This window comes from Anabrus simplex, chromosome 2 (genome assembly GCF_040414725.1).
Source record: "Anabrus simplex isolate iqAnaSimp1 chromosome 2, ASM4041472v1, whole genome shotgun sequence".
Lineage (NCBI taxonomy): Eukaryota > Metazoa > Arthropoda > Insecta > Orthoptera > Tettigoniidae > Anabrus > Anabrus simplex.
Window position 1 is genome coordinate 870,390,738 of NC_090266.1, and position 243,793 is coordinate 870,634,530.

At 39.2% G+C, this 243,793-nt stretch overlaps 1 protein-coding gene across 4 annotated transcripts; it reads right to left on the reverse strand.

Moving 5' to 3' along the window:
• Positions 1-39,113: 39,113 nt before the first annotated feature.
• Positions 39,114-230,228, reverse strand: LOC136864528 (BTB/POZ domain-containing protein 7). Of its 4 annotated transcripts, none has more exons than XM_067141627.2 (9): positions 230,044-230,228; positions 229,399-229,635; positions 228,380-229,298; positions 164,838-165,152; positions 144,017-144,092; positions 120,362-120,829; positions 120,074-120,252; positions 64,124-64,354; positions 39,114-39,778 (listed from the first exon to the last, which is right to left on the reverse strand). In XM_067141627.2, the coding sequence occupies exons 2-9, from the start codon at positions 229,614-229,616 to the stop codon at positions 39,452-39,454; spliced, it is 2,733 nt and encodes a 910-aa protein (XP_066997728.1). In that variant the 5' UTR covers positions 229,617-229,635; positions 230,044-230,228; the 3' UTR covers positions 39,114-39,451. The 4 variants fall into 4 exon arrangements, with proteins under 4 accessions (XP_066997728.1, XP_066997726.1, XP_066997727.1 ...); XM_067141625.2 differs by having other exon boundaries at positions 229,932-230,228; XM_067141626.2 differs by having other exon boundaries at positions 229,399-230,228.
• Positions 230,229-243,793: the final 13,565 nt, after the last annotated feature.

Consider the following 243,793-nt stretch of genomic DNA (forward strand, 5'->3'; position numbering starts at 1 on the left):
TTTCCTATTATTAGTTGGTTCCTCTGGCAAAAGTCCATTAACATATCCTCTTCTTGATTCTTGTTGGCATATCCGTATGACCCGAATCTCTTCCTCTCCCAGTCTCTCTTTTCCTACTTGTACATCCAGATCTCCCATTATAATTACTTCCTTGTGTTTTGTGTTTCTCTACTTCTTCAAGCAATTGTTTTGTATTCTCTTCTTTATTTCCAGTTTATGGACCATTATCGTATTCACAAAGACGCACACACGAGATACTCTCAATTGTGTACACTATTTTATTTACAAATTATGTACACATTATACGCACCCATTAATGATCCACCATCTTTAAATAGACTGCCACATTAGCCACAACCAACTACTGAATAGTTGGTACCAACGAAACTTAACCACTTTAATCACAAAACCACAACATTAGTTCACATACGTAACTCGAAAAACGTCTCTCACAAACAACTCAACTCAACTCAACTCTGCCCTTTTATATCCTTGCCTGGCCAGGCTTCCAGGAAAGTATGGCACAACATGCTTTATCGTATCTTCTCGAATCTCTAATAGCATATGTAATATGTAAGAAATCTCGGAAGTCGTGATACAGTAGTGATCATCGGCGGGACGAACGACGTAGCTCACAACGAGGTTAAGAATGTTATTTCTGAACTTAAATGTACACTAGGTAAGCTGACTCACACTAACATCTTTCTAGTGAACGTGCCCCACAGGCATGATTTGATTAGAGACTCGTGTGTGAACATTGAAATGGACAAAGTTAATACAGATATGGTTAAAATTTGTAAACATTTTCGTAATACACAGGTAATTGATAGCAGCAGTTTCGAGAGACACTGTTACACAAAACATGGCTTTCATCTAAACAGTTCAGGTAAACGAAAGATAGCAATTATTGTTCTAGATTTTATTAATCGTAAGATATGTACTGTAAAAGAGGCAACTCCCTTGAGTTATAATACTGGCCAGGAAAGCTAGTAGAAAGAGCCAGCTGTATTTCAAGCTGGCTCAGCCAACTAGAAAATGAAACTCAGGAAAGTAAGGAATTTCAAGTTACCCAATTGCAACAGTCAAGTTTCAGGGAGGAAGGGAGTCTGAGATTGCTCTTGGTAAACTGTCAGAGTGTAGTAAATAAACAAATAAAATTCGGTACATTGATGGAATCTTATGAGACTGATGTGGTGATAGGAGTGGAATCGTGGTTGAGAGAAGGGGTGGGTAATAGAGAAGTATTTCCAGAAGGGTACACAGCCTATCGTAGAGACCGAGGAGATAAAAAGGGAGCGGGGGTGCTTATTCTGGTGAAGGAAACTTATTGTTCACATGAATGGTTTACCGATGAAAGGGATGAAATATTAGGGATAAAATTAATTTGTGATTATATGAAGGAGGTGGGAATTATAGGAACATACAGGCCTGGAAGAGAGGAAGGAGACATGGAAATATTTGAGAAAATAATAGATTATACTCATAAAAACAATAATAATGATGTGGTAATAATTGGGGGAGATCTAAACTTGCCTGAGGTTGAATGGAACGGAGCTGCAAGTGAAGCCCATGAACAGAAACTGACAAATAAGTTAATTTGGGAGGGAGGATTTACACAAGTAGTAAAAGAACCGACTCGTCTCAATAACTTACTAGATGTATTCTTTATTAAACCATGGGAAATTGTTGATAAAACTGAGGTAATTGAAGGAATAGGTGACCATAAGACTGCAATAATGGATGTAGGACTGGTACCAAAAAGGCTTAATAAGAGGGTCACACAAGACAAGAAACTGTACAGAAAAACTAAAGTTGATGAATTTTGGACTTACCTTAAATCACAATTCGGTTGTTGGATAAGTGAAGGGAGTAATGTGGATACACTTTAGGCTAAATTCAAAGGAATCGTTTGGGAAGAAGAGAAGAGATTTGTGCCTGTTAAGGAGGGTAAAATGAACTCAGACCCTGTTTATTATACAAGGGAAATAAGAAAATTAAAAAGAAAATATAGAATAGTAAACAGGAAAATCAAATTAGGTAGGGAGAGTAGAGAAAGTAGAAAACAGCTAATGAGGGAACTGAATAGAGTGAAAAAGGAAGCAAAAGAGAATTATACGAATGACATTCTTCAAGAGCGTAATGGCCACAAAGGGAAATGGAAAAGGCTGTATTCATATATCAGGAATCAAAAAGGAAAAGGAATCCAAATTCCTACAATGGAGGGAGAAGGGGGTGAACACTATTTAACAGATACTGAGAACGAAAACCTCTTTAGTAGGGAATTCAGAGATTCAGTAGATAATTGTCAGGAGTTGGAAACCGAAACAGAAGATAGAGAGGGAGAGACACAGAGGGAAACAAGAAGCTTCTCATTCAGAAATGAAGATATTTTCAGAGAAATCCAACTGATTCAGCAAGGAAAAGCAGCAGGAAGTGATAAAATTACTGGGGAGGTGATAAAGACAATGGGGTGGTACATAGTGCCTTATTTAAAATTTCTCTTTGACTATGTTATAAATAATAGTGTAATACCAAAGGAATGGAAGGAATGTATAATAATACCAATTTATAAAGGAAAGGGTGATAAAAGGATACCAGAGAACTACAGACCAATCAGCCTGACCAGTATAGTTTTTAAAATACTGGAGAGTTTAATATCAAAGTACATCAGAGGGATATGTGATGATAAAAATTGGTTCATGAGGAGCCAGTATGGATTTAGAAAGAAATTTTCTTGTGAGGCACAACAGGTGGGATTTCAGCAGGACACATCAGATCAATTGGATTCAGGACGCCAGTTAGGTTGCATAGCCATAGATCTTTCCAAAGCCTTTGATAGATTGGAACATGGAATATTATTAAAGAAATTGGAGGGAATAGGATTGGACGTAAGGGTTACACGTTGGGTAAAAACATTTCTAAATTCAAGGGTTCAGAAAGTCAAAGTAGGAATTAACGTATCGCAGGAAGAGAAGGTTTGGAAGGGAATTGCACAGGGTAGTATAATCGGTCCGTTACTTTTCTTAATATACGTAAATGATTTCGGGAACAATATAACATCAAAAATAAGATTGTATGTAGATGATTATTGTTTATAGGGATATAAATAACATTGAGGATTGTTCAGAATTACAAAGGGACCTTGAGAGTATCCAACAATGGGTTGAAGAGAATAACATGAAGGTTAATGGAGGCAAATCAACTGTTAAACATTTACAAACAGGAGTTTTGAAACTGAATTTGAATATACTTTGGATGAGGTAGTTATCCCAAAAGATGGCAAGTGCAAATACTTAGGTGTGAGATTTGAAAGTAATTTGCACTGGAAGGGTCATGTGGATGACATTGTTGGGAAAGAATACAGATCATTACATGTCATAATGAGGCTACTTAAAGGATGCAACAAAGAATTAAAAGAGAAAGGCTACTTAAGTATGATTCGTCCATTATTGGAATATGCAAACAGTGTTTGGGATCCTCACCAAGAATACCTATTAAAACAAATAGATAGTGTGCAGAGGAAAACAGCAAGATTTGTGACAGGCGATTTCAGGAGAAAGAGTAGTGTATCAGAAATGTTAAAGGAACTAGGGTGGGAACCTTTAAGTAAGAGAAGGGAGAAAACTAGACTTACAGGATTATATAGAGCCTATACAGGAGAAGAAGCATGGGGAGATATCCGTGAGAGGCTTCAGTTGGAAAATAATTACATCGACAGGACTGACCACAAATATAAAATTAGAAGGAATTTTAGCCGAAGCGATTGGGGTAAATTTTTATTCATTGGGAAGGGTGTGAAGGAGTGGAACAGTTTACCAGGGGTAGTGTTTGATCCTTTTCCAAAATCTGTACAGATATTCAAAAGAGAATAAACAGCAACAGAGAAAATAAATGAAATGTTAGAGGGCATTCGACCAGTGCAGGTTATGTAAATAAAAAATGTGTGTGAATAAATTAATTCCATCCCCTGGTCTAAGGAGTTTGGACAGCCAAAGTAGGCGACTGCCTGTAGGGGTGAAGTACAGTGGGGACTTCGAGGGCCCTGAGACCGCTACGGTAGCTGTGAAGGCCCTTCAGGAACTCTGAAAAGTGGTGGTAAAAGGGGCTCTGGTTAAGACGCAGCAGGTCGTTACGCTACTTAGGTTCCAGAATGGGTAAAGAAAAGAAAAAGTAAATAAATGCAATGTAAATTTTAATCTTATACCGGTTGTACAGTATCATTTGAAGTAATTCCACATACTGTATATCAGTTGACTATATTTGTAAGTAGTGCAGGAGATATTATACGTAGAATTTTGTAAACAATGTAAATTTATTAAGGATGAGCTGTGTGTTTAATAGAAAAAATTGTTAGCGTAAATGATATAATATTGTATAATAGGAAAATTTTATTCTCTTGTTAATGTAATATTTATTGCTTGACAATAATGTATTTTAGTGTACCATTTGCCACCGAGGTAGACACCTCATTTGGAAATAAAGAGAATTTGATTTGATTTGATTTGATAGTAGAACATTCTATAAATCTCGCGTGACAAAGGTGCGTTGTTCTAGAATTTTACCCTGTGTTGCACAATATACATTGGGTTTATACATTATATTTTTCATTCAGCAGAAGTTCAGCTTCTGATGACGGAAAAGTATTTCATAGAATGGACGGTTTTGTCGCATGAACAGATTACTACAACACTAGAGATATATACAATATTTACAATTTGCCAGCACACAAATTAAATGAAGTCTCGCTGAGGGGGAGATGTTCCATAGCAACTGACTTGCATAGTCGAAGTGTTCATTCAAGAGCTGAAGACTTGAGAATGTAAAGTTTGGAAAGATGTCAGCGATTCCAGACATAGAAACCTCACGAGTAGTTTCAGTCCAACTGTTCAGTAAGCTACTTATACAGAGCAACCTCTGCGCTTCTGAAGTAAGGTGTAGCTAGCCGCTGGACGACTGACTGCATTCTCTCCCGGCCCTTTCGCTTATATAGGGTCTCGAACAGTGACGTGGAGTGTCAGCTGGCCGTCTGGTGACCTCTGTCGGTGAGAACTGAATATAAGCCGCGCTGCGCGCGGGATTCGAATACCTGCAACTCAACAGTAAGTAGATATCATGGCCCATCTGCTTATCGACCTCGACAGGACCAACCCATTTAGGTGCGAGACCTGCGTGAAACCCGCCAATCTTATTACTGACTGGATGGTTACGTCGCAGTACTTGTTGGCCTGGTAGAAAGATCCGGGTCTCTTCGACATTTTGAGCCTTGGCCTGGGTGAGGGATCTCTTCTCAGCAAAAGCTTGCTTTTCCTTGATGACCTGCTGTTGCTTATGCTGCCATTCTGCTAGGGAAACAGTTTTACCATCTTGACCAGAAGTGGGTGGTGGACGAATCTCCCAATCCCCAGTGACGCATAGCTGTCGAACAAGGAACAGCTCTACTGGGGAACACGGTTGATCGATGCATTGTCGCAGGGCAAAGAGTGACTGCGGTATCTGACGGTCCCAAAATCGATGCCCCTTGTCTATTAGGTGTACCCGTAGCATGCTTTTTAGCTCCTGGTACGTCGTTCTATTGGATTGGCCCTTGGGTTGTAGATAGGGGTGGTCCAGTGTTCCACAACCCATTCAATCATCGTTTGCTGCCAGTTTCTTGACGTGAACTGACTCCCGTTGTCTTATAGAATGCACCGTGGATAACCATAGTGGCTGAACACCTCATCCTGTAGAAGACTGGTGATGCGTCCCATCATGGCTTCTTGTACTGGAAAGGCTTCAATCCATCTTGTGAAGAGGTCGGTGATTATTAGGAGCCCTATTTTACTCCTAGGTGTTCTAGGGTAAGGACCCATCAAGTCCAGGGCTATGACGTCTCAAGGGCGTTGCGGCCGTCTTCCTCGTTGACTGGAATCTGCCTTCCTGTTGCTCGCCGTGGTGCAGGTGCAGATGTAGTACACTTCTACGTAGTCTAGGATATCTTTTTGCATGTTGACCCAGAAGAATCTTCGTCGGATAGACTGGTGTCTCTTCACCTCCTGGATGTCTGGCTTCAGTGCTGTCGTGGAACTTCTTAAGGATGTCCGTCGTGTGCTGTCTAGGGATCACCACAATTGCAGCTTCTCAGAGAGGTGAGATCTATACGTTAAGAGTCCTCTGTCAACCCGGAAGTTCTTGTAGCACATCTTGAATTCCCTCGGAATGAGTCGACTATCGGTGTTCTGTCTCCTAATTCACTGTGCCATGGTCCTACTGGGCTTCTCTTGTTCTTGCCATTGCGTAATTACTCCCAGATCATGTTCCTTCTTGATGATCATAAGAAGAGATTCATTGGGTTCGCTCTGGTGTTTTTGTGGAAACTCCTTCTCTACAGTGGTGCTCCTACCGTCAGGCTCCATCGCCCGGTGCCTCCAAATGCGTTAACTGGATATCGGCCAGGTCTACGTCGACTTCCAAATCCTAACGAGTACGGAGGTTTCCGTCGTGCCAGGTGACCCAAAAAGACTGCATGAGCTGCATAGTCTAGGATCACCTTGTATTGTACCAAAAAGTCATGACCTAATATTATGTCAGGTATTACAGTAGGACATGTAGCAGGTAGAGACACTCTTTGGAGGCAGCTCTACCCAGGGAGTTCCGCCCCTGCCTATGTGAGTCCCAGAGCACACTGACCCGGTGTGTAGCATCTGGTAAGTGTCCCAGCTCAAGGTTAAGAGTGAAGACCTCAACGACATCAACGGGGGAGAGGGTGACCTTCGGTACGGCGGGCATCTTGGAAGAGGCAGCCATTTACTTGGGGATTAATACGAGTACAACACACAAAGGGCACGACATCTCCACATGTTAATGGCGGTACTCCGACACTGTTTGTTCCCCATGTTAGGGGCGGCTTAATCACAACTCACCAACACGTCTGGCAAGCGGGGTGTTTTATTGCCGAACACCTTCCATCAACTCCTATGACTTCGAAGTTTCAAACGAAACCACCCCAGGTGATTAGAGTGAAAGACTCAGAATTTCACACTGACAATACATCAGTCTGCCTCAAGGATTCTGGGGGAGGTAAGAATTCGACATTAGAACTATGAGACTAGCTGAAGACCTGGAAAGACTAGAACAAGAGCTCCATGGCATAAAATGCGATACTCTGGGTATTTGTGACACTCGTCTTCAAGGAGAAAAAGCTGACCCCCTTCCATCAGGCCATGTCATCTTACGTAATAACGGGGATGCTTCTACACATGAGGTTACTATTCTTAAAAATATCAAAGAATTCATACACAAGATGATTTTGTCTCTCGCAGAGTGATATATATAGTCCTCAAATTGAATAGTAAATTATCCATACAAGTATACACGTCTATGCTCCAACCAGCACTTCTGACGAAGCGGAAGTGGCTGTATGAAGATATCACCAAAGCGAAAAATTCAGAAAAGGCACAACTCTGTATCATCATTGGAGTCTTCAATGCAAAAGTGGGTCAAAAGGAAGTCGGAGACCCAGATGACATTGGTACATATGGACTAGGCAGTCGAAACGAAAGACGTGAAAGATTGCTAGAATATCTCACAGCCGAAATTCTCGATTGCATTAAAACTTTTTTTGCTATTTGTTTTACGTTGCACCAACACAGATAGGTCTTATGACGACGATGGGATAGGAAAAGCCTAGGAGTTGGAAGGAAGCGGCCGTGGCCTTAATTAGGGTACAGCCCCAGCATTTGCCTGGTGTGAAATTGGGAAACCACGGAAAACCATCTTCAGGGCTGCCGACAGTGGGATTTGAACCCACTATCTCCCGGATGCAAGCTCACAGCCGCGTACCTCTAACCGCACGGCCAACTCGCCCGGTAGAATGAGGTTCAATTTCAGTCTAATGGTGCCTAAAATGGCTGAATATGCCCATAAGTACTGTAGATAAGTAGTGGATTAATTCTGATAGGCATAATAGAACTTGATATATTTTGTTCCTCTGGGATAATTTTCATCGACAACAGTTGGCAAGATTGAAGAAGAAATGAATGATAAAGTGCACATTTTGTTCAGCTGAGATTTCCCGCCCTGTGACTACTGCGGAGTGTTCATAGCTTTTGTGTTTCTGTTCTTTTTTACTGCAATTTAATCATTGTTTTTGTGTAATATAATTCAAATAACAAGTATTTTGAAGTATTTAAAGTGTGTTCTAACCTTGATGAGACAGTGGTGTTCCATTATTGAGAGACTGAAATATTTTGAGGTTATGGGGAAATAGTGTGAACGTTCCCCAAGAAAAATTGGCATAGTAATATTCTTACTTGCTGAAAAGACTTACGCACAACAAGCAATAGCCCAGAAATTAGGTACGGTATTTCACAAATTTCAGTGAACAGAATATTTAAATATCAATAAATAATAATAATCAAAATGGTGGACAAATATACGCCAAGGACCGTGCAGGCAAGTGTGGACGGAGCAAGATTTTTAGCCCCAGAAGCACGGGAAAACTTAAGAATCATGTGATTGGTAATCGTAAACTTACAAGTACTGACCTGAGCAATATAATGGAGCAGTGTTGGGTTAATATATCATCCAGATCTGTGGAAGGGAGTTGTTCAAGAATGGCTTGAAAGCAAAGAGACCACGAAAGAAGGCTCAGATTACATTTTCCATGGCTTCTCGGCGACTTCAATGAGCCAAGACGCATTAAAACTTGTCAGCGGATGAATGGAAGAAAGTATGTAGTATTTCAAAGGTTTTAATCATTTTGTGATACCGCAAATCGACCTATGGTATGGGGGAGAAAACTGCATCTTTATGCAGGATGGTGCCCCATGCCACAGAGCAAAAACAAAGTCATGCATTTTTGACCAGAAGGGCATTGAGTTACTGGGTTTGCCCGGAAATAGCCCAGACATTAACCCCATTGAAAATCTATGGGCTAGTATCAAGAAAACATTGAGAAAGACGAAAATAACAACATGGGATGAGCTCATTGCTAAGGTCTGGTTTGAGGACGATGACGTCAAAAATACGTGCCAAAAACTAATTAATGGGTTGCCAAGGCGAATCTAGTCCCTCATTCAGTCTAAAGGGTGGCATACAAAGAACGAAAACAGCAATCTTCCTAATATGTCAATGTAAAAAAATTTAATGTCAATAAATTATAAAAATCCAATTTTATTCTAATAATTTGGCCACGTCTGTATATACACTGATGAGTAGAGAATGGAATATTTCACGGTCGGAAATTTTATGTATGTAATTACTATTGATATACAACATCCAACATTGTTTTAAGAATTCTTTGAACTCTCAAAATATAGCTAATTTCAAACAAACTAATAAATTTGCTATGTTTTGTGAAACATAACTGATTTTTGAAGCAAGTAGAAAAAAGTATGGGAGAAATTTCCACTTCGAAACAACTTAATTAATTTTTTTATAGTATTGTGTTCGTGCTCAACAATAGATGGTTTGAAGATTGTAGGTCGATATTATCTCATTTATAATCACTGGTTGAAGGAAGACCAGATGGTGTGATATGTTTACATCATAACCGGCTTTTGTTTGCCGCCTGCTACACGGAGTGAAGTGTATGCATGGATAAAGTCATTCCGTTTTGTGTGCAGTTAAAATGCTACAAAAGGCCTAATCATTAAATATCTGCAAGACCAAGTACAAAAAGTGTGGGTTTCATTACACAGGAAAGAGTATCGTAATGTACAAGTTTCTTAACTGTCAAGTGTTCTGGGAAAGAAAAGATTCCATCCGAAAACACTCAACATCTGCAAAGCATGTTACGGTGGTCAGTTTTCGTAAGGAAGTGGAAACATGTTGCAATCAGGCATCAATTACCTACCATGTGTTTTAACAGTATGTAAAACAAAAGGAAAACCGGTGAATATCTTAGGAAACGTGTAGCACTGCATAAAATAAATTTCATTATAAAGTCCGTATTGTCGTTCGTATAACGTACTTAATCAAAAGGTATATTCAAATGTTCCACATTTACAATATTAAAAGATTTTTTATTTATTTAATTAACAATTTAAAATGTCGATGCATGTTTCGTCTATCTTGTAGACATCATCAGCCAAATAATAATTCTTCTTATTCTTACAATTATTGTAAGAATAAGAAGAATGGGCAAGGGCAAATACCAGAGCCGTCTACAGTTACAGCTGGAAGGCACACTTGGCAAAACTGTACCTATCTGTCAAGCGGAGGCCGAGAGAGAAGAGGTCGTGTCCAACTCTGAATGACTTCACATAAATTCACTACATTTAGACCGATACGGTGATTATAATAAATGCACAATCTTCGTTAAATGATACTAATATACCCACACATAAGTGAATGCATTCGCTGAAGTTAGAAATACATATTTTACATGACTAAAAAAACATTAAGAACACTATCCACAAGCTCAATTATTGTGGAGCGTTGACAGCTTCCTTCACTTAAAGTTTTCATCCTTACTTCTGATATAACTCGTGCTCTTCATCTGCTTTCTATAATTATTTAAGACGACATTGGAAAAATGTAGACAATAAACAATCTATCAGTCCATTATTGTCACGCCCAAAATGAGGGCCTTCAAACCATGATTATTCATTTTCATCTCTTCCTAAAATTGCTCTGGATAGAAAGAAGAGAAATTCTTTTTGATTTTCACAATCCAGGTACCTAGTCTTCATATACCAACAAGGTACAGTAAATATTCCTGTCACTGTTATGCAGACACACATAGCACAATCTGATGGCACCACTAACCCACCTCTCTGAGTTATTCAAAATAGGGGTCATCTCTTTCATTACTCTGCAGAAGACCTAAACATTTGTCAAAGCTTATCCTTCTGGATATTTTTCTTACTGCATACCCAGAAATGTATATAACCCCTGATATCTCAAAATGCCCACCAAAGACTTCACATGATAACAGTGAGTCTAAATTGTTTATTACTTCCATATTGGGCCTAACAATATTTGTCTAGTTGGAATCAGACACATCTAATTGGCTACAACCAAACTTCAGTTTTTCATACCACCATCACCTAATTTTCATCTCACTTTCTAGGACTTAAAGTGTTGTAACATTATAGTTACAACCATTAAGCTATCGGTACTTCTTTCTAAGTTATCACTTTGAAACTTCCCTAACAGTAAATAATTTGCTTTCACAGTTCCAAACGAAACATTTTGAGTAACTCTTTTTCCTTTTAGTGCAAAGTTCGATTTATTCCCTTAAAATATGATGTAAGGCAAAGAGTCTGTGCTTTCACTAATTACCTCACAAAACTCTATGAGCTTGTCGAACGTATTTAAAACATTTCTTTGTACACATTCAACACTAACACTACTAAGAGTGGCTCCTGTATAATTTAATAAATATTCATTTTGTTGAGACCACTTGGGTATTTTACCATTAGCCAAATATGTCATTTCTGTTACCGACATCTGATAACTATTAAAATACACAGTGGCAAACAAATCTTGGTGAATTTTAAGTTAATGGCTTATATTTGGCAAAACATGCATCTTTCTGTTTCCTCTACTCTCCATTTTCAGTCTCCTGGATATGACAAATATTTAGAAAATTTGGGAAAATAATTGGACATGCATTATGAAGAATCTTATTAGGTTTAGTTGATAGTATAGTTACGTTTCCATTACTATCACACATTTTATTCCCTTTTAAAAAACTTTCGTGTGTGAAATGTTTTATACACACGACTGAATCATTCCCAGGTTCCTAATTATGCCGTTTAAAGTGAGAAATCCATTTTTGTTTTAATTCCCCGTCTGAAGGAAACGTAATAGAGGTAACAATACCAGTAGTTGGTAATGGACCTGCTCCATTTTAGCGTTATCAGGCTTTGTTAATTATTGAGTGCATCCGATGGATGTCAGGAACTATAGAATGTCTTCGTGTTAATGAGGTAGTGAGTGTAATTTCCATCAGAAGTTATATTTATGAATGAATCCATGATGAATCATTGTGTGGGGTCATAATAGATATCGGATAATTCGAGATAACCTCAGTCTCGATGAATAGCGAATGGCATGAATTACTGTCAATATTAGGGATACTTGGCTGGCTGGACAATGCTTTGATCAGGTAGCCCGAATCGGAAGTAGTGAGAGTAACACTTGACATGGACTGGATATTATACAGTCAGTTTTTCGAACCTAATAGTAGGATTAGACCAGGCTATTTTACTTAATTGATATTTAAGGGATGACTTAATTTCATTTTCAAAATGTACGTGTCCGTGTGTTTGACGGTACTGTTGCGATATGAATCATAGGGGGAGATATTTAATTATTGATTTAAGAACCGAGTTTCTTGTATATTTTGGGTAATGTAAATGATAGGAGCTGCAAGGGTTAACAGACTTTTATTGAAGCGAAGCCGTGAATTTCATGAGTGCTGACCTAGCGATCTTCCAGTATGACCTTTAATGAATAAGAAAGTTAAGATGTCGATGTCAATGGAGGAATTCATGTTAAGGATAGACGAGCAATTAAGGGGACTCAAACAGAAGTTAGTTGGCGTGAAGGGCGTATGACAGAACACTTAACCAATAGTAAGCAGCGCATGACGGAGCAATTGTCTAATAGTGAGGAACGCATGACGGAACAATTATCTAGTAAACTGACCGAACAATTGTCTAATAGTGATGAATGTACGACGGAACACTTAACCAATAGTGAGCAGCGTATGTCCGAACAATTAACTGAATTTTAGGAGCACACTAGCTCACAGTTAGAGAAATTAGTGGTAGAGAATCAGGCCACACAAAGAACACATATAGAGCTAGATCAGAAAATAGCGAATGTAAGAATTTGCTGTATCGCAAGCGCAGATGAACTCAAGAAAGATTTGACTGAGGTACAGAAAGGAACCCAGGACCAAGTCTCTGAACTCAAAGAAGCAGTGGTTCTTCTGGAAAGGAAGGTTGGAGAAAGTGAATTGAACACAGACAAGAAGCTGGGAACTGTCAACAATGACTTGCTTGGAGTAGTGTTAGAAATAGATAATAGAGAAGAAATGGAATTGTTAGAGAAGTACATGGAGCTGAAGCTAGGAAATCTCTCGCACGACATGGCAGACAAGATAGAGCACGTAATGGAGAAAAACAAGGCTAAAGTTGCAGGTATAAATATCAGTATCCAGCACACAGGGAAAGAAATGAGGGAAGAAATAGTTGGCCTGGAAAATCGCAGAGAACAGACACAGAAGGTGATGGAGACAAGAATGACGGGATTATAAAATAAAGTAAAGAGAATCCGAGATAAGTTAGCACAAATAGATATACATGGTTTCAGTGAGACGAAGAAAAGGACTAGTGAGCAGCAGCGCCAGCTGGGAAGAACGTCAGAACATTAGGTGCTTAACGAAAGCGAGGGGAGTGAGCCAGCAATAGTGGGGGAGCTCTTTAATTCCAGACGTCAGGAAGATAGTACTTCGACGCCCGAAGGGATCAATGTAATAGCGGTGTACAATTTCATGCGATCGGCGGAGGATAATCCAATAAATTTGAAGCTAACAGATAGATTACCCCCAGGTCGTTCTTACGTAAATTAGATGACTATATGGGCGAATGCCGCATTCCGAAGGAGAAGGGCTTACGAACGGCAGATAAATTTCTAGGCGGAGTGGTATCACAATGGATGTCTGCATTCCGATACACTTTCGAGGCGTATGAAGAGTTCAAACATGCGTTTTTGAAAAAAAAAAACTGGGGCCAATCGGTTCAACAGAGCTTGAGAATGGAACTTTATTCACGCCGATGTGCGTCGACTTTGCCAACTAGGCTACCTGAGTACTTCATGAGTCAGTTAATTCACTTAAGGGAGCTAGATCATCCACATCCTGAGGATGAGGTAATTGCAACCATCACAAAGCAAATATCCATACACGTGCAAAGGACGCTTATCGCAGCCAACATCAAAACTGCCGTGAAAGTAGAGGAAACATTACGGCAATGGGACCAAACAACCGCACAGAGTGAACCCCGGGTCCGCAATGTCGAAATGATTCACACTATCAAGGCTAGGACAGGAGAGAAGTCATCTACAAGAAAAAGAGAAAGGAATAGCCGGAATTCAGGCACTCAAACGTCATCCCGGAGCGAAGAAGAAAACCGAGATCGATACCATAGGGAATCGAAGTGGAAACTTCGCCACTGCAACGACAGACGGGAGTATGGAAACTCCAGAGGAAGAAGCGATGGGAGACCATCATATTTCGATCGTAGGCAGAATGGGATGCCTTATCGCAAAATATATGAGGCGTACAGTGGACAATAATAATAATGTTATTTGTTTTACGTCCCACTAACTACTTTTTAAGGTCTTCGGAGACGCCGAGGTGCCGGAATTTAGTCCCGCAGTTCTTTTACGTGCCAGTAAATCTACCGACACGAGGCTGTCGTATTTGAGCACCTTCAAATACCATCGGACTGAGCCAGGATCGAACCTGCCAAGTTGGGGTTAGAAGGCCAGCGCCTTAACCGTCTGAGCCACTCAGCCCGGCCGTACAGTGGACAAAGAAGGCCGTATTCTCGCTGGAGCAATGAAGGAGAACGCAGCTCAAGGCAGGCAGGGACCCGCTTCCACACACAAGAGGATGAGAGAAGCAGAGAGTCCTTTCAGTATTTACAAGAGCTGGAGCAAAAACGCCGAAGCCAGGAGGACTGGAAAGATGCGATCCCGTCACAGGAGGAAGCGAAGTGCCAAGGAGGTGAAAGTAGAGAATATCAAGAGTATGTAAACCGTAATGGGCCGCGTAACTTGAATCCTAACGCACCAGAATATCCCGTAGATAGAGAGGGTACAATAAACTATAAATGTTAAAGAAGGAGGTAGAACGAGGAAGAAGGATGGACCGTTGTAACAGTGGATAGCTGGGTCATAAGACCCAATAAAGATTAATCTCCTAACAGTTAAACCAGTACGTAATATATGTACGAGTGAATAGTTTGAAAGTGCGCGCACTTTCAGATACTGGAGCGACAATTAGCGTTGTATCCCAGGCACTAGTTTCGGAATTACAAACCAAGGTTCGAATCCCTTCGGTACCTATTCAAATTGGTCAGAGGGATCATTCCAGATAGAACAACCACATGTAAAGAGCAAGTTATTTTGGACATTGAAATAGGAATCTCTGTTACCTCACACACGTGTGGCACTTCCTAGTATGGAATACAATCTAATTCTTGGGGCAGATTTTCTCCGAGATCACCAAGCGATTATTGATATGGGAACCAACACAGTAAAATTTATAAATGATGGTATCCAGGAGGAATTGAAATTAAATATAAACACTGATTACAATCCTGAAGACCGTATTTGGTTAATTGCTACGGAAGGAGGAGAAACAAAATGGGATGTGACTTCGTGGGATTAGTTGGAGAACCATTGAGAATTTTTTTCAAGAATTCGAAATTATGCTATCCACATTAGAAGAGGTAAAGCAAAGAAAAAATTCGGAGTCCTTATGCCGGCAAAGGTAGCTGAGGCCAAGATTGGACATCAAGATAAAGAAAGGCTTAGGAATTTATTGCAACGTCATGAAACAGTCTTTGGGTCAAAGCCAGGAAAGATGAACATACTTGTGGATGGCCTGAGTCGTAACCCTAACACAGATGAGGTGTCAATTAATTTAGCAGTGTTGAATGAGGATGCCAGGAAATGCTTCAGAAGCTTAGGAATCTCCAAGAACAGATGAATTATCCCGATACACGTGTCATTGTAGACTATTTCAAGAAATAGCTTCAGCCTGGCACACCATAGTTTCTAGAAGCGGAAAGGCTGAAAACTACCTCTATTTCAATAACATTCTCCATAAATTTATAGATGAGGATCATACCAAATTTTGGATTTTGGTATATCCTAGTTTTAAGTGGATCTTATATGGATTGCTGTTCACACTACGGGACACGCCGGCATAGACAATGTAGTAGACGATGTACTACAAGAAACGTTCGTATGGCCTAAATTAAGAACTATGGTGCAGAGGGTTCTCCGTGCATGTGACGTTTGCCAGCGCATAAAACCAACCCCGTACCTACTTAATCTCCACGACTCCTGATACCCACAGAACCCCGTAAACTATTCGCTATCGACTTCTACAGCCCCTTCCTGTTGCAAGTAGAGTTCTTAGGTTCATACTTGTGTGCATGGATGCCTTCAACAAATTTGTAACACTGTGCCCAGTTCAGAAAGTTAACCTCGGGCAGTGATTAATCAACTAAAGAATAAAATCATTCCAGGTATGGAGATGCCTGAAAGTCTCTTAAGTGACAATTCACTTCAGCTATTTTCAAGCGAGAGCTTGAACGCTTGGAGATAAAGCACGTGTTTTCAAGCATAAGACACCCAGAATCGAACCCAAGCCAAAGAGTAATGAGGGAGATAGCGAAGTACTGTCGAGTTTATTGCCCTAGGGAGCACTACAAATGGCTGAATGTAGTGCCAATTATTATGGAGTGTATTAATTCAACCCGGCATGAGTCGACAGAGCAAATCCCCTCAGTGATACACCATAATCAGTATCCTAGGCGGCCATGGCACATCATCCCACGCCCTAGTGATCCAAGTTTATCACCTGAGATATGTGTTAGGAATGTGGCTGAACACCTTAAAGCACAGGCAGAACGGCGATTAAGAAGGACGCGCAGGAGGCGATTTCATCGGCCTTTAAGAGTAAATGAACTAGTTGTTCTCAAGCGGCCTGCCGTATCAAACTCCAGAAAGGTTTCACCACAAATTCGCTGAGCTTTACATTGGACCCTACCGTATCATTCAGAGCTACACAACAATTCGTATGAAGTACAGGGCCTGGATGGCACGATTGAGAAGACGTTTAACGCGACGAACTTGAAAGTATATTATCCACCACGTCAATTCCAAGTAGATGAGGACCCTGATCTCATGCATAGTCCGCGCACCATTTAGCGATATTTCTTTGTACGGGGTGAGGAGTAAGGAGAGAGCTTTCACGGTTCCGGAAGTACTGACAACTGAATGAAAATGAAATCTGAATTGAACCGACAATATGGTTGATCGATATGTATTTTCTGAAACTTTATTATCTTAAGCCAACAACTGTGTCATACACACATTGTATAATATTATATAACATTTCTCGATGCGAATCTTGTGCCTAGCCTGAATTCTACAGTTTTGCTTAGCTGTGTAAACAACAACAGTACTAATGCGTAAAGTGTACGCAACATGTCGCACAGTGATGCATAAGCGATTCATAGTTTATGTTTCAAAGGTTTCCAGTACGAATCTCGAAGATAACGGAGGTCGACCGATTCAGCATTAGGCTGTCCGTGCATCGCTAAAAGGTGCGCGTACTATATACTTTCTGTTTAAGTGCTTACCCATAATGAATTTGAGTCGAGCCTGTCCAAACCATCTTCAGTACTAATGAAACTTCTCCGGCGGACGCACAATGAAGACAGATTTTTGCCACTTCATGGCTGTATAAATTGTATAAGTTATGTTTCCTCACGGGTTTATCATCAAACCTTATTTTTATAATAAATTATTTGATACGAGATCCTTCTTTAACTCACACTAGTGTAGTAATATTCCTGTCCCGTTTAATTTTATTTATAAATCACAAGAACAGTCCACAGATCTCTCAGACTGTGCAGCCCGGTGCAGAAGAGGACAGGATTTAATGGTAAGGATGGGCCACTATATTAGCGACCCATGAAGGTCGATACTACAGTATTTCCGATACGTTCTCAGCATTTACTTGATGGGTATTGGATTCTGTAAGGCACAGTATATCCTTTTAGAAGCCTGGGCCAGGCAATATATATAAAGAGGCAGTCTTGTGAGTGAGAGTGGAGTTGTTTTGATGAGATTGTGCGGATGTCGTATTAGCCATGTCGAAGTCAAGTATGTGAAATGGTCTTGCTAGGTTGGTAGTTGACATGGATTTGCTGCAGTCTCTTCTTATTCTTTTGTAGTAGTGTTTTGTTTCATGACAGTTAATTAGTGCGTGTGTAAAGGATGTAAACAGAATTTGTGTAATAGCATCTTTCTACAGCACGGCTTTATTCGGAAGGAGTTGCTTCTGCTACACATACACCAACTGGGAATACAAGAAGCCATCTCCTGAAACTATTTGGGAATAGATTCACACTGTTTGGACTCCATAGTCGGGTCAAAACTATGTTTAAAAGGTTCAAAAAGACGGGACCTCTAATTCTCCCGATTGCAGTGCATGGCTGACGGGATGACAGTGAAGATAACGTCACTTGGAATAATGAAATGCCGGTAGCAGTGAAGTTGGCGGCACAAGGCGATAATACAAATTAAAGCATTGATCAGGTTTACTGTGTGGTAGGCCTACTGCTCAACTGGCAGACAAATGACTGGCCATTATGTTATTTTGTATCAATATTGCATATGATAATAAGATACCCTGATCCCTTTTTTCCTATGGGTTCGAGTATGAAGCGAGAAGAAACTTAAGAGCGAGTTTTTACGACTCTTATGGCCTTCCTGACGTCAACTTCATCAGAGGAATTACTGAGATGAAACGAATGCCGTGATATGAGTAACTAAAACCGACTATATTTACTTTATATATAGGCCTAAAAGTCGTGTTCGCCATTTATTGTCTTTTTTTACTTTTATAAATAATGTATTCCAACGAAAATAGCCAGTGTAACTCAAATACATTACACGTTTGTTAAAGAATAGTGTAGAATGTTCATATGTACAGTTTATAGCTCTTTATAGCCTAGAAGTCATGTGTTCACTGCACAAAATTCGAAGTTATTGCATATTGGACCCTCCTTTACTTTTTTTTAGAGGTAAAAGTGGGGGAAAATGGGGTCTAATTCGCGAGTAAGTACGGTACAAAGTTGAAACTAGGAAAGGTTACAAAACTAAAAGAGAGAGAGAGAGAGAGAGAGAGAGAGAGAGAGAGAGAGGAAGATTATTTTCCTGAGATTGAAGGAAACAGAGGTTCAGGAAGACTTTAGGAAAAACTAGAAAAATTTATACCAAAGGCAGATATTGATATTAGACATGCTGAACAGGAATGGGATAATTTAAGAGTGCATTTGTAATGTGTACAGAGAAAACATGTGGCAGAACATCAGAAAAGGTAAGAGAGAAAAAGACAACAGGGTGGAATGATAGAGTGAAAGATAAAGTAAAATAAGAAAACTTGGAAGGAATGGAAAAAACAAAAGACTGAAGAGAGAAGACCGAAATACATAGAAGCGAAAAAAAGTTTGCAAAAAAGTAGTAGGTGAAGAAAAGTTGGGAAACTTTCACCCAGGAAGTAAAGGAAGATTTGAATTGTGGGGATAAAGGTAATTAAAAAAACTGTAGGAGGCGTAGGGATGTGGCGACCCCATCGCCCAGTGAGAAACCACTGCAGTTAGTTATCCGAATGTAGGCAGGAAAATCATAACGTTAACGGGGTATGGAGGAAATGCCTAGGTACTCCCAGTCCTGAACAACTAGGATGAAATAAGGCAGAAAGCCTTCTTCTCAATTACATAAAATCATCTTCCTAAATAACATTTAGAAATGTAACTCGAGGATTTGTCCTCATCTCAAGGTAACACCTTAGACAGTCAACTATGAAAAGTTGAATTCCACTGACTGCAATCATATATTGCAGAAAATACAGCATTCAGATGCGGTAGGCTGTCATTTGAAAGATGATGGATCGGTGCTTCTAAAAACTCAACAGCCAGCATCTACACAGAAACTTCAAAGAAACAAATCTCCCCAACACACAATGTTAACTCTTTGTGCCAAATTGGAAAATTAAAGATTTTCACCAAAATCATGGACAAATATAAAATTCTAATCATGGTCCTTCAAGAAATAAGGAATAGTGATCAAGACCCAATAGAATCACAAGGGTACTGACTGTACAAAGGAATCCCTGGAAAATGAGTGATGAAAAACTGTCCACAGTTTGGTAATGGATTTCTCATACCGGTATATCTCTAAATCATAGATTCAGTCATGGAATTTAAATCTAAATCCCCCAGACTTACAATACTAACTCTGAAATCTGCAAATAAAATCTACACAATTATCAATGTATATGCCTCCACTAATCAGAAAAATAACACCCTGAAGGATAAAGAAAAAGCACAAAAATTCTGGGATCTCCTGGACCAAACTTTAATCAACATACCTCCATCACACGTTAAAATTCATTTGGCGATTTCAACGCACTACTGGGACATGGAAGGTACCGAGATATCATTGGAAAATGGCCAGCACATAAGAGGATGAATAAAAACTGGCAATGATTGGTTGAATTATGCAGAAACCACAACCTTATCTCAAAATCAACATGCTTTAAAAGGAAACCTCACAAATTGAGAACTTGGAAACATCCTGATTTCTGAAAAGGTGAATGGCAAATGGACCACGTTTGCAAGGATAAATTTCACCATCGTGAAATCTACAATGTCAAAGTCCTAAGGGGGGAAGACTCAGGGTCAGATCACTATGTTGTTAAGATCAAAATAAAATTAACTCCAAGGGTTCAGAAGACCTCCGAATAAATGTAGAAAAAAAAATCTACCCTACCACCTTAATACACTGACTGACAGAGCAAATGCAACACCAAGAAGGAGTGGTTCGAAAGGGATGAAAGTTGGGGAAAAAACAGAGACGGCACGGACGAATAATTGATGTTTATTTCAAACCGATATGCAGGTTACACAATGCGCACGGCATTGACTCAGTAGGATGTAGGACCACCGCGAGCGGCGATGCACGCAGAAACACGTCGAGGTACAGAGTCAATAAGAGTGCGGATGGTGTCCTGAGGGATGGTTCTCCATTCTCTGTCAACCATTTGCCACAGTTGGTCGTCCGTACGAGGCTGGGGCAGAGTTTGCAAACGGCGTCCAATGAGATCCCACACGTGTTCAATTGGTGAGAGATCCAGAGAGTACGCTGGCCACGGAAGCATCTGTACACCTCGTAGAGCCTGTTGGGAGATGCGAGCAGTGTGTGGGCGGGCATTATCCTGCTGAAACAGAGCATTGGGCAGCCCCTGAAGGTACGGGAGTGCCACCGGCCTCAGCACATGCTGCACGTAGCGGCGGGCATTTAACGTGCCTTGAATACGCACTAGAGGTGACGTGGAATCATACGCAATAGCGCCCCAAACCATGATGCCGCGTTGTCTAGCGTTAGGGCGCTCCACAGTTACTGCCGGATTTGACCTTTCTCCACGCCGACGCCACACTCGTCTGCGGTGACTATCACTGACAGAACAGAAGCGTGACTCATCGGAGAATACGACGTTCCGCCATTCCCTCATCCAAGTCGCTCTAGCCCGGCACCATGCCAGGCGTGCACGTCTATGCTGTGGAGTCAATGGTAGTCTTCTGAGCGGACGCCGGGAGTGCAGGCCTCCTTCAACCAATCGACGGGAAATTGTTCTGGTCGATATTGGAACAGCCAGGGTGTCTTGCACATGCTGAAGAATGGCGGTTGACGTGGCGTGCGGGGCTGCCACCGCTTGGCGGCGGATGCGCCGATCCTCGCGTGCTGACGTCACTCGGGCTGCGCCTGGACCCCTCGTGTTCTGAAATTTGTAGACAATAACGGTGGAAAATGCGGGTTTTTTCCCCAATTTCACAGACACGCACATTTCAATTAAACTGGAGCTATATAAACCATAATTATTGTTTGAAGTTTTACTTATCAGTACTGATGCAGATAATGCTTCGAATGACAGTGAAAGAAATGACTAAACAGGAGAAACTGTTACTGATGGTTGTGAAAACAGAAGGACTGCAAATATTCAGGGCAAAATATATATAATTTTTTGTTACTTGTCAAAAGTCTCACTAACACATCAAAGGTTTTCGGCCATGGACGGAAGGAAAAGGGTGAGGACTGGGAAGGTAGCGGCTGTGGCCTTAATTAAGGTATAGCCCCAGCATTTGCCTGGTGTTAAAATAGAAAACCATGGAAAATATATTCAGGGCTGTCAGTAGTGGAATTTGAACCCACTACCATCTGAATGATAAGACAAAGAATTTATTTGACAATTACTGGGCTATGGGTGATCCTGATCAGCAACACAGTTATCTGAATGGTTTATGTCAGGCCTGTCCAACCCGTGGCCTGCAACCCATAGTTTTGTGGCCCGTGTATACTTTTAATGCAGCAACTGATTCCTGTTAGAAATTTTGCGCAATAACGCAGGTGTTGCATACTAGTGACTCTGGAGAAATCTTTGTCCAAGGTTACGATCACAAGCAATGCATCCATTTGGTCGTGTTTAGAGTCAAGATCGAGGGGATATTTTTATATTCGCCATTTACCAGCCTGTTGTCTCATTTGTCCGCATGCGCAAGGATATGTACTCATTACTATCTGCTCGTACTTATTGTTAGACAGTGTCAGATAGACAGAGCAAACATGAGCTATATCAGCAAGAAAAGGAAAACACAAGATGAAAACAGAAGAAAACTGGTAGGCCTAATTAGGAAAGCTGGGATAAGTTGCCCAATGTTCCATTGCGTAACTCACCAGTCATCTATGCAGACCATTACATTAACTGCTTCTTACAGCATGGGCGCCCGCAGGATATTTTCCAGGGGGGGCACATTAACACATTTCTAGATCAACTTTCCTGTTATAAAGAAGATAAATTATTTCGTTTCATTACCTACCTAGATGACGATGATGCGCAAGCAGCCCCACCCCCACCCATTTTCGTTGCAGCGCTTTGCTGCTCTGAAACCGTTAGCTACTTTATGGCCGGAATGAATGGATATTTAGCCTTTAGTTCAGAGATTTTGACCACAAAATTTTGTGTTACCTCTTCTGTGATTCATTATCAAAAGGTTGAGTTCTTAAAATGGTTACAAATGATATAATGATCAGTTCGTATTTCCAAAAATTAGAAATCAAGCAATTCTTAAAATGGTAATGTTAACTATGGTTAGTCCACACCAAAGTTAATAAACAACGTTGACGAAACAAAGTTAGTAAACAATGTTAACAAAAACCTTTCTCAATATGTCAATAAACTTTTGTTAACAAACTTCTTTAACATTGTGTCCACACCCAAAACTGTTTGTGAGGTTACAATAGATAGGGTCAGGAAGAAGAAAATACCTACAGCTGCCGCTTTCATTATTTTAACTAGTGCAATTAGAGAAAAGCGCAGACGCACAGTGTGGCAAAGAAAAATATTGTTAAAGCGTTTAGAATTAAGTTTGGAGAGGACACTTATGTCAGAACTTTTAATTACTGGGCGAGTTGGCCGTGCGGTTAGGAGCGCGCAGCTGTGAGCTCGCATCCGGGAGGTAGTGGGTTCGAACCCCACTGCCAGCAGCCCTTAAGATGGTTTTCCGTGGTTTCCCATTTTCACACCAGGCAAATGCTGGGGCTGTGCCTTAAGGCCACGACCGCTTTCTCTCCATTCCTAAGCCTTTCCTGTCCATTCGTCGTAATAAGAACTATCTGTGTCGGTGCGACTTAAAGCAAATACCAAACCAAACCCCATGGCACTACAGCCCTTGAAGGGCCTTGGCCTACTAAGCGACCGCTGCTCAGCCCGAAGGCCTGCAGATTGTGAGGTGTCGTGTGGTCAGCACGACGAATCCTCTCGGCCGTTATTCTTGGCTTTCTAGACCAGGGCCGCTATCTCACCGTCAGATAGCTCCTCAATTCTAATCATGTAGGCTGAGTGGACCTCGAACCAGCCCTCAGGTCCAGGTAAAAATCCCTGGCCTGGCCGGGAATCGAACCCAGGACCTCCGGGTAAGAGGCAGGCACGCTACCCCTATACCACGGGGCCGGCACTTAAAGCAAATAGCAAATTAAAAAAAGAACTTTTAATTCATGATGCAGCAGGCTTTCAAAATTTTCTGAGAATGTCCCCACATGACTTTCAGTTCCTGTTGACAGTAATCAGGCCTGAAATTGCAAGAAATGATACAAATTATCGGAATGCCATCTCTACAGTATTAATGTTAGGCTAGGTAGAACTTTTAAGATTCGTAAGAACTGGTGACTCCTACACTTCACTTGCGTATTTGTATGGTGAATCGATTCGATTTTGAGTATTTCGCGCTACGAATTTGCGTGTTCTAATTGCGTCTTTGCGCATGTGCGAACCGAAGTGTTAACGAAAACACGAAATGTTAAAGAAAAGTTTCATTCACAAAAGTTAAAGAAATTTCGTTTAGCAACATGCTCGAAAAGTTAATGAACACGTTATTTTGTTTATTAACACACGGAAATGTTCATGAACATTGTTCATTAACAATGTTTATTAACATAGTTAACGAAAACATCTTGGTGTGGACGCACCATCGGATTTTCTAAACAAATGGATATATTTTGAGATAATACCAAGTCACTATGTTAAATTCAACTGTAGAAATATCTCACTGGCTAATTATTCGAATAGCACACACAATGGGATAATTTGTCAGTTATTTAAAAATAATACTCCCAAATGTTTAAAAAAATCTAGTTTTGTACTCACCGTTACAGTGGATCATCACGTTTTTCCTCTTCTTCACAGCCAATCATGAATATCTTGCAGTGCTCTTGTTAGAATAATGAAACACTTGTACGGAATGACAAAATTTGTAATGTTCATTTTATTTCCTCACACACTTAGTTTCACGGCAGTGATAAAAAGCACTAGCTACGCAAATGTTCTGTCTACTTTAAATGAGAAGAAAAAAGTACGAATCAAAAATCTGTACTGATTTAGCAGCTTTAGGAATATGAAGGCTTAGTTTCGTGATACGATTTCCAGCATACAAATTCATTCAATCAAAACATATCTATCACATGACAAATATTATCCATCATTTTTATTAAAATGGATGTAAACCACGCTAAAATCTGATTAATAGTTTAAATTACTTTTTTTAAACCATGCTTAAATCTGATTAATAGTTTAAATTACTTTTTTTAAGTAATATATCCCTAAACAACAGAATCGGGTAAGAGAAGTTGCATTCTTCTAGGAGCTTCTCTGGAAAATCGTGTAAGAACGTTTTTAATGAACTTCTGTTTGTCCTCGGCTATTCTTTCACGGTGCAAAGACAGCATGCAAAGCCCACTAAGTCGATCGCTTGTCATTGTTGATCTAAGCCAAGATTTCACCCTACGAAGCATGCTGAAACTCCTCTCCGTTGTGCACGTTGTCGCGGGCAGGGATATACAAATTTCTAAAACAACACCTACGCTTGGGTAAAAATCCTTACTTTCTTTTAAAAGTTCCAGGAAATTCATATCTGGTTTACAGTCCTTGGTTTGCCACACGTCATACCACAACTCTGCGTCCACCATTAACCTGTCTATTTTGTAGATATTAGAAACAACTTTCATGGAATGCAAAAAATCTTCCTTTCTTAATGTCTTCATAACACAAGGATGGAGAGAATACTACAGCATCAGTATGGTTTTGTTTTGTTCTCCAAAACGCGACTCTAGAGACTGTATCAGTGAGTCCATGTAGGGAATGTAGATTGAAACTCTGTAATAGTCCTCGGCCATAGTTTCATTGTGGTTCGCCCTGTGACGCTGCTTGGCAGCGAGGCGAGGGATCGTTATTTCAAATCCACTATTAGAAGCTGTGTCCTCAGCATCTACCATTATTCTTTGAAAGTGGGTAATTGCGTCTGATCGTTGCTTTTTAAAAAGGTCCAGTAGCAACAAGATATGTTCTCTAACTTTGAAGAGCTCCAGTCCTTCCGCTTGAAGGGAGTTTGTTACGGGTTCTAAAATGCCACTGTATTTTGCCATTACGTGAATTGCAACAATAAAGGCCGAGTTCGATGCTGAACAGTGAAGATTATGTGCACGTTGTCGAGTCTTGGAAATGAAACTTCGGCAGTTAGAAATATTTTCGAGAGCCTTCATGATACTGGAAAAGTTTTCTGAAAAGAGCCTAATGCTTTTGTACTTTGAGGACCATCATGTTTCACAGAAAAGAGGCAAGTTACAGATCTGCTTTCTTCAAAGTGGACTTTTACGAAAAAAGTTAATTATTTCCTTGATGGTACCTGCCGCATTATTCACAACAGAGAGTTCATTGAGGTTGTTTATTACCAGGTTAAGTTTATGACTAGCACAGTGACAGAAAATAGCCTTTTGATACCTATCTTGTATTAATTTTGCAACTCCACCTTCACGTCCTGCCATAGTAGCACAACCGTCGTATCCTTGACCACATAGTTTGGTTAAATCCATACCAGAGCTTGTTAAAAAATTCAAAATTGAATTTGCGATCGACTTGGCATTCATTTCTTCCAAAGGCTGAAACCCAAGGAATTCTTCACATACTTTCAAATCATAACTAGATGTATTCTTGACGAACCGAATTCCAATAGACAGCTGCTCGGTTCCAGATATGTCAGCTGTCTCGTCAGCAATAACAGAGAAAGCATTGCATGAATTTGCTTCCGTAACCAGTATCTCTCGTAATTCCTGTTCACAAAATCTTATCATTTCATTTTGAATTAGATGAGAAGTGTACTTGGAATTTTTTGCAGAATTTGAGAGGTGTTCTTGTAGTTGAGCATCTCCCGCCTCAAGACGGAATTCCGCTGTCTGAAGTTTTCCCTCGAAGTGATATATCATGGGTGCCACAGAAAATGATAGTTGACAAAATTGGTTCCAGCTTCTTTCTATTTTGTTCAATCTGATGGTGGAGACTACTATTTATTTGATCAGCCACCGTGAGTTGCCTTCCTTCGTAGATGTCCACAAAGTTTTTCACCTTTTCTGATGATTCTCTATGCCAGTTTGATTTTATATGGTCTTTGGCGCTGGCATTGAAGTCCTTATATTTTGTGAAGGGTTTCGTAATGAATGAACCTTGAAGACCTCTTTTAACGCTCGGCTTAAACAGAACACACGTTCGGCATAAAGCACCCTTCAGTTCAGGAGAATAGCAGAGCCACGTAGAATAATCCTTCAACCACTGGTGTCTGAAAGCGCGGCTGGTTCCAGCTCGCAAATCACCTTTAAAATCGTAGGTTATTTGTGGGACCCATGGTTTTAACAATAATTCATACTTAAGAGTGTCACATATATTTTCCTGCATTAAGAACATGCCAATGTCTTTTCTGTCACTTTCATCTTTCAGAAATACTTCGTTAATAATCCCCCCTTCAAGTTCCGCTTTATCACAGCATTGTTCTATATCTTGTGAAGATTCCAGTTCGCGAACACTGCACTCTTTGTTCTGTTCAACACTGTCACTTGACACACTTATTTCCTCAGAACTTGCAGCCCCTTCACTTAAGTTACCAAGTTTAGATTCCAGTTCGCGAACACTGCACTCTTTGTTCTGCTCAACACTGTCACTTGACGCACTTATTTCCTCAGAACTTCCAGCCCCTTCACTTAAGTTACTAAGTTTAGCCTTTTTGAAAAACCGTCTTATATCAATTTCTAATGCATAAAAGTAGCTAAATCGTTTGATTGTATTCGCAATAACTTATAACCGTTAAATCAAATAGATAAAAATTACTAAATCACTTCTCACTCTAATAGCCGCTTTGATAACAACACAAACATCCCAGAATCACTGAACTATTATACAATGATTCGATTGTAGATGATTTAACACTACAAGTTAAGAACCTACTGAACGACAACAATGGCAGGCTGCCATTCTCTTATAGCAATCGTCACTTTGTTCACAAGAAATTAGCCACCGTATTATTGCATGCCTTAAAAATAACAATATACAGAATTTCGCAGCACGAACAAAGATTGCGGTAAGATGAAACGGCGTAAAATAAGGCGAGAGCACAATAAATAATCCGCTTTGTAAGCACGACTTTACTGGACTAATGTCTTACCAGTCAGCAAACACGACCTTGGTTTAGGGGGTTGAACTTCGCTAGAGGTGTGGTAATGTATAAAAATATCTCCAGAACGTGCTTTCCCTTATGGTCACTGCCGAGGACAAATTCCTAAGGTACCGTACGAGGGGTGGCAAAAGTAGTTAGTCGGCACTCATGATGATGATTAGTGTAATGGAAACATACGGTACATAAAACTAGGGTAGGCGTAACCACATTGGAAACTGAAGCAATATTTCCATTAGTAGCCTATTGTATGACATTATTAGAATATTTTTCTTAAATATAAAAACCAATATAACATCAGCAACATTAAATTGTTTACAGAAATTTCCGGTTATAACAGATGTTTAGATGACTGACTGTATAATCTGGTATGATATTAAACAATTGAACATCAACCTTATTAGAAATCCAGGGGGGGCAAGTGCCCCCCTTGCGGGCGCCCATGTCTTACAGTGTTTCATTGGAATTTGTAAAAGGGTAGGAAGAATTCAGTGATGGAGAAATAGTTAAAACATGTGCAATTGCTATGGCAAATGCATTTGGTGAAAGCAGTTTATCTACAAAATTTGCAACTGTTCCCCTCTCTCATCAAACAATCTTAAGACGAGTACAGAGTATGGGAGGACAAATTACGCGGAAATTAGAAGAGACGGTTGGAAAATGCAGCTACTTTTCACTATGCTTGGACAACAGTGTCAACCAGACTGACACCAGTCAACTTTTGATTTTCATACGTATGATCTTCAGTGATTTCTCAACACAAGAACAACTTCTTGATTTGCATTCTTTAACTGGAAGCACGAAGGGTGAAGACATATTTAAAAGCAGTACATGAAACAGTGAAATAATATGGTGGTTTTGAAAGGTGCTCTTGTATTGTAACTGATGGTGCACCGTGTATGAGAGGAGAGAAAGGACTGGTAGACCTAATTAGGAAAGCTGGGAGAAGTTGCCCAATGTTCCATTGCATAATTCATCAAGAGGCGTTGTGTGGGAAGTCAGTAAAACAAAGTGATGCAATGAATGTTGTGGTGACAGTTTCCAACAAGATACGTGGTGGCAATAAGGCACAACTGCACTGCAGATTTCGGGAATTTTTAGATGAGGTGCAAGCCCAATATAGAGACCTACAGGGTGCGGCAGAAATACTTGATGAATCTCAGACGTAAATAACTCAGCAGCACAACAAGCCATTCACAATTTTGTTGCACAGTTTAACTCTTTCCGGTCTAACTGCGAGCTATGCTCGCAGCGGCCGAAATTACGTTCAGGCCGCGCTGCGGCATAGCCCGTTGTAAGGTTTGACAATTCATTAAAAATCGAGAACGAGCTATGCACGCATTCTGGTGGTTACATCGTGTTTCTTCATGTATTAGTTACGAGAGTATTAAAGCAGATGGCAGTATTATATGTCTAAGTCAGAGAAGTTGATATTTTCGATCAGCATGCATCAGTAGATGTTGTCACTCAATGAGCTCTAAGACATGGCTTCTCGCGGCAAACATGTGCTTTACGAAAGTGATATTTTCGATATTTTATGGTATATTATAAGTTTACACGCAAATGAACATATTATTGACATATAAATTTGAAACAACATCTTACATTTCATTATAATTAGAGTTCGTTTTACGGCCTAGCGCATGTTCCCGCGTATTTCATATTTGCATGAATACGTAAGATTGTCTACATATTAGTGAAGTTGTCTGTTTAGAAGACTGTATTTTCTCTTTCTCAGAAGTCTTTTGCGGTAAATGGAACAATAATTTTACATTTGGGTAACTTTTGACAAAATTTATCAATTAAAATAAAATTTCATAAGAGCTCCCATTTTCATTATTGTAATTATTGCTATTACTATTGAAAAATTATTATTTTTATATCGTACCCATTATTTTCGTTGTTTTGTAGTTGCAATGCACATTTTATATTAGCAAAATAGGGTAAATATAACAGTATTTCAGTAAACTGTACTTGCTTAGTTATCTGTCAGACCTTTCCTCCATTCGCAAAACATGGTGTAATATATAAACAATTTTAAAATCTCAAGTGACAGTTGACATGATACAAACACAGTTTTCCAAAATTAGATACTCAAACAAGCACAAAGAAAAAAGAATCATTCAAATATCTCCTACAGGTACAGAGATATAATGTTTTAAAAATCCTTAAAAATGCCCAGTCCAGAACGTTTGTTAGGGATATTAAGGCCCAGGCTGGAATGGGTTAAAAGAGCAGGGTTTTCAAACAGGTGTTCTTGTCGTGGTGCGCACGATCTTGGCCTTGGGAAACACGTGCATCGTCTCGTCTGGTCTAGTCAGTCAGCCAGCCAGTCGCTAGCACGGCGGAGTGGTGAACACCGAGGTTTTGTGATTGAGACTTATTTAAAAAAATGCTGACTCTGTTACCACAACACAGCGTTTGTTTCGCAGACACTTTGGTTTAGGTTGACATGAGAAAGTTCTGAGCAGGAACACCATTCTGTTATGGGTGAACAGTTTGAGAAAAAGTTATTCGAGTGTGAAAACGAAGTCGCCTGGTAGACCTCGTAGCGTCCGAACACCAGAGACAGTCCGTGCAGTGATACCCGCAGTTACACAATCTCCTCAACGACAGTGCATAGGCATTCACGTGCTATGGGACTCTCAGATCGCACCGTAAGGAGGATTTTACACGCAGACATGAAGTTCCATCCGTACAAAATGGTGGGTGTTCAGAAACTCAGTGAATGTGATTGGGCCAACTGCAGAGCGTGTTGTGAGACTATCCTGGAAGCTGTAGCACCTGACACCAGTGTTCTGGCAAGCGATGAAGCGCGCTTTCAATTGTCAGGCTACGTTAATAAACAAAACGTGTATGTGATGCAAATGGCAAACACTACTCTTTCCAACTGTGCAATAAATCTTTAAATGGCTAGTTGCGTTGCCGAGTTATTTACGTTTGAAATTCATCAGGGATTTCTGCCGCACCCTGTATCACTCCACACAAATGTACGCTGGCTAAGTGCAGGTAAATGTCTTCAGAAATTCTTTGACTCAGATATGATATTCCAGGATTTTTTAAAAGACAGTATCAGAGATAGGGAAAATCTTGTTCAATGGGTTGAAGATCCAGACTTTCTAAGGCAGCTTGCTTTCATGACCGACCTGATACAGTACTTAAAAGACTTGAACAAGAAACTTCAGGGCAAAGATCAAAGTGTATCAGAGTTATTTGGTCATTACCTGCATTAACTGCTTCTTACAGCATATCACTGGAAATTGTAACAGGGAAGAAAGAATTTAGTGATGGAGAAATGGTTAAAAGATATGCAATTACTATGGCTAATGCATTTGGTGAAGGCAGTTTACCTACAAAATTTGCAACTGCTCCCCTGCCTCATCAAGCAATCTCAAGATGAGTACAGAGTATGGGAGGACAAATTATGCAGAAATTAGAAGAAACGGTTGGAAAATGCAGCTATTTTTCACTATGCTTGTACAACAGTGTCGACCAGACTGACACCAGTCAACTTTTGATTTTCATACATAAGATCTTCAGTGAACTTTTGATTTTCAAAAATAAGTTGAAACTTTTGAAGTCTGCTTTATCAAGAAATGATTTGACACATTTTCCATCTTGTCAAGAGCTGTCACTAGAAATTAAAGATGGGATTTTTTCTGAATTTTGTGAAAACATTGAAGTTATTATTCATGAATTCAATCAAGTGATGAGCCCAACTTAGCACACTGGGGCAAAACGCTGGCAACCAGGAATGAGTTAGCTGGAAAATTTATAATGTCCAATAACAAACCATTTATATTGGTACTATAAATTTACTGATTCGGGACAAATATTTCAGGTTCCCTATGGAAATCATCTATATCATATTGAGTACAGGTAAATGGAATCGGTGTGACAGTCTGCAAGAAGTTTTTCCAGAACACTTTTGCTATTTCCAATGGAAGATTTTGTAGGCTTTTAACAAAAAGCAAGGTACAAGGTACTCTTCACCTTGATGCGGTGAGCAAACATGAAACCAGAAAATGCATACCGGAAGGCCTTACCAATGATGTAAAGGCACACATCAAATGCTTTCCAGTTTCCGAGAGCCATTATGAAGGGAGGATAATTCAGACGAGAAATATTTAAATCCTGACCTTATTGTGGCCAAAATGTACTGATTAGTACAACAAAAAAAAAATGCACGTCAGAGAATAAGCAATTTGTGGGGGGGTACACATCTACCGATAAATTTTTTTAAATGACTTCAACCTCTCATTTTGACCACCACAAAAAAGACACGTGGAGTTTTTGAGACAAACTGCACTTTAAAATTCAAGCTGTTTCAAATGAGTAAGAGAAAACTGAACTTAAAACTGAAAAGGAGCTTCATCTTACGAAAACTAAAGCTGCAAGATCAGCAATGGCCACTACCACTGAACACAGCAAAGGAGCATATTTCAAAGTGTTAGTGTTTAGCTTTGATCTGCAAAAGGCACTAGCATTTCCTGAACTCACAACATCAATATCTTATTATAAAAGAAACATGTGTACAATTATAGCCACAATTTAATAGATGATCGTATCCATGTGTATTTCTTGGATGAAACATCTGGGTCAAGGGGTTCACAGGAAATTGGTTCCTGTTTACTGAAACATATTCATAAATCAGTTAATTCCCAGCAACATGTTGTTGCTTACAATGAAACATCTAGTGGGAAAAGAAAAGCATATAAACACTGCATTCACACTAATCCTGCTGTCGGGCCACTGCTATCTGCCAAATGATAGGGACCTTGGTTTTATTGAATAGAATTTAAAACAGAAAGTGTTTTGTTTTTTTAAATTTTTTGTCAGAAGACATTTATGAAGTAATAAGGAACACTGGAAGGAAAAATAAATTTATATGCACAGAAATGAAGCACTGTGACAACCTCTCGCTGAAGGAGTTGCAAAATGCAGTGGTAAGGAGGGAAAAGAACTAAAACAATGATGACTGTAACTGGCTCAAAATCAACTGGATGAGATGTGAGACATAAAATTCATACACAATGCTTTACAACAAAATACTGAATGAGGACATTGATGTTTATGTGCTACACCTTGCTCCCCAAGGTGGAAAAGCAAGACCTCAAGCATATGGGCAAAATTACAATTCCAGCACTGTATCCACATGCAAGAAAGGTGCAAGAAACAGGATATGCTTGCTTTGCTTTCTTTCATTCCTGCAGTCAATTATGGTTATTTCAATGATCTACAAACAGTAGAAAATGATGACGAAGAACAGTAATGATTAAGACTGATGTGAAAGACGCTTTGAAACATGTTTTACAGTGTATTTAAATGTCCGACTTGTTGGCTGAATGGTCAGCGTACTGGCCTTCGGTTCAGAGGGTCCCGGGTTCGATTCCCAGCCGGGTCGGAGATTTTAACCTTCATTGGTTAATTCCAGTGGCCCGGGGGCTGGGTGTTTGTGCCGTCTCCAAAGTCCCTGCAACTCACACACCACACATAACACTATCCTCCACCACAATAACACGCAGTTACCTATGCATGGCAGATGCCGCCCACCCTCAACGGAGGGTCTGCCTTACAAGGGCTGCACTCGGCTAGAAATAGCCACACTAAATTAATAAACATTCTACAATGTTCTTTAACAAAGCTATGAATGTATTTTCGTTGGAAGGCAGTATTTCTAAATGTAAAAATTCAATAAATGGTGAACACAACTTTTAGGCCTACATATAAAGTAAATGTAATCTGTTTTAGTTACTCATATTACGCCATTCGTTTCATCTCATTAATTCCTCTGATGACGTCGACGTCAGGAAGGGCATATATGGTCGTAAAAACTCGCTACAAAGATTTTTCTCACTTCATACTCGACCCCGTAGAGAAAAGGGATAAGCGTATCATATTAACATATTATGCAATATTGATACTAAATAACTCAATGGCTAGTCATTTGTCTCTGTCAGTTGAGCAGTAGGCCTACCACACAGTAAACCTGATCACTACTTTCATTTTAATTGTCTTGTGCCGCTACTACCCTGCTACCGGCATGCTGTCATTCTATCTTCACTGTCATCTCGTCAGCCATGCACTGCAATCGAGACAGAGAGCATTCGAGGTCCCGTCTTTTTGAACCTCTTAAAAGTAGTTTCATTCCCGACTATAGAATCCAGACTGTGTGAAGCTATTCCCAAATGGTTTCTGGAGTGTGTCTCTGATATTCCCAGCTGATGAATGTGTAGCAGAAGCCACTCCTTCTGAATATAGCCGGGTTATTGAAAGCGTGCCAAACCACCAGGCTGATAACTAGCATATGTTATGAGTTGTACTTCCAAATGTAATACAATATAGTGACTGGAAGTATTCTTTTGATAACTGCGGCTGTTGAAAGTCAGACCCCTATTTTTAAGTATATTTCATGCTTGTTCTCTACATTTATCACATCAAGATTTACCTAAACAGCTGTAAATGAGATGAGAGAGGCCGCATTGTTTAGGTCGGGTAGGATATCGCCCGGATAGTGCCAAAGTTCCAGAACAGAAAGAATAAAAATAAATAAGAGGAAAGTTTGCCACATTTATGGATATCTACCTGCGTGGCGGTAATGCGTTTTATTATCATAATGTTTAATTTTGTACATTCATTGTCTCCCATTTTTTATTAACGGATGCCCTAGTATGTTTTGTTTTAGTGGGTTTGAGCCCCACTGTCGGCAGCCCTGAAGATGGTTTTCCGTAGTTTCCCATTTTCATACCAGGGAAATGCCGGGGCTGTACCTTAATTAAGGCCACGGCCGCGTCCTTCCAATTCCTAGGCCTTTCCCATCCCATCATCGCCGTAAGACATATTTGTCGGTGCGACTAAAAAAAAAAAAAAAAGTTTTGTTTGGTGTCTCCAAAAATCGTTGAAAGTGCAGACATAAAAAAATCAATTGTTAGGTACGTTGGCGAGTAAAACAACTGTGATGGGATTGTTTTTATCACATTTTAAACCTACTTCTCGCCCCAAAAAACCCTATATTGGCCCAAGTTACGAGATATAAAACGATCACTTTGTTAATGATCTCGCCTGCCTATATTAATAGGCCTAGCAGCAAGCGTGCATATTTCTTAACTAAAGTAAACTCATTGCCTCATCCCAAGGTGGTGCAGCTCTTTTTTTTTAGACAGGCCCCCAGTGGAAGGGAGTTGCATATACCATTTTTACCGCAAATCAACCTTCCCGCCATTCGTAAATCTCTGGCAATATACAGTACTGGGAATTGAACTCAGACTCCCGAGTACGGCAGCTAATTGTGCTAACCATTACGCTGGCGGACATTCTAGGCCTACGCTACGGAGGTGGACAATTCTTAACTACGAAACACAAGATGTACCGCATGATTTTGACGCGTATTTTCATTGCGTGGGGCGTACGGATGAAATTATTTACAAATTTGTGTGAAGTCAGAGCTGCATAAGGCTTGTAGCTGCTTCGAACGGGAATCGTCGTTCTTCTCTGATGAATTACGTCGGGGGGGGGGGGGTCTTGTATGCAAGATTCATTTATTCATTTTTTTCGTCTCGAAAAGCCAAGGGGGGTCTAATACGCGAGGGGGTCTAATACACAAGTAAATACGGTATATTTGTAGTCTAAATAAGAATTCTGTGCTAAGAAACATGTTTTACAATGTAATTTATTTTTATTTGTATTTTAAATAAAAATGTTGTACAATGAAACATATTTTACAGTGTATTTAAATGATAGTTGTGTTCTAAACAAGAATTCTGTGCCAAGAAAGAAGTTTCATAATGTAATTTAATGATAGTTATGTTCCAGACACAAATTTTGTGCTATGAAACATGTTATGTTTTACAGTCTGATTGAATTATATTTGTGTGTTAAATAAGAATTCTGTGCTATGAAACATGTTTTACAGTGTATTTAAATGATATTTGACTTCTAAATAAGAATTCTGTCATTTTAACTGTAATACAAAAATTTTCATTTCAGAAAAATTATTGAATTGTTGAATTTGTTTTATTTTAAACACTGGTACATCTCTTTTGCCCCCCACTCCTCATCACAGAATATTCCACGGAAATTTAATTAAACAAACTCATATAAAGAAAGGTCAATCTCTTGTAACAAACTATGGACTTCATTATTTCAGGTATCTCACATAGAGAATTTTCACCACTCATTTATATTCAAGCCTCTGTATCTCAAAATGAATTAAATAGGAGTTGTACAACTATTAAAATAAGGCCTTGCCGGGCTGAGTGGCTCAGACGTTTGAGGCGCTGGCCTTCTGACCCCAACTTGGCAGGTTTGATCCTGGCTCAGTCTGGTGGTATTTGAAGGTCCTCAAATACGTCAGCCTTGTGTCGGTAGATTTACTGGCACGTAAAAGAACTCCTGCGGGACTAAATTCCGGCACCTCGGCGTCTCTGCAGACCGAAAAAGTAGTTAGTGGGGCGCAAAGCAAATAGCATTCTTATTATTAAATAAGGCCTTCGTATGAACTGATAAAACAATGTTTTTATTTCTACCATTTACATAGATTATTTACATATTCTACAAATTCATTCTCATATTTCTTGCACTGGCACAAAGGAATCAATCATCGTCCTTCGTAGTTTTTCCATAGCACGGTGAAGACACTTAAGACAATTTGGAATTAAACGATTAATGTACTAACTCTATCCCAAACCACTCATTTTCCTGACGATACAAAAACACAATGTTTGGGAAGTAACAAAATCCTTTAATATCTCATTAAGTCATTGGGCCCGAACCACGGAACCATTCCGGGCTTTGTCTAGGTGGACCAAATGCCGGACCATAGAACTGTTCCGCTGTTTCGTTTCACTACGTAATTCAACTTTTTTTCAAAAGGTGGCAGAGTGAGTGCATTTGTGATTTGTATAGGAACTCCTCCACTCCAATGTTGTATGCTCTTTGCTAATATATATCGATAATGTGCTTGGTAATATTAGTATGAAGTGGGGTATCTCTAGACTTTGAGATTCGCTTGTAAACAAGATTGCTGCCAGTAAACGACTGAAAGTTACCGATGTATAACCGCTTTTAGGAAGTAATGGTTTGAAAAGTCCGTGCAAAGTCCAAGAGATGGCACCACCGGCGCGTATCGAGGTCATGTTTAGTTAGTAGAATCTCTTGAATGAATGCACACCAGGTTTCAGCCACATTGGTCTATTTCTTTGTGTTTGGCATTCGTGTGAATCAAGGAAGTCGAGTGCTTTTCAAGAAATGGACGAAAAAGAATTTCTTGTGGTGATTAAACATTACTTTATGAAAGGCAAAATGCTTCAGGAGACTAAGAGAAGCTTGATAAACATTATGGTGACTCTGCACCTTCGATTAGAACAGTTTATAAGTGGTTTCAAAATTTTCGGACTGGCCATATGGGCACAAGTGATGCTGAACGTTCTGGACGGCCTGTGGAGGTTACGAATCCAGAAATCATTAATCAAATCCATGATATGGTGATGGATGACAGAAGAGTTAAGGTGCGTGAGATTGCTAGTGCTGTGGGCATCTCGACTGAACGGGTACATAATATTTTGCATAAACATTTGGATATGAGAAAGCTATCCGGCAAGATGGGTGCCGCGATTGCTCACGCTTGACCAAAAACGGAATCGTGTGAAGTGTTGCAAGGATGGTTTGCTGCTGTTCCAGAAGAATCCGGAGGACTATAAGCGTCGTTTTGTCACTGTGGATGAAACATGGATACATTACTATACTCCTGAGACCAAACAACAATCTAAACAATGGGTTACCAACGGGGAATCTGCACCAAAAAAGGCGAAGACCGTTCTTACAGCCGGAAAGGTTATGGCGACTGTCTTTTGGGATTCGCAAGGGATAATCCTCATCGACTATCTGAAAAAGGGTAAAACTATTAGAGGTGCATATTATTCATCGTTATTAGACCGTTTGAAAACCGAGCTGCAAGAAAAACACCCGCGATTGGCCCACAAGAAAGTCCTTTTCCATCACAACGCACCAGCATACACCTCAGCAGTTGTGGTCGCAAAATTAATGGAAATAGGATTCACATCCCCCCTATTCTCCAGACTTGGCTCTCTCGGACTACTATTCGTTCCCCAATTTGAAGAAATGGCTGGCGGGACAAAGATTTTATTCAAACGAGGAGGTGATTGCAAACACTAATGGATATTTTGCAGACTTGGACAAATCCTATTATTCGGAAGGGATCAACAAACTAGAACATCGTTAGACGAAGTGTATAAGACTAAAAGGAGACTATGTCAAAAAATAAAAAAGGTTTACCCCAAACACGTAAGTAGTTTTTATTTTTGCACGTGTTGCTCCTGATGAACAAATAGATGTGGAAATCGAAGAGGAGGTGCTACGGATATGACCGAGTTACAGCTCAGTAGGCGGACCGAGTATAGACTCATGATGCTAATAAAATAAAATGTATTCTTGTTTCGCTGTTCGTGGTGTGAAAGCCGTTTGTTTTCATGTACATTTGAATCTTTATTGCTCTTGTAAGTAAGTTTTCATCATGTGAAGCATTACTATATTTCCTTCAAAATAATCCCAGCCCCAATGCAGTTTCAATCCAACAAATATGCATGGCTGAATGGGTTAAATTGTTTACACGTATCAGCTTCTTATAAACTTTCCATATTACAAACTGATAACTGAATGTTCAACTTCTTCTAATTGGCACTATAACACACCAGGCATCTTAAAATGCAAACAAGACATCTCACTAGGGGTGACTGGTACACATGATTGGAAACTGACAAGTGATAGGTTCGGGGAAAGTTAAAAATTTTCAGTTCAACCACCTGGAATGGATAACGGAAATTCATATCAGTATTATAATAAATCCGTTTTCTGCCTCCCATGAGGTAAAAGTGTTAAGATACAATATAAAATATTAGCTGTTTTAGGGTAAATAGTAAATGGCAGAGTAAATGTCTTATGTTAATGTTTCTAGCAAGCAGGCAACTTATGAAATTAAACATTGGAAATAAAATTTGATCTGCGGTCCATAAAATACCGAATTCCTGCCATTTAAAATCAAACATTATGAAATAAGGAGCAGACATATGCTGAAAGAAAATGGAGTTGTATGTGAATGATGATGCACCTTTCCATGCATATGTGGATTCAAGATTCAAGAACTTTTAACATAATGAATAACATAAAACCATATTCAATATGTATCAGTAATACAATAAAATATATTGTGGCAATAGGTTCAAACACAATCAGTTTGTGCCCAATAAATCAATACAAAGAAAACTCTCATATATTTTCATAATCATATCTACAAAGAGAGCTTTTATGAAATACTTTCCATACATAGATGATCACTGGCAGAAAAAAGTTTGTGTCCTTTACATTTTCAGTAATCTGTACAATTAAGCATATTTTCACACACTCATAACTCTTAAGATACTTAAATAGTCTTTACCACAGAAGTTTTCCCACTCCCCCTCCTCGCAATATTACACAACATTTCTGACGTGGCAGTTCTGTTCTTGAAATACAGTTTCAACATACCATAACCAATCACAACATAACTCTGGATATCAACAGCAAAAACTATGGAACACCACCATGCACTATATGAATCGTGGTGGTCCCGTGTGATAGGTATTGGCTCCATGATGGCCAGGGGAAGGGCGGTGATGCGAATATGGGGGTGGAGGGCCAGGCCCTCCAAGATACCTATGGTAACCTCCATGAGGCAAAGGGTGGGGGATCAATGGATGAATAGGATGTTGAGCACTGATCGACATCGGATTATGAAGGTGGCTAGTACCATCACCAAGATCCAGCTCAAGCTCTTGTTGCTCCTGAAGCTGTAGTTGACCAAAAGAAGCAGTGGCCATAGCAACATCAGGCATGATGTCAGAAAGATGTCCATCACTGCAAGAACTGCTCTCCGGCTGCAAAAGTACAGAATATACATCATTATAATAAAAGAAATAAGCATTAACTTACAACAATAAATTAAATCATAAGGAAGTGAATTATTTTTACTTTGGAAACAGCTTGATGCATGGTTTCTTGTACCTGAATGTTTGTCTACCTGAACTAATGAAGTGGGATTTAAATGGATGATCAAACATGGTCAACTTGAGTTCAAAAGAGTTTTATAAAATTATGCATTGAAAACCATTAGCTCCTTCACTGTCTGCCTCAGTACATACTCAGGCTATCCATTACTTCTGCAGAGTGTCAGCCCGAATACGTAATCAGGCTTGTGCAGCTTTACCTTATCTGCCTTTACTGGCAACGAGTGGTGGCAACGGGACTTCACACTACCGTAAATTTCCCCAAATGTGTAGATTCTGTTCCTATACCCAATAAACTACCATTTACTGGCCAAACAGGTTAGAAATTAGATATTCCTGACAATTTTACGGAACTGGACTTCTTCGAATTAATTCCTTTGAATGACTTACAATTTTTCTATCAATGTTTGTATTTCTTGTTTATATGCTTGAGTTTTCAGAACACTGTGGAGAAAGCGAGGCAGTCTGACTAAGACAGTGAAAGAGTTCATTTCAGAAAGGACACTAATTTTTGTGATGAAACATACCATGTTGAGTTGTAGAGCTAAAACAATAAGTAAACAGGACATGTTCCTGTGACACAATACAGTAGAACCTTGATAATTCGAAATCGGTTAATTCAAAATCTCGTTTAATTCGAAGCAGCTCTCGTTCCCCGAAACGTGAGGTATGGTTTTGCATGTTATTTAAATCGTTTAATTCGAAATACGGATAATTCATAATTCGAAGAACAATGTCGGTCCCATTACCAAAATTCAGACTTTTAATTCGAAACTGCCTTTACATTTTGAAAAAAAAAAAAAAAAAAAAAAAAGTATTTTAGAGAGTAATTTAAATTCAAAATTTCTCCACGTCATGAAAGAACGTGTCTTCCGGAATGTGCAGGGGTAACTTGGCACACTTTCACCTACTTCGGCGTGTCTACAGTGTGCTTCATATCTGCTATTTTTGAGCAGAATCGTAATTATTTTTTATTCAGTGTTTTAAGGAACGCCACAATATCACGTAGCAGGTAGAATCCGCGAACACTGGCGATGCCGACAGTTGGCGAAAAAGCGTGGCTTATAGCTTTGTACGCACCAAAAATTATTGTCAATGCCGATGAAACTGCATTGTTTGTTTTAATTTTTAAAGTGCTGAGGCCAAACGGACTTATAGTTTTAAAGGAGAGAATTGTCAGCCGGGAAATGTACTGTGTTGCTATGCAGTGCAAACGGAAGTGAGAGACTTCCTTCCCCCGTCATAGGAAAGTTCGAAAAGCCACGATGTTTTAAGGGTGTCGGGCACTTTCCTTGCCAGTACAAGGCATCTAAAAATGCAAACAGTACAGTAATCCAAGAGATAAAGCATTTGCACAGGGGAGCCAGCATAATTTTTCCTCATCTTTGAATCGTGTTTTTCTGCATTTCATTGCATGAGGTTATGTTTGCCACTGTTTTATACAGGTGCATTATTTGAATAATGTAAATGCACCTTGTTGGATACATTTTGGAAATAGTTTTTTTCCATGGCATTTGAGAGCTTTAAACTGCGAATCAAGGTTAATTGCATGCAGTAACGGGTCTTAGAATATATTGTGACGCCGCTAGGGTTGGCATTTCCCAAGTACGTGTTGGTGGTTAATTCGAAATCACGTCATTCGAAGTCCGATTTTTGCGTCCCAACGACTTTGAATTAACATGGTGTTACTGTATACCTCCTCTAAGACCATCTTACTTAATACATCGCTTTCACGACTCATCAAAATCTCATGCCTTTAACTATAAATGAAAAGCACTTCGTCACTAAAACAAAACATACCTACCTAGCTATCTAAATACAGTAGAATCTCAATTAACCGATCATCAGATTATCCCACAGTCTTTCCATTTTAAAAATAATAAATAATCTCTGGTAAAATTATATGTGCCAATGAGAATACAACAAAATGCTTCATTTCTTATAAAAAGGTATATAAAGCATTTGACAAGAGAAACTGTGCAAGGCTACAGTTGCCATGTACAATGCATGGTATTCCCAGATGTCAACTTTGTGGGAGCCTTATTGCCTGCTGTTGAGGTCAGCCTACCGAACGTAATCCTTACAAGGTTGGAAGATGTGGTTAATGCAAGATGTGGGAATACACGTTTCTAAAGTTACATAAGAGTTGCAAGGAAGTGTTGCAATAGAAAAAGTATCAGTGAAGAAATTGGAATTATATTTCCAGTGTTTATATTACCCACAAACTGGTAGAGGTGTAATCATCAATTAAGTTTCCTCCCCCTTGAAGAGTTCAATTAAACTTTTTAGAAAGTAATATTTTATTCATTTTTCAAGTTCCAAAATAACTAACAAGGGACTCTACTGAATCAACGCTCCAGATATCGAGATGAAAGTTGGTGGACAAGAAGTACATTAAATTACTAAGTTGCATGCAATTCTTAGCAGCTAATGGTGAATAACTTCAGGGAGTGGAGGGGAAGAATGTCTTGAATTGGAAGAGACAAATATGTCAATATTTAACATAATCATGTTATCTATGCAGAGTTTAGTATGTAAACAATAATAAACTTGTAAAACATAAGAATGTAATCATTTTGAAAAGATTGTCATCAAAAAATAATAATAAAATAAATATCACATTTCGCAATATGATAATTTCATAATCTATAACTTTCATTTCTGTGCTGACGTTTGACTGATATTTATTTTGCATGAAAAAATTCTATCTTGATGTATTCATATCAAAATATGTGAACGTTTATTATATCTTTTACAAAATTACTTTCAGTCGAGGGTTATTCCACCATTCAACACTATATAATGTGTAACATTTATACCTTTAATAAATTAATGAAATTCCTAACATATAAATGATAGTTTGGCAAATTTAGAAAACAATCAAAACAGAATCTTTGTTTACACCATGGATTACAAATGAAATCTTTTTGTTATGGTCATCTTGTTTACAGTAACATTCCCTCCACACCAAATGCAAACGAAACAGGGTTGTCAAACCAATCAGGTGGATTGATGGAATAGCCTGACTTGTAGAAAGCATACTTCACCAGATTGACATATTTCAGAGACTTAAACAGATGGTAAATGTAGCTGTGTGATTTTATAATTGTCATTCTGTTGTGTAAAGTGCATTTCAATTTGTCACCATATAAAACAGGATCAGAAATTGTGCGGAAGTAATTTTTATAAGGACGAAAGGAAAATACATGCAAAGGTTGAATTTTGCTTGTAGTTTTTGGTGGAATTACTGCAATGTCTGTTGTACAATGCACAGGTACTTTTTTTAATAACAAAGAATCACTATTTCTGTAGCCACTCCATGGACCGTCAAGAAGTGAAGAGACAAAGTCTCTCATAGTGCACTGGCACTGCCGGTGGCTCTAAATAGCCTACGCAGTGGCCTCCTCGGTATGCACTAGCCATGCGTCTTGGTGGGTGTGCTAAGTACCAACTGATGAGCCCAACTTAGCACACGGGGGCGAAATGCTGGCAACCAGGAATGAGTTAGCTGGAAAATTTATAATGTCCAATAACGGACCATTTATATTGGTATTAACATGTTATACCTCGAGTCACTTTCCATGTAAGTGAAGACATTCATCAATAAGGGCTTGAGAACCATCCTAGCAGTGTGATGGCTGGACATTACATTATATCGAATCAAGAATTGTGGGAGTGAACCCAACAACGCATGGGTGAAGTCCAGATAATAGAAGGTAAACGGAACTGGATAGGTCACACCCTGTGCCGAGGCCCTGACAGTATACCAAAACAGGCTCAGAACTCAGGAGTGACATAAGCAAGCAAGCAAGCAACCAAGCAGTGAATGGTGATGATAGCCGCTTGTACCCTTATCTTTCATATTTAGTGTGAAATGTGTTTCCTTGAGGATGGAAGATCCTGCCTAAATACTTGAAACAGCTGATTCTAGAGAAGATTGCGGTGCCCAAAGATACACTGTTCCTTGCTGCAGTTTCCCCTTCTTTCCTGAACATCATATGAACCGTTTCTCTCCCATAGAGCTGTACTTCATTCTCATTAACGCATGGTACTAGCCCGTCATAGGCTGTCTGCAGGTCCCAGGTTGAAGCCGATGCCAATACCATATCGTAGGCATACACGTATACAGATCTGGATATTTTTTTCCTTTCCCAATTTTACCATACCTGTGGGTTGCTAAATTGAACAGCAGTTGACTCAGTGGGACATCCTACAGCACAGACTGTCTGCTTAATTAGTCTAGACTTGGTCAAGCTGTCAATCTATACAGGTGCTATTCATAAACATTCACTAGTTCGGCCTTAGTCAGGACTAAAGTTAATCCTGACTTAGGCGGGACTAACTATGGACCAAGAACACGTTATTCATAGACCTAGATTATCCGTGTACTAAGATAGTCAAGAGATCATCCTTGCACATTGCTGCCAAGCAGTGCAATTCACTTGTGAGCATGCGCAAAGCTCGCAAAGTGGAGTATAGCCGACTTGATGGATTGCTCTAGCTAGCACAAAGCACAGTGTAGATCTAGTTAACCATGTACCAAGATGTTAATATCAACTCGCGTTAATTTCCTATTCACACATGACTCTTAAGGCCTAATAACGGGCGGTGAAAAGAAGATAAGAGAGATCAACTGGAGCCGAGAAGAAAAATTATTCCTCTTTTCATGTGTGGAGAATTTTACCAGCGGTGGAAAATAAATCTACTAAGATAATTAGGCTACTATTATCTTCCGAGTTACTAATGATTTTACATTACCTTTAAGTTTATAAAATAAAACTTGAATACCATTAGATGATACCATGACTGGTTGGGGTTGGGTAAAAGTTTTCATTCCATACCCAGACATGATACAATGGGCCTCCTTATGACTGTGTGTCTATATAACAGATAACAAACTCATATTGCAAACATGACAGACAGGAAATTCAGATGATCTCATGGACCAAAATCATGTCAGTTGTTGTCCGACTCGTTGGGTGAACGGTCAGCGTACTGGCCTTCGGCTCAGAGGGTCCCGGGTTCGATTCCCGGCCGGGTCAGGGATTTTAACCTTAATTGGTTCATTCCAATGGCCCGGGGGCTGGGTGTATGTGCTGCCTTCATCATCATTTCATCCTCATCACGACGCGCAGGTCACCTACAGGCGTCAAATAGAAAGACCTGCACCTGGCGAGCCGAACCCGTCCTGGGATATCCCAGCACTAAAAGCCATACGACATTTCATGTCAGTTGTTAAAAGTAGCTGATCCAAAACAGGGTAATTATATTTTGAAGATGCAGACGAGTATTTAGGAACACATTTTTCCTTTATCTAAAATAAATGTACAAGTCAGGGATTTTTACCTAGTTCTGAGGGCTGGTTCGAGGTCCCAACAGCCTACATGTTTACAACTGAGGAGCTATCTGATGGTGAGATAGCGGCCCTGGTCTAGAAAGCCAAGAATAACGGCCAAGAGGATTCGTCGTTCCGACCACACGACACCTTGTAATCTGCAAGCCTTCAGGCTGAGCAGCGGTCGCGTGGTGGTCCATGGCCCTTCGGGGCTGTTCTGCCGTGGAGCTTGGTTTGGTATATTAATTTTATTACCTGAACATTTAAAGAAAACCATATTTTTCTGTTAATATAAATTTGTACGTCCTCCCCTCCAGGATAATTGACCTGAATGGCTCCAATGACCTGAAACAAATTTACAATGACGATTGTGACCGAGAGGGTGAAACGCGGTGCCGACACATAGCTTACCTTTGTCAAATAGCATCAAGGGGTCTGGTCTTCTGAAAGCTTTCCATCTCCATCTGACGGACGAATCACCAACACCAGCGTCATATGCCCCCACTCCATATGACACTGCAGAGAGGTTTGGAATTTAATCCAGGCTATTGGTACACAATTTGGTGATCAGAAACTTTCTGATAATGAAAATATTTTTGACCAACGGAACTCAAACCGGTTAACGATGGTGTCAGACTATAATATAGACTCTACACCTTAACGATCATGGCCACCACCAGGCTATTACTGGAGACAAGAGACCATTATAACTCAATTACCTGAGGGAACTGAGCAATATCATGAAACTTTTTCATTGCCAGTAATCTCTCTTCCTCTTTAGCAGGAAACTTTACGCACTGAGGTAAGAGTCCAGCTGACCGTGGACTGACTAATTCCATGAAAATCTGCGATATTGTCTTGGATTTCTCCTTGTGCATAATAACTCAGGGCAATAAGAATTGTGTTCTACATAGGAACAGGCAGACCTGTATTGGCTGCATGCTCATATAGGTTAGGACGCAATACTTCTATCAGATATCTTGTATTGGTCTTTGTAAAACGATATTATTCTTAAAACTGATATTGTGGTACTTCAGGAAGATAATCGGTCGTATCCCATACCTTTTCATACGTCTTCTCATCTCCCTTATTTCGCGAACTAACCACAACTTTACATACGACCTCCATGTTACTGAAGTTAATCCTTGGCTAAACTACCGAAGCCGGATCATCCTTGGGAAAAGCCACCTATGAATAAGAAAAATGTTCCTCTTCTCTTAGTCCATACTTGGTATGGATTACACATGACTATGAATAGCACCCTACATAGTTACTGGACAAAATGCTGCAAATTACTTGAGAGATGTAATATTCTTTTTCTATCCAAGTTTTCCTCTGGGTCTCTGAAGTGCTTGCTCGATGTTTTCTTGGAGGCATGTTATTGCTTGCAAAGTGGAACTTCCTCTCTGGAATACACAACGTTCTTCAGGGATTCATGCATCTAATAGTTCTGTAATCACTTGGTGATAAGTTCTGTGAACACCTTGAATGGGGTACATTCCAAACCTATACTTCTGTAGGAATTAGGGTCTCCAGTCTCATCATGTCCTGTGTAGAGGATTTTGAGAGGGGTTGGTAAACAATCTTTTAGATATTCATCATATATGAGATCTGGAACATAGGCTTTTCTGTATATCTGCAATTTAATGACTAGAGAATAACAAAATGTCTGCTGCTGTGATGGTTGCATATGATTTTCTGGGTTTGGTCTCTTGTTTTGTAACACTTTGGAGAAGTGATTTTCCCACACTCCCATAGGTGTACTTCTTGGAAATTTAGGCTGTTGACACTGTAGAATTCTGTATGGCGTTTCCTCTGCTATCTCAACCACTTTTGTTTGTTCCTGGCCTAACTTATAATGAATTTATACAGTCTTCTAACCTTTATAGGTCATTTCTGTTTGGATATTTTTCACCATGTGCAAAGCTCTGAATGTCTGCTGCTTGGCAGTAGAGCTCTTGTCACTGAACCATGGCTTTACTTTTCTGTTGTTCTTCCTTACTGGCTCTATTGATTTCAATGCAAGACCCTGTAAGCAAATCATTCACATCTTAATTACTGAGTGCAATGCTAATCTCATTTATCAGGAAATTGCTGTCTACTTCTGGCTGAAAATATATACGGGGTCTCTCACATAAATTAAGACCAGATACACAGTGTTTGTACTCTGAGCTACAGTAGATGCTTCAGCCGAACTTATGTCGCGCGCGGCTGCCCTGCTTTAAGTGCATATACAATCTTACCTTATAAAATATGCTGGAAGTGTCCTCCTTCCTGGGTTATACAGGGATTGTATCTGGTAACCACATTCTGGGTGACGTGAGCGAGTTCTGCCACTGTAATGTATCTGATTTCATTCGTAATGTTTTCTTTAGTTCCTCCAATGTGGGAGGATTTGTTTGATACAGTTTTTCTTTCAGTTTACCCCACAAGTAAAAATCACGCACTTAGATCTGGAGAACGAGGGGGAAATAGACCAGCACTGATCACTCTGTCTGCAAACACTACCGAGATTGTAAGAAGGGAATCTTCTGCTGTATGAGCAGGGGCTGAATTTTGTTGAAACCACCCATGCAATTTTTCTTCTTCCATTAACTGATGGAAGAACGGTGTCAAAATGTCATATTGGTACCTCTCTGCATTTACTGTCGTCTCGAAAAAATAGGGCCAATTTTTTGTCTTGCACTAACGGCACACCAAACACCAATCTTTCTATCATAATGAGGGACTACATAAACATCATTAGGATTTTCTGCACACCAATAGTGAGAGTTATGACTGTTCACATGACCATTAAGATGAAACTAGAACTTTTACATACAAAAATACTGTGTTGCAATGATAACTGTCTCACCCTGTTGACAGCTGAGATTCAGACTGGCGACTGATGCTTGCGCGGTCGAACATGTGCAGGTTGCTTGCAAGGTCAAGAACTATGCGCATACCTTCCATACTACAGGTTAGGTAATGGATATTGAAAATGACGCTTCCATGGTTTTAATTTACAGTAAAACCTTGATTATCCATTCTAATGCCCGGGAAGGGGTGAACGGTTAATAAAACAATCCAGATAATCCATACTACTAATTTTAATGGATTTTAAAGCACATAAAATACGAGGTGTGTTTCTTAAGTAAGGTCCGTTTGAAAATAAGTACACAATGAAGGGATATTTCAAAACAGTAAATTTATTTTCAGAAAGTACATATTTTTCAACATAGTTGCCAAGTTTGGTCAAACACTTATCATACCTCGTAACCAATTTTAAAATAACCTCTTCATAGAAACTTGCTGCCTGCTCTGATAACCAAGAGTTCACTGTCGTTTTCACGTCATCGTCGTCATTGTAATGGTTGCCACTGAGGTGATGTTTGAAGTGGAGGAACAGATGGTAATAGCTCGGCGCAAGATCAGGACTGTAGGGTGAGTGGTCTAAAACTTTCCAGCCAAAACTGTCCAATAAATCGCGGGTCTGACCTGCAATTCCCTTTGTCAGCATGCCGAGTCTTTTGTTTTGAATAGCTCTGCGTAGCTTTCTCAGGGTTTGGCAGTATGCTTCTGCATTGATAGTGGTTCCTCGTTGCATGAAGTCGACCAACAAAACACCATGCCTATCCCAAAACACCGACGCCATGATTTTGCGCTGGGACAGAGTCTGTTTGGCCTTCACCTTTACAGGCGAGTGTGTATGTCTCCATACCATGCTCTGTTGCTTCGATTCGGGTGTGATATGCGAAAACCGTTTCGTCTCCAGTTACGATCTGACTCAAGAAGCCGTCACCTTCTTCATCATAACGAGTCAAGAACTTCATCGCACACTCAAATCTTTGGTTTTTATGGCCCTCTGTTAGAAGTTTTGGGACCCAACGGGAGCACAGTTTCCTAAACTTTAGGTGTTCGGAAACAATGTTGTAAAGCACTGATCTCGACACGTCATGAAATTTGTTTGAGAGACCTATTATTGTGAAGCACCTGTTCTCACGAATCTTCGCTTCAACTGAAATCACCAAATCGTCTGTAATCAAAGAAGGGCGACCGGAGCGGTCCTCATCATGGACGTTCTCACGGCCATCTTTGAATTGTCATACCCACTTACGCACTTTGCTTTCACTCATAACAGTATCACCATACACTTCGCAAATCTGTCGATGAATTTCTCCAGCAGACAGGTTCCTTGCTGACAAAAACCGTATCACTGACCGAACCTCACACGCGCCGGGCGAGTTGATAGTCCATTTTGAAAGCACAGAACAGAACCGTAAAGGTTAGCTACAGAGCTGAAACTGAGCACAGTTGTTCCCGAGGCATGCCAGTACACGACGCACGCGCTCGTTGCGATATGCGCGCAAACTACTAGTGTCTAAAACAAAATGGACCTTACTTAAAAAACACGCTTCATACATACGGTATAACCTTAAAATGCAGTGCATTAAACCCTCTTTAAAACCAAAATGTAGTCAAAGCTACAACACATACTAAATATTCACATAAATTACCATCAGACCATAAATAACTAATTTACCTGGTGTCATTTAAGCTGCTTTAAAAAATGAACTTTTTTTTCACTCTCCTAAAACTTATTTTCTTTATGTCCAATCTGAGCTTTCTAATTACAAGAATGTCTGAAAAATCCACATTGTCCTCTTGCTCCAAGAATTCCATTAATGTTTCAGCCGACTCCAGTGCGGTCTGAAGCGGTACGCGATTGTCACGCACTCACAGCTGACTGCCGAGTTCCCGTTCCCGCTTTTATTTACTATTTCGTCACCAGATAAAATGTGATGCCCAGGCAATACATCGTCAGTATGAAGCCACTCCTCAATGTTATTTTCATCCACTTCTCCAAAATGAATGTTATTTTTTTAACAGTCTTCAGGATATCTTTGATCATCAATCCCTCATTTTCATGTTCATCATACATACATACATACATACATACATACATACATACATACATACATTATCATTATAGACTATTATGCCTTTCAGCGTTCAGTCTGCAAGCCTCTGTGAATTTACAAAACGTCGCCACAATCCTCCATTTGCAACTCAATTTAGTTCTATACCTCTTATCTTTAAATCGTTAGAAACCGAGTCTAACCATCGTCATCTTGGTCTCCCTCTACTTCTCTTACCGTCCACAACAGAGTCCATTATTTTCCTAGGTAACCTATCATAGTCCATTCGCCCCACATGACCCTAACACCGAAGCCGGTTTATGTGTACAGCTTCATCCATCAAGTTCATTCCTAAATGAGCCTTTATCGTCTCATTCCAAGTACCGTCTTGCCATTGTACCCACCTGTTTGTACCAGCAATCATTCTCGCTACTTTCGTGTCTGTTACTTCTAACTTATGAATAAGATATCCTGAGTCCACCCAGCTTTCGCTCCCATAAAGCAAAGTTGGTCTGAAAACTGAATGATGTAAAGATAGTTTTGTCTTGGAGTTGGGGCCGATGACCTAGATGTTAGGCCCCTCTAAACAACAACCATCATCATCAAGCATCTCGGAGTTGACTTCCTTCTTACAGAATACTGTTGATCGCAACTGCGAGCTCACTGCATTAGCTTTACGACACCTTGATTCAATTTCACTTACTATATTACCATCCTGGGAGAACACACAACCTAAATACTTGAATTTATCGACTTCTTCTAGTTTTATATCACCAATCTGACATCAAATTCTGTTGAATTTCTTACCTACTGACATCAATTTAGTCTTTGAAAGGCTAATTTTCATGCCATACTCATTGCATCTATTTCCAAGTTCCAAAATATTAGACTGCAGGCTTTCGGCACAACCTGCCATTACGACCAAGTCGTCAGCACAGGCCAGACTGCTTACTACATTTCCACCTAACTGAACCCCTCCCTGTCATTTTATACCTTTCAGCAGACTATGCATGTAAACTACAAACGGCAAAGGTGGAAGATTACAATCTTGTCTAAGCCCTGTAAGTACCCTGAACCAAGATCTCATTCTACCGCCAATCCTTACTGAAGCCCAATTGTCAACATAAATGCATTCGATTGATTTTAATAATCTACCCTTAATTCCACAGTCACCAAGTACGGCAAACATCTTTACCCTTGGTACCCTGTCATACGCTTTCTCTAGATCTACGAAACATGAACACAACTGCCTATTTCTCTCGTAGCATTTTTCAATTACCTGGCGCATACTGAAAATCTGATCCTGACAGCCCCTCTGTGGTCTGAAATCACACTGGTTTTCATCCAACTTCCTCTCAACGATTGATCGCACCCTCCCTTCCAAGATGCCAGTGAATACTTTGCCTGGTATACTAATCAATGAGATACCTCAATAGTTGTTGCACTCCTTCCTGTTCCCTTGCTTATAGATAGGTGCAATTAGTGCCTTTGTCCAATCTGAAGGTACCTTACCAACACTCCATGCTAATCTTACTACTCCACGAAGCCATTTCATCCCTGCCTTCCCACTATACTTCACCATTTCAGGTCTAATTTCGTCTATTCTTGCTACTTTATGAAAATGGAGTTTATTTACCATCCTTTCCACTTCCTCAAGTGTAATTTCACCAACATCATTTTCCCCCTCCCCATGAGCTTGACTGTTCGCGACACCACCAGGAAGATTTTCTTTAACGTTGAGAAGATGTTCAAAATATTCCCTCCAACACTCCACTGATTCCCTGGGATCTATTATGAGTTCACCTGAATTACTCAAAACACTGTTCCTTTCCTTCTTCCCTCCCTTCCTAAGATTCTTTATTACTGTCCAGAAAGGTTTCCCTGCTGCTTGACCTAGTCTTTCCAGGTTATTACCAAAATCTTCCCACGACTTCTTTTTGGATTCAACAACTATTTGTTTCGCTCTATTTCTTTCATCTACGTACAAATACCTGTCCGCCTCGGCCCTTGTTTGGAGCCATTTCTGATAAGCCTTCTTTTTTACGTCTATAAGCTGCTCTCACTTCATCATTCCACCAAGATGTTCGCCTTTCCCATCTTTACATACAGCTGTTCCTAGGCATCCCCTTGCTGTTTGTACTACAGCATCCCTGTATGCCACCCGTTCTCTTTCAATATCCTGAACCTGCTTACAGTCTACTGTTCGAAACTTCTCACAAATCATACCCATGTACTTCTAATTTCCTCGTCCTGGAGATTTTCTACCCTTATTCGTTTGCAGACAGATTTCACTAGAGATACTTAATTCACTACAGATCAGATAGTGGTCTGTATCATCGAAAAATCCTCAGAAAACTCGTACATTCCTAACAGATTTCCTGAATTCAAAGTCGGTTAAGATATAGTCTACTGTGGATCTGGTACCCCTAGCCTCCCATGTGTAGCGGTGTATAGCCTTATGTTTGAAGAATGTATTCGTAACAGCTAAACCCATACTAGCACAGAAGTCCAGCAAACGCTTCCCATTCCTATTAGCTTCCAGATCTTCCCCACATTTACCAATCACCCTTTTGTATCCTTCAGTTCTATTTCCAACTCTCGCATTGAAATCGCCCATTAGCACTATTCTATTCTTGCTATTGACCCTGACCACGATGTCACTCAATGCTTCATAAAACTTGTCAACTTCATCCTCATCTGCACCCTCACATGGTGAATACACTGAGACGATTCTCGTCCTAATTTCTCCAACTGACAAATCTACCCACATCATTCGCTCATTTACGTGCCTAACAGAAACTATGTTGCGTGCAATGGTATTCCTGATAAATGGCCCTACCCCATACTCTGCCCTTCCCTTTCTAACACCCGTCAAGTACACTTTATAATCTCCTATCTCTTCCTCGTTATCTCCCCTTACCACAATATCACTTACTCCTGGCAAATCTAGATGCATGCTCTTTGCTGACTCAGCCAGTTCTACTTTCTTTCTTCCATAAGCCCCGTTAATATTGGTAGCTCACCATCGAATTCCATTTCGTTCGCCAAGTTGTTTCCGAGGAGTCCCTCGCCTGTCAAATGGGAGTGGGACTCCGTTACTCCCATAGGTCCGAGGCTTGCTTAAAATGTTCTGAGCTCGGTAAATTCATTAAGCAGGATGCTACCCTACTTACACATAGTCCAAGTGAGGATCTCTCCTCTAATGGGTTATGGGCCACCGGTGGCTTGTACAGTCCTAGCCGCCTGAGCACAAGGAGGGCCATAACTCAGAATATGTCCGAGATGCCCACTCCCATTCCATAGCAACTGGTATCCCGACTCTCAGGACCACTTACTAGGCCACTCAGCCGTTGCCCATGGTTCACGAACTAGGACGTAACTACAGTGACCCCATGAAAATTGTCGGCAAGCTCTTCAACATCAACATATAATTTTCTCCATGATCGAGTGATGTTCTGAACGGTTACTAGATCCCATGATCTCTGGGCAAGATAAAGCGCTTCTTTAAGATTGAGTTTTTTCCAGAAATCAAGCATCGATGTTTCTTCGGAAAGTAAGAGGCCTAGCAATTCCCGCTTATAATGTGCTTTAAAAGGTTGCGATGATGCCTTGGTCCATCGGCTGAATTAATGAAGTTACATTAGGTGGCATATAGGAAACAAAAATGTTTCCATCCTCTGATTTCAACTCTGTAACAACAGGGCGAGAGATTGTATTATCAAGAAAAAGGACAGCCTTTAATGGCAAGCCTTTGGATGCCAAGAAATCTTGAACCCGCGGAACAAACTTACTATGGAACCAAGTCCTGAAAATATTGCAGGTCATCCTTGCAGATTTGTTATGACAATAATCTACTCGGAAATATTTCATCACTGTTCCTTTGAAAGATCGCAGATATTTTTGCTTTACCAACAACAGCTACTTTTAATTTATGGTCACCACTAGCGTTTACACAGCACAAGATAGTAACGCGCTCTTTATTAGATTTGTGACCAGGAGCTCATTTCTCTTCAGCAGCTGCTAGTGCTTTACTGTGTAAGCACTTCCAATGAAGTCCAGTTTCATCGGCATTGTACACTTGACCTGGAACAAAACTGTCTCTCTCAATTATGCGCTTAAACTCGCATCTAAAGTTTTCTGCTGCACTGCTGTCACCACTTAGTTTTTCTTCTCCGATGTTTAATTCTGAATGCCATGTCTGTCCTTAAATCTCTGTAGCCAACCATTGGATGCTGGTGAGGACCCTGAGAGCCCCATCTTTTTGTGAAAAATTTGTGCCTGCCTTGTTATCATAGGACTACTAATAGGTACACCTTCGCCTCTCTTTTGCTGAAACCACGTGAATAACGCAGCATCCAGTTCTTTTAAAGATGATGCTTTCATTGTTTTCCTTTAAGCGAGTCCATGCAAACTGTCAGAACTCACTGCAAACTGCAACACTTTGTCTTTATTCTTCACTAGGTCCCGCACAGTTGTCACACCCACACCAAACTCTGATACTAAATTTGAGACTAGTTCACCTTTCTTTAACCATTCGATTATATTAACTTTATTGTGTATGGTTAAAACTACATGTTTCCTTTTTACTGCAGATTTCAATCTCAACATTTCTCAGCTGTTAGAATGGAAAATAAATTATCAACTTTATCAGTCATTTTCACATTTCCTTACTTTGCACTACATACAGAACGTAGCCTACCTGTTACTAATAGCGGAGGTTGACTATGACGGACAGCTAGGCTGGTTTCCGATTCCTGTGCATTGTGAAATATTTACGATGAAGTAGCCTGTGGGGAAAATATTTAACCTTGACAGAGAACGATATGAAAGATCTACGTACGGTATTCGGAGAGGTTACACGCTACCAAATAAGTTGCAAGTATCATTCTGAAGTAGAAATGACCAGCATACTGTACTCTATGGTCCGTGGTCTGGAAGAGGGCACATTACAGTATATTATTTGTCAATAATGGAATGGATAATAAAGTTTGTGACTGTTGAAGTTGAATAGCATCCCTCTTCTTTGGTAACAGTTAAAAGTTAAATAATTTTACACAACATAAAACTACGTAGTAAAAAAATGTATGAAGTCATGCCTCCAATGCCGATTGCCGGTCTATGCGCATGTACGTACAGTAGTTACCGTACGTTATGATCGTGGACTCAGGAGTTGAAGAGTCAATGTACAGTTGCTCCAAAACAGAATATTGTATCAAGATACCTTGACGTCAAGAGCCGGGCTGAGTGGCTAAGACGGTTGAGGTGATGGCCTTGTGACCCCAACTTGGCAGGTTCGATCCTAGCTCAGCCCGGTGGTAGATTTACTGGCACGTAAAAGAACTCCGGCGAGACAAAATTTCGGCACCTCGCCGTCTCCAAAAACCGTCAAAGTGGTTTGTGGGACATAAAACCAATAACATTATTATGGTTATTACCGACATCAAGAGTACGCTCATTCAGTTTTGGAGCGACTGTACATTGCTTTAAAAAAAAAAAAAGGGGGTTTTCTTGGCTACGGATAATCCGCAGAATGGTTAATCGAGGGACGGATAATCGAGGTTTTACTGTATATAAAAGACCCTGTATATCCATTACTGTGCACAATGTTGTTCTGACCAACAGGATGTTTTCTGTTTGGTACACTTACACAGTTCTCACAGTTGCCCTGCGACATGTTCTTACATGCAATGATCAGTCATTCGATATTCCAAGTCAAGCATTGTATGTCAAGGCTTATAGGTTTGTAGTTATCTTTCTGATTCACAACTTATTATTCCACATGTTCATGCAGAACTCCCTCACTGTAAGCTCCAAAAAACATACCATCTTACCATCACACCTTTAGGCCAGAAGTGAGATAGATTTACATTTTCAAGCTCAGTGAACAGTACAGCTACTATATAAGCTTTTCTTTCTCCAGATGTTGGTAGATAGTCTAGTCTACTGCACCACCAATTCTGTTCCCCTGAATGTAAGCAATGAGACCTGCTTTCTCTGCCGACAGGTGAAGGCGGCCTACACATAGCCAGGCTCTGGTGTCCCTCTTGTGTCCCCTTAGCCCCAGTACAAAAGGTTAATTTTTGTTTTGATACTACTACTTCTGCCCAGGAGTTTTTTACTTCGATCCATGCCAGGTTACTGTTTCACTTTTAATTTTCGTTCAGCTGTTTAGTGGATGTGGAGATAAACCCGGGACCCGCAGCGGATGGTGCATTCTCAGTTTACCATCAGAATATCTGCTCTCTTAAAAATAAAATTACTGACTGTGAGCTCTACCTACAAGAACTATCTTCTTTCGACATTGTCGCCTTTTCTGAAAGTTGGTTAACTGACTTTGTTTCAGACACAGAAATCCCTCTCTCCAAAGAGTTTACCATTATCAGAATGGACCGTGGATCTCGGGGCGGGGGTTCTCCTGGTCGTTAAATCCAAATGGCATGCTAACCTATGTACAGACTGTGAAGCCGTCTAGGTAGAAGTGAAATTTCAGCATTCCAAATATCTATTTGCTTGTTTTTACAGGCCACCTGAATCAACCCTCAATTATTCTAAAAAATTTATCTCTTCTGTCATGAAAGCCATTAATCTGAATCCTAATGTAATTATAGCGGGCGACTTCAACCTCTCTATATCTTGGAATTCCCCTCAGCAAGGTGTCCCTTCTAACAGCCTCGACAAGTGGTATCTCGACCATTATATTACGGGCCTAGGACTCCAACAGTACATAGTCTTCCTGACTACCTGTTCTGCTGCGTTGAGCCTTCAGTTATTTCTAAATTGAACCACAAATCTGTAGAGGCAATATTCTCTGTTGCCCCTTGAAATGTCATCTACCCTATAGCGGTAACTGCCTACCCATGTGGCGAAAGGTTGATTGGCAGGCTGTCAATCATACCCTCTCTCTTCTACCCTAGCACTTGCTGCAAGTGGGTGAAGTCCAAGAAGCAGTGGACTTGTTCTATGACTGACCTCGTGCTGTGATCCGTGACCTTATTCCCACTCATAAAACATCTGTCAGATGCCCACCCTGGAAGAAAAGTGACACAAAAATTGCAGAAATTAATAAAACGAAAGCCTGGAACGACTGGAAAAGGTCGCCTTCTGAAGCCAGCTATAAAACTTTTTCAGACCTTCGCAAACACTATAAACAGCTTCTAAAACAGGATTACCTGGACTACATAAACTCTGCCTGCCTAGAAGTGAGAAGTAATAGCAAACGATTCTGGTCTCTGATAAACAGCAGGAAAAATACAAAGCGTGTAACTTGGGGTGATAATTTAGCCAGTGGTAGTAATAGACAGTAGTGTAAGTTGCTGCCTGGGAGACTGATTACCTCGGATCGAGTAGGGGTATTTCAGTCGCCTTGACAAAGAATACTGCAGTGTATTCGAAACGTCGGCAAACTGTACGTGATGTACAGACAACTACAACACGGTTCAACCTGGAAATTAAACTAAAGAATAGACCGGAAATTTTCAACGATTACTTTGCATCTAATTTTGTTGCACCTGTTCATACAGAAAACCTTTGACAAAGTAAACTGGAAACAACTCTTTAGGAACATGAAGAATATACGACTGGACTGGAGGGACAGAAGACTCATTTTACTCCTGTACAAAAATCAAAGCACAACAATAGAAATCAACGGTAATGTTAAGACAGCATCCATTAGAAGGGGAGTGAGACAAGGTTGTGCACTATCTCCATTTTTGTTCAACATGTTCATTGAGGAGGCCATATCAAAACTTAAGCAAAAAACCAAAGGAATCAAAAGTAATGGACAACAAATCCACTGTATAAGGTTTGCCGATGACATTGCATTAATTGCAGATTCAGAGAGAGAAATAAGTAAAATGCTACGAGTTTTAACATCAACACTACAAGAATCAAAATTGAAACTGAACACCTCGAAAACAGAAGTATTAGTTGTCAAGAAATCAACTGAGGAAATACCAATAAACATTAAGGCAGGCGATGAAAAAATGTACAACAAGTCGGTCAATTTTGCTACTTGGGAAGCATTGTAAATCAGGAGGAGGATTGCTCTAGCTAAACAAGTCTTCGGTAACAAGAAACAGCTTTTGACAAGCAGGAGCATTAACATTAAAATTAGGAAAGAATTTGCCAAAATGTTTGTGTGGAGTGTTTTGTTGTATGGTTGCGAAACATGGGTCTTAGCAAAACAGGATATAAAACGCCTGGAAGCAATGGAAATGTGGATATGGAGGAGGATGCTGAAAATTAGTTGGACAGAGAAAAAGTCAAACAACAGGGTCCTTAAGGAAATAAACAAAATAAGGGAACTGATCAACAATGTAGAAAAGAGGAAAACCAAATTCCTTGGCCACACACTTTGACATAACACATTCCTCACGACTATGCTGGAAGGAAAAGTTCTGGGTAAGAAGGGAAGAGGAAGGCCAAGGAAGAAGTATCTGGATTCCATGATGGACAGGCTGAATTTGAAAAAATATGTTGACCTGAAACGCTCAGCAGAGGAGAGACAAATGTGGTTGCAGCGACAAGGCCTTGCCTTTAGGATATCAATGAATGAATCTGTTCAGTTCCCAGATTTTCCGTGTATTGATTGTGTTCCTTCTCATAGTCTCAGTAATCTTTCCACCTCTGAGTCAGAAGCCTATTCTTTACTTTCCTCCCTGCCAGAAAATAAACCTACTGGTCCCGATGGCCTCAGTCCTGTCTTCTTTAAGAATACCGCAATGACTCTGGCCAATCCTATTGCTGTTATATATAACCGTTGCTTCTTAGCCGGCTACTTTCCTGACGACTGGAAAATCACTAACATCACTCCGGTTTTTAAAAGTGGAAAGAGGTCTGATGTCAGAAACTATCGCCCAATTTCTATATTACCAACCCTATCTCTCATCTGTGTAAAGACTATCCACCAGTGTCTTCTTTCTTTCACTCTACCTTATATATCGTCCCAGCAGCATGGTTTTCTTCCTGGTAGCTCCTGCCTAACTAATCTGGCTGTTCTTCTTCATCGTGCAACATCTGCTCTTAATGCCGGTTCTCAGCTGGACATGTGCTACATTGATATTGCAAAGGCTTTTGATACCGTAGACCACGCACCTCTTTCCTATAAACTCTCAGAACGTTTTAATATTCATGGTCGCTTCCTGACTCTCCTGCAGAGCTTCCTCAATACCACAGCTCAGCGTGTGGGTCTTGACGGGTTCAGTTCGACTCTTCTGGCGTCCCACAGGGCAGTGTCCTGGGTCCCCTTCTTTTTGTCCTATTTATTGACGATCTCATTAATACTATATCCTCCATTTCGTGTAAAATTCTACTATTTGCAGATGACTGTAAAGTATTTAAACAAATCGATTCTTTATCAGACGTAAACTCCTCACAGAGCGGGCTTAACTCACTCTCTGAATGGTGCTCCACATGGAGTCTTAAGCCTAATCCTACCAAGTGTTCCTCTATTTCGATCACGCTTCGTAAATCCCCTATTCTTACTAAATACTCCCTCCTTGGTAACCCATTCCCAACTCTAACAGAACAAAATGACTTAGGAGTGTTGTTTGACAGTAAATTGTTATTTGTCCCCCATATACAAAAGATAACCTCACGAGCAATGTCTCTTCTCGGTATGTTGTATAGATTTTCTGACATCACCGATATCCACGCCCTCAGAGCCTACTATGTATCTTGCATCCTACCGATTACTGAATTTGCGCCTCCCATTTGGTCTACCTCTTCACCCATTAATCTGAATCACATTGACCGCGTGCAGTCATTCTTCTGTGCTATTGTTAGAGCCAGAGTATCTGATTGTCGAAACCTGAGCAGTAATCAGATACTGGATAAGTTAAACCTTCGCCCGTTATCTAGTTGCAGGAAAGTAGCTGACCTTAGATTCCTATATAGCGCTGTTAATGGTTTATTTCGTTCTCCTGAACCTGCATCCTTCTTTTCCCTACTTGTTCCAACTCGCAAAACCAGGATTAATCCACCCCTTCATATTCCGTAATCCCACCTCTCTCTCATTCAACAAACTTTATTTATCCGTATACCAACCCTCTTTAACTCTTTATCTTCTGACAGGAACTTGGACGTTTTTTTCTTCGTATGCGGCCTTTAATAGATTCTTCCTTAACCTAGTTCATTTTCTTCATATTCCTTTTTTCTCTTCGCATTGCTGTCCCCTTTTTTGTACATAATGTAATTTTTTTTTTTTTACTGTACTATACCATTACTTATATGTTATATCTGTATTTATCTTAGTGTGCCTAACTATAATTTCTTCTCTTCGTTTTACGTTCAATCTTTAATTTTCCTCATTTCTCTTGGCTTCATGTTTTGTTGCTAATTGGTGTCTCTATAGTTATTTTGTTAGTTTTTAAGTTTTTCCTCTATTTTTATCATTAGATGTTTTTTCTTCATTGTTCTTCCACTTATTTTTTTATGTTGCTATGTGCTACTCCATTGTAAATATTCTTTTTTTCATTGTGGAACTCTGTATTTCAGCTTCTCGCTGTTTTGGTTAAATAAATAAATAAATAAATAAATAAATAAATAAATAAATAAATAAATAGAATTCTAAAAGTGACTGATCACATAGTTGTGACATGTTAAAAACAAAGTGTACACATTAAAAACCATTAATGCATACTGAGACACGTAAACACACTGTTCATTAAAGACTAAGTAAAAACTTAATTTGCTTGAAAACGAACTGTTGTCAAAGATCTTCACTTGAGAGACGACTATTATTTTGATAAAGATGGTTATACCATTTACAATTCAAGTGAGACTTGAAGAGATTTTCTATAAAGTTCTGTGGACCTTGTTTCAACAAAGTATTTCTATAGATGTCAATATGGAACTTATGAGTTCGACGTAGTGACTAAGAATCTTCATATGGTATTAAATCTAAAAAGAGAAAGAAGGAAACATAAGATGAGAATGCAGAATACAGTGATGATTGAATTGGGTACGTGAAGCAAAATTCAAGTTCTTTCTTCCAGCCCCTGATATTGACTTTATCAGGGGTGTGGTTATCTGAGTGAACACAAACTTGCACTTGCCAGGGGCTATCGCTATTGAAGGGAAGCAGTGATGAAGGGGAAGCAGGGGCAGTGGGAGGAGAGGAAGTAGCTTGCTAATCACCTGTTGTTCTGAATTTTCTGTTTGTAATTGGGAATTTATGTTTATTAATTTGTCAAATAATATATATTTTTTCCTTTCAGTTCAGCAATCGGGGAGATAAACCTTCTTAAAGAAACAGCAGAGAAAGTAGGACTTTTCATCAATGATTGTCCAGAATGGATGTTAACAGTTAACAGACCATGGAAAGATTGGAAGAGTCAAGAAGTTTAAGTACCTTGGTGAAGCAATCCAAGAGAATGGGCTAGAACAAGAAGCACCAATATCCACATCCGGAAATTAGAGCGAGGATTCCAACTGAACAAAAATATCTACAATAAGAAGCCGCTGAGTTTCAGAGTCAAATTAAGACATTACAGCACTGTTGTTAGACCCTGCGCATAAATCGAAAAGGACTAGTCAATCGATTGCTTAAAAGAGAACACAGGCTACTACGGAAGATCTTAGGCAACAGATTGTTTGACGGGCAGGTTCGACTGAAATCCAATGAAGAAGTATAAAACAAGATGGAACCGATAACAGCAGCAATTAGAAAGAGAAGATTGCTGTTTTATGGGCACATCTTCCATATGGATAATGACCGGCTCACAAAGAAAATCTGGAATTTTCTGAAACCAAAGGCATCTAAGTTGAGATGGTTCCAAGAGTGTGAGAAAGATCTGAGAGAGGTGAGCATTACGGGGGAAGAAATCAATGACAGGGTTAGTTTCAGAAGGATGGTAAAAAGCTATCAGGGTTTTATAGTGGAGACAGAACCCAGAGAGTCCCTTTACCAGAGGAGCAGATAGCGCTGATCGACAGGCTCCAGAAATACTGGCAGGATGTCAAAACGGGCAGACAAACTAGACACAGACACTGAAAATGAGATTGATTGTTAAAACGCAGACCATAGAGGTTCAATTCGAAAAGTTTTCCTTTATTATTTCATTTAGATTTTGGTTGGGGTCAATCCTTTGGTCAAGTTGCATATGGACATTTTTTAGGATATGCAGGAACGTTCCTTGTTGGCCACATGAACAATTTCCAGCTCATGTGTTCATTCATCACAGAGAATTTCTCATGTCTGCTGGCATTTACGTATTCTTTGTAACATATGGAGAAGTCTGCCCAATGTAGCTGGCCTTGCATTGGGCACATTTTAATTTTTAACTTGTATGTGCCAAATTGCATATTATATTTATTGTTATTGAAAATATGGATATTGTAAAATATTTTAGATGTATTATTATGTTTTGAAAGAAATTTTAAGGTTCTGTTTTTTGAAAATGTTTGTGATTTGATAAAGATTATTATTATTGTTGAAAGTGAAGGTGACATAATCCTTTTTCTCTTCTGGTTCATTTTTCAAAGTGGAGGATGGCTTGTTCTTCATTTTATTGACAAAATTTTTGTTGCAACATCGTTGAGTGCAAATGTGATTAATTTCTTTCCTGTAATCTTTGTTTGAGGATCGAATGTTGAGCACTCTGTAAAACTTGTTATAGGAGGCAGCCTTTTTGTGGGCACCTGACTGAAGAGAATTTTTACTAATGACATTGGTTGTTTGGGTAAGTTTTCTGCATATCTCATATTTGAGAGAATTATTGTTTCTTGTAATTTTGAGATCTAAGAAGCTGTTTGTTTTGTTAATTTCTGATTTGAGTGTGAACTTGAAGAGTCGAGCTGATCTAGAATGGTTTTGCAATTGGTTACCCATCGGTCTATAATGAAGATGTCATCTATACGTGTAGACCAGAGAGAAATGCCATTAATGTTTTAAAGTATTTTCATTTTCTCTGAATAGTCAATAACTCAACCAGTATTCCGGAAGTTAGAGATCCCATTGGTAGTCCTTTTTGTTGATAAATATCATTGTTGAAAAGTAGTAGTTATGTCTATGATAAACTAAAATGTTTAAAAATTCTTCTATTTCAAGCTTACTTAAAAATGTTGTCATGTTTGTTTAAATTATTTTTGATGAAGTTTATGGTTTCTGCTACTGGAATGTTGGCATACATATTAGTGATGTCATAGGAATGCATAGTGAGGTGCAGATATACTAAGAGTTTTTTGGTGATATTACAGAACTCATATTCTCATTTTTAAGCAAATTAAGATTTTTTACATAGTCTTTAATGAATTTAATGAACAGTGTATTTATATGCATCAATGGTGCTTAATGTGTACAATTTGTATTTAACATGTCACAACTATGCAGTCAATAATTAGAATTCTAGCCTAAATAGAGGCTGAAACATGTCCTAGTTTTAACATGGCTACTTAATGTGAATAGCCTCAATCATATTTTGAATATGTGGACCCTTATCATAAATTCTTTCAAAGAAATTTGGATAAATGTTATTATAGTCAAAGCCACATGCCCTCTAGTTTTGCCTGGATCCAAACCAGAGCGATGTGACTTCCCATTAAAAGCATCCTATGTGCACTGAACAGGATTTGAACTACAGCTGACATTGTGTTTAATTACTTCAATGCTATCTAAGTGCTAAAGTGCTGTCTGTTGCTGAAAGTTTTCCATGATTTCCTAAGTAATTTAGTGATAGTACTTTTCAGGTATTCAAGGTGGACCATTTGGCCTGTATGGAGGTATAAATACTGCCACCTAGGAAAGGTTATGATTTAAGTACGTATAGGTTATAGGTTCATGCCAATGGATTTATCAACTTGTAAGAGAATGATGGAAATGACCTGACACAAAAATGTAAAGCTTCAATAATTATGACACTGTGTTAAGGATGGGCAAAGTACAAGAATGTTAAGTAATGCATGAAAAAACAATATTAAAAATCTGAAGGAAAAGCACATTAGACACATATAGTATTAGACAAACAATATGAGCTAGAAGCTTACCTCTCCATGGCTATGGTAAGTATCACCCTCTGTAACAATGGCTGGCAATTCATGACGCTGAGAGTAAGTGCCAGGACCACGAGGAAATGTCATGTTCCGGCCAAAACCAGCTGGCAGACTTGAGGTGCAGGTAGACTGAGCATTTGGTGGAGGCTGAGCCGGCTCTTCATCCACACCCATTTCTGCATCTTCCTCCTCTTCTTCCTCTTGTGTGCAATAGCACGCAGCATTCTGAAAAGCATACGGTATAATTTCACACAATTTGAACCAGATGTGAACAGAACAACACTTTTTACTTGACTTGTATAAAAGCATTCATCACTGCAAAATTAATCAGCTTATGTCATATGTTTAAAGATCCTGCAACTGCTATTGGTCTGACACAAAGGAGAGTTAGAAAGGGGTTTCTTTAACACGACAATAAATCAACCGACTCACCTCTTACAGAACTCTTCATTGTCAATTAAATGCACTTGGTTTTGAGCAATTTGGGGCATAGGAGTTGAATGCAAAACCAACTACATTACATAACTTTTCAATGGCTAAAGTAAATCATGAACTTTATGTGAATCCATAACTATTTTAGTCACTGATATGAGATTCTATTAAGTTTTCTACTAAGTTCATCAACAGTTCAACAGTGTTCCTGCTGACTGAAAATCAATATCTAGAGCTAGGCAACATGAACAAATGGAACAACTTCACACTTTACATAAGTTTTGAGAAAATGTAAAATCAGGAATATGCAATGTGGCCTTCTCAAATCAAAGTTTCAGGAAGAATAGGCAAGCAATGAGTATTATGTTATGTTTAATCTAAGTTCATAAGTTACAACCTCATGTTTTATGTGGAATGTGACTGACTTGTACAAGTCTTTCCATTCTGAAAAGCTTATTCTCCTGAGGAAGAAATCACAACCGCCTTGGTAGGAAGCTAGTGAGTACGATATTGCTCAGCTATTGAACCCAAAGTGAAGGACAGTGCCTATAATAATTTTTTGTGGCTATTTCTAGCCGAGTGCATCCCTTGTAAGGATGACCCTCCGATGAGGGTGGGCGGCATCTGCCATGTGTAGGCAACTGCGTGTTATTGTGGTGGAGGATAGTGTTGTGTGTGGTGTGTGAGTTGCAGGGATGTTGGGGACAGCACAAACACCCAGTCTCTGAGCCACTGGAATTAACCAATGAAGGTTAAAATCCCCGATCCGGCCGGGAATCTAACCCGGGACCCTCTGAACCGAAGGCCATTACGCTGAACATTCAGCCAACGTGTCGGACAAGACAGTGCCTAATAGTGGTACTTGCAAACAGAGAGGAAATGAGGTGAAAAGAGCAGGAGATTTGTAACATAATCAAACTGAAAGGAGAGGTGCTAGAAGTAGTGGATAGCTTCAAGTACTCAGGAAGCATGATAATTAGAGGTATTGGCATTGAACATTTTTCAGGTTGTTTCTTAATTTAATTGGTCTAGATATGCAATAATACCAAGTTTTGATACCATGAAATATTGCAGAATGTATTATAAATGTGAAATGGACATTTCTATAAACAAACAGCAAAACATGCAACACAATTGCCATGAAGTCTGAATTTGTGGGAATTAACAGGGAACTCAAGGACTCCCTCAGTGAAAAACCTTGTTCTGACTGACAGTGGAATAGGTATGCTGAACAGGGTTCAAGGTGATCAATGACAGAAGGAAGTTGCAAAAATTTAAAAAACCTGGCACAAAAAGTATGCAAAAACTTGAAAAAAGTGTTGAAAGATGATCTGAATTTATTATAATTTGGCCCGCAGATCTGATGTGCTTCTACAAGGACAGGTAACATCCCTCTCTTGAAGAGAACCATGAGCCATTAGGCAATAGTAGCGTGATTTAACGGTTGTATGGATAAAATGGAAGAAACAGCTTTGCTCATCATCATTTGCACAAGTAATCTGCAGCAACATTTTTTTCTCTTTTTGATGTGATTATGTAGAGTACTGTGTTTAATTATAAATTTAAATGGGAAATCTAAAATGGTGACACTTCATTCCAGAGCTGAAGAATATACAGGAGGCGGCTTTTATGTTTCCGACAAATGTGTATTGAAGTTGTTACCCTTGAAATGTGTATTGATGTGTTAATATTGCAATGTGTGAATTAACTGGGAACTCAAGGATTCCTTCAGTGAAAAAACTACTTCTGGATGACAGTGTAACAGGTATGCTGAACAGGGTTCAAGGTGATCAATAACACAAGGAAGTTGCAAAAATTTTAAAAACCTGGCAAAAGAAGTATGCATAAACTCGAAAAGTTGTTGAAAGATGATGCAGGATGAGATATACTACAAGCACAGCCAAACTTTTTTACCTTTCTAATATATTAACTGCGAAAGTTAACAATGGTATTACTGAACACCTAAATCAATACCACTGATTAAAGGACATTACAAACAAGATTTTCTACAAGAAAATATTGCATTACAAATGCAAGCAAAAGTTGTTTCTGAAAATACTGGAAGTGATAACTGTGTGATGCAGCTGCTGAGGATTACAACTTGTCTGAAGTGAAACCTGTTAAAACTATATGGTTTTCTACAGCAAATGTGGACTAGAGAGAGATGGGACTGTGGATGAAGAGGTTCTTATGGAGAATCGAACTAGCCTCTGCTGTGATAATCTGGAAACGATGTGTGTAAAGACCATCTGGACAAAGGCGGAAACACACTAGTGTCACTTCATGTGGACTCCTGCTTATCTGAGTCGGCGTGGAGAGAAGATTGATGATGTCACTACATGTGGTGTGAAGCCAGGAAACGCACTATCCTCATGTTCACAGATCACAGTATACTTCGTCCGATGGCAGCCTACGATAGTACATCCAGTTCATCGGATTCTGATGATCTATTACTTGCCTGCGCTGTTACTGTTGCCGTAAGTACTGTCTGTCGCAAACGACAGTGGGTACATGAAACTAATTCGCGTAGGGAAGAAAAGGGTGAATACCACAATTTAAGGGAGCTAAATGCGCATGCAGAAAGATTCCAGATGTACTTCAGGCTGAACAAGGAAGAATTCAGCTATTTACATAATCTCATCAGGGATGAAATTGTTGGCCAAAGTACGCAATTTCTAGAAGCTATCTCCACCGAACAGAAATTAGCTGTATGCTTAAGGTAAGTGTATTACAAATATAATTATACATTATTATCATAATCATTATTATTATTATTATTATTGCTATATTTTAAATTATATTTTACTCTTAGATGCCATATACTATCACTTTCATTCTTAATCTGCTTACCCTCCAGGGTTGGCTTTTCCCTTGGACTCAGCGAGGGATCCCACCTCTACCGCCTCAAGGGCAGTGTCCTGGAGCGTGAGACATTGGGTCGGGGGATACAACTAGGGAGGATGACCAGTACCTCGTCTAGGCGGCCTCACCTGCTATGCCGAACAGGGGCCTTGGTGGGGGATGGGAAGATTGGAAGGGATAGACAAGAAAGAAGGAAGGAAGCGGCCGTGGCCTTAAGTTAGGTACCATCCCAGCATTTGCCTGGAGGAGAAGTGCGAAACCACGGAAAACCACTTCGAGGATGGCCGAGGTGCGAATCGAACCCATCTCTACTCAGCTGACCTCCCGAGGCTGAGTGGACCCCGTTCCAGCCCTCGTACCATTTTTCAAATTTCGTGGCAGAGCCGGGAATCGAACCCGGGCCTCCGGGGGTGGCAGCTAATCATACTAACCACTACACCACAGAGGCGGACATCACTTTACGTACAAATTAAATAATTCACAATAAAATATTCTGTAGTTTATATTAAGTAAATAAATATATTAACAAGTACAATAATATAAAACACGAGTACAGTCAAAAGTTACAATGATAACAAACACAGTAAACAACGTTGAGAGGGTGAGAATAAGAACCCATTAAAAATGAAGTACAACGTAGTTAAAAATAAGTAATACAATTTTTACAGTGATTCAAATGTTAAAGTAAAAAATGCAGGTTATATTAAATAATTCTGTGAGATAGGTGATAAATTCTTATGGAAACCAAAATATAATTCCTAAAATACAGGTATTACCTCATTTTTTGGTCTTTTTCTGCGATTTGCACTTTTGACCTTATCAAAGTTACAAGTCAGATATTAAGGCCAAGTTAATCACAGTGTAACACAAGAACAGATTGTCGGTCAGATGTTGATGAATTTTCTTGGCACTAAATCTGAGCTTGCAGAACCGCGTTACTAATCAGTAGTTTAATTTTTGTTTGTTCAACTGATGGCAAAGTTTTAGTAATACCGGCCAAGTGCAAAAAGTACTTATCAGTATCGTCCAGTGTTTGCCTTTCCTCACGTCTTGCTATCTTCTCCTTCTTCATGTCTTTGATTTCATTCATTATTTGTATCATTTTAGAGGCCATTACCTCATTTTTTGGTCGTTTTCTGCGATTTGCACTTTGGACCTTACCAAAGTTACAAGTCATATAATTACTTCCATGCAAGCACCTCGGTTCTCCAGTAGTTCCATTTCCATTTGACCCATTTCCAGCAGTCACATATTCAGCTGTTTCATCATCAGTTGTTATATCTTCAGTCAAATTGTCTATAGACACTGCATTTTCAGATATCACCACATTACTCTGAATGTCTCTCTTTTCCATAAACGGAAGAAGGAAAGCCATATGGAGTTCAAACTCCCAAGGTTTTATTTTCCTGGCCTCATCACCACTTCTCTTCGCGCGACGTCCGTTTAGTGCAGCGTTTTGAGCTGAAAAAAATAGAAGCCAAGAACTAACTTTACGCTAATGACAATGGTATGGGAAATATTCAGACTTATTTGGTATCTCATGCTTTTAGGTATTGCAAGCATTGGAATGAAGTCTTTTGGGAATAATAATAATAACAACAATAATAATAATAATAATAATAATAATAATAATAATAATAATAATAATAATAATAATAATAATAATAAAGCATTACTGTTTTATGTAGACTGTTTATTAACACATACATACTTATTTCCAGATATTTGGCAACTGGAAGTTCTTTCAGAAGTTTGGGCTTCAGCTACCGATTGGGTTTCAGCACTGTTCGCAAGATTGTAATCGAGGTCTGCAATGCCATCTGGAGCAAGCTGGGACCTATTGTAATGCCTGAACCCACACAGGAGATCTGGAGAAAATCAGCAGAAAAGTTCAAGGAGTTATGGAACTTTCCGAATTGCATTGCAGCCATAGATGGGAAGCATATAAATATCAGGTGTCCAATAAATTCTGGTTCTGCACTTGATATTTATAAAGGCAATCATTCTGTAGTTCTCTTGGCTCTTGTTGATGCTGAGTATAAATTCCTTGCAATCGATGTAGGTTCATATGGGCAAAACAGCGATGGCAGCATCTTTTCTAAATCAAACATTGGACAAAAGCTTGAGTCGAGCACAGCGAATGTTCCGACTTCCACTCCTTTATGTTCCAGTGGAGAACCTCAACCATTTGTGATAGTAGGCGATGAAGCTTTCCCACTTAAAACATGTCTACTTCATCCGTATAGTCACTACCACCTAGGAGGAGATGAAAACAAAAAAGTTTTCAATTACAGACTGTCAAGAGCTCGAAGGGTGGTAGAAAATTCTTTCAGAATTGTAAGTTCTCGCTGGAGATTATTTTTTAAAACCTTAAGAAATACAACCAAAAACTGTCGATAAAGTTGTACTTGCTGCATGTTGTCTTCATAACATGTTGTGCCTAAAAAGTCCCTTGCCGCATGAACCTGATCAACTGGGCCCGGAAACTTCCGCTCTGCCACAATTGCAACTGATTCGGAGGAATCCCACACAGCAGGCTTTTCGGATAAGGGAAAATTTCAAAAATTATTTCAACTAACTGGAAGGCTCTGTGCCATGGCAATTACTAATCGTTTGTCGTGGAAGAATGAATTGGGCGAAAAAGAAAAGGACTGTGCGGTAGTGAGTGGATAAAAAAAAAAAAATTCCACCGATCACTAAATCAACAGGATAATTTGTATTTGAAATGCATGTATTATTATTATTGCAGTAATAATCATTAAGTACGAGTGAGGACTGTTTTCAGCCACTGAATGGCTATTAAAATTAGTACATTTAATGCTCACCTGTGATCTTTAATTCCTTTCCTATTTCGTTCCATGCCTCGTGCCACATTTGCTGATTTCTATAGTTAATCGAACCAATATCATACAGATTCTCATGCAGCCGTACCAATTCAATTAAAATTTCTTCCATATTGCTAAAAGAAACTGCTTCTATTCGCACTTCACGTTGCCAGGAATGCGCAAGAGCAGAAAACTGTGCTCCTTGTGAAGAGCGCTGTCATCAGATTCTACGTCACAATGACATCAGCCAAGACATGATTGCAGTGTGATCATTCTACATTTCATACAGTGTGGAAAAGGCATAGCACATCTTTCTTGACAGGTTCGATTGCGTCACGATACGCGCGAACTCACGTGAAGTGACAATAATGTGTTTCCACCTAAAAGACCATCTGGACTACTTGTGGATGACCATACAAATGGTATTTGAGATGTATATACTGCACCTTCTCAAAATCAGTGTTATTCTTGCAATTAAGAAAGCCATGTAAATAAAGGCATTATTGCAATGTAAAGTCTTGATGGCATGGTAATTTCGGGCAAAGTGCTAAAAACATTGTGGCTTGATAACCTACCACAAGAAATCCCTAGTATGTTAGTTATCACAAATGGTGACATTGTTACACTTGCACATATCGGTGATAGTGTGGGGGATGAAGTCTCACAAGCATACTGATGAGGTTAGGTCAGCTGCTTGGAACTCAACTCAATCTTTTTCTTTACATGAAATTATATATAAAACCTGTCAGAGGCATTAGTGAGGCATATTAATTCTCAAGATTGCAAAATCGTAGTCGCAGCAGACCAAGATTTAAAAAAAAAGGAAAATTCTGTTACTACTATTTCAGGTTTGGTTCAAAATCAAAACCCGAAAAATGCATACCTCCACGCATATGGAATTAACAGGGAAATGTGATGCAGCAGCTACCAGTAATTTTTCTCAAGGCCGTTATAACCATAATCTCAATTAAGGACCAAAAATCAGGAGAAAGTTTTCTGGTATATAGTGAAGCACACGTTTCTGTCATACCAGTAATGAAAAGCAGGGGAGGAGGCATAGGAGTTCAAACATTTTGCAGCCAGCAGATCCCTAACATGCAAGGTCATCGGCTCAGGTGCAAAATTAATTAATATTGAATTAGGGCTCAAGAAAAAATTTGAATGGCCATTTATTATTGCCAAAACATCCAAAGGCATAATGGGAGCAGATTTTATTCACCAATCTGGTCTGCTGATTGATTTAAAGAACCGACTGCTTATTAGCAGTAACACAAAACTAACAGTTTCTGTTTGTCTCAACCACTGCATCGGAGGTGGTTTCGGTTAGAACATTCAAAACCACAGGTCAGTTTTCTGAACTGATAAAGAAACTCCCTGAACAAAAAAGGCCTGCAATTGCACCCAAGGTGTTCAGCATTTCATTACTACTGGCAGCCCACCAGTATTTTACCAATCTCGCAGGCTGGATCCACAAAAGCTCCACATAGCTAAACAGAAATTTCAATTTATGTTGGACTAATAACATTAGCCAGATGTCACATCACTGGAGCAAGTCCAACCTTTAACTATCTCGGCTGTGCACTTGATCACAGATGCCACAATGCTGTTGAAATTACATCCCGAATTGAACAGGCAAGGACTGCATTCAAGAGAATGAGTTAACTCTCTCTCATCTCTGCTTACTTCAGTGTTATGTATTCACAGTCTTACTTTATGGTGCTGAGACATGGACCCCTAACAGAGGCCACCACCAAAAAACTTTGGTCTTTTGAGATGTAGTGCTCTCGATGCCTGTTCAGAATGTCATGGGTTCATGGAATACGTAACACTGAAGTACTCCAACACCTGAACAAAGAGCTAAAGGTCATGCACATCATCAAAAAGAAGAAACTAGAGTACTTTGGCTATATCATTCGAAATGATAATAATTCAGCTTATCTTACAGTGTAAAACTGAAAGAGAAGTAGAGGAAGAAGGAGAATATCCTGAATATGGAATCTACGAGAATGGTATGGACTCAGTACCCCACTCTTTTCTGACTCACTGAGAACAAGAATCAGACCACCCTGATGATACCCGACATCTGATGAGGATATGGTACAAGAATAAGAATAACATTATCGAAGTCATAATTCACTAGTCCTTTGCATCCAGTAACTAAGAACGGACAGTGGCGTATGTGAAGTGACTATCATCACCTCAATACAATGCACTTGTATTTTGGTGACGAAATGTGAGAATTAAAAAAAAGTACATTTTCAGTTATGTTTATGTATGTTAAGTTATTAAGGGAAAATGTAACAAAACTTAACTACTAATACTGCTACTAAAAGAAACATGTTTTTATCATGAAATAACGACTGCTATGGGAGTGTTTTAAGCATCAACAAAAGGTAGGGCATCGATAATGAATTATGGTACTGTAAAAGAGAAATAAATTTTAAAATATGGCAAGCTAGTGGTGTAATGAGACCAGATAGAGAAGACTCATCTTATGTGGTTTAGGCATGTCAAATGAATGAAAGCAAAGGAAGAGATGGGAGGGCAAGATTAAGGAGAATATTGGAAGATGAAAAGCGGAGGTAGAAAAAATATACAAAGAAAAGCGAAGGAAGGAGAGAACAAAATGGAGGTCATGATCCACTGCCCGACCCAGGAGCTCCCAGGGCAAAGGTGACCAAAGAAGAAGTTGCACGAGTTTAAAAATGGGGTTGAAGCTCTAGGAAGAATGCAGGAAAAGTATCCTTCTGGGCAAGGACTTCACTGTAAGGAAAAATATACAAGTAGCGATGGGAAGGATTATGATCATCATGATGATAACAAGAACACTTACAGGTTTTAGAGTCCTTTAAATACTTGTTTCAAGAGACAATAGAATGCAGCAATTCATATTTTGCATCTTATGTGTATTAGGAGTATCCTTTCATTCCTGCATGCAGCCAGCCAGTCTCATGCTTAACCACACTCTTTGACAAAAACATTTAATAAACCTAGAAGGGGAGGAGAAAACTAAATATAACTTAACGTGTTGTTTTGGCGATTGCAAAATAGAGTCAAATTTACAAAGAACTTGACAGTACGAGCCCACTTATCAGTGTGATGTAGTACTCTCTCTGGCCTGGATGCATGCATTGATTTGGTTGGGAAGTGTCATAAAGCTGCTGTGCCCTCTCCTGCGCCAAGCTGGCCCACAACTGTTGTAACTCCTGGATACTGGCACTGGGATGGAGTTGATGTCCAAGCAGGTCTCACACATGTTCTATTGAGGACAGATCTGAGGATCTTGCTGGCCACGGAAGTACCTCAACATAACGCAGACAGTTCATAGACACATGGGTTGTGTGTGGACGGGCATTGTCCAGTTGAAAAATGGCACCACGATACTTTCACATGAGAGATAACACATGAGCACACAGAATGTCCATGATGTACCATTGTGCACTCATGAGTTCCCTCAATTACTACCAGCTGTGACCTGAAGTCATACCCAACGGCTCCTCACATCACGACGCCAGAAATAACACCGCTGTGCCTCTCCAAAACATTGGAAAAATGGGACCTCTTACCAGGTTGCCGCCATACTGAAAGACGATCATCCAGAGTAGTGAAGAAGCGTGATTCATTGCTGAACACAATGTGACACCATTCATCAGCAGTACATTCTTCCCGGTCATGGTACCACTTTGAACACAGCTGTATGCGTAGTGGTGTTAACGGCAGCCTACGCATGGGACAGTAATTGCCTCATCTGGCTCCTGATAGACTGCAACCAACGTTGCAGTATGCCACAGAATGTTGCAGGGAGTCCATTACTTGTTCTCGGATGGCAGACAAAGACGTGAAGGGGTTACGATGTGCCTGGTGCACAATATGACGATCCTCCCTTGTGGTTGTCAGACATGATTGATCAGAACCTTGACAACAAGTATGCCTGCCCTCACATTCTCATGCAGTCCAACATTGGGCCACTGTCACATCCAAATGCCCCACAAATCTGAATATTGCACGATTCGACCAGTCGGTCACATGGAGAGCTACAATGAGGCCCTTTTCAAGCTCTTGTCAGGTGCTGATAACGCTGTTGCATATGAGCACGTGGCATCTCCACGTCCTTGACAGTAATCATTCAAGATCTCATGATGTTCACGCTACTTTTATGCCCTACCAAGCCTGGTAAAATGAAATGGCATATGGCTTTTAGTGCCGGGAGTGTCCACCGCCGACAGCTGAAGAGGGTTGTCAATTGCAATAGGCAGGCATCTATCCAGAACATCACAGGAATTCCAAACTGCATCAGGATTCACTCCAAGTACTATGACAGTTCGGCGGGAGGTGAGAAAACTTGGATTTCATGGTCGAGCGGCTGCCCATGAGCCACACATCACGCAGGTCAATGCCAAACAACGCCTCGCTTGGTGTAAGGAACGTAAACATTGGACGAATGAACAGTGGAAAACGTTGTGTGGAGTGACGAATCACGGTACACAATGTTGCGATCCGATGGCAGGGTGTGGGTATGGCGAATGGCCGGTGAACATCATCTGCCAGCGTGTGTAGTACCAACAGTAAAACTTGGAGGCGGTGGTGTTATGGTATGGTCGTGCTTTTCAGGGAGGGGGCTTGCACCCCTTGTTGTTTTGCATGGCACTATAACAGCACAGGCCTATGTTGATGTTTTAAGCACCTTCTTGCTTCCCACTGTTGAAGAGCACTTCGGGGATGGCAATTGCATCTTTCAACACGATCGAGCACCTGTTCATAATGCACGGGCTGTGGCGGAAAGGTTACACAACAATAATATCCCTGTAATGGACTGGCCTGCACAGAGTCCCGACCTGAATCCTATAGAGCATCATTGGGATGTTTTGGAACACCGACTTCGTGCCAGGCCTCACCGACCGACATCGCTACCTCTCCTCATGCAGCACTCCGTGAAGAATGGGCTGCCATTCCCCAAGCAACCTTCCAGCACCTGATTGAACGTATGCCTGTGAGAGTGGAAGCTGTCATCAAGGCTAAGGGTGGGCCAATACCTGAATTCCAGCATTACCGATGGAGGGCGTCACGAACTTGTACATCATATTCAGCCAGGTCGCACATAGCATTGTTCTGGACTTATTACAGTGTGTTGCACAATGTTACATTGGATTATGTATCATATATACAGGTAATAATACAGTATATACTATCAATTATGTGTTTTTACATGAAATAAAGTTATATTAATATATACACAGCAGATGTTTCCTGACATAACCTCACAAATAATACGATCGTGATTATACTAAATAAGGTTCGTACACAACTACGTAAATAATAATACCAATACTAAATGGATGTAAACCCTTCATAACCATATCTCACAAGTCATAATAACAATAATCATAAAAATAATAATAATTATAATCAATATTTGCATTATATACCCATGGGTTAAAGAATACCGTTCCCAAGTTACACTCACGTCAATGCACTCTGGTGGCCGTTCTACCAGTCACAGAGAATTGCAACTCTAATCATGGTGTGTACACGTTACATTGACATCCGACCATTTCTTCTGGATACTTCAATTCTTTTGTCAGGCAATGTATGTAGTAAATGTCATATCACCAGCCAATCGTACGATGTAACAGCATCTCAGCCTTTTGATGAAAAGCCCAATGTTCGATTCCCTGCTTGTTTTAATCCTAGTCTAACAACTGGAATAGGGTTCACTTGGCTATGTGAAGTCAATCAGTATTAAACAGTCATTACAATGACCTTGTATAACACTCCAATACCTCCAGCTCATCTGACTGGGCACAGTCATCCTGGCAAGCCTAACGCTCTTAATGAGTTCTACAGGTCAGAGGTTTAGTGTAGCCTAGGATGAATTTGCAAGGGGGGAGGGGGGAGCGGGGTGTTTGCCCCCCCCCCCAACCAAAATTTTCTGTCACCCACCTTTATGAAAAGTTCAATCGCAGAATTGTGACAAACACTTTTTCTTTTTTAATTTGACTTGCGCCACATCGGCACAGATAGGTCTATTCACTAATGAAATCACTGTTAAATGTCAAAATCAGCCCTGTCAATATTTTAAAATTCTTAATTATTTATTTCATCATTAAACACCATACATTTTTTGAGAACATTTCACGTTTTTTCATTAGTGAATAGACTTAAGTCAATACGGACCAATACAAATTAAACTACAATGGTTAAGTTAATAAATATGGATAGGTCTTAAGGCAACGATGGGATAGAAAAGGGCTAGAAGTGGGAAAGAAATGGCCGTGGTCTTTCTATTTGTTCCTATTATTGCATATTTTACTGTATGCACGTCTATCCCTTAGTCCCATTTCCTGCCACACACAGTTGGGAATGAGGCGAGATGAAATTAAATGGCATGATTTTACGGGCAGATTTCATTCCTGACCCAACCTCAGTTGAGGAGTAAATGAAGATGAAATGGCATTTGGCTGGGACTGAAAGTGGAACACCATAGGAAACCATTCTCAAGACAGCTGATGGTGGGTTTCAAACCCACTCATCTCCCAAATGCAGAGCTCTGCTCAATAGCTGTAGCGCATCAACATGTGCAGCCACTGCACTCACTATTATCGTGTATTTTACTATCAAATAATAGGAGTACGTGAAACTGGCATACTTATAAAATAGCCATATATTTTTGCTAATCTGTGTTAAAGGAAGTGATGGTGGATGAAATTCAGTTTGTACAATGTACACTCAACCGCACAAAAATTGTTCGATGATGAGCCCAACCTAGCACACGGGGGCGAAACACTGGCAACCAGGAATGAGTTAGCTGGAAAATTTATAACGTCCAATAACGGACTATTTATATTGGTATTATAAATTTACTCATTCGGGACAAATATTTCATTCCCTATGGGAATAAACATGTATCATCTGATGGCCAAGCAGGCATCAATTTTTGGTAGTGGCACTGCCGGTGGCTCTAATTAGCTTATGCAGTGGCCTCCACGGTACGCACTAGCCATGCGTCTTGGTAGGTGTGCTAGGTACCAACTGATGAGCCCAACCTAGCACACGGGGGCAAAACTCTGGCAACCAGGTATGAGTTAGCTGGAAAATTTATAATGCCCAATAACGGACCATTTATATTGGTATCAAAAATTGTTCGCCGTAGATGACGACTTTCTTTCAAAATCCTCTTGTTTGAAATATGATGAACATATTGTGCAGTGGGTAGGATTTGAAGTATTATCTCTTCGGCCACTAGCTATCCACAGTTTATGAATATCCTCACATTCTGAGAATGTATAAGTTTAAATATTTCTTTGCTGGCCAATTTTTGTGTAGTTTAGTGTACATCTCTCACTCCAGACAGGCAGGTGTGACAAGTTGGAACAAAAATTGCATAAAAGAGAAAGTTGGCATTGCCACGTGTCAGCTTCTTAGCATAGATAAGAGGCAACAACAAAATGGCTGTGAAAAGAATTAACTTGTTTCCACAGTAGTTACAGTAAACCTCAGTAAGCAACCATTCTTTCTGTTAAGAAGTTGTTGATACCTACTGAAGTGAAAAAAATGGTGCAGACCTTGTATTTTTATTTAGAATACGTAGTCTTTAGTTATAAATTTAATTATATAGTGGTTGAGAAAATATTGTGAAAGCAAAAATTGATTTTCTTTTTTCAAACCACAAAACACAGTAGCAAAATGTATGCATAATGTGGTTTTTGGGAACTCCCAGCTAGAGGACATAGTGACAACCTATCCCTTGTATTGTTTTCTTTATATTTTTATTTGTGAATCTTCTGGAAGGCCCAACCAGAATATACTGGCCGCACCCCAAAAGTCTGGAACTTCTTCACCGGAATATGAAACAGGCTCGCCACGAACATACAGTGAGTGTAGGGGAGTTGGACAGCAGTAGTGCTGTCATCAAATTTGGTGTGGTGGGTGTCCCACCAGAGTCAGTGTCAAGGGTATCATTGTGTTGGAGTGTTGTTGAAAGTAGTACTGTGTATGTATACTTCTGTGGAGTACCATGTGTGTATGGTCGTGGAGTACTGAACTCTTGTGTACTGACGTGGAGTTGGTTTGTGGAACAGTAGAGGTGGGGCGGATAATTGTAGTTGTTGTGAGGAGTGTTGTAGTGCTGGTTAGCAATATTGAGTTGTTGTTGTTTAGTTGTCAGTGCTGAGTAGTTCACTGTGTGGAGCAGTCATGTTGACTGCGGCCTAATTGAGTTGACTGTGTTGAGCCAGGATTGAAGTGCTCATTTAATTAATCAGTCATCTATTCGAACGTATAAAGAAGATTTTATTTTATTAAGTATTAGTAACTGGCCGGGAACATCTCCATTCAGCAGCCCATGTTGCAATTTCTGCAGGAAGCTTGGAGCTCAGGTTTATTTGCTCGCCAGCTAAGTTTAGGAGGAGGAACTTCAACATGACGTACACAAAGCAGAACAAGGAAACAATAGAACTCCAACGGTCAGACCAATGGACAACATTTTGGAGGCCAAGCGGGAGGCTACAGGAGCTGGAAACATTACGTTTGAAGTAAGCATCATGAGCGCGATGTGCTGGACCAATGATATGATAGCGTCACTGTCAATATGGCTAGGCACTGGTCTATGCAAGTGATGGCCCTGAACGAGGATACAACGGTGTCTTAAAGGATGAATTGATAAAAGTGATGAGCGCGTGGGCTAGCTACCTTATTATTCGGCGAGATATATGCAGGCAACATCGTGAGAAGTAGTTTTCATTTACGTTAGTGATCGTGTGGGGACTTGTAATTTTGTTGGAAGACGCTCAGTCTGCATTTAATCTATTCAAGTTTTCAAATACTGGGAGAATGGCATTTAACTTTCGATTTCCATAGGTAGAGAACAGTTTCATTTAATCATGTAGAATGCATAGTAGCCTGCCTGTGTAAATAGTTTCCCAAGGGCATAAACTTTACAATTTCCAGTCTTGCATTTACATGGGAAATATCTGACCTAATTATGGTGAGATAAGAGTTGTTCCGCTAAGCTGAATGAGAACTGGTTGCACAGTCAGTGGAAATTACCCCGGCTGTAGTACTCTAGTAACCAGTAGGTTAATCTTGACCTAGTTTCTACATCGTGAATGAGGGGATGTTTTAGACAGCATCCAGAAGCAGAAGCAGCGACGGAAAATATGACATCACTTTCCTCCGCCAGGATGGAGACCAAAAGACTCATCCAAGTCTTTTCTGAAGGCAGCATCATCATCAATATGGCTGGCTACAACACGATGGGGGCGGCTGTTCCTAAGGCAGGTGACTAGGTAAGTCAACGAAATAGATGAGTACAGAATTTTCAATGTAATTATGCGAGTGTGAACGTGTTTCAATGTTGCAAAAGGGGATAGGTTAGTTTGGATATTTAATTTTAGTAAATTTAGCTTTTGTTTGGAAGGACTATGTCCTATTTAAAGTAAATGATAGAAAGCTTGTTAATGTAAATATAATTGTAATGTTAATGTGGACCGTTTGCATATGGTCACAGCTTGCTTTCTTTCCATTTTATGCGGATTTTTAGCTGAGTGGTTAGCGTCATTTCTTTTACGAGTCAGTTTCTTGTTTTAGCCACATTTATTTTGATTTGTTTTGCTTTGTTGTTTGAGACGCAGTGTACGTCACGGGGCTTAAATATAAATGTAAATAAGAATTCAAATTAAAGTCATGAAGGACTAGATTAAACTATTATTAATGGGAGCTCAAAGTGTACGGAAACATGCCGCCACGTTTTCCGGGATTTCTTGCATGATGTATGAACGAGTATGTGTGAGATGGTGGAGTTGGAATCCACAAATCTTGATAGGGTCATCTTCATGACTATTATTATTATTATTATTATTATTATTATTATTATTATTATTATTATTATTATTAATGCGAGTTTCTCAAGTTATAAGATTGAGATATTTCAGTAACTTTCCGATATTGAGACTTGATCAATTGCCTTATGTGGCAATTTCCTAGTTTCAGATTATATTATTACAGAGTTGGCTAATGTATTATTCATGTTTAACTTTATGAACATGAGTGCTTTGATTTGTGACCAACACGGTCTTGTTTCTTTTCATGCGAGTGAATGTTAGATGACATCATTTCATAAACTTATACAGTTTTGGCAACTATGGACAAGTGATATGGCTTCGTGTGATTTTGAGTAAGAGGATGCGTTTCTCATTTGAAAGGCCTGCATCTTCGTGTTTTTGTGACTTGCCTCGGGTAGACTGTTGAGCAGCGTGTGTAAAGAGTTGGACCCTGCGTTTTTTTGATAATTGCTGCATTATTTTGGGAGACTGAATCTCTGCTTTGAGTCATTCTGCCGTGTGTTGGCGATGGTGATATGTGTCTACTGAGGAGAGTTTTATTTGAGTGGCCTTTGTTCTTGTCCATGTTACTATGGTTGTTGCAGCAGATGAGATTTCTATATTGCGACGTTTTGTTCAGATTTTCTTTTATGATATAACTGCGCTGAGGAACATTTGTGCCATGTGATATGTGTGGAAAGTTAAAGCCTACTCTGTTATTTTTTATGAATTTGTGTCATGTAATTTATTTCAGGAATCCACGTTGATTTGTGCGTGTCATCATAAAGTCCACCAGTTGACTGATTTTGTGTCATATAATTTATTTCAGGAACCTATAGTACATTGAATAGGAAGTGTTGCTTGAAGTGTAAATTTATCTCCTTACATTTCCCATAGAGTCTTTGAGTGAGTGAGGATTGAATAAATGCCGCATGCTTTTCTTGGTGAGCCCTGGAAAATATAACATCATGTTTTTGTTTCTTCGAATGTGTGTATTTGCCTTTAATGTGATTTTATTGTGTGGGGTTCCGACCCACAGTGTTCTGTTGTGCTCATGAGGTCGCTCATGATTGAGGTGTATATGTATATTTGTGCGTAGGATGTTTTACCACTCAGTGTGTTATATATTGTACAGTTGGATTAGTTTCCATTTCCCCTTTGTGCATTAAATCACATCTTTTCTTAAGGTGAGGGACCCCAACTGCAATGTCAAGTGTGCAGGAAAGGGAAACATACTCATCTACAGTTCAACGTGTTAACAAATATAAAGCCAGCTGCGTGGTGTGAGCACGCAAGCCAAGGTGTAAAATTAATGAAACTTCACGATTTGATTTGATATTTTAAGTATGTGTGTCAGCATACATTGTTTATTTGTAATATATATTTTTGATTCTCAAGATGGACTTTATCAAGCTGAAAGAAAAATCCGAGTCGTGTAAAAATTTGGATTTGATATTTTTTGCTTTTTAAAAAATATTTTTCTTGTTTGTTTTAATAAACAGATTTTCCTCCATTACTGACGCCATGCTTTGCCTTGCTTTATTTATAGCTTTTAGTTGACCTCACCATGTCCATATTAGTTATATGTTCCCCATCATTCCAGGGTGCATGTATTTTTTAGGTCATTATTTTATCATAGTTCAAAATAAGCACCCCTGGGAGCAGCTGACTAGTCTGGGGCAAATTACCATGATGGTAGAAACGGGGACAGTGTTGATTGTGTGAGTTACAAGATTCATCTGAGATGAGCTAAGGAATAATCATTGTGCATCGTGATTGGTAATAGACTGTGTGTTCGAAACTGTCTGCACGCAGTAGTTGTGTGAAATGAGAGAGCGTGCAAAGTGAAGTGAATGTAAGCCTGCCAATCAGGTTTATCACCTGTCCCAATGTAATACCAGTGAACCAGACAACCTGCTGTGAGGCGATAGAGACTTTGTAAATAGCCACTCAATTAAGGAACTATTGTAATCTATTCTCAAATGTAATTGTGTGTGTGTGTGTGTGTGTGTGTGTGTGTGTGCGTGCGCGCGCGCCAAATAGGGTCATCCTACATTAAATCAGATCAATAAATCAGACTTTTAACAATAACAAGGAAATCAGAATATTATTTCCTTAATGACAAATTGATTTGGAACACTTGGAATCATTTAAGAAAAGGCTAGGAAAATAATAGATAGGGAATCTGCCACCTGGGCGACTGCCCTAAATGCAGTTCAGTAGTGATTGATTGATTCCTCTTCCTCCAGAAATGAATTTCTAGATACGTCACTGAGAGTAGCTTAGCTAAGGTTTCATGGTTCATTTATTATTGCTGCTAAGGCTAGTGGCATAACAGTGAAACTTATACTCAACATTGACTGTGAAAGTAAACTGAAGCCTAGATGTCACTGTCATTGTTCTTACTGATATAAAGAGAGGCAGATTGCTGTGTGTTGTTCATTGATAAGTACAAGCAGAATGGACAGCTCAGGGAAGCTCAGCGACTTTGAACACAAGACTTGTTATTGGTTTGCATACAATAAACTTCATCATAATTCTGTATTGACATTTACAAGAGTACAGAAATTTTAATGTACTGTACTTATCTACCTAGTCAATACAAATACATTCACCTACAATGTATTTAATAGCAAAAATCATTACACAGTTAATTAATAGGATGGGTTTCGGCCCACAGGCCATCCTTCGCTACATTATAACAAATCAACTGCATGTTACTTAAATAGAATGCTTCATCAGAAAATCATATTCTTATGTAATAAAAAAATGTTCATACAATGTACACTATTACAGACTATCCACTTCACTATTATTATTATTATTATTATTATTATTATTATTATTTATAAAAAAATATCCACTTCATTACCGTACCAATATTAGTAGTAGTCTTAGTATTTTACACACTTTGAACACTTAGATCTTAATATACAGTTTACTGTTGAAGAAGAAGTAGTAGTAGTCACCCCCCACCCCCACCCGAAACAGCAAATGACGACACATTCTCGCTGCCCTCCCTCCCTCCGAACCAAGGTAGCTTACAGACCACAGCATACCGCTACAACACAAGGTCGAGAACAGCAGATACAAACCCACACCCGTAGCACGGGAAGTAAAGAATACAAACTGGACAAGGGTAAGTTTATATTCCCACATCCGTCGATACTAAATAGCCTCCCTATGCAATACGTTTCTAGGCAACTACTACTAATTGACGCAATCTTTTTCTGCCGGTTACAGGTCGTAATACAGATGATCTAACTTAACAAGTTCTCAAACACTAAATAGTAGACTTCATTCAACAGCGGTCCACACTTTTCCACCTAATAAGAGACAAGTGAATGGGAAGAAAACCAGAAGACATAAACACTTCATAAACATTCCAACAGGAACATTTTACCAAAAATCTTCAAGTTTTTAACAGCAAGTGATTTTATTGGAAAAGCTCTCAGGACTTATAGTGAACCTAAGACATTTTAGTCCAATAAGTGTTTTTAATATTTAATGTCCAACTAACAACCGCCCTCAATGCACTCTCCCCCCCCCCCCCCACCTATACACTTTCTACTAACAACTGTTTTTAATGTTTTAATGTAAATTAAGAGATTGATTTTATGCTATTTTTACCTAAGCTACATGTAAACAGCTGATGATGATGATGATGATTGCTAAGCAATCGAAACATGTTCTGTGATTATTATTGTCTTTATAAATAGCCCAAGGCTAAATAAAAAAGAGAAAGTATCGATTAGGTGGAACCTTTTTTCATTTATTGATTGGGCAATGTACAGTATACTAAAATATTTTAAACTAAAAACTTCACAAGTGCCAAATCATAATATTACGCACTAATAACAATAGAATGGTTAATTTGGATCTGTAGTCCTCCGAATATTAAAAGGTCCGTAATATAATATGTGACCCGTATCACGGAAAGGAACCTAACATTGGATTTTTCATTTTTTACATTTTTGTGGTTCTAAAATTGGCATAAGATACTGATCATTTAAGAAAGGAGTTCAAGCTTCTAGATGCAATACTTCAGAATATGTTAATCATTGACTGGTGCTATTAAAGAAACTGTATTTTGAGAAAAACACAATTAGAGCTATCACTAATTTTCATACCAATTGTACAAAGTTTTCGTGACATCGAGTGGCAAAGACTTGAACGGCTGTGCAACTCAGTTTAGTAAGAAGACCAATAAGTAGCACAAGAAGTTAAAACATACAAATGCAATTTTTACACCACAGACTTTTGTTCAGCTCTGCCATGAAACGTCCACTGCCGACTTTGGGTCCCTTTCCGCGCAATGAATCACATATATAAATGTTCTAAAATGTTCATACTATTTGAAGTTTCATTTGTATCAACTAATAAATATTGTGAAACATATCGAATATAATCCAACTAGTAAAATCATCTAATGTGGAAAGTAGCTTGAAAACTATGTTCAAGGCTGTCACGTTATCCCACCCACATTGCAACCTTTGGAAGATCTTGCAGCATTAAGTATCACTTGCACCAAGCCAAAATATATTTACTTCATAAGAACTACCCCAATGGAAATACTTTCCTATTTGACAGACTCTAAGTTTAATAACATGACACTGCTCCCTGACATAATTCAAGGACTCAGTTCAGCTGGCAAGTGGTGAGCAGCATAATGAGGGCAATGGAGAATAACTATACACCTATATAATTTCATGCTTCTAGCACTGCATTCATTTTAAATTTCAACATTTTTTTCTGTTTTCTTGAAAACAGAATAGAAGGAGATAGGCTGAAATTAATTCGCAATCAACAAACAAAATAGCGAGTCGATACCTATGTTAGTTTTGCTGGTGCTTTACAATTTAGAGCAGAAAATGAAAGATTAAGAGCTGGTCGCATTGTCATTTTGTCTTCCATTGGCAATCCCTGAAACATGTTGCAAAATTATGAGGATGCAACGACAACTGAGAGAAAATTTGGTAAACCAGACCTATTCATTACTTTCACCTGCAACCCATCATGGCCTGAAATTACTATTAGCCTTCACCCTTGCGATATGCAAACAATAGATCAGATGTTCATGTTTTTCATGGAAAAGTAAAGGAACTATTTAAGTTTAATTAATCAGAAGAAAGGTTTTGGCGAGGTACAAACTTTCTTATACACAGATGAGATCCAGAAGTGAGGTTTATCTCTTATACACTCTTCAAGATAGTTGTACATTATAAGAAATCTCTGATATTGATAAGCAGAACTCAGATGTCTATGAAAAGTCATATTTTGTTCTTTGTCTCTATTTTCATGCCCAGTCGCTTAAGTGCGGCCAGTATCCAGTATTCGGGAGATAGTAGGTTCGAACCCCACTGTCGGCAGCCCTGAAAATGGTTTTCCGTGGTTTCCCATTTTCACACCAGGCCACGGCCGCTTCCTTCCCACTCCTAGGCCTTTCTTGTCCCATCGTCGCCATAAGACCTAACTGTGTCAGTGCGACGTAAAGCAACTAGCAAAAAAAAAAATTCATGCCATAAGGTCATATTTTTAGCATTTTTAGTAAATAAATTCATGTTCTCATCCTGAGGTGGTGCAGCTTTTTTTTTTTTTCCCCAGGCACCTCCACCCCCCCCCCCCCCCCCTCCATCAATTGAGGTGAGCTGCAAGTACCATTTCAATCACATGCCAGCCCTCCTGCCATTCTTATATCTTAGGCAGTACCGAGAATCGAACCTGGGTCCCGCGAGGAAGGCAGCTAATAGCGCTAACCGTTGCGCAACAGAGGCAGATGGCATTTTTTGTATAAACATCATATTTTGGCAGTATGGCAAGAGTTGTAACTGTACAATCATCTTCAACTAGTGTTCGCAGAAACTGCACCTGAAAATCGCATCTGCAATTAAAGCAAGTGGAATACAATGGAGCATGAGGCGAAGGTCATTTATAGTCCTTACTGCAGCAAGCTGGTAGCCCATGTAGAGACAGAAATAACGCTGAAGAACAATCGCAGCATTGGACTAATTACTTCCAGCAATTGCTCACTTTTCCTTGTCAACATTTTAGAACCCTGACCTCCTCTCACTTACAAAGCAGTTTATAGTGAAACACACTCAAGTACACATTCCATTATTCCTACAGAAAAGACTTCACTAGTGATAAGCTACGAAGCTTTGTTAAGGAATTCGGGGAAGAATATTTCTGTACGGACATTTTAGTTCTATTTTGAAAGTTGTGGCTGAAAAACGTTTTAATGTGCAGCAACATTGTAACATGGTAAAGAATAGTAGCAATGCCAGCCAACAGCATGTTGATATAAGAGACAGCGACTGCTATTCGAAAAGGCTGCGACACCCTCACCGAAGGAATGAAGTTCAGATTTTTTGAACGAACTTTGTGAGATGAAGTTGTCTGCAAACATTCCTCTGAACAAAGTGGACAATCCCCATTTCAAGAACATGCTGGAGAAATATGCAAACAAATCTGTTTCTACAGAATCAACATTGCACAAAATTTATATACCATGTTGCTATGAAGGTACTCTAGAATTGAATATAGCACAGTGTACCAGACAATCAGATTTTGGTATCAATTTATAAGATGACAACAATGCAGCCAGATATATACGAAATGTAGTTATTGGAACACTCCATGCTCATCACCCACGGGACATCAGAAGTTTTAGAGAGAGCAAATCGTTCAACAATTGCAATACTATTTGATAATGCAATGAAAATTTCATAGAATGAAATTAAGCAGCACAGCATTCTTTTCTTTGTTACTTATGCTGCTTCATATATGGTGAAAGCTGCTCAAGGCCTCAAGATGTTTTATCCAAGAACGATTAACCCAGCAACGGGTGCGTGGTGAGATTTTCTCTCACCCATGAAATGAATGAAGAAAATTGTCTTTGTAGTACGTATTTAGATTTAATTGGTCATTTATAGGTTTCTGTATATATTTTCATAAGAATTATTGTATTGTACAATATTTGAGTTACAAATGTAGGATATTCTACGAGCACGCATTGAGTTGGAACGGGAGCGGGCGCGTGGTGAGATTTTCTTTCACCCATGAAATGAATGAAGAAAATAGTCTTTATAGTATGTATTGCACCCGTCCACCTCCTGAGCCCCAGACTAGCATTTATCTCAGTAATATTTTTAACAATTCAAGTCTGCCTAGACAACTGTTTATATCATTCATCTCATGTCTAATGACATTTAAAGGGAGTCCTGAATTACCATAAACAATATTAAATTCACAAAGAAAAATGGAAACATCAAATATTTGAGCTTTTTAAATTTTGAATCATTGCCTAATTTGAAGAGATTAGCAATGGATTATAATAATATACTTCTCAAATCTAGCCCCATTCGGAACTAACCTTACTCTAGCATGATACGTTACATGTGAATACACACTCGACTGTGCCTGTGATGCGCTCCTCAGTTAATTAAAATCATCAAAACAAAATATTTTTAAAATTTAATTAGCAATGATATTGGCCTCTCTACAATGCAATCAAGCTTCTCATTGGGCACACAGTAAAGCCCCACAGCATTCTTTTCTTTGTTACTGATGCAGCTTCATATATGGTGAAAGCTGCTCAAGGCCTCAAGATGTTTTATCCAAGAACAATTAACCCAGCAACAGAGATTCATCTAAATTCCATAATCATCACCATCACATGGGTTACAAGTCGCAAATGTAGCGTTCGTGAGCCTTAATCACATTATTATTACTCCCTATTCATGAAATGTATTCAACGTGTGCTCCACTTATAATAAATCACATTGTGCTCTCAAAGACACAAGCAACAAGTCATTCACTAATATTTCACCAATTAATAAATTATTCAATTAATATCCTGCAGGACTGCCATATTCCAGGCACATCATGAACTGAGCACATTAAGGCCCGGTTGTATAAAACTTCTGATCTAAGTTTAAAGAGGAAAAATGGCTGCCAGTCAAGTTGAACTTCGATTTTCCGTTGTATAAATGCTAATCTAAGATCATCTCATCTTGATCTAAGTTCAGATTTGACTGCCGAATATTCATCGGTTAATCTCCTTGACTTAAATCATTATCATTCATATTAAACATTGAACTAGACCTGAAGACTTGAAAAGTGTTTCCTTGTATCGTATCTGCATAAGAATACCGTACCTTAACAATATCGAGGTGCGTTATAAATATATTGAATGCTAGTAGTTAAATAATATTGCTAAAGATCGCTCGATTTTTTCAGAAGTGAGGTTATGTGAATATCATAAACAACAGCCTACTGCTATACCAACATGTTGTTACTTAGTTTTCTATTATGTTTCAAGTTTACAAAAGAAAGCATATATATTTTCTTTAGCAGGGATGTCAGATTATTCTGACTTTTCGTCTGATGAAGAAGAGTTGATTTTACAATGAGCTCCTCGCGTCTTTCGGCACAGATGGAATCCGATTATTGAATTGTGTGAAATGTTCAAAATAAGATTTCGTTTATCGAAAGATGTTGTGGAACGACTGGAACTAAAGTTAAGGGACAGTAAGTTTTCAAATGGTTGTTGGAGATCTCTTTAACATTGACAAGTCAACGGCTTTCTCTTTCAACTTTGATGTCACCATATATGTTCTTTTATTTTCTATTATATGTTTGTACCTTGATAGTACAATATCCACCAGATCACCCTTTTCTTTTTTTGTGAAGTTCCTTCCATGTTTACTTCGCAAGATTACAATATTATCTTCTTCTCCTTCTTCGACAGTCACGGCAATTTCGTATTTCATTTGTTGCCAGTCACGGCCGTGTCAATCCCACTATTTAAGTATTATCCAAAGGGCCGAGCTGTTTCGTATTTCATTTGTTTTGCGGTGTTGCCATGTCCAATTTTTTGAACTCCGATTACATTTGAACTACACATGTGTAAACCGAGTTCAGTTTTACACAACGCGATGAAGTCGTAATCACAGTTCATTTTCAGAACTAAGTTCTTAATTGATCTCCAGTCAGATGTCTTTATACAACCGGGCCTAAATCTCACATATAAGGAAACTAAGATAAATTATAGCTCACGGCCATTTAATTCCATTCTTAACCCAATTTTTACTTAATTTCATTATTATTTTAAGTGATTATTAGATCTATCAATCCTCCTGAAATGTTCATTAATAACACCAGTAGAAACTCTGATGGAAAATCAAAATTGAATCCAAAATTATTATTATTATTATTATTATTATTATTATTATTATTATTATTATTATTATTATAAATCTCTAACCTTAAATGTGTAGTATTTTACTTTTTATCATCACACAATTGTTGAATACAATCCGCGCCGTTGCAATAAATGCATTAAATTACATTAAACAATGGAAAACATGGAAAATATTCATAATTACAAAAACACACACACCAACCCCCCCCCCCCCCCGCATTCACACAAGGTAACACGTCGGAGAGAGTGACCGACCGGGAAAATGCCGGAATGACTGACTCCAACCTGGAATCTCAGCTAAACATGAGTACCATTTTAACTGTTTATTTTCAGTCTCATCTTTGTACAACTAGAGGATCATTCTTCTCTAAATCGTAGCTCTATTAGTTCTTGTAGTAGATTGAGTTATTTCATTTTCCATTTCTTGAGATGTCATGGTAGTCAAGTTACGAGTGTGTGACTGAAATTTGAAATCTATTGGATTAACTGTGCAGTCTGTCTGAACACAGGGATGAACGGGGCATGTAAAATGGCGCCCAACGTGGAGCTGTTGTGAAATTAGATGACTCAATCCTAAAGAATGCAAGTGATCTTAAAATGACACTAAATTTGACCCTGTCTCACAAATTTTACATGTAACTCCAATCCAGATTATTTCCAATATCACATGCAAACAAATGTCGCCCCAATCCTCTATTTGCAACCAGTGCTTTGGCCTCATTTAGTTCTATACCTCTTATCTTTAAAACGTTTGAAACCGAGTCTAACCATTGTCATCTTGGTCTTCCTCTACTTCTCTTACCCTCCATAACAGAGTCCACTATTCTCATAGGTAACCTATCCTTCTCCATTCACCTCACATGATCCCACCAACGAAGCTGGTTTATGCATACAGCTTCATCCATCGAGTTCATTCCTAACATAGTCTTTATATCCTCATTCCAAATACCCTCCTGCCATTGTTCCCACATGTTTGTACCAGCAATCAATCTTGCTACTTTCATGTCTGTTATTTCTAACTTATGAATAAGATATCCTGAGTACACCCAGCTTTTGCTCTCGTAAAGCAAAGTTGGTCTGAAAACAGACTTATGTATAGATAGTTTCATCTGGGAGCTGACTTCCTTCTTACAGAATACTGCTGATTGCAACTGTGAGCTCACTGCATTAGCTTTACTGCACCTTGATTCAGTCTCACTTAATATATTACCATCCTGGGAGAACACACATCCTAAATACTTGAAATTATCTACCTGTTCCAGTTTTGTTTCCCCAATCTGACATTCAATTCTCTTGGATTTCTTATATACTGACATCAATTTAGTCTTTGAAAGTCTAATTTTCATACCATACTCATTGTACCTATTTTCAAGTTCCAAGATATTAGACTGCAGGCTATCGGCACAATCTGTCATTAAGACCAAGTCGTCAGCATAGGCCAGACTGCTTAATGCATTTCCACCTAACTGAATCCCTCGCTGGCATTTTACACCTTTCAGCAGATGATGCATGTATACTATGAACAACAAAGGTGAAAGATTACAGCCTTGTCTAACCCCTGTAAGTACCCTGAACCAAGAACTCATTCTACCATCAATTCTCACTGCAGCCCAATTACCAAAATAAATGCCCTTGATTGATTTTAATAATCTACCCTCAATCCCATAGTCCCCCAGTACGGCGAACATCTTTCCCCTCGGTACCCTAATTGCATATAAATAAATCTGAAAAGGTTCAAAAGAGATTCTCATGGTTTATTTTTTACAAGAAGCATAATGTCAGCATATAGAATGAGAATTTCATATAGTCATTTATTAGATGAATGTAGCTACATTTCATTAAACGCTCACCGAGAATACTGTTAATCATAACTGTGAATTCACTGCATTAGCTCTGCTGCACCTGGATTCAATCTCACTTACTATACTACCATCCTGGGAGAATAATACCTGGTATTATCTACCCATTTCAGCTTTGTACTCCTGAGCTAACATTCAATTCTCTTAGGTTTCTTACCCACTGACATCACTTTAGTATTGGAAACGCTAACTTTCATACCATAGGCATTGCACCTATTTTCAAGTTACATGATATTAGACTTTAAGCTTTCAGCACAATCTGTCATCAACATTAAGTCATCAGAATAGGCCAAACTGCTTACTACATTTCGAGCTAACTGAATCCCTCCTTGCCACTTTATACTTTTCAGCAGATGATCATCTAAACTATGAACAACGGTGAAAGCTTACAGCCTTGTCTAACCCCTGTAAGTATTGTGAACCAAGAACTCATTCTACCACTAATTCTCACTGCAGCCCACTTGTCAAGATAAATGCTTTGATTGCTTTTAATAATCTACCCTTAATCCCACAATCCCCCAGTACGGCAAACATCTTTTCGCTCGGTACTCAGTCAAATGTCTCCTCTAGATCTATGAAATGTAACTGTCTATTCCTCTCATAGCATTTTATAATTATCTGACACATACTGAAAATTTGATCCAGACAGCCCCTCTGTAGTCCGAAACCACACTGGTTTTCAAGTAGCTTACTCTTAATCACTGATCGCAACCTTCCTTACAAAATGCCAGTGAACACCTTGCCTGGTATACTGAGCAATGAATTACCTTGATAGTTGTTGCAATCATTCTTCTTTCCTTGTTTATAGATAGGGGCAATTATTGCTTTCATCCAGTCAGAATGTACCTTATTAACATTTTGTTGCTAATCTTATTACTCTATATTTCCATTTTATCCCTGCCTTCCCAATATATTTCACTATTTCATCTATTCCTGCTGCTTTATGACAGTGGAGTTTATTTAACATAATTTCACCAACATCATTGTCCTCCTCCCCATGAGCTTGACTGTTTGCAATGTCATCAGAATGATCACCTTTTATGTTGAAAAGGTTTTCAAAATATTCCTTCTACACGTAGAGTGATTCCCTGGGATGAGTTTCACTTGATTTACCCAAAACACCATTCATAGCATTTTCCCCTCCCTTTCTAAGATTCTTTATTACTGTCCAGTTAGGCTTCCATGCTGCATGACCTAGCCTTTCCAGGTTATTACAAAAATCTTCCCATGAAGACTTCTTGGACAATTATGTTTTGCTCTGTTTCTTTCATCTTCATATTATTCTAAGTCTACACAAGTCAAAGTTTGTAGCCATTTCTGATACGCCTTCCTTTTACGTTTACAAGTTGCCCCAATTCATCATTCCACCAAGATGTTACCTTTTTCCCCATCTTTACACACAGCCGTTCCCAGGCATTCCCTTGCTGTATCTACTAAAGCACCCCTCTATGCCACCCATTCTCTTTCTATATCCTGAACCTGTTTATTGTCTACTGTTTGGAAAGTTTCACTAATCATATCCATGTACTTGTGACTAATTTCCTCATCCTGGAGATTTTCTACCTTTATTCGTCTTCAGACAGATTTCAGTTTCTCTATCCTAGGCCTAGAGATACTTAGTCCACTACAGATCTGATAGTAGTCTGTATCATCAAATCTCTGGAATACGTACACATCCCTAACAGATTTCCTAAATTCAAAGTCAGTTATGATATAGTCTATTATGGATCTAGTGCCCCTACCCTCCCATGTGTAGTAGTGAATAGCCTTATGCTTAAAGAATGTATTCGTAATGGCTAATCCCATACTGGCATAGAAGTCTGGTAAACGCTTCCCATTCGTATTGGCTTCCATATCTTACTCACATTTACCCACCACTTTCTCAAATCATTCTGTTCTATTTGCAACTCTCGTCCTAACATTTTTCATTAGCACTATCCAGATCTTGCCGTTGACCCTGATTATGATGTCGGCCAGTGCTTCATAAAACTTGTCCACTTCATCCTCATCTGCACCCTCACAGGGTGAATAGACTGAGACAATTCTCATCCTAATTCCTCCAACAGCTAAATCTACCTGCATCATTCGCTCGATTAGATGCCTAACAGAAACTATGTTGCATGCAACAGTATTCCTGATGAAAAGCCCTACCTCACACTCTGCCCTACCCTTTTTAACACCTGTTAAGAACATTTTATAATCTCCAGTCTCTTCCTTGTTATCTCCCAGTACCTGAATAACATTAACTCCTAACACATCCAGACACATCCTCATTGCTGACTCAGCCAATTCTAAGTTCTTTCTTCCATAAGCCTCTAATATTAACAGCTCCCCATCAAATTACACTTCGTTTACAAGGTTGTTTCCAAGGAGTCACTTGTTTGTCAAATGGAAGTGGGACTCTGTTGTTCCCATTGGTCTGAGACTTGCTTAAAATGTTCTGAGCATGCTTGGGGCAAACTCTGTGAAGCAGGATGCTACCCCACTTACACACAGTCCCAGTGAGAATCTCTCCTCTAATGGGTTAGGGACCACCGGTGGACTGTATAGTCCTAGCCACCTGAAAACAAGGAGGGCCATGAGTCAGAACATATCCGAGATGCACACTCCTGCTCTTCAAAGCTCTGTGTAACATTATAACGGTTTCTTATCTTTTGAAATTTGCTATAGGGTACGTCAACCATACACAGCAACAGGTGTTGTTCAGATTAACAATACAAATATTACTGATCATACAGTGAAATAGGTTAAGACATGTTAAAACACTGAGGAGAGACAAAATGCACTATGTTGTTCTGGAGTTCAGTAAAAATGGAATAAATGAGATCATATTTTACAAAAATACAAATAATGTTGAAAAGGTAGCCCTTCCAGAACAAAGAACAACAGTGGTGCTAATATACATGCATCCAAGGTATAGGAGCGATGTGAACAATTTATTTTGAAGTGTATGCATTAATATTCTTAACGGCTGTCCGGCTCTGTGGCTAAATGGTCAGCATGCTGGCCTTTGGCCACAGGGGTCCCGGGTTCGATTTCCGACATGGTCAGGAATTTTAACCAGAATTGGTTAATTACGCTGGCATGGGGGCTAGGTGTATGTGTTATCTTTATCATCATTTCATCTTCATCATGACGTGCAGGTCGCCTACGGGAGTCAAATCAAAAGACGTGAATCTGGCGAGCCGAACATTTCCTCGGACACTCCCGGCACTACAAGCCATACGCCATTTCACTCCGGCGTAGCTAGTACGATGGCGTGATCCTCTGGATGCAAGCAGCGAGTGGCTCATGGAGCCCACTGTACGAAATACTTGTCTCGCTCTTCTCTCCCGTCCGCATACGGCTCGCGACGTGAGGAGAGAACAGGAAGAGGTTAAATGTATTTTAATTTTAATGAGGAACTCCACCTGCAGCCACTTCCTGAGAAAAGTATGTATTCATCTCCTCGCACAGCAGAGCTATGATACTCGTGTTAAAAAACAGCTGAAAGAAATTTAACATGCTTGCATTTTCCACTAAACTTCTCAGTCCGGAATTAGCGGAGTTGAAATTATGTTTCTTCGGATTCAGGTTATTATTTTTCCAATTTATTTTTCTTCTCGGTGGTTCAGGCACCTAGGCTTCATCCTCACTGTCTTCATCTTTAGTCGAATCGTCGAAGTAGGCCGATCTTTTAGACGACGAAGCGGTAACCGATGTAGAAGGTGTGATTGAAGTCCTTCCGTCACTAGAATTAGAAGATAAATCTCTATCATCGTCATCTTCTTCAAAGTGGCAATGTGAGGGCAAGAAGCTTCCTCCAGAATATATTTTTCCTCTGTCATCAGGCCTTTCACAATTTACAAGCAATTGAAAGCTACATCAAGAAGCACAAGTACATCAGCACTGGGGAGCAAGGGTGAGTACAAAGTCAGTGGCATAACGGACACACTGCTATCGTCTTCAAACTGGTTACTCCTGTCTTCTGGTGATCATAGCCACACACAAGTCAGCCATGAGAGACCTCCAAGGCAGAACTTCCCCAGCAGTCTATCATAGCGAAACGTAAAACAGCCGAAAGACACGCGACTTCTACAGCAGTCGACCTGCTATTAGGCACGGCTCCAGCATGACTGCTACAGGAGTCCACCGGGTGTGCGGCACAGCTCCCTCCCGACTACTACAGCAGTCGACTGGAGTGAAAGGGTTAATGGCTCCCAATATTCTTTTTAAATCCCTAAAGCAAATAATTGTTGTCCTTCTCTAAACATTGCCATGCAGTGTGGCTTTGATGTTCCTCGACTTGTGCCGTGCCAATGACAGCTTCAGTAGACTAGGGGGGAAATATTTGTCGACTTGAGCCGTACCAGCGAGAGCCCTGCGGTGTCCAATGAAAACCTGAGAATACTGGTTGACTGTTGCTTGTCAACCCTGTGTGGAGTGACACGGTGGGTTGTCATATTATTTGTAGTCCAATTATAGACTGGTAAGTCTATCATATTGTTGTTATATATTTCACAGGTTCGATGTAGGTGATTTGGGTACTAAGAAACCCACAACTCTCAACATGCACCTCAATTGCTCAAACAATAAATTAAATATGAAATGAGCAGCAAACTTGAAACAAATAAACACTGCCCTGCAGAAAGAAAACTGTCAACATTTTCTCCTCTTCCCATCCCACATATTTCTAGGCAGCCCTTTTGAGGTGCCTGTTAACCTATAGAGAAGCACACAATAATACCTCTGTGATAGTAGTAGTAGCAATAATAATAATAATAATAATAATAATAATAATAATAATAATAATAATAATAATAATAATAATAATAATGTTGTTGTTGTTTGAGTCATCAGTCCATAGACTGGTTTGATGCAGCTCTCCATGCCACCCTATCCTGTGCTAACCTTTTCATTTCTACATAACTATTGCATCCTACATCTGCTCTAATCTGTTTGTCATATTCATACCTTGGTCTACCCCTACCGTTCTTGCCACCTACACTTCCTTCAAAAACCAACTGAACAAGTCCTGGGTGTCTTAAGATGTGTCCTATCATTCTATCTCTCCTTCTCGTCAAATTTAGCCAAATCGATCTCCTCTCACCAATTCGATTCAGTATCTCTTCATTCGTGATTCGATCTATCCATCTCACCTTCAGCATTCTTCTATAACACCACATTTCAAAAGCTTCTATTCTCTTTCTTTCTGAGCTAGTTATCGTCCATGTTTCACTTCCATACAATGCCACGCTCCACACAAAAGTCTTCAAAAACATCTTTCTAATTCCGATATCAATGTTTGAAGTGAGCAAATTTCTTTTCTTAAGAAAGCTCTTCCTTGCTTGTGCTAGTCTGCATTTTATGTCCTCCTTACTTCTGCCATCGTTGGTTATTTTACTACCCAAGTAACAATATTCATCTACTTCCTTTAAGACTTCGTTTCCTAATCTAATATTTCCTATATCACCTGCCTTCGTTCGACTGCACTCCATTACTTTTGTTTTGGACTTATTTATTTTCATCTTGTACTCCTTACCTAAGACTTCATCCATACCATTCAGCAACTTCTCGAGATCTTCTGCAGTCTCAGATAAAATAACAATATCATCGGCAAATCTCAAGGTTTTGATTTCCTCTCCTTGGACTGTGATTCCCTTTCCAAATTTCTCTTTGATTTCCTTTACAGCCTGTTCTATGTAAACATTGAAAAGGAGAGGGGACAAACTGCAGCCTTGCCTCACTCCTTTCTGGATTGCTGCTTCTTTTTCAAAGCCCTCGATTCTTATCACTGCAGACTGATTTTTATACAGGTTGTAGATAATTCTTCGTTCTCGGTATCTGATCCCTATCATCTTCAGAATCATAAATAGCCTGGTCCAATCAACATTATCGAATGCCTTTTCTAGATCTACGAATGCCATGTACGTGGGCTTGTCCTTCTTGATTCGATCCTCTAAGATCAGACGTAAAGTCAGGATTGCTTCACGTGTTCCTACATTTCTTCTGAAGCCAAATTGATCTTCCCCCAACTCAGCTTCAACTTGTTTTTCCATTCTTCTGTAAATAATACGTGTTAAAATTTTGCAGGCATGAGATACTAAACTAATAGTGCGGTAGTTTTCACACCTGTCAGCACCGGCTTTCTTGGGAATAGGTATAACAACATTCTGCCGAAAATCGGATGGGACTTCTCCTGTCTCATACATCTTGCACACTAAATGAAATAACCTTACCATGCTGGTTTCTCCTAAGGCAGTCAGTAATTCAGAGGGAATATCATCAATTCCAGGTGCCTTGTTCCTATTTAGGTCACTCACAGCTCTGTCAAACTCTGACCTCAAAATTGGGTCTCCCATTTCATCAGCATCAACAGCCTCTTCATGTTCCAGAACGAAACTATCTACATCGTTACCTTGATACAACTGTTGGATATGCTCCTGCCATCTTTCTGCTTTGTCTTCTTTCCCTAGAAGTGGCTTTCCATCTGAGCTCTTAATATTCATGCACGTAGATTTCCTTTCTCCAAAGGTTTCCTTGATTTTCCTGTATGCAGCATCTACCTTTCCCAGGACCATACAGCCTTCGACATCCTTGCACTTCTCCTTCAGCCATTCTTCCTTAGCTACCTTGCACTTTCTATCCACTTGATTCTTTAATCGCCTGTATTCTTTTCTGCCCTCTTCATTTCTAGCATTCTTGTATTTTCGTCGTTCATCAATCAGGTCTAGTATCTCCTGAGTTATCCACTGATTCTTAGTTGATCTTTTCTTCCTTCCTAACATTTCTTCAGCAGCCCTACTGACTTCATTTTTCATGACTCTCCACTCTTCCTCTACTGTGTTTCTTTCGGCCTTTTCATTTAGTCCTTGTGCAACATGTTCCTTGAAACGATCCATCACACTCTTTTCTTTCAACTTGTCTAGATCCCATCTTTTTGCATTCTTTCCTTTCTTCAATTTCTTCAACTTCAGATGGCATTTCATGACCAACAAGTTGTGGTCAGAGTCCACGTCTGCTCCTGGGAAAGTTTTGCAATCCAACACCTGGTTTCTGAATCTCTGCCTAATCATAATGAAGTCTATTTGATACCTTCCAGTGTCTCCAGGTCTCGTCCACGTATACAGCCGTCGTTTGTGGTGTTTGAACCAAGTATTGGCGAGGACTAAATTATGGTCAGTGCAGAATTCGACCAGCCGACTTCCTCTTTCGTTCCTTTGTCCTAATCCAAATTCTCCTACTGTGCTACCTTCTCTTCCTTGGCCTACCACTGCGTTCCAGTCTCCCATCACAATTAGATTCTCGTCACCTTTGACATATTGTATTAAATCTTCTATCTCCTCATATATTCTTTCAATTTCTTCATCGTCCGCTGAACTAGTAGGCATATAGACCTGTACTATTGTGGTGGGCACTGGTTTGGTGTCTATCTTGGCGACAATAATTCTTTCACTATGCTGGTCGTAGTAGCTTATCCGCTGCCCTATTTTCTTATTCATTATTAAACCAACTCCTGCATTACCCCTGTTTGATTTCGTGTTGATAATTCGGTAGTCGCCTGACCAAAAATCCTGTTCTTCCTGCCAACGTACTTCACTTATACCAACTACATCTAACTTTAGCCTATCCATCTCCCTTTTCAGATTCTCTAACCTACCACAACGATTCAAACTCCTAACATTCCACGCTCCGACTCGCAGAATGTCAGTATCCATCTTCCTGATGATCGCCCCCTCTCGTGTAGTCCCCACCCGGAGATCCGAATGGGGGACTAGTTTACCTCCGGAATATTTTACCCGGGAGGAAGCCATCATCAGTACATCTTTCATACAGAGAGAGCTGCATGTCCTCGGGAGGTGGTTACGGCTGTAGTTTCCCGTTGCTTTCAGCCGTGTAGCAGTATCAACACAGCTAAGCCATGTTGAGTATTATTACAAGGCCGTATCAGTCAATCATCTAGACTGCCGCCCTTGCAACAACCGAAAGGCTGCTACCCCCCTTTCGATGAACCATTCGTTAGTCTGGTCTCTCAACAGATACCCATCCGATATGGTTGCACCTGCGGCTCGGCTATCTGCATCACTGGGACACGCAAGCCTCCCCACCGCGGCAAGGTCACATGGTTCGCAGAGGAGGATAATAATAATAATAATAATAATAATGAAGGGTGAAGAGCTTGAATATCTACAGATTCAAAAGACATAAGCTAAAGCGAATTACAAAACAGATACCCTAAAGCGAATTGCAAAACAGATACCACAAAGAGTACATCCATTTTTCATCAAAACTATTCTTCTTTTATCTACACTTCTGCAGCATCAACTCAATGAAAGGTAAGGTAAAGTAATATATGTTACCATGTGGAGACAATCCCTTTAGATTGAGAGATGACTGAAATGGAGTGCATTTTATATGCAGTCTTATCAATATGGTCTTAACTAGTACGTCGCAGCTCTCTATGCATTTCCTATACATATATATTCCATTCCGATTAGCTTTCCTACCCAATTCTTTCTAATACTATACACTGTACATTTAAAACAAAAGTTCAACATCTACTGAATCACATGATTTAAGGGCAAAATTTCCCATATGCCATTATCAACTTTCCTTGGAATTCTAAGAACATGAATGACAGAAATAAATATAACCTCATTCACTCTATGAATATGTTGAAGAGTTTGATTTCTCTGAGACCATTAAAACATATTTATGTAACGAATAAATAATTACAATGAACGCAATACTAGAATCATTATATGTATATATGAAAAAGGAAGGTACAAGATAACATATCACATTTGCTCTATTTTGGAAATAGTTGCATCTGACTTGTGGCAAAGAATATTGAAGCACTGATCCCAATACCAATGACAATTTAAAATATATCAGCATCCTCCACTGTACATTCTTTTACATAAATGTAAATTATAAAATGGAGGATATATTACTTTGAATGGTTATCCTCTTTCCCAGTCATTTTTATGACATTTTATTCAAATTATGTTTTTTTGTAATTAAATAAGTCCTTTCTTTGCAAAACTTTATCAGAAAACTAATTACACTGATTCTTCCAGCAGCCACAAAGTAACTGCAAAATTCTTTAATGCCTATAAAATCATTTTAAGAAGTCTTGGATAGCCCTGTACCAGATCAAAACTCCTATACAACGAATTTCAATTACAACCTCAAGTGATTACCAAGCACAAAATAAAATTCTGCAAGTAGATTTAAAATTCAATAAAATTCTGCAAGCAAATTGAAAATCCAAACAGTTCTATAGCATTTATTACTAGCACATTTCCAGAGACCCTGAACTTCAAAATCTGCTCACACATCTCCCTAGAAAACTGTGCTAGAAAGAAATCTGAAATTTCCATTCCTCTGGGGACCATGAATCTACTTACATCCCATGAAGGAAACCAAACATAAATATACACACAAGAAGCAGCATGAATATTTCAGCAAAAAATAACTAGAATGTACATACAGAGCAGCTGGCCTTTGTATTTTTTAATATTCAGCATATTAAGGGAGAGAAATTAAAACCAGGCACATTAGATATATCACAGAAAACTTCTGGGTTTTACAAATTTCTCTCCCCCTCTACCTCCTTTGTTGTTTATGTTTTATCTTTTTTTAATGGAAGCAGAAGATCTCAAAAATGATTACTTCTAATTTCCTACAGACTTCTTGGTAGGTGACCATATACTGCTTAGTTTATATCACCCATTTAAACAGATGTTAAGATGATAAACAGTCAGACTAGAAAGGTTTCCGATGTCATCACTATATTATGGTCTCTTAAGGAGTTTTATTAGATAGCCAAGGCATTTTTTAATGTATTATGCTATCCAACTAGTGTCTAACACATGTTCCAAGTTCTTATCACAGCAGTCTGAAACATCAAATTCCTTAACACATTTGAAACTAAATTTATGACCACTTGAAATAATCTAATTTTTTCAAAAACACAATTTTAATCACTTTAGTACTTTAAATTCATGAGATTATTATACTGATGTTTATATAATTAAATCAAACAAGACCTTCAATGCATACAAGGATAGGGGTTGATAATGGCATTTTGTCCCTTAAAACAACAATTGCAACTCACTATACTGGGATAAATCCAAGAAAAGAAAACTGGCAAGATAATGGTCAATCACATCATATCGAATCTCAATTCTTTTCTCTATACATTTGCAGGATATACAGAAGCCATAATGCACTTTTACCTGCAGGCAAGTTATGAAAAATGATAATTTAAAAAATTTAAAAAATCATTTTGAACTGAATCATAGTAGAGGACCCTTGAGCCTAGATGCACAAGGCTTATAAGCGAAAGTAATGAGGATGGCCTTTACCTGTCATAAGTGATCACTGGTTTTGATCTTGGTTAGAGAATTGGTGCTCACTTTATTTGAGCCTGATGTCCTTTACTTTCAGTAATACAGATTTTTTAATATTGTACCGATAAGTATGTTTCGGTGGTAATAATTAGCGGTAATTGTTTGCATGGCATTATGTTGGTTATGATTCGCTCTAGCTGAATCTGTTGTTCTTAGCCAAACTGCTTATAGGGTGCTGAACATTTTAGGAACTTTGCACTAATGTTGAGGTATGCCAACGGAAACCTCCAGAGGAATGAGACTTTTGAAGTTGGCCACAATGATGCTAATGCTGTCCATAATTTAGAACATGTAACAATCGGAAGCGCAGACAACAGCTATTTAGAGGTGTAACATTCAGTTATATGTGACAGAACACAATACGAACATGACATATTGTGGGTACAGTTACTTATTCACACACATAGGCATATTAAAATATTTGAAATTTCTCATTTATTTTTTGTGCTTTATTACTTTTATTTTCTGTTGTTACTTCTGTAGATGAACAGTATGATCTGGTGACAGTTTCCACAATTACATCTCCAGCTACAGGTGGTCCATCTAGCAGTACCGAAAGTGATTATCAGTTGACATTTCCTGATGATATAGATGAAACCATTGACTCAGTCCATACTGTTACTGATGGTAATTACGGTAGAGACAAATATGTTGGAGGCAATGAACATGATGTTAATACTTGTAGTGATGGTAATAATGGACATGACTGTGAAAAGAGAGTACAAAATAAAATTAATGGGAATGCGTATGGGCAAAATTTAAATTCATTCTAAGGAAGAGGAAGATAACAAGAAACGGAAAACCTGATAGAAGAACATGGATCAAAGAGGGAAATACTTCAAGATGACTGGAGGATGAAAATGATAAAGGTGCACGCAAAAATAAGGAGGGAAAATGGGTGTATGACACAGACCGTAAAGCAAGATGTCTGAAACTGTCACGTGAGGCAAACCACAATAAGTAGAAAGTTTTACATTGTAAAATTTTCACAGAAGAGGACAGAAAATCAATGTTTATTACATTTTGGAATTTACCTTCTAGAGGAGAATGGCAAACCTTCATATGTTATATGGCTGAATGTGAGCCAACCAAGAGAAAGAGGGGAGACAGTGAAGAAACTAGGTGAGATCCCATTTTTGTTACTTCCTTGATTTGAAGGGAATCAAGCAGAGAGTGTGTAAGAAACAATTTCTTAATACACCTGATATAGGAGAATGGAGTTACTGACTCTGTGAAAAACAAAATATCTGTAGAACAATGTGGCAGTGCAAGTTCTAAGGACATTAGCGAGACCAACTGCAAAGAAAATGAAGGTAAACAGAAGTTATTTGATTTCCGAATACATTACCCAAGCTTGAATCACACTATTGCCGAGCTACCCCTGCAAAGACGTACTTAAAACCCTACTAGCAAAGCTTGTCACGTCTACATAGGGAGTACACACAGAATCATGTTCCAGAAATGAAAACGTGCCAGCATTGTGGTCATTGTTCTTCGTAACATTCAGTTCACAAAACATTGGATTCTTTCAACCCAAGGTAGACCAATGCAATCTGTGCTGTGCACATAAAGCTGGCAATGTGCTGGAGTATGTGTATAAATTGCATATTGAAAGGAAAGACAGATAATCACAACACTGAAAATGTCGAACTATTTAATCCATATGAATTAATCTGTCATACTTGTTTCGAGAAACTCATCCATTCTCTTCATCAGCGACCAAAAATTTACCAAATATTCTGTGGACTTGATTCAATTACATACTAACAATATATTATCAAATAAGTTATAAATAAAAATACCAGAATTGTCAATCTTAAATAAAATCTTTGAAATTATATAAGAAAAACCATCTCTCCATAAAATTTTCTGAATACTCTATATAATGTGTCTAAAAAAACCATGTGTGCATCAAAAACTAAAAATTTCTATTACCGTACAGTTCCACCTGCACTCTCAAAATGGTTAACAACTTATGAGTCAGGTTGATATAACCCAGGGCCTCTCAAACGTCCAAAATCTCACGCGTGCAAAACGAGGCGCAGAGGTTCTGCGCACCGTGCATCAGTCCTACTTGGCTTATTTCTGACCAACGTTCTGTCTCGGGGCGACTTGGCTAAGTTCGCCTCGGACGAAGAGCCCTGCAGGGCGAGTGAGGAATGGGGAAACAGGCGGAGTGAGCAAGATAGCCATACGGAAAGAGAGAGACAGTGCTAATATTCAAACTCAAGGAGTGGGGGGTCTGCATTGTGATCAACCTAGCAAAGTCATTCTATGCACCATGCACCTCGCAATGCACCGGCACACGCACTCTGAGAGGCCCTGTCGCAACCATTACTGAATGCCAAAGCACATGAAGATGGGAGAGAAAAGAAGTGGGGAAGAGGTAGAAAAAACAGGGCGTGGACTAAAATGTTCCTTCACTGTCTTTCTTTTCTTTCCTTCACATGAACTTGCCCATTTCAGTAATAAATTCTCTTCATTCTGAGCTTGTTGAGTTCGTACAAACTTATGTTATTACCCAAAACAACTTTGAAAAAACTGTCACTCAGCATGTTGTTAACGAGACGTACTGTTGAGAAACATGGGATTACTTCAGGGAGCTGGTAAATTAAACCTTCTTTGCACAAAGTGTAATATGCAGCTCTAAGATCAATGAAAGCTACAGGAGTTTTTAGGTTGTGCTGGAATCCTGCCAAAAAAAAATGGGTTGTTAGAAAAAACACCTGATCTGTGCAACTTTGCCCAGGTTTGAATCCTGCTTGCTCTCAGGGGATGTGCTTCAACAGTTCTGAGGAAAAAGTCTCTCCACATGTTTGTAACATATGCTCAATAAGGCAATCAGTCTAAAGCTCTCTGTTCAGTCACTAAGTTTACCGAGTTTGAAGATGGCAATGATTTTTGTTTGTTTGAACAGTCGAGGCAATCTGCCAGTTTTTAGCCATTCCAGTGAAGAGCAACTCGGTAAGGTACTTAGTGCAAATGAGGAACATGCAACAATGTGCAGAATTAGTGACATTTTAGAAGGTAGTGGATCTGGCTTAAACGAAGACAACCGACAGCTAAGCAACTGTGAACTCACTGTTTAAATTCATGCTTGCGACGTCATGTGACATAAAAAGGAACTTCTCCCAGTACAAGAAAATAATGAGTGACCTTCAAAGGCGATTTCTTTTCAACAACCCGAGAATGCACAGTCGTGATGTGCAATGCTGACAAAGAAGAAGGTTAAAAGCTACATACAATAATGAACTCAAACTTCCTCCTAGGCAGTGTCTTCTAACTTATACCAGCAGATACTAAAAAGCACACTAATACTATACTATAGTTTTTGGTTCTTTTTTAGGAAAACTGAGTGAGAACTGCGCCTCAAGGTTTTGAATTTTCGAAGTTTTAATGTACTGTAGCTTGACAATTCACATGATTAAATTTGTCAGATATGTTATCGCCAATCACTTTCTGGTACTTAAGACAATCAATGTTGGTAATACTCTAATACTTGTTACTTACCATTAAATTGCATATTTTACATTTTTTAGGTCATAGGCCATATTTCCTTTCATATTACTTCTTCAGGGTATAAACTTCTGAACCCTAGTGTTTGTTAGTGTTGACATTCATTGTAGTGATTAATAATACTGTATGTGTATTTAAACTTTGGAAATGAACGTTGGAATGCATCTTGATTAATCTTGCACTTGTCTGCAATGAGGTAATGATTCAGAAAAACCTTTAGCATCATTGCCACAGAAGTTTTTCAACACAAGAAGGTCCTTATACTTGGCACTACTAATGTGCGAGAGTTCATCATACAGAGGATCTGGCAGTATGAATTCATGAGGATGAAGACACAGAGTTTTAGATGTTTCTTTCTTTGGAGCAATTGCTGCAGTCATGAGATATGCACCATTATAACCCAGTTGGTACTGCACAAGATGTGGACGTTCCTGTTCTATGACCAAACGTCTTATCAGTCTTGTTGGGAAAGGACATTTAGTTATGTACAATGGTGTCAGAAATTTAGTCTACGACAAAAATATGTTTTGGCTTTCCCAAGAAACAACCCAAAAATGTTGCGGCTTCATACGTGCTTTCAAAAAAATCAGTCATTCCACCCTGATGGGGTCCCATCTGATTCGGGCAAACCCATGTTCCCGTCACATTCCATGTAGGAGCGACCATACTCAGGGAAAGTAATTTTCACTGTACTAAGGTGTTTAGCATGATAGACCATAATGGAGGAACCAAAAAATGACAATGTTTTTATTTTGGCCACAGCATGAATCACAAAATATTTCCAGTTCTTCTACAGACTCATGTAAGTGGATATATATGAAATAACAAACAAATACAGAAAATGCTGCCCACTGTTGCATTACTATACACTAAAAAAAAGAAAATATCACTGCAACATGACGACATTCACTGTTATTCTATACCTGTGCAGTGACATTCATCGTTCATCCCCTGCACACTGATTTTTTCATGCACATTTTTTGGGACGACCATCAAGGATTTAGCTTTGTTCACAATACCAACATAAAATTTTGCTCCTTTATTCATAGATAGCATACTCACCTCTTTTTCCCAATTTTATGATATTCAATGTTTTTTCACCTCTACTCTTCACTTGTTTAACGTCTCACTAATGCAGACTAGGTCTTACGGCGGTGATGGGATAGGAAAGGACTAGAAATGAGAAGGAAGCGACCATGGTCTTCACTTGTAATGCTCTGCAGGACCAAAAAGATGCACTACACCACAACTGCTTTGTTTTAGATAAGCTTTGAGGTGAAGCTGCTGCAGAAATGAAAACAGATAATCTTATGGCGACAATGGGATAGGAAAGTGTTAAGGATGGGAAGGAAGCAGCTATGGCCTTAATTAAAGCACCAAAATGATTAGTTGAAGGATGAAACTAAAATAGTTTTAAACGTGACAGAGCAATACATCTAACAGTGTTATTACTGTAGTTAAGAAAATTTGTGCCCTTGTCCCGAGGTGGTGCAGAACTTTTCAAGTACACTGTCAATTAGAGATGGGGAGATTCTGAACGAGTGATTCATAATGAACGCATCATTGCACTGAACGACTGAATCATGATTCAGTGAATGAAATATATCGAATCGTTTGTGAATCGAAAGCTGAATATTGAGATGGCAGCCGCAAATCGTTCCTTGGTTCCTCATTCGTTCTGATTCATATCTCCAAAACGGGTATCCACCATTTTTTAATCAATGACAACTTGCGAAGAACGATTCTCTTAATTTTTATTTAACTTGAAGTAAAAGTCCGGTTTACAAGTCAAATACACCTAACCTTACAAGAAAAAATATTTGTTTTTAAATAACAAATTATCATGTTTCAAGTCGCACACTTCTCGGAACTGTAATATACACTCAACTTCCAGCTCGTTGCAAAATGTTAGGTTAGATTTACTTCAAGGTTCCCGTTCCCGTGAACTACTGTGAACTAACGTGTGGAACATGGCCACAAATATGTTCATATCTACTATAAATTTCAAATTTGATTGTCGTATAGTTTCGAATGGTAGCTACTTAAGTTTGGAAAGGATTAGTTGGACAGTTGTGTAGCATTTTTCGACTGTAACCTCTAATAAGTATATTATTACTCTCGTTAAAATACTAGCAATTACCTTGAACATTTCACTTCTTGTAACTTGTAAAGCAGTAGCAGTTATAAAGAACATAACGGAATTGTTCATCTGGGTCTATGGTTTCGCTTTCGGCTCTTCGCCATGTGGTAATGGAATGAACGAATCAAATGAACTAATGGTGAATCGTTTCAAATGAATATGTTCTTCTAAATGAATCAGATTCCCCATTTCTACTGTCAATGATGGCGAGCTGCTTGTACACTTTAAACAATATACCAGCCCTCTTACTAATCTTAAATTTCTGGCTTTTCGGAAATTGAACCCAGGCCCCTGAAGATGGCAGTTAACAGGGTTAAAGCGTCATTTGACGGGAACTTAGCCCAGGTTTGCTTGTTTGTTTGTTTTTTTCTCCTTTCTTCGGTAACCGTTTTGCATTGAGACATTGTGTGTATGGAGACATATTAATCTTTGTCATCAGGCTGTTCTGTCACTGACAGATATATGCATGAGGAAAGACAGGAATAGGAATGTATTTTATAATTTTATACCCTGACACCCTAAAACAGCCCAAAATTATGAAATTAAATGAGTATTCCCTTCGATTCATTCTGAGAATAGCTGAAACAGCTAATCTAATATTTCTTACCAGGCTCTTTCATCACTGACAGATATAGCCTATGTACAAGGAAACATAGGAATGTTAGAGATCAATGCTTGTCCATTTCTTAAGTATTCTTTTTTGTATCTTCGTTTTGCAACAAATACAATATTTTTAATTCAGTATTTTCCAGCAACAACAACTCGTCCATCATTCATTACATGACTGAGAAGACTTCTGCATGCACTGGTCGCTGCTTTGCGCTCCGCTCCACCATGAATACAAACTATTCTTCTTCTTCTTCTTCTCCTCCTCCTCCTCCTCCTCCTCCTCCTCCTCCTCCTCCTCCTCCTCCTCCTCCTCCTCCTCCTCCTCCTCCTCTTCCATTCCCTTTTCCAGATACTCTCTGGTAGGGTAGTGTACCAAAGCCCTCGATCTTTCCACCACTCCTCTTCTAGTACTTTACTGCTATTGACTCCTATATTTGCAGTAGAGTCCACAACAGAACTCCTCCATCTCATTCTAGGCCATACCCTAGGCCTCTTTACAGTCTCTGTATCCATGAATGTTCTCTTTGGTATTCTCTCTCCTGGCATTCTCATCATGTGTCCAAAACATTTTAGCTTTGCTATAGCAATCTCTTCTTGAAGTTTACACACTCCCACGCTTCTCCTTATTTCCTCATTTAGTATTCTATCTCACCTTGTCTTTCCCTGTATGCTCCTCAAGAACCTCATTTCAGCTGCCTGTATCTTACTTTGGTTGCGCTTAGTCAACGTCCAGGCTGGTGAAGCATAGGTCAGTATAGGTTTATAATAGGACGAGTATAAACCGTCTTGCACTTCAATGGCATATCTTTGTTCCATTCAATGTGTCTCACACACTGGTAGAAACTTGTGGACTGCTGTATTCCTAAATCAATTTCTCCATCCAAATTTCCATCTAGTGACATCATGCTACCCAAATATTTAAAAATTTTCACTGCTTCAAGAGGTTCATTTCCTATTTTTATCACTCCCCCGGATTTTCTGTTACCTCTCGTCATGATCAAAGCCTTTCTTTTCACAGTACTAATCTTCATTCCAAAATTTCTTATCATCTCATTCCATAAATCAACTTGTGTCTGTACTTCCTTTTCATTATCTCCCCAAACTACAATGTCATCAGCAAAGAACACGGACTTTACTTGCTCACCCATCATCATCTCCTTGACATTATGTAGAATTCTATCCATGATGATAATGAAGAGTAAGGGAGACTTCCCTATCTTAAGCCTGTCTCAACTCTGAACCATTCAGTTTGACCCACTTTGGTTCTAACACAGCTTTTGCAATTTTGATACAATGTTACTACCATCTGCATTGTTTCAATCCCAATCTGTTCCTCTGTTTAATGTTTTACATACCAAATTCCTTGAGACACTCTCATATGCCTTTTCAATATCTAGAAACGTTATTATGATGTCCTCATATTCCCCATACCTTTCCATCATTTGACACAATGTAAATATTGGGGCAAATGTGGACCTGCCTCTTCTGAGCCTATACTGGTGTTCTGCCAATTTTCCCTCTACTCTGTCTCTTATTCGTTTATCCAAGATTCTTTCAAGGATCTTAGCTGTATGAGGTACGAGTGTCACTCCTCTGTAATTTTCATATTGCTTCCTGTCTCCTTCCTTGAAAATTGGTATAATGACCCCTCTAGTCCACTCTTTCGGAACAGTCTTTTCTCTCCATATCACTCTTGAAGAGTCTATACAACCACTGTAGACCAAGTGCTCCTGGTGCTATTATCATTTATATGGTGACCTTGTCAATTCCAGCTGCCTTGCCTTGTTTCCTTTTAGTGGCCCACTCAATCTCTGCCATCGACACTTCATTTTCCTAATCTTCCATCTGCACTAAATCTGGTTCTTCGATTTTTCATTGTACCAAGGTATTTTGCACATTGTAAAGCAGTTCAAAGTGTTTTCCCCAGCTCTGCAATATATCCTGCATCTGTGTCATCACTTCCTCCTGTTCATTTTTAATGAAGTTGGCACCTAAACCTGGGATTTTCTTCTTTTTTACCCACTGGAATAAGATCCTTTTACTTCCAGTTGTATCTTCTTGCAGAGATTCAGTGAATTTTTGCCAGCATTTCTTTTTCTCTTCTTGAACCACTTTGGAGCACACCTTCTCGTAGTGCCTGTATTCTGTTTTGCATTCTGTTCTGTTTCTCAACCATTTTTTCCAAGCTTGTTTCTTCCACTTAACTATGCGTTTCTTGATCCTTCTTCCTTCCTGTTACTCTTCCACAGGTCTTTTCTGCAGACTCCATCATGACTGTTTTAAAGTACATCCATTGTTCTTTGACCCTTCCAATGTCGCCCTTATGTATACTCGTTTTAATGTGTGTTTGGAAATCTTCATTCATTTCCTTCTCCTGCAATTTCCACACCCTTAGCTTTCTCTGCCTAATCTCAGTCATCTTTTGTATCTTTCCCATCTTTAACATAGCTATCACAACTCTGTGACCTCCTTCAAAAGATTCATTCACTAGGGAGGGCTGTTAAATCTACTAACATTTTCCTGTTAACTTTTCTCGACCAAAATGTAATCAATCAGAGTTTTGATTTTGTTATCTCAGCTATATCTTGTTATCTTCTGACTGCTGTTCTTTCAAAACCATGTGTTACCAATGATCAGCTCATTTCTTCTACAAAAGTCTACCAAAATATCTCCAGCCTTGTTTCTCTTCCCATATCCAAATGGTCCTATAATCTCTTAATCTCCTTTTCTTTCCTGACCTACTTGGGCATTCATGTCTCCTATGATCACAACTTGTTTGTCCTGTACATGGCCTTCCAGATATTCACGGTATTCCTCTAGATCTGTATCTGCATTTCCTGTTTGTGGAGCATAGTCTTGAATAAATCCATAACACCCATTTCAGGTCTCAATCTGTTTATGGTTTATGCTCTCCACCAATTCTAGGTATTCCGTTAGGTCTTTTCTTTCATCAGCGTGCTGATAATAAAATGCTTTGCTCATTGCTCTGCTTGCTGCTTTGCCCCCCCACTCCACAATGTTTTCAGCCTAAGCAGACAAGCTGCTTGACTAAGCAGTACATTCTGACCTGTCAGTGGAGAGATGGCATGAAATAACATCAGTACATGAATAAGCTTTGAATGGAAAATAAGCTGGAAAATTTATAATATCCAATAACGGACTATTTATATTGGAATTATGAATTTACTCTTCAGGACAAATATTTCAGGTTCCCTATATTATCTGATGGCCTAGCAGGCATCACTTTTTGTAAATGAGACAAAGTCTCTCACAGTGCATTGGCACTGCCTGTGGTTCCAAGTAGCCTATGTAGTGGTCTCCACTATATGCACTAGCCATGCATCCTGGTAGGTGTGCTAGTTACCAACTGCTGAGCCCAAATTGGCACACTGGTGCAAAATGCTGGCAACCTGGAAAATTTATATTGTCCAACAATGGACCATTTATATTGGAATTGTACATTCCACTTAGTCGAGCTGTTTGTCTCCTTACTTCCAAGTCTTCCCGGGCCAAAATTTGTTACATTTTTGGAACCCTACTCTTTACTCAGAAATCACCCAGAACAAATTGTGCTGCTTTCCTCTGAACCTTTATGCCTTAGTATGCAGTAATCCTGGTGAGGGTCCCGTACAATACGAGAGACTGTATTCCCTCTCGCATTAATTGTTCCACTTCTGGGAGTTTGTAACGTTTGTTGTTAGCCGCAATACATTACTTTACTTGGCACCACACCACTTCTATGGGATTTAGCTCACAGTAATATAGAGGGATGTGTAACACCTCATGACCTTCAGCTGCTGCCAGATTATCAATGCAATAGTTGGCATCATAATTTGCCCAAACTTTATCAAGTGCTTCCACAAGTTCAAGTTTATTCACAAGAGGATTCCCAACGAATATTTTTGTCTGTCAATCAAACCTGAATAACACATTTTGTGGGCACAGGCTGAGTGATATTAGGCATTATCTATGACTATAACCAAATTCGTTGGTATGTTCGGTAATAGTTGCTTCGCAAAATATTCCATGTACCGCTCACCGCCCATTTTCTGTGGTGTGAAAATGGGAAACCACGGAAAACCAGGGCTGCCGACAGTGAGGTTCGAGCCCACTATCTCCAAAATGCGAACTGACAGCTATGCAATCCAAACCGCACAGCCACTTGCTCGGTCTGGGACAGAAGTGATTCATGTAACTCTTCTGATGTCCATATAGATCAAAGAGCTCATATTAGCTTATAATTTTATGTGACTGTAGATAGTGTGATGAAGCCAAAGACAGGGAGCAACTGAAGAGATAGGCATACACACAAAGGATAAACACAATGATTGACTAGTGGGGGCAGCAAGAGTAATAAGAAGGGGTAAGGCCAATAATGAAATGATCACAGTATAAGCATAAACTCCACAACTTTAAACACTGCTACCATTAGAGATTAATTCGCTCCTAATTAATCCCAGGTCTTCCTGTTCTGATTTTTTTTTTTTTTTTTTTTTTTTCCTTAGACACCAATGAGCTCATTTCTGCATGCCATCTTCATTAGAGCAAGTTGTTTTTGGAAGAACTTCATTTTTCATGTAGGAAGTGTAGGATAAACAGAAAGAAGAATAAAGGAAAAGAAAGAAAGAAAGAAAGAAAGAAAGAAAGAAAGAAAGAAAGAAAGAAAGAAAGAAAGAAAAGTTTAATGAATTAATAAATAAACAGCTTTAAAAAATGGTAAAAGATAAACTCATGACTTGCACAGGTGCAGAAAAATAATTCAGTGTGTTACAGTATTCAATACTGCAAGTCAGAAGCAGTGGTTTATCTATACTTTTAGTGACATTCTTTGCCAATTTCAATAGCACATACTAGTCACATTCTGAGTGTTCTTTTCTTCAAATGAATTCAATAGCTTCAAAGAAACCTGAACATAATTTCTAGATATTTAACATGAAAAGCTCGATGAATAAACCTAGATATTTAACACGAAAAGCTCAATGAATAAACAATTCACCACTTTAAGAGAAAATATTACAGAACAAATTATTATATGTAGACATGATAATAAGCTTTTGGGCTTTTGCCGTGTGAAAAAAAACAAGGTGGAATTCTTTACATTTCACAGAGAACTTCTCTAATAATGAAGATTTGAATGTAAACACTACAGGTCTAGGATTATACGGGAAGCTGTGGAAATACTAAAAATCCTAACAATTTCAACAGGTACACTGGCTATAAATCAATATGTGCTTGCCAGCCGTTAAGGATTTCCATAGGTAGTTCTCATCCCTGTTGTTTACTATTACTTCGTTTTGGTGTTTTTCAAATTTGTACTCTCATCACCAGATGGTTCACTCTAGGCTATGTGCTGTGTGTCATAACCTGTGTACAGCTGTTACTGTCTTCAACCTCACTGCAGTACGTCCTCCCCGCTCCTCCACAAACTCATTCATTTTTCTCATTTTTCTGCTACACACTTTTCTCTCTATCCACAACTCTATTCTATTCTTCTATATTTTTTTTCTACCACATTTGTCCCTGATTCATCTGATGACCTTCCTGTTTACTTTGCAATGCACAAAAGATTGAACAATGCACATCTTATTGGAGCCAAGATAAGTCGTCGTCAACTTCCACTAGGAAGACTACTGCGTGATGAGGCATCTGGTGACGAACGAGAGTACCACATACAATAGACCATTGGTACCTAAATTATAAGAGAAGTCTTCCTTGTGAACAGATGAGATTTTCTCTTTAAGAAGAGGAGCAAAGTTCTCTGCAAAACACAAAGAATTTCACCTTGTTTTCTGGACAAAGCAAAAGCCCAAAAGCTTACTATCATGTTTACAAATAACGAGCTATGAAAGCATCAATGTCAATATTAAAATGTTGTTATATGTTGAGTAAGCATGAATTTACTTTTTTTTAAAAACATATTTACATTTAAATTTCATGGCACATTTGTATCAGTCGAATAATTGATGGAAGTTGTAGCATGCCTAAAATGTGTTTCCCAATTTACTTCTTGGCATTGTGCTAAGCATTGACTGAAACCCTAGTTTAATGATGTTCTTACAGAAGTTTCTGGATTTAACCATTTTCAAATATTTCTAGTTAGACTATATTCCCCATCTCCCCAATAAGTTGGAGACAATTAGGGAAGGCAGAAATTTTACTGGAAACCAACTGCTTAAAATTGATTTTTTTTTTTTAACGCTATTTGTTCGGGGTGTCGACCTAGAGAAATCTTTTGCCCCTACTTGCACCATATGTCAGGAACCTGCAGGTATTTTTTAAATGGTGAAGTGTAAAGTGTTGATTGTGAGGAAAGGAACATTAAGGACGACGCAAACACCCAGTCCCCAGGCCAGGGATATTAATCATTTACAATTAAAAACCCCTGATTTGGACGGGAATCGAACCCGGGGCCGCTGGGTGAAAGCCAGACGCGTTGCCCCCTACACCGCGGGGCCAGAATAAAATTGAAGATACTTCTTAGTACAATGTATAGCATCAACTATGCATACAATTAGGGGAGTAATAAATATTATGCAGCCTATAAACATTTAAATTTGAAAGAATTATGACCCCAAAAAAATCAGAGATGAAGGAACAAATACACAGGTCTCAAAAAAAAAAAGAGAGAGAGATAAAAAGAGGAAAGAAAAGATGCATAATTTATTCTTATTTTAAACATAACATAACATTCTTTGGATAAAACAAGGCAGTTGTTGATGACATTGCATATATGTCTAAAAACATGCAGACAAAGCTATAAAAATAACAGAGTAGTGGATTATATGGTTTGAGATACAGGAACCAAATTAACATTTGCACTTGTCACAATTGATTGAGAAGTGTTTCTGAAAACCAGTCTATCTTTAAAGTCATTAATTAACATCACCAAATTTAAGAAGCCACAGGAGAATCTCTAACTCTTCACTTTCGGGCTGTGATGAAAAATGCCACACTGTTAACATGAAAACAAATTAAAATTTTTAAGTTCTCAACATTCTGAATTGGCCTGTAGGGGAAGATGGGAAATCTTGTCATCACTTTTTAAAATTTGAATATAATCATAGCACAAATATTCATTAACTGTGTTGGCCAACTCTATACAATTCAATCTATACTGTTATGTGAAGCCTTCACTGTCACGTCACACAAGCCAGAAGAGACAGATGAGAAAAGAAACTTTACACCAACATTTACGGTAAATGCTAAAGGATTAAAAACGACCATAGTCTCCAACAGTGCAGTTGAACTTTCAGCACAAGTTAATCTGAAATTCTAAAGCACTGAGTACGAAATAATCCTTAATATCACACACCACTCTACCAAATTACTGATATAAAAATTGTTAAAATATTGAGGGGGGGGGAAGTAGTGGTCGTGGGAGAGCCTTGCTGGACTTCCGTACTACCATATTATACATTTCAGCATGAACGCCTCTGTGTGAACCAAGTACCATCATAAAATTCTATCCACAGCTAGCACAGCAACTTCTAACTCGATACCTTGTAACAATTATCTACTGTGCTTGGACATAATCTCCTACATTTCATTTTGCTACTCTTACTTTCCACAGCTGAGCCCAATAGTGTTCTACGAAAACTATTCGCCAGAATTTGCTTAACATGACCACACCATCAAAGAGGATTCAACTGCATAGCTTTGTGAAGTGTTTTTAATTGTTCAGTAATTTACAACTTTTTCTTCGTTAAGAAAATTTGTCAGTATCCCCAAATGTTCAAACCAGCAAATTTTAAACCAATTACTTTCAGTTCGTAAAATATCTGGATCAATCCAGCCATCACACTAATCCAGAATCTACACACTATTCACTTCAATACACCAAAGTCAGCCTGATAACACAGGGATAGGATAAATTTATCTTGGAAATCAAAGCATTAACTTTCCTATTTATCTTGGTTTGACTGATCAATTCATAAAGGACTATCCATTCTAATTTCAAAATTCCCTGAAAATCTTTTTCGGTGCCTTCTCTGTCAAAGTCTCCTTATATTAAGACAAAAGGGTAACAGAAAGGAACAAGTGATGAATGAAGTCAAATAAAGAACAATATGTTCTTGGATAGGAACACACAAACACAATGGGTCAGTGTGGAAGAGGAGCAACTGAACAGGACAAACTTGAAAAAACAGACAAACCACCCAGGACAATCTCCACAACTTCATACACTGCAATCTCATAGATGGGTTCCCTCCCAGTAGATCTCCATTCTTCTACATGAAAATCCACAGCCTGTTTCCAGTCATTTGGCCGGGTCAAGAATGGCATGAATGAAGCCCCCTTCTAGCGGCGAGGATGGGGAATTGTGCTGGCTGCCGGAGCTTGTCACACTCCTCTGGGGCAATGATTAAACGTCTGATTAATGAAATGAAATGATAATGGAGAGTGTTGCTGCAATGAAAGATGACAGGGAAAACCGGAGTACCCAGAGAAAAACCTGTCCTGCCTCTGCTTTGTCCAGCACAAATCTCACATGGAGTGACCAGGATTTGAAACATAGAACCCAGCGGTGAGAGGCCGGCGAGCTGCTGCCTGAGCCACAGAGGCTTTCTTCTACATCATAATAATAATAATAATAATAATAATAATAATAATAATAATAATAATAATAATAATAATAATAATAATAATAATAATCATCATCATCATCATTATCCAAGAGCTCTATCGTCTGGGCTACTCAGCCGGTTCTTCTTCTTCTACATACGTTTCTTTAATCTCTCCTCAACAAGCTCGTTTCTGCTTTCTAGCTTCAACTTGATGTAAAAGTTTGCTAGAGCTGAGAGAAATAAGTGTACCATTAGTTGTTGGGATTTTTGGCAGAAAGGTAAACAGCTGGTGACAGAGTTGTACTACCCAAACAGAAAACACAGCTAATACATTATATGCCAACACACTCCTACAGGAAGCTTTCCACGCTGGGCATAATCACACAGATGCAAGCAGATAGACAGCCTCGCTTTCCCTGTGGGAGATGGTATGAGCACTCTAGCACATCTCCAGAACCCAGCAACTGACAGTACAAGACTGGGATTAGTGAGGAGAGAGCCCATCTATAGGCTGGTGAAAAAGCAACTTTACACTTAGTGAAATTGAACTTTATAAAAAATCACTTCACTTTCATTTCATTTCCTTTCTTGCTTCCTTCTATTCTTACCGACAGTATTACCAACATAGAAACATGTACAGTAATCAACATAGAAGTATAGGGTTAAACACAAATTAAAACAGAGAAGAAGTTAATTTTGAAAATTGTAAAGTTACTTTTGCATCACTCTGTATGTGAAGGCAGTACTGTATTAAGGCGACACTCTGGAGATAAAAAGATATTTTTACCTAATACATGGATTTTCACGAAACTTGGTGGGAATGTCACCTACATAAAAGTAGAGATATCACAAACATTTCTTTCATATACAATTAATAGTTTTTCCAAAATAATTTATTTGTTTTGAAATTTTTAATTCCAATTTTTTCATGAAATTTAATGAACATGTTAATGTAAATTTGTAATTAGGTAGATAATACTTCTTTTAAAATCACTATGTATCAATTTTTCTGTACATAATTTATATAAGGAGATATATCGTACTAAAATTTGTGTAATTTTTATGTTGTAAAATTTTGGACTTAAAAATCCCTACTACTTGAAAAAATTCTGCAATAAAAAATTCCATATGCAGGATTCTTAACATAGCTGTGATACATATACCACACAAATTTTGTTACATTTGGCAGAATATTATGGGAGGAAAATGGGATTTAAATGTAAAATTACAATTGGCAAACGAAGAATTATTACAGTGACAATTTGTTCGAATTCAGAGGAATAATTCCGTGACAAGAAACAAGAAACTCTGTCCTTTCAATTTCAGTCAAAAAAATTTCACCAAAAGGATCAAAATATCGATTTTTTTTTTTCTCCGGAGTGTCGCCTAAGTTGTGGAGACTGTTTCTGTCCTTTTGCATTTTTATATTTGGTTTTATCTCTTCTCTGCTGTTTCCTCTTTCCCCACTGATCTGTAAAATTGTTTACTTTGTATTCCTATCGATTATTAGTTTAAGAAATGCAGATCTTCATACTTGTACTTCAAGTTCCTTCTGTAATTTATTCAGGTATAATATGTATAATGATGGTGAAAGAATGTACGAGAAAGAGAACAAAACCTTCCTGGACTTCTGACTTAATTTGAGCCAAGAATTCGTTCTACCGTTAAATTTTCAATGCAGCTTGATTGTCAACATACATATAATTTGATAGTTTAGAACATTTTTCTGTTCATAACATACTTCATAACTTCCCTTCATAACAGTATAGTGGACATCCTTGCTATGAAACCTTTCTAGATCCACTTATCATCACTGCCTATTCTTCTCAGAAAAATACAGATTCTTTACATGACTAACACCGGCTTTTATATAACCAATTTTCAACCAAGTCGTAACTTCCCTTTCCACATCACCATTATTTTATGATAAAGATTCTAAGGTATGCAACTGGTTGTTTAGTGTGGGTTGCAGCTTTAGATGGTTTATCAAAAGCTGTGTTTGACATTTTCAAGGGTCTGCTTGTTTCTGATGTCTAAGAAGATGAGTACAAGTACTACCTACCATTGTCAGGATCACTGCCTTATATGACTTATTAATATACTGTATTTATATTATGCCCTGAGTATGTCTTTCCCATCACTACATACAGAATATACAGGATAAACCAAAAGTCAGATGACAGCATTGTCATAGAAAAGGCTGGTTTGTTGGAGGTCCAGTTTTTAATACTACGATCTCTCAAGGTATCTGTTTCATTCCAATATCCTTAGACCTCATTACTGCTCATACAGGAGAACTTTTCACTGATCATATGCGTGTATTTGTCAAATTCCTTATCTTTCTTAACCTGAAGTTTTTCCATCCTTATCTGCCTGTAGATAGCTTCCACTTTCTGCATTTTAAGTCAATCAACAATCAGTTCATTTCAGATTATGCACTGGTCAGTACCACTGAAAACGCTCTGTATTCTGAACAGATTTCCTCAATTCAGTATTTTAAGCAAGACTCTGAACTCTGAAAGTTTATCCCATTTTCCCTCCATCATACCATTCAGTTTCCATATGCAGCAATTGATTAAGGCAAGCCATCACTAGCAATGGATTTCTCTACATACAACTGGCTTCTTGAGAATCCCAATTAGGCTGTAGAAAATGAAAAGATGTTTAATTGTCACGGTTTATTTGAGTGAGACTGGATCCTCTTGATACCTTTAACTCTGCACCTTGACCTGATAACTGCAGTTCATATTACTAACAGTTTTAGTGTCCATTATTACTGCTCTCAGTTATAAGCCCAATACTTGGCTCAATCCTAGAGAGACAGTAGTCTCAACTGCAATAAATTAAAACAACGCCCATCTTAACATGATAGAGCCCTTTTCTAGAAATAGCTATAACCTGGATTCAAGCAACTGAACTTTAAACAGGGCATATTCCGGGTACATCAACAATAATGTTATTTGTTTTACGTCCCATTAACTACATTTTTATGGTTTTCAGAGACGCTAACAAGTCAGAATTTTGTCCTGCAGGAATTCTTCTGTGTGCCAGTAAATCTACAGACACAAGGCTGATGTATTTGAGCACTTTCAAATACCAGCGGACTGATCCAAGATCAAACCTGCCAAGTTGGACTCAGAAGGCCAGCACTCTACCATCTCAGCTACTCAGCCCAGTCCGGGTACATCACTTTATCAAGCATAGACCTAATCATCAAGCTTGGTATTCTGAGGACATTAGAACGTAACAGTAGAATAATATGCATCGATGGATAAAGTTGTTTACGGCAAGAGTGATTATCAGAAACATAACAGTGGATCTAGAAAGCCACAGTAAGAAGGAAGAGATTTTTTAGAGAAGCACTGTCATACACTAACAGGTGAGCAATTAAGATCATACTAACATTCCATCAGCTCACAGAAACTTACAATACATTGTCTCAGGTACAAATATCAAGAAGTCTACTGTCCTTATATAGTAACCAGGTTAGAGTTAATGAGGTTAGGCATTTTAGATTTCCCTAAGTCCATAATATCTGAGCATCACAGGAAGACTAATGAAGATAATTTTTAATTTCTATGAAGAAAACCTTGCATGTAGTGATGAAGAATTATATCATGAATGACTTGTTAGGTCAGTCATTATGACATGTCTCTAGCTACACAACATGCCAAATTTTTGAATGCATTTTCCAAAAAGATTTGAGGAAATTAGCTGACTTACTTCAAGCAAGTCTGCAACAGCATCCGGCAGATTGAACTCTCTAACAACACGAAGTCTTATTTGCCGATTAATTTCATGCCGAGAAGATAGTGGTAGGGCAATGGCACGCTGGGAACTAGGGGACTGACGGAGTTTCTGCTCTCGTTTCAACATTGCAGCCATCGTTGCTACATCAGGAACTAAAAGATAATTGATACATAGCATTTAATTGAAAAGATCATTCCAGATCCAGTCATGATCATTCTTAAATAAAGAAAACATCACATAATGCAAAACTGTATTACTAACCTGGTAACGCTGCAGCCAAAATATCAACACCCGCTGCTCCTAAAGAACGTGGTTTATCTTCGACCATGTACAGTGTATCAGGAATGTCTGGAATATAGCGAGCCCTTCGCATCCTCATGAGCTCCACTTCCTGTACCATATGATCCTCCAACTGAGCTTTGATTTCCTCATAATAAGGCATGAAGAGCCTAGGTCGTACAAAAAGACCATTATTCTTCCCACCACGAATCCATGCATTTACCCGCAGGTTCTCTCTATCATCACCGATCATATGACTAGGCGGTGTGCTCACCAGGCCACGTCGAATGGCTTGGTTCAATACTTCACTGCTTGGTGGAAGTACATGGTCCATACGCACCAGTGGAAGCAAATCGGATAATATTTCTCTCAGTTCCACATCACTTAAATCCCTCTTCTTGACTCCCTTCCGTGTAACAGAATGAGCTGTATGGCTCAGTAGGTTTGGCTCTGAAAGTTCATAAAACAACTTGTATAATTCAAAGGGGTTTAGAGTTCTATTAGTAAATAATTAAATAGACAATTACATTTAATAAGGAAAGACGGGTCATTCTACAAGGCTGAGACAGAGAGGTTTAGTAATAATATCCACCTATGGCAATAGTGAGATCACTGTAACATGTCTGATTTTTCAGGTAGGCATTGGAAAGGAAAAAAACATGTGTCGAACCAAGTCATATAAAGAGAGGGAGGAGTATGAAAAGGAATGCATAACAGGATGAACATAATGACAGGTCAGTGTATGAAAAATAGCATTAGAAAGAAAACACTATTCATTACTCCCTCCCCTCTTAAAATGCTTACCACTGTCCGGAAAGGTTTCCCTTGTGCTTGACCTAGCCTTTCCAGGTTATCATCAAAATCATCCCACAACTACTTCTCGGATTCAAGAATTATTTGTTTTGCTCTGTTGCTATCAACTACATACCGTCTGACATCAGTCCTTGTTCGGAGCTATTTCTGATATGCCTTCCTTTTATGTTTACAAGCTTGCTGTTTCTACTTCTTTCTATGTTTGCTTCTTCTTTTTTTAAATGTTTAATTTTCTATCTACAGTAAGCTGTTTTTGTGAAAGAATATCAAACAATTTATTGTCAATTTGACTTTGAAATATGTTCCATTGTGCTCTAGAAAGCAGATGAGCTGCTTCAAGGTAAGTTTCATACAATTTGTTATTTAAGGATTTTTTCTTATGTAAAAAACAAATTTCATTTTTCAGCCAAATTTTGTTTGTTTTTTGCTGAGTTTTGATCAAATGTGGTGCATAACGATGTTTTTTAATCGTTCCTTTCAAAAAATTAGGTGTTAAATCATGTGCAATACATTGCTTCAGGAATTTGATATCTTTGCCTAATTTGGCAACTTTAATTTTTAGGCCCATATATTGGTAGGCCTTCCTTTTTGCCCGGTAGGCCGTTTCACTTATAGTTATGAATTTCATTGGGTTCCGTATTGAAGTGGGATTACAGTAAATTAAATTCAATTCTTTCAAGGTCCACCTATTCAATACAATGACGTTTTATTGTGATTCAGTCACATGTCAAATGGTACTAGTTTTGGCATCTATGCGCCATCATCAGCCTTAAGTACAAATTAAACAATTATATATATTCCTAAAACATCTAAAACACATTTTAACACACTATAAAATACATTACTATAATGGAACATGAGATAAGTTAAAATTAGGTTACAATTGATTGCTGTAATATAAAATTCTTATAATTCCAGCTGTTCATTATATAGTTCAGTCTGTGCACATCCTGGATAAGTGAATTTGTGCTGTTGTATGATGACTATGTGAGTGACACTTATTCACTTGATATTAGGTGCTTCCGGGGAAGTTTCTCTTTGATCATGTAAGATCGTGATATAAATAAAGATGAATTCCCACTTCAATTTAAACCTGAAGGAGAAAATAGCCAAGTTAGATGTTGGAAGCAATGTATGGAAGTTACTAGAAACATTAGAATCGTTGAATGATGATTGACTCATCTTGAGCAGCATGTTTTTGCTGAGTTTTGATCAAATGTGGTGCATAACGATGTTTTTTAATCGTTCCTTTCAAAAAATTAGGTATTAAATCATATGTAATACATTGCTTCAGGAATTTGATATCTTTGCCTAATTTGGCAACTTTAATTTTTAGGCCCATATATTGGTAAAATTATAAATAAACAAATATAGGTAACGGCCTAAAACCAAACTCATAAAAGAAAAAGAAAAAACTCCACAAAATCACCAACATTTTCTGGAAACACAATGTAAGAATTTTATTCAAAACTAACAATAGAACAATAGAACATAACTCTGCATCAATCAATACCCCCAATATCTACTCCAAATCTGGAATATATAGACTAAAATGTAATGAATGCAGCAGCTCTTACGTGGGTCAAACAGGACGTAATTTTATGATTTAGATATTCAGAACATGTCAACGCAATGATGCATAATAAGTTCTCCACCATGGGTCTACATACGCATGACACTAATCACAAATTTACCGACATTGAACAAGATATGGAAGTTCTTCAAACAGCAAACAAGGGACCCATCATGAATATCATCGAAAGTTGTTATATTAAATTATAATTTAAAAGAAATTCATGAGAAACCCAATATCCTTTTCGATCTTTTAATCAATTGGCTTAAAAATACCAAACTACCGAAAAACAGTTTGATTTTCCAAGTAATCCGCAACACACACTCTCGTCAATTACCCCCACCACCCCATCCTTCCGCCCCACCTTAGTTCCATTCCCCTCGCCTCCTTTACTGCTGCCCACACACTTCGTCCGGCTCCGTTTGTGTAACAACACGTTCAACATGCTGCTCAAGGTGAGTCAATCATCATTCAATGATTCTAATGATTCTAGTAACTTCCATACATTGCTTCCAACATCTAACTTGGCTATTTTCTCCTTCAGGTTTAAATTGAAGTGGGAATTCATCTTTATTTATATCACGATCTTAGATGATCATAGTAAACTTCCCCAGAACCACCTAATATCAAGTGAATAAGTGTCACTCACATAGTCAGCATACAACAGCACAAATTCACTTATCCAGGATGTACACAGACTGAACTATATAACGAACAGCCAGAATTTTAAGAATTTTATATTACAGCAATCAAATGTAACCTAATTTTAACTTATCTCATGTTTCATTACAGTAATGTATTTTATAATGTGTTAAAATGTGTTTTAGATGTTTTAGGAATATATATATAATTGTTTAATTTGTACTTAAGGCTGATGATGCTACATAGATGCGGAAACTAGTACCATTTGACCATTTGACATGTGACTGAACCACAATAAAACGTCATTGTATTGAATAGGTGGACCTTGAAAGAATTGAATTTAATTTACTGTAATCCCACTTCAATATGGAACCCAATGAAATTCATAAGTATAAGTAATGGAAGAATAGGAAAATGAAGACACTACAGCTAACAGAAGTGATGAAAGACATGCAGAAACACGGAGTAACAGAAATTGATGTCAGACACAGATCACGTATCAGAAGTATACTAAGACAAAAGATGTTCCAGGACAAACCACCCCATAAGAAGACTGGCACACTCTGGACAGAGGAGAGAAAGGAACAGCGCAGGCAATTACCAGGAAAACATCAAGGCCCACACTAAGAGGGAAGGTGAATGTCGTGGTCCTTGGTTGGAGCGCTCGAAATAAGAACAGTAATGAATGCCCTAATAATGCACTGTTCCCAGAAAAAAAGGGACGGGGAATATAAAGTACCACCAACTGCAGAAGGGCAGATGTCATTAGGGAGCTGAAGCCTCAGTATCGGTTTAAACATTTGATTCAAACAAACGCAACCCACCCATTGATCAAGAGTCCATTAGGGCCTTGACTTGCCAAGGCGACTGACCAGCCAGATTGACTCCACATATTAAGAGTGATACGCAGTCAGCGTGATGACAGATAACGTGCTTGGCTATCTTGACTGGGCCCCTGCCTCTCATACGATGCAACTTCTCAGTTGGTCTCACAAGGCTGAGTGAACCTTGTTCCAGTCTTCAGTCCAGAATTAAAATGTCTACACTGACAGAGAATCAAACTGAGGGCATCTGGGTATGAGGCAGGTATCGTTCACCTATACCGCAGGGCTGGCAAATATTTTATTCAACACATGTCCATTTTTTGCTGCCAAGGCACCAAGAGACAAATTAATATTACATATTTTTAAAAATAATGTACAAAAGGGATCTCCCAGTGTCTGTTTAAACATTTTATTCAAACAAACAAACAAACAAACAAAGTGCCAACAGCCCATTAAGGCCTTAACCTTATAAGACGACTGGCCAACCAGATGACCTCCAGATATTCGACTGTCATGCAATCGATGTGACGACATCCTCAGCCATACTGCTTGGCTTCCCTGACTGACCCGCTGCCTCTTGGAATGAGACAGGCTCTTCCATTGGTCTCACAGGGCCGAGTACACTCTGTTCCAGCTTTCACTACAGAATTAAATTCCTGAACTGACCAGGAGTCAAACCAAGGGCTTCCAGGAAAGAGGCGAGCATGCTTACACCTACACCACAGCGCTGGTGAACATTTTATTCAACAGATGTAAATTTTTTGCTGCTATGGCACCAAAAAAGAAAATTATTAACAATACAAAAAAAAAAAAAATTTAACATACAAGAGGGATCTCCCAATAGTAGACACCTTTCTGCCGTGGACACATTATTACGTCCGAGCAGTGTCCATGAATAATAATAATAATTTTCTTTACAAGTTGCTTTACGCAGCACTGTCTTATGGTGACGATGGTGTAGGAAAGGCCTGAGAGTGGGAAGGAAGCGGCCATGGCCTTAAATAAAGTATAGCACCAGCATTTGCCTGGTTATTAAATGGAAAACCACGGAAAAAACCTTCAGTGCTGCCGACAGTGGGGTTCGAACCCACTATCTCCTGAATGCAAGCTCACAGCTGCGCACCCCTAACCGCACAGCCAACTTGTTCACTGAAAAACTTACATTAGACAGCCTTAATGGCATAGGCTTCTGTAGTTTATGTACATCCTTTGTAAATATTCCTTAAATCAGGGCTGGATAATTCAGAAAAAAATCTGGGAGCCAGGCATAAAAAAAAAAAAAAATTTCACTTGCTTACCTCAATAATATTCAATAGCCCTACCTCATCACTTTTATCCATCGCCACTGCTTCATTCTCATTCGCTGCTCCTAACATGTCTACAATCCCTGTTTGAAACTACCAGTGTTAGGGGAGACCGGGGCAAGTTGACGATGATAAGGTTCGTTTCAACATGCCGCCAGAACATGGTCTGTTTTACGTCTGTAATGACGTGTGTATTACTGCCTATCTTTTCATGCAACAGTTCTGCAGTTTTCAAAGTTCTAGTTTTAATAGCTTTTTCATAAAGTAGTAAAGTTTAATTTTATGTAAATTCGTCATCTTGCCCCGTGCCCGGGGTAAGTTGATGAACCTATTGGGGTAAGATGACGAGCATTCTTCTCAACTGCTTCAACATAAAATTTCACTGAAATTTGTAAAACACGGCATGAAAACTTGAAGTAACTTGATTTTAATTATGTACTACACAAGGACATACATTTCTAAAGAACATATATTTGAAAAATGTTAAAATAATTTAAAGTAAATTAAAAATATTTTTTAGAAGTTCCTGCTAAAATTACTACAATGAATACAAGAACTCTGAAGAAAACAGTTTTAAACTGGAATATACTCCGCGTCCACTTCTGTGGTGTAGTGGTTAGCTGCCACCCCCGGAGGTCCGGGTTCGATTCCCGGCTCTGCCACGAAATTTGAAAAGTGGTACGAGGGCTGGGACGGGGTCCACTCAGCCTCGGGAGGTCAACTGAGTAGAGGTGGGTTCGATTCCCACCTCAGCCATCCTAGAAGTGGTTTTCCATTGTTTCCCACTTCTCCTCCAGGCAAATGCCGGGATGGTACCTAACTTAAGGCCACGACCGCTTCCTCCCCTCTTCCTTGCCTGTCCTATCCAATCTTCCCATCCCCCTACAAGGCCCCTGTTCAGCATAGCAGGTGAGGCCGCCTGGGCGAGGTACTGGTCATTCTCCCCAGTTGTTTCCCCGACCCAAAGTCTCAAGCTCCAGGACACTTCCCCTGAGGGAGGCGGTAGAGGTGGGATCCCTCGCTGAGTCCGAGGGAAAAACCGAACCCGGAGGGTAAACAGATAAAGAAGAAGAAGAAGAAGAAGAAAATACTCCGCACATATCACAGAGAAACCGTCCACTGCCTTCATAACTTGAGCAGTCTTCATGCCACCACACTTTACAGTTATCACACTGAATCCAGACTTCATTTGGAGGATGAACATACTTTTCTTCACACACAGGACATGCAGAAATTTTCTTGCAGCCGATTATTGTCAGATTCGGATATGAAGCCCAGCTGCCTGGCTACTTTTCTTCTCTGGGTTTTACATTCCTACTCTTTCTTCAGCATTTATTTTTGCTGAAGCATGTCCTTCATGGGTGTGCTGGTTATGATGGATGATGATCTCCTAGCTCTTTTTCCTCGTTGTGATAGGTCTGTCAGTCTTCCGCTGATAATTTCTAGGCATTTCTGTAATTAGCGTAAGGGTACGGGTGACTATGTGTAGCCTATACCAAGGCCTGGGGTAAGATGACAAATTCGTCATCTTGCCCCAGGTTGCTTAGGAAGTGGTTTGTCCTTATGATCGACAGACATTTTACAATCAAGATTCAGTTAACACTGAAGTAAGTAAGAAATACATTGACATTTAAAGAAAATAAAACAGTTAATTCGTATTGTAAGCACACTAGTAGTAGAAGCTTCCTGCACATACCTCAGATATTTTAGTGCGACAGCACCAGACAGACACCCCCCTATCACTGCATGTCTCAAACTGAAAGGAATTTTCTTCTATGTGTAAGTTATACGTGTGAGATATCGGGCCCAAGGTCACATGGTAGCCAACTTAGTGAACAGAATACTACAAAAGTTATGGTTGATTCGTCATCTTGCCCCGGTCTCCCCTATGCTGATTTTAACAATTCAAAATCTTGTAGACTTGGACCATTCTTGCTGATCATTACGTGATGCATGGTATCTGTCTGCAGTGAAGATCTCAATTTATTCTTGAATGGATTCATTGTATTAAATCATCTTTCACTGTGACTACTCCTACCACTACTCCTATACCTACATCTCTTTCACACAATATACATTACATTTGTTGAGCGCCAGTTGATATAACAAAACAACAAAATTCAGTAGAGCATGCCTCTTATCTCAATTATCTCAAGGCCTGAGGTGATAAACACACACATCTGGCAATATAAAGGAATATGGATCAGGACAATGGTGGATTACGGTTGCATTTCCACAATTGAGGACTGTACTTAGAAATAGAATAACTTATTATTATGAAAAGAAAACTGAATTTATGACTATACTTTACGTCACAATGAACTCGCATTGGCGTACTTTAATTTAACAAAAAGTATATATATTCAGAGAGACTTGTTACAATCAAAAAGAAAATTTTATCTAAACAAAGAAAGCTATTGGCATGAACTTGAAGTGAAATATGATATCGCCGCTGATTACATTCTTCTTCATGTTATTAATGCATAACATGTCTGATGCTGTGATTACCTGATGTCTGCACACACCACTGTTAAACTTGAAATTCCTGGAAAAACCAATGAGCTGAAGTCGGGAGCCATCTGCTGTTATCTTCTTATGTAACCTGGTGTTGACCTACATTCCCTGTACGAGTGTAGTAAGCTCCAATGTAGTTACGTCCACTCAATAGATTGTAAGAAATTGGAAAATATTATTGAAATATGCCTTTGCTGGCAACATGCAGTGTTTACAGTGCACTATGTCTTCTGTTATGGGCTAGAATAAATTTGTTTCTTTCATTGACCTGTCTTAGTCTCATCCATGGCTTTGACAATATGAGAGTGACCGAGGTATGAGCGATGCCAGTAACGCCATTCCTTATGCAGCCAGTCCCTGTTATGAATGGTGTGAAAATATCGCTCATGGGGTTGGTTGGTGCATGCATTTCAGTGGGCTTGGCAGACTGATATGCAATAGCAACGTCTGGCTCAGTGAGGAAAGCAACGGGAAACTACCTCACTCCTCACTTCCCTAGTATGCCTCTTCAGTGACACATAGGCTATCTATGACAGCTGTTGGTGGAGCTGTGGAGGATCAAACCAGCCTTCGGGCTGAATACCCAACATATATACATTATTGAAATACATTGTGAAGTCCATCCTCACAAGTACATGATGTTTCACTATCAGCATAGTACCAGTCTCTACTCAGATCCAACCACCACTCGTAGACCTCTTTGATGTTTCTAAGACCTCTTCAAACACACCTCTTAGCTCTGACCACCACTCTTAGACCACTGACCATCACTCTTTCTTCTTCTCACCACTGTTTCATCGACTTTTATAACCTCGTGATGACCACTCATCTCCCTACTCTCTGGTCATCCCTTCCACCTCAACATACGGTAGTTGGTGAATACAGACACTTGGTCGAAATCACATGCCCACGCACTGATCTCATCAGTCATGTGTCGTATAAGCTCGCCCACGCGGACTACCGATGACTACCTTGCATGTGTCAGCGGAAAATCTACTTGCTCAATACATTCTCGGTTAAACATAGCCTTGATTGCAAAATACTACGCCAGCCAGCTCATCTGGCCAGAGTTACAAGCCACAGCATGACTATTTGAAACCAACAAATTTCACTTATTAATATACAGAATAATTACAAACCAAATTCCCTTATCCAATGATTAAATAATATAATATCCGTGATACCTAATTATTACAGTCTAAATGATGAAAAACAGAATATAAAATCTAATGAGTCGGGTTAATAATAATAATAAATACTGAATGGAATCTGTAACCCTGTTGTATGGTTACATCAAATGATGCTGTTCAGCATTATCATTGTACAGTTCCAGTTTCCCGGGTACTGTTAATGAGCCTCATCCATTCTTCCTGTCCATATACAACTTGTCATAGAGAACATCATCCACCGTTCATCCTCTGGCAACTAGATCAACCTTGATCATGTCTATCAGGTTTTAGGTCCTCCTGCAGGTCTTTTCCCCTCCACCTGTCTTTCCCAAATTATTCTGGCTGTTCTTGTAGGCTCCAACCACCGTTGTCTGGATGTGCCAATTCTGTCTAATAGAGATGTCTTTATTCCAGCTTCTTTCCTCTCCTCCTCCTTTCTCAACTTGTCCATCTTTGTCCTCTGGATGGTGGATGTAAGAAATTTCATCTCTGATGCTTGCAGTCTTGATGAATCTCTTTTTGTGAGGGTGCACGCTTCAATACTTTAGGTCAATATTGGTATGAAATAGCTGTTAAACATCATCAGTTTGGCCGGTTTTGGAATAATGTCATCCCATAAAAGAGTTCTTAATGGTTGGTAGAATTCTGATCCCTTTTGCACACTGCATGTAATTTCCTTTCTGACCAAATTATCACTGGAGATTTACACTTCCAAGGTAAGGAAAACTATCCACACACTCTAGCTGGTGGTCTCCTAGTTTTACACTTGCTGGAGACGCCCTTCTCTGTTGACTGCCATCACCACTGTCTTGGTCTCGCTGATGTTGAGGTTATATTCCTGGAACTGGGATTTCCATACATTGAGTCTGGTCTGTACTTCCTCTTCTGTTTCACCCCAAATCATGATATCATCAGCAAAGGCCAAAGCATTCAGTTCACCTAATTTTTCCTTGACGTTCATTACATTGTCCACATAACAGTGATGAACAGTAGGGGAGACAGTGCACTTCCTTGCTGAACTCCATTCTTGGTCTCAAACCATGATGATCGAGCTTTCGCAATTTGTACACCAGCTAGTACAATCTTTGTACAACATCTGAATTTTCCTTACCAGTCCTTCAGGCACATTGCTTTTCCTCAGACACCCCCAGATCTTATCTCTTATAACACTATCATAGGCCTTTTCTACATCCAGGAATACAATGACCAGGTTCTTGCCTTTCTCCCAATACTTTTCCATCAGCATGCGGGTGCTAAAAATTAGATCCACTGTTGATCTGTTACTTCTGAATCCATATTGCTTCTCCTCTAACTGTGTTTCAATGATCTTCTCTAGAATGTTTAGCCCATGAGACAGCAGTGTTATTCCCCTATAGTTGGTGGGTTTCCGTCTGTTGGCTTTCTTAAACGGGAATTATAATCCCCTTGCTCAAATCTGCAGGTATTTTGTTGTCTGTCCATACGGCATTCAGTACTCTAAGCAGCCACTGTATACTCTGGATGCCTGCTGCCTTCATCATGTCCACATTCACTTCATCTGCGCCTGACGATTTTCCTTTAGGCATAGATTTTCAGGCTGTCTAAGTTTCTGTCCAGATGATGGGAGGTTCCTTACTATAGGCTTGGCTTTCCAGTTCTGTATTTTGTTCCTGAACTGGTCTATTCAGTACGGGGTCAAAATGGTTCTTCAGGACTTCTCTCATGTCACATTCTGTGCTAACCAGATTTCCATTTTCATCTTCAAGTGCCTTTATGATATTTATTGACTTTCTTTTACCTCTGATAAACAATACAGTAGTTTCTTATTGCCTCTGCTGTCTTCCTTCAGTTTCTGAGTGAATATATTCCATGTCTTGGTCTTTTCATCTGTAACTGTTATTTTAACGTCTAGTTTCTTGTTTTGGTGTAACTGTTCAAGGTTTCTGATCTTTGCCTCATCTCCAGTAAGACCCGGTTTATTTTTCTCGTCTCCTTTCTAGCATGTTCTGGACTTGGCCTCGTGCTACTATATCGGGAGTACAGTAGTTCGTGCAAATTTCAAACTTGCAATTTCAATTTCTGTTTGTGCTTAGTAGTGGCATATGGTACTGGTATTGTAATTACGATACGTCTGAACGTAGTTCAAAATTATTGTAGTGAACTGTACAGTAGTATACGAGTAATATCTTATTAGAAATAGGCGGCCTTAGTTCATTACTGTAAAAATTTTGTGTAGTATAGTAGAGGTATCTGTAGAAACTCTCTTACTAAAATTCTGTTGTTGTAATTAGGAGAGGCTTAACTGAAATATAGAATTGTGTAGTTTTTGTGTATTCCTATTCGTATACAGTAATTAACAGTAGTTTTTATCTGTTAGGGTGTTGTAGGATAAAGATAGAATACAACTAAGTAGTATTATAGTGTAGTACTGCATTAATTACCTAATTGTCATGTGATCTTTGAGTACTGACCTAGACAATATTTCATTTCGTTCATTTTTTTTTTGGCACAAAACAAGTTATTTTATTTCTCCTTTTCTTTTCATTTTCACCGTAAAGAATGGCTAAAGAGTGCAAGTGTAGGAACTGTGGGTTTGGCGAGGCACTGAGGAGCATGAGGGAGGAGTTGGAGAGTTTGAGGGAGATAATTGGATTCTCACAGAAGACAGGAAAGAAGATAGGACTCCCTCTTTTTTTTTTTTCCTAGTTGCTTTACGTCGCACCGACACAGATAGGTCTTATGGCGACGATGGGACAGGGAAGGGCTAGGAGTGGGAAGGAAGCGGCCATGGCCTTAATTAAGGTACAGCCCCAGCATTTGCCTGGTGTGAAAATGGGAAACCATGGAAAACCATTTTCAGGGCTGCCAACAATGGAGTTCGAACCTACTATCTCCCGAATACTGGATACTGGCCGCACTTAAGCGACTGCAGGACTCCCTCAAAAAGTGTACAGGTTACAGTAGGTGTACAAGAGGGAGGGAAAGGAAAGGGGGGAACTGTAGAAGACAGGTGGTCTAATGTTCTAAGGGGAAGAAGATTGCAGGCTAAGGGTGCTATGCAGGATCAGAACTCAGGACGGGTATCTGTGAGAAATCAGTACGAGCCACTCCAGGTAAAGCAACAGAGGGAAGATGAGGAACAGGGAACTGTTGCTGAGATGTGTGGAAGTAGGAGGAAGGGAAAAGGTAGGAAAGGAAAATGTAGAGTAGAGGATAGAAAAAGACAGGTGGAACAGGGTCATGGGAGGGAGATAAGGGAGGAGGAAGTAGCTTCTGCAGCTATCAGGAAAGATAGGGCTGACCAGGAAGGGAGGGGATCAAAGGAGGTAGGTAGGGTTGAGGCTCTGAGCATGGGGGATTCCATCATTAGACACGTGGGGAAAGTGTGTGGAGGAAAGAGAACCAGGGTAGAGTGTTATCCAAGAATTAGGTTGAGGCAAATGCTGAGAAAAGTAGAGGAGAAAGAGGAGGGGAAGGAGAAGGTGGTAGTTTTTCACGTTGGTACCAACAACGTAAGGCAAGCTAATATAAGTACCAACATAGTTGGAGATGTGTGGGACCTGGTAAATGCACGGGTGAAGTTTAAGAAAGCGGAGATTGTTATCAGTGGAATACTGTGTAGGAGGGATACTGACTGGAGGGTGATTGGGGATTTAAAAGAGACTATGGAGTGGGTATTTGGGAAACTGGGAGTGAAATTCCTAGACCCTAATGGGTGGGTAGGAGATAGGGATCAGTGCTCAGATGGCCTTCACTTAAATCGCAGTGGGACGTATAAGTTAGGAAATTAGTTTAGAAGGGTAATAGAGAGGTACAATCAGGGAAACAGTGTTGTCTAGGGAGCGGTGATGAGGGTACAGAGATCTGGAAGTCAAGTAGGGATGACATATAAATATTAGTGTTGAACTGTTGAAGTACTGTAAAGAAAGGAATAGAATTAAGTAACTTAATAGATATATATTTACCAGATATTGTAATAGGAGTTGAATCATGGCTGAGAAATGATTTAATGGATGCAGAAATATTCTCACGGAACTGGAGTGTGTACCGTAGAGATAGGATAGGAATGGTGGGAGGGGGGGTATTCATCCTGGTGAAAGAAGAATTTGTAAGCTACAAAAAAGTTGAGAAAGATGAGAAACATGAAATTCTAGGTGTGAGGCTCATTTCTAAAGATAATAGGCAACTTGATGTCTTTAGAGTGTACAGACCAGGAAAGGGTAGTGCTGACATGGATTCAGAATTATTTTATAAGATAATCAGCTATGTGGGAAACGACATGGAAAGGAATGTGATTGTAGCGGGTGATCTCAATTTACCAATGTCAATTAGGAAGGGAATGTGAACGACAGGAAGCATGACCAACAAATGGCAAATAAGCCAATATGGCAAGGAGAGCCGATTCAGAAAGTGACTGAACCAACTAGAGGGAAAAATATCCTGGACGTGGTGCTGATAAAGCCAGATGAGCTCTATACAGAAACCGAAGTAACAGATGGCATTAGTGGTCATGAAGCTCTTTTTGTCGTAGTTAAAAATAAATGTGATTGAAAGGAAGGTTTTAAAAGTAGGACTATTACGCAGTACCATATGGCTGATAAAGCAGACGTGAGGCAGTTTTTAAAAAGTAATTACGATCGGTGGAAAACTGTAAATAAGAATGTAAACAGACTCTGGGGTGGGTTTAAAGCAATTGTTGAGGAATGTGAAAACAGGTTTGTACCTTTAAAGGTGGTAAGGAATGGTAAAGACCAACCTTATTATAATAGAGAAATAAAGAGACTAAGAAGGAGGTGCAGATTGGAAAGAAATAAAGAGTTAGAAATGGCTGTGGAAGTAAGGAGAAATTGAAGGAACTTACTAGGAAATTGAATCTAGCAAAGAAGGCAGCTAAGGATAACATGATGGCAAGCATAATTGGCCATACAAATTTTAGTGAAAAATGGAAGGGTATGTATAGGTATTTTAAGGCAGAAACAGGTTCCAAGAAGGACATTCCAGGAATAATTAATGAACAAGAAGAGTGTGTATGTGAGGATCGTCAAAAGGCAGAAGTATTCAGACAGCAGTATGTAAAGATTGTCGGTTACAAGGAAAATGTCCAGATAGAGGTGACTAGGGGTAAAGAAGTATTAAAATTTACATATGATAACAATGATATTTACAAAAATATACAAAAGTTGAAAACTAGAAAAGCGGCTGGAATTGATAAGATTTCTGGGGATATACTAAAGATAATGGGTTGGGTTATAGTACCATATCTGAAGTACTTATTTTTTTGGTTGAAGGAGCTATACCAAATGAATGGAGAGTTGCTATAGTAGCCCCTGTATATAAAGGAAAGGGTGATAGACAAAGTTTAAAATTACAGGCCAGTAAGTTTGACATGCGTCGCATGTAAGCTTCGGGAAGGCACTCTTTTTGATTACATTCGACATGTTTGCGAAATTAATAACTGATTCGATAGAAGGCAATTCGGTTTTAGGAAAGGTTATTCCACTGAAGCTCAACTTGCAGGATTCCAGCAAGATATAGCAGATATTTTGGATTCTGGAGGTCAAATGGACTGTATCGCGATTGACTTGTCTAGAGCATTTGATAGGGTGGATCATAGGAGACTACTGGCAAAAATGAGTGCAATTGTACTAGACAAAAGAGTGACTGAATGGATTGCTATATTTCTAGAAATTAGATCTCAGAGAATTAGTGTAGGCGAAGCTTTATCTGACCCTGTAATAATTAAGAGGGAAATTCCTCAAGGCAGTATTATTGGACCTTTATGGTTTCTTATATATATAAATGATTTGAGTAAAGGAGTGGAATCAGAGGTAAGGATTTTTGCGGATGATGTTATTCTCTATAGAGTAATAAATAAGTTACAAGATTGTAAGCAACTGCAAAATTACCTCGATAATGTTGTGAGATAGACAGTAGGAAATGATATGATGATAAACGCGGTTGAAAGTCAGGTTGTGAGTTTCACAAATAGGAAAAGTCCTCTCAGTTTTAATTACTTCGTTGATGGAGTGAAAGTTCCTTTTTGGGACCAATGTAATTATCTGGGTGTAAATATATGGAAAGATCTTCATTGGGATAATCACATAAATGGGATTGTAAATAAAGGATACAGATCTCTGCACATTGTTGTGAGGGTGTTTGTGGGTTGTAGTACGGATAAAAAGGAGAGAGCTTGTAAGTCTCTGGTAAGAACCCAACTAGAGTATGGTTCCAGTGTATGGGACCCTCACCAGGATTACTAGGAAAAATCCAAAGGAAAGCAGCTCGATTTTTTCTGGGTGATTTCCGACAAAAGAGTAGTGTTACAAAAATGTTGCAAAGTTTGGGCTGGGAAGAACTGGGAGAAAGGAGGTGAGCTGCTCGACTGAGTGGTATGTTCCGAGCTGTCAGAGAAGAAATGGCGTGGAATGACATTAGTAGACGATCAAATTTGAGTGGCGTCTTTAAAAGTAGGAAAGATCACAATATGAAGATAAAGTTGGAATACAAGAGGACAAATTGGGGCAAATATTCATTTATAGGAAGGGGAGTTAGGGATTGGAATAACTTACCAAGGGATATGTTCAATAAATTTCCAATGTCGTTGAAATCATTTAAGAAAAGGCTAGGAAAACAACAGATAGGGAATCTGCCAGCTGGTCGACTGCCCTAAATGCAGATCAGTATTGATTGATTGTCAGGCATTGTGTGACCATATGTAGTGGAGGGAGCAGTTATTTTCGCAAGCGGCTGGCCCGTTGTGATTTTTAATAAACTACTTGGAACGACACTTTTAAAAATTCATCACATAAACTGGGTGAGCAAAAATTTATCATGAACTTATACGGTGTTTTTGCTTAAAGACTTAATACAATACGCCCTTCAGGCATTAATTGCTACCTGAACTTCATTCAGTGTGTAAAATTTGAGCACTTAATATCTCCAGTCCATTTTCAACTTTACACAGTGGACTTTCAATGGACAAATGTTTGAAGTGTACTTAATTGAAAAACTATCTGTTCGGGAACACATGTTATACGCTCAGTGTCTACTTAGTTTATACTAAGCATCCAGATTTTTTCCTTTTCCCTCCTTCCCCTATCTTACGATTTTTCCCTCTATCTATCTTTCTTCTATTTTATAGACCTAATTTCTATTTTCTACTTGTGTGTTACTTAAATTTCTAACCCTGCTTGTTTTTATAATCAGAATTGTGGCCTTTACGCATCTTTGTTCGTAAAATTGTTACCTCTTTTTTCTTAAGGTCTCTATTTTTCCTGTCAAATATTGTTTTCCTGGATGAATCTTTCGTTATAAGCTTGATGAAACTCTTTTTGTGCCACTTCCAAATCTAGTCACGATCTACACGATCGCATTTGTTAATGTTCTGTGTTATTTTTTCAAAATTCGCATGAATTTTCATGTTAAAACTTGGTTACTGTAATCATCTGTTCTTATTTGAGGTTTATTGTAATTTTCTTTTTTCAAATTAACTCCTTTTCACGGATAAGTATCTGATGTTATACCTTTTCCCTTTATTTGAATTATGTACTTACCACGCAAAATCCTCTCGGTTCGCCTAGCAATGCTGTGCTTGCCCGCTAATTTTGTGGTTCTGGTATTTGACTGACTAAGTTCTCAATGATTCTGTTCCTTCACCCTGGGAACCAACCGTATCTGAGGTTGTGATATTTTGCGTAGGCCTGTCTGCGTCTGTAATATTTCCACCAGTCGCATGGTTGCCTGTCACTCAGGAAATAAGTTGGTCAGATACTTGTTCATAAAATCATGAGAACATACATACTGCGGTTAATATTACTCCTTTCCGCCGATACTACTCTAAAAAAATTATATTCCTACATCACAGCACATAATAGTTTCTCAAATCCCATACTAATAGACGGTGGTTACTGTCAAGATTCTCGCTGGGTATTACTCCGACATCTGTTACCATTCTGCTCCTTTCTTCATCTGAGATGACATAATCAATTACAGTCTTTTGTAGTCCGTCCCAACTGTATCGTGTTGTCTTATGGCTCTGTCTCTCCTTGAACCAACTATTTTTCACCACCATCACATTTCTCATACAGGAGTCGAGGAGATGTTCACCTTCTATATTCCTTCCATCATATCCATGAGGTCCCATTACGTTCTCATATCCTGTTCAGTGTGTCCCAATCTGTGCATTCAGATCTCCTTTAATGGTTACTCTCTCTTTACTAATAACTTTTTCCAAATCATCAAGTAACTGGTTCTTATCCTCTTGACAACATCCAGTTTGAGCTGCATACACCTGTATCAAAGTTAGTTTTTCTTTCCCTAAATGCACAGTCACCTTTATTATTCTCTCACTAACATCCTGAATGTCAGCGACTCCTTCTAGATCTTTACTCACGATGAAACCAACACCGTTCCTCATCACTTTGTCATTTCTATGCCAAAAGAGTGTATACTGTTTTCTTAATTTCTTCATTCCTTTCCCTCTCCATTTGGTTTCACTCAGCCCCAGTATCATTCATTTCCTCCTTTCCATGAGGTTCACTAGTTCTTCACATTTTCCTGTGAGACTGAGTAAGTTAATGGTCCTAATCTGTGTTAGTCTCCTCCAGGATTTTTGCATTTTTGCAAGACCCTGTCTATCATCAGGCCATAAACCATCATCTCTGACACGAGTCTGCTCGTGCTGGCGTTTTAATTTCGTTGATAAATGCATTCCAAGGCTCTTATGTGTTTTGAATGCAACTACAAATAAGCTCTTTTTTTCTGGCTTACTAGGCCTAGCATAATTGAGAATTTTCTTTCAGGGTTTACTCCCTTAGCCTTTGAAGATCCCTCCTCATCCCACAAGGCACGGGGTTCTATGTGTACTACCCCCAGAGGAATGGGTTGCCTCCTCCACCAGCTCCACCGTACCGCTTTTGCTGCCACTGAGGTCTTTACTCGTTACCCTGAGCTGGGACTCTTTACTAGATGTTACACACCGGGCCAGTGTGCTCTGGGACTCATGTAGGCAGGGGCGCCACTCCCTTGGCAGGGCTGCCTCTATGAGGGTCCTTACCTGTTACCTTGAGACATGCCTATTAATAACTTATATTAAGCCCTTCACACCCAAAATACCAACACTTTGAAAACAAAGGAAGAAATAATCCTTCCAGTAGTTCAAAGGTAAAGCCAAGCTTGAAGGGTAAAAAGAAACATCCATGCATGAAAACTAATTAAGAGAACATAATCAGATAGCAGTGATTTGCTAGGTATGAACATAGTTGATATTACACACTAATGAAGATGGTACCTAATTTTGGACCTTGTGAGGTTTCTTCTGCTAATGCCCGTGAAAATTGCCTGGTTCCTTAATTTGTATTTGAACAGCTAAGATGGAGGACGGATACAGGTGGGTTGTAAGTGTGTTCCTAATGATAATCGTGTTTTTTGTGGTCCAAGTGCTTTTATCACGGTTACGTGTGAATTAAATTCAGCAGATTAGCGTATACTTTGATGTTAAGTGCGGTATAACTTGTTCGGAAGATATACTCTCCAATAATAAGCTGCAAATAAGTGCACACGTATTGTGTATTAACGGCAAGCAGCAGAGAATGGTGTCCAGTCAGCGTCTAAAGCACAAGCCTTCAGCCAGTGACACATCTACCTCCATCCTGACTGAGTATTCTACTACTAGCAGTTGTCGGCGATGTCCAGCTGAACCCAGGACCGGAGGTAAATACCAGCCTTAGCATCTACTACCAGAATGTCTGTAGTCTTAAGAAATCACTCATGGACTTTAACGTCTCTCTGAGCGACATGCATTACGACTGCGTGTGTTTAACGGAGTCTTGGCTTAACTCTTCAATTGACAATAATGAAATACTGCACGACAATTATGTTATTTTCCGCCAGGATAGGCAAAATATCATTACTAATAAGAACAAGGGAGGTGGGGTTTTAATAGTAGTGAATTCTGTTCACGGTTCAGTGCAACGACCCGACCTAGCAGGAAACTGGGAATGTGTTGTTGTGAAAGCCACCCCTTCCCCTAGCCAAGCGCTGCACATAGTTTGCTGTTACCTGCCCCCGGACGAGGTGAAAGTACGGCTCACAGATTTCCGAGAAACCCTGGCTCGAATCAATCGTGCAGCAAAACAAAATGACACCACTATTACCGTGTGCGATGATTTCAATATAAGCCAATTAGCCTGGGCCTCAGACGATTCAGGATCTATTAATCCTATTCTCACCCATGTCAACGAGGAAGCCTGCTTTCTTTTAGAGATCACCAATGAATTTAACCTTCGCCAAGTTTGCGGTTTTCCTACATGAGGAAATAACTTCCTGGACCTTGCTTTCATGTCTGTAAAAGTCTCTAATAATACCCTGTGTGAAGCAACAGAACAATTAGTACAATCACATCATTCTGCGCTTGAGCTCAGACTTCATATTTCCCGTGTTCCTCGTTTACCACAGACTACAAAATCATTATTCGTATGGACAAAAGCAGATTTTCCCCATCTACGAAATATCTTATCCCGCTGTCCGTGGAACTTGCTGGAATCCTGTCCATCTCTTGATGCCGCAGTTGACTTGTCTTATGACACTGCACAGCGCTCTTAAGGACGCCATACCTTCCCGCATAATGAAGACTAGGCATCTTCCCTCTTGGTATGATTCCGAACTTACAGACAAAATGCAGGCAAAGGAAAGAGCAAGGAAACTAGCTGCAAGGTCTTCACTTCCCTCAGATTACATTGAATTCGAGACGCTAAGAAAGGAATACAAACAAATGCAGCAGAGAAAGTACAGGGATTATGTCGGGTCTGTTGAGGAGGATATTATCAGACATCCACAAAGATTTTGGAAATTTATTAACTGCAAATCAAAATCTAGGCAGCTACCCTCTTTGATGACTAATGAAGACAAGGAAATTAGCTCACTGAAAGAAATTCTGGATAATTTTGCTGACACTTTCAAAAAATTCCATCCACCCAGTATTCCCTGTAATTCTCACACCAAACAATTGGGGAAATTAACGTATCATCAGTTGTAACTTCAGCATCGGAAGTCTGCAACATCTTGAAGTCGATGGATACGAAGAAGTCATGTGGTCTAGATCACATTCCAGGAATTGTGTTACGTGAGTGTGCTGAGGAGCTGGAAACCCCACTAGCCATGATAATCAACTGCTCTTCGTACAGGCAATTTCCTGTCCGAATGGAAGAAAGGATATGTTATTTCAGTCTTTAAGAAAGGTGACAGATCTTTATTTGTCAATTACAGACCAGTAGTTCTTCTTTCACTCATTTCCAAAGTAGCGGAAAAAAGTCGTGTACGAAGCCTTGTGCAGTGTAGTCAGTGGTTTAATTAATATTAACCAGCATGGTTTTGTCCAGAAACGCTCAACTACCACCAATCTTGCTGTGTACTCCCACTTCATATCTAGCGTTCTGGACAATTGCAAGCAGGTTGATGTCGTGTACACGGACTATTCCAAGGCTTTCGACTCTGTGCAGTATAATGCTCTTCTGACTAAGTTGTCAGCATATGGCATTCATGGAAGCTTACTTGAATGGTTTAAATGCTAACTTTACGACAGGGGGAATTCAGTAAAATATGAGGGTATCATTTCTCGTCCTTATCAGCCCATGTCTGGCGTTCCACAAGGTTCACTACTGGGACCTCTGTGTTTCCTTCTATTTGTTAATGATCAGCCATCACAAATCCATTCGAGCAACTACCTGCTCTATGCTGATGACCTTAAACTCTACAGGGTAATTGAAAAAATGAGTGACTGAATTCTTACAGTCTGATATAAGTAATATTAGTGATTGGCACAAAAAGTGGCTTTTAACCCTAAATCTTTCAAAGTGCAGTGCAATATCCTTCACGAGAAAGTCGCGAGTCATTGTATTCAATTTTATCATATGAAGGATCAAGAAGTGAAGTGTGTTAATAAAGTAACAATCTTGGTGTTATTTTTAGCAATCAAAATGGTCTATCTTTCAATGAGCATGTGTTAAATATCGTTTACAAGGCATTCAAAATGTTAGGTTTCTTAAAATTGCAAGAGTTTTAAATCTGTTGTCCCATTGAAAAGCCTGTATTTCTCACTTATACGCTCTAGTCTAGAGTACTGCTCGTAAGTGTGGATTCCCTCACAGCAATACTTAGTTAATGCCTTAGAGCGAGTACAGATCAGATTCTCAAAATGGATTAGTAAAAAATGTTTGAGTATCAAGTTGTCATCAATAGATTATGATTTGTTTTTGTACAAACAAGTGCATTGAGTCTCTTACAACTAATAATAATAATAATAATAATAATAATAATAATAATAATAATAATAATAATGTTATTTGCTTTACGTCCCACTAACTACTTTTACGTTTTTGGAGACGCCGAGGTGCCGGAATTTTGTCCTGCAGGAGTTCTTTTACGTGCCAGTAAATCTACCGACGCGAGGCTGACGTATTTGAGCACCTTCAAATACCACCGGACTAAGCCAGAACCGAACCTGCCAAGTTGGGATCAGAAGGCCAGCGCCTCAACCGTCTGAGCCACTCAGCCTGGCCCTCTTAGAACTAGGCGTAGGTATGTCAACGCACGTTTCATACACAAACGTATCGGTAATTTCCTTGATTGTCCCGATTTACTCCAGTTGATACCAATTCATGTTTCTTCCCACAACACCCGACAGGATGTCGCCTTTCACTTACCCAGATGCAGAACGGAATCACACAGGAACTTTTGGTTTATGCAGGCTCCAAGATCCCTGAATCAAATTAGCGTGACGGTGTATATATTTCACTCGTCACGTAGTGAAATTTACAGACGACATCTTATGGATGCTTCAGAGACAGTGTGTTCCTTGTATCTTGTTCTGTGCATTTGATAACTGAAAGTTATACTTCCTTCCTTCGGTCATTTCAAATGTATGAACAGTTTTCTGTTTTCATTTCTTCCTTATGCGTTTTATAAATATGTATATATTATATACTGCTTAGTTATAATTAGTAGTAGTAGTAGTAGTAGTAGTAGTAGTAGTAGTAGTAGTAAGTGCTGTTAATATTGTTATTATTTGAATGTTTTATATCATCTGTAATTGGAGAATTAATAACTCTGTTGATGAGAAATAAAACAAATCAAATAAAATAAACTTCAATATTAAGCTTGGTTGTCTTATATATTCTCAGTGTACAGTGCAGATTTATCAGTACCACCTAGCAAAGCCCATTTGAATTCACCTGTGAAGAAATTTGATTGGCTAAATTCAGCAGCTAATAAAACGACAACGGCGTGAGACATCGAATTACCGTTTTAAAATTATTCATCAGTTTCACCGACCCTCTAACGCTCATATATCCCATTCACATTGTTTCCAACCACCCTGTATTTTAGGCACCTACGAGAGGCGTTTGAAAAGTCAGTGCAAAAATAAACATTACTTATGTGTTTGGGATAAACCTTTTTTATTTTTAGACATAGTCTCCTTTTAGGCTTATAAACTTCGTCCAACGATGTTCTAGTTTGTTGATCCCTTCCGAATAATAGGATTTGTTCAAGCCTGCAAAATATCCATTAGTTTGCAATCACCTCCTTGTTTGAATAAAATCTTCGTCCCGCCAGCCATTTCTTCAAATTGGGGAACAAATACTAGTCCAAGGGAGCCAAGCCTGGAGAATAGGGGGATGTGAAACGAGTTGGAATCCTATTTCCATTAATTTTGTGACCACAACTGCTGAGGTGCGTGCTGGTGCATTGTCGTGATGGAAAAGGACTTCCTTGTGGGCCAATCGCGGGCGTTTTTCTTGCAGCTCGGTTTTCAAACGGTCCAATAACAATGAATAATATGCACCTGTAATAGTTTTACCCTTTAACAGATAGTCGATGAGGATTATCCCTTGCGAATCCCAAAAGACAGTTATAACCTTTCCAGCCGAAGGAACGGTCTTCGCCTTTTTTAGTGCAGATTTTCCCTTGGTAACCCATTGTTCAGATTGTTGTTTGGTCTCAGGAGTATAGTAATGTATCCATGTTTCATCCACAGTGACGAAACGACGTTTAAATTCCTCCGGATTCTTCTGGAACAGCTGCAAACCAGCCTTGCAACACTTCACACGATTCCGTTTTTGGTCAAGTGTGAGCAATCGCGGCACCCATCTTGTGGATAGCTTTCTCATGTCGAAATGTTTATGCTAAATATTATGTACCTGTTCAGTCGAGATGCCCACAGCACTATCAATCTCACGCACCTTAACTCTTCTGCCATCCATCACCATATCATGGATTTGATCAATGATTTTTGGATTCGTAACCTCCAGAGGCCGTCCAGAACATTCAGCGTCACTTGTGCCCATATGGCCAGTCCGAACATTTTTAAACCACTTATAAACTGTTCTAATCGAAGGTGCAGAGTCACCATAATGTTTATCAAGCTTCTCTTTAGTCTCCTGAAGCATTTTGCCTTTCATAAAGTAATGATTAATCACCACATGAAATTCTTTCTCGTCCATTCCTTGAAAATCACTCGACTTCCTTGATTCACACGAATGCCAAACACAAAGAAATAGACCAATATGGCTGAAACTCGGTGTGTGCTCATTCAAGAGATGCTACTTACTAAACATGACCTCGATACGCGCAGGTGGTGCCATCTCTCGGACTTTGCACGGACTTTTCAAATCACCTTCGTATGCAATTTTCGACCGGTTGTTTGGGGTTTCTTCAGCCCTGCTTTAAAGGTGGACACTTCCATCACTAGTTAAAACATGAGAGACTGCTTATTCCACAGAGATATAACCAATAGTCAGAACATTAAACAATAAGATACAAACCTCTGTCTTCCATTCGACGAATAAGTTCATGTTCTCCCCATTTTAATACTGCTTGTAGAACTTCTAATTCACTTGCCTGAAACAAAAGTATACAAAAATAGAATCCTTCATCACAAGGAGATAAATGTTATACTCGAAACAGAAAATTAAAACATCTCAAAAGGAAAGAAGTCCAGCACTAATAGATAAAAGGTGTATTTGCAAGACATTAATCAGGCTTAATCATTCAGCAAAATTCATAATAATGAAAATCGTTCAAGAGAACTATCCAAGATTCAGCATAATTTTCAACAAGTATAAAGTCCAGATCAGACAGTTTTGCTTTGAATTATATGCCTGCAAATAGACAGACTCACCTTATCAGCAAAGATATGCCGTAATTACTATAATTTTCTTCATATTCCAAAAATGAAAGTAATTTCTACTAAAGCCACAAAGGCCTATAGAATAATGATAAAATCAGATCTTCACCTATTCATAATCTCAGCGCTCAGTGGAACAGAGCAAGACCTTCGGAGGTGTAACCAGGTTCAAGATATCGAAAGAAAATGAATGGCATATAGGGATGCTGTAGTAGAAACAGCAAGGGACTGCCAAGGAACAACAGTGCGTACAGATGGGGAAAGAACACCTTGGTTTAATGATGAAGTGACAGCAGCTTGTAAAGGTAAAAAGGTGTATCAGAAATAGCTCCAAACAAGGACTGATACAGATAGGGAATTGTATGTAGATGAGAGAAACAGAGCAAAAGAAATAATTCTGTTAGTTTGTTAAGAAGAAAGCCACATGTCCCAGTGTTGAATGTAGTTAGTGTTTTCGACAGTCTGAAAAGCTTAAAGTTTGGTTAAGAAATAATTCTTGAATTCAAAAAGAAGTCATGGGAAGATTTTGGTAATAACCTTGAAAGGCTAGGTCAAGTGGCAGGGAAACCTTTCTGGACAGTAATAACCTTACAAAGGGAGAGAAAAAGAAAATGAATAGTGTTCTGGGTAAATCAGGTGAACTCACAACAGATGCCAGGGAATCACTAGACAGGTGGAAGGAATATTTTTAAAATCTTCTCAACATAAAAGGAAATCTTTCTATTGACGTTGCGAACAATCAAGATCAATGGGAAGGAGGACAATGATATCACAGAAATACGCTTGAGGAAGTGGAAAGGATAATAAACTCCATTGGCATAAAGCAGTGAGAATAGAAATGGAGAAATGTGATGAAGTTTGTCCAGGAGCTGACTTCCTTCTCACAGAGTAGCGCTGACCTACCTCTCAGTAGATGATCCATGTAAACTCTGAATTGTCTAACTCCTGTAAGAACCTTGAAGACAATGTCCCAATGCTACTTGAAGATGTTCCTCTTCAAACAAGATGAAACATTGGTTCCAGCATGACTGAGCACCCATGCACAGCACAATCATGGTGCGCTATCAAATGAACAAAATTTTTCCTCAGAGTTTGATTGTGTGTGTAAGCAGTATCGTCTGGCCAGCATGAAGGCTTGATCCAAGTCCCTTGGATTTTCCTTCCAGGGGACATGTTAAATCTAAAGCATATCACAGAGAAGTGAAAAACACACAACAGTGAAGGGAATGGTGTTCCACACAACAGTGAAGGGAATGGTGTTCGAGTCTTTACATTACACGAGTGAAAACCACAAGGTATTGATACAAGTCGAGAGAATTTTCTATCAGGATGCCAAGCATGTCTTACGGCTAATGGTGAACAATTCAAACACTTGTTTATGTCTACATACAAAGTTTTCCACGAACACTCTGTTCAAGTTTAGTTCAGGTATGACACAAAAATACACTAGCGGAAATGGAAAGAGTTAGACATGAATACCTTGACCGAATGCCACCAAAATTATACCTTAGTATTTCCATACCTGTGAGATAAGTTGACTGAAATTTTATTATCATACCACGTAATTGTTAGTACAAGAAAACGCCATTCCCAAAGATGGTGGCTGGTGTGCATATGTGATGGCTGTTGGGTGTGTCTAACGTTACTGTTTCTTTTCAAGTAGAGATCGCAACACAATATGCCTAGAGGACGTGCACAGGCAGCTTATCACTTTCTTTCGGACTTTGTAAAAAGTTGAATCGTGGGCATGCGGGATATGGGAATATCAAACCAACAGATTGCGCAGATAGTTGGCTGTAGTGCAGTACCTGCAAAACGAGTAGTGAAGAGATGGACTCAGGACAACAGTGTGGCATGAAGAGCAGGCACGGGTCCTTCCAGAAGGAATACATGACGAGAAGATTGTAGGATTCGTCTGCTGGCTCTGACGAACAGACGGATGACAACAGCTGAAATCTGGACAAAGGTTACAGGCAGAGTGTCACCACGAACTGTCAGGAACAGATTACTGGAAGCTGGGTTGAGATCTCGAGTTCCCATGCCTTGTTTACTGCTGACATCAAACCACAGACAACCGAGACTTGCATGGTATAGAGCCCACACTGCAGATCACACCAAAAATGCCTTGAGGAATGTAAGGATCCTTGACTGACTTGCCCGGTCCCCTGATTTGTCACCCATAGAGCATACCTGGGATGTGATGGGAAGACCAGTGTTCTACTAGGACCTTTCCAATGGACACACGGCCCTGCTGATTTTACAGACCGCCTGGCTAACACAACCTCGAAACACGCTAGTTACATATGGATGCTTCAATTCAGAATGCAAATACTGTCAAATTGTTTATGTATATGATAAAGCTTCATTATTGTCAACATAATTGCATCAATTACATCAGAGTTTAAATGTTCAGCTTGCCTATCACGTTATGTCCGTGAGCGATATCCAGATTAGCATGTAATCGGATGCGAGCTCGATCCCGCATGACATCACAAACCCATATAGCACTCCACAGCAAACGAGTGGTAAGCCACGGTGTTACATCATTATGAACGAGCAGTAGAACACTAGAAGTTCAAAATACCCTTATGCCTTATTTGTGAAAATTATACTAAAATAGATCAATTAAGCAGTTAATGTTTACCTGTCTGATATTATTAATGCTCTGACGGGAATACATTGAAACTTTACCATATTCATTTTTTACGTATTAACCGCCCAGTTACTCATTCCTGCCACCCGGCTGACAAAACTTTCTGGGGAAAACACTGAAGACCAGCTTCCACCCAGCAATCTTCATGAAGTGACACAACATGTGTCTCAGGCATGGCAAGAAATGCCTCAAGGTGATATTCAAAGGCTGTTTGCTTCCATGACACACCGAATACAAGAGTGTATTCGTGCCCGTGGGGGTCATACCTCATACCGATGGTGATGGACAGTTCCGAATAGGCTGAAAGTTTAATCATTTAATATCTGTTAATGATGAACAATTCCACAAAGTTTGATAAATATCGGAGTGGTACTTCATGGTGTAACAATTTCCATTTCTGCTAGTGTATATATACTTTTGGCTGGTGGTTTAATATCTCACCAACACGCTGAAGGTTTTTGACGATGCAAGGATAGGAAAGGGCTAGGATTGAAAAGGTAGCGGCCATGACATTTGCCTGGTGTGGAGATGGAAAACCATGAAAATCCATCTTCACGTCTGCTGATGGTGGGATTCGAACCCACCATCTCCTGAATGCAATCACACAGCTACGTGACCCTAACTACATGGCCAACTCGCTCGGTGACACTACAATAAATATTAATCCTAACTGCCATGAAATACAAAAGAAAACACACGAAACACAGCAGCCAAATGAATGAATGAAATGCAGACAAAAATCACTGTAGTGGCTGCACGTTCTGGGTCACGTAGCTGTCAGCTTGCATTTGGGAGGTAGTGGGTTTGAACCCCACTGTTGGCAGCAATGAAAATAGTTTTCCATGGTTTTCCATTTTCATGCCACGCAAATGCTGGAGCTGTAACTTAATCAAGGCCATGGTCGCTTCCCTTCCACTCCTAGCCCTTTCCTATCCCAGCATCGCCATGAAATGCATGGAAGTAGGGCACGGTACACCTCACATGTGCAATACCTCCGTTAAAATCTCGGAACTACACAACTACTCACCAGATTAATATAAAACAAATTTGAACCTTAGAAGCTCGTGCATACGGCATAAGTTTCAAACAATGGCAATATTTACCCTTTTTGGACAAGCTTGTGTAGTCATACTATAACGCAAGGTTCAGCAAACCTTCTGTCTTTTTGATATTCACAGGAATGTTCTCAATAAAGTATGAGCCAAAATTTAACGGACACTTTCTGTTTCAGTTTGTTTTGTTGTGGAATGCTTCACTGTAAATGTATTAGCCTGTTACATAGCTCAGTTGCCGGAGGGGCTAGCTTAATATGTGTAAAGGTTGCAGGATCAAGACCCAGGGCAGTAAGTTGGCATTTTAAATGTGTTTAAATGTGAAGCAAAGCTTATAGTTTAAAATGACTGTGTGATTAGCAGATCCCAAGCAACGGGACCTCCATTTTACATGAATCTGAACCACAAGAGCCTGGCTTTTAAAACTCCCGATTGAATTATATGGGAATTGAATCACGGGTAAATGCAAGAGATCTGTGTCAGTACTATTACTAGCACATAAAAGAACTCCTAAGGGAAAAAGTCCAGCACTCCTGGAATTCTTAAGATCATTAGTTTATTGAAGGGATTTGAAATTATACAAATAGTTTAATTTCATTGTTTTGTAAATGTATTTAGGGAAGTTATGGATTTTATTTATTTCTGACGTGAAGTATTTATTGTAACCTGTAATGGACACGAACAGTTCAATACACTCAAGATATGAGTCACTCTTTGATCTTAGGCAACGGGCTGAAAAGTATTAAGGGGAGGATGGCCCTACGGAATGTGTTGTTGTTGTTTACTTGTGATGCAAGCGCTTGGTCACAACCCACCTGTGCAGCCTTGTGCCAGTAACATTGCAATTTACAGTGCAGAACAGTCATTTTCTTGTAAACTATTAAAGCTACACACACAAAAATTGTTAATTCCTCTTGATAATATCTATTACGAGGTTTCATTCTGGTCATAGGCACCTTCTACCCTGTACATCTTGAGGAGAGTAATGCCATTCATGGTACCTAGTTATATATATGTTATGTACCTGGTAATTTGCATTCTGTATACTGTTACCCATTAACAAAGACTATAGTATAACTAGATTTGATTTCATTTGTACAGCCACCATGCAGTGCACCTAATGAGGGTCCTCTACAGTTGTGAATACTGAATGCCAGGATTCAAGACTCGGAATGTGGATAGATTACTGCCATACAGCACCGCCAATGAACAATTTTAATACTGTACTTCATTTATTGTAAATTGTCATTTATATGTCAATAATAACTTGAGTACCAGTGTGCTCTTTTACTTTATACAGAGAGTAGTGGCAGATACATGTGGAACACTCACATCAGGCTGCAGTCGACACTTTGTGCTAAACAAAGTCATGACAAAAATTTATTGATAAGCAAACAAGATGGTGTGACAAAGAATTTCATATGGGCCATTAACCTATTAGTGCATAAAGTCACTTTTTGTGTTTTATTTCAATTTATCTACACATTTCTACTTGTAACATTCACAGAAACACATTCCAGTTTTATTTACACAGGCCATCCGATATATCGGACGTTATGCACTCGGGCGAGTACAACAACACTAGTTACTAAGCAGTACACTGTACAATGATATTGCAAGCTAGACAGTATTAGAGAGTTGCATTACTTTACCCAATGTACCCTGTAAAGTGGACCTACAATTTCTACTACAGACTTATCACAATACTGCATTTGTTACTCTATTTACATTTACGTATTTACTGATTATATATCTTCTTGGAAAATGAACATGAACTGCCCTCCCTTGAGGAAAATCAACTAAACACAGATCCTGTGACTCTTAATGGAAGACCCTGTAACAGAACTACATGTCTCATTTGTGCATCCATACACATCCCCTGTACCCTGCCATTTCCAGAAAGGCAGTACTGTGTTTACTGACTTACATGTGTAGGTGTGCATTTTCTGCTCTCACACAAATTAAAACAAAATAAAGAAAAAGGGCTAACACAGAAGCTGATCTTCGACATTGAGTGACTATGGTTGAACCAGACCTAAAAGGCTTGGTCTCTGGCCAACATCACCATCTGTCACAGTGATCCAACAAATGTACCGAGTGAACGTTCTCCAGTAAGTTTCCAGATCAAGACTGTTGTAATTATTAACCAAGTGTCACAATGTTTTATAATTTTTATGGAATTAAGAAGTATATTTATGAATTGTAAATCAAGTTAAATTGAACTTTTAAATATAAAGGGAAGTAAATATCAGGTTTATTTTATACAAATAAAATTAAACACTGTAACATTACAAAATTCTGTCTTTTGCCAATTGAATTACGCCCTTGGACCTGCATGCAATATACTGAGGAGTCCACTGATACAAAAATTTGGGAAACCCTGCTCTACAGGATGAGGATGAGGAGGATGATGATGATGATGATGAAGAAGAATAGATGCAATAATTTCTTTTAAATTTTAATGCGAGTCACCTCATATTTAGGTGAGAAAATGTTTTCATACAATGAATTTTCAGTACCTGAAGCTGGCGGTGTCTTCCTTGAGCAGAAAATGGAAGTCACTACGTTACATAAAACAGCAACATTTTTGGTACCCAAATAACATACATTATGAAAACTAAATACAGGAGATCAAATGTCTGTCTTTGAGTAAACTCAACAGATGTGTGCTGAAGCTAACATTCTGTGATTATTTCTTAATTATAATTTATTATACGTGAATTAGACATTCTTAATAACTTAACATTAGCATAAAATGTGCTGTTGTGAAGTTTCAAAGCAGTAGGGCAATTGTGCAGTGGTTCCACTGTAATTATAAGTACGGCATAATGGACAGTCTAATAATGAACACGCATCTCTTTCTTCTCTCACGACTAATGTTTGTAATGAGTACAGTATCAGTTACTCGTATCGTACTTGCAAGCTCCTGCGACTTCTCGTCAGACACATATAGTAGGTATTGGTCACACCCTGCTTGCCTGTGTGGCCAACCAGTCAGGAGGAAGGGAAGAGTGCAAGGCTAGCCCCTTTCTGAAGTCTGCAATTTTCCTGGAAGCCTCTGACCACAACTAGAAACCTCTGGAGGACTGGGAGCCGAGGGTGTTCTGGACTTATCCAGCTTCTGCATTGTTTGTGAGCTGTTTAGGTGGCTATGTAAGGCGGACAGGCAACCAGCGAGTAGCTCAGTTTGAACCGAGTACTGAGTGGAGTGTGTGTACTGCCGAAGAGTACAGAGTACTGCACGAATACTACCATAAAATACTGTATGTGCCCTGCTGTGAAGTACTGAGAACTGTGTGTGTACTGCCGTGAGCACCATACAATCAGAGAGAGAGAGAGAGAGAGTGAGTGTGAGAGAGAGAGAGAGAGAGTGAGAGAGAGAGAGAGAGAGTGTGTGTGTGTGTGTGTGTGTGTGTGTGTGTGTGTGTGTGTGTGTGTGTGTGTGTGTGTGTGTGTGTGTGTGTGTGTGTGTGTGTGTGTGTGTGTGTGTGTGTGTGTGTGTGTGTGTGTGTGTGTGTGTGTGTGTGTGTGTGTGTGTGTGTGTGTGTGTGTGTGTGTGTGTGTGTGTGTGTGTGTGTGTGTGTGTGTGTGTGTGTGTGTGTGTGTGTGTGTGTGTGTGTGTGTGTGTGTGTGTGTGTGTGTGTGTGTGTGTGTGTGTGTGTGTGTGTGTGTGTGTGTGTGTGTGTGTGTGTGTGTGTGTGTGTGTGTGTGTGTGTGTGTGTTTTTTTTTTTTTTTGCAGTGAAGCTCAGTACGAGTCGAGTTGGTGGACTGTTCCATTTATGAAGTGTGTTTCTGTTATGTTCAGTTCTGTTCTGGAATGGAGTTGAGTCTTTCTTCAGTGAAAGCAGGAGTGCCTCGAGTCACTGTGACATGTCAGCGTGGAGTTTATGAATAATAATAACAACAACAACAACAACAACAATAATAATAATAATAATAATAATAATAGCAATGTTATTGGCTTTACGTCCCACTAACTACTTTTACGGTTTTTTTGAGATGTTGAGTAGCCAGAATTTAGTCCCACAGGAGTTCTTTTAAGTGCCAGTGAATCTACCAACACGAGGCTGACGTATTTGAGCACCTTCAAATACCATAGGACTGAGCCAGGATAGAACCTGCCAAGTTGGGGTCAGCAGGCCAGCGCCTCAACTATCTGAGCCATTCAGCCAGGCTTTACGAAGACTGTTGGAGTGTTTGACTTGGGAACTAATGTCATCGACTTGTGTGACAGATAGTGCACCACGTGCATAACTGAAAACTGTGTAGTGCATAACTGGGACTAGTGTGATTGTGCTAATTTGTGAGTGATAGAGTGAGCAGACTGTGAAACCAAGGTGACTGTGTAAACGTGAGCAGAGCACGCTAACTGTGAAGCTTCTGTGTGGAAGTACTAATAGTAAAATACATCTTAGTCCAAGAGTTGAAACACTACAAGTGTGTGTTAATTTATCACCCCTGTCAAGTTACAATTTATGTAGGATGGGTCCAACTTCTGTACGGTAAAGTCACAAACATGATTCTGAGATGGTGGAAAGGTGCTGCATTCTAAATTTTCTGTTTGGAACTCTCATTTATTTGGCTGTATTTTAAAAAAAGGTCATTATAATGTGTATTGTGTAATGTGTAATGTGTAAATGGACATTACCGCTCGGAACATCTTGTTTCTCTCTTCTCTCTCCGCGTTCCTTCCCGTTCCACCAGAACCAAAGACCTTCTCCACATTCCCCACACTCAGCACTCAATACTTCAACGATCTTTCCTAATCCGCCTCCCAACACTCTTTAACAATATTAATAGGAGACAAGAGCTTGATATAGCATCAAATAAAAGTGAATTCGAGAGGTGTGTAAATAGTATCTTAAAGATAAGTTGATGTGAAGGGATTATACCGCCATCTTGACCCACGACGACTTGGCTATGAACATGGACATTCTATGGTTTTCGATTTGGACAGTTATTAGTAGGATGTGTACCTGATCTTGTTATATTTTGTTATGTTTATTATATTTTATTATGAAAGTTTACGTTTGTTAAATAGTCTGTTGACAGTGCAAGTGAAATTTGCTCAGTGTAGCTGTATCTTGTGCTTCGTGAATAAATAAATTTTAAATTTTCATCTTTTGGTTGAAACATTTTGAGAACCCTCTGGTACACATGCCATGTTCTAGAAGCGAATTTCCCATTTTGTCAGACTGGACTTCTTGAGAATTTTGTAATTAAGAGCAATAGCAAGATGATGATGATGATGATGATGTTTGTTGTGGTAGTGGTACTTACCACAGGCACCAGCCAAATCCGTGGTTTTTCTCACATAGTGGTACTAATCACAGGCAACGTACACCCATGGTGTTTCTCATAAAGTGGTACCACTCATAGATAGCGCAGATCCATTCTGAACCCAGGGGAATCAACACATTCCAGCACAGCGTTATGGCACATGGACATTAGTTTGCACAGCCGAATGCCCGCTCCCCTGCTTCGATGGAATACACACAATTGTAGACCCTATTAACCACACAACCATGGTGTTCCTCACATAAAAGCACTACTCATTGGTAACGTAGATCCATCGTGTTCCTCACATGATGGTACTAACTGCAAGTAACGATGACCCATGGTTTTCCTCACGTAATGGTACTAAGCACAAGTAGTTTCATGGTTCTAATGTCATCATCCCTTGGTCGCCTCTTTTAGTTGCCTCTTATGACAGGCAGGGGATACCGCAGGTGTATTCTTTGTCTGCGCCCCCCCACCCACAAGGGGTAACAGCAAGATGGAAGAGCTATCTGACTGGACAGAATAACGGTGTTTGGAATTGGTTAACATCGAGACCTGACGGATAACTCTGCAATACTATTAGTCTCCTTTGTGCTTAGTCCGTTTCCTGTTTCTCAATCTTCACCAACTTATCAGTGGGAGTGAGCGAGTGGCTGCTCTTTTTCCCCATTGACAGTCCTAGCGGTTGGACGTGGTGGCTCTGAGCTCCACTCACACAGAGGGTCCAATTCTCCTTGTGGGTAAGCACTCATGTTATTAATTTTCGGTTGTAATTTCACTTAAATTTAAGTAGGTTTTTAAATGCCTTTTTTCGTTGTTGTGCCAAGGCACACGTTTGTGTTGCTATGTACAAACAAAATTTTGTGCAACGTGCATTTTGCTCTAGTTTTAATATGTTTTTCGTGGTTATGTTACGTAAGCCTTGCTTTGCTGTCTCTTTCATTTAATATAAATGTTATTTAAATAAATAGTGCTATTAGAAAAATTACAGTTTCTCAAATGTTTTTCACTTCATGAAAGTTTACATTGCATTGCCTTATAGGGTTCCTACAGCTTTCCACATCCCTGCCTATTAGTTGTCTTGTATTTTACCTTGTTTAATATGATCTTATGATTGCATTTTAACTATTCTAAATGTAAATCAAGTTTTAAATTTCTTTATATTCTTAATTTAATTTTAAATGCACTCAATTTAAGGTTACAGATTCAATGTCCGGCTCGGCTCTCGCCGCCTTTTAACATCACTGTCCGTATTCAGCGAGGTTCATCCCTCTCGCCCTACTCTTTAACTTTCGTATGGATAGAGCAACAGCTGACACTAAGTTTCCCCATACCTGGACACTCCTATCGTCCTGAGGCCTGGTGTACTTTTAAAAGGACACTGTTTAAAAATCAAATATAAAAGAGTATATATTTGCGTTGTTCCAATTTTTTGGAAATTAATTTGCCTTAGTGTGGTACGCTTTTCACTTCACTGCCCCCCACCAAAACACTGTTAGAGAAGTACAAATATTTATGATATTCAATAATAATGTTATTGGCTTTACATCCCACTAAATACTTCTACGTTTTTCGGAGATGCCGATGTGCCGGAATTTAGTCCCGCAGGAGTTCTTTCAAGTGCTAGTAAATCTACCAACAGGAGGCTGACATATTTGAAAACCTTCAAATACCACCGGACTGAGCCAGGATCGAAGCTGTCAAGTTGGGGTCAGAAGGCCAGCGCCTCGACTGTCTGACCCACTCAGCCTGGCTTTATATTTGACCAAACGAGAAATGCTTTAGGACTCAGGAAGCAATATGAGGATGATGTGGTACTTCCACAATAGTGCAGCCTTGCACGTTAACACCAGGTGGAAAATTTGAAAAAGAGACTGGATGAGAATAGACTGTGACTCAATATTCAAAAGACAGAATATCTAGAATGTGGCTCCCAAACAAATGACACCATTACCATCAATGGTCAGACCTTACAAAAAGTCACCCATTTTAAATATCTTGGACCTTGAATCCCATCAGATAATGATGCTACCTCCGACACCCAGATGAGGGTCAGCGCAACATGGCTCAAGTGGAGACAGGTAACTGGTGTCCTCTGCGATAAAAAGATGCCCAAATACATGAGGGCTAAAATTTACAAGACAGTGATACAAACAGTTGCTTTCTCTGGCGCAGAATGTTGCCCTTTTAAAAGGAAACATCGACAGATCCTCCATGCTATGGAGATGAGGATGTTGTGATGGTCACTGGGACTGACTCCCTTGGACCATGTCAGAAATGAAGAGGTGCGAACTTAGACTTTGAGGCCCCAATCGTAAAAAAGCAAGATAGGCTCAACTCCAGTAGTATGGCCATGTCATGCAAAGCAATAATAAAATGGCCCTATAGCTTGACCCAGGTGGGCGCTGACTACAAGGGAGACCGTCAAAGTGTTATGTCCATCCACCAAAATAGCACGCCTCAGATGATGGAAAAAGCAAAAGGAAAGAGAGTATGAGAGAGTAAATGTTGATGAAGACTACTGCATTTGATGTTTAATGCCAAATAAATTATTCAATGATTGAATGAGCTATTACAATAACGTAATTAAAAACATGTCACAACTACGGCCTAAATATTCACGTGCTTGTCAACCTTCAAAAACTAATAACCAGGAGATTTGGGAAATATCACTTTTGTGCTACACAAAGCCATGAAATCACACTGGGGGAAAAGTACTAAATCAAAACGATGAACATTTCCTCAATTCTGTAACACACAGCAACTGTGCTAAGAACTATTTCAGAAGAAGATAATTATATTCATTCACCATAATAAAACATCAAATCTTGAACAAACATATCATGCCGTATTGTAATGATAAAAAATAGGTAACTAATTCTTACACAAAAAGTAGAACTGTCTCTCTCTGGCTCTATCACATGAAAGAACACTTAATATCGCTTTTTAAAAATGAAACTGTGTAAACAACTGAGCATAATATTATACTTATTCAAGCCACACCGATTAATTTCCTGAGGAAGAAAACCCCCCCATACACACAACAATCATGATCACAGCAAACAAAAGCACGATGCAGTGAAATGGAGAAAAAGAAAACATTAGGTTTGAGAACATATAATTTAATTGACAAAGTTTTAATCCATTACAAGATATTAGAATCATTCCGTATTGACGGTTTTCACTTTACAATGGCGAAAAATGAAAGTATCCTCCTATTCAATACATCATATATTCCGTCATTAGACGGAGTAAACAAGTTCAGACATGTTTCGGCTCGTTTGAGCCATCTTCAGTGAAAAAATTAGGGGGGTTGGAATAATTTACATAATATGAGTTGAAAAAATGCTAAAAAACATAATGAAAGCGCAAATGAAAAAACAAACAAAAGAGAGCCTAGACGGAAACAAAATAGCACAAATATACAATATTTACATCAAAATGCAGAGCAAAAAACAACTTATTGCAACAAAATTCAGTGAAACTGGAGTTAATTTGAAATAATTGATACTAAAAAACTGCGTTAACCTAAGAAACAAGGGAATGAGAAAACAAATGATGCAGATGGAAATGAATAATGGTAGCACATGGTGAGGTTGTGGACCTCATAGTTTACAAATTATTAGTTTATAAAAACGACAAAACAGTTTGAAATCGCTGTCAAAATCCTAGTGGAAACCCATCACATCAAAATGGTCGGGAGGAGAGCGGGAGCAAACATTTTGAGAGAAACCAAGCCTGAATTAACCTGCAGGCGAAAAGCCTGTGATAAGGAGAAAAAACACCTTAAATTTAAGGCTTCAGAAATAGCAGCATTCTTAATATCTTCTCAAACTAGCGGTCCCTTTCTTCATTATTGTTTCATAATGTTGGCTGGTGTTTTGCCTTATTGTAGAGGGGTCGGAAGGGCCGCATATAAAAAAATATGAGAAGCTGTGTTAGGTAGAAGACAGATGCATAGTAAATTGTAGTAATCTAGTGGAAACCGTCAATGAAGTTCTAATCTGTAATGGAAAAAATGAGGTTGTATGAGAAATATGGGTTGATAAGTAAAAAGTGTGGAATGGTTGTGAAGAAAGCTTAAACTTACGGTGTGCAGTAGGTGGTTGTCCTCTCTAGTGGCCTGGCTTTCTCAAAGTAACGGTCTCGTTCGCGTGATCGAGTCTATTGTTGGTTCGGCTGTGTCTGCTAGGATGGAAGGAGCGGAGGGGGAAGGGGAGGTACAGGGCTGGTTTGAGGAAGGGAGGGGTGTTGAGTTGGAGAGATGGAGGTGGGTTTGTTTGGCAAATATAAAGAATGAATGTTTCAAGAGGATGTTAGTTTACTCGCTGACTTCTAAAGCTCGAATGGTGTGGCCTTCTTAAAGTGACGGTCTCGGTCGCGTGATCGAGTCTATTGTTGGTTGGCTGTGTTTGTTAGGTTGGAAGGAGCGGAGGGGGAAGGGAGGTGCAGGGCTGGTTTGAGGAAGGGAGGGGATGTTGAGTTGGAGTGATGGAGGTGGGTTTGTTTGGCAAATATACGGAATGAATGTTTCAAGAGGATGTTAGTTTACTCGCTGACTTCTAAAACTCGAATGGTGTGGCCTTCTTAAAGTGACGGTCTCGGTCGCGTGATCGAGTCTATTGTTGGTTGGCTGTGTTTGCTAGGTTGGAAGGAGCGGAGGGGGAGGGGGGGTGGTGTGAGGAGGGGGGGGTGGTGGTGAGTCGGGGAGATGGAGGTGGGGTTTGTTTGTGTTATGGAAATTCTGACAAATGTATGGAATGAATGTTTCAAGTAGAATGTTCTTTTTCTCGCTGACTTCATTTAAATTGTGAGTGGGGTTCATAAACTGATCTAAATCGATGTGGATGCTCTCGAGAATGTTGAGCAGGGTGCCTTTTTGCTCATAATGCAAGATCTTCAGGTCTTTGTCTATTGAAGTGTATTCGTGGCTGGATGTTTTATGGTGTTCGCTCATAGCTGAAAAACGATTATATTTGAGAGCGTTGCGATGTTCGGCGTATCTTATGACAAAATTGCGGCCTGTTTGACCTATGTAGCTGGAATTACAGGATTGGCACTTTAATTTGTAAACTCCGGAGTTCAAATATTTGTTGTTGATGTTGCTATTGTTATTGTTGACAGTGTGTGGATTAAAAATGAGTTTGGAGTTGGTGTGGGAGGTTCTGTAAGCTATTTTGATGCTGTGTTTCTTGAAAATATTAGAAATTTGGTAAATGCTACTATTATTGAAAGTGAATGTGGAAAATTTTTCTTTTGGAGCAGAATCTTTTACTACAATAGACTCGATTACGCGAACGAGACCGTTACTTTGAGAAAGCCAGGCCACTAGAGAGGACAACCACCTACTGCACACCGTAAGTTTAAGCTTTCTTCACAACCATTCCACACTTTTTACTTATCAACCCATATTTCTCATACAACCTCATTTTTTCCATTACAGATTAGAACTTCATTGACGGTTTCCACTAGATTACTACAATTTACTATGCATCTGTCTTCTACCTAACACAGCTTCTCATATTTTTTTATATGCGGCCCTTCCGACCCCTCTACAATAAGGCAAAACACCAGCCAACATTATGAAACAATAATGAAGAAAGGGACCGCTAGTTTGAGAAGATATTAAGAATGCTGCTATTTCTGAAGCCTTAAATTTAAGGTGTTTTTTCTCCTTATCACAGGCTTTTCGCCTGCAGGTTAATTCAGGCTTGGTTTCTCTCAAAATGTTTGCTCCCGCTCTCCTCCTGACCATTTTGATGTGATGGGTTTCCACTAGGATTTTGACAGCGATTTCAAACTGTTTTGTCGTTTTTATAAACTAATAATTTGTAAACTATGAGGTCCACAACCTCACCATGTGCTACCATTATTCATTTCCATCTGCATCATTTGTTTTCTCATTCCCTTGTTTCTTAGGTTAACGCAGTTTTTTAGTATCAATTATTATTTCAAATTAACTCCAGTTTCACTGAATTTTGTTGCAATAAGTTGTTTTTTGCTCTGCATTTTGATGTAAATATTGTATATTTGTGCTATTTTGTTTCCGTCTAGGCTCTCTTTTGTTTGTTTTTTCATTTGCGCTTTCATTATGTTTTTTAGCATTTTTTCAACTCATATTATGTAAATTATTCCAACCCCCCTAATTTTTTCACTGAAGATGGCTCAAACGAGCCGAAACATGTCTGAACTTGTTTACTCCGTCTAATGACGGAATATATGATGTATTGAATAGGAGGATACTTTCATTTTTCGCCATTGTAAAGTGAAAACCGTCAATACGGAATGATTCTAATATCTTGTAATGGAAATGCCATCCAGGCAAAGAAGAAAGCCAACCTTTATTGCAATCTCAAAATAAAGGTCGCCAAATTAGGGCAAGACTTACGTTTTTTGAAAAAATGCTTGATTAATGACATAACCCCCAATTTTCTTAAGTTTACCAAGAAAACTCACAGAAATACAGCAAAAACTCGCGCGACTCAACTTAAAACCGATAAAATCTGGATTAAAGAGGAAATCAAATTTCTCCATAAAAAGAAATCTCTCCTGAACCACAAACTATATGAAACTCATTTAGAAGTTTCCACTCTCCTTTGACCCCTCGAATGGACGTCCTTTCAATTCCACGTCTCCAACAAACTTAACCTCACTTTGTTAAAGAAACAAAACACACTTGACAAGAAATGGAATGCTCTTTCAAAAACAAAAACAGCACTTAGCAAACATAACAACTCAAATAACACAAGGTCTAATGATTTTCACCAACCTGTAGTAAACTTAAGTAAAATCATTCTTGATGCCGATGATCTTGATGTGCTGAGCAAGGGACCTAAACATAATTGGGGTAATCCTTCTAACCATGATAATTTAATTTCCACCATAGCTGAATCTGAATTGGCCATTAATAAATTACCAATTAATATACAAGAAGAGGTCCGATATGAAGTCAAACACAAGCTATCTTCCATCCTCAATCAACAACAAACCATTAAACCCAACACAGTGCATGTAGCTAAAGTAAACAAACTTAAGAAAAAAGTGAAACAAAACGACTTAATTATAACAAAAGCCGACAAAGGAAATGCTACCGTAATCATGGACAAAAGTGACTATGTTAATAAAGCACACACGTTTTTCACAGACAACAACTTCATAACCTCTAAAAAAGATCCAACTAATAAAATACAAAGAGACCTAAAAACCATCATCAAGAACATTTCATTTCTGTTTAATGACCTTGAAAAATCCAAAATGATTATCATGAATCCGAAACTTCCCACAGCCAAAGCGCTACCCAAGATCCATAAAACAGACATCCCCATAAGACCCATTATCAATTTCAGAAACAGTCCGACCTATGAAGTATCTCGTTTCATTCACAAATTCCTCAAGTCACACTATCGTTTTCAAGCCAACACATCAGTAAAGAACTCCTTAGAATTCTGCAATAAGATCAAACACTTTAATTTATCCAAACACCACACTCTTCATTCTTTTGATATTACTAACATGTACGCTAATGTTCCCGTTAACAGCACCGTACAATTGATCAAAAACAATCTCTCCAAATTCAGCAATTTAAGTATAGGCGAAATAGATGAATTTATTCGAATTCTGGAATTTACTTTGAACAACAATTTCTTCACTTTCAATAATGTCATTTACCAACAGATAGGTCTTCCCATGGGGTCACCAGCTTCAGGAATCCTTGCAGACATCTACATTGATCATTTAGAACATTCTCACATCATTGGCAAGATCAATGGCATTCAACACTGGACACGCTTTGTAGATGACACCTTTGTTATTTTAGACTCCCACGTTACCAACAGCAACACAGTACTTGGATTTCTCAACTCTATTGACCCACATATAAAATTCACCATAGAGTCAGAAAACAATAAAGCCCTTAATTACCTGGACTTAACCATTATGCGCAACAGCAACAACACTTTATCCTTCAATATATACAGGAAACCCACCCACACCATCAATACCATCCATCAGACCTCTGTGCACCCAGACATACATAAAAAAGCAGCTTACAATAGCATGGTCCTCAGAGCATTAACTATCCCTTTATCTCGCAAGAATTTCAAAAAAGAAATTAATACCATCTACAACATTGCAGAACACAATGGTTACAATAGAACCTTCATCAGCAGAATCATCAATAGATACAAAAGCAGACCCAAGACTACCACCTACTCCACCTACTCAATACTACTCCACCTACTCCACCTACTCAATACTATACAATAATTGTAATGCCTATGTGTACATTACAATGTATTAGGGGACCAGTTTCGACCCTGTGTGGGTCATCATCAGCCTAAATAAGGTACACTTTTTATTTGTTGATATCCAGGAACAATATTTTGTCGTAAATTGATAAAATTAATCAAATGAGCAAAATGTGTAATGTGATAACATGTATATAAAATGGTGAAATGCATGAAATGTTAAGTGAGATAAAATTATATTTTGGTACTGATCAATAGATAGTGAAATGTTCAAGTTTACATATTGCAATGTAGTACCACATCGATTATTTACAATAATGGTTGAAATATTGCACTTCATATATACATTAAAATTGCCTAGTGATAAGGTATAAATGCCAGTCTGAATATAAAGTCCAGATGCTTCTAGTGAATTCAAACTTTGTCAATTAAATTATATGTACCCGTAATTCAATACGGAACCAATAATGAAATTCATAACCTTGGATTAGATTTGAGAATCGCAATGTTCGCTCTTCGTTTTAAAGCTGCCAATCAGAATGGGACTTCCAGCCACACGGCAGTTAATAGCCACCTATAGCTTCTGAGCTCAAGTTGACAGGTTTGATCTCAGCTCAATCCACCGGTTTTTGAAGGTATTTATATACTCTTCTGAAAATGGACAGTTTTCACAGTATGTGAGCCTGAAAAGCATAAGGCAGGTACTGGCTGCCTTGAATAAGGAGATCTGATATTAATTCCGGATTACATTGCATCTGAACTGCAATCCTTGGATATCTGAATAAGTAATGACTGATTGGTTGGTTAATTGCTTGATTAATTATTTGATTGATTGATTTATTTACCTATCTATTGCACAGTGTGTTTGACTAACTCTGTGGTGTAATTGAACAGTTGAAAACCATAGTGGGCCAAGTGCCATTTTTTAAAAATGGAGAAAATTAAGGTTAAAGTTTAGTCACTGCTATAATTCACAGATAAAGATTACAGAGACTAAAACATTTGCATATTATAGGTAATAGATCCATTGACCGCTACAAAACAAAATACAAAGATTTTATGGCATTTGAATACAAATAAAAAGTAGCTGAATATCATAATTTTTCACCGGAATGGATTTGGCCCACTTTGGCTCTAAAAGGAAAGTATGCATTTTAACAACACTCCAGTGGACCAACTCCACATGTCACTGTAACGAACTTCTTTTTGCCGTAGCTACATCACATTATTGCAAATACTTACAAAAAAACTCATGATTAAATAGTGGAATGAATGGAAGCATGGCAATTAAATCATCATATTTAGCTTTTACCAGCTTAATGGGCGCAATTTAAGCAGGGCTCAGTTCCAATGGTGGAAGTACTGAAGTTGTTACCTACACAGATGTCCTGCCCTTACAAGAAGATGAAATATCAGGGATTTCCATTTTTCCATTTCGTTGAGGGTGTACCTGAACTTAATCTTAAGAGGTTCATTAGACTGGAAATAAAACCACCTAATTTTGAGCCACTGAACCTTCTCACCATCTACTGTTTACGAATCACGAAACTTTTTGAGAGCCCTTTCATGTTCACAAAATCTTTGTATTCCATTGTATTCACATTAAAGGGCTTATTTTGCCTACATTTCTTAACTAAGGCCAGATAATCTTCTACCGTGAACAGTGATTTTGCCTTAAGTTTCAATGTTACTAAAATCTCTGTCGTTAGACAAATAAGAATGGCCAGATTCTAGGAACTTACGATCAATATTTTAAAATTGAGATTAATGAACTAATGTGGCCCACAAAGATGCAATAAACTGATTCCCATTCTGACCACCAAAAGTGTCTGAATAGGCTATTAAAGGATTTGCTGTTCTGCTGACGTTTTTCAGGTAATACCCCTTTGTGCTGTATCTTCACCCCAGATGTGCATGTACCCTTTATCATTCTCACATTCAATTGTAAGGAGTATTTTCTTGTTCATTGTTTTCCTGTTATGTAAATATGTACATAATTTATTTCTGTATTCAACTTGGTCGTATGGGCCATACGCTAAATAAACACCCAAAATCTCCTCTTGTAAAAACAAACGCTCTTTCTTTTCTTCGAATTTGTATCACTGTTTTTATTCTCCTCGTGGCCAATGTCCGCCATGATACTACGCATATCACGTGACTCAGAGAAAGCGAGGGATTGGTCACGAGGACTTGGCCCACTATGGCACTACCTCCAGCAGCTAGTTCAATTTGGTTGATATTTTGTGACCCTGTAGCACATAAACGGGAAGATGTGGATATAGCCCAGTTGAAGAGATAATACCTGACACAGAAATGAACCGCTAGGTGGCATTGACTCAATTTCAACGGTTGGTGGATTTAGCCCACTATGGTTCTCAGCCCTTCAATTGGTTAGATGTTTGCCCAGATCCATTTCTAGTGAAGCATACGTGTTTATAATGCACTATTTCTTCTGGTATGGAATAGAACAAATTTTGTTACTTTCATTGACCTGGTTCAGTCTCATCCTTGCCTTTGCCCATATAAGAGACACCAAGGTAAGAGCGATATTAGTAGCACCATTTCTAATTCAGCCAGTCCCTGTTGTGAATGAAGTTAAATTGTTGCTAGTGTTAGTTGGTGTGTACAATTCAGAGGGCTTGGCAGACCAATGTGTAGCAGCACCTTCTGGCTTATTAAGGAAAGCAACAGGAAACTACCTCAACCCTCCTTTCTCTAGCAACACCTCTTTAATGACATATATCTGTGACAGCTTATACAGTAGTGAAAACGTTGCAAATCCAACCAGCCTTAAAGCTGAGAACTCAAAATACATCATCTTTTATATTCAAAGTTGCAGGATCAAATCCTGGTGTGATCTGTTGCCATTTAAGAGTGATTTAACTTTAACACAAGATATTTTTGTCAGCAGATTTATTGGCACACCAAAGAACCCTTTTCCAGTGCCTTGTAAATTACAAGAATTTGAAGGGAAGTTAAACACATTATTCCACACATTATTATTATTATTATTATTATTATTATTATTATTATTATTATTATTATTATTATTTAGTGCATGTCATTATATTTTTATAAATATAAAATACATGCATAATTTATGCAAGTCAATAAGGAACTCTGCATAATAATGAACTGAACCTGTCTTCCAGATTAAACATGATAATGATCAAGGGCAAGGAATCTACAAATGTTATACACACACAATCATAAAAAGAGAAGAGTACCTGAAGAAAATGACTGGTGAGTGCATCAATTAGTTGTACTTTATCAAGCTGGTGCAGAACAGGGGACTGTGCCACTGCCTGGAACTCCTCCCTAAGAAAGTGAAGAGCCTGCCTGTGGACCCATGCTGAACCATGTGGTTGACAACCCCACTTTAATACTGTTGGCAATGATTCAAGAGAAAGCCACTCCAGGATCAAATCTTCACAACCTTGGGCCAAGATATCCAATTCTAGGAATCTTCCTATCTGGTATAATTCCATGGCCTCTTCAAGTGGGCTGGGCCGAGTTCGACCTGTATTCGTAAGAGCCTGGACCTAAAACAATGAAAATATCACATTACAAGTAGCAGTTTTCAGTGGGATACTTTTCAAGTTTACAACTTATAACAGGCTTCATAAGCTCTCATTTAAAATAATGCTTGCCTTTTGATGCAGTTAGTGGAGGAAGGATTTAAGATACTTTCACAGTAATAGTGACTACAGTAAAACCATTAATCGAAACCCTGTTAACCGAAATACCATTGAACCAAAATGGGCTGTTGCTTCCTGCTATTATTTCCTATAGCACTGACACCAACATGACTTATGGTGACAATGGAATAGGAAAGGTCTAAGATTAGGAAGGAAACAAACGTGGTTTGGTGTGAAAATGGGAAACTATGGAAAACCAGCTCCTCTGCTGCAGACAGTGGGGCTTGAACCCACCGTTTCCTTAATGCAAGCTCACAACTACGTGGCTCAAACCATGTGGCCAACTTGCCACAATGCTTTCTACTTTACACGAATGATAATTGTCCAGTTTTTGGAGGAAAACCTCTTTTCCTTTTTTTTTTTTTTTTTTTTTTTGAAGATAAGAAAAGAACAAGGACAATTAGTATTTATCTTAGTATTAGTATTAGTCTTTTAGTGCTGGGAGTGACCAAGGTGTTCTGGTGCAGGTCTTTTATTTGATGCCCATGGGCGACCTGTGTATGTAGGTGTGAGGAGATGGAGATGATGATGATGATGTGAGAAGAGGGTGAAACAACAAGTCGGCATCTAGCCTACTCCTGTCGAATAATACTAAGGGGATTATTTATTTATCTGCTCAAGACTTAATGTCTCCAAATGACGAGCAAATTACCAACAGCATCATATGGCCTTACTCCACATGAACACTGCAGAGAGATTTGGAAATTAATCCAGACTTTTAGCACGCAATCCAGTAATTAGAAATTATATACCACCACTTCTTCTACCTTGTCACCCAACATTTTGATGATTTTTTTTTCACCAATGGGACTCAAATGGGCTGACCATGGTGTCAGACCATACAGATTTGACACCATAACAATCACAGCCACCAGGCAGGCAGCAAGGATAATGGAGATGAGTCACTAATGAATATACCCATGAATCACTACATAGCTAGAGCTTTATCACATGAGACTGGTCAGCGCCCGTTAGACTCTTAATAAAGGTTCGTTGTAACAATGGTTGAGTGAATCTGTCAGTGTCTTATGTTATAAGAATAAACTGACAAGAGATAGATCTTATGACAACGATGGGATAGGGCTCAGAATGGGAAGTGACCGTGGCCTTAATTAAGGTACCTGATGTGAAAATGGGAAATCATGGAAAACCCTCTTCAGGACTGCCGACAGTGGGGTTCAAACCAGCTATCTCCCGAATAGTGCAGATACAACCGGATTAAATTTTAAAATTAACAGAAAATCTTTTGCTTCTAAAGAAGAAAACTATCTGCCTGGACAAAAATGAATAAACAATTAATAATCATTTTAATCTGTAGTAATGCTGCAGGTGCACATCATATGAGGGTTATGTACATACGGAGTCACAAGAAACTGAGGGCTTTCAAAGACCTTTCAAAACATATCCTTCCCATCTACTACCGTAAACAAAATAAAATCTTGGGATGTCATCCGATTTGTTAAGTGAGTGTGTCCCCAGTGCTGAATCATTTAAAGACAAAAAACTTACCAAGAAAGGTTATTTTGTTAGTTGATAATGCACCAACCTACCCTCAGAATTTAAGCAATGCTGAAATAATTGTGAGATATTTGCAACTGAATGTCACGAGCCTGATACAACCTTTAGACCAAAGGGTAATTGAATGCTTCAAAACTAATTACCACTGATTTTTTTCTGAGATATCTACTGTAAGTCTCAAATGAACTAAAAAGCATCCCATAAATGTTGAAACCAATAAATATGTTTTATACTGATGTGCCCAATCATGGGAGAAACGGAAGTGTTTTATACTAGAAAAATACTGGAACAAACTCTTTGATGGAATTGTGCTTGGTGGCGAGGTTGGTGGAGGAGAGAACTTCGAGAATATTCGTGAAAAATTTCCAGGCTGTGAAAATACTGAACAAAGTGAGATCAGTGAATGGTTAAATGTTGATGAGCCTGAAATAGTTTTCAATGAACAGGACATAATGGCTATGGTGTTATAAAATAATATAAATATTGATTTGCTTTCCACCTACTCACTACATGAAAAAGTTTTTATTGTTAGGATTTTATCCTTGACTTAATACTTCAGTTGAGACATGTTTCGCTCGTCTACCAAGCATCCTCAGCCATTTATAACGTCTCAAGGTTAAGTTATAATTTTGATGTATTTACAATTAATCACACTTAATTATAGTCTTAACACTAATTAGGTAACACATTTTGTTGAATTGCAGTTATGATATACAATGTATGAACTGGCAGTTAGTTGTGATTAAAATAACAGTGCCAAGGTTAGGGTAAATGACTTAATTCATTAACACATATCTAAGATTCAATGATAACATGACAGAATGAAATTCTGGCTAAAAGGTTTCATGCACTTCTTCTTTCGTTCTAACGTTAAATGAACAACTGAGTGTATTGTGACATAGTAGTCCAGAGTCTTGGTTAAAAATTACAGAATTCTCTCAAACTTAAAACTTCTGAGGTTTTTGTTTTTATATACGTGTTAATTTAATTGGTATTGCACGTTAATCCTCATGTGGCTTTGATACGTTACAATCATTAATTAATATTGACCATTGAATATGTCTTGTTGATCATTTACCAAACAAACTTAAAATGACTAGTTGACATTGTAGAGTTAGAAACTGTTAAAGGCTACAGTCGAAAGGGACATTCGGCTACATAAATCTTAGGCATTGATAAGATTGCTTCTGCTATATGTCCGTGTGTATTGGTGCATTTCAATATGGACCTAAAAATGAGAGTTTTTACATGTAATATGGTGTTATAGGCCAAAAGAAAACAGTTTACTACAGATAATGAGATCGTCTTAGGACCGGTTCGACCATCTGCTCGTAAAGTGGTTGGCAGCTGCCCGGGAGGTAAACGACCTGGGAGTGTAAATCAGCTGGTACTTTGGATTGCATGCAAACACATCCGCGCAAGCGCTGGGTAGATACCCGGAGCTAGACACCGATATACAGAGTTGGCTGGACTGATTTTCAGCAACTTCTCGCTTTCGAGTGTGGTGCTATCTATCGTCAGATGTATGAAACTCATTTCGACTGTCTTATTTTCCTGTGCTTGCATCTGCTGATTATCACCAAAAAGCCTAAGAAGGGGAGTCTTAAGAGTTATGGACAACGATTCATGTCAAACTTTCATGATTTTAATCTCTGAACTTCAAAATCAATACCTTATTGGAATTAAAATCTCGAGATTACATTTTCTTACGCCAGTTATAACCTGTCATGCAAGGCAACGTCTTTGGAAAGTATTCTTGTAGTAGATTGGTCAAGTCGCTCGCTCCGTAATAGAAGGTACGCAGGATTTCATCGTCTTTCTAATTTACATTTTATAAATTATTTTCATTCCCTGCCATTGTTCTTAACTCTCTTTTACGCACTTCCATGTACGTATATACGCACACATCTTCCATTGCCTTTGAGCATTCTATCCACAGGCTTCTGTGAATTGATTAAGTATCTCCACGATGATCTATGTGCAACTAGCTCTGAGACCTCGTTTAGTTCCACGTTTCCATTTATTGATAATGCATTTCATTCTAATGTTTAACTTTATGAAGATAAAGTTGCAAGGTACGGTCCTGTAAATGTAAAGAACTAATCAGGTTAATATCCATTCATAGGAAGAGGAATTCGGGAATGGAAAAGTTTCCAATTTATTCAAAATCATTTACAAGAAGACTATGTAAAAACCTGTTAGGGAATCTGCTACCTGGGTGACAGTCATATATGATTTATTAATAATAACATCACTTTCTACAAGTAGCACACATAAAGCATATTCCTAGTAGACATGATATTGTGTTTAAACATTTTAATGAAATATATTAACAAAAGAACGTATGAAAAGAGGCATACAGATTAATACAACGCTAATAATGAAAACAAAAAAAGATTCGTCATAATGAAAGCTCGAACCTGCCTACTTCGTATTACGAAGCGAACGCGTAGCAATTACGCTACGAGAACGCTAGCACCAATGCGGGTACAGACAGCAACTTACACTGGAGTCTGAAAACTGAAAAAATAGAAAATTAAAGCCCATTTGAAATGATTTCCAAATAGGTTTTGATTTTATATCCTTTTAGAGTTTCTTTGCAAAAGCTTGACGTATAAAATGTGCTCCCTATGCCACCGATGCGAGAGGCTGTTGTAACCGTTGCAACTCAAGGGAAGCATTACTGTTCAAAATCCTGCAATACAATATCGAACACCGTTACAGTATCATGCTTTTTTCAGTTGTATGTTGTTGTATGTCACCAGAAATACGGCTAATAATGTTCAGCTCTTAAAAATTGCCCGGCAGGTAAAGTCTTATCGGGCCCTCCAAGAGGCCGATACATTATGCGCCGGGTAACTACGATTTATGCTGCCGATAGTGCTACCTGGGAGTGGTCGAACGGAAACATCCTTTTATGCGGAGGGCAAGTTACGCGCTACTTTACCAGTAGGTGGATGAACCAGCCCTTAGAAGAGTACATCCGTGTCACTGCTGAAGATGTATTTAATGCATTAGAGGTAAGTGTATTTCCTCTTACTGTAATTAGTGTGTCAGTAATTTATCTACAAATTAGGACTTTTCTACAAAAATGTTTATGTTTTGTCAGATAACTTTACACTTTGTTGAGCGAAGTAATGAGCCAGACCTTCAGATGACATTAAAAAAAAAAATTGTGAGATACTGCCACAAGGAAAAACTGAACAATATTAGATTTTTTTTTTTGGAAAAAATTGCAATAGTACTGCACTTGAGAATGTTAAATTTGTGTACATTGATCCATTTCCGAATTTCTGCTACTTGCCTACTTTTAAATCACCCAAGTGCACAAAAAGATTTACGTATTGATTCTACAGTAACTAAAATACAGTCAACTGAAACAATGACCTCAATCTGAAATGGTGTAGGCATCATTTCCTATCTTTTGATACCAAAAATCCTCAATTTCTTATCCAAAATTTTCATTATCCAAAACTATGAAACCAATTTATTTCGGTTAACGGAACTTCTACTGTAATTTCTGCATGCAGGGTTTGCCGAGAGACATTATCATCTCTCTTTAGCATGAAAGGGGAAAAGTAACATAGTAATTAAAAACAAAATAATACTTTCTCCTGATAATCGCTCAAATGTTCTTTCACGTATGTCCTTTTTATATACAACATAAGCTACAACAATGACAACATTTACAGTAAGATACAAAAGTTGAAAACTAGAAAAGCATCTGGAATTGATAAGGTTTTGGGGGATATATTAAAGACAATGGGTTAGGATATAGTACCATAACTGATGTACTTATTTGATTATTGTTTACATGAAGGAGCTATACCAAATGAATGGAGAGTTGCTGTAATAGCCCCTGTGTATGTTTGCAAAATTAATAACTGGTTTGATAGAAGGTTTAGGAAAGGTTATTCCACTGAAGCCCAACTTGTAGGATTCCAACAAGGTATAGCAGATATCCTGGATTCAGGAGGTCAAATGGACTGTATCACTATTGACCTATCTAAGGCATTTGAGAGGGAAGATCATGGGAGACTACTGACAAAAATGAGTGCAATTGGACTTGATAAAAGAGTAACTGAATGGGTGGCTATGATTCTAGAAAGTAGAACTCGGAGAATTAGAGTAGGCAAAGCTTTATCTGTCCCTGTAATAATTAAGAGGGGAATTCCTCAAGGCAGTATTAGAGGGGAATTCCTCGAGGCAGTATTATTGGATCTACATGTTTTCTTATATATATCAATGATATGTATAAAGAAGTGGAATCAGAGATAAGGATTTTTACAGAGTAATAATTAAGTTACAAGATTGTGAGCAACTGCAAAATGACCTCTATAATGTTGTGAGATGGACGGTAGGCAGTGGTATAATGATAAACGGGGTTAAAACTCAGGTTGTGAGTTTCACAAATAGGAAAAGTCCTCTCAGTTTTAATTACTGCGTTGATGAGGTGAAAGTTCCTTTTGGGGATCATTGTAAGTACCTAGGTGTTAACACGTTGAATACCTGCTTCTGAGCGGGACACTTGAATGCCTGGATCAGCCATTTTCATGCCCGGCCCTCTTGACGTGCATTACTTAATAAAATTTACAATTACTCCTAAACTATGACTGTTAGAAAAATGATACTTCGTGCTTACCTCTAGTAAATATTTAGGGTGTGATATCTGGTGTCACAGGTTTCAAAATACATCCAATTTTATACAGTCTATCTGTATTTTCGGCATAATGATTACTGTCAGTGAAGTGAAGAAATGAAAGAATATGAAGGAACCGTATTCGGAACATTGTTTTAGAAAATATCAGAGTATGAAAAACAGGGTCTTCGGTCCAGTATATTTTTATATCAGGATTTTGACTAATCGGTTTCCACGATTGCATGATCGAATTCTTTGTGAAAGGCCGGGGCGCCGCACTTATCACTTGACTCGCGTATAGATTGGTCTGCTCACACACATACTGATAAAATTCGTCATTCATGAAAATACTCACGTAACTCAAAATATCCTGCTTATTTTCTATTTGAACATTTATAACTGAATTCTCTCTAAATAGTGGAACAGGTGGACAATAACTAGGATGATATATATCAGACACTTCACCTTCCTCTATAGGCGTATCCGATTCGGGAATCGGAATTTCCTCGTCACTCTCACTTTCACTATCTGTGTCTATTTGAGGAATAGGTTCATCACCAGAATAATCATTGTGAACAATATCTAATAATTTATCTTCCGTAAGAAACTTTGTTTTATAAGCCATTATACTACACTCGGTAAGAACGACACGCACTGCATTGAAATCTCAAGTACCGACTTGACGCGCGAGGAAGTGCTGAGATATTCCCACTAAAACAGCTAAGATAACATGAGCCCACTCAACGCCAGGGTTATCTCAAAAAGGTAAACCAACTTCCTGCTACAACCAGTAACGCTCACTAAGGTGTAAGACTGCATAGATGACGAATATGAACAGCATTGCTTCGCGCGGAACATTAAACGTCTTACGCCGTCCGTGGCCCGCAGCATAGGAGCAAGCTTAAACGTCTTACGCTGTCCACGGTCCGCAATGAGTTAATAATCAGGAAGATCCTCATTGGGGTAATCACATAAATATCACTGTAAATAAAGGGTACAGATCTCTGCACAAGGTTATGAGGGTATTTAGGGGTTGTAGTAAGGATGTAAAGGAGAGGGCATATAAGTCTCTGGTAAGACCCCAACTAGAGTATGGTTCCAGCATATGGGACCCTCACAAGGATTACTTGATTTAAGAACTGGAAAAAATCCAAAGAAACGCAGCTCGATTTGTTGTGGGTGATTGCCGACAAAAAGAGTAGCATTACAAAAATGTTGCAAAGTTTGGGCTGGGAAGACTTGGGAGAAAGGAGACTAGCTGCTCGACCAAGTGATACGTAAATGGTCCATTATTGGACACTATAAATTTTTCCAGCTAACTCATTCCTGGTTGCCAGCGTTTCGCCCTAGTGTGCTAAGTTGTGCTCATCAGCTGGTAAATAGCACACTTACCAAGATGCATGGCTAGTGCATACCATGGAGGCCACTGCGCAGGCTACTTGGAGCCACTGGCAGTGCCAATGCTCTATGAGAGACTTTGTCTCATTACCAAAATTTACTCATTTGGGACAAATATTTCAGGTTCCCCATGGGAATCAACATCTATATCATAAGTGATATGTTCCGAGGTGTCAGTGGAGAGATGGCGTGGAATGACATCAGTAGACGAATAAGTTTGAGTGTTGCCCTTAAAAGTAGGAAAGATCACAATATGAAGATAAAGCTGGAATTCAAGAGGACAAATTGGGGCAAATATTTGTTTATAGGACAGGGAGTTAGTGATTGGAATAACTTAACAAGGGAGATGTTCAATAAATTTCCAATTTCTTTGCAATCATTTAAAAAAAGGCTATGAAAAGAACAGATAGGGGATCTGCTACCTGGGTGACTGGCCTAAATGAGATCTGGAATGACTGATTGATACAGGAAGTGCAGTGTAAATTTTCTGTTGATATATTACATAAACCTGGAATTTCAAGACGTTACGATAGCCTCCTTTAGCTAGTGAATGCAAAGCAATACCTTGTGGCAAGCAATAAAAAAAGAACAGAAAGTGATCAAAGTTTATAACAAAAATCAAATATTTGAACTGTGGTGGAATGATACTGAAGGAGGATAGTAACCATAATGTTAGTATGCTTTCTCCCCCCCCCCCCCCTTTTACAAGTTGCTCTTTGCTGCAACAACACAGATAGGTCTTATGGGGATGGTGGTATAAGAAAGGGCTGGGAGTGGGAAGGAAGCAGCTATGGCCTTAATTAGGGCACAGCCCCAGCATTTGCCTGGTGTGAAAATGGGAAACCACGGAAAACCATCTTCAGGGCTGCCAGCAGTGGGGTTCGAACCCACTATCTCCCGGACGCAAGCTCACAGCTGCGCGACCCTAACCGGACAGCGAACTCACCCGGTGGGACAGCTAGCTTAGGTAAAGTGTGTTAGTTTTAATACTTGACACCCAAAGTGTTCAGCGCCACGCACTAGAGTCTACAAGAAAAATATCAACATGTTAACAGTATAGCCACTTGCACATCTCCTTGCTAAATAGAAAAAGAAAAAACAGAGTCAGTTTATGAAATAAAATGTAATATGGAAGAATATATTTTATTTTGAGATTTCGGGAGGTGCAACTGTTTGATGGCACGCGTAGAGTATGTTTTCCGATAGGCGCAGAAATTTATTTAGGTTGCTTAACATGAATACAGAGCTAAGCATGAAGTAAAAGAATTTTGTATTTGTCTGTCTGTGATGGCATATATTGAATTTTTGTAGTGTTGCTCTTGGATTATAGGTGAAGGTTTCGAGGCTTCTGTGGCATTCTTCATGAATATAACGTGTTATATGTTGTGTTGAAAATTTTTCCTCGTTTGTTGTTGATGCACGCACACTCAGTAAGCGAGTGAAACTATAAAACTTCGGCGATGGTAAAATACCAGTTAAATTTTTCTGATTCAGTCTAGGTTAGAATTTTTAAGTTAAATACAAAAGTTAGCCCCAGTGCATTTTTGTGAAAACCATGACTGTACTATCACGAAGCGTCGCCGTGTGAAACTGTAAGTACATTGTTTAAAATCTGCTATAGATTAAGTTATGATGGCATAGTCACTGCAGTGAATATCAATTTGGAAATATGTGCGAGTGTGTGGTTGAAAATATTCATGAAAGATCTTTCACAGGTAGACCTTTTCACAAAAAATGCAGCCATATAAAATGGTAATGTTTACTTTAGAGAGTGTAGAGGGGCTACGATTGCTTATATTTAAAAAACATTTTTGCAACTGGGGTAACGAATGTGTTCACCGCACGCCTCCGTTCATCAGTCAGCTGATCCAATTGGAGGTTAGAATCGTTTTGGTGCATACGTTCCAGCGCCTCCTAGAGAACAAGGCCTGGCAATACGAATGAGAGTAGCTGATGACGTATGTTGAAGTTGGCCCATGCCAGTAACTCAGCTTGTTGCTGCTTGGTGTATGAGGACGCGTTTCCCTATTATGTGTGTTTTTCATCGATTATATTAATGTTAATCGAGTCTTGTGTGTTAACACTCGCTTAATATTCCTATTAGTGTAAGTTCAGTTAAAGGTGATGGTACTTATAAATTGTTAATATTGATAAATTGTGTTTAAAGTGCTGGCATGGCCACCACGTGAGGTTAGAACTGAGTTTATTTTTAATGGTGTGTTGTGAATTGCGATCAGTTTTTCAAATTATGAATAACGATGCCTCAAAAATGCAGTGTTCCAAACTGTAAGGGCAATTATCGCACTGGCCCTAAAGTGAGTGTTTTCTCGTTTCCAACTGACGACTCGGAGAGAGCTAAGTGGTTACGAGCTATTCGCCGGGATGATTTCGTTCCTTCCAAAACTGCAGAGGTAAGTCTTAGTTATTAGTGTATTATATATGATTTCAATCATTCAATCACTTAAGTTGTGGAATGGTCCTTGAAATGGAGCCCTGTGTTGTAGGCGTGCGAGCTCCATTTCAAAACTCATGAGGTTGAATGGACGACCAGCATGTATGATGAGAGAAATGGGAAATTATTGACTGCACCTTTATCTCATCCAAGGCTTGTGAAAGGTTTGTGGATAGGTCTCTTATATCTTTGCTATTGATGAATGAAATAGTAGATTTTTAGGGTGATTTATATCTTACTGATTTAAGCATTTGCTGTATTGAATTGACCAGTTATTACATTTAGTCTGGAATGTGCTGAGTATTCACATTACTTCATAGGACTACTGTTGTGGGTATAGTGATATTCTGGGAAAACTTATAGGGCCTAAATTATGAAGGTATGTAAGGTATTGGCTTTCAAGTATTCCTTCTGTGCTGGACCCTTAACTGCAAGTGAGCCAGTTCTGTTTATTATATCGCATGAGGGAAAATACCACTTAGTGTGGGTTAATATTTTTAGTTCAGGCTAGACAGCAATGTTATTGTGTTTATTGCAACTATGTTAGGTTCTGTATAATTATTATAAGTTCAATGATTTTTCTCTGTCTCCTTGTGTACTATTCATTTTATATTAAAATTAACCAGATATATCTAAGACATGACATGGTCCTGTGAAGTAAGTGGTGCCATGAATTAATAGACGAGCGCATTTATATCTAGGCGAATGCATTCTAACTTGGTCTAAACGTTTCAGGAGCTGTTCCTTCTCAGTTTCCAAACTGCCCAGAGTACTTGTCTGATACCACATTTGCCCACAGAGAAGCTCCAGACGATAGACGTTGTCGAGTAGACAATGAAAGTTTGGCCAAGGCTCTTGCTCAAAGTTTAGAGACCTATGAAGCTCATGTCAGTACTGTTTCTTTCAAGAACTTCCAGGAATTTGAAGAAAAATTAAGTTCAATATCTGTAAAAAAAAAGACTGGAACTGCTCTGAAAAGGAACAAATTTAGTAGCTCTATTTTCCACAGTAGTTTCTTTAGAAGAGAATACAGTAATAACACAAGAGCACTTTTATTTTATCATATTTATTGCCAGGTGTTACGTTTTCAGGGAGTGATATTACATTTGAGAGGGCACCTTTTATGTTAAACAGGTATTTTGTCATTTAACAAATACGGTTCATTACCTTGGTGGCACATATCCTACAAAATCATTAACCTTCCTTTCCTTTTGTCTGTGGTAAGCTGAGACTTTCTAATTTTTTTTAGTACATTACTATTATTAATCACTGAGTTGATGAACCTCTATGAATTCCATTCAAAGGGAATGTGTAAACTCTGAATTCAGGGCTAATCACTGTAAGTTCCTTCAGTAGTAAACATTCCTGTTTGAGTAATTGTGAATTCAATTATGAATTTCCTCTTCCAGCATTATAGCCTATTCACACTCTGGTTATGAATTTCCTCTTGGAGAAAGTACTCCTTCCAGCTTTTGTTATGTAATGAATCTAACATGCATCTGTGAAAAATTGGGGATTAATTACTTAATTGATCTCATGTGTGTCATATCTATATAATGCAGCTGGTTCATAAAGCGTGAAATGAGTAGTTCAGTGTGTGTTCTGCTACTTTTTTTTATTAATGTAATGGCAGGGATGCAAGTTCTTAATATGGTTTCTTAGGATTTTAACAATTACTGTTCATAGAGATTTCCTTTTATATTTTCTTATATAATGTTCACCTCATGTCCATTTCAATTTTAAGCAACCTGGTGAAGTTAAATTGAAAACAATTTCAGAAAATGTCTGGCTGAAGGTCAGTTTAAATATAATAATAATTGGCATGCTACTTTTCAAATTTAAGAATTTCAATTTTTTTCCTGTTCTGGTTATTTGAATCAGGGTCCAAAATCATATAAGTACATTTATTTACACTAGGGAATGCAAATATAATTTTGATGACTTGATGAACAAACTATTGTTGGCATGTACTATAATCATTCTCTTTGCATAACAGCCAAATTGTGTGGGCTCTTCACGCCCTTAATTTATGTGAGGCTTCTATTGTAAAAATTTTGTTTACCTGTTTTCATGACCGACAACACTGAGCATTACAGCTTGCATGTTCCTGGACTGCTACTAATATACTGTAAGTAAGGTAGTTTATACGTTATTATTTTTATTTAATAGCTTTTTCTGTACTTACATGTTGTTTTTTACCTTTCATCAGCAAGTTCAGTTCTGTAAAAGCTTGCTTTTTCTTTTTTTGCGTCGCACCGACAGAGAGAGGTCTTATGGCGAGTTTTGTAAAAGGAACTGATCATTTTTTACTCTTAAATATACGTAAGAAAGTGTCATATAAACATATTATTAAAGTTGTTCAGTATTAAGACCCTTAAAAAATTCTTCTTTGCATTTTTAATTGTTCTTTCTAATTATTACGGTATATTACTCATTTCGCTTCCGATATGCGCGTCTACGAGAATGAATATTCGTAGAATGCACTTTAACCAGCGTATTTTTCAATTTTCGTAAGGAGTTAGCTTCATCTACTATCCACTCGCACTGAGCCGTGGTGGTCACGGCTGAGCCCAGTTGCGTGACGTCACGAATCGTATTGCCAGGCCTTGTTCTCTAGGAGGCGCTGTACGTTCTTGGTTTGAGTCTGTTCCCAGCAGTAGGCTAGTGCTTGACTACAACTGACTATTAATCCATATGTTTAATAGGCTCACATAATATTTTTGTTGTTCTGACTTTGATACATAGGAGAATGGGTAAAAGAATTGAAAGTAATGTGAGAGAAGAAATTTTCTTTGCAGAAAGATTTTGGGTTAAAGAGTCTACTATCTTCAGCCTATTGTACACTGTAACCCTCCTTGTTTTTTTCTTTTTTTTCTTTTTTGTGTGCTCTTAGGAATCTCTGTTGAGATGGACTAGCAAAATCTTGGTTTACTGGTGGTAAAACCAAGCATTTAAAGGGTAGATTGAGTCTCTAAGAAGAACTGCACCAGGGAAAGTTATCTCACCAGTAGTCATTTTATTGTTTAAGTCACTTAGCATTAGAGCCCTAGCATCGTTGGCACTAGCAGACCAATTCACACAAGCATAGTAGAATTCTAAATTTGGTCCACATATGAGCATTATGTTCAAGTAATGTTTCCCATATCAATCAAGAAATGCTGGGTCATACACACTTGGTGCAGCAATTTTGAGCATTGCATCAAGTACTAAAGGAATACCACCAAGTTCAGCAAATATGGCAAATACTTCACCATAGTCAGCCAACCAACATGCAACATCATGAGAAAGGTGTCATCTGTCGCTGTCACAACTCTGCAGACTGTCACTTTTGAAATACTATGTGTATGAGAAACACAATGATACTGTGCACCACTATCTAACAAGTGGAGTACAATCTGAAGCTGCTGTTTTGGGGTTAGTGCTTCATTCCTTGCAGTGGGACATTATAAGATTTTACCCATCCTAACAGGCACATAATCAAATGTTCTGTAATCTAACCTAAATCTCTCATTGTATTCATATGTTTGTTGGACGGTGAATATATACTCGCTCCTCATCACTTTTTGAATCAGTCAGCCATTTCACTGATCTTCACAATTTTATGCCAAAATATTAAAATACCACCCACTTTGGTTTCACTAATAATATGGATTATGAATCAAAATACACTCATGAAAATAATCCCAATAATATGAGTAACTTTTATTAGTCATGTTTTCTATGAACAATTTACTAATATTATTAGGAATATCTACTAATAATGTTGGCTCATAAACTCGTAACTAATACTATTAGCTAAAAACTCTATGAAATGTAACACTCGTAAGTCATAATATTAGTTAAGATTATTGGTTTCTTACTAATAATAATAGTGAAAAATGTTTTTGAGAAACAGGGCCCTGGTCTGAGATTAGTTTTCTGAATACAGAACATACTTGCCACAAACAAACTGATAAGCTGGCACAGCTCAGTAAGATGCCTGTCATAACAATTACATTTCCACTTTTTTTAAAATTTCGTGTGGCTATTTCTAGCCGAGTGCAGCCCTTGTAAGGCAGACCCTCCGATGAGGGTGGGCGGCATCTGCCGTGTGTAGGTAACTGCGTGTTATTGTGGTGGAGGATAGTGTTATGTCTGGTGTGTGAGTTGCAGGGATGTTGGAGACAGCACAAACACCCAGTCCCCGGGCCATTGAAATTAACCAATGAAGGTTAAAATCCCCGACCCGGTCGGGAATCGAACTCGGGACCCTCTGAACTGAAGGCCAATACGCTGACCATTCAGCCAACGAGTCCACTGTAACAGTGCCATACTGAGGACTTTTAAAAAATTTTTAGGTCTTAAGCGGTGAGCTGCGGCTTATCCTGAACACTAACATCTCCATCTGAGAATGGAGATAGGTGCTCGACGTCCAGATGAGGTGACGTATGCCTTGAGCTTCTTTGACGTTTTTCATTGGCGGGGAGTCCTCTTACGATGAAAGTGTGCAGGTTTTAAAGCAGGCGCTGGCGCTGACAGACACACTACATACCCTCCGGATTGAAAGCACGTTTTCCTCTTCATAGGAGCAGCGATGGAGCGCCTGGGAAGACTCCATTCTTCCCCACTTTCTGTTCTTGTTTAGATGCCCTGGTCGATGATGCCACCTCCGCTGGCTTGGGGCCACCTTTCGCCGACCTCTTGAGGGAGGGAGATTTTTAATTCCTCTTCTGCTGTGCCGGCTTGGGTTTCCTAGATGGCATAGGCTTCTTTGAGGTTAAAGGCTGGGGTTTCTCAACCTTCGAGCTGTTACTCAGGGTGTTGCTCACAGGAGGTGCCACTTTGGTCGCAGCGATCCTAGATGGTGATGACAGAACAAACTACAAACTTGACAGCCTCAATGCTATAATGCTAAAATCTATTTCCTTTGAGGGAGCATTTATGGAATTTAACTTAGGATGCCCATCCTGGTAGGAAAGACCATCCGGACTCACAATCTCCTGAATCTTCTTCTCACTGAGATATACATGACAGTTTCTATCTCTAGGAGAATAAAGACCAGGGCAGTTAGTGCACACATTTCGAGGCATGCAGTGTTCCCTGCCATGAATTTCTCTTCTATGTGAACCACATATAGACTTATTTGAATGAGATACGATGTGTCCGAATCTTTGGTAGTTACAGCACCGCATGTGGCACGGGATGTATGGCCTCACACCGCAACTATAAGTTGTTACCTTGATTTTCTCTGGTAATATTGACAGCTTGAAGGAGACAATGAAAGCACCAGTGGCAACATCTTCACCGTTGACTTTGTGCACAATGCACGTGACATGTGTCATGCCACAGTTCTTCATGTCTTCCGTCGGCTCATCATCAGTTTTCAGAATCACGTCGCTGTAGAAGATGACTCCGCAAACCAGATTCAAGGATTTGTACTCTTGCAAATCGATGGAGATTCCGCTAAAGTGGTCACACTTGAGCAACTGATCAGCCTGATGGGTCTTGAGGAACAAACTACAATTGCGCATTTTTTTTTTTTTTTTTTTTAAGTTCTTTACGTTTGGCATAGACAGCTTTGATGTGGTGACTGAGAAGGATGGATCTCACCAGCTTGAAATCATGTTCTGGTAGCGACCAGAAACCTAGAGAACCTGGATCACATATTCTCATGCTGTGCTTGTTCCCAGGGAGTTACTCTCCTGAGGGAATCAAATGTTGAAGACCTGGGTGGTGGACAACCCAGGACAGGTTTCAGTCGTTACTAAGCCACGTCTGAAAACATCCTCCCCCGAATGCCACCCACTCCGACCAGGGGCTTCTGTAGCTGAACCAAGCAACCAATGCCCACCTGGTCATAGCAGGTACTGCCTGGGGACTGATGTTGAATGATGTCTAATATGGACTGACTGAGGCAATGAGCACCAGAGCTCCCATCTTCATACCATCCATAACAGCACGTACACAATAGCCTAAACAGAGTGATAAGAATAAGAAAGAAATACAAATAAATTGATAAGTAATATCCTTTGGCATTCGGCTGTGCAGGGACCTGTGTTATCATGTGGATACTACTGCCAGGTACGTAGCACTCCCACCCGACAGGTTGCGGATACTGTCTGGTCTTTCAAGCTTATTCATACATGTAAGAGGCCCTTTCCCAAGCAGCACGCACATCAATTTTGATTGGTCTATACCAAACCCTCGAGAGGGGACCGATGATCACATGACCCTTTTAGTCGCCTTCCACAACAGGCAGGGATTACCTGTGGATGTATTCAAACCTTCTCATCCACAGAGGGTCCAATTCAAGGTTCCAAAGCCACAATCCATTTCCGTGCCTAGGTCACCCCTTTTCATCGCCTCTTTATGACAGGTAGGTGATACCATGGGTTTATTCTTCGTCTGTGTTCCCCGCCCACAGGGGGTATAGCAAAGATAAGTTTTGTGAGACAATGAGTGATGAAGTTATGGTCGACAGTACAGCTCGTGCAAATAAAAGGACAATACTGTAAACAAGACGCACAGTGTGCCCGGCCTTCAGGTCTGGTACTCCCTGCTCAATCTGTCGCCAGCAGTGGATGTGCTGTCACCGTGTCTGTCAAAGCACTTGGAGTTGAAGATGCCACCAGTGCAAAGGAAGTTAAAGGACAAAGTTCTTCACAGTCAAACCTGTGAAGTGGTTGCTAATGTATACCAATTTATGAAAAGAGAAGCTGTGCTTGGTGTTCCATTGAAACTAAAATCAGCACTGAAATGAGTGGCTGAAGCAACTGGCGTATCCTTTACTTCTGTCCGATGAATTAAGAATGCACTGAAAAGTGTCCAGGCAGGGGAAGCCTTGTCATTTTCAACACCTAGTAAGAAAAGGCCCAGAAGATCATGGAAGGCCACTCTAGACAATTTTAATGAACAAGTTGTTTGCCGAGTGGTAAATAATTTCTAAATTACAGAAAAAAAGACACTCACTTTAAAGATTTGTGCAAAACTACAGACTTTATCAAATTTCGAAGGAAGTATAAACACACTTTGAAAAATTATTCGCATTCTACGATTTAGGTGGAGGAAGACAAGGAATAACCGAAAAGTGCTCCAGGAACAAAGCAGTATCACAGCCAAATGAAGTGCTTACTTAAGAAGTATCCGAATGTACAGGAATGAGCGTCGTCCAACTGTCTATATGAACGAGACTTACATTCACACTTCTGACACAGCACCATACGGATGGAGTGACAATTCACTGCAGGGCATGTTTAAACCTGTTTCAAAAGTTAACAGAATTACCAGGTATAATCATCCATGCTGCCGGGGAGGACAGTTTTGTACTGAATGACTACATAAGACTTAAATCTGGCCAGGAAACAGTATAACAATGACATGGATTCCGCAGATTATGAAAAGTGGCTCAGGGAGAGATTAATACCTAATTTACTACCTAATACTGTCCTTGTTATAGACAACGCTCCTTACCACAACAAGCGGCTAACTCGTGCTCGAGAACTTTTGTTTTGTTGTACAACTTGCTTTACGTCGCACCGACACAGATAGGTCTTATGGCGACAGTGAGATAGGAAAGGCCTAGGAGTGGGAAGGAATTGGCTATGGCCTTAATTAAGGTTCAGCCCCAGCATTTTCCTGGTATGAAAATGAGAGACCACGGAAAACCATCTTCAAGGCTGCCGACATTGGGACTCGAACCCACTATCTCTCGGATGCAAGCTCACAGCTGCGCGCCTCTAACAGCATGGCCAACTCACCCGGTGAGGAGAAAAATGATGTCCTGGTTAACAAAAAAGGGAATTCCTTTCCACAAGAATACGCTGAGACCCCAGTCATATTCAATAATCAAAACGAACATACCAGTCCAGTGCACTTAAAAAACAGACAGTATTTTAGCTGAACATATTCATACCACCCACAATTAAATCCTATCGAGCTGATATGGGCACGTGTCAAGAACGGCAGTTCTGAACATAATGCGACATTCAGAATGCGCAAGTTATTAAAACTGATGGATGAACAAATTGCTTCCATTACAAAAGAGAACTGGAATAAATGCTGTGAGCAGTGGTATGCAGTGACATTTTTCAGACTAGCTGACATGCATACATCCACTTTGAGGAATGGGGGGGGGGGGGGGGAGTGATTGAATCCATTCAAAGTCTTAAAAGATTCATTTACGAAAATAACTGAAACAAGATGAAGTTAAGTCGATGTGCATAAATAACAATGTACGAAATGTGATAAGGGACATATTTTCTTCACTAGTGCCTGCAGACCATTTAAGTGACCAAAAAATGTTGCCACCACATCATCCCCTCGAGCTACGAGCTTGTCCTCATATTGAAATTCAGAAAGACTTGTTCACTTACGCAGCAGCAGAGCGATCTTTTCTGACATCAGTTAAAGCTAAATTTTTTTCCTGAATTTCACCCTCTTTTACGTAACGAATTATAGTGGAACATTGCGATAATTTTGTAACATCTGTAGTTCATCAAGCATTATTGCAATGTAGGTGCATCATTTATGTCTTGTTTTATTGTGTCTAGAATTACATCACTGACATTTTCATTAATATAGTTTTGGGTTCGATTTGACATGCCTTTAAATACCTTTTTATAGAATTGTGTCCAAATTCATATCATACTTCGATAGCAATTGCAAGAACTCAACATAGTTTCCCTGATTAAGAGATTCCTTGTGCTCCTCGTTATCTATGAAAGGCAGCTCTTGTTCTGCTAATAGGCAAGTGACATCAAATAATCGTTTAATTATTTCTCTGCTGGAGTAAACTTCGGCATTATGCTTTGAAATATCCGCCCTATGTTATTCACTTAACTGAAAGTCTATTCTTGATTTACTGAAAGTTACCCATCTTGTTACTGCAGGTAAATGCGATTGAATTTTTCATTATTTTTATAAAATTACTGATGGCTGAGAAACCAGTACTATTCCATACTCCTTTATCTGTTTCGAAAAGAATACACGGCCAGCAAAATAATTTATTTTTAGATTGTCATGTAGTTAGCCATTTTGAAGAATCATAATATTCCAGTCTTGAAATGACGAACGTAAGTCTTCATTTCCTTGCTTATTCTAAAAATTCAATGCCCCAAAGGAAGTATTTAACAAACAATCCAAATACAACATTTTGACTGTTGGCAAGCATGACTGATGCGTGTGTGCGAGTACAGCAGCCCCCAGTTCCCGTTACCGATGGACGTAGGAGGCAAGGGACTATAGTCCCTTTTCATGTTCGTCGCACAGCGTGAAACACACAATAATGTTTGAAATCTTTGTTACTCTGCACTAAAGCACTAACCGGAATTAGCTAATAATCCACCACAAATATTTATCAGGAAAGAATTACTGTTAATGATCATGGGCTACTAAAAATTATTACGACAGAATGCCGATGCATACAGAACAGGAAACCAGACCTAGTCCCTTCTGCTTCAGACAATCGGGCTGCAGAGTGAAAGAGTCCAAATCTACACGTGTACTAAAGGGTGCAAATACAGCGGTCACATGGAGGTTTCTGGCTGATGTAATTTCATGTAGCCTATTGATACAATTGAGGGAATACAACGCATTCAGGGGACTAGCCTAGTCCTACTAGTCCAGTGATAGCACACCACTGGCTATGAGCACGTAATGGGAATTGAAGACCAGTACATTTCACGTGAAGGTTTACTGGACCAAGCACAGGAGATGATCATAAACGTCAGAAGTGACAAAGACTAGAATAGGGACAGTGATCAAAGCAATACCGATACCACAAGCGAAGGTAATGATAAATCGACTGACACTGCCAGCGGAAGTGAAACAAACAAGGCTAGAGAAGATGAAGAAACATCGGGAGGGACATTTTCTAAATGTGTCCTTATGTGTGGAAATAGTGACAGGGAATGATCCATAGTCTTTTGTCAAGCGATTAATGTACTGTGTTATGTGTAATAGTATGCCCGTGTAATTATTGGAAGGATCTATGAAAGTCTTCTTAACCGTAATTCTACAATTTACAGTAATATTGTAAGTTTCATGTGGTTTGGCTTGTAAACTATCCTCGGCTTGTACGCTCCTATGCCGACAGTGGGGTTCGAACCCACTATCTCCCGAATAATGGATACTGGCCGCACTTAAGCGACTGCAGCTATCGAGCTCAGTAACTTTGGATTTAATTAGGGATTTTCAGTGCTTCTTTGGCAATTATTCTGCAAATTAGCACAGCCATAAACAAAACCATGTTTTTGTTGAAATTAAGGCTTTCAAACTCTATTATTAGACTTCTAGTTTTCCTAAACCTAAGAACAAATCCTGATATTGCCTTCATATGTGAAACTAGCTCGTTACACTATTTTCCTATAATAATAATAATAATAATAATAATAATAATCATAATAATAATGTTATTTGCTTTACTTCCCACTAACTACTCTTTTACGGTTTTCTGAGACGCCGAGGTGCCGGAATTTAGTCCCGCGGGAGTTCCTTTTTGTGCCAGTAAAACTACCGACACGAGGCTGACATATATGAGCACTTTCAAATACCACCGGACTGAGCCAGGATCGAACCTGCCAAGTTGGGGTCAGAAGGCCAGCGCCTTAACCGTCTGATCCACTCAGCCCGGCCAATTTTTTTTCCTATCACCTACACATATCTTTACATGAGCTAGTTTTCACCAAAGTGTCAAACACAAAAATAACCTAATCTCGACACCAAGGTTACCCGATTTCCCGTATTCTGCTGTATTTTAGCTTTATTTTTTCAAGTTTCACGTATTTAAAAAGAAACCTCCTGTAAACCCTCCCTGCATTTTTAAATGATGCGCAGAATAGCTGAGCATAGGAATCAAATCCTATACCGTATTCTGTCGATAGTCGATAGCAAATTCAATACCTCCGATTAAACTTTGATGTTTGATTATTGTTTTTGTGAGCTTCTGGTTCTGATCACACATTTGTCAGCAGCTTTCTTCGCTGCTGCATGTGGCTGTAACACAGGTAAACAATTTAAAATCATCAATGGGTGGAGAAACAAGCAAAAGTGATATTGAGGAGAAATTTCAACAAAACGAAAAGGTGGTGGTTCAATTTATGTTTGTCTTCCAAAATGAATTACAAATTAAATGGAAGTTAACAAATCACAAATTATGTACAAATGCATGTTTAGACCAGTGATTTATTTTGTTTTGGTGTGCTTTCATGACTTTGTTTTAAATGCTGGGTGTCACAACTGCCTGTCATTGTTGCTTCTAAACAGAAAGTGCACTTTTAACATTTCAAGATGTGTGACATTGGTGTCAGATGACTCAGGAGACAGCTGAGATACTAGTGCAGCCTGTGTAAGTATTACGTATCAATGTTAGAGGTGCCAGGAAAAGAGAAGTACTGTTGCACTGACAAAGTAGGGGAGTTTAAAATCACTTTGTGCTTAGAAGAAAATAGTGACAATTTTTGTGAAGAAAGCAATAATGTTGAAGGAACATAGTGACACACAAAGAATACAAAATGGACACAGTGGACATTTGTTCATGGATACAATCACCAGAGAACTCAACAAGCCACAAATTATTTGGAGGACATAAGTAAACGCAATTTTGATTTTCTAATAACACATTCAACATTCTTCTAGGATCTGATATTCCTATAGTTCTCCTGTGAATCAAGGGAATCAAATGGGCAGATACATCTTCTGTGGCCACGATTCAAACCACACCCAACGCATATAGGAATTCTTTAAATGAAAAGTCATGTCCCCGTCAGACGAATTCCACACAAAAATCAGAAGTCCCATGCTATGACCACGATATCAACAATCACATAGAACTACAAGCTTACTTGCTTTGCTTATTGTGTGAAACAGGAAGATACAGGTCAACAAGGAAGTGCTGCAGAGGTTATAGCCCTTTCAGACCGAGTACGCACAATTGTGCGGGTTCGTATTTTGTTTATCCCTGACTGTATTTGATGATTTTTCGGCGCTAGACCGGACTGCAGAGATTGTGCGGAACACTTGGCGTCTATTTCAATTGTTTTTAGTATGCGCTTGACCGCCAGGGCGAAGGAAGAAGAGTTTAAAAAGCACAGTTGATCGGCGAGATGGCGAGAAGCAGTAGTGCCAAAAGTAAGTATTTATTTATTGCGTTTATATTAATCTAGAAGCTTTACTGAATACCGGAATATATTCAATAAAGTGTGTACATTGGTTAGTGAACGTAAATTTTTAAGATACATCATCGTATGTGATACAACGAGGTTTTGAAATTTGATACGCACAATTGTGTGGGTCCTTTTTTTCGGATGTTAGTTTTTATTTTGTAAAATAAACTATCAATATGTGTACTGAGGAGTATTTTAGTCAGTTTTTGACATACAAACAAAAATTCACGCCTCCAGTTTTCTTTCAAGTCTGAAAGGGCTATAAGGAAAGTCTGTACTGATCACTCCAAGGAGATTTGTACAGAGTGGTTTTTTTTTGTGCTATTGGCTTTACGTCGCACCGACACAGATAGGTCTTATCGCGATGATGGAACAGGAAAGGGCTAGGACTGGGAAGGAAGCGGCCGTGGCCTTAATTAAGGTATAGCCCCAGCATTTGCCTGGTGTGAAAATGGAAAACCACGGAAAACCATCTTCAGGGCTGCCGACAGTGGGGTTCGAACCCACTATCTCCCAAATACTGGATACTGGCCACACTTAAGCTATCGACCTTGGTTACAGAATGTCTAAGTGAAGGTGACGTATACAGATATGTTCTAGTGGTACTGTGATATTATAATGTGCATGGATAAATAAAAGGTATAATAAAAGGTATATAATAAATAACAGTTCACAACGAAGTCAACCCAAACGTAGACAACGCAATATAACTTTCTTACTTCGTGTATTTATTTCTTAGATTTTCTAACAACATAAGTAGCATAGTCTACCACACAAATAATTTTAATGTAAAGAAGTCTACCTTTTCAATACATACAAAACTGTTGCACATAAGTTATTCTACAACATTTTTATTATTATTTTGAAGGTACCGGTTTCGACATGTTTTCAATGTCATCATCAGCCTTTCGTAAAACAAAGCAAGAAAACAAATTCACATATAGCAACAATATACACACGCTAGGTAAAAATTTTAGTATAATGGTGCACATTTAAAATAGTTTATATAAAATGTATGAAAGTTGTTACGCGTTGGCGGTGTGATAGTTTTTGTTGTCATGAGGCACTGTCTGAAAAGTTGAGCAATGATATGATCAAACTTGATGAACACGTTGAAATCTTGTTAAGTGTCTTATTCATAAAGGAATGTAGCACTGAAAAATAATTTGAGCAGTGTTAGCAGCATAGTCTTTCCTATCTTGAGTTTGTACTATACACGTCGAAAGGTGGTTTTCAATATACATGTAGCCCCTAGGATGGTATGTAGGACCGAGGTTCCTCAGTTCAAGCGGAACATGAAGCCTAGAGAAAAAAAAGGGAATTGATGTACTATAAGGGCAAGTCGTATGGAGCAAAGGTATAGAGAGTTATAGTGTGAGACTCACCCTGCTGCAGCGTGCCAAGAAGCTTACTCTATGGAGAGGAGCTGACAACTGGAGCTGGTTATAGGAAGGAGAGGGGAGGAAGGGAGGGGCTTGGAGAGGAACTGCCTACAGGAGAGGTGTTGGGGGTGGGTCTGGAGGGCAATGTGGCGAGGACGTATAGCAAGGTAGCGCGTTATGTAATGCGTGGAAGACTGACCGCTTTCTCAAAAACTTAATACCCTTATGGTGAAATTGGTCAAAAAGTGACATTTTCTGATTATTATATCTTAATAATAATAATTGATCTCTCCTGTAGTGTTGGCTACTGAATGCATGATTCGAAGCAGTGTATCGATTCATTCAAGTGTCCGAGTGAATCGATTCACAGGAACAGCGAGCTCACGGCACACGATTCAGCTTACTCCCAGCGGACAGTGCCAAGTGGCGCACTCACTGGACGGTGACGGGGAGCCGAGCTTCCGCTGCAGCGAGACAGTGAATCATGGCACATCGAAAGAATCATGAACGAGCACGGCTCAGTGAGACACATGATACACACGGCTCCTTATCGGCTCACTGGACACGCGGAGAGCCGAGCTTCCGCTGCAGCGAGACATACAGTGAGCCATGGCACACCGAAAGAATCGTGAACGAGCACGGCTGAGTGAGACACAAGATACACACGGCTCCTTATCGGCTCACTGCAGCGAGACATACAGTGAGCCATGCTACACTGAAAGAATCGTATGCTATAATGGACTCTCGAGCTCAGCTCATTTGAAAATAATACCCATTTGCATTCACTGTCCTCTTCTTACAGGGAGGTTTAAATAATAGATGGATTTATTTGCAGTGTTAAAAAGGTAGTCACAACATAATTCTGAAGTAGCTAGTAAGTAGGTAGGCTATTAGGTTATACTATTTATTAGTTTAATGAATCTTAGTAGTATAACTTAGTTGACATTTGACAATTAAACTCGACTCTAGCCTGCCCTATGACTATGAGTCATGCTCATGACCACTCAAAAGTACCTGTTTTATATTGGGAAGAACGGCTCAGCATACTCTCAGTTCATATGTCACATCGTTGCACAAGACTTCAATCATATGTGGACAGACGCAATAACAGTATGTTGAATCAGAAAACCAGCGGGCTACTGTACATCTCGGGTAGCCTATACAAAATATGACGATTAAAAAAAATCCTCAGCTGATAGAAAAATACTTTTTTTTAAATGATTGAGCGAATTGTCGTGCGGTTAATATCGCGTGGCTATGAGCTTACATTCTGGGGATGGTGGGTTCGAATCCCACCGTCGGCAGCCGTTAAGATGGTTTTTCCGTAGTTTCCCCATTTTCACACCAGGAAATGCTGGGACTGTACCTTAATTCAGGCCATGGCTGCTACCTTCCTAATCCTAAGCTTTTCCACCCTGCGTCACCGGAAACCTTCGATGTATTAGAGTAACTAGCATTTTTCCTAAGAAAGGAGTTCATAGTATGAAGACCAGATGGCAGCTGCGAGCACTGAATGCTGTTGCTGCTGTCTTACCAGCACATAGTACACAGATACAGTAGGAGCAGTGACCAATGAGCCGTGAGTCACTGTATCAATTCAGTAACGTGAACGGAATCAAATTAATCAATTCAGTAAAATTAATCGAATGTCCCATCACTACTCTCCTGAATAACTTGATGCATTATTTGTCGAATAATTCCAATTGGAAGTGTAGTTTTTATCATTTCAAAGTTAATAGTGCAAGTGTAAAAAAAATCCAGTCGTTCTGCATTGACTTGCTTAAGTATCTCTATCTCTGGAACTATTCAATCTACAAGGCTGTGGTTTTCAGCTATTTCCTTCTTTGTTAATTTTAATGTTCGTGTAAAGTGGTTGGATGCACTGTGTAAGCAGAAATGGCAGTATTGCACATGCATTTAGTGGATTTACCTTACGGTTCTGGTATTTTATAGGTGTCGAACTGTAAACATAGTGGTATGTTGTGTTATTACATGTTCTTATATCTCTTTTCAATATGACGAAAAGAAAGGGTTGATTCAAGAAGCGAAGGTTCCATGAAAATCAGCATTAGACGGGATCTGAATCCAGTGCTGATCCTGAACTAGATGTTTCACAGACACATGATAAGGTCATGCCCACCAGTGCTACGAGGAGGAAACTTGGAAACCATGAGGATTTATTTATTGCCAAAGAAGATCATGTAAACAGCATACCATCTGCAGTGGTGGAAGCTATTAAACCAGTATATAGAGAGTTAGCTCACCCTGACCTCCTTTCCAAATGTCTACATGGTCGAACGCAAACCCTGAATCAGTCTTTCAGGTACCGGTATATCATTTGGACCCGCAAGCCAAAAAATGTCTTTGTAGAAATGAAAACTCTATGCTTGGGTGTTTGTGATGCTGTGATAACGTTTAATGATGGTAATAAGGGAAGAATTAGGGTACTAAAGCAACTTGGTATCACTCCAGGAGCCAACATACTGCAAGCCTTTCAGCAGATGGATCGACTTAGGATTATGAAAGCCCAGCGTGCAGCAGAAGAAATGACTAAATGAGCAAGAGGAAGAAAAGGAAGGAAGTTTCTAGGTTTGCAAAATGATCAAGAACAGGATCCAGATAATGCTGATTTTGGGGCTGGCTGTTTATAGGAGCTGGCATGCCTCCATATGTGAATTAATATCAAGTGAAACTTTAAACCGATTTACGAAAATGACTTTTAAAAAGTATTTGACCCATTATCTCAGGAACTATTACAGATACATATATCTAAGTTTATACTGTTACCTCTTAGTATGCTGCAGCTACTGAACCACCAAAACATTTCTGCCTCTAATGGTTTTTTTACTTACAGAAGAAAAAGTGGACTTTTAAAGGAAAACTGAATAAAAATCATAACTAATTATTTGTCTGTATATTCTGATTCTGGTTCAGTAATCAGAAAAGGAGTGATACTACACTTCCCAAAAATTTCAGACCCCTATCTGTCAAACGTTCTGAGATAATGGGTCATCAATATTGCAAATTTAACACTGTAGGTATAGGGCGTACGTACTCCCCTTAAGAACCATGATAAGAAAGTCGTAAAGAACCTTGGGTTACACAGAAATTTCATTTAGGTTTAAAATGGGGTTCAAAAACTGATCAAGGTGTATGAAGCAATCCTCTGTGACATCTAGGAGAGGGCCCTTCTCGAAGATCCTGAGAATCTCAGTCTTGGTCCATAGTGGTAAAATTATGTTTCACGTCCTGCATACGCTGGCCCACTGCCAAAAACCTATTGCAATTAACAGCACTGACGTGTTCCATGTACCTAATTTTGAAGTTTTTTCGGTCTGCCCTATGTAAGTGGAATTGCAGTTATTACAACTAAGCTGGTATACTCCTAACCTCAAGAAGGTGTTACTTTTGTTTATTATGTTGGAGTAATATATTTTATCCATGTTCCTATTGTTAGTACGAAAGGATATCTTGATATTGTGTTTCTTAAAAATGATGGTGATATTGTACACGTTTTCATTAAAAGTAAAGATAGAATATGTAATAGAGTTGGGTTTTTCTTTTTCTAATGTTGTATTTAGTCTATGCTTGAATTTATTCATTATTCTTTCTATAAAACAGTCATTATATCCATTAAATTTGGCAATGGAACGGATCACGTCTAATTCTTTCTTCAAATTTGTCTTTTACACTGGTATTTTAAATGCGCGATTAACCACACATTTTTGTGTGTAAGGATGTGTAGAATCTTGTCTTATGGTTGTAGCAGTTTGTGTGGGTTTTCTATATATACTCTACGTTAGGGAGGATAGGAGCCTGCTTATCGTAATGTCTAGAAAGTTAATTTGTTTGTTGGATTCCGACTCGAGGGTGAATTTAATATCTGGGTCTATATTGTTGAGGTTGTCAAGAGTGGAGGTAGCACTAGTAGTCCTATCGCCTACTATTACCAAAGTATCATCAACATATTGGCAAAAGTGTCATCATTGTCAATTATTGTATGTTCTAAGAAATCTAGATATATTTCTGCTAAGATCCCCGAAGCCGGTGACCCCATTGCTAGTCCATCTTGTTGATATATGACACTGTCAAAGATGAAGAAATTATTACTGACTACCAATTTCAGAACCTTCATGAAGTCTTGAATTTTGAGTTTGCTTAGAGAACTGTGTGTATTTAATTTTTTGATATTAATACTTGGATAAATATTAGTAACGTCGAACGAATGGATGGAATAATGGGGTTCTATTTAAAAGTTATCTAATTTCTTGATCAACTCTACCAAGCTTGATAGATGCAGTCGCTTAAGTGCTGCCAGTATCCAGCATTCGGGAGATAGTAGGTTCGAACCCCACTGTCGGCAGCCCTGAAAATGGTTTTCCGTGGTTTCCCATTTTCACACCAGGCAAATGCTGGGGCTGTACCTTAATTAAGGCCATGGCCACTTCCTTCCCACTCCTAGCCCTTCCGAATCCCATCGTCGCCATAAGACCTATCTGTGTCGGTGCGACGTAAAGCAACTAGCACAAAAAAAAAAAAAAAAAAAATTGATCAACTCTCTAGTGTTTTTTACAGATTTATTTGAGAAAAACCTGTAGTTGTTCTTTAAAATTTTTTGAATGAACTGGGAAATTGTATAAAGCGGGCTAGGCCTATAATTGATAACAGGGCGGATGGGGAGACCAGCCTTGTGGATCTTAGGGAATGCTTTAGCAGTGGGCAGACCCGGATTCATGTTGTAAAATTTTGCTTTTTCTTGATCAGTGAAACGAAATGAGGAGTTCCTTTGGGTTTGTTTCAAACGGCGTTGGATTTGCTGGGTAGGATCTTTCTTCACTATAGAAAAGGAACTATTGTTAAAAAAGTTTTTTGTTTTATTTATGTACTCGTCTTTGTCCATAATGATGGTCGTATTCCCTTTGTCAGCTTTTGTGATGATGAGGCTATTATACTTGATTTTCTTTTTAAGCTTAAGGACCTGTTCCCGTTCAATGAATGGATTTCTATTATTATTATTATTATTATTATTATTATTATTATTATTATTATTATTATTATTATGGGTTGTTGTATTTTTGGAGGTATACATTCTAACCAGTTTCCTTTTTACGTCTAGTCTTACTTCCTCTTGTAAGTCTAATGGGATTTTATTAATGGTAACTTCTGATTCATGACTAAGTTTGGAACTATGTTCACTTTATTATAATTGGGCCAGCTGTGTTTAGGGCCTTTTTCAAGGATTGCATTTTCCTCATCATTTAACTGTGTTTTTGATAGGTTAACTACCGGGTATTGAAATTTATCAATGAAACACATAAAGGATAATACATCAACATCCAGTTTCTCAGATTTGAAGTCCCTCTTGACCAAGCTTATATTAAAAAAAAAACAAAAAAAAACGAATAACTCCCAAGCAACATATCAACTCGTCAATTCAAGACTGGTTCGGGGAAACTACCAACAAGATGTACCTAGTCATTCACAATCAATAGATTATTGCATCAAGCATCCAATTAATATGAGACGTAGAATATTTCTCACTATTTCAACACATACTTTAGACTTTTAAGCCTCAGATACTATTTAATTTTAACAGCGTTAATGACTCAAATTTTAAGTAGCACAATACAATAGCTCATTAACAATTGAGTTAGTAAAAACAAAGAAATTCATTGAGAATTTTAGCCAAATCTTTCCATTATTCTTGGGATTTACCAAGTTTTGGACATAAGTGTTAATAGAATTAATGTCTATTCCAATTTTAACGCTGTAATTTTAAATGTTGATCTGTTCATTGTGTTCACAAATGTCTTTCTGTTAATGGAGTTTACTACTTAAGATTATAATTAAGTACAAATTAGTTATAAAGGGAAGGGCAGAGACTGGGGTAGGGCTCTTTATCAGGAATACCATTGCACGCAACATAGTTTCTGTTAGGCACATAAATGAGCGAATGATGTGGGTAGATTTGTCAGTGGGAGGAATTAGGACAAGAATTGTGTCTGTATATTCACCATGTGAGGGTGTAGATGAGGATGAAGTTGACAAGTTTTATGAAGCATTGAGTGACATCGTGGTCAGGGTCAACAGCAAGGATAGAATAGTGCTAATGGACGATTTCAATGCGAGAGTTGGGAATAGAACTGAAGGATACGAAAGGGTGATTGGTAAATGTGGGGAAGATATGGAAGCTAATGGGAATGGGAAGCGTTTGCTGGACTTCTGTGCTAGTATGGGTTTAGTGTTACGAATACATTCTTCAAGCATAAGGCTATTCACCGCTACACATGGGAGGCTAGGGGTACCAGATACATAATAGACTATATCTTAACAGACTTTGAATTCGGGAAATTTGTTAGAAATGTACGAGTTTTTCACAGATTTTTCGATAATACAGACCACTATCTGATCTGTAGTGAACTAAGTATCTCTAGACCTAGGGCAGAGAAAGTGAAATCTGTCTGCAAACGAATAAGGGTAGAAAATCTCCAGGACGAGGAAATTAGACAGAAGTACATGGATATGATTAGTGAGAAGAAGGCAGGGATGAGATGGCTTCATAGAGTAGTAAAATTAGCGTGGAGTGTTGGTAAGGTACCTTCAGATTGGACAAAAGCAGTAATTGCACCTATCTATAAGCAAGGGAACAGGAAGGATTGCAACAACTATCGAGGTATCTCATTGATTAGTATACCAGGTCAAGTATTCACTGGCATCTTAAAAGGGAGGGTGCGATCAGTCGTTGAGAGGAAGTTGGATGAAAACCAGTGTGGTTTCAGACCACAGAGAGGCTGTCAGGATCAGATTTTCAGTATGAGCCAGGTAACTGAAAAATGCTATGAGAGGAATAGGCAGTTGTGTGTATGTTTCGTAGATCTAGAGAAAGCATATGACAGGGTACCGAGGGAAAAGATGTTCGCCATACTGGGGGACTATGGAATTAAACGTAGATTATTAAAATCAATCAAAGGTATTTATGTTGACAATTGGGCTTCAGTGAGAATTGATGGTAGAATGAGTTCTTGGTTCAGGGTACTTACAGGAGTTAGACAAGGCAGTAATCTTTCACCTTTGCTGTTCGTAGTTTACATGGATCATCTGCTGAAAGGTATAAAATGGCAGGGAGGGATTCAGTTAGGTGGAAATGTAGTAAGCAGTTTAGCCTACGCTAACGACTTGGTCTTAATGGCAGACTGTGCCGAAAGCCTGCAGTCTAATATCTTGGAACTTGAAAATCGGTGCAATGAGTATGGTATGAAAATTAGCCTCTCGAAGACTAAATTGATGTCAGTAGGTAAGAAATTCAACAGAACTGAATGTCAGATTGGTGATACAAAGCTAGAACAGGTCGATAATTTCAAGTACTTAGGTTGTGTGTTCTCCCAGGATGGTAATATAGTGAGATTGAATCAAGGTGTAGTAAAGCTAATGCAGTGAGCTCGCAGTTGTGATCAGCAGTATTCTGTAAGAAGGAAGTCAGCTCCCAGACGAAACTATCTTTAGTTAGAAGTAACAGACATGAAAGTAGCAAGAATGATTGTTGGTACAAACAGGTGGGAACAATGGCGGGAGGGTACTCAGAATGAGGAGATAAAGGCTAATTTAGGAATGAACTCGATGGACGAAGCTGTTCGCATAAACCAGCTTCGGTGGTGGGGTCATGTGAGGCGAATGGAGGAGGATAGGTTACCTAGGAGAATAATGGACTCTGTTATGGAGGGTAAGAGAAGTAGAGGGAGACCAAGACGATGATGGTTAGACTCGGTTTCTAACGATTTAAAGATAAGAGGTATAGAAATAAATGAGGCCACAACACTAGTTGCAAATCGAGGATGTGGCGACGTTTAGTAAATTCTCAGAGGCTTGCAGACTGAACGCTCAAAGGCATAACAGTCTATAATGATTATGTATGTATGTATGTTAGTTATAAGTGAAGTTAATACTGTTATGTCTTAACCCTGAGAAAAGTTATAAAGGCTGAGGATGCTCAGAAGTCGAGTGAAACATGTCCCTGTTAATGTAATATTGTAGTAAAATGATTTTCTAGCAACAAAAAATAATTATGTATTGAATAGGCAGAAAACAAAAATAAAAAATAGTATGCAAATTATAGTAAGTTTCAATACGGGTCTAAACATGAAAATAGTTACATGCAATGTAGTATGGTTAACGGACCTGTATTTTTTTCGGTATCTTATGGATATTTGCTTATATCACCATTCTTATTTTATCTCGCCTTTGTTTCCGGCTTGCTCAGCCGATTTACATGCTTATTTTGGGATTTTACTCTCATTTTACTAGTTTCATTTGACTGATGTTTATTTGTTTCCGTAACTATGGCAACTCCTTTTAACCTCATTGTGCTCCACATTTGTTTTCTTTTCTGTCAGCATTGCTTCACTGGCATTTTCGATTTCTTTAATTTTCTTGAGTTTCCCGGTTCGCACTCGAGTGCTAATTTGATCTCTGACATGTTCTGCCATCTGTTGAGCATTATGTAGAACTAATTGATCACAGATTATATCTTTGGGAAGTAACTTAAGGAGCTTTTTGTAGATATCTGTGGAGTTCATCTGTGATGTAAACAAACATGGCAGATCAAGAATCTACTGTCGGATTTTTTATTATGGACACTCGAGTTTAGGCTTTAATTACAAACGAACCAATAGGCCTATTGCAATGCAAGTTTTACCAATATTTTCCTTGTTTAATTCTACGTTAGCGTATATAAGACATTGTTTTTGATGTTCATTAAATATTTATTTATGGTTGTAATAAATATTGCACAGGTTTTGGCTTCTTCTCTAGGAAGCGCTCACTTAGGAATATATACAAGGAAAACTACTTGTCTGATGGTAATGAAACTTTTATATGTTATAACCACATGTATTTGTAGTGTAATACTCGAGTTACAATTTTTTTCAACAACCCAGAAAAACGTTCTTATTTTTCTAAAGCAACTCTTTCTCAGCATAGGATAAACATACAGCAGCAAATTTGGGACTTGTTTTGAAGCACTCAGTCATGGTTATCAGAAACTACAAAAACTGTAACCATACAGTGTGGTACCGAATTTATGAAGAGTAACATTGAGAGGAGGTTTTGTGTACGCTGGACCGTGTGATTAACAGCAGACTGGGTGGTGAAATCGGGCGCAGTGTTGCCGCGTTCAGAAGTAATCACGTGTGCAACGTGCACAGCTTTTTGTTTACTTTCAACCTTTAATTTTATTTCCTCTTATAAATTCCACTTCCCATCAGCTTTTCTCATAAGGGTTTTGGACCTTCAATCGCAAGTTTAAAATGTTCACTTCCTAATTTAGAAATATCACACTGCACAATTTTTACAAGAGTTGTTTTATTTCCTTCTCCAGTAATGCCAAGATTCTCCATAACACTCCCAATAGGTTCGCAGTCATATGACCTAAGTATCCCTGATAAATACCGAAGTCCTCGAATCCTTCGCCGTCCGACTGTTTGCAACACTGAAAGCAGCCATGGAGGTTTATTGCCTCTTGAAAATTATAGACTGCTATGGTATGGAAGTATTAACACGTTATGCCGAGAAGCCTTACGTACCGTGACCCCTGATCTCTGGAAACAACGTATTAAACACGCTAAGCAAACTGAAGACCACTACTGGGAAAAAGATGGACTGTCTGAAAATGTCCCTTATTTCGAGCCAGTCATTATCAACATGAATGACAGCAGCACCGAACATCAGAACACAGTGATTATTCAGACAAAGAAAATTGATAGAATTAAATATTGTAAATATATGCAAATAATAATAATGCAAATAACGCTTGTAAAAATGGTACAGTGTGATATTTCTAAATTAGGAAGCGAACCATTTTTAAACTTGCCATCGAAGGTCCAAAACCCTTATGAGAAAAGGTGATGGGAAGTGGAATTTATGAGAGGAAATAACATTAAAGGTTGAAAGTAAACGAAAAGCTGTGCACGTTGCGCACGTGATTACTTCTGAACGCGGCAACACTGCGCTCGGTTTCACCACCCGGCCTGCTGTTAATCGCGCGGTCCAGGGTACACAAAACCTCCTTTCAATATTACTCTTCATAAATTCGGTACCACACTGTACGGTAACAGTTGTTTTAGTTTCTGATAACCATGAATGAGTGCTTCAAAACAAGCCCAAGTTTGCTGCTGTACGTTTATCCTGTGCTGAGAAAGAGTTGCTGTAGAAAAATGATAAGAACGTTTTTCTGGGTTGTTGAAAAAAATTGTAACTTTCGTATTACACTACAAATACATGTGGTTATAACATATAAAAATGTCATTACCATCAGACAAGTAGTTTTCCTTGTATATATTCCTAAGTGAGCGCTTCCTAGAGAAGAAGCCAAAAACTCAGGCAATATTTATTACAACCACAAATAAAAAATATTTAATGAACGTCGAAAACAATGTGTCTTATATACGCTAACGTAGAATTAAACAAGGAAAATATTGGTATAACTCGCAATGCAATAGGCCTATTGGTTCGTTTGTAATTAAAGCCTAAACTTGAGTGTCCATAATAAAAAATCCAACAGTAGTTGCACTTGCAGCGATGATATTTCGGATCAAAGAATCTTTCGTTTATTAACCACAGCAGAAAGTGATGACTGAGATGATGATGATGATTTTAATGAAATGTTGAGTGATTTTTAATGTGAGAGTGATACAGAGAATGCAGAAAATATTGTATATAAGAAAGAAACAGAGCCGCATCCTAAACGAAAGAAGGAAAACACGGTGAGTTCAAAAACTACTTTATCACTATTTTCATGGTGGACGGATTACTTTTCTCCACCAGACTTTCAAGTAACTGTGACAGAATCTGAGAGCCAAGTAGTGTTTGAAAACAACCAGAAAATCGTTGATTTTTTTAAAAACATTTGTGCCTTGGCGTTGGTGTAGATAGTTGAACAAATCAGTATCACAAAAAAACCATTACAAAACACTGAAATATCACTAAATTACAGGTTTAGAAGGTATTCTAAAATATCAACTTATGTAACTTCGAAGGAGTTATATGTATAATTTGCCTACAGATTTTAGGAAATATTGTTTTAGGCTCTTTACTTTGCATAAAGGTAATGTACGTATGGGCAAATAAGTGTAATTTTGTTTTCTCTCAAAATAATATTCAACATAAGTGTAGAATTTTCCATTTGCATTTAGATTTATAAAGAACCAACATTTATAAACAACAAGATATTAGACTACAGGCTTTTGGCACAATCTGCCATTAAGACCAAGTTGTCAGCATAGGCCAGACTGCTTACCACATTTCCACCTAAACACATCCCCCCCCTGCAACCTTATACCTTTCAACAGGTGATCCATGTAAACTACATCAACGAAGGTAAAAGATTACAGCCCTGTCTAACCCCTGTAAGTACCCTGCACCAAAAACACATTCTACCATCAATTCTCACCCCAGCCCAATTGTCAATATAAATGTCTTTGATTTTAATAATCTACCATTAATCCCATAGTCCCCGAGTATGGTGAACATCTTTTCCCTCGGTACCCTGTCGTATGCTTTCTCTAGATCTACAAAACATAAACACAACTGTCTATTCCTCTTGTAACATTTTTTAAATTACCTGGCGCATACTCAAAATCAGATCCTGACAGCCCCTCTGTTGTCTGAAACCACACTGGTTTTCATCAAACTTCCTCTTAACAACTGATCGCACCCTCCCTTCCAAGATACAAGTGAATACTTTGTTGGTATACTAATCAATGAGATACCTCAATAGCTGTTGCAATCCTTCCTGTTCCCTTGCTTATAGATAGGTGCAATTACTGATTTTGACCAATCAGAATGTACCTTACCAACACTCCATGCTAATCTTACTACTCTATGAAGCCATTTCATAACTGCCTTCCCACTATACTTCACCATTTCAGGTTAATTTCATCTATTACTATTGCTTTATGGCAATGGAGTTTATTTACCATCCTTTCCATTTCCTCAAGCATAATTTCACCAACATCATTTTCCTCTTTTCCATGGGCTTGGATGTTTGGGACCCCACCATGAAGATTTCCGTTTACGTTGAGAGGATTTTCAAAATATTCCCTCCACCAGTCCAGTGATTCCCTGGGATCTTCTATGAGTTCACCTGAATTACCCAAAACACTGTTCATTTCCTTTTTCCCTCCCTACCTACCTAAGATTCTTTATTATTGTCCAGAAAGGTTTCCCTGCTGCTTGACCTAGCCTTTCCAAGTATTAAAAAATCTTCCCAAAACTTCTTTTTTGGATTCAACAACTATTTGTTTCACTCTGTTTCCTTCGTCTACATACAATTTCATCTACATACTATTTATTCCCTGTCTGCATCACCCTCGTTTGGAGCAATTTCTCATAAGCCTTCTTTTTACATTTACAAGCTGCTCTCACTTCATCGTTCCACCAAGATGTTCGCTTTTTTCCATCTTTACACACAGTTGTTCCTAGGCATTCCCATGCTGTTTCCAGTAAGGCATCCCTGTATGTCACCCATTCTCTTTCTATATCCTGAACCTGCTTACTGTCGAGAACTTCTCACTAATCATATCCATGTACTTCTGTCTAATTTCCTCGTCCTGGAGATTTTCTACCCTTATTCATTAGCAGACCGACTTCACTTTCTCTATCCTATGCCTAGAGATACTTAGTTCATTACAGATCAGGTGATGGTCTGTATCATCAAAAAATCCCCGAGAAACCTGCACATTACAAGTGATTACTTTCATATTGACCGTATTGAAGTTCAATTATTAAATGTTAAACATTTAATAAACCTGTACATTCCCACCAATTTCCTGAATTTAAAGTCAGTTAAGATATAGTCTATTATGGATCTGGTACCCTGCCCTCGAATGTGTAGCAGTGAATAGCTTTATGCTTGAAGAATGTATTTGTAACTGCTAAACCCATACTAGCACAGAAGTCCAGCAAACTCTTCCCATTCCTATTAGCTTCCACATCTTCACCACATTTACCAGTCACCCAGTCAGTTCTATTTCTAACTCTTGCATTGAAATCACCCATTAGCACTATCCTATCCTTGCTATTGACCTTGACTACAAAGTCACTCAATGCCTCATAAAACTTTTCCAACTTCATTTTCATCTGCACCCTCACATGGTGAACAGACTGAGGCAATTCTCGTCCTAATTCCTCCGAATGCCAAATCTACCCACATCATTCGCTCATTTACGTGCCTAACAGAAATTATGTTGTGTGCAATAGTATTTCTATTTTTCAGTCCTACCCCATACTCTGCCCTTCCTTTTTCAACACCCATCAAGTACACTTTATAATCTCTCTCTTTCTCGTTATCTCCCCTTACCCAAATATCACTTACTCCCAGCACAACCATATACATCCTCTTTGCTGACTCAGTCAGTTCTACTTTCTTTCTCCAATAAGCCCTATTAATATTGATAGCTCCCCATCGAATTCCATTTCATTCGCCTTGTTGTTTCCAAGGAGTCCCTTGCCTGTGAAACGGGAGTGGGACTCCGTTACTCCCATAGGTCCGAGGCTTGCTTAAAATGTTCTGAGCTCGGTAAATTTGTGAAGCAGGATGCTACCCTACTAACACATAGTCCAAGTAAGGATCTCTCCTCTAATGGGTTAGGGACCAACAGGGGATTGTATAGTCCAAGACGCCTGAGCACAAGGAGGGTCATGACTCAGAATATGTCCGAGATGCCCACTCCCATTCCGTAGCAACTAGTATCCCGACTCTCAGGACCACTTACTAGGCCACTCAGCCGTTGTCCATGGTTCAAGAATTAGGACGTGACTACAGTAACCTACACCATGAACCATTGTTACAACAATAGGATATATTTTCAAGTCACTTTAATTGCTACCATCAGTAGCAACAAAAAATGCATTCACCTGCAAATGTGATACAATTTTCACCCTTTCTACCATGCACATTTCTGTAATGACAGCCGCTGTTTTTGTTCTAGCACACCCATATCGTTTAGAGATTTCCGAATCAGGAAACATTTTGCGAAACAAAGGCCCCGCATGGTCAGCACAATTTACAGGCATATTATGTTCTACGATAAATGACGTAAATAAAGCCTCGGCCTTCGTCACAGGATTTACATCTTGGTTTTACATGAAAAGTTCAGTTTCAGGTTTCTTTCTATACACTGAACGCTCCCCTTATGTTTTTCGTTTACACTTGTTTGTGTATATTGCACTTCCTGCTATGTGCAACTGAAAATCATACCTACATATAGTACAGAATATGAACGTTGGTCCCTTCCTGGATTCACCGAAACACGGAAGCTCTTCCCTATAAGCGCTTTTAAACACTGCAACATATTTATTTTTTGAAATTTTGGCCGAAACAAATATTAAGACATACAACCAAGAAGCACTACTACGTGACGTAACACGAGCACTTATGCAGGTCCTGCCATGGGTAGACGTCTATGGCGTTACTTCTGAGGTTAGGTTACTAGCGACTTCCACTTCTTTTTTTTAAGCTATTTGAGTATTTGACTGTATTATAAACCAAAGAGGACCACATGGCTGACCACCGTGCCCTGTACTGCCATCCGATTGTGATTATTATAACTACTATCGACTAGCCATACATCGATAGAACGAGGAAACGTGCGGAGTTTAAAATAATACGAAAATTACTTAAACTGCTCTGAAAGTCGAGAAATCGGTCCCGGCGATCGGGAAGAACGATGAAAAATCGGGAGTCTCCTGCTTAAATCAGGAGAGTTGGCATGCCTGATTATAGTTCATGGATATGATCAGAAAAAATGTTCCAAAAATGGGTAGTAATCTGATTGAGGATATCGACAGAGAGAGAGACAGGCAGGCAGACAAAGATGTGGTGTACAGGGATAGCCTCTTCTCCTTTGTGTGTATTAATACTTTTTTTTTTTTTTTGCTACTGGGTTAATGCTACACAAAAGGGGAGTTTTTGGCAACATTAGGATGGGAAAAGACTAGGACTGTGAACAAAGTGGCTGTGGCCTTAACCATTGTGTTATTGTGGGGTCTGTACTAGTATGTATTAATGGAGTATGTAACTGATTGGAATACCACAGAACATTTTTTTGGAATGTAAAAAGAGAAAGCACCACTAAATGCCAAGTGACTGCATAGAAATCCAACTTTAAACATTTTCTGAATATTCTGGAATACTATATTAGGCTGAAAATGGAATTGTTACTTCATGATAAAACTGATACTACAACAGCTTGGGCCAGCCTCAGCAGTTGATGTCATTACATAGGTATAGGCCCTGCCCACTTGCAACCATAGAGGAATGAGTCAGGAGCTCAAGGCAAGCCCTTCTCTGTTGCTCTGTCCCCTCATAGGAGGCCTCCAGGTAGTACACGAAAGACCTGGAAGGGAAACACAGATCATTCCAAATCGAGAGGACTCTAGAGACTTTCTCTTTCAAGAAGTATCTTAAGGTGCTGGCCTGCCTATTTAAGGCAGGCCGGATGAGCTCAAGGAGCGAGTTAGTTCAGTTCAGCCAGTCAGTGAACAGTGTCAGTCAAGTGAGTGCAGTCAGTGCAGTGAAGTGAGTATTCCGTCCATGGAGCTCTGTCATAGAGCAGTTGAGTCTCTTGTGTCCAACTGCTGAGGAGTGAGCATGGTGTGTCTGCTGCAAGTGTGAACGAAGACTGCTGTGAGTGTACGACCAATGGACAAGTGCTAGTGGCCATAGGAACAGACAGTGTACCATGGACCAAACTGTGAGACTGTGTTGTGCACAAGCTATGAACTGTGTGGCTGTGTTAGTGTACAGCGAATATAATTGTAGAGCTATATTACAGCATAAGTGACAGCATGTAATGTGTGTTTGTGTTAACTTGTGTTTGAGTAAAGAGCTGGTGTGATGAAGGTATACCCTATCTCAAATTACCTGGGAGATAAGAATAACAAGTCAAATCACGTGCGCGGTGCAGTACTAGTCGCATAAAAACATCAGTCAAGAAACTGCTAGATCAATAACTTGTTCAAATAATCTGTAACTAACATGTTATAAGAAGAATACAACATTTATACGATCACCAGGAATGAATCAAGATGATATTCAATACAATTCTGAATGTTAATGTACTCATCAATGTCGCCTGTGGAAGAAATTTAGGTTACTCAATCTCCTCCATATGGTAGTCATCAACACCGTCATAGTTGTTCACATTTATCACTACCCGTTCAATGGCATCGTCTACTAAGTGGTCTATATCCCACATTTTTCTCCCATCTCGATGATGTGTCTTACACACATTTCCCAATGTTGAAGGGTCACTAGTTCAATCTTTTTTTTTTTTTGCTATTGGCTTTACGTCGCACCGACACAGTACACAGATAGGTCTTACGGCGACGATGGGACAGGAAAGGGCTAGGACTGGGAAGGAAGCGGCCGTGGCCTTAATTAAGGTACAGCCCCAGCATTTGCCTGGTGTGAAAAAAACCACAGAAAACCATCGTCAGAGCTGCCGACAGTGGGGTTCGAACCCACTACCTCCCGAATACTGGATAATGGCCGCACTTAAGCGACTGCAGCTATCGAGCTCAGTAGTTCAATCCCTTCCAGCAGCAGTTTTCTGACTCCCGCAAGGGTGAAAGTTTTGTCGTTCTTAGCCACATGGCCCTTAACTTGGCTCCACACACTTTCAATTGGATTTAAAGAACAATGGTATGGAGTTAACCTTAAAACTTGCCTTCCTGATTGCAATGCGATATCATCTACTCTACAGGTGCCATACGAGTCCTTAATATGCTGTGGAATGGCATTAAGAAATTCCAACTTGATAATGTTCAGTTTGTGAGGGATTCCCTTCCTGTCCTGAAACTGAATTATATCTCTCTTTCTCCACGACTGATTGGGCAGTTTCTCAATTCTAACCGAATGGCAAGACGCATTGTCCATAACAATTAGTGCATTGGCTTCAAGACGAGTAAGAACATTCACAAACCATTCTTCATAAATTTCCGCCTGATAGTCTTTCATGGAGTTAGATTCAAAACACAGTAACCCTCTTTCCACGAAACCTTTCTCGTTGCCAATATGTGTAATTATAGTTTCCCTTTCCCCAAAGGATTTTTTAAGCCGCTTGATAATCGCTTCAAGAATGTGCCCTTACTGGATTTGATAGTTTTACCACTCCATACTTTCGCACAGGTATGTCCTGAATTCACCCACGTCTCATCCAAGTAATAAATTGGTCTTCCCTCATCCCGAAACTTTCTTATCTGATGCAAATAAAGTCTTCGCCACAAAACAATTTCTTCCCTTTCGATAAGAAGTGGTTGGGGACTACACGACAAACTTAAAATGTAAAGTTTTGAAAAGCCTATGAAGCATTGCACGCAAAAATGAAGGCTAGGTTCCATCATTCTTCACAGACTCTTAAGATCTTGTCGATTATTGGTATTTCACTTCTAAAGAAAAACTCCCGAACTTTTCGCCGAATTGTGTCCTTAGTGAAACAATCACACTTGTCCATGAACTAAGTCTTATTCCGATTTATTTTTCCGGTGAAATGACTGTTCCTACAGTTTTAAGTTCCCTTCTAGCACAATAAATACTAGTTCTAGAAATGCCACTATTAGCGGCTACTAAACTTGTCACATTTTCAAGAGTACTACCACGATTTGCGTCACTAAACTTCTTAAAAACGTTGAGAATACACTGTTTTTCTCCACTTCTCGGTGCTTTTCCCTTGTTATGCTTTATGTGAGAAGGGCCAGGCACACTTCCAAAGTTAAGTTTTGAGGTCAATTATCAGAGAGCTTCACAATCAAAACAGGGGTGAGGCAAGGAGATGGTATCTCATGCATATTATTTAATTGTGTCCTGGAAAAGATCATAAGAGAATGGACCACGTCATTATCTGAGAACACCGGATTAAGGATGGGGTTTAAAGCAGACAACTTGAGGATTCCATGCCTGGCCTTTGCCAATGACTTTACTTTATTAGCATCACTGGAAAGACCGAGTTCATCGCCAACATCACAGATACCCCTACAACAATGGGAATCAGTGATACAAAGCATATCAAGAGAGCTAAAAATGTGAAGTACCTCAGCGAGTGGATATTGGAGGACCTAAGTGAAACAATGGCTCTTGAACAAAGGAAAATCAAATTAGACAAGGCCTACCATGCCTGCAGAAAATTGTCTGCCTCAAAGCATTTATCAAAGAATGTAAAACTAAGACACTATAATGCAGTAGTCAGACCATCAGTCCTCTACACAGCAGAATGCCTATCCCTAACTAAAAGACCCCACTGAGAGCCCAGGAAATGCAAGAACAGAAATTCCTTAGAAAAATAATAGGGCCAAGGATCCTACCAGATGGAAGGTGATGGTACAAACCCAACAATGAGCTCTATCAGCATCAAGAAAACCTCATAGATGCCATCAGAAGAAAACGTCTGACTTTCTATGGACACCTACACAGAATGGATCCTAATAGATTATCCCATAAGATCTCCAAGGTTGCTAACAAAGGCAAAGCTACTTGATTCCCCTGGACCAAGCAAGTGGACAAAGATCTTGCAGAACTTAATATTAATCAAGCCACCATATCTGACAGGAATGCATACCGTTTAATGGTCAAAACAAAACCTTTCATAACATCCCTTACATCAGCTAGCCACAAAGGAGCTGGGAATTGGTCAGAGGAGCGCAGGAAAGAATTCAGGGAGAAAATTAAGGAATACTGGGCCAACAGGAAGGCTCGAGATGCTGCTAAGAACACAATTCAGTACGCAAAAGGGGCAGAAGACAACAAAAACACAGCTAGAACACAAGCGCCGTGGTCCGCAGATAGCCTAAACGCAAAGAAAAAATCTTAATCGTAGAATGTTAAACGCTACCAGTTGTGTTTTTATTTCCTAACCACCATCACGTCACATCTGGTGTCAGAAGTACGATAAATCGGTAGCGTACTTCGTGGTTTGTAGAAATCTCCAGTGAGCAGCGAAATGGATACTCTTCTCAATAAGCTCTGCAAACTTAACAGCAAACTAAAATCTACCAGAATGAACTTAAAAGAGAACTTGCATCCAACATAACAGTGAACTACGAGTGAACTCAAATCTAACCAGGACCAACTGAAATAGGAGTTAAGTGAACTGAAGGATTGACAGTTTAAGCTAGAACAGGGATAATTTAAGTTAGAACAGAAAGTGCACTCACTTAAAGCGAAGTTGAAGTGTGATGTTGAGCAGTACGATAACGAACTGGATGAGAAGCAGTCTGACCCAATGCCACAGGTTGTGAAGTCCGCAGTTTGAGACCTGAGGGAGGAAATGAGTGCCCTGTGCGAAAGGAGAAAGGCCATGGAGACCCAAGCTGAACCCACTAACAGTGATAATGGCAGCTCCAGTATCATGAAGGTGAAACAGCAACATTATGACGGGACCACTTCCTGGAGAATGTTCCTGACCCAGTTCGAGACCATCTGCGAGAACACTGGATGGACATCGGACGAGAGTGCTGTACACCTGATTGTCGGGCTACATAGACATGCGGCCGAGGTAATATATAGCCTCCAGCTGGATGGCGCCTATGAAGAGATTATGCGAGTACTCTATGGACGCAACGGCAACCACCAGCCGACAGCCACCTACTGTGTCCAGCTACAGAAGGGGAACCAGCACGCCAATTAAACACTGCAAGAAGTCACCACCGAGGTCAAACGACCAGCCCACGCGGCTCTGGACGGGCCACCCAAGGATCACAACCAGTATGGGGGGACCGACAACTTTATCGATGAACTCCGTGATACAGAGATCTGCCAAGGGTTGGTGCTTGGCAGGGAGCATAAACTTAATGGGCTCTGATAATGGCCTCACGGACTGAAGCAGTGATATTGACAGCACAGCTGGAGACAGCATGCCGATGGATTGCAAACCCATGACCACCGAATGAGGATGTTCATTCCAGCATCACAGGATAACCAGCAGGACCCAGCTTCAGACGTGTGAGCCAGTTGTGCATCGTGCCAGTAGACAACAAAGATGCGCAGGGCCAAGGGAAAAGTCACCGGAGCTCTGGTCGCCATGCAAGGCCCTATGACTGCCATCACCATTATATATATTTGCCTTTATTTGTAGTGGCGAAGTTAGGACTCATGGTCCTCTCTTACACTTAACCACACTTCATTAACATTGTACATCTGAGAGCAATATTCATAATCTTATCTTAAAACTACCATTACAAACTATGAAACAAAATAACAAACTCCATAAATATTCTTAGTCATGTCTTAAAACTATCGTTACAAATTAAAAGTTAAATGACACAAAATACCATAAGCACAGTAAACGTACATTCATACACACATTCACTCTACCAGATTCATTTAGCCTGGCGGCATACATCGAGGAGATACTCACGGCAAGACAACTTGAAGGAATTTAAGGATTTTATGGCTCTAATGTTGTGGGGGAGAGAATTATCAACATCATCCACCAGACACAGCAGATCCTGCAGGGGAAGATGATGGCCACACAATCGAATTGTCTGGTGCAGTGCTGTGGAGTAACTCGGGACTAGTTGCCTTAAGGAGGGGCAATGTGACTATAACCCATGTCCATTTTATTTGCTAGACCTTGCCAGGGTTTAGGGAGAGATGAGCTAGCATGACCTCGCCTCTTCAGCTGACGTCACTTCCTAGGTACAGGCCCCGCCCGTTTGCACACGCGGGCAGTCAGGAATGGAATGCCACGTACTCATGTCAGATAGCATTATCAGCACCTGACAGAGTTTGAAAGGGGCCTCATTGTGGGTCTCCATTTGACCGGCTGGTCGAATCATGCAATATACAGATATGTGGGGCATCCGGATGTGAAAGTGGCCCAATGTAGGACTGCATCAGAATGCCAGGGCTGGCATACTCGTCGTCAAGGTTCCGGTCGACCATGTCTGACCACCACGGAGGAGGATTGCATCACTATGCATCAAACATATCGTAACCCCTTCACATGTGCATCTGTCATCCGAGAACAAGTAATGGACACCCTGCAACATTCTGTGTCATCCCGCACCACTAGTTGGAGACTAGCAGCAGCCAGACTAGGGAATTACCATCCCATGCATAGGTTGCCATTGACACCACAACACAAACGGCTGCGTTTGGAGTGGTGCCGTGATCAGAAAGCAATGACTGCTGATGAATGGCGTTGCATTGTGCTCAGCGATGAATTGCAGTTCTGCACTACCCCGGATGACCATCGGTACGAGGTCCTATTTTTCCAATGTTTTGAAAAGGCACAGCAGTGTTACTCCTGGCGGCACGGTGCGGGGAGTCATCAGATAAGTCATGGACATCCTGCGTGCTCACGTGTTACCTCCCATGCGACATTATCATAGTGCCATTTTTCAACAGGATAATGCTCTCCGACACACGGTACGTGTGTCTATGAACTGTCTGTGTGATGTTGAGGTACTCCTGTGGCCAGCAAGATCCCAGATCTGTCCCTGATAGAACACGTGTGAGACCAGCTCGGACGTCACCTCCATCCCAGTGCCAGTATCCACGATATCAAGGACCAGTTACAATTGCTGAGGGCCAGGTTGCCCCGGAAGGGATACAACAGTTTTATAACACTCTTCCCAACCTAATCAATGCATGCAACCAGGCCAGAAGGAATGCAACATCATACTGATAAGTGAGCTTGTACTGACAAGTTCTTTGTGATTTTGTAATCACTGAAATAACATCACATACCCTCTCAACATGAGAAGTTTCATTTTGTTTCCTACTCCCTTTCTGGGTGCTTCAATTTTTTTGTCAGGAAGTGTATATAACTAGGATATTTGGGAATTGAAAGATATCATCAATAGCCTGTGATACAGTCACCTCCTCCAACTCGACAAAGCATTCCACAAGAAAGCAAAAAATTATACATATACTCTGGCAAACATAGAATTTCAGCAAGATATGTCCACATTTCTGTATCAATCACTAGGTGCACGCTGCAAGAAAATTTGCACCATCAAATGAAAACTGCTATGATCATTAATAAACAGTATATTCAGTATATGGTCAGTGAAGATCTCAAACCTCATATGACAAAAATTTGCCATTTTCAGATTACTGAAGATTCAAATATGCCTAGACCTACCCACAGAAACTCGTACAGCACAGCCAGTCAGAATGCTTAAAAATATAGCTTTTATTTATCTTGTAAACCATCTGGTTTTATTCTGCAACCAGAACGTCATTTTTCAAGATATTGTTAGTACACCTGACATATGAGCCCCCATGGAATCTCGACAATACATTATTGGTGACAATCAGGCTTATAAACTCGTACTCAGAGCTTGGCAGTATTCACTGTCATTCAGTTCCGCAAAAACTGATGAGGTTACTGGAGCATGACATAATGGAAAAGATGCCAAGGATTGACGCATTGCACTCCTAGCTGGACTAGTGAAGAGAGAGGAAGCACTGAGTACTTCATTAATATATGTTCAAACATTTCAAGCATTATTAGGAAGGTGTACTCATAAATTTAACAAATGCTTTTGCACTTGTTAATAATATTCATAAATACATAATAAAAACATAAAAATATAATCAAAAATATCATAATAATAATAATAATAATAATAATAATAATAATAATAATAATAATAATAATAATAATAATAATAATCAGACTGAAGAACCTCACAGTTACAGTTGTAAATGATTTTAAAAATGGTAAAAAAGTGGTATAATGTTTCATGTATAATCTGTTATCAAAGTTTTCTTTTTCAGGTATTTCTAATTTTATTTATTCTGAATTAGTTTCGACAGACAGAAGGACATCACAGTTGTAGATAAGTTAATAATTGTTGGAGGGCATAATGAAAATTATGAAACAGAAAGATTACTTGCTGCTTGTGGGTGGTGGTGGTGGTGATTATGGGGACTGAGAAGATTATAACATTTGGGATATTCTAGTACAGTAATAAGTCATATTCATAAATTTATTACTAAAACTGCATTAAATAATGGAGGTAAAGAAGAAATCAATTCAGAGTAATTTTTTACACTGATATATGTATTGTTTCAATAGGGACCCATTTTTTATACAGGTACAGATACCCACAGTTGAATATCATTCAAGAAGTTCAATAAGGAATGTAAAAATGGTTTTACATCTTAATCTATACCTATTACTGAACTTCTAAATACTGAGGAAGTACGCTGAACAAATATTACTGAGGAGTACTACAGATTGCAGGTTAGGCAAGAGAAAATGAAGAAGATATTGATGACCCAACTAATTTCAAATCTGAACATGGAAAAGATTCAACTAAAACAGACTGAAAATATCCACGAACAGTCTAATTTGGAACCGCAAGAAGAGAGCACCTCAACTCATGTTGTCCATAATGATGCCAATTATGAATCCCCATAACAGTCCTACAGAAAGAATGTGCAAGAGAAAAGCTGATTGAAACAACTGTAAAAAGCAAATAAAAATTAAGGTAGGAGAGACAGATAAGACGTATTTTAGTGACCCCATAAGGAAACATGTAAGTTAACGATAAGGAAAGAACCAAGCAAAAACTTGGGGACAGATTTAGAAAGCAATCGTGTGGAAATCAGGGAAGAGGATTTGTCAAAAAATTGTGGAAGAAACTTGGAAGAATCTATTTCAACGTTTTTGGACAGACATAACATGGGAAGGGAGGAAGACATACTGTAACTTCAATCACTGACTGAAAATGCTTAAGCAGAGGAAACAACCAGAATCCAGGGGCAGAAGAGGAATTATCCTGTATTACCATCTCTGTGTCAATGACAAAAGGAAGAAGGTATGCAAATAAAAGTCTTTCAACACCTTTGACTTAGGAGAGTGGTCAGCAAAGAACTAGGCGATTTCAGGCCAGAACAGTATGTCATAATAAAGTAAGAGCAATGAAGATTCTGAGAAAAATCCTACACAACTGGAACGGGATACCATTTCCGATTCATCTATCAATGATCCAATAACCTTCAGAAAACACATAATTGTGAAGGTGTTTGCTACAGATTTCCTCAATTCAATAACAAAACTAGAGTACTGCTGCAAATCCATGCAAAAGGTTTACCTAGAACACACAAGTGAGTCTCAGTAACATGTTTACAGGCTATATGTAGAAAAGTGCAAGCAATCAAATCAAAACTCTGTAAGTAAATCACATTCAGTGAAATCGACAAGAATATAGGGCTGTTTAAGTCAAAGAAAGAGCAACATGACGCATGAATTAAAGGCAAAGTTGGTCATCTAGGTGAACAGGAATGGAATATATATATCTACAAAAAAAAAGAAAAGGCTCCAGCCGAGAAAGATCTTTTAGCAATCTGATTACACTGTCACTAAAGAAGCTCGCAGAAAGTAATTCCCTTACAAAGTACACTTGACACAAGACTTCTTCAAAATTTAATATAAATAAAACACTCTTTTATTGGACCAATTTAACTAAGGATGACCCAATGAATATACATGCACATACAGGTAGACCTCATTATATGCGATAGTTACATTCCGCGGAATTGCCTTGCATACCAAATTCGAGTAAATAGAGTGTCATTTTATATGTAAAATACATGGTTAGGTTTTAGTTTACTACATATTAAGTTTAAAATAGCAGAGATTCTTAGTATTTTTACAAAAAATAACCATGATCATGTTTTGGAAACGCATTATAACGCAAACTTTGTATACTTAAAAATTTAACACTGAAATGGACAATAATAAAAGTAAACTCCGCATATAACTTCTTGGCTTTAGCTTGAATAGCAGCTCCAGAAAGAGGCATGTGTTGTTGGTTGTGATGCTCAATCCAATCCCTTCTTTCCACTGCTTCCGAGCGAGATTTGGTCACTCTAGTCACAGTTAAGTTAGTAGAAGATTGAGCAGTTTTTCGAACTGATTCCATATTGTCGTGAATAGTTCTTACAGTGGACTCATTAAGTCCCAAAGCACGCTGAATGTCAATAATATGTTCATCTTTCTCATAGCGATCCAAAAATTCTAACTTTTTTTCTAACAAATATGACTTTGGTACACGCTTCTTTCCTTCGACAGGCACACTATCTTTCCTTTTACCCGGCGTTTTAAATACGAAACCTGCCAAGTGCAACTTCACAGCTCTACTGACCGGAACTGACGATTCACGTCTTGACAAACACGACAGAAGATGCGCGTAGAGATACACTTGCCCCGTTTAACCTTAGCAGGCGCGTGGTGTACGTTACAGAGTTTGGCACGTATGTCTGTACCCGCCTTAAGGCATTACAGCTTCCACGTACTGTTAACAGATGGCAGCACCAGACTTAAAACCCAAATCGCGTACATGCAAAATCACGGATAACGAATCAGAGTATAACGGTGTTTACCTGTACGTACACAATTACACTTGACAAAGATTGACAACCTAATTAGAGGCTATATACAAATTATATAATCCTCACAGCAGGTCTCCAGCTTATTTGGCATTTACCTGGAATAGGCAACCCTTCCATAATCTTGATTGACAGCTCTCACCTTTCACTTTATCATGCACCACCGTCACTTTACATAGCGGTTACTGCACACAAATTTGAATACAAGTATGTTGAATATCATGCAGCATGACAACAGTACATTTGGCTCGACTCCAAGCAAGACCAATATCTCACACAATCGTGTAACTGCTGTAAACTCGGTCTGAATGACCGTGTGTAAAGACGGGAAAAAGCTAACATCTTGGTGGAAAGAAGTAGTGAGAGCAGCTTGTAAATGTAAAAAGAAGCGTTATCAGAAATGGCTCCAAACAAGGGCTGATGCAGACAGGGAACTGTATGTAGATGAAAGAAACAGAGCGAAACAAATAGTTGCTGAATCCAAAAAGCAGTTGTGGGAAGATTTTGGTAATAACCTGGAGAGGCTAGGTCAAGCAGCAGGGAAACCTTTCTGTACAATAATAAAGAATCTTAGGAAGGGAAGGAAAAAGGAAATGATAGTGTTTTGAGTAATTCAGCTGAACTCATAATGGATCCCAGGGAATCACTGGACAGGTGGAGGGAATGTTTGGAAAATCTTCTCAATGTAAAAGGAAATCTTCATGGCAGTGTCGCGAACAACCAGGCTCATGGGAAGGAAGAAAATTATGTTGGTGAAATTACGCTTGAGGAAGTGGAAAGGATGGTAAATAAACTCCATTGTCATAAAGCAGCAGGAATAAATGAAATTAGACCTGAAAAGGTGAAGTATAGTGGGAAGGCAGTGATGAAATGGCTTCATAGAGTAGTAAGATTAGCATGGAGTGTTGATAAGGTACATTCTGATTGGACAAAATCAGTAATTGCACCTATCTATAAGCAAGTGAACAGGAAGGATTGCAACGGCTATGGAGGTATCTCATTGATTTGTATACCAGGTCAAGTATTCACTGGCATCTTGGAAGGGAGGGTGCGATCAGTCGTTGAGAGGAAGTTGGATGAAAACCAGTGTGGTTTCAGACCACAGAGGGGCTGTCAGGATCAGGTTTTCAGTATGTGCCAGGTAACTGAAAAATGTTACGAGAGGAATAGACAGTTGTGTTTATGTTTCGTAGATCTAGAGAAAGCATATGACAGGGTACTGGGGGACTAAGGAATTAAGGGTAGATTATTAAAATCAATCAAAGGCATTTATGTTGACAATTGGGCAGCAGTGAGAATTGATGGTAGAATGAGTTCTTGGTTCAGGGTACTTACAGAGGTTAGATAAGGCTCTAATCTTTCACCTTTGCTGTTCATAGTTTACATGGATCATCTGCTGAAAGGTATAAAGTGGCAGGGAGGGATTCAGTTAGGTGGAAATGGAGTAAGCAGTCTGGCCTACGCTGTAAAGCAGACCCTACACGGTCAATAAAACTGTCAATACCAAAAAATATTGACAGTAATACTGATCGTGTGTGGACTGGAATGATGGAATGAAGGCCACTACTGAAGCAGATCCGGATTTCCTGATCTGCGAGCGTCAGTACTGTAGAGTGGTGGGGATACCGACAGTTACACTGACCGTGTGAGTGCGCTCATTATTATTTCTGTCATTCCGTCAGTATTAATGGAGCAGCGATGGACGAAAAATGTGTTTCTCACCAAGGCCAAGTAGGCCTATTGCAAAAGTTTATCGAGCTATATGAAACGCTGACAGAATAAACGTAACACAATACTTCACATTTCCACAATTGCTGTACGTACTGATGAAAACTGGTGACATTATAGCAGAAAATTTTAAATCTTCAAAATTTCTACCAGATGCAAGATACCTCAATATCACCGTTAATCTCTCTGCTACCGATAAACAGGTCCGCATGTTTGTATTTTGCCTTATTAGAAAAGGCTCTACCACTCCCAGTAATTTCGCAAAAGTACCCTCACTCATTCGGAGATAGTTCTAATAATCTTCTGCTTCGGTATATTGTATTTCCCTCAACAATTTCATATGAGAATGCTCTTCTCTGTTCCTAAGCCAATCTTTAACCCATCGTTTATGTTTAACACTGCATTTCGTGCAGAGTGCTAATAAGATAGCCACACATGCCCATCAATAACGATCCATTTTGATAGAATACGGCAACTGCATGTTATAAATCTCATTCCATATTGACTGATATTCACGTTTTATTTGTAAAGTGATAATACCGCAATGGTAAGCAAGTGCACTAGTACTGACCAAAATATTGACAGTAATAATGATCATGTAATGTCGCTACAATATTGATGCGTACTGTCAGTATTATTGACTCAATATTACTGATCAGTATTATTGACCATGTAGGGTCTGCTTAAGAAGGACAGTGAATGTAAGTGGGTGGCACACTGAAAGAATCGTACATAATCACAGCTCAGAGAGACACAAGAAACACCAGGCCCCTTATCGACACACTGGACACTATTACACGTTATGAGTCTCATTATGATAGCCGTATTGGAGAACAGAATGTAAAAGTTTCAAACAAATTTATTTAAAAACCACCATTCCAATACTTTAAAATCTCTAAGTTACTAAGATACAAATACTAAATACATGTTAAAATGGGACATGTTTTGCTTAGGCTTTGTAAGCATCTTCAGCCATACTTAATCTTAATGTATGACTACATCAAAAAAACTGAAGACTTCTTTTCTGCTAATACAAATACCATAATAAATAAAGACCCAATCCCTAATCCAACGAGATTTAAAGAATTTACTGAAAAATTCGTCCTTTCTTTTACAAGAACACGAATGTCACAAGCTTATTTTAATGAATCCCAAACTACCAATGGCCAAAGCCTCACCAAAAATTCATAAAAACGAAGGACCCGTACGCCCTATCATAAACTGCAGAAAAAGCCCCACCTACAATGTCTCTAAATCCTTGCACAGTTTCTTAAGTAAACACTTTAAATTTAATAACCTCGCCTACGTCAAAAATTCCATCGATTTTTGCAAAAAACTCTCTAAATTTAAATTACAACACAATCATATAATGGTTTCATATGACATTGTCAATATGTATTCGAATATACCTATAAACGAAACTATCAACATCATTAAAACTAATCTTTCAAAACAGAATAACTTAAGTAAATTTGAAATAGAAGAATTCATCAATCTACTGAAATTTATTCTAAACAACTTTTTCACTTTTAACGACAAAATTTACCATCAAAAGGGCCTCGCAATGGGCGACCCAATTTCGGGTATTCTTGCCAATATTTTCATGGACAACCTAGAAACGAATAAGATAATTAACAGAATCAATGGTCTTCAATTGTGGCTGAGATTTGTAGACGACACATTCCCTATCATTGACAAACATCAAAATAACAGTGATAATATATTAAAGTACCTCAGTGATCTTGACAATAATACCAAATTCACTAAAGAAGACGAATCCAATAATTCTCTGAATTTCTTGGATTTAAATTTAACAAGGGCTAAGGATAAATTTATATTCCAAATTTACAGGAAACCTTTGTCCGCTCCACTGACTATAAAGAATGATTCTTTGCATCCACATTCTCATAAGCAGGCGACTTTTTACAGTTTAATTCACAGGGCTCTAAAAATCCCACTGTCTAATGCTAACAGAAAGAAAGAATTTGGTTACATTAAAGATCTAGCTGAACTCAACGGCTACAAACCAGATATGGTCAATAAAATTATAGGTAAAATCAAACTAAAAGCCGCTTCAATATTAACTCCCGAAAAACCCGAAAAAACGAATTTTGCTGCTTTTACCTTTACTGACCCGGCTATATACCGTATAACCAATCCGCTAAAGAAATACGACGTCAAAATCGTGTATAAAACTCGTAACACGAATCGTAATATATTTTTTAACTCAAATACCGTAAATTCAATACACAATTAATTTTCGAATTCCGGAATTTATAGACTCAAATGCGCCCGATGTAACTTTACGTACATAGGACAAACCGGACGCAGTTTCAAAACTAGATATTTGGAACATTACAATGCTTCAAAACATAGAAAATATTCCGCCATGAGCAATCTTATGAAGGATACCGGCCATAACTTTACCACGATTGAACAAGACCTTCATATTATAAAACACGTCAACTGATGACTGAGTTTGAAAACGCTTACATTTTTCTAGACCAGCATTATAACATTAATAGTAATCTAAACGATGTTCTTGACAAAAATAGCCCATTAATTGAACAAATCCCTAAATTACTCACAGTCTTCAACATAAATACAAATAACTTCATGAAAATATTTAATTATAAACACGTCAGCAATTTCCATAGCGCAATAGTAGCCACTCCCAAGTCACCGATTCACGCCACACCCCCTCCACCTACTCCTAATGTCCTCAATGCTCCCCCTACCTCCCCTCTCCTGACTCATTCTCCACCTTCACAGACACACCCCTACAATACACGTAACAGTAGAATAACAACTGCCAGATCGTCTCAGACAACCAACAAGACTAGTCACCTCTCTGTCAACACTAGGGGTAAGCGTTGTTAAACTTCCACTCATTAATAGAATGTTCTCTATGCTTCAAAACTTACATTTATTTTCTTACACATTTCAGTTTTCAACACGTGCTACATTGCGAATTCTCCCACATCTAAGGTTTTATTGAACACCCTATTTGTTGAATCTACGCTCGACAGCTCGCGACTACAATCTATTAGGCATAGATATCAAGGATAATTTAATAAAAAACCAGCTATTCAATACTTTCCATGTACTTGTAACTACAATCTATTACAAAGATTATTCTAGAAGGAGACACAACACTTCTATACTGATGCTTCAAGCTTCTTTTGACCTTATAATGCAACCACGTGGAGTCAACAACTCTACTGTATTCTACGTACCTGATTCTCAGTCAACAACGCTCAAAGTTTTATTTTTCGACATTCTTAATTAATCCACGCTTCATTATTGTCAAGCAATCTAGACAATCCAAATGTATGTCAGATCATTATGACTGTCTCGTTCTACAAATAACTAACGTGTAGGCCTACTTTTTTAGATGAACACTAGTATTCATTCCATGTACATATAATACTATGACAAGTGTCCGACTCGTTGGCTGAACGGTCAGCGTACTGGCCTTCGGTTCAGAGGGTCCCGGGTTCAATTCCCGGCCGGGTCGAGGATTTTGGCCCTAATTGGTTAATTCCAATGGCACGGGGGCTGGGTGTATGTGTTGTCATCATCATCATCATTTCATCCTCACCATGACGCGCAGGTCGCCTACAGGCGTCAAACTGAAAGACCTGCACCTGGTGAGCCGAACCTGTCCTGGGATATCCCGGCACTAAAAGCCATACGACATTTCATTTCATTTCTATGACAAGTTCATTATTGAATTTTATTTGCATTTAAGTATTGCTTTTTCCACAAACTAGATTTTATGACTGTTTTATCTTGTAATATTATACTTTAATCAGAAACCCAGTTCAGGGCCCTGACTTAGCTTTAGATTAAGTATGGCTGAAGATGCTTACAAAGCCTAAGCGAAACATGCCCCATTTTAACATGTATGTACTATTTGTATCTTAGTAACTTAGAGATTTTAAAGTGGTGGTTTTTAAATAAATTTGTTTTAAACTTTTACACTGGACACTGGCGGGGAGCCGAACTTTCGCTGCAGCCAAACATACAGAGCCATGGTAAACTGAAAGAATAGTACACTATAACGGACTCCCGCCCTCAGCTTATTTGAAAATAATACCCACTTACATTCACTGTCCTCTTCTTACAAGGAGTTTTAAATAGATAGATTTATTTGCAGTGTTAAAAAGATAAAAACCAAACCCCATGGCACTACAGCCCTTGAAGGTCCTTGGCCTACCAAGCGACCGCTGCTCAGCCCGAAGGCCTGCAATTTACGAGGTGTCGTGTGGTCAGCACGACGAATCCTCTCGGCCGTTATTCTTGGCTTTCTGTTAAAAAGCTAGTCAAAACATAATTCCAAAGTACCTAGCTAGTAAATAGGTAGGGTAAGGTTATTCCACTTAGTAGCTTAATGAATCAGTATTATAACTTAGTTGACTTTTAACAATTAATTCAGCTCAATTCTCTTGCATACCCTATGACTATGAGTCATGTTCACGACCACGCGAAATTGTTTTATATTGGGGAGAACCGCTCAGTATTTTCTCAGTTCGTATGTCACATCATTGCACGACTTCAATAATCGAATCACGAGATCACCGGTGTACGCGGACAGTGAGTAAGTGAGCCGACTGACGCAACAGCTTAAATTTAAAAATGTTTACTCTATATCTTGGATAGCCTATACAAAATATGATTATTTCAAAAATCCTCTGCTGATAAAAAAAGGCATATTTTCAAAGACGACCAAAAAAGATGGCAGTGCAGTTGGGGTCGCGTAGCTATGAGCTAACATTCGGGGGATGGTGGGTTTGAATACTACCGTCGGCAGACGTTAGGATGGTTTTCTGTGGTTTCCCATTTTCACACCAGCAAATGCTGGTGCTGTACCTTAATTAAGGCCACGGCTGCTACCTTGCCTCTCCTAGCCCTTTCCTATCCCATCGTCGGTGCAACGTAAAGCAACTTATTTCATTTATATTTAATATGTAGGCTACTTATTGCAAACACAGATCTTTTTACATCTAATTCTATATATATGCATATGTAAGAATAGCAACTTTCACAGAACTGTGGAAAAACATAACTTAATATAAAATTTGAGTTGTGTCAATTATTATTAATTACGTAAGTTTTGTACCATATATAATAAGCATGTATAGTACTGCACAAGTACCTATTTTTACATGCATTTCATTCTTTAACTTGTTGTCTATTGTGTACTTACCATGAATACAATGAAATTTCCAGGTTCTTTGAAATCATTTAAGGAAAGACATAAGGCAAACAATTGATAGGGAATCTCCCACCTAAGCGACAACTCTAAATGTAGATCATTTATGACTGTGTGTAAAGATATATTTTCATCTAATTCTGTATACTTATTTAATGGAATGGTCACTGTAGGAGAAAGGCTCAGTAACATCAAAACTTGATGTGAAGAAGAGGCTGCAGGAGAAACCCGAATCTGAAAGCTAGATGACGCATAGGAAAGCAGATTTCATAGAATGAAGACCAGATGGCAGCAGCAAGCATTGAATGTCGTTGCTGCTGTCTTATCAGTACACGCTACACAGATGCAATAGGAACGGTGGCTCTAATGTGTAGTGAATCGAATCAAATGAATCGATTCAGTAAAATTAATCAAACATCCCATCACTATACCCTAGGCATAGAGATACTTAGTTCACTACAGATCAGATAGTGGTCTGTATCATCAAAAAAATCCCCAAAAAACCCATACATTCCTAACAGACTTCCTGAATTCGAAGTCGGTTAAGATATAGTCTATTATGGATCTGGTACCCCTAGCTTCCCATGTGTAGCGGTGAATAGCCTTATGCTTGAAGAATGTATTCGTAACTGCTAAACCCATACTAGCACAGAATTCTAGCAAACACTTCCCGTTCTCATTGGCTTCCATATCTTCACCACATTTAACAATCACCCTTTAACATCCTTCAGTTCTATTTCCAACACTCGCATTGAAATCGCCCATTAGCACTATCCTATCCTTCCTGTTGACCCGACTATGATGTCACTCAATGCTTCATAAAACTTGCGAACTTCATCCTCATCTGCGCCCTCACATGTGAATACACTGAGACAATCCTTGTCCTAATTCCTCTAACTGAAAAATCTACTCACATCATTCGCTCATTTACAAGCCTAGCAGAAACTGTGCTGTGTGCAATAGTATTCCTGATAAACAGTCCTTCCCTTTTTAACACCCGTCAGGTACACTTTACAATCTCCTCTCTCTTCCTTGTTATCTCCGGCTCCATGGCTAAATGGTTAGCGTGCTGGCCTTCAGTCACAGGGGTCCCGAGTTCGATTCCTGGCAGGGTTGGGAATTTTAACCATAATTGGTTAATTTCGCTGGCACGGGGGCTGGGTGTATGTGTCGTCTTCATCATCATTTCAGCCTCATCACGACGCGCAGGTCGCCTACATGCGTCAAATCAAAAGACCTGCATCTGGCAAGCCAAACTTGTCCTTGGACACTCCCGGCACTAAAAGCCATATGCCATTTCATTTCCCCTTACCCGTATATCACTTACTCCCAACACATCCAGATGCATCCTCTTTGCTGACTCAGGCAGTTCTTTCTTTCTTTCTTTCTTTCTTTCTTTCTTCCATAAGCCCCATTAATATTGATAGCTCCCCATCGAATTCCATTTCATTCGCCAAGCTGTTTCCAAGGAGTCCCTCGCCTGTCAAATGAGAGTGGGACTCTGTTACTCTCATAGGTCCGAAGCTTGCTGAAAATGCCCTGAGCTCGGTAAATTCATGAAGCAAGATGCTCCCCTACTTGCACATAGTCCAAGTGAGGATCTCTCCTCTAACAGGTTAGGGACAATCAGTGGATTGTATAGTCCTAGCCGCCCGAGCACAAGGAGGGCCACAGCTCACAATATGTCCAAGATGCCCACTCCCTTTCCATAGCAACTGGTATCCTGACTCTCAGGACCACTTACTAGGCCACTCAGCCGTTGCCCATGGTTCACGAACTAGGACGAAACTACAGTAACCCACACCATGAACCACTGTTAAGCAAATAGCAAAAAAAGTTGATCTGCCTAAGAAACTTTATACCATATGTAACAGAATTACTAAATAACTGAAAAGCAAGTCTCATGTTCATAACTTATGGCAAACTTTCAAACCTGCAAATTTATGCCAGTAATCCATTTCAAAATTTGTTGATAGAATTTAAATTCTGCTCCATTACTGTAAGAGACTTGCCTTTTGTCATAGAAATGATTTCTGATGCACTTAATTATATGTACAGCATCTGAAAAGACAAAAAGTCTCCTATTTCACCTTTCTATTACACTGAGGTGAAACCAATCATTCTGGTGCTAATTTGCTCCAGTTGTACAGTAAGACCACCTAAATTAAAATTTGTGACAAAATATCACCAGGTCTGGAATTTTAGCTTGCATAAACAGCAACCCGTTGAACCCAATTATGCAACAGGGGCAAAAACATGAACACCAATGCATGATTTGAGAGTTTATTTTTTCCATTTTCATGGGTATATTCTCCAAATCATATGCTCCTCATTTTCTCTTAACAATAATGTATGACTCTTAGGTTCTTACCTTCACAGAACAACACTACTGAAGACGAACACATTGTAACTCCAGATATCAACCCTAAAATAGCAACGGTGCTGCCTATGGCCGACGAGTCACCACAGTCCCTATACTGGCTAATAGTTAACACTTAAGAGCGCACAGCTTCTCCTCTACTCGCTATGCTACATGTCTTTGAAAGGAAAAGAAAACATGTTTAATTCTCAATAAAGCCAGTATGCTGTCAAAACACATAGCAATGGCTAAAATTGCACTAGTTTTTGAAACTGTACTAGTCTTGATGGGTTTAATGCTGAGGTCTTGGGCCCCTAAAAACACCAAGGGGTTTTGTATTACTCGCACACTTTTTAATGATAGATTTGTGTACGGGGGTGAGGAGTAAGGAGGGAGCTCTCCCGGTTCCGTTAATACTGCCAACTGAACGGAAATGAAATCTGAATTGAATCGATAATATGATGGATCGATATGAATTTTCTAAACCTTTATTATCTTAAGCCAACAACCGTGTCATACACACATTATATAACATTTCTCAATGCGAATCTTGTTCCCAGCATGAATTCTATAGTTTGGCTTTGCTGTGTAAACAACAACAGTACTAGTACGTAAAGTGTATGCCAGATGTCGCACAGCGATGCATAAGCGATTCATAGTTCGTGTTGGAAAGGTTGCCAATGCGAATCTTGAAGATTGCTGAGGTTGACCGATTCAGCACTAGGGTGTCCATCTATCACTAAAAAGTGTGCGAGTAATACTTTACTCAGCCATATTGTATTCTAGCCTATATTTTTATGACTGACCAATTCAAAACTGAATTAAGCTAATATGCTTCAGTTCAATGACAAAAAAAACTATTGCTTCATCTTAGTGCTTTGAACACTGAGCAAATATATGTGTGTGTTTGTGTCTGCGCACGCGCACGAGTGTGGGAGAGGAAAGCGGAGGAACACAGGCATACCCTTTTCTGTTATTCGCAATGTAGGGCTCTAAAGTACATGAACCACACTTCTACAATAAGCTAAGTGCTAACTATTATGATATGAAGTAGGCCTACAAGTTGAAGAAAGGTAAAGTTAAAATAAAAACAAAAATGAGCATTGATTACCAAAGCTGATGCACAGGGATTTAAGAAGCAAGTATGAATACGGGAAGGTAAAGTGTGGCGAACCAGTATAATTCACATCTGTAAAACAATTATTTTTAACCCCCCACCATCTGGCAATCAGCATAAAAAATTTGCAATAGATCAAATCCAAATCTCATTTCCTCAACTATTCCAAATTTAGGCCTATAATTTTAAATCTATTAGTAATGCTACATGCCACAACTAACAAAATGCTACACAATAAATCCAACACTACAGCTTCATGAAACCCCATAATCAGTAGCCTAATGGTGTTCAGTAGCTCACACGTACAATAGGTACTTACAAATGTATATAGCATCGTTATAATTTTGTTTAACAGCCAGAATACGATCCGTATCGAAATATAACCCACATCACAAACCCTAACTAGGAGATTATACTTCAAGTAACAGTATTAATTCAGCCCGGTCGACATCATATTTCTATTGTTATAAGTAAGTGGAAATGAATGAAATATTACTTGGAGAGCATCTCAAAGGAGAGATCTGTTCATTGGGCGATACGAATAAACCGGCGACATATCTCTTGTCTCATAAATAACATGTCTCAAACGTATATGAATAAAAAAGTGATGTCTCAGCAATGACTTTTGCTCCTTGAGACACAGCTCGTTAGCGGATTATCTCGGAGACACATCTCCAAATGTATATGAATAAACCGGAGATTAGTCTCTGAGTGGAGACTGATCTCACAATTTCTTGAGACTGCCCAGAAGGTGACTCAAGGTGATAGAATCAGGCTGAAAACATGATGGCGGAGTTTATGATGGTTTTACAACGGAGAAGAAAAATTGATAAAGCACGAAGAGATTCTCTCGAACATGATTATAAAGATCTACCGTTTCCGGAAAGAAAATGTGGAATGGTTAGCACAACATTTTCTGGAGCCAATACACGAGACATTCATATAACAATAATGATAAAGATGATGACGATGATAGCCATTAGCGATAGGATTTACATGCATCATAAAGTTAAATTGTTCAAAATCAAACCAGAAATATGCAAAACCGTGCAACATACAATTCTGAACATTTTCTTAGTAATTATTAAATTAATTTAATTATTCTTAATCTATTCCACATTTGTAATTTTTTATGTATGTTGACATTTTTTCTATTCAGAAAATACGACTAACATTTTATAAACAAAATTAATTCACAATCAAGGAAAAGGCCGAAACAAAACATAGCTATGTTTAAGATATGACTTACAATTATTCAAGGCTTTCATTATCATTATTCACTTTGTCCTTTTCCTTAGCTGAATGGTCAGCATGGGCCCCCGGGTTCGATTCGCGGTCGGGTCAGAGATTTTAACCTTAAATCCTCAACATTCCTGCAACTCACACAACACTATCCCCCACTACAACAACACGGCAGATGACACCCATCCTCGTCGGAGGGTCTGCCTTACAAGGGCTGTACCAGGCTAGAAATAGCCACAAGAAAGTAGTATTATTATTCACATTTTGATATCTGGAAGGATATTTTTTCAAGTCTGAAAATTATCGCTCTGTATCACATGTTGGCCAAACGGTATTGAACGAATGTGTGAGTATCTTTGGTCCTGGTGTAAGCTATCCATACACGTTTGCTTCGAGTGCCGTAAAATTCCCTGCCCATGCCTATTTCGATTGCACCGTTTCTAAGTTGTTTTTTTTTAAGTTTCAACCGGCGGCTCGTGCCCTTGAGAAAAATATGCTGTAACTGGTTTCACAACATTTAACAGATTCGCATAATGACATTATTCGGTCAATGATTTGCTGCCTCTATGAGTGCTGCTCTTTCTCAACCATCGCACCAAAATCTCACTTGCGCCGAATACTACAAGGGAAGCATTTGGTTTGGATCAGACAGATTTCGATGAAACTTCGATGAATTGTCAATCCACCTGTCTTAAATTTATTGCTGATATTCACTTTGTCATAAAATCAACGACATTGTTATAATTAATTGCCAGAGAACAGCTGGGTGGTTTGCAGCTGTATTGACCTCGCATATGCACTGTAGAAATACACTGATAGTTCTATTTTAAATAAATACACTGTTAGTTCTATTTTAAAGTTACATTAAACAGTGCGCTTTAGAGTGAAAATTAGATTTTGACAACATGAACAGAATGTCTTGCTCGTCAAACCCATTTTACTAACATGCACACTATATGAATATTTCAAAATATTAGGCTTTGAATACTCCTCTGTAATTTACAATTGAAGCTAAAGTATGTAATATGAAATCCTCGTCATTTGTATATGAACTTGCATGCTATAAATAGCCTTAAACTTTATTGAATATTGATAAATACGAAAGGTATAATTAGCAGAATAGGCTCCCAAGTGAAACACAACTGAAGAAGAAAAGGCTGTCAAGAACTAATCTAAATGAAAAAAATATCGGTGGGGGTTCCATTTCGGTTGTACTTGTTTGTTCTGCTCTTTTCTCCCTTTCATGTAAAAGATTTTCCATTTGCAGTTGCAAAACCTGTTTTTGCACTGAAATGAGTTGTTCTGTTTTTTCGAGAACACACTGTCGCTTTTCAATCTTTTTTGATTGTAAATCTAACACTTTCATCTGTTCCAACAAAACCACTCTTTGTAGCTCTCCGATTGTTAATTCACTCGTCACCTGACAGACACAGCCAGTGTGCGAGACTCATCTCAAACGGAAGGAGACAAGTCTCGTTAGCGAGAAACAAACTTTATTCATATACATGACGAGTTCTGTCTCGCAAGTGACTTCCGTCTCAATCCTCCTTCGAGACTTGTCTCCGAGTTATATCTCATTTTTATTCATATCACCCATTGCAATGCCCAGGAACCCACCATCCCACCCCAAGAAGCACATTTACTTTTATAACCTAATGAACAGTATTACACGCCATTTTCATATCTGAAGTAGCTACTTGCATTCCTACTGGCCAATGTAAAATAGCATGAGATGTCGATCCCGTCGATAATGTTAATCATAATCCGTTACCAACCCCAGCAAAATAAAAGCGCAAGAAAATGTAACATTCGTGTTTCCACAGGAAAGTAGAGGCCTAGGGCTGCTTCCCGGCTTCTAACTTTTGCTTGTCCCTATATCACAGGTCTTGTCCAGATCCTATCCTAACCGTCCGCACGGCAAGAACCACTCCAGGCACTGGTCTTGTCCAGGTCCTATCCTAACCATCTGCACGGCAAGAACCAGTCCAGACCAATGGTCTTCTCCAGGTTCTATCCTAACCGTCCGCTGTTTCCACATAAAACTAGAGGCCTAGGGCCGCTTCGCGGCTTCTAACCTGCGGGCTTGCACCCCCAGACCCCCTTTGCTTGTCCTTATATCTCTGGTCTTGACCAGGTCCTATCCTAACGTCCGCACGGGAAGAACAACTCCTCACCAATCATGTAACAATAATCACCACCACCAGCTATCGAAGTACCACTCACTTAGCTACCAGGTACATAGGTTGGCAGCTCTGAGCACCGCTTGACAATATCCTTCCCGAGAAGGCCGCAAGCGTGTAAACAAACGACAGTCCTTGCGCGTGTGTGAAAGTCTTGTCGACTGGGCTGAACTAATGATGAAGTAACAATTTGCCAATTTCAAAAACATAACAAACCACCGTTTAAGTTATAAAGATAAACAAAGAGTAGTTCATAAATACACTAACTCTGAAACATAAGGAAGAAAATATTTAAAATGTTAACATACCTCTCCCAAACTGCCAGCACTACTTCCACAGCCACTGCCGCGCAGAATAAGAGACAGATCCACTGTATCCAAATACACAGCATGAAGAAGTACTCTTGCATAACGTTTAGGGATGACACTTTCATCTAAAACTATTCTCGTAGGGATGTGAAGGGCTCGTTCTGTATGTTCTTCTCCAGAACGTGTCCGCCTCTGAATCAAGTTACGGAAGAAAGGAGATCTTGCACTCAGAATGGCCTTATGACATGGAAGCTCCAGCTTGGGGCGAAAACCATATTCTGAACTACCCGAATCAGGTCTCTGATAATCACCACCATCTGAAGTGAACACTAAAGCAGCATCAGCATAATCACCCGTTTCCAGAAGGTAACGCAAATCATGTTCCAGCGGGTTTGGTGTACCAAATTCATCCCCAAGTCGACGTAACAATGCTAAGTCTATATTACCATCATGAGGACATATATCACCAGTATATAAGTAACGAAGAAGTGCCGAAAACATCTGAACATCTACACCCGGAGTCCGTAATTCAAGACAAATACGCGCACCATAACCTGGGCATCCAGCGAGAAGGTCTCGAAAATAGGGACATCGCGCTGATAGAAGGGCTCGATGCACAGGGAAGCACACACCACGGAACACCAAATCACAATCTGTACAATATTTAAAATCATAGAGGGTGGACAAGTCTTGCTTGTAGGTTGCTGCTGGTGGTCTAGCTAACTCAGCCTGAACAGAAAGATCTTTCAAGGCAGCGAGAGCTTCATACTCCTCCAACAAGGCTCCAACCTCCAAAGGACCCCATTCCGCCACTAACTCACGCAACACACGACCATGATCACAAGCTTTTGAAGATCTTCTTCTTCTGATGAACTTCTTACGGAGAGTAGCAAAACCCGTGACTTTCTTTTTCCTTTCCCTAGAAATAAAAGTACACATAAGAAACCAAGGACAAATTATGGTTGAAAGTAAACCTGCATTATTATAAAAATCAACGAACACGTCTGCAACACTCCTACCTTACTACCGCCGCCAGCTGCTCGTTGGTACCTGATGATGTGATACCCGGATGAAAACCAGGTGATAAACGAGAAGCTTGAGTCATTGAAGACACCCGACTCTGTGGCTCTCCAGTTAAATTGGAGGCAGAGGCTCCCATTCTACCAGTCATACGTTCATCTCCTGCCCAGCAACTTCGTTGCAACGCACAAGGAATAAGGGCTCGAAATACGTTCATTTCTTGCCCAGCACACTGGCTGAAAGAGTAATAACATTACATTTATGACCGGAATACATGACCATCATACGACGAAACGACCCCCAATAAAATACCAGTCCTGCTACATAAGGTCCCGATGATGCATCATAACCTACGCACACCGTCCAAAACCATATAGCCTAAACCAACATCGTTTACTAATATTGTAACATTTAGAACCATTGACCTAACGAGCATACGAGAAAGCAAGACACCACTTAAAACACTCAACATCCGACAATCAGTGCTACTAATTATCACACACAATAGCGACAACATTTTCTGTGCACACACCTGAGGGTAGAATTCGCATTTTGTGACAAGACCTAAAATACAAGTCAGCAGTGACACACAACACAGGATATAAACACCAAATTTACATGAAACGCCGCCATGTTTACACTACCAGATCTTTAAATTCCATCCGAGTGTTACTTATGAAATGAACCACTTTATACATAAATATTTCCAGTCAACATAAAATTTCTCTCACGACGTTCAATAACATCTTCCTCACTTATAAATCTCTTTACAAAACTTCCACGGTGCTGCGAATTTTTCGGTTGAGACTATTCCACTGCCTCCTAAACGTAAACGCACGAAGTCACATATGTAAGAAAAATGTGTCAAAACCGCCAATCAAACATAAAATAAGTAGGCCTATATATATAAACAAGTAATACAATGTTGGAATGTATGTAATCAACAAAATGAAAAAGGAGTCAAAATACTGACTTCACTGTCAGGGTAGAAAATCCAAAACGCCTCTTTATTAGCAACTTAGGGGAAATACATTTAATTGACAGCACAGTGCACACAAGGCACAAGCCTCAGTATTTCAATTAATTCAACTCAAGAGAAAGAATCGCTTAACTAGTGTAAATCTGAAAATATAAAGTTGCAGCCTGACGATTGGTAGCGGAGATCATGCCCTCCACAAAAATCACGCTATTTGTCTCAGTCATTATTCTGCCCAGTGACACTCTTTGATTTGATGTAGCTTCGTTTGTATTTGCGCAATGTAGGCTACTGTACATGTTAAAATTTTCTTGTTACGTAGCTACGCATACGGAGAATGTGTATTCCACCTTAATTAGTGTTTTATAACTGTGGATGAGCGACCAATTTAAGAGACACACAAAGTAATTCTTTAATTTCTTTATCGTACAAATTGTGGGTCTCCATTCGCAGAAATGAACGTCTATTTTATTTTATTTTAATTTTGTTTTCATATCGATTATAGGCCCTAAGAGGACAAGTACATTAACTCGACGTTAGGCATCTTAGATTATTATTGAAAAGACCTGTTATTCAGGTGCGACGAGATTTGTAAAAACGGAAGGTCTAAACACGGGACAAACCCTATTCTTACAAGGGAAGTATCAATCTGTCATGTCGAAAATCTACATTGACTTTCCAGTGACAAAAGCGATATATCGTACTGTAAGAAGGTCATATCCCATAAAATTAGCTACCGGTACTCTACTACATAAGATTGTAAGGCCCCATTCACAATGCGAACGTAACCGAAAAATTGGACGAAGTAACGTAAACGTAAAATTAACGTAGAATTTGTGTTAGTCACAAGGGAGGAACGTAACATGAACGTAAAGAGCACACAGCAGCCAATCAAAACATCGCCATGTTATTAGCACGGAAGTCCGGAATCAGCAGCAGCAATGTTACTTCAAGCATCTCTTGCTTTGCTTCTGAGAGCTGTGTATTTGAAAAGGCGAAGTGAACAACTGCGCAAAAGATGGGGCCATCCCCCGAATCAAAGAAGTTTATCTAAGGGCGATTTCGGTAATATACTGCAAGAAAAGACCCACGTCAGTTCGTTTTGTACATGCGGATGAAACCAGAACAGTTCGACACTATCTTACGATTTGTGTCCCTATTTCTAATCAAAATAAGTGTAAGGTCTCCTTTGTCGACATCTATGCGCCAATCTATCACACTCCGATGAGATGTTTTTGTATGATATCGTTTTCGTAATCTACGTAGTAGCCTGTCATAATTTTAAGAAATATACAGGGAAATTGATTGCCACTCGCCCGGTCTCCAGCGCTGCGAGCTTGTCTTTCCCCTATTTGCCGCCAGATTTCATTCCTACAGCATATTCATTATCCGGTATTCTCTTTCGATACAGCGTATTCGCAATTCTTTTTGCTTTCATCAAACATTCAAATACGGCTTGTTTTGAAAGAGAATTACAAGAGTTTCGTCGAAAGAAGTCGTTATATTGCACACAAAATAAAATGTTTTCCTCTGCTGTGATTGGCTGACTCTAGAACTTAACGTAAAATTAACCGCAAAAGGTTGGAGTTTGCAATTCCTTTTTTACGGACACTCAGTTCTGTTTACGTCGGCGCATTGCGAATGGTTCCATTAGAAAACATGTCCGCAAATGTCTAATTTAACGTTAATTTTAAGTTTACGTTACGTAACGTTTGCATTGTGAATGGGTCTTAAGACCCTGAAAAAGAACCCAAAATAAACTAATGCTAATTGCATAATTAACACAATAAATGTTTTTGAACCATGCACAAAATACAATCACCTTATTGGTGCACTATTTTTCACAATATTTTCCTTTGTTTCCAGGCTTTATTTCACAGGCACTACAAACTACGAGATTGATTTGTTGCATACGCCTACCTGCTTGCAAACTAGGAATGGGTTAATGTATTAAGGTCAAGAAAAACGAGGACTAAGGTCCAGAAGAGGAATCGGTATGAGGCATTCAGGCAGATCAGCAGAGGGAAGATGGAGATCAGGGAAGTGTTACAAAGGATGGGCGGAGCAAGATGAAAGGTAAACGTAGAGTAGAGGACAGGAAGAGCGAAGTGGAACAGGGTAGTGAGAGGGAGAAAAGTTAAGGAGACTAGGAGTGGAGGGGATCTAATGAAGATGGAGTTAGGGCTCCCGTAATGGGTGACTCAGTTGTCAGGCATGTGGAGGAAGGGCAACCATGGTATAGTGTTATCCAGAAAATAGGTTAAGGCAGCTGTAGAGGAAAACAGAAGGAGGGAAGGGTAAATAAAAGGTCGTAATTTTCCTCGTTGGTACCAATAACGTAAGGCAAGCACGAATAGGTACTAACAATGTTGGGAATGTTAGAGATACAAATTTTAACGAAGCAGAGATTGTTATCGGTGGGATACTGCGTAGGAGGAATACTGAATGAAGGGTGTTTGGGAGATTTAAATGAGTTTATGGAATGCATATGTGCGAAATTGGGAGTGAGATTTGTAGATCTAAATGGGTGGGTAGGAGACAGGGATCTACGCTAAGATGACCTTCATTTAAACCGCAATGGTACATATGAGTTAGGGGGTTTGTTTACAAGAGTTATAGGGGAGTATGTTAAGGGAAACGGGGTGGACCAGAGAGCGGTGCTGACAGAATAGGAAACATGACGTCAAATAAGAATGACAACATTGTTAATGTCAAACTGTACAAATGCTGTATAAAGAAATAAAATTAAACTAAATATATTTAAAAAGTTAGCAGGTATTGTAATAGGAACTGAATCGTGACAGAGAAGTGATATCTAGGATGCGGAAATTTTCTCAGGGAACGGGAGAGTTTATCGTACAGACAGGTTAGAAACAATAGGTGGGAGATTATTTATACTATTAAACGAAGAATTTGTAATCTACGAACAATTTAAAGATTACAAACACGAAATTCTAGCTGTAAACCTCATATCTAAAGATAATAGGCAACTTGATATATATGGGGTTGCACAGACCTGGCAAGGCTGGCGCTGACGCTGTTGCAGAATTATTTGATAAGATAATCAGCTGCGTGGGGAACAAACGCTGAAAAGAAAGTTATTGTAGCCGGTGATCTGAACATGCCAATTGTTAACTGAGTAGGAAATGCGAACGATAGAAACCATGACCAGCGAACGGTGAATAATGGGAAGGACAGCTGAATCAGATAGTAATGGATCCAACTTGAGACAAAGATATACTAGATGTGGTGCTGATAAAACCACATGAATTCTATAGGGAAATTGAACTGATAATATGTTATAAATGATCATGAAGGTGTCTTTGTCGTAGTTAAAAACACACGTGTTAGAGATGAATGTAATAAAAGTAGGACTAACAGGCATTACCATGTGGCTGATAATAGGGGAATGAGGAAATTATTAAGAAGCAATTATGATAAATCGCAAATGATAAATAAAACAGTAAACAGCATATGGGATGGATATAAAGAATTTGTTGAGAAGTGCGAAAACCGGTATGTGTCCTTAAAAGTGGTAAGGAATAGTGAGTACCCATTATATGATAACAGGGAAATAGTGAAATAAGAAGGAAGCGCAAATTAGAAAGAAATAGAGTTAGGAATGTTTGCGGGAGTAAGGAGAGACTGAAGGAGCTCACTACAAAATTTAATTCAGCGAAACAATCACCTAAGGAGAACATGATAGCACACATAATTGGCAGCCATATGAATTATAGGGAGCAGTGGAAGTATATGTATAGATACTTTAAGGCAGAAACAGGTTCCAGGAAGGACATTCCAACGAACAAGGGGAGTATACATCCGAGAACTTAGAGAAAGCAGAAATATTCAGCCAGCAATATGTAAATATAGCTGGATATAAAGATAATGCCCAGATAGAGGATGCGACTACTACCTCATAAATACCGAAATTTACATATGATTACAAAAACATTTATAAAAAGACACAAAAATTGAAAGCTAGAAAGGCAGCTGGGGTTGATAAGATTTCTGGGGATATATTAAAAGCTATCGGTTTGCATGAAAGAGCGATACCAAACGAATTGAGAATTGCAATAGTAGCCCCGTTGTACAAAGGCTTTCCCTTGACAAACATAAAGCGGAAAATTGCAGGCCAGTCAGCTTGACACGTGTAGTTTGTAAGCTCTGGGAGAGCATTCTTTCTGATTATATTAGACACGTTTGCGAAATTACGAGCTGGTTTGATAGAAGGCATTTCGGGTTTATGAAAGGGTATTCCAGTGAAGTTCAACTTGTAGGATTTCTGCAAGATAAATCAGATATTTTAGATTCAAGAGGTCAAATACACTGTATCGCTATTGACCAATTCAAGGCATTTGATAGGATTGATCATGGGAGATTACTAACGAAAATGAGGACAATGAGACTAGACAAAAGAGTGGTCAAATGGGTGGCTTCACTTCCAGAAAACAGAACTCAGAAAATTTGAGTTGGTAAAGCGTTCTCTGATCATGTAATGATTCAGATGGGGGTGCCGCAGGGCAGTTTCATTGCAGCTTTATATTTTCTTATATATATATATAATTGATATGAGTAGCGAACTAGAATCACATATAAAGTATTATGCGGATGATGTTATAATATGTAGTGTAGTAAATGAGTTGCAGAATTGTGAGCGACTGCAGGGGGGCTTCAACAATGTTGTGATATGGACAGCAGACAAAGTTACGGAAGTAAATGGGATGAAAAGTCAAGATGTAAGTTTCACCAACAGGAGAAGTCCACTGTTTTAATCACTGTGTTGATGGGGTGATAGTATCTCATGGGGAATGCCAGTACTGTAAGTAACAATAATTTATATGACGAGGCGTAAGGGATTGGAATAAATCACCAATGGAAGGGTTCGATAAATTGCCAAGTTCTTTTAAAATATTTAAGAAAACTGGGTAAACATTTGATAGGGAATCTGCCACTTGGGATAAATCCCTAAATGCAGATGATTGATTGATTGATTGATTGATTGATTGATTGATTAATTGATTGATTGATTGATTCATTCATTCATTCATTCATTCATGATTGACTGACTGATTGATTTATTTATTTATTTATTTATTTATTTATTTATTTATTTATTTATTTATTTATTTATTTATTGATTGATTGATTGATTGATTGATTGATTGATTGATTGATTGATTGATTGATTGATTGATTGATTCATTCATTCATTCATTCATTCATTCATTCATTCATTCATTCACTCACTCATTCATTCATGGAATTTTTAATCTTGTTCCTAAACCTTAAAGGTGAAAACTGACAAGTGTACCAAAGATATAAATTTCAGAATGATGTCTCTGTGATGAGCTTCATCGTTAATATTCTGATCTTCTGATCTTCTAATTGCTTTTGTTAGGCGGCTATAAGAGGTACCACCTTCCGGAAAAATCCAGTGACTGTTTGGTCTGTGTTAGCCTGAGGAGTCTACATCAATTCTGTGTTCTTGTCTAGCGGAAAATTTTTAAACACGTCATATTACACTATGTAGGTCAAGAATTTAAAGTTACCACAAAATTGTATTCAGTAATAGTGGAAACATATGTCATCGCCCTCTAGTATACATAACGCTTCTCCACTTTAAGAAAAAATGCGAACATCAAGATGTAATCACTTTCTCCACCGGAGCGCCGCTAGCGTGCAGTATTCAGAAAGGCCGGAACGCAGTTACCGTAGCTGTTACATTCGGATAATTTTCCTGTTGATGGGATTGCTGTTTAAATATGTCACCTCTCGAAACGGTCAGTCACTCCGTCTCCGATATTTTAAAACATAATCGGTGTAAGAGTACCGCATGTTACCCGACCTAATTTCTCAGCATGATTTGAACTATCATTTGAGGCGCACTTTAAAACCTCCGAAATCATCAAAATAGGAAGAACTCCTGTATTAACAAATTTTGCAGCTTCACACACCAAATAATTTGCAATATACAGCGTGTTAGGTGTATACCTGCAGATATTTCTTCTAGCAATAGAGAACGATGTGACGAACCACTATATATATCAAACTTTTAGAAATTCTCGGAAGTTATTTTCGAGAGCAAAGAGACACGATGTTTTTAGAATAGGTAGTATGCCTTGTTCTTGTGAATGAATAGCTTCCCTTTGAGAACAGGCGAGTCACGCGCCATGCGTGCCAAACTGGTTTCTGTTTATGTTTACGTACAACAGCTGAACGCTTCCTATGCAGTGCACGAGATGTTACGTAACATACTTGTCAAACTGGTTTTATGTTTAAGAGCAACTGAGCTACGATAACAGCTGAAGGTGGCTACTACAGTAGCGTATACCTTGTTACGTTACATTCTCGCCAGAGTGGTTTCGTAGTTGTCAGTATTCAGTTTCCGTCTTAGGGGCTTCAGACAACCCTGGTCATCGGTTTCGGACCCTGGATGTTCCGAATTCTCAGCGTTAATACTGGTTCATTTGCTGTTATGTCCTTTACGGGATTGGGATATGTGTGGTCATCAGCCCCGTGGTCTAGCGAGTATGGAAATGACCTGAAAACCTGAATCCGTGCGGGACCTGTACGAGCGTGTGATATAATTATTGGTTGGTATAGGCGCGCCGGGACGTGAAATACAGTAGATCCCCGTTGTGCATTGCGTAAAGGTACAAGAAAGATGGCAGGTCCTTACGCCAACGAAAGCAGTTATGGGATGCCCAAGTGAGTAGCATCGGAATTGAATTATCGAAACACATCGAACGTTTAGTTTCAAAGGAATATTGGACATGTTATACAACTAAATAAATTAAACGTACCTACATTTCATGCCTCCTTCCGGGCTGAGTTGCTCAGACGGTTGAGGTGCAGGTCTTTTGATTCCAACTTTACAGGTTCGAACCTGGCCCAGTCCGGTGGTATTTGAAGGTGCTCAAATACTGTAGGTCAGCCTCGTGTCGGCAGATTTACTGGTACATAAAAAGAACTGTGCGGGACTAAATTCGGGCGCCTCAGCGTCTCAGAAAACCGTAGAAGTAGTTAGTGGGACGTAAAGCACTTAACGTTATTATTATTATTATTATTATTATTATTATTATTATTATTATTATTATTATTATTATTATTATTATTATTATTATTATTATTATTATTATTATTATTAGGTCATTAAAAGCTGAAATACGTGGAAGAAAATAGTAAAATATGCGTGGTTTAAGAGGAAACAAGATGAAATGTATGTCACGTGAGTAAGCATCGGTCGCAGTAGTTACCTACAGATTACTATGCGTAAAGCGAGAACCAGGTCAAGCTCGTGGGGATGAGTCAGCTGTAATCTCGTATTGTGTATAAACATCAAACATACACATCAACAAATATAAGAAACATAAACAAGGTTACACGTTAGAGACATGTAGTTATTAACCTGAACGCCAGGCCGACGGTCGCTTTCATGTGTACAGATGAGTTATCAAATTATACACAATCCACAGATGTCGAACTTATCTAAGAAGATTCCGCCACAACTATATTACATTTTACTATGATGGTGCTAATAACAAATCGCAGCAGCAATTGGCTTTACGTCGCACCTACACAGATAGGCATTATGGCGACGATGGGACTGGAACGGGCTAGGACAGGGAAGGAAGCGGCCGTGGCCTTAATGGTACAGCACCAGCATTTGTCTGATGTGAGAATGGGAAACCACGGAAAACCATCTTCTGGGCTGCCGAGAGTGGGGTTCGAACCCACTATCTCCCGAATAATGGATACTGGCCACACTGAAGTGAAATGTCGTATGGCTTTTAGTGCCGGGAGTGTCCGAGGATAAGTTCGGCTCGCCAGATGCAGGTCTTTTGATTTGACTCCCGTAGGCGACCTGCGCGTCGTGATGAGGATGAAATGATGATGAAGATGGCACATACACCCAGTTCCCGTGCCAGCAAATTTAACCAATTAAGGTTAAATTTCCGACCCTCCCGGGAATCGAACACGGTACCCCTGTGACCAAAGGCCAGCACGCTAACCATTTAGCCATGGAGCCGGACTTAAGCGACTGCAGCTATCGAGCTCGGTAAATCGCAGCAGATTACGCTACTGCGTGTTGAGATGATGTCGGTAGAATACAGTATACCTGTTAAGACATAAGGCTGCAGTAGAAGAAGAGGAAGAAGAAGGTAACGAGAGCCACATAGTCAAGCAGCACACAGCTGAGCAAAGTGCACATTAGTGACACAGACATAAGAGTGGCGTGGTCGCGGGTACTACAGTCGCATTCGTAACACTCTGTTGTAGAAAAATAATGAACTAACATACAGTACGGGCTCCGTAATTCCAGGTGGACGGTAACAAGACTATCTCGAATAGAAAAGTACGGATTTACGAACGTACACGAAAACGCCTGTGAACAACATAATATACCTATGTTAAACATTACAGTACAACAGTTTAGAAAACAAAACATACAGATTGCATTAAAAGAAATGTTAAACTTTCCTTTATAAATTAACAAAACACTCTAGGCAATCTTCTTAAGTTAAATGTTAACTTATTGTTCCTATTTCAGTAATGATGAATATAAAACGATTATTTTATTGAATATTTATTCGTGACGACGACGACGACGACGACGACGACGACGATGATGATGATGATGATAATTGCTGTCTTAATGTCATCGGCCCTTAAAACGCAAAGCACGGACGATAATTCGCATCTCTGACAGCTGTTATTCAGGTCAAGGTCAGACAGACCGGTTTCATGTAGGGGTGGGGAACCCGTCCAGCGACATCCCCGTCGCTAAGAACAGCAGACAACCAGCATGTGACAGGTCTAGTGCTTTTGTCGAACTGCTTACGTGGAATATTCTCCCACAGTGCGATTTCAATATCATGGTCTTTTGGGAGTCCTACTCGCCGTATGCAGAAACAACCCGTGTTGACGTGTACGTAAATAAAGTTTATTACGTCAACGAAAGAATGCATGGGATAGAATTTCAAAGTGAGTAGTATCGGAATTGAAATGTCAAAACACATCGAACGTTTTACTTCATACCAGTAAGGGACACGTTATAAACATAAATTAATTAAACGTACCTTCCTTTCGTGCTTCCAACCGAAGAGAACATGTTTAAATGTAAATGAGAACCTTCTAGCTTACTGCTGATTTTGCAGTGCCTATTCAACGTATCAAAATAAACGTTGCCAGGCTGAGTGGCTCAGACGGTTCAAGCACTGGTTTCATGAACTTAGCAGGCTCGATCCTGGCTCAGTCCGCTGGTATTTGAAGGTGCTCAAATACGACCGCTTCTGATCGGTAGATTTACGGGCACGTTAAAGAATACCAGTGGGCTAAATTCCGACACCGCGCGTCTCCATTGGCACGTGAAGATTTATTATTATTATTATTATTATTATTATTATTATTATTATTATTATTATTATTATTATTATTATTATTATTATTGGGCGAGTTGGCCGTGCGATTAGCTTGCATCCGTCGAAAAGCCACTAACAATATTATTATAAAAACTGTGTTAGTCTATTATTACTGACTATTATGAAAATAAAAGTTAATCGCCCCACTCAAACTTCGTAGCTCGTAATCTGTCAGAAAACACTAAAGAAAATAGTGAACTTTTAACATGTCCGAATTATTATTAATAATATAATTGCAGACATGTCTCCGAAATTACCGAAGCATGTACTTACAAATTGTTTTACGTCGCACCGACACAAATAGGTCTTACGGCGACAGTGGGAGAGAAAACGGATACAAGTGGGAAGGAAGCGTTCGAAGTCTAATAAAGGTACAGTTCCAGCATTTCCCTGATGTGAAAATGGGAAACTACGGAAAACCATCTTCCCGGCTACCGACAGTGGAGTTCGAACCCACTATCACCAGAATACAAGCTCACAGCTGCGCGCCCCTAACCGCACGATCAACTTACTCTAAGCCCCAATGCCGGTCTGCGTAGCTCGGACGATAGAGCGCTGGTCTTCTGATCCCACCTTGGCAGGTTCGATGGCGGCTGAGTTCGGTGGTATTTGAAGGTGCTGAAATACGCCAGTCTCGTGTCTGTGGATTTACTTGCATTTAAAAACGTACTGCTTTACAAAATTCTGGCACTTCAGTGTCTTCGAAAACCGTGAAAATTAGTTAGTGGAACGTAAAGATAGCAGTAGTAGTAGTAGTAGTAGTAGTAGTAGTAGTAGTAACATTATTATTACGGACGTTTTAATTAAACGGGTCCATTACATTACCTATCGGCACTTACTGCCCGGTAATTAGCCTTCTGTCCACCTCTGTGGTATAGTGGTTAGTGTGATTAGCTGCCAACCCCCGGAGGCCCGTGTTCCATTCCCAGCTCCGCCACGAAATTTGAAAAGTGGTACGAGGGCTGGAACGGAGTCCACTAAGCCTCGGGAGGTCAAGTGGGTAGAGGTGGTTCGATTCCCACCTCAGCCATCCTGAAAGTGGTTTCCCGTAGTTTCGCACTTCTCCAGGCAAATGCCGGGATGGTACCTAACTTAAGGCCGCGGCCGCTTCCTTCCCTCTTCCTTGTCTAACCCTTCCAATCTCCCCATTCCGCCGCAAGGCCTACACAAGACCCCTGTTCAGCATAGAAGGTGAGGCCGCCTGGGCGAGGTACTGTTCATTCTCCCCAGTTGTATCCCCGACCCAATGTCTCACGCTCCAGGACACTGCCCTTCAGGCGGTAGAGGTGGGATCCCTCGCTGAGTCCGAGGGAAAACCAACCCTGGAATGTAAACAGATTAGGAAAAAGAAGAATAAGCCTTCTATTAGAAATGCCCGGTGGCAATTCCATAGTAGACCGAGCTCGATAGCTGCAGTTGCTTAACTGCGGCCAGTATCCAGTATTCGGGAGATAGCAGGTTCGAACCCCACTGTCGGCAGCCGTGAAGATGATTTTCCGTGGTTTCCCATTTTCACACCAGGCAAATGCTGGGGCTGTACCTTAATTAAGGCCACGGCCGCTTCCTTCCCACTCCTAGCCCTTTCCTGTCCCATCGTCGCCATAAGACCTATTTGTGTCGGTGCGACGTAAAGCATCTAGCAAAAGAAATCCACAGTAGCTATTGTTCCTTCGAGCAATGTTCACGCATGGCTGCAATTACGGTTTTTGAAATCTGTCTCATTAATAACAATATGACTGAATGCTTACAGCCTTTTCTTTCAGTGTCCACCGTTCTTTCATTGACCTGAAAAGTTTATGAATAAGCATAGACAACTCGCATTGTTTATTGTCAGAAATTCATCGTAGACTGTCGCAATAACAGCACAGAAATGTTGCGCTCATTTTTCATTTACTTATTAACTATTTCCTTTCATTTTGTCAGGTTGGATCACTGAGTAATGCCATTGACGTCTTATAAATCACACACAACTACACAATACTTTATTCGCACGTATGTGCTGGTGCGTATCTTCGAGGTCACTGTAAGGATCCTGTGTACATTTCACACAGAGTACCCTAGACCGGTTTACGAGTACAGCAAGTGGCCTGGCACGTGAGTCATCCTCTGCTACTTGCCAAGCCTTTAGGGGAAGTGCACAACAACATGTGTTGGCCTGCGATAAGAAACAGGTTCAACAAGCCCTAGACTCTGCTACTGTACTTCCACTACGCGTGGACAGAATGACGTAACCGGCATATCCTGCTACAGCCGTTCAAAACACATTAGGTCCTGAAATATTTGGCTCAGTTATGGGCAAACTAATAGGACAAGATAAAAAGTACATAGCATATATTGTGAGATGTCTTTTTCTTTGCCGACTAGCTTAATATCTGCACGTATACACCTAACACACTGTATATATATATATATATAACCCACAGCAACAGTTCTGATGGATGGAAGATGACATTTCACAGATCTTGCTATAAAATCTTGTCCATAAGTGGAGATTTCTGCCTGCTGTCATTTCGTGAGGGATAAAGTACTTTTGCATCCATCTCTTGGCGCAGGCCAGAGTAAAGTGTAGCTTCCACCAAAGTCCCAGTCAACATCCATGGCTGTGACAATATGGAATTTGCTGGGGTATGGGTAGTGCTGAGTAATGACATTCGGAGCATGACTTGTGCATCTGAGTGTTATGAAAGGTGCTGCTCATAGGGTCAGCTGTGCTCGCAATAGTACTTTCTGACCCAGTGAGAAAAGCAATGGCAAACTACCTCACTCCTCATCTTGCCTAGTACGCCTCATATTGGTGCTTCCATTGGTTTTTGGGGTTTCCTTATAACCGCATAACCTTTGGTGGTGCTATTTGAGGATCCAACCAGCCTCTGGGCTGATGACCTAACAGACACAGACAGACAAGTGGAGAATGCATTTTTCTTCTTGAATAAGGCTACTGCATGATTCACAGGATAATTCTTCTCTTATATCCTTCACAACGAAACCAGTAAAGGAAGCAAGCGATGCAAGTTCAATAGACACTCAACCGAAGCTGGAAAAAGTATAAGCGTATTAGGTTTAGTCCATAATAACAGTATGGTTATTATTAATAATACAATTATCTGACAACCAACAGTAAATACGCTATGTGGAGTGACTACAAGTACAATCGGATTTGTGAAGATTTGGCAGGATTTTTGTCAATGTTTCTGGAATCTTCGGGATCACTTCCGATGGGACTGACTGAGATGACTTGACAGAGCTAATAACATTCATCTCACGAGTATGCTGTTTTCGGCGTTTCAAAGGAATTCCTATCTTCAAAATTATGTTGACAGCAAATACTACAGCAACTGAACCGAGAATGTCATTGCTACTTGAAGATCTCCTCAAAATCCTAAACATTTCCAAGGAAACGTTTTTAATTACTCTAGTTATCAGAAAATGAAAGACCAACGACAATAAGTATCGAATACAGAGGACTGTGTACCACGCAGTAAGCCGACTAGCCCCGTAAGTTTCAATTCTGAGAAAACTCATTCCTTGCTCATGGCTTGCTTGCTTCCTCCACATCCTCAAGATGTACTAGGAATTCACTCTCCAGCCAGTGAAGCCTGTCATCATCTGTGTTGAAGAATGGACTTTGTCAGGGCCAAATTTATTGTTGTTGTAACTGCTAACGTCATGGATATTGAACCTCATTTCCATGAGGTAAATGGTGACTGTGGAGTCTTGGAAAGAGTGGGCTTTTGATGCCCAGAATATTAAGGAGATATTCGAGACCTGTTATTAATGGTGTAGAAAATATTCTCTATACTAGTTTCACATTAATTTTATCTATGTTGTCTGGGCTTATACGTATTCGAGTCGGGAGGCGAACAGCTTTTGCCACTTGATTTGTTTGACATTCCTATTCTTCACATGAGAGTTACTTATTGTGTCCTCCCCGGCGAACATGGGCTTCTCTTACATTGTTTAAAATGTGATTGTTCAAATGCAAGAAATAAGGTT

What these genes read in the sequence shown, in the direction of transcription:
- LOC136864528 (XM_067141627.2), bottom strand. Translation starts at nt 229,616, where the DNA reads ATGAACGTATTTCGAGCCCTTATTCCTTGTGCGTTGCAACGAAGTTGC. An exon ending in GTGCTGGCAGTTTGGGAGAG is followed by an intron (nt 165,153 to 228,379) that starts GTATGTTAACAT and finishes TCATTGTTTTAG; the next exon opens with GTCCAGGCTCTTACGAATAC. An exon ending in CTTACCATAGCCATGGAGAG is followed by an intron (nt 39,779 to 64,123) that starts GTAAGCTTCTAG and finishes GTACTTTTGCAG; the next exon opens with CCGGAGAGCAGTTCTTGCAG.